Consider the following 287,494-nt stretch of genomic DNA (forward strand, 5'->3'; position numbering starts at 1 on the left):
ACTCAGAATGGGAGTAGTCATAATGGGAAGATATCCGTGAAAATAACTGTTCCCGGTAATTATTTTCAGTCATACCAATAATTATGTTCATGCTACATGAAATATCAACGCCAAATGATAACCAGGTTTCGAAAGAACCACAAAACGAAAGGAGCAAAACGCCTGAGAAACTGAAAATAATTCATATGCTCGACAAAGAACACATTGTGTTAATATGGTATCCTTGGACACCAGACTAGAAGACCAACAGTTAACTTGCTTCAGGGGTTTGCGCACAAACAACACAGGCAGTGAGATAATATTTATTTACGATAATCATTCGTCGTGAATTTGATTTTCTTAAGTTGTTAAACTTCCATGTTTGACTGATGAATGGGAAATTTCATATTGTAAACTACTGTCTCACGAACTCCTTATAAATATCTTAACTCATTTTCTTTCACAACCACTGGTTTAATTTCAAAACAAATTTCGAGACAAAATCGAAATTTCGAGTTTGTTAGAATTAGCCAAAATAACGAAAAATATACCAATTAACGAGAAAAAACTTGAAAGTGGAAATAAAGAGAGGTTCTGGTTCAAACAGATATTTCTGCTACCAAAGCTACCTCAGAAATTCGAAGATGGCTGACAAGCATTTGCCATTCACCAAGACGTAATCTGATTCTTTTACCATACCTACTTAAGCTTACTACCGTGCTCTTCCTATTTCAGCGTGGTGCTTTTCTTAAAATTCAAACATTGTACATGATGAGGACCACTATCTCGACCTGGGATCTGCGGATCCTGCAAAATGAGACCCGTAAGTCTTCATAGCGACCTCCGCCGATTGGGCCACTCTTGCCTATTGAAGGACCAGAAACATGGCATGCGTAAACATACACAGCAACTGCGATCAATTCACCACTTATACTAAATCGATATCGATCACGCGGATTTACAGATCGGCAAATCTGGTAATTGTATTTCAAACAAACCGCTTAGCAAAACTGTATACATACCAGACTGTAGGTGAGACACTGGACATCTCATTAATACCATCTCATTAATACGCGATTAGATGACAAGATACTTCGTTACATTTAAAACCACAGGTGATAAGACACTATGTATTGAGTAAATAGATTACAAAGTAACAGATGTATTGAATACCTTTTTTACGTACACAACGTTTGAGCTTGATTATACACCACAATGATAATTACTAACTCTTGCTAATGTAAACGACCATGACTGATGTGTTGATGTTTGTCAACACGATACACACACACACATGGTGATTTCTCAAATGTAATGGGAACACTTTCAGTAAGTTAACAAACCCCCAAAGAGCACTAGAACAGTGGTTTGCGTGCGTGGTTGATGATTGTTATCATTGGCAACGCATCAGTCAGGAATCAGTTAATCAGTAATACTTTTAAGGCATCTTTACATTGCTGCTGACCTATGTTACCTATGGCTGGTTTCACGCCAATAATACCATACTATCAGTGAATAGTGCATTTAGCACCAACGCACATCATATCAACATAAACTGCCATCGTTGATTTGATCATTGACTTTTGCGGCCAGTCTGAGTGAGTGAGTTAAAATATAACGTCACCTCGGCAATATTTCAACCATATAGTGACGAGAAATGCTTTACATACACAAAACATTTTAATTGTGAACTATTCAGAAGACTGCAAGTGAGTGAGTGAAGGCCAATCTGAAAAGTCTGAAAGTGTCATTGTGAACTGATTACAAGACATTGTCGTATTGGCGTCTACATATATGCTTTCTACGCTAAGGTCGGATTTAAATCTGATAAAGTACATGTGTTTTAATCCTTGAACCTGATTACAAATCTTTAACGTACTAGCTGAGACGTTAATTATTCCAGATATAGATCATAGAAAGTGTTATCACTTACTCCCAACAGTCTATGTGTATACACACGTATTAGAACCCACCTAGTATTCATATCTCCAAAAACATTTTTGATTTGAGATAATTTATATTCGTTACACACTTACATTCGTTACATGCACTTTAGCCATATTAATCGCAATTACACAGTGCGGGACTCCTCAGTATCATTTTAAGCACTTGCAGTGTAGCCTACAACCTCTTGTATACTCGTCTTGGGAGGCTACAATGCGCGAATGTCCATCTTTGTCCGTTGTTTCTTGTCCTAATCCACACCGCTGTTCCAGGTGTGTCAACTACAGGCAGGTGGAACTTGTGAGCATCTGACAAGCTGTAACTTGAGATGAGATGGACATACTCTCGGAATGTGAAGCATTGCTCGCCTGTTTGCTCTGAAGCTTATCTCATCTCCTTCTTGAAGGACATCGAAATCTCAACAGTCAGACTTCTGTGCTTAGTCTGTATTTGACCACAGGCAAACTGTAGTGCAAATTGGATAGCGCAATGTAGAGAATATAACCAGTCTTCTCATATGCGGGCGAAACCAGCAAAGTTTGGCAACGCACTTCCCTCGCTTCGGTTCAAAAAGTATTTTTCATGTCAAAATAAAATATCGCCACCACCAAAAGTACCCTCCCATTTCCTCACTAGGTTGTGCTCTCAGATTTCCAAGCCCATATTTGGTAATTACTCACGTGAAATATATTTTATTCAACAACAAGTGCAACTCGTGGAACACCAGACCGTTCCTCGCCTCCATTCCCCCTTCCAGCTTCCGGTTCAACGCAGTGAAGGAACAAGATTTTATTCCGTGGAATACATAAAGAGTTACCTCCCCTGCTTCATACGCCCACTACACCAGTAGTGTTTTTATTGTGGAATAAATGTTGCAAAAAACTAACAATAACGACGACACTTAAGACAAACAGACTCTAACAGGTTCATGATGAAATTAGGCAATATGGTATTTCTTTTTAATTTCTGCTTATTCTTGTTCCTTCACTCCGTTCAACCGGAAGCTGGAAGGGGGAATGGAGGCGAAGAATGATCTGAATACCACGAGTGGAGCTTTAAATGTTGAATAAAACATATTTCACGTGAGTAATTATTAAATATGGGGTTGGAAATCTGAGAGCACAACCCTGTGAGGAAATGGAGTAGAAATTTTCATTGATTTGTACACTGAGTTAATTTTAGAATATTTATACATATTTGTCATTGTGTTAAATGTAATAATATCTATTTGTTGTGCTGGGTTCACAACTTTGGGTTTCAGCGTGAAAAGCGAAAAGGTATTTGAATGAATCATTGTAAATGTGTTCAGAATGTCAAAGTACAACACTGTGTCATCAAAGATATGGAAGTAACACACCTGACGTACTTTCACTAATAGGTGTTAATGCGTTATATGCACTGGTTGTGTCCATGGCGTGATGAAGGCTGGTGGTTCAATGGATACAAATAGGTTCTATTATGTTTTAAAGGAAACTAAAATATCGATATTAAGCTTTGTCTGTTTGAGTTGTTAATGTTTTCTCAAAGGATTTACTACTCGCTACACTAACTTCACACGATAACAACGTACTGAATGTGATGCCTTTATGTGTGATGTATAGCCAAACAGAAACTGTCTGTGTCAGACATGACCAGATTGTCGATCTTTCCATTCTGAATGAACAGGTGTATATGTGTTTCAGTCAGATTGTGATATCACAATCTGTGAAAGATCAGCCATTTCGCGTCATTTTGTGTAACAACAATCAATATTGCTGAGGTGTCAGACACCAACCTGCAAGAACTGACCATTATCTCACATTATCCATCATTATCTCACATTATCCACCATTATCCCACATTATCCAGTCATCTGAGGTACACGAGGGCCTGATTACTTTCCGTGTTACCGTGAACCTTGACCCATATATTCCTCATTTTACAACTACAACGTGTGATATAGGTTTGTCTGAGTGGATAACTGAATGAGTTGCCACCACTTTGTTGTGTGACTTTCTGAACAACCACTCGTAACCTCTAAAGAGATAACATATGGCTAAATAGAAAAGTTAAATGTTTCTGGGACATCGGCGGGTCACTTTTGTTTGTTCGCGTAACAAATTTTTATTGCCATTTTGAAAAAATAGTTTTGACTTGGCCGCGTCCCGATCATCCATTTGTCATCTATAAGAATGGCTGTCTGTAAAAACGAGTGTGATTGAATCTACAGCTCATTAACGCGTGCTGAACTTTACAAAGTGTATTTTTGTGAGAAAAAAAAACAAAAATGTGTTCCTCCCTCGTCACTTTGTTTCTATAAAAATTAAGATTAAATAAAAGTCCTACCGTCCTCGTCACTTTTGAAAAAAATGTGCTCGAGAAACATTTAAGTTTTTATGCAGCCTAAATGACATACACTGACAACAGACAAATATACAGACACGTCCCCATAATCACAAACATACCTGCACTCATTCAGCGGACAGAACACACACCATTGTGGAAAAGAATTACACTAACGCAATAAGTATGTTTATTTTTACTTGAAACCAAGGTGGCATTACATATAAAACACGGCGAAACATTCATGCAGTAACATTAACGAGCAATAACCACCAGGTTTGGACACTCAAAAAATATGTGACAAAACTGAATCAATACATTTAAATAAACCTGATTATTAGTTCTGAAATATAAGCACTAGAAGAATATTTGTCTCAACAGTTTCTAATGCAAAGATGAATCGCGTCAACACCGTGGCTCTTATTGCGGGAATACTGGTGTGACATTGTGGCTTTAAGTGAAGGGGTGTTCGTGTTAAAGCGTTTTTTAAGTGCAAGGATATAAGTGTTGATGCTGTTATAGTGCCTACTTCAGGACAGCCATGTACAAATATTTCTACACACCAAAACAATGAAGCTAGGCTATATGATATTTAGTTATTATTATTCAATCTACAATCTTGATCTTTATCACTACCGCAGAGTACATTGTTTTGTCAGCTACCTTGTTCCTCTTTGTCACTTCCATTAATTACTGTATAGGACATTTATGGCCTTTATTGGTCACCCTCCTTGGCTGTGTCTGTCGTCACATCAACTGTAGAAGGAAGTGCTATTGTTTCTCTATCTGTCCATTGTTGAATCTTTGCCTGTCTATTGTTGTTAAAAAATATACATATGTATGCTCACATCTATACTGTACGTGAGATGTGAGTGTGGAGACAGGCACTCCGACTGTCTTTGTAGGGACGACCGGGAGCAGGATTATGCCGCTCGTAGGAAAGGCCCTGGGGTTGAGCTGGAAGTCCGCTCACCTCATTCATGTATGCTTGTTTGCCATGTCTTGTGAAACTAAAGAAGTTTGAACAACTAAAGTATGCCTTCGTCTTCATCAACGTATTCATTTGTCTTCGTCAACGTAGTGTTCATCAAAATAATGAGCTAATTCTCGACAAGCCGATTACCACAGGCCCCCATGTTGAAAATGTTATTGCCTGTGCTCGAGAGTATCAGTGTTGAAATATTGTGTTATAATGCAACAGTATTGGTGCTGAGTAACACACTCTGTTATGATGCAGCAGTACTAGTGTTCATATGTTGTAATGCAGAAGTATTGGTGCTGAAATTCTGTTATGATGTAGGAGTATCAGTGCTGAAATATTGTTATAATGCAGCAGTATTAGTGTTGAAATACTGTGCAGCAGTATTAGTGATGAAATCTTTGACAACAACGGCCATCACGACCAAAATAGTATTACCAAACTGACTGTAAATCTCTTGGCTGCTGAACACTTACATCTAACGTCAGTGCGGTGGGGATGGGCGATGCATCACCCGGCAGCAAATCACATGTCATACAACGCACACGTTGAGGTGTGTTTCGTCCCTCCACTGGACGCCTGTACCTTCTTTGATCGGAAAGGCTTTGTGCATACATGGATGGCTAGGTCGACTATCAGTTCCAGAAGCTCACCCAGCGTGAGGAGGGAGAAGCCAAGCCACAACCCTGCCTGGCCGCCGACATCAGACAACAGACTCTTCCACTGGAATACAAACAGGAGGAGATGTGATTATACTGACATCAGACAACAGACTCTTCCACTGGAATACAAACAGGAGGAGATGTGATTATACTGACATGAAACATAGGGAAAGTGATATTGTTCACTTACTCACTCACTCACTCACTCACTCACTCACTCACTCACCCACTCACTCACATACTCACGGTATATGAAGGCCTTGTTGTTATCTTCTGATAGTTTAATTCCTTGTAGAACACGGTCAGTCTCAGCATGTTTCTCCTGAATAATTAGACGCAGACATAAACGATAGGGGCCACCACCCCAGTGAGTGTGCAATAAAGGGGCCAGTCACATATTTAGATGTATTCACGAAGACAAAGGCTATGGAGGCTATGTGGCTAAAGGAGTGATTATAACTTCCAACTTTTCAAAAGTCAAACTTCCCCTGTCGAGCAAAGTTCCAACAACACAAACCCCTTGTTGTTTACATTTACAACTTTTGAAGTACAATCGAGCATGATCTTTTTACCAACACATCAGAGTGCCATACGACCCTTGCTCAGAAGTCGTTTGATCAAGGTTGCAGCTTTCAAGGGATCAACAGTCAAAGACTGCTTTCAAAATTTCAAGACAGGACATTTCAAAATGTGATGCCTCAGTGGCAAAGTGATGTCGGATGTTTTCCCCCATATTGACTTGCACCCATACGTTCCGAATATATCCAAGTGAACTAGTGGCTCACCTATGCGTATGTTTATCACGGGTGTCACTGAATACGGGGACAAGCAAACATGCAAACAAACAATGCATAAGATTGATGAGAGCAGTGTATGAAATAGCGTCTGCCAGGCACCCCACTGTTTGCAAGTTACAACTTTATTTTATAGCCGGACCTCTGGGCCAATCCATTTTCCATGGGTATATTTTACTATGTTTCTGACCACGATTAATATTTTGAAAACGACGACGCCTGTAAGTATACTTCATGATCAATCAAACCGAAACTTCCACAGATCCGCCTACCCCTTTATCTAACACTAAACATGATTGGTCTAAAGAATGCTTTCAACGACCAAGTCGTTTTTGCTGTTGCGCATGTTTTCTTTCACAAGGAGAGTTACAAATCCCCTGTGCTAATTGCATCAAGAACATGTAGAGACCATTTTTGCCAAAGATACTGACCATTTTGTTTTGCCTGTTTACCTGTTTGCCTGTTTGTCTCATTTACATGGCAGTGACACTAAATGAATCAACAGGAACCACCAAGCTATGCTTTGTAAAATTTGCTTTTGCATATGTTTAAGTTTACCCCACAATAAGTAATTCTTTGATAAGAGTATTTTAACACCTTACTTAAGTTTCCTGTTTTTAATACAAGGATGGTTACATGTTCACAGGACCAGCAACATTTTTCAGTTATCAGCCCGTTGGACTTCCTGGTACGTTTAGGAGTTTCATACACTGCTGAGGAGCATTTAGCAGTTGGTGCATATTTACTACTCAAAAAAAAAGAAACGCATAGTTGAAACTTGTGATCAATTTATACACTTAAGGTTCAGTAATACAGGGCAGTCATGAAAAAACCTGAATGAACACTAACGGTCCAATGTTGCAAAAAAAACTGTACGTCACAAATGACAAGTTTTCTAAGGTCAAGGCCGCAGAGCAGTCAGTATCTTGTGTGGCCACCCTTAGCATCAATGGTTGTTTGGCATTGGCGTCCCATAGACTGGACCAGATTCCGGAATAAGTGCCTGGGAATGAGTTGGTACTCTTCCCTCAAGGCCACAAAAAGAGCAGGTAAACGTCTGTGGCTAAGGGTCACGCTGTCACATTCGACGATCCAATTCGTGCCACAAATGTTCAACAGGGTTAAGATCTTGTGATCGTGAGGGCCAATCAAGAACCTGAACGTTATTCTGGGCCAAGAAATCCCTGGTTATTCTTGCTGTATGAGTCCGAGAGTTATCATGCTGAAAAATGACGTTCTGGCGGTTCATGAAAGGAAGGACATGAGGCCTGATGATTTCATCACGGTAACGTCGAGCTGTCAAACTGCCCTGGACCTGAATGAAATCTGCCCTGCCACTGTATGAGATGTCAGCCCAAAACCATGACACTTCTACTACCAAATCTGTCCACTTCCTGTACGCAATTTGCAGCGTAGCGTTCGTTACGACGTCGATATACACGTGCTCTTCCGTCGGGACGTCGCAGCATGTAACTCCCAGTGACTCATCACTGAAGATAACAGTTCTCCACCTGTGCAATGGCCATGGGAGATGTTGGCGACACCACTGTCTGCGTTGTTACCGATGTTGACCTGTAAGGACAGGTCCTCGCAAAGGTCTTCTGGAGCGAATACCAGCCTCACGTAAGCAGTTCCTCACAGTCTGTTCAGAAATTGTTCTGTATCCTGGCACTACTGATGTGGAGGATGCTGTGGTGAACCTGTTCCGCAAATGTCAAAGCCGAATAAACCTGTCCTGAGCGGGCGTGGTCACACGGGGTCGACCTGACCTGGGGCGATCACTTGTTGGCCCTTGCTACTCTGTGACACATTCAGTTACCTTGCAATCGCAGACTGAGACTCCCCGGCATCCAAATGACCAATCGCACTGTCGCGCTGAGCCTCAGCAAGTCTCGGCATGATTTTAACACCAAATTTAAGGTTGTCAGCTGTCGCAAGAGCATTAACTTCCCCCTAACCCCGCCCCGACGTTTAATGGAAATGATGCATAAGATGTGCGGGCAAAAGTAAACGCATGAATTCCTTCCCGTTCACAATGACAATGGATTCAAACTCGGGAAATGGTTCAGCGTTCGGACAGCGTTCACCATAGATTAACTTATTATATAGACACCAATGATTCAAATTCGAGAAGTAACGTGGAAAAATACTACCTATGGATTTCTTTCTTTCTTTCTTTCTCATAGTTTATAAGACCAGTATATTGATGACAACTTCAATCACCGGAAGCAGGAGCAAGAAGTAGCCTTGAAACGTTGTCTTATACAATAAAGAAGAAGGTGTTATCCTCATACTCGCTTACAGGGTTGTTATCCTTGTTATCATTAGATTGGTCAGTATCCTGTACTGGGATCAACATTATATTTAGCAGTCAAGTACAATGTACACGACGCCAGACAGGGTGACAACAAGTGTCATCTTTAAATACTTTAGTATGACGATACCGGGAATCAAACCACCCTTTTCCCTGGAAGTGGTCACCCTATTGCTAGTACTATGAATCACCGCAGTAGGTCATACAAATGTCTGTTTGTTTCAATTTCCCCTGACCCGTGGCAGTCCGAGCAAAATAGGCCTTCAGTAACAAATGCTTGACAGAAAAGGCGATTACGCTTGTGGTAAGAGGCGACTAACAGCATCAGGTGGTCAGTCTCGCTGACTTGATTGACACCTGCCATCGGTTCTCAGTTGCGCAGATCGATGTTGATCACTGGATTGTCTGGTCCGGACTCCATTATTTACATACGGCAACATATAGCTGGAACATAATAACACTAAACTCCCTCACTCATTTTCCCCGTTCGAAATACGCATTATATCGGACAATCATTTTCATGCACTTGACCTTTACTCTCACCATTACCCTGACCCTCACCTCAAAGGCCAAACTTAACCCTGAACCCGACCCCTTTCCCAATCCTAGTCCTAACCCTTAACGACCCTGATGTTCAATTTTTTATTTGACATTTTACGAACCTGACAAAGGTGTCTTTGTCGTCTACAGAGGCATTCTCGTTGATAGGCGACACAATCTGGTTGTTATTGAGGGCCTTGATAAAGTCATCTAGAACACTGGAAAGATAATTGCTTGCTGGCCATATGGCTGCGGACAACTCCAAGTGGTGGGTCTCGTCTCTGAATCAAACAGAAGTCGTTAGATATTAGTCAGCGTCCGCTGACATTTGATGTTTCAACTTTCTACAGCACTATCCAACATGACAGTTTTGTCAATGATGAATGCAGAATTGCTGAACTTCATTACTGGTAATAGCTGTGTGAAATACTGGACAATACTGGACATTCTGGCAGTTTCTGTACAGACTGGGCCGTGATCCCTGAGGATCGGATACTTTCTACACATGAACTGGAATTCCTGTTGGGAGAGAAGACAAGAGACTATATACAGACATCATTGTCTATACACATTACACAATTCACTGTAGACAGACGACAGAACTCAGTACACAGTAGACGGTATACAACACGCATCGTCATAGTAGACATGGTGTACTACACAGCAGACGACATCAGCATTGATCACAATGACTTACAGGCAGGGTGGATAGCACGTGTCCGGACATATTAGCTGGTTATTCATTTGCCTTTCCATCACCGCTGATGCACATGTCCCTGGAACAGAACTCTACCAGTTAGGGTTTGATGGAAATGTGTCCAAATACTACACGAGACAGGTCAGCAATTAGCACTTTACATTTTGTACCCAAAGCACTTTATCCTCTGTTTAGCCAGACAATCATTTGCTCCGGAAAAAATGTAACCTCCCTGCAAATCACATGGTTGTCCTAAAATACTTTCACCCGCCATTATGCAGTATTCATGATAAACCTTCCTCGAACTCGGACATGCGAGCAGATCTGATGGAACCATTCCGTTGTCAGAAGTCGGTAATGTGCCAATACAATATTCAATCCATGCGTTGTTCAAAAGTTTACAGTCCTTTTGGCTCCTGATGAATTGAAATCTAACTCTAAAACTGATATATATGAAACATTCAATGAAACGCTGATCATTATCAAAACACCATACCAACACCATAAACCAAGGCTTTTACACATTTTTTGTCATGTAAAATAACGAAAAAGTTGTTTAACAAAATATCATTAAAATATTGACACAGTTCACTATTTATTACGAGGAAGGAGTGCAAAGGAAGGAACAGCCAGGTGTGCAAGAAAGGATAGTGACGGCACAGGTAAATGAAAAATAACTTTGTCAGCACTTGTGCACTTGTCAATACCTTAATGAAAGTTTGTTAAACAACTTTTTTTATTTTTACGATAAAAAATTCTGCAAAAAAGCCTCACAGAGTTGGTACGATGTTGTGATTATGATCAGCGTTTCATTGTTTTATAGTTATTAGTTTTCGAGTTATAGTTTTTAATTTCGACTGCAATTAATCTGTACGCTTTTGAACCAAACGGACTATAATGCTTGTAAAATGACAAGGCAAGCATGTATTCCATTTAAGAGCTTTCAATTCAGACTGTAACATTCCAGTCCTAGTCCACGGACCACGTGAATATAACTCCAAACGTGAGCTCTTGTAATTCAGCGAAACATGACGCCATCACAAAAAGGAGGGTTCGTTAACTGATAAGTCAAGTACCGTTCTTGTTGCTTTCGATGGTACAAAACTGGACTGGATGAGGGATGCTTGTGTTGATGATGTTGAGGGCTTCGGAGTTGCACGGGTAGATGTCGTAACAACAGCCGCACCGAGACAACAGTATCTGCTGCACACACGTCCTCTCGCACGTCTGTATTGAAATACAACACCAAAGTAACGAAGACAAGTCTTCATAGCCGCCAGAAAATCAAATCCTATCTCAGGTTTCTACTGTCATCTCATTAAAACAAGGATTATGATCAGACTGCTCTGGGATTCGAATCCGTGATCAGCAAAACTTGACAGGCTTCAAAGCAGCAAAACGGCCCCCAAGTACACGGCAAACAAACGGGGATGGTTAAAAGTAATATACCTTGAATATATCTAATGTATGCAGGGTAACTAAATACGTTATCAATTCTGTCAAAAAACCATTATGTATTAAGTTTGTTTCTCATCAGCGCCCCGACCTTATCACTGTAGCTGATGTTGGGAACCTCGGTGGTGTATATATTGGGGGGTTCCTCGACACCGTCTCCATAGAGCTTGCAATCACCATAGGGTTGTGGAACACGCTCCACGGCCACCTAACAACATACAAAGTGTGGGGAAAATGACCCATATATACCATTTAAAAAACGTAGGACATATTGGATTTACAACATTGATAAAATGCAAGTGATGAAGAGGAGGAAACAGATGATGAAGAGAAAATTAAGGAAAATGTGACAATTTAGTTAATCCCTCTGGAAATGTTTCCTCGGTATGGAAATCTATTAATTTTTCTCATATACATTGCCCGGCTAGTGGCGTGCTCCTAAAATGGATTATCTCCTGCTTTTTTGAATGGTATATGATTATAAGACATCCATGTATACTGGGGTGTCCAAATGGCGTGTACACATTTGCTATATTTACATATAGGGTCAGTTGGGTTTTACGCTGCTTTTAGTAATATACCATTATATCTCAGCTGAAGGGCCAACAGAAATATCACATTGTACAAATGTAGTGTACAGAGCCCAAGACTGTGTGACAAGCCAGTATGTTGACGAGTATCCAAGTCCCTTGTTACAGATAGTCCATGATGATACAAATACCCGAACCAGGACCCCGTGCTCATAACCCAACTTTGAGAATATTCAGCCTATGAAGGTCAAGGTCACAGTTTTTATCCTTACTTTGGTGACTCCGACTGATGTGGCAAACCCGGGACTTATGTCGAAACCGTCGTCTTCAGGGAACGGCATGGTATTGGGACTGTGGACGACCACCTTGAAACCCACGCTGCTGCCTAAGCTGGAGATATACTCCTCCTCGTCAGCGTATAGCATCAGAGACAAGCCTGCAGGAACACATACAGCATTAGAGACAGACCTGCAGAAACACATATAGCATCAACGACAGACCTGCAGAAACACATATAGCATCAGAGACAAGCATGCGAGAAGACATATAGCATCACACACAGACCTGCAGAAACATATACATCATCAGAGACAGACCTGCAGAAACACATATAGCATCAGAGACAGCCCTGCAGAAACACATATAGCATCAGAGACAGACCTGCAGAAATACATATACCATCAGAGACAGACCTGCAGAAACAGTTTCGATCTGATAGCGACAATTTTCACATAAAGAGTAAGACAACATGTACCGAAAAGCGGCCCAGTTCTGCTGATGTAGGAGTCGTTGTCTTTGGGGTTGAAGGTGTAGCAGTTGCCGTACATGTAGTTGTAGAAGTGGGTGAAGTTGCTGCAAGTGTTCAAAAGATAATTTCTTCAGATGTAGGTTATCGCCTTACAAATTCAATTCGCCTTTAATTATAAATATTTTTCATTGCGTTCAACTATCTCTGTAAATTGATTTGAGCAACGTCACATTTATAGACCACTTTGTATCCTACTTGACATATTCACTGCACATGCAACGACGTCATTTTCCAAATCTGTACCATTTTCAAATACACGGCATGGGAATCTTTGACACATCAATCTTTGTCTATTTCTTGTATATCTATAACAATTTGTCTATCCACCTATCCCCCCATACGTCATGTGTGTGTATGTATGTATGTATGTATGTATGTATGTATGTATGTATGTATGTATGTATGTATGTATGTATGTATGTATGTATGTGTGTGTGTGTGTGTGTGTGTGTGTGTGTGTGTGTGTGTGTGTGTGTGTGTGTGTATGTGTGTGTGTGTTGTGCATCCATCTGCCGCCCATCCTTCCTCTTTCACGTTGTATCATCCACCCATCCATTCATCCCTTCTTCTATCCATCCTTTCTTCTATCCATCCTTTCTTCTATCCATCATGCTAATGACCACACCTGCAGCGGGATCGGACAAAAGACATTGCTTTTAGGTGATGATCTAGGAATGGGTGCTTTCATCTACTCTATACATTCACCATCATTCACCATCATTCACCATCATTCACAAAAACGAAAAATGGTTACGATCATCACTATTTAGCTAGTAATTTTATGGAGAGTTAAAATCAAAATATCACTCTCAATATCACTATCCATGAGTTTATTAACACACACCTGTGTGAGCAAACAATTCCTTGGAAGGTGCACTCTATAAGCATGTCGGTGATTTGATGTCCGATTTGGATTTTCACCGACGGATCCAGGTTTGCCAATACTCTCTGGAAATTTATTCTTTTCAGGAAGCCGCTATTGAAGTTTTCATTGGAGACTGAACTGAGGTTCTTCAACAAGGTGACGGCTTCGTTGGAGACTGATGAACTGAGATTTTCCAACAAGCTGCCGGCTTCGTTGGAGATTGATGAACTGAGACTTTCCAAGAAGCTGCCGGCTTTGTTGGAGACTGTTGATGTTGGTGCGCTTGTGGTCTGTGAAAAGTACCTCTCCATTTGAGCTACCTCCTACTTTACCAGTGCTGAGCTACTTCCTAACCTCCTACTTTACCAGTGCTGAGCTACTTCCTAACCTCCTACTTTACCGGTGCTGAGCTACCTCCTACTTTACCGGTGCTGAGCTACCTCCTACTTTACCGGTGCTGAGCTACCTCCTACTTTACCAGCGCTGAGCTACCTCCTACTTTACCGGTGCTGAGCTACCTCCTACTTTACCGGTGCTGAGCTACCTCCTACTTTACCAGTGCTGAGCTACCTCCTACTTTACCGAGTGCTGAGCTACCTCCTACTTTACCACTGCTGAGCTACCTCCTACTTTACCACTGCTGAGCTACCTCCTACTTTACCACTGCTGAGCTACCTCCTACTTTACCGGTGCTGAGCTACCTCCTACTTTACCGGTGCTGAGCTACCTCCTACTTTACCGGTGCTGAGCTACCTCCTACTTTACCGAGTGCTGAGCTACCTCCTACTTTACCGGTGCTGAGCTACCTCCTACTTTACCGGTGCTGAGCTACCTCCTACTTTACCACTGCTGAGCTACCTCCTACTTTACCGGTGCTGAGCTACCTCCTACTTTACCGTGCTGAGCTACCTCCTACTATACCACTGCTGAGCTACCTCCTACTTTACCACTGCTGAGCTACCTCCTACTTTACCGGTGCTGAGCTACCTCCTACTTTACCACTGCTGAGCTACCTCCTACTTTACCACTGCTGAGCTACCTCCTACTTTACCACTGCTGAGCTACCTCCTACTTTACCGGTGCTGAGCTACCTCCTACTTTACCGGTGCTGAGCTACCTCCTACTTTACCACTGCTGAGCTACCTCCTACTTTACCGGTGCTGAGCTACCTCCTACTTTACCGGTGCTGAGCTACCTCCTACTTTACCGGTGCTGAGCTACCTCCTACTTTACCGGTGCTGAGCTACCTCCTACTTTACCACTGCTGAGCTACCTCCTACTTTACCACTGCTGAGCTACCTCCTACTTTACCGGTGCTGAGCTACCTCCTACTTTACCGGTGCTGAGCTACCTCCTACTTTACCACTGCTGAGCTACCTCCTACTTTACCACTGCTGAGCTACCTCCTACTTTACCGGTGCTGAGCTACCTCCTACTTTACCGGTGCTGAGCTACCTCCTACTTTACCAGTGCTGAGCTACCTCCTACTTTACCGAGTGCTGAGCTACCTCCTACTTTACCACTGCTGAGCTACCTCCTACTTTACCAGTGCTGAGCTACCTCCTACTTTACCACTGCTGAGCTACCTCCTACTTTACCGGTGCTGAGCTACCTCCTACTTTACCACTGCTGAGCTACCTCCTACTTTACCAGTGCTGAGCTACCTCCTACTTTACCGGTGCTGAGCTACCTCCTACTTTACCACTGCTGAGCTACCTCCTACTTTACCACTGCTGAGCTACCTCCTACTTTACCAGTGCTGAGCTACCTCCTACTTTACCGGTGCTGAGCTACCTCCTACTTTACCGGTGCTGAGCTACCTCCTACTTTACCGGTGCTGAGCTACCTCCTACTTTACCGGTGCTGAGCTACCTCCTACTTTACCGGTGCTGAGCTACCTCCTACTTTACCGAGTGCTGAGCTACCTCCTACTTTACCGGTGCTGAGCTACCTCCTAATTTACCGGTGCTGAGCTACCTCCTACTTTACCGGTGCTGAGCTACCTCCTACTTTACCACTGCTGAGCTACCTCCTACTTTACCACTGCTGAGCTACCTCCTACTTTACCACTGCTGAGCTACCTCCTACTTTACCACTGCTGAGCTACCTCCTACTTTACCAGTGCATCATTATGATGACGACCCGGATTGCTGTTATGGAAATATTAAAAAGATGATCGATATAGCGGAATGTCCTTGAAGGTGTTTTTCTCCTTACCTGTAAAGTTGTTGTCAAGCTGTCAAATTCAGTCTGTGTCCCTTCAATCCTAGATTTCTTAACTGGGTTAAGGTTGCAAAAGGTGACTGCAGGAAAGCGAAGCTTGGAGTTGTATTTGAGACTAACCACTGTAGATACCTCCCAGTTGCTGTAGGCTATGCCAATCATCCAGATATTATACACAGCAACGCCTTTCAGAAGGTAAACGTGATATAAAGATTAAACAATAATTCCTTGTTAAAAATGCATAATAGTGTACAATGAAAGTTAAAAAGACATTTCCATAGCAACAAGAAATCTGTGTCAATTGAACGATTCCGACTGTGTCGAATATGGTGAAAATATAAATATGTTTAAACGAATGGGTATTATCAGCTTAAGTGTAAGGTAAGGTAAAGATGTTTGATATATACGAGGGGATGTCAAAAAGTAGTGAGTCTAAATATATTACAGATGTCCAGTGTTTGTGAAGTTATCACGTTATTGTGAAGGGATCATTATCAAAGCCATATCCAAAGTTTCACATTTGTAGGTAATGTGGTTCACGAGATAAAAAGTCAAACAAAATGGGGATTGTGAGGCTGGTACATGGCAGACCGATTTGCTTCAGATTGACAGATATTATGCAGAAAAACAAAATATGAAAAACCGCTGTTTTATATCATTGTTGTGGTGAGGCTCACTACTTTTTTTATATCCCCCTGTATTGAACTTAGATGTTCACTCACGCCGCTCGCGATAATACACTACTTGGACCATACAATGTTTACACGATAATGTGCAAAACAACAAAGCTGAAGCTTGTGATAACAGCGTGGGAGCCTGATGGATTACAAAGCAAAATAATGCATAAACCCGTCGATATGTGAGTGTATCGATACGTACCAACATATACACATGCATACATACATACATATATACATATATACATATACGCACTTATTAAACGTTTTAAATACAGTAGAGACTTTTTCAAGTATTTCATTTCAAGATCGAATACAAAGATGTTTTTCGGTGAAAATCAATCCTTGATGTTTCTACACTCCGAATGCGTCATAATTATGGGACAAAGAACATGCTTCTGTTTGTGTGTAAGATCTAAATTTACGTTTGCTGACATGAAATTCATTATCAACATGACATTGTCATAGTACTGTCAATTTGTCATCCCGTGGTACGAGGTATCAGGATTCACTGGTGCAAAGAGAAGTAGTTACTCTTTAACGCCAGGCCGAACGCCAGGCAAGGCAACAACTTCTTTTGTTGACGCCACCAAGGGTCTTCTCCCCTTCGGTTCTACCAACCAATCCTCAGTTAAAGTAGCATACGGAAACTGCCTCTTTTGCAAAGGAATTATATATATATATAATTGTCCTAAGAGGCTTTAGAATCAGTCTAAGCATTTATTGGGTTAAAGTTAGAAAATACGTAGTATATCCTCACCCCGTAAATGTCATATCACTGAGTAAGGTTAAGTTTCTGTACTTTGTACTTGGGTTATTTCATTGAATTTCAACACCAGATGAATGTGTGATGAATATTGTGAGCTACAGTGGCACGATGACATACAATCTTCTGTCCAGAGACAAGCATGACGCCATTTAAGGAAACTCGGAGACAATCGTGGAATGAAGGGAACCTGTTCAACCTTAAATCATCTTAGACAAACAATCACAGGATTTGAGGAAATTATTTTACCCTTACATTCCCACTTGGAAACAAGCATTAGGAGTTTATAACCTATGCTACCTCAAAATTAACTCAGAAACATTGGTGTGTGCTGGAGACCCATTTCATCTGAAATTCAGACTGGGAAAAATGCATAGGGTGATACGGACTTATTCTACTCTGAAATCCTACAGAGAGAAACAATGGACCACCCAGGGTCCTACTCTTCTCTGAAATCAAGTAGAGACAAGCACAGGGCCTTGGAAACCTACGGTGAAATTCCTACAGGCATATAACTTGGGGTATTGGTGACCTACTGTGACATTCCTACAGGCATATAACTTGGGGTATTGGTGACTTACCGTGACATTCCTACAGGCATATAACCTGGGGTACTGGTGACCTACTGTGAAATTTCTACAGGCATATAACCCGAGGTACTGGTAACCTACCGTGACATTCCTACAGGCAAATAACTTGGGGTATTGGAGGCCTGCCGTGACATTCCTACAGGCATACTACTTGGGGTACTGGTGACCTACTGTCACATTCCTACAGGGGAATACCTTTGGGTACTGGTGACCTATTCAAAACTTAAATCACCTTGTAAAGTTACAACTTCAGACCTGATTAGTTGTCCTTGCTTCAGTGCACGCTTCCGGTATAAAATACAGTCAGATTGATACAACCAATTGTCTTGTCATGAGAGAACATTTATTCTGGAGAAAGGAGTCATCTCGATATTGTGCGGAACAACAATGTGTGAGTAAATAATAGAACCACAGTTGTGTTATCAGTCGATATATCAGTGTGTAAGATCAATCAGTTCACCAGCCCTATGTAAGCGCAAGCAAACCGAAGGCGTATCTCTTCACCCGCGCAGCAATTACACATGTAGTTATAGTCACATAAATAATTCCTTATAAAAGCGACAAAAGCATGATACAAAAAAATAACGCATAGGCGTTTTCAGCAGTTCGTTTCGATATGCTTTGTCAGCAGCTGCCATTAAGACAATTCCTATGTTTGCATCCAGTTTATCATGGTGTGGTTGTGCATGTACGCAAACCCATCTCAAGATGTGTTTTAAAACGCGTTTGGTTCAGCGATGAATAGCGTTTCCTCCGGTCTCGAAGGAATGGGAGTCTCTGTCAAACATCTACAGAGATAGTGGTGTTTCAAGGTAATCTTAAGCGAATTGCTACATCACCCAAATCATTCGGTCTCATCTCCTCCCACTTCATAAATACCACAGAGGCCACGGCAACGCTCGACAACAATCCCATGACATTTGCGAAACGAGTTGAATGAGAAATGGCAACGAATTCCCTAAGTAAAAACCCGACGACGTGTGCAATCATTCCAAAGCGGTGACGTGCAGTGACGGTGGCAAGGTGTCACCAGGTACTAGTTTGAACTCCATCTGTTGTCCAAAACGTGCAGTGAGTGAACTGAATAAACAATGACAATGCCATATTTCCATCCGTGTGTTGAATTTCCATCTACCATGTTTAAGGTCAGTCGATTTAGGTGCTCTCAAGTACGTTTATAATACATTTCTTAAGTTTTGACCTGTGCGGTTTTCTTAAGTGTTACTCTAAATGCTGTTCACGAGTATATCCTGATCGTGCTATTAATAATTCAGCAGCATGCCTTTAAGGTAGAGCTCTAGAGCTGCTTCCCTTGACTAGTTGTGTTTACTTCCGGGAGACTACGAGAAGGTTCTACATTGATGGCGATGTGGTAGCAAAGTGCTTGAATATTCAAGAATCAGTGACTGTGTATATAAAGGCTGGTTGCACACGGAGTGCATCAATCTGCCTGCCTTTGTCAACGCTTGACCTACATAACCGGTACCTGACCGCTCGCTGTGTAACATTCAGTATAACTGTTTCTCACTGCAAACCAAGCCTTTGGTGAGTTGATACTATATTTGTGACCCATTACTTTAGATCTGACTCAGTTGCAATGTTCAATGTTCAATGTTCTCTACTGTGAAATCCAAAATATTGAATATTTTAGACTTATCTGTGGTAGATTTTGCTGGTTATGAAGGGATTTCTTATGTCTTTTGTCAAGGCAAAAATTGTAACCGTAACACATTAAAAAATAGTAGAAAACTGGATTTTTCAGGTAAGGCTTAATTTTTCAGTAAGGCTTCAGACCATCAGTGTTATGTGCAAGATGTAAAGTTATGAAAGTTTTACCTTGTGGCAGTTTTAAAATGGACGCCAATTTCAAAATGACCGCCAAAGTCAATAAAATGATTATGCAAACAGATATTTTGTCAACAATTTTGCCATCTCGCTGGGATTCTAAATATATTTACAACATGCTTTTCAAAATGGCCACCGATTTCAAAATGGCCACCACTGTTGATAAAACACTCAAAGTGATGTCATGAAAATATTTATTTTTTCATTAACCATACTCTGTGATATATTAAAAGAAAACCCTTATAGAGAGAGAGAAACTGGTCTGAAACCGTCCATGATATTCTGGGTCAGACTAAGCTGACAAATCCTATGCGTTTGTAGTATTTTGTGGTAGTTGTCATAACATCTCCCCACCTCTTATTTTAAGCAAAACAGTACATATTTCGGGTATGACCAACTCCGATTGTAGTTGGTAATAATATTAATTCGTTTCAGGGGTTCGTGTTTGCCAGGGAAAAAAACAATATTTGGCCCTGGAGAAGCATGACAAACGAGAAAAATGACAACATTTCTGTCACCGTTGTTTGATAAACCAGATGATAAGAAAAAATACAGTACTCACCAGCTCCAGCTACTACCGCAAGAACCCAGAATGCTCTCCTGAAGAACCCCGGTTTTCCTACAAACCTGGACACTCCGTGCATGCTCGTGCTCTCCGCGAAGTAATTGACGAGGGAAGAAACCGATTCATGCCTATTACCTTCCATTCTGCTCCCTTACAACTCGTCACAGACTCACAAGTGTCCAGTGTTAATGCTCAAGCATAACGCGAAACCGACCTACTGAATCAGACAACCTTAACGCCACAGACCCTCTCCGATGCTGGGAGGTGATCTCGGACTAGATAATGGTGTTTGAGCAACAACGACTGTAACAACTCACAATGGGTAATTATGTAAGACTATTATCAAATAACACCATACGCAGAGATGCATTCATTTGTGATTCGCTGAGGCCCATCACCGTGAGCTTCCTGTCGCATTGATTGGCTGTGTATCATTCTTGTACCTAACCAAGGCTCCTCGTCTTCCACTGATCCTAGAAAGTCACATCCAGTGTTGTTTATTAATAATAAAGCGCATGGATATGTCTGCATCAATACACATACAAAACGATGACTTAAACCCATCGACCACAAAATGGGTGAATATTAAGTTTTCATGTGGAAGTCACTGACACAAACCAAGCATGGTATAATTGCAATAAATGCTGATTGGCTTTCGGAAATAACTGTGTTTGATTGGCAGTTTAGAAGTTGGTGATTAATAACAAAGACAAGATATGGATGACAACTTATCTTTCCTATTATGTTAAACTCATACGGATCTCAAGTGCGTAACCCTATATGCATTGTCATTGATTGATCACCGAAACTGATGCATTTACCCATGGAAACAGGTTCCTTAAGTGATTGAATTCTATTACTTTTCAGGAAGAGACAAATGGTTATCAGGCACAGTTCAAATATGGAATGTGTTGCAAATGCTGCTTTCTTTATGATTTGATTTGATTTGTTCGGTAAACATGTTGGCAGAGCTCAATCCCCTATCGTATGATTGTAAGACATGTTAGAGTCAAAACAATAGTACTATGTGAAAGGAACAAATATTATCGTAAAATAGTTGTATCATAGTCATACAATTGTATGACATTGTTTCTAATAAGATTCAGCTAAGATACAGCTAAGTACAGCTAAGATATTCAGTAGAGAGTAGTGGCTGGTGTGAAGCAACAATATTGGGGTGCTGTAGAGAAATCTGGAAGATTCTAAAACAGCAAAGACCTATCCAGTATGGAACATTTCTTAAACTTCTGTTGGAGTCCAAGTCTCTGTTTTGACACATTATGTCAAGGCCACGTATTGTGTGATGTCCACACTGGGTACTTTGGAAGTCTGACCACTATTCCTGCTTTGTAGATGAGATCATCACTGACTTTACTGTCATCACCACTGTTGCTCCTTTGCAAATGACATCACCACTGACTTTACTGTCATCACCACTGTTGCTCCTTTGTAGATGACATCATCACTGACTTTACTGTCATTACCACTGTTGCTCCTTTGTAGATGACATCACTAACTTTACTGTCATCACCACTGTTGCTCCTTTGCAAATGACATCATCACTGACTTTACTGTCATCACCACTGTTGCTCCTTTGTAGATGACATCAACACTGACTTTACTGTCATCGCCACTGTGCTGCTTTGTGAGTGATAAGATCACCGACACTGCTTTTATTGTTTTATAAACATAACCATGGTTACTGCTGTGTAACAACGTGTTTCCTGTTGTTATGGTCATAACATAGCAATTATACTGACCGTTGAAATCTGGAAACAAATGTGATAAACATGTTCATAGAGCGTTTGAGAGCAATTCTCCTACTGAACTACACTAAATTATCCATTTCATTATACAGATCTGCTTCTGACCAAGGCTCACGTTCTTTTACATGTAGAACCTGGTTTCAACTATCTCGCATCTTCGGGCTTTAGACGTACACGTACTATTGCCACTGTCAGGTTACAATGCAATTATCACCAGCCAAGATGGGAAATGGTTCCAACCAGAAACCATAAGAGATGAGATCATGAAGTGAATACTGACATTCGTCATTTTCACGAATACATGTATACATGCGGAGTTTGCCCGTCTCTATCGGTATTTTCTCAGTTGGACATGGCTTGCCAGTTTAGAAGAGGAGGTAGATCCAAGCCATCATGCTTTCATAACAGTGCTTGTGGTATTTACAGAAATCAGTTTACGAGAGATGACTGACACAGGGTTGATCACGCTGTCTCTGCGTGTGTTATTACGGGTATCGATCCGTAAACAACACTGCATTCAACACAAGAAATACATAAACATACATTAGGGCTGTTGTAGTATGCCTTTGTGTATGCAAATATTCATGTCTTTTAATACCGATTCTATTAATACCGAAGACAGTCTTATAGTTGTTTAAGTATCAACCATAGCAGCTGACATTTATCTGTTTATGTTCAAGGTTCATGATAGAAGCAAACTTTGGGACCAAGTGTTTCCTTTTGATGGGATGACCCCTATTTGTCGCTAAGGTATGAAAACGCCACGTGTGTGTAATAAAAGCGAACATTGTTAAAACAGTATATAGACCTGTGGTGAAGCAATGGGCAACATGCATCAACGCGCATATTAATAATACATTGTTCTTCAGTTGACATTGCTGTGGTTAATGTCTACGGTTGCACCGACCTGTCGTGTTATTACTTTCCGACAAGGCATTCAATACGCCGGGGAACCAGGGAAACATCAAAACGAAATATGCATTGGTGTTTTCTCCCTGATTTGAAAAGAGGAACAGATACAAGGTATACATTTCCAGTGGTGATGCAGGCACAGACATCTGTAAGGGGATCGCTTCGTGACTGCCACCTGGCAGAAGTCTGTAGATAAAGCGACTGAGGAGTAGACAGTAGGACAGTGGATACACAATAGTAGTGTATCCGAACGCGGCCTAAGTATGTCTCAGAAGAGGCCCTGTCATCATTGTGGGTGGGGTCAGTGTCGATGGAGGAACCAATCTCCACGTCCATTTTTCAACAGATGGACACAAGTACCCATATTGCCAGTGTTATCCTCATATACTTAAATCTGTGGTTTTCTCGAAAAACATCAGCCATTTATGACATGACGGGTAAGGATTCGAACTCACGATCACGGGATCTGCAGACAAAGGCAAGCATCTCCACAGGACTGATCTATTAGGGCACAGGTCAATTCTAAAAGCAATGGACTTTGCTCCAGGCCTGAAGATACCAATACTAAAATCTTAACCAGGGTGCTTACACGTGCTGTGTGAAGCCTGAGTCACGCCAAGGTAGTTCTTAGTACGCCCCATCCCGTCCAAAAACGGGTTCGAACGGGATAGAACGTGTAACGTTTGTAAAATTTACCCAAAACTGCTACAGCATCAGTGAGTATGTCCGACAAGTCAGTAGACTTGTGGACAAGCACTGCTAAATGCTACCTATCAGATAGGGAATCCTCAAACTGCTAATATCGTCTACAAATCTCCCGATGATCTAGTGCAGGTGTGTTTGCAAGAACGTTGAGTGTTCAGTACTATCTGCATGCCAACAGCAGATGGTGGTGCCACAAGTCCGGGCAATGGCTATAAAACATCAGGAATGGGCTTGTGTGAACTGGACCTTCGAGCGAACTCTGTAACCACTGGCCTAGGCTTTCCGCGTTCTGGCCATTACGTCAGTGTTTATACAGTTACTAGGTAACAACACCGTACACTATTACAGAAGCAATCAAATTCTAACAAATGTATCAAGTGCCTGCCGCTCGACTATTAAATCCTCACAAAGTCTTGTCCTCTTCAATAAAACTAAAAACTATGACCAAACCATCATCATATCTTTATTCCCTCTTATGTGAATGAGTGACTCCTCATTTAATACTATCAGTGTCGGGGGGAGGGACACCTAGTCCGTCCCCGTGTCCGATTCAGTAGCAGCAACTGTGAAACTGTCGCAGTTTGGCTTCCATTACATTTAGCGTCATCTGGTATACAGTAGATAAGGTAAACCTTAACAATGTCCGACAAACGTCTGAAAAACTAGGGAGATATATCGGAGGTAGTCAATGTTGATATAATACTGAATGTTTTAAGAGTGCATCACCAATTCCACTTCCATAATTATGATAGGTGTGTGTACAGTATCACTCTTGAAAGATGACTGGTGTATAACATGAAATATGCAATCACAAACACTAACAACTGTATGATGCAAGATGATTGTCAAGTTAATGGTCTCAGTGACTTTTATATAGACCTTCTTAAAAAGCGTCAAGATAAGAATGGCAGCTCATCCACGTGTATGGTACTATTGCGTTGTGTACGTGCATCCCATGCATTGTGTCTAGAAGTCATGTTGAACAGAAATTGTGGTGCGTTAATAAGATGTCGGCCTTTGAAACGTTTGTTAACGCTCATTCTTCCTATCAAAACTGAAATTCGGAGAGTCGGGTATGCCTCATGAATTTGGTTTTACGCCGTTTTGAGCAATATTCCAGCAACATCACGGCGTTGGACACCAGAAATGCGTTTAACCATTGTACTCATATCTTATTGGAATTGTTCCACGTATCAGTGTGCCAGTTTGGGTGCTTTTATCCGAAAGCGCCCAACTTTGATAAAATCCTTGACATAACCGACCCACTGTGTGTCGGGACAACCAAGCAGACGAATATGAAAAGAATCGTAAGTGGATTTACATACAACATCTCCCGTTTGGATATCTGTTCCCATTTAGTAATAGGAAATAGAGGCGTCCGTTTAAATAGGTTTCACAGTTATACATGAAATGTCATATTTGAACATTAACTCTCTAGTCACAGGATTTTGGAACCACCAAACGCTAGTAAACATGTTAAAGTGTTTTACGCATTGCAACATGCCCAAAACAATTGGTTGAGAAATATAAGCCCATGTTCTTATACCCAAAGTCCGTTTATCTGTAAATCATCAGTGTAGTGGGAGGTTTGATAGCTATATGGCAGTCATCAAAGTCTAACAAACGTCAGACGGTCGGCTGAATTATAGATCAAATATATTTCTCGTCTATCTGAAATGCTATTAAACCTTTAGTGGGGCAACGATAAAACACGTTTAGTGTGAGAACAAACGCAAGGTACACAAGGGATGAGGTGCAGACGAGGCACCTATATGTGATATTGGTTACACTCATTCTAATTTCTTCTGCATGTGACACTTCGTATTCTGCAGTGAGTCCCTTGTAAGTACCGTCACATTAACGTCAGCAGCCTCAATAAAAAAGGTTAGAGTAAGGGAATATAGCATGTCCCGATCTTTTCACAGATTCACATATTCCAGTCGGCATTTATACCACCTTCACACTTGAGGAGGAATGAACCGGAATGCTGTCAGAAGGGACATTTGGGGATTCCTGTCAATTCAAAATGAATCCTAAAAATTCTTGTTGCATTCAGATTGTATATATTTCAACTATTTGGGTCAATTCCTGTAACATGCCCGAATGTTTTATACATGTTCAAAACTTTCCAGGTACATTCGATGTGGAAAAATATCGTACGGCTTCGAGGTGCATTCGAACTGTATTCTAACTACATGTATTGTTATTGCATTGTAAGTATTCTGACCATATTCGAGGGAGAATAGAAAAGACAACCCACTTCAAATCCTGTCAGAATGTCTCGAATGAGTCGGAATGTATCTCGATTATTGATGTACCTCAGGTGGAATATTCCTCAAATGTATCTGAATATTTCGATTAAAGTTGAAATAGCGAAAGTACCTCGAATACACCTGGAATACATTCAGAACGTCCCGTTCAAATGAGCCCTGACGTCATCAGAACACCGCCGAATCCCATAAAAATGTGGTCACCTGTCACCTGTCACCTGTCACCTTCATAGCATTTGGGAGTCGCATTCTTAAAAGGCTTACAAAATTTTTCATGTTTTACATTCTCTCCCAAGTGCGGTTCCCCTTTTGGAAAATTAGTTCTCCTTGGTTCCCGACAGTTTGAAATGAGTGTGAATGGGCCTTTAAGGAAAAGTAGTGATCAAGAATATATAAAAAGATGAGTGAAAACATGTGATGACGCCAGTTATTTGGAAATAATTACAGTGGCACTACGGCGAGTCTGCTGGCGTTTTACGCTGAAAACGATATGTGAATATATTTTGTATGTCAAAATCTACAGGTGAAGAGCGTGGTAAAGGCAAAGAGAAACACTAACAGTCTCTTCAACAGAGTAACGTATATCTACGTCCACAATGTGCGGCAGTATTAACTTTTTATTTTGAATTACATTCAGTTAAGCAGTGATATAGTCGCTAAAGAGGTGCAAGTTACATGTTCTTAAATATGCATTTTGAAAGTAGTCAAATGTAACACGTTATATTTGAGATTAGCCCTCCTGAGGGGGTACGTAAGTACCAGAAAACTTTCACAGTCAATTTTGCTCAACCATACTTTTAATCGTGGTATTTTTGTTATGTTAAATTCTAACTCTTCTTACCATCGCCAGCGGCTGAAGGAATGGTGTAAATCCAGCTAGGGTCCACGCAGGTAGCAAAAGTATTGTAAGTCCCCATGGTTCCTAGTATCGTCATTCACCTTCAGTTGGTGATGATATATAGTTCGTGTTCTATATCGTTTTGTCCAGATAGTGCTATTAGTTTTAACTTTCTACACAAGTTTTATTTGTACTAGTGATATTTGAGTTGTTTTCCTACCCTTTGACGACGTGTTTTTATAACATAAATTTATACCATTTTAATCTCAAACATGACGTGACGTTGAATACTGACTCATTCACTCACTCACTCACACACACACTCAGTCACTCACTCACTCACAGTTACTATATTTGGGATTACAGTTTCTAAGTAAAGCACAGATTCTAGTACTTTTGTTAGGGTGAATCACACACGGGATTCGAACCCACACGTTGAGAGTCAGGCACTGATGAGTGGAAGTCCCTACCCTTTAAAAGATTGAGGACAACGCGTTAATTTGTCCGCTCCTAGGATTTTCTAATTATATACAATTTGACATAAATCACCAGGGAGAGATAAGACTCATGCCAAAAGGCACATGTTCAAAGAAACGTGGGTGTTCGTATATGTTTAAGATTAGAGCAAATTTGTTAACGAGAAACAAGACTATACCAAAATCACAATCTTCTGGTCATAATAGATGTATGTGTGTGTGTAAACACAGACAGGCATTACTGAAGACCGAGTCTTTAAAACAAAAACCCATTGATTTCGACTAATATGCATGCATGTGTTTAATCAGCTAAAAGGCCAAATATCCATGATACTAGGTGTCACGGACAACGGGACCACATCCTGCTCAACCGGTAGCACAAATCACACACATATATATGCAAGGGCAAATAACCACTACTATTTTCCAGTAAGGGACATATATGGTCACCGGTTCTATCACAGGTATATTAAGTTTCATGTAGATGATTAAACGTTTCGGAGGCTTTCCTGACACATATAATGCGGTAGCCTCGGTCCAGTAAAAGCTTGTGGGCGAAAACAGAGAACGAGTGGGCTTGACTCGTGTGATCTCTGGACACCAAAACCTGGGGCAGTTTGAATATTGGGAAACTTGAAGATGATGTTATAGTGTCTAATTCAGGACAGCCATTGTCCAAATATTTCTAAAAAACAAACACTATGTAGCAAAGCAATACGGGGCTTATTTGTTATCTTTTAATCTATATTCTTGGTCTTTGTCACTACTGCAGTGTACACTGTCTTGTCAGCTACCCTGTTCCTCTTTGTCACTTCAATTAACTGCTGTGTATATATGACATTAACGGCCCTTATTGGTCATTCCCCTCAGCTGTGTCTGTCATCACATCAACTGTACAAGGAAGTGCTATTGTTTCTCTATCTGTCCGTTGTTGAGTCTTCGCCTGTCCGTTGTTGTCAAAACTGTATATATATATGCTCACATCTATATTGCAGAATGAGAGTAAGGTATTCTGTCTGTGTAGGGACGACCGCGAGCGAGATAATACCGCTCGTAGGAAACACCTTGGGGTTGAGCTGCAACTCCGATCACCTCATTCATGCCTACTGTTTGTCATGTCTAGTGTAACCAACTAAAGACGTTTGAGGTCAACTATGCCTTCGTCTTCGCCAACGTATTCATCTGTCTTCTTCAAGGTACTCTTCATCTGAATTCCGAGCTATTCCTCAGTCGACAGCAACAAATGAACCCGTTGACAAGGATATTAAAAGAAAATTGACTATTGAGAAATTGAGTCACGCCTCTTTTCATATCGCCTCGTGAAGAGTTATGGGTCACGGGGGAATGTTGTAAGAATCATTATGCATCCGATGTATAAAACAACTCATTATGTTCATGGAGATACCTTCGTTTTGCCAACACTCAAATTGCAAGTTGTTTTCGGTGGGAAAATTCGGAATTTCACGAATCGCTGTCTTAGTAATAAACCTTTGACGAAAGAAGTGATAGCTTTAGTCACCACTAAAGGAATGAATTCCCCACGGATCAGGAATCGTGTATTAAGGACGAGTATCAGTCTTGGAGAGGTGTATTCGGTGTGGACCAACATGTATGTGTCTTTGAATTCTCGTCCATCCAAGTTCTAGTCGCCATCATGTTCAAACATTCCCCGCCCATATCAAAATGTGAACGAATAAATGACCATAAATTTATATTTATGACTGTACATTGGCAAGTATGAGGAGCCTTATATTCCACTCAGCCTTACCGACACCCTCCAAAAAGGTGTAAACCGACATAAACACGTGGGGATTATGATATAAAAGCCCACAGACAAGTCGTGCTGATTAAATCTTCGGCTGAAGCTGTATCAATCTGACGAGATCCCTATCATGACGATGTTGCTAGCACTGGTCCTGGTGGTGGGTGAGTAGACAGGGCACCCCGGTATTACGAAATCCTGTTAGTTTGGATAGTATCGACTCGTGACCTGGGGTAGAATAGGCCTTCAGCAACCCATGCTTCCCATAACAGGCGACTATGCTTGTCTTAAGAGGCGACTAACGGGATCGGGTGGTCAGGCTCGCTGACTTGGTTGACACATGTCATCGGTTCCCAATTGCCCAGATCGATGCTCATGTTGTTGATCACTGGATTGTCTGGTCCAGACTCGATTATTTACAGGCCGCCACCATATAGCTGGACTATTGCTGAGTGTGGCGTAAAACTAAACTCACTCACTGGCTAGTATTGTTCTCAGCTTATTCGTCAAAGCGAGCTAATTATTAGTGTGCGATCCATTAGTCAGAAATGGTTGGTTAATTCAATATACAGAACTATTTCATCTCTATGATGGTGAAATATAAAAAATGGAGTATGGACCAGACAATCCAGTGATTATATGAGTGCCTATGTCATATTATGTTTACGACACGAGTGCCTAAATGTTGGTATTTCCCGTTAATTTCTTTATAATTCATTTGTATCTATCTTTTTATTTCTAAACAACTCCACGTAAAATGAAATCAGCAGTTGTCGCTTGACGTAAAGGTCAAGGTCGCGTAAGAATACAGTGATACGGCACTATGGACGTAAACTCCCTGTGTAATGCTATTACTCGGACTGGTTACTATTGCACGAAGACAAAAAATGCAAACACATTTTGAATTGAAATTTACCTGATGCACGTACAACTTAAGTAACTAAGAATTGTATAACTGGAAACATTGTTAATGGGAAAGTTATTCGTCGTCAGAAGAGACACTGAGAGGAGAGCGAGGAAAACGGCGACGGTTTGTAACGGCAGGGTCTCACTCACTGCCATAAAAGACTTGTCAATTTTGATGTGGAATGTCCCCCGTTTATTGGACCTCCGAAGATAGTGTGAACAACATCACAAGGCTTTGCTTGTGTTTGTGTACGACATGCATTGGGGTGTTAGATTTATTTCGGACAAACTGCCGATGACGGAAGGAGTACTATTTTAATAGTGTACTCAGCAGTGTTTCACCTGTATGGTGACAGTGTGTAAATAATCAAGTCTGTAACAATCCAGTGATCAACAGCAGGAGCATTGATCTACACATTTGGGATACGATGACATATTTCAACCAAGTCAACGAGTCTGACCACCTGATCCCGTTAGCAACTTTGAGGACCAGCATCGGTTGCTCAAGACCCATTCCCCCTGGGGGTTCACAGGTAGACAACCAAATCAAACCTGCAGGTTTGGTAACAAAACGTAAATCTCACAAATCAGCAACTTGGGCTTGTCTTGTATGGGCCTAAGTAGACAATCCATCCCAGGACTTGCACGAGCATTTTGCTGTATTCATCATACGATACACGGTTCGAAAGCGCGCTTGCAATAGAAGACCTTCACGGCTGATTATCCAACGCCTGGGAAGCTGTTTAGTCAGCACCAATCATAAGTGATCGATTGCGCACCGTAGGTATCTGAGCTAGGCAACCATACACGGGGCCTATCCCATGCAATTCCGTCGTGACCAGGTCGTGAGTTAACAACGAGTCTGTAAACATTCTAGAAGCTGGTGGTAATAGAGATGACAAAACTTTATTTTCACAGTGTCGGCATATAGTTGAAAACGGTATAAAATCTTTACCCGAAACGTCGCCATTGTCAAAATACACAAGTTGTCCATAAACTGTTGTCATCTCCACGTTATGCATTATTTTTCCCATGGAATTACCCCTCAATCAGCCTCTCGGCCTCTGTAATACACACATACCTTCCATGCTGGGATTCAGTTTGGTTTAGTAAAACAATGAATGTAATTCCCTGCAAACCGGAGAATGTTCTGAGATACGTATAAAGGTGTACTCAGGTTTTGCTTTGTAAAGAGTGAACGTGAAATATATGTTATGTTGTAGGCGTTGCCCGCTGTGCTATTGTCACCAACTGCAGCGACTTCAGCCCAGCCATTTGCCAACCCGACTTCATCTCCTACTGTTTCACCGACGGTACAACAGCACAGGGGTCATGTGCCGCCAACCAAAAAATATGCTTGTGAGATAATATATTTGGTTTAACATGGATCAGATTGTTTTAATGCTTAGTTAAAACAGACAACACTAGAATCTATGATACCAAGCAGCAATTGCACATGTTCTTTGATAAGTCGTGCCGAGTGGAGAAAAATCATTGATCTATCTTGACATAACACATGGGTTTCAGCAAAGTGTTTAACGGCCACAGCCTCGATCACGGTAACAATGTAGTCATACCCGGTGCACATACACACGATAACAATGTAGTCATACCCGGTACACGTACACACGGTAACAATGTTGTCATACCTGGTGCTCGTACAGACGGTAGCAATGTAGTCATACCCGGTACACGTACACACGGTAACAATGTAGTCATACCCGGTACACGTACACACGGTAGCAATGTAGTCATACCCGGTACACGTGCACACGGTAACAATGTAGTCATACCTGGTGCACGTACACACGGTAACAATGTAGTCATTACACTTAAACTTTCTTTGGGCACGATTTGGGAAACATTCATTCTCTCCGAGTGCGAATGAATCTCCCGTTGCGGATAGAGAGAGTCTTCTTGCAGTGCCTGGTCGTGTTCATCCAAAGCCATCAACGGTCTTTGACGTTGACCTACACGTCTCACGTGCACGTTTCAAACGGGTTTAGACGGCTTGGGCTTGGCATGTTGTGAATATTGTCCTGCTGGGGGTCAACATACATTGACGATGCGGTCAGCAGGGTGAACGATGGTGTTGTCATGCTGAAAACATATCTCCCACATGGGACTACCGACGACTGACCCAGTCCTGACGTTACTGTAACACTCGTGTTTGTTTCACAATATGACGACCCATAAGGACACGTTGCCGCTGCACATGATTTCCATTCTGTTTCCTGGCCCTAACTCGTACAGTAACTCAAGACGAGTGATGAAAGGGGGCAGCAAATTTGATTCGTCTTTTGAGCTTTTGTAGACCCTAGTTTCGGATCACTTGACCCAGTATTCTTGTCGTTGGACTGTTCGATCTTTAACATTCCGCTTCTTTCTTAACACTGAACATTGAACGGCTACTGCAGGCTGACTCCTGACAGCAGTTCGTGCTGCAGACACCTCATAACTAATCTATACATTAACAAGGATAGAAACCACTGTGCTGGCCCGTAACACTTAAAGCCTTAAGGGCCCTGAACCATACGAGCCCAAACTTGATACTAATCGAGATACTACCCAGCGTGACAAACAATAACCCAAAGCAAATTGTTCTTTCAGTGAGAACGGCACTTTAACGGGTGATGATTCGTGTTTTTCTATGACGTCCTCGACACCCTCATCGACAACAGAACAAGACAACGGTGGAACGTTCCTGTCCCCACAGCTGGTGCCAGCGGTACTGATGCTGTTGGTTTTTTTGTTGGGCCTGACGGTCTGAGAACGTGGATGAAGGAATGCAGATCTTTCTCTGTGTAGTGTGTGCTTATGCATTTAAACAGAAACTTCAAACTGGCATGGCTTCTAAACATATGCCATGCTAAAGTTAGTTGTCAACAGACATATCTGTTGAAGATAATCCCTGTCACACCATCATGGAAAGTTGGACACTTGATAATATAAAGCGTCGTATCTACTTTTCAAGCATGTTATTCAGGACAAGGTAGGGTATAATTCATTTTTGTCAAATTTAGATCTTTTGAAATTGCTGATTGGTCAGATCATTTCGCGAGTGACTGGTCACTGGTTTTCAGTGATGGTTTCCCTTGCCTACTCCTCAGATATTGTTTTCTGGTGTTAACAGCAAGGGCACAAAATTGCTCGAGCATAAATGGAAGAAGCTCACTGGATACTCACAGATGTTGGTCGACAAAGGATTGTTACGATTTCAAAATGTGCAGGTATTGACATGAACCATGTACATTCTAGTTCTGAACCCATCTGATAAAAAACTATTCCTAGCTTTTCTCATCCCTACTGACCAAAGACAGACTATTGTCCTTTAAGTAAACAAAAGCACGTTTCTACTTATTAACAATTGATTATGTCAGTTTCTCCGCAACACTGAACCTTGTTATACTCTATTCCTTCAGCATACGGGACTACATTCTAACTGTCCTTCAACATTCTTAACCAAGAGATGTTCAGCTAGTGTTTTAATCTTCGTCCATGGTTATAACCATTTCATACTACTGCACCATGTATTAGCCCTGTAACGGTCACAGTGTGTGACGACATGTATGACTGGTTCAAACCATGAGTCGTCTATATATCTGTGATGCACTCTATAGTTTATTCATCAACATGTATCTCTTTAGTGTCGTCAATAAACCCTCAATTCATTCATTATCGTTGTACTGGCAGAGGAGTGTAGTACACTATTGTTTATGTAGTGGGGATTCTACCTCGGGCATATATTTCCAGCTCAGACATATGAGGTGAGCGGAGATTCTAGCTCAGGTAGATGAGGTGAGCGGAGATTCTAGCTTAGGTATATGAGGTGAGTGGAGATTTTAGTTCAGACATATGAGGTGAGAGGTGATTCAAGTTCAGTCAAATGAGGTGAGTGGAGATTCTAGTTCAGACATATAAGGTGAGTGGAGATTCTAGTTTAGTCACATGAGGTGAGTGCAGATTCTAGTGGGTATTGTGTGAACAATAATGCGTCTAAATCGTATTTAGGATTAGAACTCTGGTCTTGAGGTTCATTAGTTAAGGGTTGAAGTGTTGAAGCTGAAGGCCTGGAGTCGACCCATCACCAGGGGCTGGTTACTGTCAATGCCACAATGACATCACAGACACGGGACATAACACAGAGATATCATTGTGTTTACGTCACAAAGAATATCACAGTGTACTGCCACAGCATCACAGAGCAGATGCCCTGTAATATCCCTGAAACTCTACGTACATAGGTACGGCATGTGAAGTCCACGTCTGGTGTTCCCTGTCCAGTGATAAAGTGGTGTAAAACTCACTCACTCACTCACTCATGTGAACATGCCACAATAATGTCACACAAGTGTATGTGAAAAATGGATATCACAGATAGTGTATGTATGCCACATGGATATCACATAGAGTACATGCCACACTGATATCACACATAGTGTATGTGACACATGGATATGACAGACTGTGGGCATGCCACAATGATATCACAGAGGACATGACTCAAAGATGTCACAGATTGTGGACATGCCACAATGATATCACAGAGAGTGGCCATGCCACAATATCAGAGATAGGGGACATCCCACAAAGATGTCACAGATAGTGGGCATGCCACAATGATACCACAGATAGTGGACCTGCCACAATGATACCACAGATAGTGGACCTGCCACAATGATACCACAGATAGTGGACATGCCACAATGATACCACAGATAGTGGACATGCCACATGGATAGCAGTGACACATACAAACCTTGTCTTCCTTACTAGTTGCATGTTGCACGATGTGTTTGATACTGCCAAATGTACAAAGAGAACAAAGCATGCTCATAATTTTAACCTGTTTGTTATCCAAGGTGGCCCTGAGGTAAAATGTGAAAAACATATACTGAATGAGTATAAAACGTATCACAAAGAATACTATACATTTAAATAGGTTCATGACATGTGATCATTCCAGCACAAATGTACAGCACTGCGGATTTAACACAATACATAATTATCACAGTAAATAGAGAACAAATCATACATCAGAGCAGCTATTGTGTATAAATTATATACTTATATACATAATTTATTTATGATGATTAATGAAGACATAAAATATGTTGAAGATCAGCCATTTCATCCATACTCAAAAAACAAATATGCGAAAGTTGTACACAACCACAAAATTTTCTAAACAAAATAGCTATTCAGTTGTAAATCACATTCAAAAGCATAGTAGCAACACCTAAGTTAGACTTTTAACACATGTACATATTCAACTTCAGATGATGCTAATTCCTTCTTAAATCATGGACACTGCTTACATACAAAGCAATCACCAAACACAAAACTATGAACATGCTGTCATGAATCATCCATTAGACTCAATTCAATAAAATATAAATATCAAAACAAAAACCTTTTAGTTCATAATTACTTCCATCTGAAAAAGCACTTAACAGTTGTTCATGGTATGCAACTAAATGCATTACAAAAATTATCTCCCCCTAAAACAAATATGGTGCCCAGGAGTCTATTAAAGATAAATGACTTATCAGACGAAGGCATGGTATGCAACTGAATGCATTACAAAAGTTATCTCCCTTTGAACCAAAGATGGTGACTAGGGGTCTATTAAAAATGAATGACTTTTAGATGAAGGAATGGTAAACTTAACTCGTGAAATTAATTTCCCAAGTTGTAATGGGAGATGCAAAAAAAGTATATATCAAATTATCAGCAACGTTTTGAATTGCTGTTACTGTGGAGATAGTATAGTTTTGTCTAACATCACAAAATTGCTTGAGAAAACTAATTGACAACAAAAAAAAGCATATCCAGCTTTGCAACATAACACAGACAGATGTTTTCCCCAAAATGTCTTGCATTTAAACTGACAAATGCTGCCTTGTAACCATCACTTGCTATGTACACTATTTATTTTTACAGTATTTACAAGTCTTATCCCTGGCAACTGCCATTGTTGTGAACGTGTGCATTGGGCTCATTACACTGATGAAATGAAAGACTGATTGATATTTACACAAAATTACACAATATTAGCTCATTTAATACATTTTGTCATGTATTGTTCAACTCACTGTTGTGTATAAACTGTGCAATATTTATGTAAACTATTGAATATGCACCTAAACAGTGCAATATGTATGTAAAATATTGAATATGCATGTAAACTATTGAATATGCATGTAAACTATTGAATATGCATGTAAACTATTGAATATAACAATAATGGAGTTACGACGAACCTGTGTCCACCCACCTGGACATGTCCATGACTCTACAATAAAATATACGCCAAACATACATTTTGGGTTGGAATATTTAGTAATATGCATGGAAACTCTGTGCGTAAGCTGTTCAATATGTGTGTAAATGAAGACTACAGAACATTGTTTCACTTTAACTGTCATGACACTTATGTTTCCCCCTAAACAGATGCATCAAAACAGGTTAATGAAAGCTGTTGTGCTGCAGCTCGTAAATCTGAACACAGAGCTACTCTAATTGAGTGGAATCATTTCTATAGAGTTAATACAAGAGCTGCACTACAGCTGTTGTAACTCCTTTACAGGGCAGCTGACCAAGGATATTGTTCAGGTAGTGACCTCCACACTCATATCACTCAGTCTTGATCTTCTTGAAGACCTCGACCAGTCCCAATTTCTGGATGTCCTCCTGCATTTCTGTGATTTCATCCTTGAATGAAGCAGAATCAGATGACAGCAGCCCAAACAGATTGTCCAGTTTGGTCAGGTCAGGACGGCTTCCTTCCAGTTTGAACTGGAGTGGCCGGAATCCAGCTTCCTGAAGTTCAGTCACCATTTGCCCCTTTGCATGCTGGGAACGGAGGAAGGACACGAAGACCAGCTTTGCAGGAAATACTTCATCATGATACTTCTTGTACAGCTCAGCAAAACTGAAATGAAATTATGGTGAAATTCATCAATCACCAAGCTATCAAAAAATATCTAACAAAGGCAAGATCAATGTAACCCCCAAATCAGTTTTCATTGAAGTTAATTTACAAACAAATTAGTCGTGGGTAAAACCACTTCCTTTCTCCTCACCAAGCTACAACTTGGTCATTTCACTGATCTCATATATAAACTTAACTTTTAACACAGTAATTCTTTTTCCTGTGGCCTTTCAGAAAGTCAAAGGAACACAGCTCCTCAAGCCATTTATGACACTGAAATTTATAAGTAATTGTGTCAACGTTCATTCATCCATCTTCACATTTAGGACTGCCCACTATAAACAACATAGCTAAAACCAAAACAGGAGATTATTTACAAGTTCACATTCATCAGGATTTGTACTTACACCTAAACATATGTCTCATAATCTTCAGAGTCAATGTTTCAAGGTACAAATCATCATCGTTCCACTTACTTCATATTCTGAACTTTCCCATTCTCCTCTTCGTCTGTTACCATGATGAATGTCTTCACTACCTCTTTCTTCTCATAGAATGGCCACAAGCTAGCGGCAGGAGTTGTTCCCCCTCCTGCGTTGGTGGTAACTGCCAGCTCTAGCACTTGGTCGATGGTCTTGGGCAAGTATGGTGCTTCACGATTTTCATTGTTGAAGAAGACTAGTCTGGCTGAGCAGATGGCAGTCAGCAGACTTGCGATGATTGTGCTGGTCCGAATGGCGACCTGCATGGAGCCAGATGCGTCACCAATCACAACAATCGGGGACTCCAGGGGAAGTCTAAAGAAAAGTACAGATAATGAATAAGTGATTCTAACATATTCTTAAAGCCTAAGGGTAAATTGTAAAGTTCTGTTTTCAACTTAACTGGACTTCCATCTCTCTCAGGAATTAGAGTTTGACTTTTAACAGAGTTGAACCAATAACAGGCGTTGAACTTATCTCTGGAGTTGTACATGAGTACTACACACATAACTTACTTGATTGATGTCAGTCTTGTTTCAGCCATGGGGATCAGTTTGGGGAGAAAACAGACTTTAGTTGGGTTTGCCTCCCTTGTTGGGGGGCCTGTGCTGTAATATGAACGTGTCTGGATGTTCTCGCGGATTATCTTCAGGGTCAATAATCTTTCCAACAGTTTCCCATTGGCCAGATTAACAGTCTCGCCTGCTTCAAGTCTCTCCTCTATAATCTTATCCACATCCATGCACTGAAGATCTTCATACCACCTAAGGGAAGACAAACAGTACAACATAAGTACAGTTTTTACATTGCATTGGTTGGACACTCTGTCAAAATTGAAAATAGATGATCCTAACATTTCACTTCATTACCCCGTTTCACAGATTTCATTTAACTAATGCGACTATAAATCCATTTCCTATCTCAAGGACATTAGTTGTGTGGGTCATATGGGGAATGACTGTTGTTTTATGCTGGTGTACTCTCGATGTTCCATCAGTGTCAGACCCATGAAGGCCAGGGGTAGAATAGGCCTTCAACAACCCATGCTTGCCATAAAAGGTGACTCTGCTAGTCATAAGAGGTGACTGATGGGATCGGGAGGTCAAGCTCGCCGACTTGCTGGGCACATGTCACAGGTTCCAATTTGCACAGATTGATGGTACTGCTGTTGACCACTGGACTGTCTGGTCCAGGCTCAATATTATTTGCAAACCTCCACCATATAGCTGGAATATTGCTGAGAGCGGTGTAAAACTAAACTCACTCCCTCACTCACTCCATCAGTATCAACTCGGTAAGCTGACAAGACGAGAAGCATGAATGACTGACAGCATGAACAAAGATATATGCAATGACAGATAAACTGCCTACAATGTAACAATCAGAACCAAGTTTGTGTGTGACCCAGAATACAGGGTGACTGAGTCTACACAATGACAGAGATAATGTGTGTTTCAATCTCAACTCTTTCATAAAATATTTAAATATATAAATACAATTAAGCATCATAAGACATTCCATTTCAAATGAGAGATATATGTTCAAATAATATATTTTTCGCGAAATTAGAATAAATAAGAAGCTAAATTGTTGATATTAATCATTTATTAGTTTGAGATTTAAAATGTTGGTGGATAGATGGGCGAGACAATCAAATTAAAACCAACATGTTTGTTTTTCATCAACATAGTTTCTGAATATGCTCTTGCCAGTTAAGTTAAACTTGTCTCATCACTTAACCCAAAGTTTTGACGCTTCTGTGTGGTAATGTTATTGTAACCTGACGACACTGTACCTTGGAGAGCCAAGGTATACAATTTTTTGCATGAAAGGTTTATTTTACCATAACACTGTATCCAGTTTTGACTCATATGCAGCCAATCTGGCTTTCGAGTTGTCTGTTAGCTTGGCCTTGTGTTCCTTGATATGCGTGTATGGGACATCATACTCCGTGATGAGGTCGTTGACATTGGCCTCGGTTATGTCCCGACACCTCTCCACCATTGATCCACTTGGGGGATTTTCTCCAAAACAGTATGGCAAGAACCATGGCAACGCTTCAAAATCCTGCAACACAAAAAATGTGTTTTCTATTGAGTGAAAATGATAAACCGATAAGTGATATGAGTAAATGAATCTTGTACTCCACCATATAACCAGACCTATCACCGCAGCCTGTCTGGAACAATCAACCCTGGCACTACACCAATGACAACTCAACACTGCCAGATGTTTTCCAACACAGGAAGCACTGTACCTCATAATCTGTGGAGGTTGGAGCACATTTTACACTTATGAAATTGTGCATTTAGAAAGTGATGTGATAAACACAGTGAATGTATATGATTTATGTTTGCTGATGTTGTTTCGTACATAGGCATGCGTACTGAATACTATGATTCATGTGTAACCACAAACCTATGAACCACATGACAGTGCATCCAGCATCATATATGTAAACCCTTCTGTATTGTTAATGTTTGGACAAAATATTAAATATTGACATTAAACCTATCTTTAGACTTAACATAAATAAAACATATTATACAGAAAAAAATATTCATAAAATAAAAAACATATTATAATGAAAAGGAGCCTGAGACTCTCTCCACTTTCAGATTCTGTTGAAATCTGGACTTGCGACATATTCTAGACTTGTGAGTGCTTTCTTGGATGTTTGTGTCAGGGTCTGTATGAGAGACTATTGTCTTCTGACACATAATCAGACTTACTGTTTTGGGGTTGAAGTGACAGATATCAGCCAGTTTCTTCCACGGATCTTTAGGGTAGTGGAGAGCATAGAACTCGAGCTCCTCCTTGGTGAAGGTCCTCACCCATGCCTGGACATGTTTACACACTGCCCCACTTGCTGACCCTTGCTGCAAACAAAATCATCATAAGTATAAATTTCATGGTCTGCCTTCATATGTATCAATCTGACCATTTCTTTTAAATTTCAGTTTTTACTACCTGACATAGGTTTCAATCTCACATGCATCAGAATATTGAGTTTAACACATGCACACTAAGATAATGCTGATTACGAAGAGACTGCACTTCAAATTTTGAGTCGATGAAGAATGCTATCCTCATCTGCAAATACTTTTCCATCAAACAATTTTTGATAAAGGTTTTATTGGGATCTTTGCGTCCAGTGGTAGTGCAGTGTTGAGACTGTTGCTTGCATTTTCTATTATTGGTGCAACACATCAAGGGAGACAAAACTGGCATTACTTACTGGTGGTTTTATTGCATTAAGGTTGTCAATGTCTGACTTCAGTTTTCCAAATTTCTTCTTGCTGATCTTTGACCCTGTGAGCTGCAACCTTTTGAGCTTTTTCTCCAGAACACGCACTCTCCTTCCCGAGTCAAGTAAAGTTAAGGCCTTCAAAACCTCAACTAGTCCAAACTGCTCTCTGTTCTGGAGAAAGGCATCAGCAAGCTTATAGTCATGCCGTGCCCATGCTGCAGTCAAAGCTCGAACACAGGCATCTGCAATTCACAATACAGTTTGTGTTGTTAGTTTGATTTGGTGTTTTTTACAGAATGCCATGCAAACTTCTAGAAAATATGTAGTCATTGAGACACCTTCATAATGATTAATATTAGATATATATATCTGACTTGTCTAGTGCCCTGTACAACTTCAGAATAAATGTTTGAAGAAAGGACAGATCTCTTTACTCTTTGTCATGAATTATTTTTCTCATAAGATTTCATCAAAATATATATCTGCAAGTAGTTTTTCTTTATTTGCTGATCAGTTAAAGAGACAACTACTCAATAAATCAATAAAACGGACTTTCAGAATAATATATATTATTATATATTTAAATGATTGTCTTTTCAATATGTACTACATCAAAGGTCTGTCCTAGATACAGTATTACTCTATATCCTATAAATAGAATATATAGAATTAACAAATTATATACACACACGCACTCGCGCGCGCGCGCACACACACACATATACATATACATTATGTACCTTGTATGTTTCTGTGTGCGTGTGTGTGTGTGTGTGTGTGTGCGTGTGTGTGTGTGAAGGAGAAATATCCAGAGCAGATCTTTGATTTAGTACAGACTGAAAAACCATTCATTTAAATAAAAAAATGTGTACACACAAAATTATGCTGATTCATCAAAAATTAAAGTTGACGTCAGCAATTTGCACTCACTTTGCGCCACTGCCACCCCATTCTTCCTGAGAACTGCCATAGTAGCAGCGTACCTGTCCAGGTTGTCTGTCTGACCCTGGATGTGTTGAGCCACCGACGCGGTGCCTGTGAAGTAGTCATTTGGATTCGTCTCGATGTCGAACTGTTTTGGAGCACTGACTTGCTCATCTTTAACTTGATTTGAGGCGGATGCAAATCTCCCTCGGCTTCCTCTACTACGACCACGCCCACCTCGAGCACCCCCACGTCCACGACCACGGCCTCGTCCTCTCGCCATTATGAAATGTGACAACTGTAGAAAACTATACGAGGTGTCCTAATCGGTCATGTATGTGGTGCCCGCGTTCTAAGTATCTCTCGTCAGCAAACTGTGGGCAACAACCGCATGGTCGTGTTTATAATCAAGTGTGCCTTGCACAACAACATGTCAACAACTCGCGTACCTGGCAACACTCGGAACTCCGCGCATAGATATAGTTCGGTCACATAGGTTTGCATCATATTACTGCCATGCACATTCTATAAATATACGCTTAAAAGTAATTATATCATACAGAATATTAACACATTTATAAGCTGTAATGTATTCCAACGCAGAGATTACGTTTCAAACGTGCGCGGTTTGATGCGTAGGAATATACATACGCGGGTTCATTCAAGAAATTACGTTTATCTTTCGTCAGTACGAATTTTACCCTGACGTGTTAGAAGACGAAAAGAACCTCCTCGAACATCATTACAATGAGAGTAGAAATATTTTAGATTGGGGAATTTGAATTCTACTCGAGAAATCTGCAGATAAACATGCAACAATAGTAACAAATCAATAGAAATTATAAACTGGTCCATCAAAAATCACACAAAAAGGGGGGGTTGAAAACAAGTACTGTTGCTTTTATGAATTGTTTTAAAATACTGCCCACCAATTTGTAATGAAGGAAGAGTGTGATGTGTATTACAATTAAATATTTAGCAAGCTTGTCCTATCTGGATTGTGAAGAACGCAGTACTTCTCTGTACATGATGGCAGCTGTAATATATCGCGGTTAACCGCGCACGGTCTGCACGCTATATATATCTATTGCATACATGTGGAACTCGGTCAAACCTATGCTATATAAGTATGCTTATGATATGGAAGTAATAACTTTGTTCAGCTATATCTAAGTGACATTTCAAAGATGTGGTGGCATCAATGGAGACTTTGACTCAGTCATATGTCTTCAGTCTATAAGCTAGTAAACTTATCCTCAGTACTTTTCGTTACATTAAACTACTGAGACGCAATACTGCTAAAAACTACAGTTGTTACTGAACCAGATATTTTTACCTCTCTATTTGTTTGTTTAGGTTTCTTTTTTTTCGTTCGTTCGTTTTCTTTCATTCATTTTTTTTTCATTTAACAGACTACAACCAGACATAAGTGAATCAGTATAAACATCATAATTATTGTTTTCACAATATACTAGCTAATACATGCATCAACGTGTCAGCGACCAAACATCATAGTTATTGTTTTCACAATATACTAGCTAATACATGCATCAACGTGGCAGCGACCAAACATCATAGTTATTGTTTTCACAATATACTAGCTAATACATGCATCAACGTGGCAGCGACCAAACATCATAGTTATTGTTTTCACAATATACTAGCTAATACATGCATCAACGTGGCAGCGACCAAACATCATAGTTATTGTTTTCACAATATACTAGCTAATACATGCATCAACGTGGCACCGACCAAACATCATGTGTATACTACATTTTAGTTTCCGCTGTTGCTAATCATTTTGTGTGCACATGGAGAAGTTATTGAATTTATTACACAATACTGAATATCACTACTCATACAGGGTTACTGTCATGAATAACAAATATGACAAAGACAAAAGTGACTGATGGTCATGCGTAGATGGTGAAGTGCTGAATTCGAAGAAGCGGGGTACAACTGTATCTTCTTTTCTTGTCTTTAATAAGAAAATGTAATCATTTGCTAATATATGAACTTAAGAATTAGGTACTCAATGAAAGGCCACCAAGAACCCAGATAGTATTCATAGTTGAACCAACGTTTGTCAGTGTTGGGCCAACGTATTTATAATACTTGTTTGCGTAAAAATAAACAAAACATTGTCACAGTGATTTTAGTGTGCATTTTTTTTTCAAATCTGAATAATTCTGTTGAATACATCTAGTAACTGTTTCGGAATATGGTGTAACAGGCATGTAGCATGTACGTATTATTTTACTCATTTGTTAAAAATAGAATCACACTTGCTTACATGATGAAACTTAAGAGAAATGAAACAGTGACTGGGATGCCGTAAACGGATCGCAATTTTTACACAAGCTGCTTCGACGATCATGACAATAAAAACGTGTTTAGAACTACATCATATTTGACCCTAGGTCATGGAAGCTCGATCACTCTGATTGGCTACAGGAAATCTGACCGCTGATTGTGCAAGATACAAATTTGTAGGTTCATATAAATATGTTCTCAAGCGCTGAATCAGTCAGTATACTGTAATATGGCAACATAGCGGAATCAACGATTTACAAACGTGAAAGACACCTCGTTTAATACCGAACAGTGAAATGAGCGGGCGTGGACGAGGCCGTGGAAGGGGTAGACGGGGTGGGGGATATAGAGGTAGGTCCCGAGGTGGGCGGGGCGCCATGAGAGGTGGTATAAGGAGACCGCACTTGGAGGAAATGACAGATGAAAACAAGGTGGTGGAAAATAAGGATCTGGATATTGAGAAGGAACCGAAAGACTATTTTGTAGGGACTGTGAGTATGGCAGATCACGTGAAAGGACAGGAGCAAAACAGAACACGTTATGCAGCTGCAATGGCGGTGTTAGCTAACAGCGGAGTGGCGGTATCTCAGAGTGAGTAATATATATTGCTGCATCATCGAATTATGTATCGTCTATATGTAGCCTAATGAAAGCTATAACACACAGCTTTAAGATCATGTTAAAGTATTCAAGAAATTAGAATGCATATATATGTTTTCCCAATTTGTCCATTTTTTTGCTGGAATATTGCTAAAAGCGCCGTAAAACTAAACTAATACTCACTCAGTATTAACGCCCTACATAGGCACAATACGTGGACCCTATTTCTGGTGTCACCCGCCGTTATATTGCAGGAATATTGCTAAAAGCGTCGTAAAATCACACTCAGTCACTCACTCACTCAAGATCACCGAAAACGTTACCTTGCACTAGAAATCGGTTAAATGAATTTTTTGTTGCTTGTTTGTTTGTTTGTTTATTTGTTTTAGGTAACGTAGCTCTGCCAGGAGTGAAGTATATAATTGAATTCTGATTCGTATGGGATATGACCTTTAATTTGAATGCGAAAAATGACATACATGTCTGTTGTAGACAGCCATACATTAAGTTAGTGTTACGCTCAGAAATTCTTATATCAAGACAGTTTCAAATCGTTACGTTACGTCTTTAGTAAGTATATGAATAATATCATCTGATCTCTGACTAATCGGAAGAGCGACCAACGCCGCCTCAGACGATTTCTGCGCATTTCACGAACGAGTTGACGAAGAGGTACGGTTACCTTGCTGTTCTGTCGACCTGCTGATAAGGAACAGCAAAACCCATGGTCCCCTGTCAATAATACTCAACCAGATTTCTCTTATTATTGCAGACGCAAGGGTGCGAGCGTTGGCTGCAGCGTGGACTAGGAACGATTACGACCTCTCAGACGGCTTTCTCCAGAACAGGGATCAGTTCGGTCTGGTGGAGGTACTAAAAGCCTTGACATTGCTGGACTCGGGGAGACAGATTCGTGTCCTTGAGAAAAGAATGACACGGTTGCTGTTGTCAGGGGCAAGGGTCAGCAAAAAGAAGATGGGGAAAATGAAGGCCGACCTCGGAAACCTCAAAGCTATCAAACCCCCAGTAAGTAAAACCGCTGACATCTTTAAATTGTTTAAAGTATGTAGTAAACATATTAACAAAACTGAGATAATTAATGTTAATTATTCTCGATGCAGAGTACCACTGTTGGAATGAAAAAACCAAAAAGAATATATTCCCTACCCGAATTGGAAATCTGGCGTTCCTGATTGCATTTTCTGTGTTGTATTTACACGTGTTCTGAATCCATTGAAAGTAGATGTTTCCATGCCTCTGCCTGATGCTGACTGTAACGTATAACAGAATCAACATTTCTTTTACATTATGTGCTTAGAAATAGGAAAAGCATCTGTAATAATCACAGGTTATTCGTATGATCAAAACAGTTGTGTATATTCATATATAACATGCTTGATGACTTGTTGCCAGACAGGCTCTGCCAGTGGTGCCACCTGCAAACACATCACGAGGTGGGTGAGGAACTTCACCACCCAGGAGCTGGAGTTCTATGCGCTATACTTCCCCAAACAAAGCTGGAAGAAACTTGCAGACATATGTCATTTTAATCCCAAAGAGGTAAATGAACGAAGCTATGTTACATTACCAAATTAGTTTCTATGCACAGACATATTGTTAGAACAAGAGGCAAATGTACACAGATAGTATTTGATCCCAAGGAGGTGGATATACATAGCTATATCTGTACTACAAACCGTGCGGAGTTTACACTATCGTACGTTCAAAGAGATAACCCTTTAATATTCTGAACCTTTGCCCTGAACTTCCCTTCAAACCAGAATTATTTTTTTCTCGAAAATGTGAATTAAAGCTTATACTTATAAGTAACATATTATATGTTAATGATGGTATTTCGTTGACATTTTGCCTAAACAATATATAATAGTTTACTCAAAGAGGCTGGTACTAACAAGACTGAGCACTGACGAGTTTATGATCTTGTGCAGGATTTTCCCGCGTTGCCATGGTTTCTGCCTTTCTGCTATGGTGGCCCTGCTCCAGACAACACGATGGTGGAGAGGTGCCAGAACCTGACGCCAGGCAACGTCGACGACCTCGTGAAGGAGTACGACATCCCCTACAGCGTGGTGAAGGCGCACGTCGAAAGCCTAACGCCCGACTCTAAGACAAGAGTGGCTGCATACGAGAAACTGGACACCATTCTCTGGTAGGTGCTACATATGCTGTGTGAAATGGGGGACGTGGTTAGAAATGTTAACATTCTAGTGCCCTGGACAGGGCAGAAACTCTGAATGTCTCGCAGGTAAACGGTATGCTATACGTGGCCATAACAAAACACCATTTTCTTGTATATCCTATGCAATATTTTATCTGGGTATTTATGAGAAATTGAATATTATTTCACGTGTTTAGGTATGAGAGGTCTTACTGGACGCTTCGTGTGAGAGCTCAGGTACATCCTCCTCTTGTAAGTCTGCAAGACCATCTCCAGTCAGTATGTCTGATTACCTGACAGGGGGATATCGCGATCCTCAATCTTGTTAATGGCCGTTTTCAGGTACTACGAGGACCTGCAGTGCCAGGAAGTGGACACCGTGGTGAAGGAGAGGCTTGAGGATGGACACCAGGTTTCTCTGCCCAATGGGAAGCTTCTGGAGAGACTACTGACTCTGAAGATGATCAGAGAGAACATACCCTTTGACCCTAGCTACAGTGGGTGGGACGTGCCTCGCATTGAAAACCCCACTAAAGCCTGCTTCCACCCAGCGCTGGTGCGATTGGCTGAGGACAGGCTTAACAGCATCAAGTAAGCACAGTCCAGAAACTCATCACGTACTATTGGCACCTTTGCCTCTTCAGTCGGGGACGTATCCAGTCCTGGTCTGGAATTCCTTAGTGAGTGAACTGGGCGTGGTGGAAGGGTATTTAGGGTTTGAATTGGGTTTCTCGGGATGGGTTAGTGACTTAGTTTGTGTTCGGGCTGCTGTTGGCGATACCTAAATGCACGTTCTAAAGCAAAGTGGATCGAGCCGATAATTAACCAAGAGACTGCCCTGTAATTAACACGTTTCCGTATTGGCACGGAGGTCATTTTCCGGGCAAGACAGGGTTATATTGTAACATTATAACATATGTTTCTGTCAACAGATTGAATCTGGAGTCCCCAGTGGTTGTGATGGGGGACGCCTCGGGCTCCATGGACGTTGCAGTGCGGACCAGCACCATCATCGCCAGTCTGCTCACCGCGGCGACCTCTGCAAAACTGGTCTTCTTCAACGAATGGACCAGGGACGCTCCCTACCTGCCAAAGACCGTAGAGCAGGTGGGTGGTACCTATGTGCTTATGATAAATGCACGGAATGGTGGGATACATTGGCTTATATTTGAGAATGACAGGATTGTCAGACTTTGTTTTGATGATTTGAGTACCCATGGAACTCTCCGAACACATGAACCTGCAACTGCAAATCCACGTTCCCACCAAGCCAAGTCAGAGAGAGTACCTGGCAGAGGGTCCTTGAAACTGTTGAACCTATCTTACAACTCCAGTGTGAAGAACATGTCAGTTGTGTGGTTGTTGTACAGGATTCCTGCACACGCTTTCACCCTCTGGAACTGATTATTCGTTGCGCCGGGCTTTTGTCCTTTATAACGTTGTTTAAATGTGTTGTGGTTGCGTTGCAGTGCCTGGAGTTGGCGGTGACCATACGGGCAGAGGGGGGTACAGCGCCTGCTGCCAGTCTCTTCCCATACTATAAGGAGCAGGAGGTAGTGAAGACGTTCATCGTCGTCACAGATGAGGAAGAGATGGATGAGTACGAGGGATACAGGTATGTCTTAGGTCTCAACCTCTGAGGGAACTGTCTGAAAAGAATCAGTGTTTATGTCATAATGCATATCTGCAAGTAAAAACGGGAAAGGAAGTCTGGTTCAGTATGAGGGCCCTTTCTGGACAAAATGAAATGATAAAGTTAGGGAATCTTTGAAATACCAATATGAGTCTTTAGAGATGGATGGGTTCCTGTTACAGGTTCTGTCCGCTGTTCAAGAAGTACCACGCCGAGGTATACCCGGCCAAGTTGGTGTTCGTGTCGTTCCTGCAGGGGCAGCACAGGGAAGGGCGTATGGTGAAGGAACTGAAGGAGGAAGGGTTCAAGCCACTTCAGTATCGCCTGGAGACCAACAGACCCGACCTCACCAAGCTGGACAATCTCTTCGGGATGCTTGCTTCCAACTCGACTGAGTTCTTTGAGGATGAAATCAAGGAGATGGAATTTCAAATTCAGAAAGACGGACTGGGTTCTGTCTTTAAATCCACTACAGCTACTTGAGTGTCAGGGCGTTGTTTTCTGGAAGGTTAACAAGTGGATTACAGATAGCCACCTGGGCTCCCTTGTTCCCCAAATGAGGCTTTGCGTTGTGCTGGTTTATCAGCATGAGGTTTCTACCAGTGCTTTCCTGTGTTGCGACTACGTTAAATGCCAACGTGGAAATTTAATTGTGACGTGTGTACCTATCCATTGTGAGATATGTACCCCGCGTGTTACGTAAGGGCTTCCATGTTTCGCTCCCATTTCACGGACTTGAGAACTAATGTGTCAGTGGTCCTCTGATCTTGCAGAAGTGGTGGTGTAGACGTGCGGTGTATGAGGAAGGTCTGGGTCTGGCGTCCGGTTGTGCTACACAAATGTGCAGAACTGGGGCACGGTTGAACACTCAAAATGTGGCTACCTTACCGGAGGTGATCCATCATTTCTTAAGTGGGGGTTCACACATTATCATTTTAACTGTCGGTACTGCACTCGTCTGTTAGTGGGAGAGAAACCTGTTACATGCGTGTGTGAGCGAGAACCTGTTACGTGTGAGCGAATGTGTGAGCGAGAACCTGTTACATGTGTGAGAGTGTGTGGGCCAGAACCTGTTACATGTGTGAGAGTGTGTGGGCCAGAACCTGTTACATGTGTGAGCGAGAAAAACATTTCCTACGTGTATATAAGTGTCCATGTTTTCTTCTTAACAGACAGGTCGGAAGGGCCAGTATTTGGGGTGAGCGTGGGGTGAGGGTGGGGTGAGGGTGGGGTGGTATGGGTGGGTGGGTGATTTGGATCGTGTAGTAACACATGTTAACAGTTACCATCACATAACGCTGTTTCAGCTATATAAGTTTCAGTTTACTGAATTAACTACAACAGCCATGTCATCAATGTTTCCAAGTAAAACAAATAGCTAACCTGTTATAACACAGCAGTATCATGTATGGTCAAGGGAGTTTGGTTAAATGCTACTCTGTTCAGAGGACATCTTTTCTATTCATGAAAGAACATGGTGTAACCACAAAAAATCGGCTTCAACAAAGATGAATATCTATTTTTCACAAGGCCGGTTTGGTTTGCAGTACATAAATTTATTGTATGTTTGCTGAAAACCTGTTTTGAGTGGCGGATGGAGTAGATGAGTGGCCGAAGCGTTCGCTGGGCACGCTGAAGACCAGGGTTTGATTCCCCACTTGGGTACAACGTGTGAGGCCCAAAGTGATACTGCATCAATAAATTTATGGTAAACTCACTGTTCAGACAATATAAGTTCACATCATTGCCCTTATCCATGACTAAGGAAATGGCTGGCCACTGAGTGAAATGGATGCCGTTGTATAAGGCGATCGTAGCACCTGGGTGATCGAAACTCCAATATAACATACACTTACGAATTGCTAGCGCCAAGGTTATTTTATATAACGGCTTACTGAAGCATAAGCTGGAGTAGAACCATACCTTGTCGAAAACCATTAGGCTATGTTGGGCCGATGGACCTGATGCTGCTCCCCAGGAAAACGTGGAACTTCTATTAATATTAAGACTCATTTAAATTTGAAACGACTGTATATATTTGACCAGGACAACCTCTCATCAAAGCACTACCTGTGATCTGTACATATAAGCTGTCTTCCAGTCAGGCTACCGTGCGCTATAGTCTGACATCAGGCATGTGCCCTTAATGCATCTCCAAAGGCAGGGTATTACTCCACTGCCTGCAATATCGCTGCAATGTTAGGTTGTCATTTTCACACACTGTAACCTTCCCGCAAACACACTAGGGGACAATATCTTTGAACTTTAGTTTAAACAATTGGGCTAGTTCATTGTAGATACTTGGAGTTTTAAAAATCAGCGTTTGATGGGTCAAGCGTATGTCATCTTCAAATGAAAAGAGTTGTATGTTGTTACACTGTAAGTGTTAACTTAAACCCTATTAAGTTTCGTCACCAAAATACCAATGTACAGAACGTCAGTGCAACCTCACCACTCATAAACATCATCATTCCACTCTAGTTGGATCTTCATCTGGAAATGTGCAATACTCTTATGTGTGCATGTACACAGTGCTATTCCTCGTGAACAATTTTGACAGTTTTATATTCTCTGCTTTTAACCTTGAGTGTTGTTGAACACATATGCAAGTATTACCATGGTCAACTCAGTTGTACAACATTGGATGTTTATACTGTAATAAAGATGAAACAAAGTTTTATTGTTTGACTCCTTCATCCCTGCTTGGCAGTTAACTGTACTGTATACAGAGTTCCACATAACTTTGTGGGTCAGTGAGTTATGTCCCTAGTTATCTCCCGAATCCCTTCAGGCATGGTTGATATAGAGACAAGGAAGATGACAGAATAGTTCAGTGGTGGTGATAAATCCACTTCCCAACTTCATACATCACTGTGCACAGTAACAGCATTGTGACAATAAAGGATGATGCAACTATTACTTGTCATAAATTATTTGAAACCTCTGAAAATACAGTAATGCTGTCCAGAGACTAAACACATGTAATGCTGTTCACAGTCAAAGCAAAATATAAGCACAGACTAAGCACATATGATGTTGTCTACAGACTAAGCACATCTGCTGATGCCAAAACACATCTGTCCACAGTTGAAGATTTATTTACAGAGTTAAGATGCTTATTACAGTCATTCCAACCTGTACTCAGCCATCACAGGGTAATAAAAACCGCATGTACAGGTGTGTTTATGTGTTTACAGTTGACCCAAACTACAATATTTGGTTCACCTTAAATACAGCACTGAACTGATGTACAGAATATAGGGACTTGAATGAATTTCCTGATTTTTTAAGTCGGTGGCACATGAGTTACGAACCTCTACAAATTCTGCTAAGAGCTACAACAGGCCACTCAGCGTTGCCTAGCCCTTGCCCCTTTGATAACCTTAAATGAAATATCGGGTTTACTGGGGAGGAATATTTTCTCGATGTTCGTATTTAGATGTGAAGTTATATTTGCCAAATAGTGTTGGAGGCGGAGGTGTGTCACACTGTGTAGCTTTTAGAATTCTTGCTGACATGGTATCATCCCCAGCCTTTGTGTTTGGAACAGAGGAGACAGTTGACATCCCTGGCATGGTGCCTAGGTTGGCCAGTCTGGTGGAAAGTAGTTCCGGCAGGGGAGGCGTGTCTCGGTCCTTTATCTGCTTGCCAAGAAGTGTTGGAGCTTCAGGGGGGTTCATGCAGCTGGTTGAATTGTTGAGTCGAAATGATTGCGTCAGTTGGGTAATGTCCTGTTGTAATGGAAAACATGTTCAGACATTACCATGAATTATTGTTTTTCTCTTTATATACATAGGGTTGCACACAAAAATTCTGCATAAAATTGTTTTGAAATGGTGAATGAAAACCTAATGCAAGTTCAGTGTGAGTTCAGACGTTGGGTGCACCTAAGATTAAGCGTGAGTTCACATCCAGGTTGTACCCGATCAGTAAGTGTTAGTTACAAGGGTTTGCCTGAAAAGTTCTCAGCCTGAGTGTTTTTTCCCCACCAGGTAGAGACAGTTGTTTGCCACCAATGAGGACAATCATTTAGTGAATCATAGACACAAGAACTACAAACGTACTAATAGTTTTATCTCAACTACAGCTCTTTTGGTAAACCTACCCTCTGAAATCATCAGAAATGGACAAAACTGAATACAGGGCAGTCATCAAGTACTTGCAAAAGAAGGGATGTACTCAACACAGATACATGCTGACATGGTCTCCACTCTGGGGGATGATGCTCCTTCATTTTCCACAGTAAAGAAGTGGGCTGCAGAATATAAACGTGGCAGACAAAGCCCTGATGATGACCCACGCTCAGGAAGGCCTTCAACAGCAACCACTCCAGAAAACATCACGCGAGTGCTCGATATGTTGATGGATGATCGACGATTGACTACTCGACATATTGCTAGTGTAGTGGGCATCTCTCAAGAGAGGGTTGAGCATATTATCACCAACGAATTCGGAATGACTAAAGTTTCTGCAAGATGGGTGCCAAAGCTCTTGACAGCAGAACAGAAACGTGTCAGGTTCCAGACGTCATTTTGAAGCAGATCCCGATGATTTTGTGGCACGATTTGTAACCATGGATGAGACCTGGATACATCACTTTCAACCAGAAACAAAACTACAGTCAAAACAGTGGAAGCATCCTGATTCACCAGCTCCGAAGAAAGCCAAGTCTGTTCCTTCAACTGGAAAGGTGATGGCATCAGTCTTTTGGGATTCCAGGGGTATTCTGCTCATTGATTATCTTGAAAAAGGTCAAACTATCAATGGCAGATACTATGCTGATCTAATGAACCAGTTGCGAGAAGTAATCAAAGCCAAACGATGAGGGATGATCGCTAAAGGTGTCCTCTTCCACCACGACAATGCACCTGTTCACAAATCGGTGGTGGCCATGTCAACAATCCACGATTGTGGCTTTGAACTCATTGACCATCCTCCTTATTCACCTGATTTGGCTCTGACCCTGGATGCACATGGTCACTAAGTATGAGTTCACACCCTGGTCATACCTGGTCAGTAAGTGTTAGTTAAGACCCTGGCTGCACATGGTCACTAAATATGAGTTCACACCCTGGTTGTACCTGGTCAGTAAGTGTTAGTTAAGACCCTGGATGCACATGGTCACTAAGTATGAGTTCACACCCTGGTCATACCTGGTCAGTAAGTGTTAGTTAAGACCCTGGATGCACATGGTCACTAAGTATGAGTTCACACCCTGGTTGTACCTGATCAGTAAGTGTTAGTTAAGACCCTGGATGCACATGGTCACTAAGTATGAGTTCACACCCTGGTTGTACCTGGTCAGTAAGTGTTAGTTAAGACCCTGGATGCACATGGTCACTAAGTATGAGTTCACACCCTGGTTGTACCTGATCAGTAAGTGTTAGTTAAGACCCTGGATGCACATGGTCACTAAGTATGAGTTCACACCCTGGTCATACCTGGTCAGTAAGTGTTAGTTAAGACCCTGGATGCACATGGTCACTAAGTATGAGTTCACACCCTGGTTGTACCTGATCAGTAAGTGTTAGTTAAGACCCTGGATGCACATGGTCACTAAGTATGAGTTCACACCCTGGTTGTACCTGGTCAGTAAGTGTTAGTTAAGACCCTGGATGCACATGGTCACTAAGTATGAGTTCACACCCTGGTTGTATCTGGTCAGTAAGTGTTAGTTAAGACCCTGGATGCACATGGTCACTAAGTATGAGTTCACACCCTGGTTGTACCTGATCAGTAAGTGTTAGTTAAGACCCTGGATGCACATGGTCACTAAGTATGAGTTCAAACCCTGGTCATACCTGGTCAGTAAGTGTTAGTTAAGACCCTGGATGCACATGGTCACTAAGTATGAGTTCACACCCTGGTTGTACCTGGTCAGTAAGTGTTAGTTAAGACCCTGGATGCACATGGTCACTAAGTATGAGTTCACACCCTGGCTGTATCTGGTCAGTAAGTGTTAGTTAAGACCCTGGATGCACATGGTCACTAAGTATGAGTTCACACCCTGGTTGTATCTGGTCAGTAAGTGTTAGTTAAGACCCTGGATGCACATGTTCACTAAATATGAGTTCACACCCTGGTTGTATCTGGTCAGTAAGTGTTAGTTAAGACCCTGGATGCACATGGTCACTAAGTATGAGTTCACACCCTGGTTGTACCTGGTCAGTAAGTGTTAGTTAAGACCCTGGATGCACATGGTCACTAAGTATGAGTTCACACCCTGGTTGTACCTGGTCAGTAAGTGTTAGTTAAGACCCTGGATGCACATGGTCACTAAGTATGAGTTCACACCCTGGTTGTACCTGATCAGTAAGTGTTAGTTAAGACCCTGGATGCACATGGTCACTAAGTATGAGTTCACACCCTGGTCATACCTGGTCAGTAAGTGTTAGTTAAGACCCTGGATGCACATGGTCACTAAGTATGAGTTCACACCCTGGTTGTACCTGATCAGTAAGTGTTAGTTAAGACCCTGGATGCACATGGTCACTAAGTATGAGTTCACACCCTGGTTGTACCTGGTCAGTAAGTGTTAGTTAAGACCCTGGATGCACATGGTCACTAAGTATGAGTTCACACCCTGGTTGTATCTGGTCAGTAAGTGTTAGTTAAGACCCTGGATGCACATGGTCACTAAGTATGAGTTCACACCCTGGTTGTACCTGATCAGTAAGTGTTAGTTAAGACCCTGGATGCACATGGTCACTAAGTATGAGTTCAAACCCTGGTCATACCTGGTCAGTAAGTGTTAGTTAAGACCCTGGATGCACATGGTCACTAAGTATGAGTTCACACCCTGGTTGTACCTGGTCAGTAAGTGTTAGTTAAGACCCTGGATGCACATGGTCACTAAGTATGAGTTCACACCCTGGCTGTATCTGGTCAGTAAGTGTTAGTTAAGACCCTGGATGCACATGGTCACTAAGTATGAGTTCACACCCTGGTTGTATCTGGTCAGTAAGTGTTAGTTAAGACCCTGGATGCACATGTTCACTAAATATGAGTTCACACCCTGGTTGTATCTGGTCAGTAAGTGTTAGTTAAGACCCTGGATGCACATGGTCACTAAGTATGAGTTCACACCCTGGTTGTACCTGGTCAGTAAGTGTTAGTTAAGACCCTGGATGCACATGGTCACTAAGTATGAGTTCACACCCTGGTTGTATCTGGTCAGTAAGTGTTAGTTAAGACCCTGGATGCACATGGTCACTAAGTATGAGTTCACACCCTGGTTGTATCTGGTCAGTAAGTGTTAGTTAAGACCCTGGATGCACATGGTCACTAAGTATGAGTTCACACCCTGGTTGTACCTGGTCAGTAAGTGTTAGTTAAGACCCTGGATGCACATGGTCACTAAGTATGAGTTCACACCCTGGTTGTATCTGGTCAGTAAGTGTTAGTTAAGACCCTGGATGCACATGGTCACTAAGTATGAGTTCACACCCTGGTCATACCTGGTCAGTAAGTGTTAGTTAAGACCCTGGATGCACATGGTCACTAAATATGAGTTCACACCCTGGTTGTACCTGGTCAGTAAGTGTTAGTTAAGAACCTGGCTGCACATGTTCACTAAGTATGAGTTCACACCCTGGTTGTACCTGGTCAGTAAGTGTTAGTTAAGACCCTGGATGCACATGGTCACTAAGTATGAGTTCACACCCTGGTTGTATCTGGTCAGTAAGTGTTAGTTAAGACCCTGGATGCACATGGTCACTAAGTATGAGTTCACACACTGGTCATACCTGGTCACTAAATATGAGTTCACACCCTGGTTGTACCTGATCAGTAAGTGTTAGTTAAGACCCTGGTTTTACATGATCACTAAATATGAGTTCACACCCTGGTCATACCTGGTCAGTAAGTGTTAGTTAAGACCCTGGATGCACATGGTCACTAAGTATGAGTTCACACCCTGGTTGTACCTGATCAGTAAGTGTTAGTTAAGACCCTGGCTGCACATGTTCACTAAGTGTGAGTACACACCCTGGTTGTACCTGGTCAGTAAGTGTTACTTAAGACCCTGGCTGCACATGTTCACTAAATATGAGTTCACACCCTGGTTGTACCTGGTCAGTAAGTGTTACTTAAGACCCTGGCTGCACATGTTCACTAAATATGAGTTCACACCCTGGTTGTACCTGGTCAGTAAGTGTTACTTAAGACCCTGGCTGCACATGTTCACTAAATATGAGTTCACACCCTGGTCATACCTGGTCAGTAAGTGTTAGTTAAGACCCTGGTTTTACATGATCACTACGTGTGAGTACACACCCTGGTTGTACCTGGTCAGTAAGTGTTAGTTAAGACCCTGGCTGCACATGGTCACTAAGTGTGAGTACACACCCTGGTTGTACCTGGTCAGTAAGTGTTACTTAAGACCCTGGCTGCACATGGTCACTAAGTATGAGTTCACACACTGGTTGTACCTGAAGACTGAGCGTGAATTCTGGCATCTCTGGCTCCTTGTCCCAAGAAGAAGCTGGCACCGGAACAGATGGGGCCTTCATGTCAGTGACAGACTTCTGGATCTGCTTGACCCCTGGTGTCATCAGCACTGGCACCACGGGACTGTCATTGTCTGGCTTGTTGTTGAGGGTGCTGCTGACCTGAGGGACAGTGATGGTTTTACTGATCTGCTTCATCCCTGGCGTCATCAGAAGAGGAGGAATCGGGCTGTCATTGTCCTGAAGGATCAATCAAGTATGAAATACTCTCCAGCCTAATCTGATTAAGGACATGAGTGAATGAGTTTAATGCCACTTTTAGCAATATTCCGGCAATATCATGGCCAGGAACACCAGAAATGGCCTTCACACAATGTACCCATGCACGGAATTGAACCCCAAGAGCAGACACTTTAACCACTAGGCTACCCCACTTTCCAATAAAGGACATGAAGGTTGATGGCATTGCATGAAAGCTCTTTGGGGTTCTAGCTTTCTTCCACTAGCGCTAAGGACACAAGGACAATACAAAGTACAGTCACAGTCAGGCTGAATCCAAATAAGGTGGAAATCATACATTTTATGACAAATATCTTGGGACTGTACTAGAGGGCTGACATAATTTTGATATCATAGGTATCAATTGAAAATGTTCAACATTGTGAAAGTAAATTTATACAAACCTGCAGAGGTATTGTATTCTTTGAAGAAAGTCCCCCTTGGGGTACACATAAGCTGTTTTATGTCCATTAATAGTTCCTACGACAGTTGTAACTATATGTTGTACTAAAATATTTGCAAAACAAAAAACTTTTTGTGTCTTGTGAGACCACCCTTACAGAGCCCCCTTCAGCCAAGCACGGATAACTTTTCATGCTGAACGTATCAGACAGAATGAGAGGAGAGACGACCCCCTAAGCACAACTGAGGCATAAACACACTTGTTGACAACAAGTGGGTCAAACAGCACCTCCTCCCCAATCAAACTGCGACCTGCTGCCCAACAGGAAAGGATTAACTACCTCGCTGATAAGCGACGGCAAAATGCGAAATTGAGTTTTGGCCACCTTGGCACAGTGCAAAAGCCTCACCAGGTAGGCGGAACTCCAATCGCACACATGCTGCAAGGGCGATCCGAACGAGATAGGAACTTCCCTCCCAACTGCACCTGATCCTCATCCTCATCCATGGCCTCCTCCCGGCCTTCCTCCATCAAGGAGCCCTCTGTAGCGAGAGACACATCCGAAGTTACACAGAAAGGACCCGCCAACAAGGACAATGGATCCAGAAGAGCCAGGTTGCCTGGACCGACCGACCCTAGACTCAAGGAAGAGCCCGGGTGCCGAAACCCTGTCGTGGGATCGCCTGCCAGGACAGGGATCCCCGTGACACCAGGAGGCACCAAGGCTGGCAGCAGTGCCGGGGCTCAAGTACCCATGGCAGGGGTGTAAGTGGCCAACAGTATGAGACCCGATGGACCGGCACTGGCAGACTGAACTGCACAGGAACCGGAGCTTTGTGTAGATACAGCGTTATCAGCAAGGAGGCCATCACCAGAGCCGAGGCTTGGATCAGACACTCCCCCAGAGGCAATACCCATTCCTGAGCCTTTGAGTGGGGGGTTTGAGAGGGGGTCTTTGACTCAAATGTCCCCACCCTACCCACCCCTACAAGTGGATAAACGCAAGCTAAAAGGGTTTATGAGATAATAGCATAATAAACGGCATATAGGAAATAGGATAACACAACCAACCTTTGTATATCAACTTACACAAATTTTACTGAAAGCGAAAAAGGGTAAGACAAGCTTAGCATGTGAAAAAACACAAATACAAACATACATCCAGGCACAAGACACAAAGCGAAACACGACCAGAGACGAATGTAAGCCTCTCGGACATCCATCTTGCCGGCCACATGGCAGGAGATGGGAACCAGACAGGCAAATTCACAACAATTTATGAATGAAAAATTCAGCCTAAAAATTCCATCTAGGAATTCTTAATGGATATAAAAATGGTTATATGTACCCCAAGGAGGACTTCTTCTGAAAGAGAAAAGTGCATGGTGAATCTAAACCAGTTACACACTGTGAGATTGCGATTTCGAATTTAGTGATACATGCCCAGTGATATATGACCAGAGAAAGAAATGCAAGCTCACTGGTGTTATTAAGATGTTTCATTGACATGAAACTTCCATGAGCCAAAATAAATCACATGATGATGATGCTACAAAATTAACACATCATTTAGAAAACAAATCCATTGCAAATGTGTTCAGGATATTCATCAAAATAGAATGGGAATTAGATGTACTAGATAATCAAGGAGACTACCTCTGTGAAGGCAGGTTTTTTGACAGTCTCTCTATACAGTTGTTTGTTAATCTGCTTGGCCCCAGGGGTGTTAAGCACAGGAGGAACAGGACTCCCCTGGGTATCATAGTTCGGTCGTACATCCGGTCGTCTCCATGCCACCTTGTCTGCAGGGGTCAGGAAGGGGGCAGGGCTATCTTCGGTGAACATGGGCTGGGGTAGGTCACAACCTGCAATGATCTTGCATGTAAGGCCAAATGGTATCTCACAGGGGAAAGGGGATCTCTGGCCCTAAATCAAAAATGGGGAAAGTTTATGGATGTCATGCTCTGCATAATGAGGAACACGACATTTCGAAGCTTTTTCTCCTTCTTCTTTCAGTTGCATATTCAGGAGTTGGTTTATGTGATGAGGACAAACTTTATGGATCAACAACTTTTTTCAGGTGAAGTGACATTTTGATACAGATTCTTGCAACACTGTCAGGCGAATCTGTATGGAATTGTTGCTTCACCTGAATATAGAAATTGTTCATCCATAAAGTTTGTCCTTTTCATATTCTCATTCCTTCATCATATAAATGACAGCTTAAAAGCAGACAGCTTATATAGGTATATGTGAGAGCGAAAAAGTGATATAATATAAGCCATGTCCCTCCCAACTTAAAATATAAGTTGACATCCATACATTTCCCTCACTTTATTGGCATCACTGTTAAATGTCATTCAAAGATCAGTTTGGTCATCAATAACATTTAAAGCAAAAAATTACATTTTTCTTTATATCAATAAAATGTTGAATTGACTGAAGTTTGACCATTGTCATGTATTAACACTACAGGTGCCAAATTGATGCCAGCAACAGCCCACTTATCAGATGTCTGTAGTCTGCCTTCTTGAAGTCATGACAACATCAAGGCCTATCGTACCCATTCTGTTACAGTCCGGTGTCTGCTGGGGAATATATCGGCCACCCATGAGGCTCGGCGTCACTAACAGACCATTGTGTTTGAAGAGAGCAGGAGTTGGTGAGTCTTCAGACAGGCCTTGGTGTGGCACATACAGTGAACTGAAACATGATGCTTACTTGTCAGTCCTGCTGATATATAGATGGCATCTGAGGATCAGCAATAAACATAGCCAGAGAATGAGTTTGGATTTCAAACTCTTTGGAATATTACATTTGAACATGTGAGTTATACACTGAGGGAAAAAATTAAGAAATGCGTGTTTTTTTGTTTCCAGGTTTCTTCACAAGAAGAAGAAACCTTAGTAAAACATGCAATTTTCTGAATAACATTGATATTTTATGCTTATCCTGACTCATGCTTATTAGGCTTATCTTCTCCCTCTGTGCGAAGACTGTAAGACACTTGAAATCCCTTGAAGTTCCCTTCTAACTGAGGCAAACATACAATGCATTCACCCATCGGTAGCCTCCCTTTCCTGCCAATACAGTCACATGCCCAGCCATACTTGCCACTTTCTCCAAATCTCATAAACCCAACACGAGAATTCAGCATGCCTGGGAGGGGCGGTTGGGATGGCTTGATGCCATGAGTCAGGATAAGTATAAAATATCAATTTTATTCAGAAAATTAGACATTTTCCTTATCCTGACACATGCTTAATATGTTTACAGAATCCAACAGAAACAGCAGTAGATTCTGATGAATGTCATATAAGTACATCCAGTACTTCCCCCTTCAGCAATAGTTTGGTCCTGTTCTTTCAATATTCATCTGTGAGATGGGGGGATCAGATCCAGTTGAACTTGTCTTCTCTTGAAGCATTCATTGACTGGAACGTGCTAGTGTCTAGTGCAACTGTACGTCAAGATTTCCATCGAGACCAGTCACAACCCTGTACAAGTATCATCATTATGAGTCCAGGGTCAAGACTTGTGCATGGATTCTACACCATTATACTCCGTAAAACGTCTCAACACGTCACACGAGTGTTAAAAGAGTGAGTGAAAGTCAGTGCCTTTGTGGAACCGTTAGTTGTTGTGTGACAACAAGTGGCTCAAATTGGTGAATGCCAGTGACGTCCTCCATGGCGATGTTCCATAGGTAGTGTTTGGCAAACACTGTGTTTGATTTCCAAAAGCAGCCCTAAATTATCATTGTTAGTGAGCAGTTTCCATGTAGAGCGAGTGTCAACTCCAAGGCTCTTACTTCATGTGGATTGGAGGCTTGCACTGGTTTGCATTCTGCTGCTTTAAAGAACCTCAGTATAAAGGCTCTCAACCATGCTGAGATAGTGTTGCAGGAAATTATGTAGGTGTCTCAGTTGATAATGGGATGAATAGGCACTTGAAACGTTGTTTCCTTGACATAGTATGTTGAAGATATATTTTCTATGCTCAGTCAGAGCATAGAAAATATATCTTCAACATACTATGTGATAAATCCTGTGTATCATGTGGCCCAAGGACTGTTGAAAATGCTGGGATGAGGAATTGTCTGCATGGTTGTCCAGACAGTTGATTTTTGGCGCTTAATTCATCATCTCAGTCCTAGATGTACAGTCTCATGATGATTGGAGTCGAGTTGAGTATGACTGAAATCCAGAGCATGTATTTCTGGTATCCAAACCTGCGCTGTTGGTCTTACAGCTTGAACGATCGTAGTAAGGTGAGAAGTTCAGGTACTTTAGTCAGCTTGATCCCCGTTTTCACGGTGATAACCGATCTGAGTACCACCAATATGTCAAGAGTGTAAAACCTTTCAGTCATCTGGTATGTCGCAGATGACATAAGCAGTCCGCTTCTTGACGATGTGTGGCCTTCATTACAGTGAAGCCTTTCTTTCTGGTGTATGTTTCAAACTGCATTCATTTATCATCATATATGGTGTGGGTAGATCTTCGAAGAGCTGGGGTAACTACCTTTGCCGCACTAGTAGAATATCCTCAATGTTTTAAGAAGGCTTTGATGCGATCCACACGTGAAGCTGGAAGTGGAACGATGTTGGATTGCTGTGTGCTTGTTTGGGGTGCAGATGGATGAGTAGGTTTTTCCACCCTAATAGTTGCAGTGTTGGTTGTCCTAGTTCCTCGATGAGTATTGGGAACTAATCTCTTGCTGGCCAGTAAGGCACGACCAAAATCAGCTGTATCAGCATCCTCTGTTATAACTTCGATGGCTTTCAGTTGAAGTACTGGCATGGGGAACGCATAAGCACTCCATACTTCCCACGAGCATCTTCTCCCTGCCCATGCTAATAGATCCCGTACTGCAGATACAAATGTTGGCACCTGCTTGTAGAACCTTGTGGCAAATAAGTGTAATTTTGGGGATCCGAATGTCTGAATGATGAGTCAAAACGCCTCACGATATGGCATCCATCCTGTTTTGTTGAAGATCCGGAGATTGTTGAAGAGGGCGTGATAGCGCATCAGCCAAGACATCGCATGCACCTGGGATGTGACATGACTATACGTGGAGGTTCAAGTCATCATCAATGTCAAAGAGTTGAAAAGTCAGTTGTAGCAAAGTGTGTGATCGAGTTGATCCTTGTTTGTTTATGTAGAACTCTACTGTGGAGTTGTCTGTATGAACCATCAGTAGTTTGTTCCACAATGCTGTCGACCAATGCATTACTGCATTGATTAAAGCTTTCATCTCCATGTGGTTGATGTGCTGAATGCGTTCAGATTCCTGCTGCCATCTCGTTGTTATAGGTGAGCACTCCAACCTTGTAGTGATGCATGTACGTAAAGATGGTTGTTGTAGCCCGGCTCTAGCACATAGGTCCCTGTGCAGACATTCGATCAGTGAGTCCATCATAGTAGAAATAGTCTCAAGTAGACTGGCAACGCTATCCGATCTGAGGTATTGAGGTGTTGAATCAGGAACCGTTGTAAGCTGAGTAGACATTGCCACTGTGGTAATGGAGAGAGTAGTGCTTGCTCTATCATGGCCTGAATTTTAACCCCTTGATCCTCTCAGACGAAAATGAGGGTTTAACTGGATGTTGAACCAAATCCAGAGGAAATGAGGATCTTGCTGCGGCCCTAGTTCCAATTTCAGTAAATTCACATGTCTTTGAGTTGAGTTAGCAGCATGATGAAGTTTAACTGTAGTCAGAGATGACTTCTCTCGTGATGACCTTGAAAGCCGTCGCCCAGGTGAAAGGCATTGCGAAGTCCCCGGCGATGTAGGTAAGTAACTATCAGCTTGGTGATACGAGTAAAGATAAGATATTCCAAACAGTAGCACAGTCCATTGATAGTGATGATTGCTGAATAGGAAACGCAGATATTTCCTGGAGTGCAGATGAGTCCGAATGTGCTGGTAGGCATCTTCGCTGATCAACGCTGGCTAGACAATCCACGGGAGGATGAGATGTTGCAGTTGTGGTAGATGGATCATTCTGAACTGTTCTGGTTTCAGTAGATAATCCTTGTTGAACTCCTTCATGTTGTATATAAGTCGATACTTTTCCTTGAAGTTTTTCTTGGGTACCAGAAAGATTGGGGAGTAACATCCTGATGTTAGTTGATCTAGATATACTTTTTCGAATGCGCCTTTCTCTAGTTGAGATGATATGGCTTTGGCTAACTTGTCTTGTTGATCCCTGACATACACGAAGAGTACTGGGACTCTTGTGAGTGGTAGTATTGCTTTCAGTGCGATCTTGTAGCCATCTCGTAGGATGCTCATGACAAAATCATGTTGTTGAGTAGTCCCAAATTCTTCCAGTAGCATTGTAGACGTCCACCCACCTGTGAAGATTGTATGGAAACGGCTGGGGGTGGAAGATCTTCAGTACTTTCCTCCTTTAGTGCCCCTGGCAGGATATCCTGTTCCATGGGTGCGTCTGTTTTCTCCATTAAAGCGACGAAAGGAGCCCTTGCATTTCCATTCCTCTTCAAAACGGCGATCCATCAGGTTCATCATATGAGAGGTGAATTGTTGCATGAAGAGGCCGGTGTCCAATGACTGAGGTGCAAGCAGCAGCGGTTGACTCGCAGAAGCATCAGACAGCTGACTGGTGTTTCCTTTCCTCTTCAAAACGGCGATCCATCAGGTTCATCATATGAGAGGTGAATTGTTGCATGAAGAGGCCGGTGTCCAATGACTGTGGTGCAAGCAGCAGCGGTTGACTCGCAGAAGCATCAGACATGTTGTAGACATAGCAGCTGACTGGTGTTTCCTTTCCTCTTCAAAACGGCGATCCATCAGGTTCATCATATGACAGGTGAATTGTTGCATGAAGAGGCCGGTGTCCAATGACTGTGGTGCAAGCAGCAGCGGTTGACTGTCATGAAGGGTGACTGTAGTTGTAGAAGCTGACTGGTGTTTCCTTTCCTCTTCAAAACGGCGATCCATCAGGTTCATCATATGAGAGGTGAATTGTTGCATGAAGAGGCCGGTGTCCAATGACTGAGGTGCAAGCAGCTGCATATAAGGTGTAGACGTAAATGTCTGCGTAAATTGCTGACTCTCTGAAGGATGCAGTGTAGTTGTCCACTTAGTTGATGAAGGCCAAGTAGACATTGATTGTTGGTCATGAGAGCTGACAATCTGTACCTAAGGAAGTTGTAGTGGAGGTTTGTCATAGATGTGACATTTGTTGAGAAAGACCATCTCATTGGTGAAAGACTTTGAAGAAGCCGTGAAGTGTAGTTTCTGCACAGGTCTATTAATTGAAGACTTAGACTTACAAGATGACAACTTCAACTTCCCAGATTGAGATGATCATGATTCTGACAACGCCCTCTTCTGTGATCTCAACCAAGTCTCACTGGTATCTTGATCATGCCCCCAGGCATGTCAGGCGGATTACTAAAATTATGAATGTCAGCTTTTAACAACATATGGTTACCAGGCGCAGAATCAACCAATTTAGAAATGACCCGTGAGAGCCTACATTGTTTGTCCTTAGCACACCTTAGAACAGTATACAAATATCATGCAAAAATCTGGATCTGATAACTCCTTGATAAGTTCACAGCAAACATTACACTAGGAGCACGATTTATAAGTCAGAGTTGAAGTAAACATGTCCAAAACACATGAAATTTTATCATTTTCCACAATAATTTTACATGATGATGATAATAATGACAATCCAAAAACAGAATACGACACAGTTTAGATGATAGGACCAAAATAAAGCAAAAACTTATCGCCGTGTCAGGACCCCAAAGTGTCCTTAGTCATCCTCAACGGGCATGAGATTCAGAGAGAGTGGCAAGCATGGCTGGTCATGTGACCGTACTGGCAGGAAAAGGAGGCTACCAATGGGTGAGTGTATTGTACATCTGCTTCAATTCAAGGAACACTTGTCCTTTCATATGATCCCTTATCATTTTTCCCTCAGCATATTAGCATGTCAGTTGTCAATGATAGTATAGTATCAACTATGAATGATGTATGACTTTACACCTCATTGTAAACCATGTGGCTCAGATCACCAAATGTCAGCTATGGTAAAGAGCCCAAAGTGAAGCAAGTTTCAACATCATGTAACGTTAGTGGTTCTGACACCAGTGTAGATAGACCCTGAATCACAGTCTGTGTTAATCTGGCTTTTGAACAAAGACTATCATATCCTATCAATTGGGATCCTACCATGACTTGCAGCTCACTTGACCTCTCATGTCCACAAACAGTATGAACATAGTATGACTGGACTGTGGGACATGCTGTGTGGGGATGTAGCTCACCTCGACTGTGGACATGCTGTGTGGGGATGTAGCTCACCTGCGCTATGTCACATGCTGTGCTGGGGGCATAGCTCACCTTAGCTGTTACATGTTGTGGTGGGCAGGGGAGCATAGCTCACCTGGGCTGTGGATATGCTGTGTGGAGGGCATAGCTTACCTGGACTGTGTCACATGCTCTGTGGGGGCATAGCTCACCTAGACTGTGGACATGCTGTGTTGGGGCAGGGCATAGCTCACCTGGGCCGTGGGACATGATGTGTGGGGGCATAGCTCACCTGCACTGTGGGATGTGCTGTGTAGGGGCTTAGCTCACCTGGGCTGTGTCACATGCTGTGTGGGGACACAGCTCCTGCCCTTCTGTAAAATACTGAGTGTGAAGTCACTGAGTCCAAAGTCTTCTAGGCGTGGAGTCTTACATTCACTTGGCTTCGTCCGTGTAGGCGGGGTACAAGATCTGGTTAAGGACCCAAAAACTGACAAACTACATTGTGACTGTAGAAGTGCACTTCCAGAAGTAGTACAGTTTATAACATTTCACTCAAAAACACTGATTTCTCTTTATTTGCACTTTCAAAAGTAGTATTGACAATTAGATTCAGTTCATCTCACCTCTAGCTGGTTGGACTGACTACCTGCTAGCACTCAAATAAGTAGCACTGGCTGTAAGAGAGAGTACTAGTAAAACTACAAACACAATGTCACTGGAGTTTGTGGTCAACACACGTGATATGATTAACAGTGACATCATTAGCTTGGTGTATGGAAGGGAGACAACTCTTTGTGGCATTTACACATGAAAAGGTTTCCGCCCTTTATACTTCTCTTCAAAGGCAACTGACAACAGGGTCATGAGTGAGTGAATGTTGCTATATGCTGCAGAACCGTGACCTATAATATTCATCCAGACAGCACTACAAGTGACATACCACGTAAAATAATCATGTAGATACAACCAAACAAGTCACTTCACAGAGTCCACAAATCAGCCTTAATGGTATGACTATATTAAAACATGCAAGTAATGATCATGTTAGCTCTAAACAGCTTTGCAGGACAGGGTGATATTTTTAGTACACAGAGTTTCCTATTTCAGCCCAGGTTAAGCAAGTTGAATTTGTTTTGCTCATATTTTGGAGATCAACAATAATTGGCAGTCACTACCATGGCAAGCTTTCATTCAGTATAATGTGAGCCCAGCTACTGTCTAATGTGTAGACTACAGCACCTTCACTTGACTACACCTCAACCATACGTCAATTCATGGCTAATATGGATGCTTGAGTACCAACACAGGAACATGGTGAAGATCTGACAAGGTCATTTAACACATACAACAGTCTGCAAGCTGGCACAAAAAGGATACGCAGTCTCATGTACGATGGCCTCATCATTGACAGCATCAGGTTCTTCCTTGATGCTGCCATCACCTTCTTCATCGTTGTTGTCATGGACAATGACTGACACTTCTGGTTTCACAACCGCATCTGTTGGTATCGTCTTCTTGACTGAAAATGTTAGCCAAGAATTCAGTCCACTTTTCTCATAATTACAAAGATTATATGATAAGTGTAAGTGTTTGCAGAGGCAAAAACATAACGTAAAACAGATGTTTACAATCATGGGTTATCATGAGCGGAGACAATACTGAACTGCAAATAAATAATGTGTAAATCTGAAGCATATCTGCCTCTTTTACTGAGGGGGCTGTACTAATTCCATCATGTCAGTGAACTAGTGCCTGTTATACTCTGATAGTCCATTGTGCTGAAGTAGTGCCCATTTTAATATGTTAGCCCAATGTGCTTGTACCCGTCTGAACTAATGCCTGTTTCACTCTCCTAGTTCACTGCATTTGTATTAGTCTGAATTATAGCTAAAATGGATAGAATTATCATGAAAACGACCGCTCGTTATCAGAAAGGAGCGGTCCACTGTAACGCCCGCAAAATGCTTGACGACGGGCCATTATCAAGCCCGTTGTTAGGTGATGTCATAAGTAGCTCAGCTGTTGAAGTTCAATCACCTACGGCTCGAATTAACTTGGGTTCATTATTGACCATATATCTGGCTCACATTCGTCACATGTGCCTGTGCCATTATGCACTTTCCTACTTGTGCCATCCATAACGATTGTGCCATAAATGGCAACATACAGCAATGAAAGTATCGACTTGAAGTCTAACGTTGATCACTGAAAACAATGGCGGCTGGTAGTATGAGCAAAGGTCAAGGTCGAATGTCATCACTTTCAATAGTGACGTCATCTCTGTTGTTCTATGACGTGACTATATTTGTAAAATGTGTGTCAGTGACCTCCGTCGTTTTGGTGTTGGCAGTAAATGCTTCTAAACCGATGCTGCTGTTTTTATTATTCTTTTATAAAAAATTCTATTCATTTTAGCTATAATAACGGTAACGCTATTTTTCAGGGCATTATGATTTGCAGAAGCCCTCGGTCTTTTCAACTGCCCTCCTTCGTCGGGCAGTTAATGAAAGACCTTGGGCTTCTGCAAATGATAATGCCCTGAAAAATAGCGTTACCCTTATACTAGTGCCTGTTTCACTCTGCTAGTCCACTGTGCTTGTATTAGTCTGAACTAGTGCATGTTTTACTCTCTTAGTCCACTGCACTTGTATTAGTCTAAACTAGTGCCTGATATACTCAGCTAGTCCACTGTGCTTGTATTAGTCTGAACTAAGGTCTATTTTACTTTGCTAGTCCACTATGCTTGTATTAGTCTGAACTAAGGCCTGTTTTACTCTGCTAGTCCACTGCACTTGTATTAGTCTTAACTGGGGCCTGGTTTACTCTGACTGTCCACTATGTTTGTACTAGCTTAAACAAGTACCTGTTTTACTCTGCTAGTCAAAGGTACTGTACTAGTCTGAACTAGTGCCTGTTTTACTCTGCTCTACTCATTGTGGTATGCAAATTTAATATGGAAACACTACTCAGACAGTTTAATACTCAAGACCCATCACTCCTAGTTTTATCCACCACTAAAGCAAAGGTCAGACATGGTAACATCTCCTAAGTTCTTTGTTAATGGAAACAAGCAGTGGTAACAGAAACACTCTTGATGAAATGCTGTTAATTATACTGTGATATAACACTTTCATCACAACAAAGTATGCATTGAAATTTTAATTTTGTAGTTCATATGTATGCAGAAGTTTAAACGGACCTAATCAGAGCTCTGTGTCCAGCTCCAAGCAACAACTGCCAATAAACTTAACACAAGAATATAAATCACAAGTAAAGGATTCAGAATTCATATTAATATAACTTTCTGCATATGACTGATAACAGGACCGGGGGAAGAGAATTTAATCATTCACTTTATACCATAATAATGAACACAGTGATATGAAAAACCTACATTAATTTTTCCCTGTTGGACTGCCATAGGCTACATAGCTTTAGTGCTCAAAGGTGTAAACTGTAAAATGATAACCCATGCATTTGCTTTTTAAGTTTATGTGAGGAGACTTATATACGTGTCAGTCACAGTGCTGAGAGTTGAGGTCACCTTGCTTCACATAGCCATACTGCTCCAGGTAGTCCTCAGTTCCAGTGAGAGTGCGCCGCTGTGATTCAATGAGTCGAGGAAGGAGGTCCAGCACCTGCTGCAGTCTGTGTGTACTGATCTGTTGACACGCCAGCTTCTCCTGGGCTTCTTCCTGGCAATCACATCAGGCTTACACACCATTTCACAGCAATTACCACAAATACAGTACTAAATGACATTTCGAGTTAAATGAATAAACTGAATTACAAAAATAACTTCACATATGCAAAGAACATGTTTTGTTTTATTATAAAATGGTGTAACAACAAGATCAACTTAATTATCAGTACTGATCACGACAGGATGAAGAAAGCTTGGTGATTCGGCTTATCATGCTTATGAACGGAATATACCATTCTTATGCTGTTTTTAAGGGTCAAGTTAGGACCTTTGCTTTTCTACAGTTACATAAAATCATCATGATGATACATGATACTCAAGAAACATTTTAGGCATTTCTGAATGTATTTCATCATCAATACAGCTGTATTTTTCTATCTATTACAACATTAAAATATTCATGTCCACACACAAGTGTTTCAATGTTATTTACCAGTGAAGTTCAAAACTATTGCTGTGGGATGTCCTCATGCAATTCCAGCAAAATATATACTTTTAACATGCAGATAATTAAATCATGTTAGGAGAGGCCATGTCCTTACTTTTTCAAGGTCAGACTACTTTTCTTAGCACTCAGATTAGCACTCATGTTCTCAGCTGTTGTTTGAAATATGGATAAAAGAAAATTGCCAAAACCGGTAATAACAGGAATGAAGAAACTGCTTCTTGAATTCACCTTCAGGGCATGGATATCCTTCTTCACCTCCTGAAGATGCTTGTATGCATGTGCATAGCTACTGTCTGAACGTTTTCTGGGATCAGCCACTTTCTTCTGTATGTCAGCAACACCTTGGTCAAGGCGCCTTGCAAGGCTCCGGAGCTGACAAAACACACTAGTTGATTCCATTGTTAATTCTGAAACTGAACAAAATACATACTATGAATAATGTGTCACAATAAGCTGATTAAAACAGATCACTCTGTTCATCAGATATCTGTTACAGCCAGTTGTCTTTTTGATTGTGTTTTCCATGGACTGTATGTCAGAGGAGTGATTTTACTTGAAGATTCTGTAATCTTATCCCCCATGTTAAATGAAAACTGATAAATCGTGATCTTGTGATAATTAAGAGCAGTTTGGATATTTTGGTAAACAGTTATCAGCAATAATCCATATTATCCTAGAAGGTAAATAATAGAGTTTACTTGATTTCATGAAACATTTTTCACACTTATCATGCATTTCATTGTAGCATGTCATCCAACTATCCATCATCTCTTATGACTACCATATTGGTTGCAGTGGATCATTACTAAAACAGAATCACCACAGATGACATGCTTATTGCAACAACATAACTGGTACATTCACAGAATGCTTCCCCAGGGACATTAGGGACTTTAGGGACATTAGGGACATTTGGGCCTAATATCTAGTATCGACTTGTATCAAAGTTCTACGTTCTCGTTATACGGAGAGATCCTAGCTAGGAATGTCATGTTAGTATGTGGAGCATGGTCTGACACCGGCTGATAATCTGGTGTTATATTGAAATAGCTTGATCACTTGAGTCTATGTCAATGGTTTCGTGGCCGTTTCGCTTTAAACTTGAACAATTTGACGGCTGCCAGCGCCATCTTGGTGACGAGAACCAACTATCTGCTCTCACTTTCTTTCTCCCTGGTGGAGATCTGTGTCTGTCTGTTTTAATTTGAATGGTATCCTTCTCATTTACACAGGTCACGGGCGATCGAAGGTCGTTTTATGTTTCAAAAGGGTAGTGAAATGAATGTATAGTTCAGTTTTAACACACAATCTGTTTATAATGAAAGTGGATGAACAATAAAAAAGTGATGGTATGTACATTTGGCGGCGAGAACATGACAATGTTTACCTTTTCAAAAATGGCGCTGTTTATGACGTCATCGGGAATCTCTTCCGCCCACGTGACCGCTGGGGAAACACCCCCTCGACTATGCGACTTGAAGCAATGGTCTTCACCTGGACAACCCGAGCATATCAAGAGTGAGTACATGATTTTACGTGATCTTTTCATCCTTATCGATTATAGCGTCCCTGACAGACATAAGTGTCATTTTCTCTATTAAACCAAACATTTCACATATTAAAATGGTAACGATGAAAGGGTCGAATGCTCAGGAAACGCCCCCTTTTGTTTTGTACATTTTCACGTTGATAATATTCACATGCTTTGCTTTATAAAATGTGTAAATTCTTGGGATTCAACATTGCGTGTAGGCATATTCTGTATTAGTAAATGAATTGCTGATCGATATCTATTTTTACCCCGGTCGCATAGGTACAAGTAAATATTTAACCACTCATTATAAACCTAACGATCGAATATTTCCGTCAGACTTGTTTAGCTAATTTTCGCTAAACGCGTTCATATAATATCAAACCAGGATTTTCTTTGTATACGCTGTATGCAGTATCTTCAGGTTATATGCTTGTGCATTTTTAAACCTGCACTCATGAACTACGAATAACCTGTGTCTCAGTATGTTGGGGTTGACACGGGGACGGGACCTAAGACATGTCAACGAGGCCCACGTATCTGTGAGATAGTTCATATATAACCATCTGTATTGTATCTGTCATTACTTTTATCTTCTGTCACAGTCAGCGATATATGGACGACAGGGATAGATTTAGCAATGACATTTGATTGAGACTTGGAAGTAAAACGCTTATTGATTAGGCATTCGGCACCTGTATATTCCTTGCTCCATGCGATCAATATATAACAAGGGAATTACCAGTACATGTATGATCACAGTCTATTATTCCCCGCCGTGTCGTGACTTTCAGCCGTACTCTTTCAAACGGCTATTTATCTCCCAAACGTTTGTGATACTAAACCCGACATAACATGTAAGTATTATCACAATCCCTGTGACATATTGTTTAATTATCGCAGTCAGCATTGTTAAACAATGCTGCAGATGACCCGACAGGAACATTATCAGCGTTATGTCAACACTTCGACTGAGGCTGAGAGAGATTGAAAGGGGAGGGGCAGTCATGATTCCTCTGAATAAAGTCATGATTGTATATAAATATAAACATGACGGATTTTGTTTGCAGTATCAGTATTAGACACAGGTCACAGGTCATTAATTCAGCTACAATAGCTTTGACCTCACAGCTGACGATTTCCTCTTAACGAACCAGTAGATGCACGGTACTATACGTCCGTTAGTAGTGTGTACAAACCAGTACCACGTAGTGCAATACAATAGACTTTCCAAATTATTTCCTTCTATTATAAAACAGAGGATTATAAGGCAAGTATTTCCGATTATACAATTTAAGGACAAAAGCGTCACGGCTATGTCACAACAATTCGTGACGTGTGTATGTTTACAAAACCTCGAATACTATTTCATTCCTTATCACGAATTTGTAGCTTGACTTCCTGGTGAACGATATGTTGTTAGACGTGAAGTATTTAAGTCCTTGTTGATACCAGCTAATACCTAGATGTTATTATACAGTGTTACAGGCAAGTTCAATTTCTGCTACATTCACTTAATGTCATTTAATAATAATTCCTCAGGTTTTCAAATCGGTAAAGATATGTAAGCATGTTTAATATGATATTTAGGATTACTCTTAAAAGGAGAGTAAATATTCATTTTATGCGGAAAGCTCGTATGATTTGAAAAGGGCGAATGAAACCAGGTGATATATATATATATATATATATATTTCTTATTTTTCGTTCCAGATATGGGTGGAAGGGTAGACTGAACAATGATATCTGAAGTCCGATACAAAGCCACTGACCACCCTTGTACGGTGTTCACCTGGGCAGCTAGGGATGTCAGCTCAACGCTACCTGTAATCAATCACCTGCTACTCCTGTGAGCCGACTTCCCTGACGAATCAGCTGATTACATGACGTCACGATGACCTCAGCGGGTCACGGAGCTGTGTTCGTGTTGACTGTTATCATTCAGTCCTCCGTATATATCCATACATCTGACGTCACTCCATCTTGTAATTACACCCTCACGACCACCCGGGGGGTGATCCGCTCCCCAAACTACCCTCACCCCTACCCTGGCGGGGTAACATGCCAGTGGCACATCACTGTTGGTAATAATGTAAACGCCATCGGCTTAACGCTAGCCATTAAACACTACTCCACGCAAGAAACAAACTCAGGAAGACTGTTTGAGGAGGAACTTCTAATATATGAAGAAAACCCTTCTTTTTCTAACGCGACCCCTGTTGTTTACACGGAGACCGATGATGTTTACCAATCACAACAACAAGAACTCTGGCTGAGGTTTTCATCTGCCCCAAACATCGGCAGAAAAAGCCCGGGGCCAAACGTCCTCGGCTTCGACATCCTATACAGTGCTGTTATCCCTGGAGACAGCTGCCCATCTCGCGACAGCCCCGAAACCCCTTTAAATGCATCCGTTGTTGGCAATAGTACAGTGGGGTCGTTCATCTCCTACAGTTGCAGCCGTGGATTTAGACTTGACGGCGCTCGTGTGACTGTTTGTGTGTTGGGTGAGTCGGGCCAACCCACGTGGTCCGACCCCGCCCCTTCATGTTTGGACACGTGTAAACTTCCAGCTATACCAAACGGAAACACGCAGTATTTAGATTTAAAAGTAAATTCAACTTTAACATTTTTCTGTGATTCGCCATATGTCGTTAAAGGAGGGGATACAATTAAATGCATTCTTGATAACAGAGGAATCCCAGCATGGAACAGATCTTCCATACAATGTGTAATTCCTGATTGTTCTAACCGGATAGTGCTAACACAATGGAGTGGCGCCATAGTGAACCCAGGTTACGCCACAAGTGTTATCAACGCCGACGTGAGCTGCAGTTGGCAGGTCGTTGCTGAGGTCGGTCGGATCATTCACCTTTCATTTCTATACTTCGACCTGCCCGCCGGTAGCACGCTAGAAGTGACGGATACAGGGCGTGAGAGGAGACTGATTGTAAGGTTAGTTGGTGGAGATGCACCTCGAAATGTCACCAGCCAAACGAATGTAGTAGAACTAGAGTACCATGGTCCGGCGAGGAACTCCACTGATCATCAAGGATTCTACATACAGTATCAGATGGGGTCTCTTCCGATCATCTTAGATGACGAGCGCAGGGGATCTAGAACACCCAATCTACCTCCGGTAAGTAAAACAGCATAAATATGCTTTAGTTGTAGTGTTTTCACTTCACGTTTTTTACAACATCTCACACATGCGCGCTCGCACACACAGGCAGACGCAGTGACACAGACGCTCGTATGTATGGGCCTGAGTATGTGTATATGTTGAGGCGTGGGCGGGTAAATTCTCTGAATATCAACCTCTGTTGTCCTGCAAAGCCCACCATGAACACCGTGAATTCTTTTCTATATTTGAATACACGAGGTGCTTTTGTATGTTAAGACAAGACAGATCTGTGATGATAGATTGTGGAAGTTCACCATCGATTATACGAGAAGCTCTAGGGGGATGTATTTCACTCTGACGTCATTTACCCCCAAAGTGAATATACACCCATTCCGACTTAGTATTTTCTTGATAGGTACAAGTCTTACCACATGGATTGACACGAAAGGCTGATTATCTGCCGTATTGTCTGAAAAGCAGGGTTTCATTTACGTACATTTTTATTTATTTCCGTTAGACAAGAATATTTATTGCATGAATACATGGATGCTAGATTTCTTGACAAATGCAGTATTTTGTCAGGAACTAAATGTGTTCGTACACACGTATATGCATGACAAGATATATGGAAGATGCATGACGAGATATATGGAAGTTGGCGCACATTGTTTATAGGCGCACATAACTGTGACACAATGAAAATGAAACTCTCCTCCAGACAAACATTTTGTCACCTAGAAATGCGATCAGCATGACATATGACGTTTGTATTCCCTGAGGGTATAATGGTTTATACATCCCCTCTCTTGTAAATACGTTCAGGCGCTGACAGCTGATGCCTATCAATAAATCACTGAAACTGTCATGTACTTTAATAACATTAACACTCACTGATAACCACATGCATACAACGCGCAGTGTTGGGTCGTCCTATTCATTCGTTCGTTCGTTCGTTCGTTTGTTTATATATTTTCCCTGATAGTCAAGGCAAATCGTACATGAAACTAGTACACATATTTCTGAGATGTGTATCAGTTTAGAGGCTATCATGGCGTTGATATTGCACAACGCCCTCTGTTGGGATAACATCGTGTAATAATATTCTTGTTATAGCCTACCTTTTTTCTGTTGCGGTGTCTTGTGTCCTTGGAGATAAATCATTTTAATTTTGAAGGGGTGACGAGGAAGGAGGGAGGTGAATGATTGAGTTATCATATTAAAGGCTATTATCGTGTTCTCGACGTAATATTTCAGTACAGACATGTCGTTGGTCTCCAGGGCAGCCAGTACGAAGCTATGTATAATGTCTTTGCGTTGAGCATCTGAAGGCTTCATTGTTCGTGACCCTATTACCGGAGTTTTTGTGTCTTTTGGGGGTTTGACGAGGCGCCAGCAGGTAGTGTGTTGTATTTGACCAAGTGGAAACCGGGAGATGTTAATTCTTATAGACAACACCTGTACACTCACACGAAAGAACCTGCCAATACCTCAGTACAACACGCGAGATTGAAAGCCAGCTTTCTATTAACACCACGTCGAGTCGTGTTCAACTCTATTAGAATTACTGCCTTTCAGAGGTAAAGAAGGACCTTTCCCTGAGGAAAAGTGAACTTCAATCGGAATATGTTTAGTCATATTCTTGTGTAGTTTAAGGATGTGGAAGGAAATATTGATTTGATATTGGCAATATTCAAATTCCAGGCTATCTACAATAAATAAAACACGTACAGATATGGGCAAAAGTGATTGTTCACTTCGTTTGTGGCGAAAAAAGCTTTCCCTTGAAGATGTTTAATTTTTTATTTGAATACGTTCGCTTGACAGCGACAATATGGAAATATCTTTCTAGAGATTTTTATTTATTTTTAAAACTGCGAATTCAACACATATTTTGGATTATTTTCGGACGTGTCAGCTGTTTGAACGTCTCTTTCATTTTTAACGCGATATCATAAAAACGACATAAGGCCTGTCTGATCCTTCCTGATTGATCAATCGTTTGCATATACGTTCATTTTAAATATCAATTCACATATTTGGGTAGACGAGTTACATTGTCTACAAACATCTATCAGGAATAACAGAGACCATATACCGGCATGTGTGGGAATAACACGTAGAATGTTTGTACGTATACATCTTATATTATCACGCCGCTTGCCTGTGTTCGTTATGAGAAGTCAGCACGGAGATGTATTGTGTTATAACACAAACAATCAACTCCCTCCACAGTATGAGCTCGGCTAGTAGAGCTTGTGATACCACTTCACATGTCAGCACCCCGTACCGATATACTGCTTCCGTACACACGGGCTGATCTGACTTTAAAAGGTGGACTAATCTTGACATAAATGACAGACCCAGCTGGTTTGAGTCAAGCATTCCATGGTACATTTTTGCCTGTTAAGTCATGTTTTATTGTGCTTTGAAACTTTATAACGTACTGACCGCACTAGTGAAATAGCGACAGTATCTCAGTATCCAACAAACACGGTGGTCGATCTAAGTTGAGACAATTTTCTCTGCAGATTTACGTGCCTTACGTAATATCCGGAAGGACGATCGTGGGTTCGAATCCTTCATTCGCCCTCCTTACGAGGTCTGTCAGCACCATCACACAGTTTCATCAAAATTCATAACCTCGAAAGCCGTGGTTTTCCCCACACCTTCAGTTGACACACTATGATAGAACTATAGAAATACCTAACTTGTGGCAGTTTAGAAGTGACGATTTACTGTATAGAACAAACGCTATGGGTAACAACCTCTTTATTTCGTGTGTGCACTCACGTGCTATTATTGCCGAAAGCTCTGCTATGCCAAACCTAATCAGACACCGGAGCCGGGTCGATTCCACGATTCCAATTACTTGTATATGATAAGCATTTGCTTTATCACCATCAGACTGCGTCACCCGTCATCCTTACATGTATATGATAAACATCTGCTTTCTCACCTTCAAACCGTGTCACCCGTCACCCTTACACGTATATGATAAGCATGTGCTTTGTCGCCATCAACTGCGTCACCCGTCACCCTTACATGTATATGATAAGCATGTGCTTTCTCACCTTCAAACCGAGTCACCCGTCACCCTTACACGTATATGATAAGCATGTGCTTTGTCGCCATCAAACTGCGTCACCCGCCTCTTACGTCATTGTTCCGTTGTTGCAGACCGTCTGATTGTGTCGTTAACAGTAAATCAAATCTGCTGGGACTGCCAGGTTGGCGAGTCGTACCCCCCCCCCCCCTTTAAAAGTACAGCAAACCGACATTGCCGTAGTGATTGGTGTACACTCCTTCTCATTAACGAGGACGTAAAGATGTCACAAGCTTCCTAAAAATTCCAACCAAATACTCGTAACTGTATAGACTTTCCCTGTTCCCGTTGTTTTGACAATTTGTTCTTCGGTCATGTGGTTGACTGCTACTGGTATGCACGCCATGCGTGCTGTACATTAACACACAATGGGGGAATCCATATCCTCGTGTCCTGTACATTAACACACAATGGGGGAATCCATAGCCTCGTGTCCTGTGCATTAACACACAATGGGGGAATCCATAGCCTCGTGTCCTGTACATTAACACACAATGGGGGAATCCATATCCTCGTGTCCTGTACATTAACACACAATGGGGGAATCCATATCCTCGTGTCCTGTACATTAACACACAATGGGGGAATCCATATCCTCGTGTCCTGTACATTAACACACAATGGGGGAATCCATATCCTCGTGTCCTGTACATTAACACACAATGGGGGAATCCATATCCTCGTGTCCTGTACATTAACACACAATGGGGGAATCCATAGCCTCGTGTCATGTACATTAACACACAATGGGGGAATCCATATCCTCGTGTCCTGTACATTAACACACAATGGGGGAATCCATATCCTCGTGTCCTGTACATTAACACACAATGGGGGAATCCATAGCCTCGTGTCATGTACATTAACACACAATGGGGGAATCCATATCCTCGTGTCCTGTACATTAACACACAATGGGGGAATCCATATCCTCGTGTCCTGTACATTAACACACAATGGGGGAATCCATATCCTCGTGTCCTGTACATTAACACACAATGGGGGAATCCATAGCCTCGTGTCCTGTACATTAACACACAATGGGGGAATCCATATCCTCGTGTCCTGTACATTAACACACAATGGGGGAATCCATATCCTCGTGTCCTGGATTACGTACTGTCCTGCATTAGAACCACGTGACTCAGCTCAAGGCCGACGTGCAATAACCCGGCAATTGATTTTACCTTTGAAGTTCAATGTTTATAGAAATAGAGAGAGTGTTAACAACAAATCCGCAAATATGGCATCCTATTGTTTCACAAACATAATGTTTGTACGTGGATATGAACATTTGTACGACGCTGGACATTTTTCAGTTTGACCATAACGCTATTGTATCCTTGTTGACTGAGCGACAAGTTCAGATGCCGAGAGTGGGTTTAAATAGGTAGGGAATCGATACGAGACATAGCTGATGAGAAAGCCAGTTTTGTTTAATTAGGACCTGTTAAGGTGCCCTGTCAGATCAGTGTATGTGAGTAATTGGATCCAGAGATGGTGAGAAAGGCGCAACACGACCAGTGTTGGTCGTATATACAGCCCTATGAAAGGAGTTTAGGCGTTCAACTGTTAATCTGCAGATACGATAACTGTATATAAACTGATTTTATTATGTGAGTGATATGTGTTTTACGCCGCTCTGCGAGAAATACTCGCGTAAAGGTGAAAACAATCTCCTGAGTTGTTTACCAAGGCACGTGGATAATCAAGGCTGATGCCCTGGCTAATGTCGTACATTTTGAGCACACACACACACACACACACACACACACACACACACACACACACACACACACACATATATATATATAAACTGAGTCAAAAAGGAAACTTCACAAAATGTAATTTTTAAACATAAAGAATAATTTTTCTCTGATGATACACTTATGTATCCGAAATGGGTTCCCTATCTTCCGACTCTAGAAAAAATCGTTAGGAAAACCCACTCAAACCGATCCATTCGTCGTGCAAATGACGTTAGTGCCAAATCAGGTTTTGCACGTGCAGTCGACCACGTGATCTTCGTATCTAAGTTTTCTTCATTTTCACGTGTTTGCAGTTTACAGTTCTAACGGTACTTTAAATGCCACGATTGTCAAATGTGCAACGTGAACGTGCCGTTGGCATGTTGCAAGCGAGAAGATCAGTTATTGACGTCGCAAGAGCAATGGGATGCAGCCGTCGCACTGTGTATGACTTACGAGGTCGTTTGCAACAAACTGGCAGCACTTCTGATCGCCCAAGGTCGGGTCGTCCACGCGTGACGTCACGAGCAGAAGACCGTCATATCGTCCAACGTCACCTACGCGACAGATTTCTGTCGGCTACACGAAGCAGGCCTGAGGTGTTTAGAGGTCGACTGTCCTCACGGACCATTCGAAATCGGCTGCGGCTGCCAATCTCCATTCTCGACGTCCATATCGTGGGCCAATATTGACGCTCAACGTCACCTCCGATGGGCCCAGAGAGACTGGAATTGACTCGTCTTTAGCGATGAATCCATGTTTACTCTAAGATTCGCAGACGGCAGGCATAGAGTCTGGAGACGACGTCGTGAACGGTATGCCCAATGTTGTGTATAGGAGGTCGACAGATTCGGGGCCGGAAGTTGCATGGTGTGGGGTGCTTTCTGTGGGAACAACCGTTCCCGACTTCTGGTCATCAGGGGAAACCTCACAGCTCAACGCGTTCCTTTCATGGCGGCTCATGGACCACGTCTACAGTTCCAGCATGATAATGGACTCAACGTCATGGACTGGCCATCGAGGTCCCCTGACCTTAATCCAATAGAGCACGTTTGGGATGCACTTGGGAGAAGGCTTCCTGGTCTTAGGAACCATCCTCAGAATTTGCAGAAACTTGGTGTTGCCTTGCAAGAGCAATGGCGCAGAATCCCCAACCACGTGTTCACAAGCATCAGGCAGTCGATGAGGAGACGATGTTTGGCACTGGTGAATGCGCTGGTGGACATACACAATATTGAACTGAGGAATTTCGAATTTTTATTCTTGTGACTTGACATTCTGTATACCTATGTTTTCGGACGGCGGTGTAGTCTAATGGAACTGATTGTGGCACTGTCAGTGTATCGAGTACATCACACAGATCTAAGCAATGAAATAGTAACAATTTAACCATGTTACCATCTCTTGTTCATTTATAGTACCCTGAATAAAGAATGTGAAGCTTCTTTTTTGACTCAGTACTGAGGAAATGAATGAATGATATACGTTAATGAATGAGTAATTGAAATGAGTGAATGAATTCTCGTGCTATTACCAATTGCATACTAATGCAGTTAAGGTGTTTGTCAGACGTGGTGAACCCTTGCACCATTCCTGGTTCACTGGTTTTACTGGAAGTGATCCAGGTGAAAAACAGGAGTACCTCAATAGTATAAAAGGCTAGGTAATCGTAACTACCGGCACAACTGAAACGATTTCACCATCTTTGTCGTCGTCATTGTCGCTGTCGCACTAGTACTTCAAACAGACGTCCTATTTACACGTGTTATTACAGTATACGAAAAGGGTTATTACGATTTGCTGCAATATTAAAATTTACGTCGCAACAGTTGGTTCAACCCTGCATATGTGTCTATATGTAGAGATTACACAGTCGATAGATGGCTGTGCCGAGTGATGATAAGTGACTTCCCCGCCATGACACTGACCCCGGTCACCTGATGTAGCTGGGGACGTGTTGTTGCATGTCACGTCATGACAACAACAGCCGACTGTTGAGTGTACAGTAATCCGACTCTAATGTATAGGGCGGGTACATTATTGAGGTCGTTTGGATATTGCATGACCTGGACAGACAGACAGACAGACAGACAGACAACACACACAAACATATAATACATCATATGCATATAAAGTATAAATAAAATATGGCACGTACGGCCAGTCGCTCAGCGTCTTGTGTCAGACACATTATGCATATTGGATATTGGTCGGCTAGGGCCGTGACTTTGTTTTCAATATTGACAGGTAGGGTATGTTGTTGTTTTTTATCTATTTTATATCCAGTGTTATACCAATCCTATTGTCTTGCGACACAGTTCAAAATTCATTATTCGACCTGTCTGTTCCTCTTTTACAGTCAGTAGTATCACTGCCATTCAGATAACGTGTTTGACCTTCCACACGACTCCCTCCCATACATCTCTGTGCATTTCTGTCAACAAGATGTAAGCGTCTCTATCGTGTAGGGAGGTCTAGTATTTCAGGTCCACGAATCTTCGATACCTTCCTTTGACCATTCTGATCCAAACTGATATTTCAGAAAATTGACGATTTATTGACCCCTGTTTTGGGGGGTGGATGGTGTAACATTATACATTAAAATAAGTTTCTTCTTTTAAACATAAGTTACAGTGAAACAGCTAAGGGATATGCTAGGTTAAATATAGTTTGGTCGACTGAAGTCATCAACATAAACAGAGGGCTAGGAGAGCTTGCCGTTTGCCATAAAAGTGACCTTATTTCGGAATATACATTTCATTTCGATAAAAAAGGGACCTCGTCTTCAACTGCAATATTCTTACAAAATTTGCATAGTCCTTGTTCAAGAGGGGTTTTAGGCCGTGAAAAACAATCAAGATCAAGAGGTAAAGTTCCACATCGTATAGTTTGACCAGGGTTCTTCGTTCCAACCTATTGGAAACAGAGCGGACATATGTTGATAGTGATACAGAGGTCTAAACGTCAGCCTTAACGTTCGTAGTTTGTTGCCGTTGCAACAGACAGTATCACCCCATAATTGAGGAGACCAGTCAGAGTGATCAATATCGAATAACTTCTCTTTTGTGAAAATAAAATCAATTAATGAAAGATACAGCATATCAAGAAGAGGTAAATATGAAAAAAATAATTGTAGAACTTTGCTATCCTATGACTTACGGGAGGAAGATGGCCAGTTGCTTATAATACTATCGGGCCTAGAAGAATGTAGGAGTTTCCAATAACGGACAGATTCAATACCATGTTTTTGAGGTTAGAAAAAACCCAACCCATCTTACCTCTTACGGCTAAGCTCGGGGCATTACGACCTACTCCCAAAAAGAAACGGCATGTCGTGTTTTGAAAAGCATTTATACAACTGAATTCACGTGTTCCCGAAATAACAAAGCCGTACGGCAGTATTGGGTGAACTAGGTTATCATAAACACATAATACATCCCAGCAACTGCTTTGAAGTTACTAATGAAAATACCCAGTGCTCTTCATGCTGCGGAATAGCTGGAATAGTGCAACGTCATATAACAGCAAACACACAAGCAATCCTTAAGAGTTCACCAAGAGTCAGCACCTCCCACAAGACCTAAACCCTGTTATCAGCCGTCAGTTTTAATCCAGAAATTGTAGAACATTATTTTTCCCAACCCTTCACGAAGTCCATCAAGGGTTCTCTTTATGTTTCCTCTCCTAACCCACGCCACGCCAACTCACCCATTTGTTAAGTTCAGAAACCTAGAAACAAAGTATGTCTTCGACTTGACTTGCCAAATCCCCTTCCGCCTCCATCCAATCACGGAATCTTTCTGTTACAGATCACAACGACACCGCCGGTGACGTCCCCAAAGCCGGTGACGACGTACGTTGACGACGACAGTGGGACAGTGAAGATTGCCGTCGGGGTAGGTGTACCCGTGTTTATCTGTCTGGTTGTCATCTTGGGTTTGTATCTATGGTACAGAAAGAAATACCCCGTCAGGATGATTATAGGCCGAGAGTTCGGCAAGTTCTACAATCCCGAATACGCTACAAAGGCCACGTCCACTCTTACGCTTGTCAGAGAAGACGCTGAAGACTTCTTCAATATTGCTTCGCGGGCTACGTCAAACGTGAGTTTGGTAATGGACAAAGAATCCGGTCCTCATTATGTGAATGTGGCTTTTACAAACGACCATGACGGGGTGACGTCCGGTGAACTGGATGACACGGAGCACCAGCCATTGGACCAGGATGCTGAAGACCGGGAGTTGATGAAACGGAAGAGCTATTTGTTTACTCACATGGATATGTTCGACGGGGATGAGGATAGCAGGAAGGAAGAGGATTCCTCCAGCGACTCAGGTTCTGTGTCCCACAGCGATAAGAGTCACACGTCCAGAAGGACTCAAGATGTTGTTGTTACCGTTGAACAGGAACAGGAGGAAGAACAGGAACATGTTGCGGCTATACAGACGGAGGTTAACATCTCTCAGTCAGATGGTTTTAGTACAGTTGGTTCTAATTTAAATAACAATTTCCCACACAGGAAATTGTCTCTGTCAGCTTTGATTGAAAGATCCAGAGACAGACGAGCATTCACGAACGAAGAGCCGAAACCCAGACGTCTTTCCTATGATGCTAGCATGTCCGTAAGAGGTAGGTCTCTCTCGGCCAAAACACCAGGCGAGGTGACTTTGGAGGCAGAGAAGCTTACAGCTTTGCTCAATATGTCGAAAGGTAGCTGTTGGAGTCGCTCACTTGCAGACGATGAAGAGGACGAACACGCCTCCGAGGCAGTAGACAACACACCTGGACATTTACGAGAAATATCAAGTGACAATGAGGAAAATCAGGTTGAAAACCAGAGTCGAGGAGCTGTGTATGGCGACAGTGTTGACAATATGGAGGTAAGGAATGTCCTTCAGGAAGATGAAAATGTGAGTGTTTCTCCCGAATCTACGGTGGTAGCTACTGAAGAGGACAGACATGAACAACCAAACAAGGATGGAGAGACTGAGGACTTAGTAAACATCCAGGATGGTGTGTATGAAAAAATAGTAGTGAAAGAGGGGCATGTTAGCGATGGTGAGTTGCCTCTAGTGGTAGGTGCACCGGTGGAAGGTTCTGAACCAGAACAGGACATCACTGGGCGTACAGATGAAACGGATGCTGATTCTTCTGGAAAGGAGGAAACAGATTCAATAGTATCTCACACCAAGGATGGACAGCAATATTCAAGTGTTTCTGATTCCGAGAGGGAATTTGTTCTGAAGGATGAAATAGATTCAGTGACATCCCAGCCGAAGAATGATTCTGAGAAGGAATATTTCGCGAGGGCTGATGTAGATTTAGTTGATCCAAATGACACACGGCATTCTGCTACGGCTCCTGGACAAGTCTCTGACCCAAATGAAGAAAGCAGCCAAGGGGCGCCCGACACAGTAACAGGAAAGAGCGTAGAATCATCAGACGAGGACGATCAGTTAGGGGTAGACGTTCATGTTAAGACGGCATCGCCGAGAGATCCACCTCCTCCGGTGTCCGAATTATCTCGGGAGTTTGACAGAACAGATATACCGGGTGAAGGGGTTTCTCACACTCATCCAGAAAATGTAAGCGACAGTTCTGAATCTGATAAACCTTTTGCTTCATCCTCTGGTTTAGGTCATACCGACGATGAGGAGAAGGTCCAGTCACACCCAGAAAGTGTGACATTAGTGTCAACTTCATTTCATGATGGGGAGAAAAGTGATGGACATGTTGATTTTAGGCCCACATCCAACAGTTTCAAAGAAGACGATTCCGAAGACGACAGTGTTAGCGAGTCCTCGACTTCTAGCAATGTTTCTGGGCGTTATGATTTTGGTAACCCTGTTCAGAAGTCAGACGATGAAGATGAAGGGGAGAGAGGGGGAGAGAAGGAAGTGGGGAGAGACATCCCACATCCACCACACAGTCCTGATTCAGCAGATGGTGTTGTAGCCTTCAAGCAACAGGAGGACGACGAAGATCGGTCAAGTGTTGTGTCTGGTTTCGAACCAAAGAAAGAAGCTGGAATAAATCTGGATACAAGCTCCATATCCTCCTTGGATCCGTCCTTGTTAGATACATCAGTAGAGTTGTCCACTTCATCAACGGAGAGCCCTGTTCCCCAGAAGCGCTTCTCACATCCGCCTACAACATCCGACCAGCCCAGGAAGGTGTTGGCCCCTGTGTTTACTATCGGGGATGACGACGACGACACACACAGCGACGCCTCAAGCGACTCCGAGGAGGAGGACAAACCCAGGGCCTCTATCAGTAGCATCATCAACACCATCAACCCGATGCCGGGCATTGAGGAAGAGTCGGACAGTGATGAGGGACGGTCAAGATCTTACAATATCAGCGGGGTGGGTGATGACGCGAGTGAATCTGAAGAGGAGGGGTTGCAATTCACGGACGATGACCTGCTAGCTGAGCTGTCTGACGGCTCGAGTAAAGACGGAAGGAGTGATAGTTCACACAATGTCAAACTCACTCCAGGCACGTTTGTTTTCGGCGATCCTGACGATGATATTGATGTGTAGTAGTGTTATTAATAATGATGCAGTGTCTTATCATTATTTTACTTTGCGTGGACAAAACTGCGAGTTCGTTGGACGTGGATATCACTTGCAACATCCTTGTAAGGATGGTGGGAACAACATGGTACCAACTGAATGAAAGTGCCTTACCTAACACTAGTATGTTCTAACTTCCTGTTCCGTATGCGGAAGACATAGAGGGTGAATGAAGGCACCATATTGGAGCGGGTTGTAGCTCTGAATCGTCTCTGTGAAGCACTGTTCGAAATCAACTAGTCACTTTAATCAAAGTCACTTAATCCGTTTCTAGTAAAACCTTGTAAGGAGATTGGAGGTATGTATGTTCTTACAAACAAAACTTGCCCAAGGTTTTTCAGTCAACAAAACATCCTTCATTGTTCATCCCTATGGAAATAGTCCGTCTTGGCCCTACCACTGTTTTGTTCGTTTGGGATGAAATGAAGTGTATATGATGTATTTAAACAGGAGCAAAAAAGTGCAAGATAAGAGAAAAGGGTTAGTATTTCAACAAATAAGTACCCGTCCAAACTCTCTCAATTTTTCCATTTAAAATTGTTCCCTTAGTTCTTCCCTTGAGTATATAACATAAGGGCGAACATCTTATTTACCTACCGTGTTGCACGACGTGGACTGTACCTCCACGTGCCAAACGTAGTGATTCAGAGGGTGTTTCGTTTAATCAGAACTGTTTCAGTGACGTAAAAATCGTAGCTATTTCCACGTGATATATTGGTTTAAAGGCGTTTAATGCTGAGGTAGAATCCTGTTGCCAGTAGTGGCATGTAGAAGATACGATCCCATGATATTTATACATGTGATCAATATACAGAACCGACACGCCCATGCAGTGTTCCTTGTACAGAATACGAGTCAGGTTTACTTATTTGTGTGATTTATGTTTAATGTGTATGTAAAGTATTGCCTATGTTATAAATACTTACAGAAAAACCAACGAGCATCGAGGAATGGCGATGAATCTGGTCTGGAGAATATTGACAAATATATTGACTTGAAAATGTGAAGTGACATGTCATATTACATCATTGTTGACATCTTATCTAATAATATTTCCCAATGTTCCTACAGTTTGGCTCACAGTGTCATACTATACAATGGACCTCACGCTATGAACAGAAGGCTGACGTGGCGAGGTTACTCTGTAGAGGAGACACTTCCTTCACTTTCTTCCTAAATATGACAAAGACAGATATATAGAATGATGTAAGACTCGAGGGACAGATAATCCGCCATTCCCGGGTAGTTCGTTGGTTATTGTTCCACGAATCTTGGATAAGAGAGTTACACAAGTTGAGGGGAGGTCTGTCTCAAAGTAGAGTTGAATAAGGTTGTCATATTTTTATAAGGCGACGACAAAGTGTTGATGAATGTCTGTATTTGTATATGTCCGCGTCCTTTTATATAAAAGTAGCAATTGGGTGCTCATTCCGAGCGCTGTTAAATCTCAAAACGAGGCTTACAATCAGGGTAAGGTGGCGTGGCTGGCTACTCAGTCGATGTTTTGTCTGGGGTGAAAGATTTAATCAAGACTCTTTAATCATTGACTCTTGAGGTCATCTGTTATTTTTAGTCTTTGGTATCGTTCAGTGGCTTTCTCTTGTTGCATATCTGCCAAAATACGTCCAAATATTTGTTAAAGCTAGGGAAAGTGGACAAAATAATGTCGGAATATAATCCAACCCTATCAGGAGTGACCGAGTATCGAATGGCAAATACCTCTACATTGCTCATTGATGCCATAATCTCACGGGGGATGGACTTCATCTTTCATTTCCCCCACACAAATTAGGTTCAAAGCGGTGATATTCCAAAATCACTCGTTTATTACACGTGTTTAAAGCGACCTTGGAGTAAATGCATTCACAGCTTTACATGTTAAAGAGGCGTAAATCCCAGCTCACTCAGTTTTGATCTATCGCTTTTGAAGCATTAAACCTAAGCGGGTATCCACCTTACCACCTCCTGAACTACTGAAGTAGCTTCCTGAGTCTGTGTCAGTTGATGACATTCATAATTCTTATCGTGTGTGCCCCGTGATCCTTTCCTGGTCAGCCTTCGTTTGTGACGTGACTGCAAACAGACATTTTACGTATGCATCAATCACTTTGTGGTTGCTTTAGTGTGAGGGTCTGTCAGTGTGTGTGTTCGTGTGTGTGTGTGTTCGTGTGTGTGTGTGTTCGTGTGTGTGTGTGTTCGTGTGTGTGTGTGTTCGTGTGTGTGTGTTCGTGTGTGTGTGTGTGTGTGTGTGTGTGTGTGTGTGTGTGTGTGTGTTGATTAACGATCCCTTCCAAAAATTACTGCAGCAGCTAGCTAAACCACCGAGCCTTACCTACCGATGGTAGCTGCCTTCAACAAAAGTAAGCATGGTGATCATTCTTACGTAGAATCTTCACCTACACAACTGAGTCAAGAACGTCTTTATTACCTGCCAAAATCCCTGGTCACAATATATTAATAGTCTCAATAACTGTCTAACAAATACACGATGAGAACTGTTTTCTATATTTGTTCATGTAGAGATAGTTGTAAACTGGCCACATGTTACTTCAAAGGATGTTATTTTAAACTCTCAGGTTATATATTTTACAAATCTTGCATAATCGTACCCAACTGTGCCTTCACAAACATATAGCTTTCGCTGTACCCCACCTGTACAACAGTATTGTCGTGTATGATACTGACATCCAGCATGAGCATGTTTAGTGTACAGATATAAGAGATACATTGTTCGTTATCTATATGTTACAGCCAAACTGTGAAATCAGCAATTTCGTGAAATGATTAAGAGGGTCTGCCATTTTGCGTCATTTTGTGTAACAACAATCATTTTACTTCAGTCACCTTTATGTGGTGGACAGGTTTGTGATATGTGGCTGCTCTGGACACAGCAAGCGTGAAACAAACAGGTGTAAACAGTCTCTGCCACAATAGTTCTGTCTGTTAGTGACGATAAGTGATGTTCAAATTGTGATCCACGCTGTAGATTTAAGTTATGAAGTGAAGTTTCAAGAGATTTTATTGATTTTATAATGATTGTTGCTGAAGAAAATGACGCGAAAAGGTAGACCCTCTTAGTCATTTCACGAAATGACTAAAATTTTAGTCATTTCACAATCTGACTGTACCATGTATACGTATACATAAACAATGGTTACAATATCAGCATACACACGTTGTTGGAATATTAATGAAAGTTTGTTTATCCTGTGGTACTTAATAGAAAAGACGAAAGGTTACGACAAGGAATCGGGTGTCTACTTATCTTTGTCTTTGTGGAAGCCGCGTGTCCCTCATTGACTTGTATATATGATTATGTATGTGTGTTTATTATGTTTACTGGATATATGTTTCAGTTGTTTTGAAATAGAAACAGATGAGAATATCTCCTCATAATATTTTCAAATAATTGTTATTTTACTAGTGCATTAAAATAGTGCTTAATCATGCATGACTTAAATTCGTATATTATGTAAATTTACTTTTGGTCACGTAGAGGGCAGGTTGGTAAAGCTTTCAAATCAAGCACCCGGGTTCGATTCCCAATACGACTGTAATGGGGGAACTGTCGCTAGCTGTCACGTGACTACCATACTAATTCACTCACAAAGCCGCATGTGTTTCCTCAGAACAGTTGTCACATATGGTTAACATTGTCACCGTCTATATACCGTCCGTCTGGCAGATATTACCGTTTAGTTATGTTGCCGTTATCACAGAAGATTAACCTGTCTAAACATCTACGTAAGGTAAGAATGATCATCTTTTACAAGTAACTGTTCAACTGGATGAAAATGTGGCTCAGCGGCAAACATATTCACTGATATCTGTTATGTTGATATTTAAGCATCGTATTCATTATTTATTTCCATTAGAGATATATAACACGCAGACAGATTGAGGGGCTGTTATTCTAGAGACACAGTATTAGAACTGCATTAGAACACTTAGCACCATGTATATCATTGTAAGTACACAGGTCATCTCGAACGACAATCACCCAGCACACTTCTGTGAAACGTAATGTCCAGTATTTTAGTCTGCATGACTTTTCCAGTATTTATAGCCACTTAGTCGGTTGTAATGAAAAATGTATTTCCCGTTCCTTTTTCAAATTTATATACATGTATAGTCACATATTCATGAACAAGTGCCAAATGTATTGACAGGAATGTCTCAAGATTCAAAGTCCCAATAAACTCATACCATGAACTTTTTTTGTCTTTTTGTGTCCGGCTGTTCTCTGTCATATAATAAAGCTATATTTTAACTGGAGATATGATCAAGCAGAGTGCGCTAGGTGCAGATTCACGGAATTCGATCGTTTGGTATGTACAGATTCGAATTCTGACAAGTGTCGTAAAATCTCTTTGACACTGAAAAGAAATGCCACAAATGGAAAACCTACGTATGTGGAGGAAATCCCTCTCAAGTCAGCCTAAATAGCTACTGTTTATAGATACGTGCGTCATTGGTATTACACTATAATATTACACATCGTGTCTGTGTGACATCAAGGTAGCTGTATTTCGGCATGCTAAATCACTACAGTGAACTTGGAAAATTGTCAATTCAGGCTTGACAATCAGAAGTTTCAATCCACGGTAATGGTGAAACATTTCATTGGATTAGATTTACACTCTCAAAGCAACAATAGATTCAGCACGCCTAACACACGAATTTAATCATCTCCTTTTTACGAGCTGTCTGAGCTGGTATTTTCAAGAGTAAAACTATTTCGTAAAAGTGACTGAGTGAGTGAATTAGTTGACTCCACACTCAGCAATATTCCAGCCATAAGGCGGCGGTCTGTAAATAATCGAGTCTGGACCAGACAATCCAGTGACCAACAACATGAGCGTCGATCGGCGCAATTGGGAACCGATGACATGTGTTAACCAAGTCAGCGAGCCTGACCACCCGATCCCGTTAGTCGCCCCTTACAACAAGCATCGTACAAGAAACCATGCAATGATGACGCGTGACATCACAGTGCATTCCATCAACTACTGTGTGTGGTTACGTCAACAGTGACGTATATATATTACACCAAAAGAATGCATAACACGCCGTTCGTCTTGTTTATTAGTATAAACCCGATAATTAATCGTTTGGGTAATAACATGCCAATTTCCTGATAACCTGCAAACTGTGTGCGACAATGTGAAGGATCGAGTCATTTCCTTAAAAATGTAGTGATTCGTATTCAGATAAATGTTATTGATGTATTAATAACGACAGGTTGTCTTCTGAATTTCATGCGAGAGCGGGAGTTTGAAAAGCTTATAAAAGTGCATCGGTCTCCAAATAAAATCAAGCAAATCAAACACGCCTTTGACTTACGATGTGCATATAAATTTATGGACATTCATTGGAATCCGAGGCCATATGATAGTTATGACACGTGCCAGAAAAATGTTCTCTGTCCCATATGATACCTTATGACGAAGCATCTGCATGAGGTGGGTCTCCTCGAGTGCCCTTATTCCAGAACGAGGCTGAGAAACTGTCATGGCTGACCGGGTTGTAAACAAAGTACAGTGAGAAGTCATTGAAAACTGCAAGGGCGGGCATCCGTAGACTGACTGTGGATATTGTAAATCAAGAGGCTGGCGGCTCCAATGAGGAAAGACGGGGACAGTCAGCCTCCAGGTAAGTACTGTCACTGGCCAGTTTGTTCAAGAAATGTATTTCTGTTATCCCCGATTCGTCATGCCAGCACCAAGTGATCGCTCTCATGTTGCAGTGTGCTCACGAGTGTCTACTTGTCCTGAGACAACTTTTCGACTCACTCATATATTCACAAAGGTGGATTATTCTGGCCCTTTTGAAAATTAGATTAACATTTGTAACTTGTAAACCGATTATAAATCAATCCGTTTGTTTTGAAGGAAATATTGTCAAAAATAAGTGAGAAATACTTTCCTTATTTAGTTAATTTGAGTCAGATGTAGTCATTATGGATCTTCTTTCACTGGTGATGTCAGAAATCGTATACAAAGTCACAAGATGCATCCCACCATCATTTATTCACCTCTTTATTTAGGAATATGGTTTAATACAAGTTACTGATCCAAGGATCAGTATTGATTGATGGCGAAGCAATGATTACAAAATCAATAGCATGTGTACAGTTAATTCTCATTTTATTCAAACCCTTCCTTTATATGTTAATATCCACATGCATTATCAGTATACATCAATTAAGTCATAAGAATGCCTCTCAGTACCAATCAATATCTGTGCACCCAGTACCTACAAATGTAAAGAATGGGCAAAGAAAACAATTTCACTGCATCCAGTGGAATGCAAAATATTATTGATTGTACCCACAACACAGCTATGACTTTGCTAGTGTTTGGTTGTTTTCTTTTCAGATGGTCTATCATTTCATCCATCAGTCCACATGACCAATTGTTCATTCCAGGCTCTAAAGAAATTATCTAAACATACAAGGTGTCTTAAAAAAATAATTGGGCGTTGCTGGGATCCCCATGTTTGTGATTCTAGGTTAAATCCTCCACCTTAACCCCCTGGATGCCACAGGGACATATATGTCCTTCCGCTGTGTCTTGATACCATCCACTATTATCTCAGACAAAGCTAAAGTGCTTGAAATGACATTTCAAATATCAAGTTTTCATGTAACCAGTAATAATAACTCCAAAATGTCACCAATGAACCGAGAATCGGTTGGGATGTTTTAAAAAATACACTCACACGAACACCGAAGTACATTATCGTCATATTGGATAGTGTGTAGAAATTCAGGTTTCGAGGTCAGTATTGAGATGCCTATTATATCATGTATACTTCATAGTCAGCTGCGACAAATGCATCATCGAATTCCCCGTACATCTTAGAATCAAATTACAAATGGTCTTTGTTGCCAGTACCAACTAGATAAAGCGAAACGAAAGGTACTGTGCATGAGAATGAATACTGTGCTCAAAAGACTGCACATGTTTGAACGTGAATAAAGAAAAATTCCGATTTTACGCAGCGTAGCTTTTTCAGAAATTTTCCGACATCTAGACGTCTCATTATTGCTTACATTGGCTCAATATGTTTAGAATATTCAGGGGATGAGTATTGTAATAGAGAAATAGCAAATTAAAAATAGATACAAGGCAATTATTTGACAATTCATAAGAAACTGTCAAAGTTTCTGTGCAGCCAATGCCATGACGAATGCAAGATCACGCAGAATGACATTAGTATGAAGCAGGACGTTCATGAGTTGTGTCACAGATGTAGCTTGTTTTATACCGATATATTCACTCACATTATCATCTACTGTGAATATCAAATAGGACAATTTGTATGGATAACAACTTCTTTATTGCGTGATAGCCTCTACACAAGTGTTAGAAGATAGCCATTACTACAACATGTACTTTCTGTGAAGTACAATATTCAATACCTTGGGACTAATATTGCAGTTTCATTTGTACTGGTTGATAAACAGTGATTTATTTCAACCTTGCAAGTAAATGTGATAATAATAACAAATATGATTTATACGTTTCATGATTCATTATCATTGTTTTCAATAATACAGCCAATCAAATTCAGTTAAAACATATTCTAAGGATATCTAACTCAAACAATATTTATACAAAAAAAAATTTAAAATGTACGAACCAGGTCATGGCTTAATTTGGACAAACCTTGCATCTATTTTTAAATTGTTCCATATTATAAAATGTGATCTCTGTGTGACCTTTCATTGTATACTGGAAGAGAAATACATGTACATGTAATTACATTATTATAAGAAGAAAAGTTTACATCCTAAATGAATATTCAATGAAAACCATTCATTTTACGTTTTGTCTAAATTGTGTTGAATTCTGACATAGAAGCTGAGACCTGTTTCACAGTCAGTGGAAATTATGTTTAAGATAAGGCTACTACTCTGTTAACAATGATGCAAAATTAGGCAAAACGCATCTGCAAAAAGAGGAGAACATGGGAATTGGGAAATTATAGAAATCATAGCAGAGAGCTATAAATTTTGTTAGTGCATGATAAAAGAACGGAGAACTTTACTGTTTTTATTTAACGCATACAAAAGTTTTGGACAACATTTAGCAGTGTGTATTTCTCAAACCGCTGATGTAGTCACAGTTATATTTATACCAATGGATAGGTCATTAAATATTCTACATTTCTGGGTAATTTTATAGCCATACACTGATCCAGGACCACGCGAACGCAATTCTTGCACAACCATTCACTTTTCAAGCCTTATGAAAATGTGCGCATGAAAAAAAAATCAGCATCCAGGGGGTTAAACAGAGAAGGTAGGACAAACTGTTATGATGATGTCATGAAGCAGGCCTTTCAACATTGACCCATAAACAAACCATCCGTAACTGAACCAGTACCCTGCCCATTGATGTCATAAAACAGTATCCATTTATAGCATCAGCACTTTTTAAAATAAAAGCTAAAATAAAAGAATTTCACCCAAATCGTACTTTCTGTGAATTAAGGTGCGTTCATCTGTAAATCACAAACACAATTTACCTGCCTGTCTGTATCATGAGTGCCAGGTAAGGGTGGCCTCATTTACACCATATCATTTTGAAGAATATTTTCTGACCTAGTACAATTTTACAGCATTGTCTTGCACAGTGCCACAAGGCATTATGAGAATGTTTAACTTACACCTTAATGTATATTGTTATTGCCAGTTATTTCCAGTATGCCTGCACCCAGATATTGCTGGAGTAGTGCCTTAAACCTTCATGAAACCATACTCTCACTCACACACGCTCGCTCGCTCACTCACTCACTCACTCACGACAGCTATAGCATATGTTCCTAACTGACTATGCTAATTGGATGCTACAGTGTTGACAAGGTGAAAGGTATAGGTTGATGATCAACTAGAAATATATTTTAAGGTTATCTAATAAATTACAACGGAAGAAATTATTCCATTTTTTATCTCCATTTGTAGTTTTAGTAATCCAGAGTAACTTTAATAATCGATAAACTCCACCTACTGCAAGTTTTGGTGATGGTGCTGTGATGTGTTAAAAGTTAAATTGTCCATGCCAGAAAACTGTGATACTTCATGGATTCAAACTTTTTTATTACATATTCCACATTTTGGTATAGATCCTTTTTTTGTTGTCAAGCAAGTGGCACACTTGCTCAATCATACCTTTATTATTATTCAACAGTTTCTGTAATGTCATTCACACAGACCAATTATTTGTTGTTTTGGAAATTTTTTAATCTTGACAATTTCATGTAGAACACAACTGTTCAGGAACTCTGTACATACAGTATGCTGAGAAAGAACCAAGAATGTCAGTGTTTACCAGCTCAGATGACTGGAGATATCAACCATTACTACCATGGCAGTGTTCACACAAATTACCGACAGAAACATCAACAGCATGGTGACATTCCAATCAAACAAACTGCTGTAATTATATATGCAGTGCTACGAGGTACTGCACTGCAATCAGTCTCGAGGGATCTCGCCTGGCAGTCTTCTCTGTAGTGTGACCATAAACATGTCAGTCAGACTCCTCAAGGTGATCCCAGCCACCATTAGCATAGATTATGAATGTGGAACTACCACAGGTGTCCTAGCGACTCAATACACACATGTCAGCGTGGACCAGTACATTGACAGTGAACTTTCATTCAGCAGTCTTGCCTGACAACAGTATAAGGATCTATATGGAAATGTCACCATAAGGCTGTATAAAAAATTAAATGTTTCTCAGACACATTTTTTTTCAAAAGTGATGAGGACGGTAGGACTTTTTTTTGGTAAGTTTTGATAGAAAATAACTGATGCGGGAGAAACACATTTTTATTTTTTTCTCTCAGAGATACAGCTTGGGAGGTTAAGCATGTGTTAATGAATAATAGATTCAGTCACACACGTCCATACAGACGTTCATTTTTATAGTGGACAAATGGATTATCGGGACGTGGCCAAGTCAAAATAATTTTTTATAAATTGTGATAAAAAATTGTTACACGCAGAAATGAAACTGGCGCACCGATGGCCGAGAAACATTTCTCTTTTGTTATTTAGCCTAACTCTACACAAAGAAGTCCATAAATGGGGTCAAGTAAAGAAGTGCCTATGAAACAATTCAACTTAATATTATCTAGCTTGTGTGTCAGTGCCAGGGACACAGGCATTATCAGTGTACACTCGACTAGAGTATTTCAGAGGAATTTGTTGCTCTTATTTGGAATATACAGTATTTGCTTGTATTAACGTGTGTGTGTGTGATGTACGCAGAGTTTGTGTCCACAGTGGAACAAGGCTAGTGTGACAGCTAGGTATTGTTTGCGCTGACGAGTGTACTGTAGGGTCTCTGGTGAACTCAGGGTTATGAGTGATCAGTGAAGCTCTTATATTTCATGGATTATGCTGCTCATTTGTTCACAGCCTAATGATTTTGAATTGACCAAATGTATCAAGCTAGTATCTTATCTTTGGCAAGCTGACATGTGCAACTTTGTATTTATGCTGTAATGTTTTTATGCCATAAGCATATTCTCAATTTGCAAGTTGTTTTTTTTTCTTAATTTGCATGACACTAGAGAGAAAGTGTATTGTTGGACTTGTACTATTCTGTCAATGGTTTGATAAGTACCAGTTTCATTTCAGTTGACTTTTTTGTGGAGAGGTCAGAAAATCACCTGCATTTCATCCAAGTGGCATATCTAGTCTTATCTCTGTGTGTTTATGAGTTCTGCTTTAATACTTCATGTTACTATTTCATCAGTGATTTAAGCATTCCTATTTGCCTGCATTTACCATTGTTGCCCTTGGATACAAGTATTGACCTATTAAAAATTGAAAAAGGGGAGTAGAATTACTGCAGGCAAACACTTGAGCCTTGATGATGGAATTGACTGATGTGTCGTGTTGAGCTTATGGAGTGAATGTCTGCCGAGGTGAAGATGGTAGTGCTATGTTCATGCAGGGGAGGAACTGTGCAGTGACACTTAGTCCAGTGTTGGTCAGTGCACAGTCACAAACAGTCTGTAGGAAACACTCATGCAGTCAGGTAAATGGCCACACCCGCAAGGCAGGTTGTAATTGATTAGGATTCTGATAAAGGTTTGTTGCCATGGTTACTGGAATCATTTTTCTCTTAAAATAACATGACCATTTGTGAACAGCATGTTCTGTTATTTCTGAGGTTTATGGCAGATTATCCAGGACGACAGACCAAATTTAGTGGAAGTTCTTTTTCTTATAAATATGAAACACTACCAAACATGACATTTGTATCTGAACACAGAAATCAGGCTAACACACGTGAGAAGTGAGATCAGTTTGTGTCTGTTTCTTGTTATATTTGGGGAATGGTAATATATTATGTTTTTCTTTAAATATCATTTTATTTTCAGTCATTTTTGTGTTACCATTATTACTGATATTTACTGTATTTCATGGTAGACCTGGAACTAAAAGTGCAGCAGTTTTGCAAACTGACAGCAACAAAATCTTTTTATTTATGTAACTGCTTGAGAAAGTTTCTGGATCTATTTCTTGGTAGTGTCACACTGAAAAAGCATTAGAAGGTTCTTGTTATTACCATGACAGAGGTTCATTATTTAAGGGATTAAATATGGAGGGGAAGGCTTCATTGAGGGTGTCCATTGCATCATGGTTTATCATAGGTCTAGCAGTATTACTGTTTGACATTTGGAAACATGCATATGCACATGCATGCACTCATGCACACACACACACACATTCATTCCTGCATATTTCTGTAGGAGTTCAAATCTTCTCCCATAACTCCAAGCAACATGTATGTACTTGTGTGGTAGACTAGTCATGCAATCACATTTGACATTTATGATTAGGTCTACCCCATTGTCTGTGTAGAGTTTGTGACATCATCATCTCTGCCACCAGGTGGAGCCAAGAAGTTCCTGTACACGGGTCCAAAATCAAAGGAACATGCAGAAGAGGATCAGATGAGCTTCTCTCCCCGGAAATCTTCTAGCTCCTCACGTAAGAGAGTAGATTGTTGTCAAACTGTATTTGAAACAAGTATGTATATCTACATCCTGAAACCTACATCATGGCAGCACATGTCCTCATATTTTGTGGATTGTGGGGTAACCTAGTAGTTAATGTGCCAGCTCAACATGCAGAACACCTGAGTTTGATTCCCAACCTGGGTTCAATCTATGAATTCATTTCTGGTGTCCACTGCCATGATACTTTGTCCTAGGCCAATTGCTAGAAAAGTCTGGGATCTCTCAGCAGCAGTAAACATGTTATCATGGAAGCATGGGTTGCTGTCTCAGAAGGCCTATTCTAAGCTGGGACCTTCACGGGTTGTTGATATGGAACTAACCATAGGATGTATTAGGTCACTGAAACAAACTGGGTTCAGTCTACTGTTGAACAGTGTTCACATGTTCATAGACCAACTCCAGGAGTATTGATCACATTGTCTAATGGACAGTGACAAGCTCTGGTGTTAACATGGTCAAGATATGCAGTTTGGATGATATTACCTGATTTTGATGCTATCTCTATAGTTAGCCTAGGAGTATACAGCAAGAATAATGCTAAAAGCAGTGTAAAACCAAACTCACTTCTCATATTTCATTAACTAGGGCTCATGGCTAGCCCTGTAGCCTTAGTTACCAGTTTGCTGTGTAGAGGTACGTCCCTTGGTATCACCAGAAGCCTGTAATTGTGGCTTAGAATCCCCGTCGCCTAGTGAAAATTCTAGGTGTGTCAAAACCATACCTGTGCATGTGGGTTTAACCACGGGCAAACTGTAGCGCAAAGAGTAGCGCAACATAGAGAAAACAACCAGTCTTCTTACATGCAAGAGAGGCAAGCAAAGGTTGGCAACATACTTCTTCACTTCGGTTCGAAAAATATTTTCATGTCAAAATAAAATATCGCCACCATAAAAGGTATACACCCATTTCTTCACTGGGTTGTGCTCTCACATTTCCATCCCCATATTGAACAATTATTCATGTGAAACATTTTTTATTCAACATTGTATTCAACATTCAACTCATGGTATATCAGACTGTTCTTCGCCTCCATTCCCCCTTCCAGCTTCTGGTTCAGGGGAGTGAAGGAACAGGAGAGTATTATTCCATAGAGAATATTTACAGTTACCTCCCTTGCTTCATTAGCCCATTAAGCCAGAAGTGTTTTTATATAGAATAAATGTTACAAAAATTCCAACAATAGCAACGACAGTTAAGACAAATAAACTCTAACAGGTTCATGATAAAATTGGGCAACGTGGTATTTCTTTTTAGTTTCTGTTTATTCTTGTTTCATCACTCCATTCAACCGGAAGCTGGCAGGAAGCAGTAATGGAGGCGAAGAACAATCTGAATACCACGAGTGGCCCTTAAAATGTTAAATTAAACATATTTCACTTGAGTAATTATTAAACATGGGGTAGGAAATCTGACAGCACAACCAAGGGAGGAAATGAACGTGTACCTTTGATGGTGGCAATATTTTATTTTGAAATGAAAAATATTTTTCGATTGAAAGCGACAGAAGTACGTTGCCAACCTTTGCTTGCTTCGCTTGTCTATAAGAAGACTTGTCATATTCTCTATGCTGCGCAACCCCATTTGCGCTACAGTTTGCCGGTGGTTTAACCAAAGTAATAAACATGTGTGACCTGCATCACTTGGGGCTCTTCTCCTACATTAAACAAACACCTGCTTGATTGGCATTTTAGAAGTTGAGGAAGAATAATGACAAATATTATTACAATAAAAGAAGTTGTATATCAATAAATATTGTCATCATTCTTCGTTGCACAGACATGCCATGATATAACTGGAATACCGTCTAATACTGTCTAACTCACTCACTCACTCACTCACTCACTCACTCACTGATACAACTTCAAGTATTGTCACAGATCTGAAAACCCATGCTGTGGCTGATGAAGCAAGATCTGTAGTTCACGGAGAACTATGACTGATATGGCGTGTAGAAACATAATCACTGACTCAACACAGTATGTCACTGGAATTACATTCCATGATATATCGTTTGAAGCAGTAAATCTCTGTAGCTCACCTTCTTGGTATTTGTAACATTTCCCTCTGAAGCACCATGACAGAAGGTACTGCTCTTGTCCCCAGCTTTGGCTTTGGACCTGGATGAGGTGTGGAGTATCAAGAGGAATGTCGGCATCGGCACCGCCCAGCAGGACAAGCTCAACCTGAACGCCAACAAGAGTTTCTACTCTAGACATGGGGGCATGAAAGGTAAACAACAGTAGCTGACTTGTTGGGCCTTCTAGTCAATTTCACTATTTGTGTGTAGGGATCAGCAAGCAGTATTTGTCATTTATCACAGCACTTTGATCTTTGATCTTCCTCAAAAATAAAGCTGTGTTACCATGACGATGAGATTTTGTTGAACTGATATTTAAGTGAACATGCACAGAAAGTGTCCTTCTTATGTGTGTATCTTCTGTTCCAGACCCGACTGCAACGTCACCCATGGCTGGAGCTTTGCCAGGTAAGGATCAACATGTGGAGCAGATATGGTGACCTCTGCAAAACATAACATCTCTTAAGTTACATTAAGGAATGTCTTTATACTGTCCTTTTGTCTGTATATGGACTGCACAGCTTGTTACCCACTATGCTGGATTGATGAGAGCATGCAAAGTAGCAATATACACTGTTGTTACACCTCAGATTCATTGCGGTTTCTCTTCCTAGTTGCTGTTTATCAGTGTCTGTAGGAAGATAGTGTTATTATAACGGGATATATGTGACAACTCATTGTAAGGCATTGCCTAGGCCACTTATATCATCCATATTGTCCTGTTCGGGTATTTATGTGTCAGTTGTTTGTGCTTTTTCTATCCCACTATCTGAAAAAGGCACACATTAGAGTCTGTTCTGTTATATAAACAGGTTTATCATTGGAATGGCCAGCATGTTTTCTGCAGAGGATAAGCAGATCAAATTTAGACATAATGAAATGTTGGCTGTCCAAAGCAGGGATGTTTCATTCCAGTGTTTCACAATCTGTGCCATTTCCTGCCATTCTAATCTATGTTTGCCATAGAAATGATATAAAACCCTACAGAAAGTGCCCCGTCTGCCCCGTCTCCCCAGCATCCTCTGTCATGTATTGTCCAGACACAGGCACAACTGGAGTGCTAACATCACAGACATAGTTCCTACAATGAGCTACTGCCTTACTCAGTGTAGACATATGGCATCAATTATTGATTCCATCCTTTTGCTGAACTCTCAGGAGAATCATGTAATCAAACCTACTGATCCTTGAGGCCACAACACCTGTTCTTCTCATTATTCTCCACTGTTGTACTTCAAATATGCATCATGCATCTACTTCACACTTGTGCAAGATAGGCAGTTGGAATGAATTACTGATGATGGTGATACACTCCTTCTGTTCTTAACAGTTGTGTTTGGACTCTCAGCGACTCCACCACTGACTGGCCTGGAAAAGCTGTAGTGTCCTCAAGTATTGATAGAAAAACTTCTCCTAGTATTTTCATGTTGTAATATGACTAATTCCTTTAAACTACATATTTTGATACAAGGTTTTTGTATGAAACAAGTTGAGAAACCTACCTCTTGCCAGGCCTATGTAGCAGCCCAGAATAACCCCATCAGATTATTCCTTGGGAAAACTATAGGCTAGCCCAGTTAATACCCCGGGATATATTCTGGACCCATCCAGCCCAGACTATAACTGTGTCTGTGGGCGTATACTCTTACTGTTACTCCAGGTTATAGGTGAAGTATGATGCATGTTACATGTGTATGATTTGGTGCATGCTATTATACAACACTTTTATGTGATAGATGCCTCGTCTGCCTCTTCAAACATTGGTTCAACAATATTTTACACCATTAATCTGTAGGGCTTGCTGTTGATATAGATCAGAGGGATTGATAACCATTAACTAACTATTGATTGATTATCAATTTATATCCAAGAAATAACTTTGAGAAAAAGTGCAAAAGAAGTCCAAAACAAATGAATACCGGTATATTTCATATCAGAGTGGTGACATGTTTATGCATGAATTACAGCGTTCTGAACAGAATATAAAAACCGCCCATGAATAAAATCTTAACTTTGTACAGTAAATGTATACCATAATCTATCACAAAAGTTAATGTACAATATTATCAGTGACACTTGTTTCATAGGGATAATCATTAATCATTTTTTGGTTTCATAGCGATAATCATTAATCATTTTTTCTGTTGATGATATTTCTGACAATGAATCTGTTAAAGCCAGCATTGCTAACCATGTGCTATTTTTTGATTGACAGACAGCATGTGGACACCAGGGCGTAGGGGGTACAGCTATTCATCAGGAACCAATGTCAAGGACACTCAGGGTCAGAGTTCACAAGGGCAGACAAATAAATGGGCTCATGATGAACATGATTTCTAACAAGTGCTAATATATTGAGTATATGACCAATGACCATGGATGGTTTGTTTATGTTGCCTTGCTTGTGTACAGGGGGTTCAGTGCTGCCAGGTTCAGCTTTTATGAGTGCTTCTTCTGCTTTCTTCTTGGACAGCTGTGAACAGTTATGTAGCCAGAGTTACTGCAGCTGGTGTTTGAGGAAGGTTGAGGAGGATTGCGTATTTCTCAGACTCACGAACTGCAAGATCAGGTATCCACATCTGTGGTAGTTGAGCTCTGTTAATGTGAAGATATTTCTGAAAAAATGTGTTTATTGCCGCACACTGTACAAAGACATTGACACAAAAGTCTACACAATGGTGAAATCAAAACAGCTATGCATCTTGAATGCATCTTAATCTGTTTCCACACACCATGAACATGTTAAGGAATGAACCCGTCCATGTTTAAACAATTTATCTCTGTTCTGCTGTATCTCATAAACTGAATACAACACAGTGGAATCAACTAAGAGAGATCATTACAAAATTACTCATGGACTAGTGTTCAGTGTAAGGGAGATAACTCATGATCATCCTGTATAGATATCACTGCATATATTATGCTTGCATTATAATGATTGTCTTGTCAATTATATTTCCAATCACACTTTTACATGTATCTTAAACAAGCTGAAGTCTGTGATATCTACATATGATAACTCACTCGTTCATTTTGTTTCATTTATATTTGTTACAAGTGTGCATCCTAGATGCAGTTGTTTTGAAGTTCACTTATTTCTTAAAACAAACATGATGTAAGTGAGCAGATATTTGATTTAAATAAAATTACAACAGTTGTGAAGTACCTTCTAGGTGTACCATATTGTGACTGTAAAACAAACTCTCAAACAGATCTCAGCGTGGCCTCCATTCCTAAATATCCCTAAAGATCTTCGATAACTACCAGCTGTCAGAATCGTATGTCTTATGTCCAACTTTGGTGGAAGAAAAGGGGATTACTACTTTAGTGCTTCATTTGGAGAGATAAGGGTGGTGGGGTAGCCTAGTGGTTAAAGCTTTCACTCATCACACCAGAGACCCAGGTTCAATTCCCCACATGGGTACAATGTGAAGCCCATTTCTGGTGTCCCCCGCCATGATGTTGCTGGAATATTAATAAAAGTGGCATAAACTAAACTCACTCACTCACTGAAATAAGTAACATACAAGGGAGAGAAATGTCAGACTCAAGGTCAGGAAAGGGGTGAAACATGAATGATATATTGCCTTGATCTGAAATGCCAGACAACAGAGCTGCTAGCATTAATTTGTGAATTGGTTTACAGATGCACTAGCACACTATTGACATGAAGCTTACATGTTCACTTCAATATGTATAATAGCTTAAACTGCACAGGAAGCAAAGATTCAATAGGTAGCAACATACATTTTGTAAGAAAAGAAAATGTATTGTATTCTGATGAATGTTTCACATGTACTTGTCTCCTTAGCTGCTGACCATGACCTTGTCAGTAAAACAAGAACTTGCGTGGCTAGTACATGGTAACAGAAGACATGGTAGAACACTACTGTCACAGGACTACCTGCACTTGTTACGTGGCACATCTTGCCTTTAATGTTTAACATGATTGCATTGTTGGTTTTCTTTTGAGGCTGACGTATGCAGAGCAGATTTGTTTGTTTTACGTATTTTATAAGGACTTTATTCACATGTTGTAGCCCTGTGTAATGTTTATCTGTTTGTTGGTGTGTTTTTATCATTGTTTTGATTGTTTTATTATTAATAATCAATAAGGTTTATGCAATGAGAAGTTCGGCAATGCCATGAACGCTGAAATTGAATACTTACGGGGAGTATTTAAGGGACTGCTGTAGAAAATACTTGGTGGTTATGAGGTACAGTTAATCATAATTTGTTTTCTCCCTGAACATGTACCAATACAGAAATGTACCCTTTCCAACACTGTCCACCAGCAATATCTAGCATAATAGGTGGCCCTTGTGAGTGATATATGGAGATGGTGCTTGACCTCAAAGATCCTGGACTTCACATGACATCTTTTTGGAAGATTTATTCAGATGATAACGAAATGCTTCTATCAAGCATGTAGTTTATTATGATGAAACATTTTCTATTTCCTGAAGCCAAAACATTTGTGTTTGTTTTATGCTGGTATGTGGTATATAGTGTTCAAAGTGTTGGATGGTGTGTGTTATGTTACCACCCTTCTGATAAGCATTGATTACTGATAATGCTGTTTGTTGTTAAATGGATTGTTAACAAAATCTGGGGCCAAAACATTCAGTGTAAGTGGTCCTCTTCTTTTCAATTCCATGAAAATGATGTTTCTGTTTATGAATGAAAAACAAAGTTTTTTAATATGTCAAGTGTTATCATCAAAATCTTAAATCCGAAAATCAACAAATGTACCTGTAATTCCATCGTCAGCTGATCAGTGTTTTAAGTTTTGTGGAAGCAGTTATATCAATCATGGGTAATCAGTCAAGGTTTCATTCTTCAATCAGATGTTTCCACTCCACTTGTTTCCACCTCACTCCAAAGCCTCTTAGTGTCAGGCCACAAAGCATTTATTTTTTAAAATATCTTTTCTGTCATTTAAGTGTCAGTTGGTTTTGTAGACCACCTAACCTAAAATAAAAGGTGTTATTAATTAATGCTCTATGTTGTATTGAGAAATCAGCTGGTGCTTGTGTTTCATATTGTTAATTGCATGTATAACTGCAGTGGGTGGAAGATAATACAATCTCAGTGAAGTCAGACCTCTCTGATCGGTCACTGAGTGAAGTTCTCATAATGCTCTACTGTCTTATTGTGGGGCATGTCGTGTTTGTGAGTGTCAAATTAACTACATCCAAAGTGATTACAATGGAGAGTATTTTATAGTGTTTCCTCAGGTCAATATTTCCGAATCATATTGATTTTTTAAGTTGAAATCTTATTGGTACATATCAGGCAAAATATGCAATTGTTTTTAGATTGATTTACGTCTGACATTTGTTGGAATAAGGAAAAGAGGGAAAATATTGGTTTTCAGTGGGGAGTTTTATTGAAATATAACATTTATTAACCTTAATGTTAATAGTTAAGTTTGCAATGGCAGTTTGTTGTGTAGGGTTCCAGTAAATGTACCCATGTCATAAGGAGTGTCAGGAAATATACACAGGAGCTAAGGTAATTTGCACCAGTCATGATAGTTCAGATGTTCCTGGATAAAACAATGTTTAACACACACATTGACCTTATTCTGAGGCTAACTTTCAACTTTTGGTTCAGTTTGCCAGCAATAAAGTAGATAGTGCCATTTGTAATGCGTACTCCTTTACTTCTGCAATACATGTAGTTTTTTCGGTGCCCCTTGTTCACCTGTAATTACTGTATAACAGGAACACTGATGCCTTGCAATTGCTGTTTCTTGTCTAAAACTCACCCGGTTAGATATGTGTTTTGGGATTTAATATCCAGAATGAATAGAGCAGGCAGGTGTATCTGCGGATCCTTTCATTGTAAGGTTAACACATTAACACATCATTGTAAATATTCCTTGATCACTGAGGGCTGTTTGTATTTTGTAGACTTTTATGAAAATGCATAACTGAGAATAATCCTTTATACTGAATGTCTTAATGTTTCAATTTAATAAACTTCAAAAGTATCTGTGTTGCATATTTCTTGAAAACATTTGGATACTGGCCATAGTGTCTGTTCTTCAAGTTTTGAAGTACATTTTCTCCAAGGATGCATGCTCTCATGTCTGTCATGTGTTTGACCAACTTCACCAAAAACACTGAAAAATGTAATAGCAGCAGTTGTTTGCAATTGCCCAACTGGTGGATTAAAATTATTTTTTCCTGGGTGTAATGAAAGGAGAAATCCACAGTCATGTCATCAGGGTTGTTAGCTGAAGAACAAGTGTAATATGAGTGTACCCAAGTATTTTATAGATTTCTTTATGAATTCGTTCAAGATTCAGGTTAACTTAGAGAAGTTATTCATCTTTGACTTAGTTCACATGCCAGTGAGACAAATTCTATAAACCTCTAATGTTTTTCTAATCAATACGCTTCACCGATTTGTATTCCTTTAACACTAGATTCCTTGATTTCACATCAAAGGTACACTGCCTTTCTATTGGGAATTGCACACAAGACGTGTTCTAAACCACCAGACATATACAGGTTTTACACATTGTGAAGAAAGACTGTCTATGTTGTGTGTACAGACCAATACCTGCAGGACACTCTGTAGTCCCTGGGCTGACCAGCAGCTTCAGCCCAGAACCCTGGCTTTTTGAGCCAACTGACCAGGGGATGTTGATCTTAGATCGTTACAAGTCTTATGTCAGGGATTAAGGGGTCAGTTAACTACAGATTCTAGTACTTTGGTGGAGTTGAGTCCCATCTGGAATCTGAATCCAGTTTCGAGCACCTAAACACCACCATCTTGTAGAGTATATTGCATAACTGTACTTACATACAGTGCATGTCTTTAAGAAACTGTCTGGTCAGGACATGTTATGATTACACTGCCATCATTCACCTAGTTCCGATGACATTTGTGATTTCTATTTCTCCTTGAAGCAGTTCCTGTAAGATGACCTCATTTGTATATGTAATGATTCTTGATACCAACATCTTACTGGTCAGTGACACCAACAACACATGCTTCATCCCTGTCACACAAAACAATATCAATAAGATACTTTTCATCAACTTTATTTCTTCAAACAAAAATAAAATATTGTGATATCACAAATGCAAAAGGCATACAAATATAAACCGTGCATGTAAAATACACAACAAAACCCCACTCAACATTATCACACAGGATGTATATTTGAAAATAATCTGCATAAATCAATGGTAGAGCTGAATATTACTAATCAATGTTCAGCATTGGTCGTGGTGTATTTGATACGATGTTATCTCCAACAGAACATAACAATGGATCGTACTGGCAATGTGGAAGATTTGGCTTCGATTGTGCTTTCATAAATTTGTTTCCATCTTGTAATACTGGATAAGGAAATCAGAACAGACACACATGTACAAGACTGTTGAATATCAGACACACATATATGAACAATACAGAAAGCAGTGTTTGATGCAATGCATCAGGGACGGACTTGAGGAAAACGTCAGGAAACTGAGCAACGAAAAACACACTTTGCACATTCTTATTGCAACTCAAACCAGACAAAAACATAATACTGATAAAAAAAACAAGAAATATAACTGTGTACAAATACATTTCTTACTCTGATGAAACTGTACAGTCGTACAGATATTGAGCATATGTACAACAAACAATATAATCATTTCATAAGTTTCATACTGTTGATACTGTTGCCATACTTTGTTTATTTTGGCTAGTGATATTTTAAGCGTGCATGAAGATTGTCTGAAGTTGGTTGCATATTTTTTTGTTTTACGAAAAACAATTTGGCAAATAGATATAAATAGAAATAAAGTAATGACAAATAAATGATTGTGCCTCTCTACAAAAGTGACATTATTCTAAATTCAAAGATGACAAAACATGAAAGTTATTTGGTAGAACTTATATGCCAGGACTGAGGATAGATGACAGAGTCAAATATCACATCACATTTAATCAGCACTGTACTGTGTCATATATAGCACAACATATGTAAATGACACTCCGACATTTTGATTATCTCAAATGCACCTCTTAACACAGCATTCTTAAACCAACTATATTAACATATCTGCAGTAACTTCAATTACAAGACGCTATCTCACTTTCTAATTAATTTGGGAGTGTTTGGAAGAAAAAGGATCTCTTGAACGCTTCAGGAATTCATTGGTTCCAAATATTGTGTTAACCAATGTTAACCAAACCAGTGTGTATTATTTGAAATTAAGCATGAATATGAAGGAACCCTTTGTCCAAATTTTGGCCTCTAGAACAGCAGGACAGTAGGACCTTCTTAGTTTGAACCATCTCACAGTGTTTACTTGGTGTCACACAGCAGGGCAACTCCACGCAGGATCCAGTGGTCTGGAGTCTTGTTGGTCTTTAGAAGCAAGGGGAAGATGTATGTTAGATCAGTACGCCTAGGCTTCTTGTACACGGGACACTCGTAGAAATTGGCACCCTTGTTTTTGTCCTGGTTGGTTGCAAAGACATGCACCACTGGTAGAGGAGTGTACAGGACCTTTGGCGTGGGTTCGATGAGACGTGCGTTACGTCGGTCCCAGCCCGCACCATCCAAGAACAAACCATATACATACACACCTGGAGAGAAACAAGACAAGGATGTGACATGGGAGGACTTAGTTTCTGGATCAAATATGCTACATCAGACAGAGAACTTCTTTATCTGATTTATATGGAACTGTAAGAAAAAGAATACCAGCCCATTATTAAACCACTATTTTCATGTAAAACCCTAAACCATTCTGTCATCACAAAAAGAACAGTCTAAAGAGTATAATCATAGGTAACAACACATGTAGCACAGAAGACATTCTTCTCCACAACACTTAGATGTGGGCAGATCTGCATGAGGACCTTGACTGCATTGGAGTATCCACTGATAACCAAGTAATTCTTACAGTGGGACAAGGATAGTACACTGGGGAGGTATTCTGCCCCTGATTCCCCTTGTGGGTGATACATACCTTCAGATGGTGGTGAGTTGATATCCTCTTTCATCATCTTGGTGACATCATTGTCCAGGAAGACATTGTCCAAGGCCCAACCCTTGTGAGCTCGGGTGATCTCCTGTCTCATGGCAGTCAGGAAGCCCTGAATACAACAGTGTTAGTCTTAACAACATGTGAAAGTGGTGAGTGAGGGGGACAGCAGTACCCATGTTGATTTAGGATGAAAGTGATGCAGGTCTCAGATATTTACTACAATGGTGAAACCAACAAGCACAGTTATGATGCTGAGAAACATAATCAGGCCCAATTCAAACCTAATATCAGAGGTTCCTGGTATGTCCAAGGGAAGAAACTCTACACTAAGTTATACACTGCATGCATTGTGAATGAGGATGAATATGCTGCTTATGTGTGTTGGGCAGATTATGACGATTAAGTTGAAGAAGCACACATACCTGAGGGTTGAAGAAACCAGTCATCCAGAAACAGGTAGGTCGACCCTCAAACAGCCAGGTGTGGAACTGAGCATTCCTGTCCAATAGGTCTGTGAACCAGAACCCAAGAGTGGCTGACTCCCAGGACACCTGCAGACAGAACATGCAGAACATACAGACTGATCATATACATCTGAAACAGAGCATTACAGATAACATTATGCACACAAACATTAGGATACCAGATTAGTTAGATATATTATTGTTCCTGCTATAAAGCACTGTTCAAGGATTACTAACAGGGTATACAAGTAGACAGGTAATTATGTTGTACATCGTCCATGTAAGAGTATGAGAACAGATAATATTCTACTTGAGATATCTCTTTACACTACTAATGACCCACACAGATATTTGTCCCGAGGCTATTCACAATACTAAATATTCAGTATAACAAAATCTAGTCACACAGAATGAGCTGGGATAACACTGATGTGAAGAGCTTCAGTACCCAAGCGAAGTCACAGCATGGCAGTGTCATGTCGACATATTGTAAACTCTTGCCACTGACAAGAGGGTATGAAGGTGACAAACCAACAGTCATGATCACAGTGAATTTGAACCCATGATCAGGATTCTAGCATGCCAAAGAAATGCAACTCTCCACCACAGACTGCAGTGCCTTCAACAAATGGGCCACCCATGCTACCTAAGAACTTCTGTAAGGTGAAGGACAAGGCATTTACAATTCACCAAACAGTCAGTACCTGAGGGCATATACCCTATGTATACATTGTCATGATTTAAGAAATGACCCTTGATGTGACAATTAACACAGTTTATATTCTAAACGTTGAGATGGTGAGAGACTTATATCTAATCCTATGAACCAAGTGATGCGCTGTGCCCATGCAGCCCCTGCTATTTCAACACCCTGTGAGAAACAACCAGCACAATAACCCCACTATCAAGTGCCATCTCCAGCTCCAACAATACCCACAATCATATAGTGGTCATTCAACATTCTTCTTGTGTCAATGGAAGATATGACAACATGCAAACTGAGAGAAGCAGGACACGGGGTGAGAGTCTGAACAGTAAGAGACACTATTGTCCATGCAAGTATTTGTGACTTAGCCAACCACAGTGGCGATATGGTGCACAGTGAATAAGCTGACACTCATTATCTAGCTCCATATACCTGCGGCAGAAACATCTGCAAAATAGGTGACACCTCATATTGTCATCACATTCTGTCAGTCTTGGCACGACTGACAATGGCTATGGATGGCTAAGGTGTGAATTAGCCTGTACTTTGAAATGATGATTATCTGTGGTAGCGTCGCAAGAATAGGAATAAATGACTAATTACACCGATCATTTCTTATGAGGTAAAAAGTTCCAAATTTCCATGTTCGAACAGTTCAGAAAGTGAAATAATAAATGCCCCCATTTTAAATGTTACTAACAGTTCAGCCTGGGTCTCCTGAATAATATCCAAATTTCATGTTCCAAGTAAGGACACCACCACCATCACAATTATTTACATCCCCATTGTTGAATCAAGGAGGAAACTAAGAACATGGTATACAGATGAACAGGGAGACCGAGAGGAAAAACACTTAATAACAGAGATTTGGGGGGAAATTTTACATGGTAACATTTGAAACAAGTTATAATATATATATATATATATACTTATTAATCCACATTATATTCAGCCTGCACAGCACAGAGGATACATGATAGTTTGTTAAAGCAACACTCACAAGTGTCTGTAATGTACATACCTTCTTCCAGTTGCTTGGCACACGGGCATCATACATGTTGTCGAGGGCATCACGCAAGTTTTCACTCATGATGATAGTACCATCAATAGCCAACTTCAGATCCTTCAGAGTCGAACGGACCAGAGCAATGACCTTCTGCATCCGGTCAATCTCCTGTCTGAGGAAGATGTTGAGGGGTTGAAGATGTCCCATCTTACGCAGACGTTCCTTCACCTGCACAGATAGAAAGATTCTTGAACACCCAGAATACATTCAAAATTTTCCCACTAATGGACATGAGAGGAAAATGAAGAAAACAGGTGGTGTGAGTGAGACGGGTCAAGTCCACCTGACAGTACTTCAGACATATCATGTCAGCTTGAGTTGGTAGGAAATCCCGGAATGGGAAGAAGACTTAGATGTCCAGAATCATGGACATGATGCTGACAATACAGAACATAAGACTGGCTCAGTGATTCTGACACCCATAGGAAGCAACAGGTCTTTGCACCTCCATGAACGATTGTGCAACATATGGCCTCACTACCGACGTAACATGCCATCATTACACTGAGGCTTGTCGTTAACAAGAAAGTTTTGGTTGCACATAATAGCATATCGGGACGCAGAACTTTCTGCAATAACAGTTTTAGAATCATAAAATGCTGCTTTAAACAAATTTCAGAAAACATTACAGAACTGTTTCTATTTTTGGCACATAAAACACTGTACCTCAAATGGAATGTAGTCTGCAGGAAGTTTCTCCAACATGTCATCAGCCAGTCTGTAGACCACGCTCTCACGTGTCTCTCCACTGCCACCGCCAGAATCCTTGGGCTGGATGCTGACTATGGTGTCCAGCATGCTGTTAGCTGTGTTGGTCTGGTACCTACACATTAACAACAATAATTACTGACTCAAGTGATCACCACTTATCAACACATTCAAACCGACCTTTCAATGCTCTTTATTCAAGGTCCCCACAAATACCTAGTTTGAGATTTTAAATCATTCCTCATGCCTCAGTTTTCAATATTGCAGCTGTATCACCATGCCAATTAACGATATAAGTCTGCACAGACAAGTGGTCAACAGCATGAGCAACATCCTGGTCAAGTAGTAATGTAATTATGGCGCATAGTTTGACTAAATGATCTGTTTAGTTGTTTCTCACTGGCACAAATTACTTGGCACTCATTCAGACTCAGAATCTACATGGGTTCAACAGGAACAAATTTACTGTATGTGCATAAAAGATGACAACTACTCACGTGATGTCAGCATTGGGATGAAGTCCAAAGCATTCAGGGGTGTCATTGAGTGGCAGATTGTCAATGTACTGTCTGTACTCATCAATAGTCTTACAGCGAGGGATCTTGTAGCCTGAAATATCACATTCAGTGGAATATTCAGAAACGCATCTACATTCCAGGTGCATGTACACTTATTTCAAGTAAAGACTTTAAAGATTAGAGTCTGGACCTGACAAACTAGAATTGCAAACCAAGATGCCGAGTCTCTTCACACTATTAACTGGATTGCCTCATGATCAACATGGGTTACAGGGAATCTTTTCACAGAATCCGTTGACCCACCTGTGTAGAACTGGAAGTTGTCCTGGAACATGTGCTCACTGAACCACACTTTAGCGTATGTGTTTAGGAGACGCTTGTCGTAGTCGTCCGTTACACGACCTCCATACTGCACCTCACCAATCATGTAACGTACAGTCACAAAGCTCACTCCCTGAAAATCACACATATCAGGGAGGTTATTTTTCACTCTTTCCAGTATGTTTGATAGTTTCCAACAGTGAAAACACAATAACCTCTGCAATGCAATATTTGATGAAAGAGACCAAACCCTTTGTGTGATACAAACATCTGATAATAGAGAGGCTAGTTTGATAAGCAAGACCCAATCCCTGCTTTCATACAGTGTTTGGTAAGAAAGACTTAATCCCTGGTTTGACAATAAAGCTCAAATCTGTCATTTTCCACAGTGTTTGATACTGAAGACCCGTCCCTGCTTTGCTACAATATTCATTAACAGAGCCATAATCCCTGGTTTGATAGACCAGAAAAATTAGCACACATTGACGTATTGAAGTATATTCATCCGAAGATCTTGTCACTGTCATATGTCAAAATGTGCGCATCAGACTGACCTTCTTGGGGTCCAGATCATCCAGATGGTTCTGTACAAACTGGACAGTGGCCGAGTAATCTGCCTGGTTAAATTCATACGGGATGTTCCAGCCTATGGGTCCGAACTTCCTTCTCTCCTGAACTGTGGTGTGCAGGAAACCAACAGCATACAGTATTGGCTTCCACATGTTCAGGTTGCTGTACTCCAGTTGTTCCTGTTTTAACAACCACCAAACACACATGAATACTGTTGTCATCATTATCAACATGCAAACAAATCACTGACATGTTCAAAAGTCAGAGTTTAGTATCACGCTGGCCACCAGAGCAGTGTGGATTTAAGTCCTTTCAAAGATCACAATGAGAAGTTGCGTATTTTATTTTACCGTGTACTCAATTTTGTTCAGTAAACAAGATATCTGAAAAATCAAACAAATTTACAGCTGAAAATATCAAGATAAAAATATTAAAATATAATCCTACACTTGTTAGGCAAACCGATGTGTTGGATATTATTTGTGTATACAGATGTTTTCTGTGATTAAAATAATGAATAATTTCTGAACCTGCGTGACTCCAGCATATGTTCTCTTGAGACCAGCCTTCACTCCCTGTGGGGGTTCATTGGTGAATTTGATGGACGACTGCAGCAAGTTGATAGGGAATTTGGGATGTTCCTCTGTTGTCACCCACAGACGGAAAGCTTCATTCATTGGCTCTGTTGTTGTAACCTTTACACACAATCAGACCATAAGCTTCTCTCACCATCAGTACATCTCACAATCAACTTTTCTCAACATTAGTATCTCTCTACATTTATATCTCTCAACATCCTTAATACGAAAGCTCTTTAATTATCATTATTTCCAGTTGTGTTGTGAGGTTGTTTAAATATCTTATGCGGTTCAGATTATGTGAAAATGTTGAAAGCCATACCAGTCATAAACATCAAGACAAGTATAGTGGTGGCAAATCACGATCAAATGTCAGAGACAGTTCAGGAAATCAAACCCAAGACTAACAGTATCTCACACTCATGAGAGACATAGCAACCTGTCAACTCTTGGAGACTCATGTGTACCATGCACAACAATGTCTTTTGTTCCTAAACATTCCTTCTAAAGTCAGAGGTTAACAAAACCCTATTCTAAGCTTTATGAAAGTAGGGACAAAAGGTTTACTGACTGTTTCTAACAGTTCATCCATGAAGTCAAGACCAAGATGGCAGTTTTGCAGTAGAACCCAGCGGCCTTCAGACATAGACACTTGCAGCAGACGGCGAGCATGTACTTCCTGACCTTGACCCATGGAAATTGCGCCACACTCTGCAAAGACAGGAGTGATATTAGTAAACTAACAAACAGACACTGTGTAGATATCATCACCTGAGTACATCTTTCTTTATCCATCGCCATCTGAGACGGAATAAGTGCAATTGTGTACACAGAAAAAAAGCAAGTAAGAGGATTGACTATTTAGGCGAAATAGCTAGATGTGAGTGAAACCACAATGTTGGACTACTTTTCCCTGGTCGTCAGCCCTGAAATGACAGTCTGAAATGTGTGGTGACTCACTTATTCCTTTCTGTTTGGCAAGTCTCTCAATGTCGTCTGTTGGATCAGATCCCATGGAGAGGAAACAGATCATTGGAGTTTTGTTGATGGACTCTCCCCACATGTCTTCAAGGTTGAGAATCACACCCTCAGCAAACTGAAGTGAGAAAGTTAAACCACATTCAAGACACCGTGGAGCCAGAAGCAAACATTATCATGGTGAAGACACTGTGACTGTTCCATTCTGGTGCTTGAACTCACCATGACATTTCAAGTCACCGGGGAATATCAAACAGAACTTTCATCTTGAAATTCCAGTGCCAACACTGCAACTCCATTATCTCTGATACTGAGAACACAACTAACAGGATAAACATCAAGCATTTGGACTGAACCTGGTAACAAAAACCCATGCCTCAGACACCGGTAACTGTCACCCAAACACACTGGGATGATGGCACTTGCTGTATTCATCCTTGTGATCACCTACCTCAACACCCATAGCTTCTGCTATGTACTTCCTGGCCATAGGGATGACTCGATCAGGGGACCAGCATCGGATGAGTAACAACTTCCGGAATGTGTCAAGTGTTGTGGAGTAGCCATCTGGGATAGTCACTTCCTCAGGGGCATCTTCATCAAACCAAGCCTTCCAAGCCTGCAGAAGTAGTGCAAAAACTGTTTGTTTGTTTGTCTTACAACACACTGAGAATATTCCAGCTGCCTGACACTTCTACACCGACACTGACTAAATGTACACACTTACGATGCTATACATGACAGAAAGTTTCTGCATCATCCAACCACACTGACTGAACCAAATCACTGTCTGATGACCAAATGCATGTAGTTGCTTTATATAATAACATGATACTGGGGGCTTACTTTTACTTAGAATAAATGAAGAGGAATGTGCTAATGAACGAATGTTTAATATGAGAAGTTTACATATGCATGGCCTGGCCTGCAGTTAATGAAACACCAGAAACAATTCATAATTAGATTCCGACCACCTCACCTTCATCTGGTTGTTTTATATCAAGTATCTGCTACATATACTGTTGAGTACAAACCTTATCATTCCGGCTGACTTGTGAGAGGATCTGTATGAACTGAGGCAATCTGCTCAGTTCCACCAGGTTCAGCCAGGTCATGTCCATGATCCACTTCTTGGGCTTTGGCTCCACAGCATTTAGATCCAGAGCAGCACCACCTGGAGGTAGAACACAAGTTGATGTCAAGTTGCAGGATACAATCGGGATTTCAGATATTCCACATTTCACTGGTTTGTAATTGGCATGACACATGCAGCAATTTTGAGGGGTGGGACAGATTTGGGATTAGTGAAGATTCCTGTGTGGCTAGTATTTTAGGCCTAGATTTTTGAAGTTTTGTGCTAAGATAGTCGTAAATGCCACACATTAACATTAACTTACAACTATCTTAGTGCTAAGACAGCTTCAAAAATCCAGGGCCCAGGGAGACAACTGCATTAGAGTGAACATATGTATACCTGTTCCTCATACATTGCCATATACATATGATAAGAAATAAGAAGGAAGGAAAAGTAAATGCTGATCTAACCCTTTATGAAGACTTGGAACTCCTCTGGCTTGACCCTCATGAAGGACATCTCAATCTTGAGAGTCATGAGGATCGTAAAGAGGAACTTGTCCTTCTCATACAGACCACGGCAGGTGTACTTGAACACAAGCAGGGTGAGGAAGTCGATGATGTTGTTGATTCGCTTGCCGGTAATGGGCGACTTCTGTGACCGGGCCATAGACAAATCAAACAGCTGCAGAAACTGACGGAGTGATGTCTGGTACATGACATTCACCATACTCATCTCCACAATGACAAAATACAGGATACTGCCTCGGGCCGCCACTGGAAGAGATGACAGTACTTACAGACATGACAACACCTTTAAGAAACTTGACTCAGGTAGTGGCAATACACAATGCAGATGTTAAAAATCAGGTTAGACATTGTGGCAGACACCATTCCTGAATAGTGTGCTGTAAATGGTTTTATCTAATTCAGGTGTTATTATGTTGTGGTATTTTAGAGCTGTCAGGATATCAGTTTTCTTTAACTTCTCCTTACTATGCTTTTGGAGCAGCCTATTAATGTAAAGGGGTTTCAGCTTATTCCATGTTTGTCACTGTCTCCTTGTTTTAACCCAAGCCTTGCTTTCATTGGTCAATTTAAACTGTTCACTTTTCATCCACCTTGAGAAGATTTTGACGTACAGACTAGTCATAGGTATTGTTCAAGGTTAGTAGTATTGTTGCTAGCTAGTCTATATGTATATATGTAGGTAGACTTAGCTATGTTTAAAACACATTTCAATGTATTTAGTATATTCATTGTAGGTATTGTATAATCATGTCAACATAGGTATTCTCTCAGTAGGGATAAAACATTCTGATCTGTTCTAATCTCCCTCTGTGGATCTTCCTGCATGGATGTTCAGCGAGTGAATGTATATATATTTACAATGTGAAACGCTTCCCTCACTGATCATTAGAGACACGTCTTTAGGGAAGTATTGTTTATGCAGGGGAATCCATTATGTGTCTGAGTGTCATATATTTGCATTTATGTGTTCCTGTGCAGGTGAATACTGTCATTCAATGTGTAAGGTGGCTGCCGCGGGCAATTTACACCCCGTTATCACCCACAGGATATGGACAATTTCAGTATTAATTATTGTTCTTTGTATACATTGTAAATAGTACATTATGACAACTATGTACCTCTGATTACATTTTACATCACTGGTACCATAATGTGGTAATTAGTTTTACTATTAAGAACATGATGTTTTATGTTGTATGCATCATGTATAATACACGTACATTGGGTTATCACCCTTGATAAACCATTTGTCTAATCTAAATAATGATTTTATGTCTCTTTGACCAAGATAATCACCTGTATATGAAGGATGAACCTTGTTTCTGAGATAACATTAAATTTTATGATACTGTCTTATTGTTATCGTATTGTGTTACAGGGTGTCAATACTGCTCTTCTGCAAATAAAACCTCACACCCGTAGCCTGTGTTTGGATGTCTTCTATACTCAACACAACCCAGTTACAATATTACATCACTTACAGACAATGACTGTAAGTTTAGGGGATATGGATATGCCTAATGGTGATGAACTTCACAGAAATGAGTATTCAGTCACTCATTGATTCATTACACCAGAGTTCCAGCCCTTATGACTATGCTGGATATAGTGTTGATGCAACTGTTAACTTTTGTTGTCAAACAAGTCATGATAGAAATCTGAAGGTGTGTCTCAGACAAAATCACATGCATGAATTTGTTATAATGAAAGCAAGATGATCCTGAATCAGATCACTCAAACTTCCTACCTGGTCTGAACTCTTCTCGAGCTGTATTTATCTTGATCTCAGTTTCCTTGGCAATATTCAGCTTCTCACTGACCTCCTCAGAGGTGGCCTTGGTGATCCTCAGTACCTCAATGAGTGATTCATCCTCAACAAGTGAGCCCTCAGTTGAGGTCAGCCTGTACAGGAGGTTGTCCTCCAGCTCCTTCATTTTCCTCTTGTTGTTGGTGACCTCTTCCAGGAGACTGGTACGTTCAGCCTCTAGTTCCTGCACCAAAAGCAACATTAGTGTCTAACATCAAAACTAATCCAAACATACATATCTTGTCTCTCTAACTAAAGTTCAAGCCCTGACATACTCTTTCACATTAATACAGAATAAGTGGTTGTTCTGTGTGATATTCCCAGTGGAAGAGAGAGGCAAATCTTTTACCTCTTTCATAAACAATGGGTTACCAGATATAGCATAAGTCAGGTTCAACAACCAAGGAACCTTCTACAGCTTAAAGATACTCAATGCTCCTTTTATTCCGCCAAAGCCATGCTTTTGGCAAGGTGATAACAAGCACCATCTTTATTGTGACACTGCCCATGGATCAAATAGATGCTCTGTCCCTTTCAACACTGAGGCGCACATCAACATTGCATAAGGAAGCACAAGAAATCACATCGTACCAATACTGGGAATCAAGGCTTTCAGCTGGAGAACTTGGATACCACACAATGACCAACCAACTATACCTGTTTCTCTGTGAGGATTACAACTCCCAGAAGTTGGTCCTCCAGGCCCTTCTGTGTCACTGTGAAGTCAATGATAGAAGTTCGGGCAGACACCTCAGGGGTGTAGGCAGGGTTGGCCAGCTTTGTAGTGACATACAGTCGGAAGCCATTCATGACGTCTACCTCCTTGTCCCCAACTTTGACCTGTACAGAGGACATGAACAGAGGACATCAGTATGGTGTCATGTCTAGTCTTTTCATTTAGCACATGCTAAGAAATATAAAATACTGACTTTCTTGTAAAAGCAAAAAGGCAAACAGACACATTGTTCATTTTTGGTACTTCACTGAAATCTTTTACATTAAACGTGTGAGGCTAAAACAAGCTCATGTTGGTGGTTTATCATATATTCATAGACAGGAATTGGAATAGACTTTGAATTTGAATTTGAATTGATTTTAATGAGACTGTTCAGAGACAGAAGATGCATGTTTCCATTATGTAAGGAGTATAAAGGTTTACCTTGAATGTGCTGCCTGACTTGATGAAGTTCTTCTCAAGGACATTATCAAGTGCAGGATCTAACTCTTCCCCAACATCTTCAATCAACAAGGGACGTCCTAAGGACAAGCTATCTTCAAGATGGGTCCTGAAGTACTTGTGATTCAAGGCAGTGATCTGAAAATTGTACAGATGAACCAAAATGTATACCATACAAACACTACAAAACTGTCACTACAAACACATTACAGGAGGTACTTAATCTGCTTCTGTGAAATTCTCCAAGCTTCACATCAGGTCATAGGTTTGAGATCTTTTGTTCTGTATGGTGTCATGAACAAGCGACCTACCTGAAGCTCATTGTTCCCCTCCTTGCTCTTGATCCAAGCCTTGCCTTGACCTTGGGGGTCAATAAGCAGAGGGAAGCGAGCTGCCTTGGTCACAATCAGGCCGTTCTGTGTGGATAACTCATCGTTAGGTAGACCTTGCAGGTTCCACTCACTGATAGTTGCATTGTCCACCAGCATGGAGATGATATTCAGGTCCTGTACACACAATACAATGCATGTGAAGCTGTGAAGTGTGAAGTGAAGCTTCAGAGGTCAGACAAGAATATTTTCTGACAGCACATGCAGCTAAATAGCAGTTTGTGAGTATAATTTTTGTCAACAAAATCATTACCAACATGTTTCTAACAATTGACTTCCACTGACAAATTCCATACTTTCAGGCTCGCCATGTACAAGCTACATAGTGTGCAAATTTGCCTATCTGGAACAATACTTATGGCCCTTTAGAAACTTACATCAGTGAATGGGATCTTGCCCTGTGTCATCTCTTTCTTCCAGTTGCGGAGCATCAAACTACGGAACTCCTGGTTGAAAGGTCCACTGTAGGACAGGAAGCCAGTAGCCAGCAGAACATCACCAACCAGTCTCTGGATCTGTGACTCGAAACTCTTGCTGGACTCTGTCCATCGGACCTTCTCTCCAGACAAACCATTGATGAGAGCCTCAGCATTAGTCATCTTGCGTCTGCATGCTTCAGCATCATCCATCAGAGCCTGCACACAGTATGTACTTTCTGCTTCAACTCATGTTAATCAAATAGGGCAAGTACAGCTACAGTCATTATTCACAATTCATCATGGCGTGAAACTGATAAGAATCCTACACTAAATTGTTTGTTATGTTTAAGCAATGACAGAAAAATGAACACGTAATGATTTGCACAAGCAGTATTCCAGTAATATCATTGTAGGCTGAGATGTAACCCAGGCTATATCAGACCAGCAGAGGTGAATGTCAGGTGAACAATTCATTCACAGTGATAGCAGTTTCCATTTACTGTTTGGCGCTGCCCATTCATGTTCATTTTCACATAATACCATGATAAAACAGCTCCATCTTCAAACTGGAACTTAACTTCATGATATGCATTGGCTGATTGGCAGTTAATCTGACAAAATCTCCAGTGTAGAGCTGATTAGATCTCCCCACAGAGTGGTGTTGTTCCAGAATTAGGTGTTTGATACCATAATGTCATATTAGTTTCATGTACCTGTTTTTCTGACATGGCAGCATCAAACTGGGCCTGTACAACGTCCAGTTCAGCCTGTTTAGCATCAAGTTGGGCCTGTGCTGAGGCCAAGTCAGCATTGGCCACACCTAGTTTAGCCTCCTGCACTGCCAGGTTTGCCTGTAAAACACACAGTATGGGAAAATGTCACTTTCCTAAGATAAAATTCAACATGGTCTGGAAGTTCACATGCTAGTTATCAGGCCCTGTCCCTATTGCTATCACAGACAAAAGTATGAATAACATTGGTGTACATGCATGCAGTAAGCAATGTAAGGCAGATAAGAGAGTTTGCCATGACATCTGCTTTACCCAAATCAATGTTAGATATAACTGCACATGTACAAAGTAGCGGGGATTTAGTAGCAAATGACACTTTATGTTTTGAACTAAAACAAAATACCGTAACCATGTGTATTAACAGATCAATTCAATATTCAGTACTTGAATATATACTCTAATAAGTCAGAAGCATGGGCAGATATGTTACTGATGTAAGTTGAGCTTTAAGGGCGATTACAGGGATGCAGACAGCATAAATGAGCACTCAGGATGTGCACAAGATGTGACCTTCATATTTAGTTCCAGGCAGTGAGCTGCAGGAAGATGGACTGACCTTGAGAGGAAGGACCTCCTTGTTGATGCCATAGAAGAAGGCCATAGCCTTGGTCCATGATGCAAGTCCGGCAACATCACCACACACTTTACGGGCGTTGTCAATGTTGTAGTCCTCCATGGTTAAATATGGCTGCATAAGTTCTACCATTTCCTCTGTGATGGTGTCCTGAAAATTCAAGGACAATGTGTCAGTGCTTTGCTTCACATTTATATTTGGAACCTGGTCAAATGGCAGTTTGAATGGCAGGTCAAAGTCTTAGTCAGGTAACATAAGACAATTACATTACAGTTCAATGATTGTCCCAAATTACAAAGAGATAATTTCGCAAACTTTGACTTCATTGCAGCACATTCATTCTCATACAGACTAGTCAGGAAGCGAGAAGAGCCTCACACCAATGTTAGGATTTAACCACTTTGAGAATCAAAATCAATACAAAAATGAGATTCAAGTCAACTACAAATTGATTCTGACAAGCCTTAGGCATGAACATATAGCAGCTCCTTACACAGCACAATGCTGACATGATCACCAGAAGGTTGACCTGGGTTTGAAATCATTAACTCATGGCAAGGGAGGCAACTTAGGTATACCATAAATATACAATGTTATTTATGGAGTCTTCAAATGAAACCTGTGTTACACTTGGGATTACACTTTCTCAGTAAGTACGAAATCTAAGACTTCTGTAGTTGAGTCACATGCAGGACGTGAACCCACACTCTCACTCTACATACCACAACCTCAAAGATGAATACCTTATCCCAGAACACAAAAAATGTTCTCTACCTTGTTGAAGTTGAGCAGTGACTGCAGGAATCCTGCCCCGGACATCAGTTTCAGAGCCTCGGACCAGGATGGTTTTGGGCATAGTCGTTCTGGGTCCTGAACATTTTGATCAACTTTGCGTCTGAATAGAATCAGCACACAGTCCATGATTCTCATGATGAGATGTGGAGGTTTGCCAAGCTTTCTCACTGGAAAAAAGAAACATGATATGCTTCAACAGTTTGTAACAGCTCCAATACTTTCTAACAAACAAAAGCAAACAAACAGACAAAAGAACAAAACAAAACAAAAAAACTGTGTGCACATTAATTGCGCCAAAAGATGCAAAGCTTCACATATATCACTTATTCTTATAATTAGTTGTCTTTAAATTTACTTACTGAAGAATTTATGCTAAGTATATTAGTTTGTGAGCTTTGGGGTGAGTGTTAAACAAGAGTTCAACATACCAGTTGAAATGTGAGCAGGTTTGATGGTCTGAAGAGCAGCCTCAGCCTCCTCAAGGGCAGGTCGGGCAGCCTCTAGCTTTTCCATGGCATATGCCTTGTCTCCCTGTAAACAGCAGCAATTTGAGTAAGATCATAATCCATTAGTATCTTTTACTTGTTTTGTTTGTTTTTTCAAATCTCTTTCACCCATATAAACCATCAGTTTTCCAGATAGCATATGAAAGTAATTTTAAGGTAACATTTCAAAACTCTAGCCTGAAACAGTTCACCCAGATCAAGAGGCGGTAGAGACCCCAATAATTTCTTACAATACCAATATCTTCCAAAAGAGGATTCTTCACAAAAATTTGGTCTGAAGATTCTATAAGTATATTGAACTAATACCTATGTTTGTAGAGACACCATCTTCAGAAACAAATGAAACATTACTCAACAGTACCATCTCATTACTCAACACTACCAGCTCATTTGAAAGACTACTATGACATACATGTATTTGCAGTTATCTGATTCTGACTAATCAGCTTTTAAATTCAGAGCTATATTTCTGTACTCAATTACTAAACCTGTATTTCTGAACATCATGATATACTCACAGAGATTTGGTCGACAATAGTCTGAGCTTTGTCCTTGACCAACTGGACTTGGGCCTTGACCTTCTCAGCAGCCTGAGCCTTCACTGTGACCTCTGCCAGCACCTGGTCAGCCTTCTTTGAGGCAACAGCCAGCTCCTTCTCCTTGACAGCCAGTTCCAGACTAAGCTCATTTACAGACTCTGATGCCTCAATCAGCTTCTTCAAACCTTCAACCAGAACCAGAGGTTAAACTATCATGCTCCAACTCTAGGTACAAAGTACCAGTGTTCTCAGTGAGGAGGTGGGTGCTCTACTGTCACAGCAGCAGACAGTACAATGGTGACATGAGCTGAATGTCAGTGTCAAGATTTTTCCACCAACATAGAAACAGATGTGAATATCTTACTAGTCTAGCTAGATATGATGCCTCACTTTCACAGGGCCACCTCAATAAGACACAGTATATAAACTCATAGTTTTATCCTATTAATGCTGACTGACAGGCAAAGCAACTTGTACCAAATTCGACCATGTTCTGAACTAAACACGATACCTTCCCCTCTTTTACAATATTAACTTATTTGTATTATTATTTTATCATTATTTTTTACTTATCACCACAGGAAAGCTCAGTGAAACTCATGATATGGCAGTTTGGGTGAAAATCCCAAATTGCTTTTAAGGCCATGGATAATCAGGACAAATACGGTAAGTGGATCCAGATGCCTTGAAGGGACACAACTCTGTACCACAAATCTAGCTGGTGAACAGGAGTTCACCACGATATATTACCTGTATTCATCCTGTTAGCAAGGATTCCAATTTCTTCTTTCTTCTCTGAGTAGATCTGTTTGTATCCAGACAGGAAAGACAAGTATGACTTTGGGGTCACATGTGTTTGACGACGGTAACGTTGGAAGTATTCAGTGCACAGCTCAGCAACTGTATCCTGTCATGAATAATGGTCACAGGTAAAAATTTATTTACTCAGCAAATCAAAACTGTCCGCATTTTTCATATTCTGAATAAAATGTACAAACACATTTTGTCAATAACAAGTCTTGACGCTTACACAGTGTTAAGAACAGGCATTTCCATATGCTTGGATGGGTTAAAGAGATGTGGTATTTCAACTTTAATACACATCAGTGAGTTTCTGTATAACTAATATATGTGTCTCATTCAATCTTAAGAACATTTTCAGGCAAATTCAAATACAATGCCTTTTGCAAGGACTTACTGGCAATTTCAAGGCCACTTTAAGGTATGCTAAGCTTGGTGTGGAGATGTATAACTTACCTGGAAGACACCCATGGTGTTGACTACAGACTGTTTGACTGTTGGCGTACAGACAATGTCATAGGACGCAAGGAAGTGGTTGGATACAGCAACCAAAGCATCCTTGGGCCAGCGCTGGAACCAGTCCATTGTACAGCCAGAGATCAAACCAGGGAACTTCAGAGAACGATTCCGAAACTTTTCTCCAACCTAAGAATAACAAAGAAATCAACACAAATGAACATTTCCCAGAAAGGATTTGGATGAAGAACACTACATGAGGTATGTTCTTGTTTAAGCCATATACTTTGTAAAGCATTCAAGTCCTTACCGGAGAGAAGCAGAGGCAGACGTGGAGATTCTGTCTCACACGGCTGAGATAATAGTCATACAGGTTCTCATTTGTGGGTGGACGACGGGGGGCGTCTCTCTTCATGGGGGCAATCAGTTCCTGCAGGATTTCATCCATCTCATCTCGAGCAAACAGTCCAGAAACCTGACAACACACATCCCAGTTGTGGACAAACAACAAACACTTCTTCACGCTCTTGTAAGAATTACATACTGTGTGTTGAGTAAGAGTGAGGTATAGTCAGAACTCTTTTCTAGCAGCAGCATCTTATGTACAGTTATGATGAACAACATTTGGGCCTCACGCAGTAGAGATATCTTACCCACTGGACTAAAACTATTAGGCTACCAGCATCCCTTAAGTGCAATAGCTAAGGACAATTGACAAAAATGGATTTCACAGAATGTTTCTCAGAGCAAATTAAAAATCCAAAACATATCTAAAACCTAAGTACTTCAGGCTTCAAACCTAAGTAATACATTTCTGGCCTGAAACAAAATCTGGCCCTGACAAACCAGCGGTTGAATGAGTAACAATCTATACCCAGGGTACACTACAATCTCTGTGCTTGAACAAGTCTACATAAGAATTTATGCAGTCTTATCACAGTAACATTGTCACCATGGACAGCTAGGACACAGTAGGGACAATGATTGTAATTTACCTCTCCTGAGGACAGGATGTTGTTCATGTACTCAAGGAAGCCTTCATCCTTGATCTCATTGTCGGTGAAGAGGAAGGTGATGCCCTGTCCCTGCTGTCCTGCGATGCGGTACAGGTTCTTCAGGTCCTCAAGCAGGTTGGCAACATTGTATGACCTGAACAGCATATGGTGGTTCACTTTGTGCACATAAGTCAAATGCCGCTTCCCACACAACCAGTCCAAGAGAATGACAAAATATGTACAAATATTTACAGATTACATAAATAACACAAGACTAGATTGTTCTGAACAGAGTTTACACATTTACACAGTTTACAGCAATCATATGAAATTCCTCACAAAAAGTACTGTGATTTTCAGCTTTACAGTCACAGTATATGTACCTAAGTGCCATTAATAACACATACAAACAACAATAAGAAACTTTCACTTAAGTACAAAAATGTAATAAAACAGAGAAATACATCATTTTGTCAAAAATCTTAAGGAAATATATCCAGGAAGATGTCCTCGTACTTTGATCAGTTAAGAACCCCTGCTGTGTGATATATTTTTCATAGCATGGCCGACAAGCACCTGTTGATTTTAGATCCTCAAAAGCAGACTCATTGTTTGAACTCATGTTACAAAGTTTCCTACACTCCAGCATATCAGTCCACACCTGATCAAGTGAAAGCTGATACACATTCACTATATATATAGTGACTTGCAACCTACCTTGTCAGTGTGACCTGGAAGATCTTGTAGCCAGCAATGAAGGAAGCCAGGCGTGTTAAACTCTGTTTGCCAGAGCCTCCAACACCCACCAACAGCGCATGGCCTCTCGGGGTGCGAATGATGCGTGAAATCTTCACCAAGTTAGTCATAGCATCCTGAAGAAAATCCACTTTCATTAACATCACAAAGAAACAAGTGATTTACCATCATGAACAAACACTGTTCACTTACCATCATGAACCAAAACTGTTCACATACTATAAGGAACAAGTACAGATGATTTACCATCAAGATCAAGCTGGGGTTAAATATATTAACTTTACAACACAAAGTCAATAGTATCACCAGTTCTATAATTATGACAACAGATGAATTTCATGTTAGGCAAAAGTCTTCACTATGGACTTACGTAGATTATTCTAGTGCATATTTCACATATGAAGTCCATGTCAGTGAGACATACCTTGAAGAAGACAAGATCCATCTTGGATCCTCTGATGAGTTCATTGTACTGTGCCTGGTAGGATGTGAGTCGTTCTGCAAGACCTTCAAAAGTATCAATGGGCTCATATATTTTAGGAGCATCCAAGTCAGCATCTTCTGCTTCATCCCCAGTGGGCTCTGGGGCTTCTCTCAGGAAATCCACAAAGTACGGCTCAAGCTGCATGTCCTGGCAGACAGCAGAGCCACACTGCTCTTCAGCAACCTGCAGATGGCATACACTGTGTCAGACAAGTGGTGAAGAAGAGATGGTGTCTTTGATATTCTTGGTTTTTCAGAGATTCTACCTCTTTGCAAATAACATAAGAACATCCTGGAACATTTTCATGATTGTATCCTGGACATTCTTCAGAATGATGACCTAAGTCATAAACCATCTACAGGATGGTCTAGCAAAAATTATACAAACCTGTAGAGGTTATGAATTCTTTGAAGAATGTCCTCCTTGGGGTACATATATAGCATTAAAATGTCCATTTAAAAATGCCTACGACAGTTGTAACAATATTGAATAAATATTTTACAAAACAAAAAACTCGTTTTTGTCTTGTGAGACCACCCCTACAGGGCCCCCACCCGGGCCCCTTAACAGCCAAGAGCAGGTAACTCTCGCTGCGTACCTCATACCTCACTTTTCATGCTGAGATTGTCAGACAGAATGTGGGGAGGCGGGTGGCCATACCCCAAGGAGGACATTCTTCAAAGAATTCATAACCTCTACAGGTTTGTATAATTCTTTTTCAGAAGAAGTCCTCCTTGGGGTACATATATAGCATAAGACAGACTCCCAACGAACGTGAGTCGGGAGCGGCATTCTGTCTGCTGATGTGTACCCTACACACACTCTCATACACTGCCGAAGCTGCGAGAGATAGAGAAATACACTTACCCAATCACCAAGCCGCTGATGTCAATCAGGCGGGGGCGGGGCAACATAGGGCCGAAAGAGCCAATCGATAATAACCCAGCAAAGGTGATTGACATATGACCACACCTCATGCCATTCACTGTAAATATTCCCCCAAACCAGCGAAGTAGTGCCGGGAATAACAGTGCAAGAGTAAATATGAGCGTATGTCGACGCTAATAGTGAAAAAACCGTCTATAGGTAGTTTCTCTTTGTGTTTTTTTTTTTTTTTTTTTATATATATATATATATAAAAACACCACCACCAGGGGATATCCGTCACCAATATAACAAGAAATGTTTCGTGAAAACCCCACCACCTCATGATAAACAAAGTCGAGATCTCCGACGCTCATTCAGCTAGGGGAATCACGACTCTGCCCACTGGTGAGAACTGTATGGCCAAACCGAGCACGTTCCCGTGAATGTTTGTCCAGTTGGTAGTGACGGATAAACGTGCTCGGTCGGCTCCAAATAGCCGCAGAGCAGATCTCCTCAATGGGCAGAGCCGCGGCATAAGCCTGTGACGTAGCCACTGCCCTAACAGAATGAGCCTTTAACCCATTAGGGATAGGTAACCCTTTATGAGTATATGCCATACAAATGGCAGAGACAAGCCACCTAGATATGGTTTGCTTGTTCGCCGGCAGACCAGCTCTTCCCCCGCCATAACAACAAAACAACTGGTTATCTTTTCGGATATCAGCAGTTCGTTTGATATAAGCCCTAAGGGTCTTACGGACATCTAAGACGTGAGCACGTCGAAGAGAGGTACCGGGCGAGGGAGGCTGCATGAGCTTAGGGAGCTCGATAGGCGCTGTAACATGAAAAGCGCCTGCGATCTTAGGACGGTAAGAATCCGGCAGTCTAATACTGACCCTGTCTTTGTGAAAGACGGTCAAAGCAGGATCCGCTGACATTGCATGAATGTCACCTACCCGCCTGCCAGACGTTACCGCCACAAGAAAGGCAGCCCTCCACGTTAACAGCTGGAGAGAAAGAGACGATAGCTCGTGAAAAAGAGGACCGGACAACCAGTCAAGAACGACTGACAAGTCCCACGGGGGACTAATCCGCCGGACAGTCGGACGGATCCTATCCACACCCGCTAAAAAACGCTGAACAAGAGGGTGCTGCCCCAAGAGAGCACCGTCAACAGGAATATGGAATGCCGAAATGGCCGTGGAATAGCCCCGAATAGTAGAGGCGGCTAGGCCTGACTCTAACCGGGACTGCAAAAATTCCAGTACTTCAACTAGAGTTGAAGAAAAGGGATCAAGAATCCCCCTGTTGACACACCAGCGCGCATAACAGGCCCATCTATCCTCATATTGAACGTTTGTCGAATCCCTCCGCGAAGCCAGAATTGTGTCTGCAACTGGTGCAGAAATTCCGCTCGCTTGGAGGCGATTCCTGACAGTGGCCAGGCCACCCACTGAATCCTGGGATTCGGGTGCGGCGCTCCGTTCTGGGATAGTAAGTCCGGTCGAAAGGGTAAAAGGACAGGAGGCAATGCCAGAAACCTCATCATTACCGGAAACCAGCTTTGAGACGACCAAAGAGGAGCAAGAAGCACTAACAGTCGAGCTGGTTGGGTGGCAAGCTGCGAGAGGACCCTGGGAATCAGCGGCAGAGGTGGGAACGCCCACAATACCCTGTCCGTCCAATCGAGCTGGAAAGCGTCCTGAGCGATGGCTCTCGGATCCGGTATCCGAGAACAAAACACCGGAATCTGGTTCGTCCCCCCAGAGGCAAACAGATCCACCTGGAACGATCCGAACAACCGGGAGATAATCCCGAATATCTCCCGATGCAACATCCACTCGTGAGGAGCTAGGACACGTCGAGAGAGCGCGTCTGCTCGAACATTGTCCACCCCGGGGAGATACACGGGACACACCCGAACATTGAACCGGTCGCACCACTGTAGAAAGTGCCACGCCTCCTCTAGGAGGGACGGAGAAACCGTACCGCCCTGTTTCAGGATATAGGTCATTGCCGTCTGGTTGTCCATCTCTAGACGTACCACACAGCCTCGAACCGTCTCCCGAAAGTGTTGGAACACTAGCCGGACAGCTCTCAATTCGAGCACATTGATGTGCAGGCGCGTTTCGTGCCGTAACCATAGGCCCGAAACTGAATGGGCGCCCAGCACGCCACCCCACCCTGTGAGGGAAGCGTCCGTCTGAATTGAAAGGGTTGGTGAGGGAGCGTCCAGGTGTAACCCCCTGGATAGATTCCCTACCACTGTCCACCACCGTAAATGAGGAAGGAGCCACTCCGGAGTGAGGAGAATCATCTCGTAACTCCTGCCGTGGGACCACATTCGCGCCAAGGCGTACTGAATAGGTCGCATCCTCAACCGCGCCCTCCAAACAACGTCCACCGTCGCTGCCATGTTGCCTAGCAACTGGAGCCAAACCCGAGCCGAAGCCGAGGGGGACTCGAGGAATTGCATAACAACTCTCTGAACTTTGGAGATCCGATCCGGCGAGAGGGAGACTACGCCTCTCGCTGTGTCGAACCGAGCGCCTAAGAAGATCAGATCCTGTGTAGGAACTAGGTCTGACTTCTTGAGATTGATAATCCAGCCCAACCTGGTGAGAATACACATCATGGCGAATGTTGCGTCTCGACTCAAGTGAGCGGCAAGTGCTCGTATAAGCCAATCGTCCAGGTACGGGTGACAACACCTGCCCTGTGACCTGGCCACTTGCGCTGGGATTAACATAAGCTTGGTGAATACCCTCGGAGCCGTAGCGATGCCGAAGGGAAGCACCCGAAACTGATAGCATACCCCGTCGAAGGAGAACCGCAGGTACTTCCTGAACTCGGGATGCATCGGAACATGCAGGTACGCATCCTTGAGGTCGATGGACGTAAGCCAGTCGCCTCTTTCTACAGATGAGATCACTGACCGTAGTGTCTCCATCTTGAATGACGGTACCTGCAGCATAGTGTTCAGCCGTTTGAGATTGAGAATCGGTCTGAACCCTCCGTCCTTTTTGGTGACCAGGAAATAAGTGGAGTAAAATCCCTCTTGTTCCTGGCCCCCTGGAACCACCTCGATGGCCGCCTTGTCCAGTAAAGACTGAACCTCGGCGCGGAGAACCTCGGCTTTCTCCGGAACTACCGGCACAGGAGTGCGCCGAATTCCGGAAAAGGGAGGCGGGTCTCTCTTCCATAGTGGTAAGTGACCGTCCCTGAGTGTGGATAGGACCCAGGGGTTGGAGGTTACCTTTTCCCAATCCGACAGGAAGTGGGAAAGGCGGCCACCCACAGGAAGGTTTGGCAGAAGGCAATGAATGCCCGACGTCGGCAGTGCTCCGACTGCTTGATTCGGGTTCACTTGCAAGGGCTCCGGAGGATGACTTACTGGGAAGCCGGGGCCGACTTCCCTTTCCTCGGAAAAGGATGCTGGGGCGCCGCAGCCTTGCCCTTGCCCCTACCCTTACCCTTACCCTTCCGCGCCTGCAAGGGCTGTGCCCACTTAGCAGAGTCCTTGGCCGGAGCCGAAGGATAAGCGGAGGAAAGCACCGGGGGACGCGCACGAGAAGTGTGAGGCTGTTCTAACAAGGGTTTAGACTCCTTGAATGTAGACACAGCCTCCGCGGCCTCCCGGACTACTGATGCCGCTCCCGGGAAGAGAGTAGATCCCATCCGGAATGGCAGTGAAAGTAGCGCTTGCTGAGTGGCCGGCGAATACCGTGCCACGGACAGCCACAGTCTACGGAGGCCCATAACTGCAGACATCATCTGACACGCCGAGGACCTGATCGAGTCCCGCGCCAGATGTGACTGCACCTCCGTAAGCTGTTGAGCGAGCGTAGGGGAAACACACTCCTCCTCAACACCGCCGCCGTCAACAAGCCGACGCTGCAATACCGAAGTATATGCGGCGTGTATTGTGACTTTCAGGCACTGAGCTGCATTTCGGTACTGCTCCTCAAACGACCTATAAGCCGATTTGAGGGCAGTAACGTTAGAGGTGAACGGAGGCAGGCGGCGTCCTTGCTTAGCCGAAGCTAAGGAGCTGCCAGAGGAACCCCCCAGGGCGACCGACGCATAGATACAGTCGTCGACCACTGGAGGGTTATACAAGTCAAGATCACCCATAAGGTAACGTCGGTCTAGCTCCGGCAAATCGAAGCGTGACCGCGCTCCCGTTAAAAGAGGGTTAATCACTTCTGACAATATAGAAGGGAGGATGCGCAACCGAGAATCCACCACCTTGGCTGGGGCAAAAGCCTCACCCGGCAGTCGGAATTCCTCGGGGTCAGGTGTCGCCGAAGCAACCACGACCTGCGGCAGGACAGAAGCAATACGCTCCCGTACCTGCCTCAGCGAGGCGCCGAGCGAATACGAAAACTCACTCGGCCCACCCCGGTCCTCCCCCTCCTCCATTATCTCCTCGGCGCGATCCCCCATGAGTGACACCTCAGATCTGTCATCTAAGGATAGCTCCGGGGGATCGGTCGAGGGAACATCCGAAAGAGAGAAAGGCCCGAGCAGAGCCGAGCGGCCCGACGCCATAGACCCGACGCCCGAGACTGAGTCTGGGTGGCGGATCGCCGGCAACGCTCCCAACATAGGCATGGTCCCATGACCAACACTGGCAACCTCGGAGTGGCTGGCAACCGACTCTAAAGTCGGTTCCTGCGCACCCCTAATGGAAGTCCCCACACCGGCGCCAGAGGCGTGGCTGGGGAGTCCCACGGAAGCCGAAGCCGGATACACACCCGACTCCGGACGAACGCCGATCTCCTGACGGAGACCGGACATCGCATCCGAAATCAGGGTATGCACCGACGCCATTTGCTGCTGCAACAAAGACGACAGTAAATCAAATGTTAACGGTTGCGAGGGTTCAGTGGGAGGTGCTGCGGAGGTAGAAGCCACCGCTGGAGGTGGAACCGAAGTACCCTTCGCTGGTTTTGCCGTATCCCCCCCCGAGACTGAAGCCGAAGACGCCTTCTTAATATCTTTTTTAGCTTTTTTTGAAGGCGGCTCCTGAGCCCAAATATCCCCCCCCGCCTGGATCAAAGATCTATAAAAGATCAAGTCTGCATGACGGGATTTTTGAGCCCTGGGGGAAAAGTCCTGACATACGGCGCATCCTTGCTCGTCGTGAGCTTCCTCCGCCAAGCAACGCAGGCACAGAATATGCTTATCCCTCGGGGGGAGTCTTGCGTTACAAGTAGCACACCCCTTGAACTGGAAAAAACCGAACCGTGCTATGATTAATAGCAAGGCCCGTTAATCCAACAAACACATGAGTATTTAACAGAAACAATAATACGCACTGGCGATATTTAACCGTTAAATAATAAGAAAGCTATTTATGAAAACATACAATAGCATATAAGGATTTTTTTACCATGGAAAAGAAAGGTAAAAAACCATACAAATATCCGGTTTGTATTTAAAACCACCTAAAAGAATAGGCAGAAGAAATAACCACCAGGTACGTGCCGCCCGCCATCTTGTCAGCCACATGGCTGAAGACCACGGTAGCCATGGAAAGTTACAACATTTCATGAATGAAAAAGAGTGAAATATGCATTCCTAATACCGCCCGTGCGTTAAAAAGGAACCATACATACGGTTTTCGTAGCTTTCTCACTCATTCTCTTCAATTCGTAGGTTCTCTAAGTATGAGAGCTTGCTGATGGACGACTGTCCTCAATGACGACAGCATGAAAAGTGAGGTATGAGGTACGCAGCGAGAGTTACCTGCTCTTGGCTGTTAAGGGGCCCGGGTGGGGGCCCTGTAGGGGTGGTCTCACAAGACAAAAACGAGTTTTTTGTTTTGTAAAATATTTATTCAATATTGTTACAACTGTCGTAGGCATTTTTAAATGGACATTTTAATGCTATATATGTACCCCAAGGAGGACTTCTTCTGAAAAAGAATCAGTTTCCTGGAGAATATTATCATCTTTACAGCCTATGTTCCATAATGGACAGAACACTGTCAGAGAAAGTGCTTTAATCATTGTACTTAGGTACTGAGTCAAAATGGAGCCTGTGATAACACATGCAGATACTTAACCAGGATAATCACATAACATGAACGGTTTTACAATTTTCACCACTGTCACAAAACTGACCTGTTTGATAGTCTTTTCAAACCAATCCTTGTCTGACATCTCAGTGAACCTGTCTGCGATGACACGTGTACACTCATGTTTCCATAGTGACATCAGGATACCATTGTTGGTAACTATCTCACTCGTAGTGTTCAGCATGCCCTGAAAATAACATGTTTAGAACTATATTTTTCCACAAAAGAATGTTTCTGTAAATCAAACTTATTCCTACAGTTGAGGCTTCAACATATGCAAAAGTACATTTTTATACGAACACAATGATGTTTTAGCTTTCTTACTACAGATATCTATGTAAAAAATGCTCTTGCTACATTTGTGTTCATCCATACCTGCCATATTCTGCTGAGATCTCTCAAGTTGAAGACATAATGAAACTTGGCAGGTGTTGGCAACATCTTGACCTTGACCTTCTGCCAGAGTTTCCTGGTTGCTGGCACCAGGGACTTGATCAGTTCAGACACCTCCTCCACAAACCCTCGCTCCTGATGACAAAGAGGTATTACGACTGATCAAGGTGCATCACTTTTTATTGCAAGCACAACTTCTTACCAAAATACACTGCCAGAGATTCCAAAGCAGTTTGTTGGCTAAGCATACAACATATTTTCATAAAACACAATTAATGATGTCAATTCCATATATTGGCTGATAATTATGGATAAATAGTTACCTTGATGAACCAGCCACATCCAATGGTGCTGAAAACCTTGTCAATGGAGGCATTGGATGGCAGTGTGCAGTTGAAGATGTTGAAAGCTCTCTTAAGGCGCTGGGGGATGTCATTCCGACCACCCCCTGGGTGAATCATGGCAGCGATGATCTGAATGTCCACGATGGTGGTAAACTCGCCTGGTTTCTCCAGGTTATAGAAGCCATGGTACTCCATCATCTGGCGAGTGATCTCGTTAGTCACCTGGCACAAGTTCAAATTACACATTTTAAAAGAACAACCTTCTCTAGTGCATAAAGTCATCATCCTCACATATCAAGGGCATTATATCCCCAGCAGGATAAACTAACTGGACTGAAATGTCAGGTCCTGACTAATGACTGGCCAATGTAATTTAGAAGTTCAACAAGTTTGATTTAAGGGGTCATTAGATTCAAATACCACAGGAGCAGAGGTTAAAGGTTCAAAGATCCTGTAAATCTTTCAACCTGCTGATCCATGTCATAAATATATCATTGAGTGGTATGTACACTTTCAGAGTGAAAGTTCAACTTCAGCTTACCTGATCTCCCCACTCATTGATGATGGGCATGTTGATGTCATCAATGAAGACAGTCATCTTGCGACCAGCTGGGGGCCCATATGTTGTGCCCATCCTTTTGTCTACAAAACTTTCAATAGTTCTCTGAAAACAAACAGAAATATGTTATTCTGTGTAGATTACCACCATGATGGCTACATCAGTTCTATGTTTGTATATATGAAGTGACATGTGGTCTTGTTCATGGCATCACGTGCAAAGAAGTATGATGAGACTTCACTGTTGCTAAATACAGGTTGTGTGGAACCTATCAACAATAAACAATGTTTAAAACTATTTTATGCAGTTATACCTATCAACATTTGGCAATAAAAGCAGATGAGTGTACAGTGACTAACCTGGAACAGCATGGGTGTCGAGGCACTAGAGAAGTTGAAGCTCTTGAACATGTGAACTTCTGGGTCACTCTTGCCACAGTATCCTTGCACCATCACAGTCTTAGCCGTACCCTGGAGAGACAGACATGACACACTCAAATCCTCTGGGCTAACAGAGAACAATATCATCCTTCACATTTGTCTTTGAAATTGTCACAGATCACCAAGCATATCTCTTACTGTCCAGTTAAAAATCAACATAAATGTTTATTCCTTGAATGTCATGAGAACAAATTTTAAGTACTTCAAACTTCAATAAGATTTGACACGATGGCCAGATTCTGGCAGTCAAAAGAGTTTTCTTTATGACATTAACAAAAGGGTCACTGAATTTATGCCTACCTGTTCACCAATCAGCAGTATGGCCTTGCCCTGTTTGGAGATGGTGTCGATGAGGAAGTCAGTTCTAACATTGTCAACGTTTGGCACCAAGATGGAGGTATACTCAGGTGTTGAGTCAGGGGGATACACATACTCCGGCACCTGAAGAAAGAGGAAACGTGAACATCATACATTGCTTCACAGAATGTCTTGGCTTGATGAATAATGCCCAGGTTGTATAGCAATTTCCAGAGTACAATATCTATGTGGTGTCATTGCAATGCATCAGGCATATTTTAAATGCAAATAGAAATGAAGAACACAGGCCATTAATTTACCAAGAACTGAAAATGAATGAAAATTTTATACACTAAATATTGCTTACTCGTCCAGCCCAGTGTTCCCATTCGCCATTCTCACCAACAACAAACTCATAGATGGTGTCCTCCCCAGATGCAGGAGGCAGGGGAAGGTTAAGCTCTCCATTCTTCTCCAGGAACCATTCTTCAAGCTGTGATAGCAAGACACAATAATTAGCAAAACAAACATAGTCAAAGCATATATTTCAACACTTGCAGACTGGAATACAGTAACGTGACATTGTGAGCAAAAACTGTATTCACATTTAGATGGCCATAGTTAATTGTCCACTCATACATAATATACCAAAGGACTCCTTCAACTTCTTCCTTTTCTAACGGTTATTCTATGACAAAGAAAAGAATGGACTAGAAATAGGGTGACATTTTCTTTCAATCTTTCTGAACATAACTCACTACTGACAGTTTAAAGGAGGTAAGGTAAACTGTGTTAAGTTTGAAGAGGATTTGACCTTTTTCCTGTCATCTATCTCCAGGAGTGCCCCTAGGGACCACATGATGGAAAAGATGATGAGACGAGTGAGGTGTTCTCGCTGAATGTCCTTGTTGTCGTCTCCCTTGGGGAGCAGTCCTTCCAGAACATCAATGGCCTGACGGATGTACATGCACTCCAACACCTACATAAGCGACAAATATGTTTATCTTAGCTGTAGTACAACAGATACCTAAATAAAGCCGGCTATAGCTGATAGGATACCACCCAAGAACATTCAGGTTACAATTAATCTTCAGGAGTCCTTGCTTGTCAGGGTCGGGTATAGCAAGATATGTATGGCTTAAAAAGATTTTTTAAAACAACAGTTTCAGCTTTGGTTGTTGCTTCAAATTTCATTATCAGCAAAGAATATACTTGATAGTAGTTCAGTTTGATTAACCTGTGAAAATGAATGATCAATGATAAAATCCCAAACGATTTGTACATACATATGAGAAACTGTGAAACTACCCACCGTCATCTTTGGGTCCAGAGACTGTATAACATACAGATACAACTTGGGGAAGATAGATTCAAACACACTGTAGATTATGTCAGCCTGTCCCGGTGGACGACTCACAAGCCAACCTGAGGGAAACAGAAATACTGAGCTACAAACAAAGAACAGGAATCACTGTTCATTCTAGCAGCTGGTGCAAAAAACTGTATGCCGTGGAGTCTAGTCCCCTCTGTTCACTTAAAACTATTCCTAGCTGCCTTTACTGTTAATATATGGACATTTATTCATGGAGTCTTAATAGTTGAAAGACAACATAGTATCCCAGGCTTTGGACTCATGGCTTACATGACCTCTTCATATATAAGAGGAGTGTACGAAGTAATGATAATGATAACAATAATAATAACGCTACAATTGTCAACAACTATGGAACAGATGAGTCTTTAGGCCAGATAGTCTAGGAATAATCTGGTAGCACAGAAGAGGATTTGAAGGATCTGGCAAAGTGTGTCTTCAATTTATAGGGAGGTGCAGAAAGGAACAATTTGCCAGCTGAAAGGTTTCTGGAAGATTGATTTGCTGCTGTGAGTCTGAAGATGTGGTAGGGAGATCTTTGGAGTGATTGGTAGGCAAGACTTAAAATTGTATCCTTTCATGGATTTGTAGCCAGTGAATTCATCTGAGTACAGGTTGAAAGTGATCTCTAGGCTTTGTCTTAATAACTAGCCTTGTACCTGTACTCTGCATTCTTTGCCGTCTGTGAAGCTGATCTTTAGGAACACTATGAGACCAAGTGGCATTTACAAAGGAGGAGCCACAAAACAAAAACCAGCTGAACAAATATAATGATGCAATAATCAGTGACCATATCTTCAATGTCTAAATGTTATAAGGACCCATCAAACTGGGTTTACCATGTCCCCCCATGATGACATATTACTGAAAAGATAAATTGAACTCTTGCCTGTCAGCAGAGGTGTGTAAACTTGTCAGACACACTGAATTGGTTTATTATGAAGCAATGTAGAGGGACAGTATACTGCCAGTGTTTGACAACAATCTTACCCCTGAGGATGGGATCCCAGTCCAAGATGGAGCTGCTCATGAAGACCATGCCATTCCTGGACACTGTGGCAGGGGAGGCATTGTCAATGTTGTGAACCTCAAAGATGATCTTACAGTTGGGGGCCATAGGGATACGATCTCCATTAGCCAGAGTGAGAGTCTTGTTGTCATCCAGTACAGAGTTGAGGTTCTCAATCCAGATGGCATCTACTGGACCATCAAGAATCATCCAGACATGTTCCCCCTGTAACACAGGACAAGACACCATTTACAACACATTCTAGGATACTCAACAACCTTACAGTAGATGACCAGTGAGTTGCAGCATAAATTTGAAAACAAATCACTTTTATTGAGACTCAGGTCTAGTGCAACACAATGTACTAACTAATTTCATTACTGATGATACTGATATTGAGTGTAAACTAAAAGGACTAAAAGTATGCACAGGCTGAGATGCAGGTCTATTCCAAGATGATTCAGTACCCACCTTCTTTGTCTTGTGAGTTCTTCTCCAGAGAGTAGAGAAGATACCATCTGTCCAGTCATTGGTGGCTACATCCAGTCTACCAAACATCTGGGGGGCTGTGATAGCCTTGGGGTTCATCCTCATCTCCTTGTGGGGGGTGCCGCACTCTGTCATGGCTTTCATCAGCATCTGAATACACTTTGTCTTGCCAGCGCCAGTCGGTCCCAGGGTCATCATGCCGTGACGCACACGCTGGGTCTCAAACAGCTGGATCAACTTCAGGATCCATGGAGCATGATGGATCAGACCAGCCTCTCCTACCTACACAGATGAAGACACATGGATGACTACAGGTGATTGATGAGGTAGCACCTCTGCTGTACAAGGCAGTTAAGAGTAATTAGAATCACTCTACTATTATCTCTTATGTCATACGTCAATATCCTTGTTTCTAAAATATTCCTCACAGAGGGGAAAACAGCTAAACTATACTGATGAGGAGACAGGATGTATATGTAGGCTCATAAGTTGCTTAAGTCAAGCTCATGAGAGAGAAATAAGTTAGTATGAAGGAGATTGTTGTTATTTCTGAAATGAAGCAAATGGATAAAGGGTGTTCAATATAGACAGAGGGGATATCATACACTGGACACACAAAGCTGACTACACGACAGAGTAGAATGTTCTCCTACCTGTTTCTCAATGGCTGCCTCCATCTCAGGGTAACCTGCCTTGTCCAGGGTCATCCCAGGGAACAAGTCCTCAATCAGTGACATGAACAGTGGTTCATCCTCATCCACCTTGTAACAGTAAGATAAACACTCTTTACCAGCTTCATAATATTAGCCAAGTATGCAAAGCCATTTCAGTAATTACATTCAATGTTTTTCATTTTAATATGATCTATCTGCTTGTTTTACTGATCTGCTGACTTGAAAGTCAACAAGTTGGAAAATAATTCTTGGAGACTTATTACCTTCCTTTGTACAAATTTCACTAGAGAGAAACTTTGACATGAGTACATTTGTTAGGGAGTGACACATTTCACTCCTTGAATGATATCAAATCTTTTAATGCTGTAGTATTTCCTCATCTGAAGACCTTATTACTTGGTTGAGGCAAATAATCTCTAAAAAGCAAGCCACTTACCAGCTTAGAGAGGTTCATGTCTCTCAGTACTCTCATCACAATGGTGGGCTCTCCATCTTCAGGGTTAGCTCTCTTGAAGGCTCCAAGTGTACGCAGAACAGATAGGATGTTCCTCAAACCAAAGTCATAGTGGACCTAGAGAAGCAATGAATTGAAAATCAGATGAAAATGAATGAAACGATCAGTCAATAAAGTTCAATGCAGTTTTAGGAATGTTCCAGCAATGGTAAGATAGTGCATGGAGTCCAGTCATCATTATGGCAATATATGAAATGAAGCTAGGTTCCCACAGTGATGAGCCAGATCATTAACTGTAGACTTTAATACAACATTCATGACCTCCAGTATAACACACATCACATACAGATTGAAAAGAGTAAAGAACCATGAACTGACCTGTTTGCTGAGCTGCTCTTCACAGAGCTTGTAGAGGGTGAAGAACTTTTTGGCAAGAACAATGTTCTGTTGGAAACCACAACTGGCAAGCTTGACACGGATGATGATAGCTCTATCTGGAACCATCATGGCCACAGTACGGAAGTTGATCTTCAGGTTCTCAGGCAACTCCTGACGCCCAGCATAGCCAGGGTTCTACAAAGCAGACAGTGTGTTGGGTTTCACATTCCTGTACACAGTAAGCCAGCTGTATCACAGCATGACAGACTAACCACAAAATGTTAAACCTACCAGAAGAGATCAGGATATTAAAAACCTTCATAAATAGGGTAAATTAGCTTTTGAAGATGTTTGTCACACCTAGTGAATGTAACTCTACACAGTGGATTGCAGCATCATTGACAAGTGGGCAACAAAGTCTTTCAGGACAAAACAAGTTCACAGTGAACACTAATGAACGATAGAGCTTATATATTTGTAGTAAAGACCAAACACTTCTTTGATAATACAGACATAATTGTGCTGCAGAACTCATGGGCAACTTACCATGGTCAGGAAGATACCAAACTCGGGGTCCATGTCCACAGAGTCTCCATCAGTGAAGATAAACACTGATTTCCTCTCCTTCTTACACTGTAGAACAATGGCAATCTGCTGGGCAGCCACAGACAACACAGGCAGCTCGATACGGTTGAACTCGTCAAAACAACCCCATGCACCAGCCTGAGCAAGACCTATTATAAAAGACAAAGTAGAAGTGCCACAATCTGAACTAAATATATCTACCAGTGCTAACATGTTTATGTTATTTATGGACAGTCTACATGACTGCTGATCAATGGTAGCAGAGATAGGATGATGTTATCTTAATGACAGTTTCAAAATCAAAGCAGTCTGGAAATAACTTAGTTTGGACCAGGGATCTGCGGCTGATCTTTCTAGGCAGTCAAATTTCACACTGTCAATTTTCATGACAACCATGGAACTCTTATCCCGCTGATACATTGTCTGATTACAGATTACAGGAATAAATCTTGCCCTCACCTTTGTAGATTCTGCCAAGACCTCTGTAGTCCATCTGATCAGAGCAGTTGAAGACGACGACATACTTGCCAAGACATCGTCCCATGTCCTTAGTGGTCTCAGTCTTGCCAGTACCAGCAGGGCCTGCTGGGGCACCCCCAAGCGACATTCCCAATGCCTGGGACAGGGTGATGTAACATCTGAAACAGGCACACTATAGATTACATACATATCCAACAGCTGACATTCTATGCCAACCATCTTCTCGGTGAACACTACACTTTGATATGGGTTTGTTAACACTCAGGAAGAGGGACGTCAACATTGTTACTTGTGGGTTTCAACTGAACCCTTTTGGTACAGATGGCACTACAGTTTAAGTATTTAGAAGATACGGGAACAAGCACCTGTTCCTAAATATCACACTGAAAGAATAAAGGAGATGGCATCCATTAGTCAACACTGTGCTGAAAGATCCACATCAACACTGTGGACATGAACAACAACATGAAGGCAAAGTAAATGTGAATGACAATGTCAGTGTTAACAACAACGTAAATCTTCCCACCTGTCTGTGAGTGGGGTGATGACCAATCTCTCTGTGCACCCCAGGAACTCGTTCTGGTAGATGAAGTCCACATCAGTGATGGAGATAATGCACTGATCCAGATCCTCCTTGAAGTAGAAGCGAGACTGCTTCAACCACTCAAAGTCGTTTATTGACTTGACATGGAGACGTACCTGCAAAATGAAAATAATGAAAATCAGATCTGAAGCTCTAGCATAAATCAGATAACAGTTTTTAAGATCAATGTGTGAAGTCAACCTCAATGAAGCATGTGGCAGAATTCAACCACTCAAGTCAAACTCACTGACATGTAGCTGACCCACAGAAAACATAACCAGGGCATATTCTAGATGTACCAGATGTAATACACAGTAGTAGGATGTGGTCAGGCAGTGACGACCATGAGCAGGAATGGTGTGGTGTATCAAAACTAAACCATGGTAATCCAGACAGAGGAGTAGCAAATTAGATCAGCTGAAAAGAACTCTGGAAGATCAGTACTAAATCATACCTCTCAAATAAATTTCCAACATGAGATCTTCCAAGAATCAGTTTTTTTCTTTCTGCAGAGCAGGTTTCTAACATGGTTCAAACACAACTTAAAGCAACACAAGGATGCCATCTAATGGCAATAAACACATCAGTCAGGGAGTTACAGACCATTGTATCAAGCAGGTGTAAGGCCACACTTACTATATCATATTGGTTGTATTGTTCCATTTGTACTTCTACATAAACAATATTCTTAAAAAATATTTTTCTCGATGGAGATGCAGACATCCATGTTGCCATGTTTTCAGAATATAATTGAAGTAAGTTCAACTAAAACCAACTAGACCTTTTCTAGATATGAAAATAACATCAAAACGATTTTGTAACAGAAATAAACCGTAATGGGATTTTACCAGATCGTCAAAGATGTCCTTCTGATGTACGTGGATGGTGATGAGAGTTTCATATTTGGTTCTCTCCATCTTTGTCATCTCTCGTGTTGTCTGCTCAATCAACATATTCAGAAGATCCAGAAACTTTTGGTTGGTAGTGGCCATCACCTTCTTGTCTGTCCGAGCATTGTTCAGGGCATCTTCTGAGTCACGGGTCCAGATCATCTGGATGCCCAGCAGACCAACCTGTACAGGACAACACCACAGTTTGTGCATAGTAATCTGCAGACATTGATTCACACTGATTAACTTCCATTTGGGCCCCAAGACTACAGGGAAATAAAAATCCAGTGATGCAGTCTTCTTGGACTAGAAGCATTAATTCTGATCTAGACATCTCAAGACCTCAATTCAGCTACAAATGTATAATACTGACAAACTGGAAAGATTATAAACGTTTTCATTTCAGGACTAGCTACAAACTGTGAGGACCAATCAACAAGAATTACAATTGTACTCTTGAAATGAAAACAAATTTCTATGTCAGTGCCAATCAGGCACGCCTATTTTCTTAACAGATGACACATAACTGACACCCACCTGAGACGGGAATGTGTTCTCGAACTCCAGCAAGTTAAACGCTGGGTCCTGGATGGCAACAGAGGCTGTTCTGATAATGCCGTGCAGCGAGCGGCGGCCAGTGTTCAGGAGGTCACCAAGCCACACTTCAACATTGCCCTGAGCATTGACTGGCTCATCAAGCATAACCTGCTCACCCTCCTGGGAGTTGATTGCAAGGATCTTATCATACTGTTTTTCATCAAACGTCACAAGGCGAGTGTTGTCAAACACACTCAGGAGATGATTCTGAAAAAAGGAAATAGTTCACACAAATCAAAATGCCACTGTCTGTGAAGAATTATCTGTGTATTATTCTAGTATTAGCTGTACCATGGAGTGCCATTTAAACTTCCTATAGAAACAAAGAACATTGACATACCTGGATAGTGTGGGAGTCACTGGCCTGTCCAAGGATCTCAAGCAGAGCAGGGTCAGACACAAAGAAGAATCGGGGGAACACCAGACGTTTTTTCTCCAGGTAGCCAGTGAGAGACTTCTGGCAGATCTCCAGTTGTTCCAGTAGATGTGGCAGCAGCTGACTCAGGGTGTCGTCACCAACACAGCACACCACCACGTTTGGGTTCTCATGGGCACGCTGCATGATCTTCTGCCAGGACTTGTCAATGTTGCTGAACCGCTTGGCTTCCTGGTATCAGTAGATAATACATCAGATGCAAGTGTATCAAAATGTCATAACATATCTTCATAGCCTAGTCTATTACATCTTAGCTATCAGTTTGTGAATGATCAGATCAAGAACACATTTTGTGTGGGCTCCTACCTGAGGCAACTGTTTTGCAATGTCACCCCCAACAAATACAGCCTCCAGGTAGATCCAAAGGTTCTGCACAACCAGCCAGTTCTCAATGATCTCAGTAGTTCCGGTTAACTTCTGTACCCATTCCTGTATACGAGGCTTGAATGGGGCATTGTACCTATTGAGAGAGTACACTGATCAGTTGTAGTTATGCTGCTGTGTAAAACAGCTGGCCTATGATACTGAAATAAATTAAAAAGCCCTGCAAAAAACCTTGAAATACCTATATACATGCCAAGTTAGGTGAAGAAACATTGAATGGTTTTAGAGTTCTGCTCCAAAAAAGAGTGCAACCACCAATTTCAGTTGGTGTCAAACTTGTTGCCATCGAAACGCCAAAAATATTTAATTCAGAATTCCAAAAATACAAAAACTGCATCAATACACCACTAGACCTATCTATATGCCAAGTTTGGTGAAGAAATAGAGAAAGGTTTGAAAGGTACTGCTCCAGAAAAGAACACTACCACCAATTTCAATTTCAAACTTGTTGCCATGGAAATGCCAAAAATATTTAACTCAAATTCCAAAACCAAAGGACACCAGTACACCACCAGACCTATCTATGTGGTAAGTTTGGTGAAGAAATATTTAAAAACACTGCTCCAGTATAGACAAATGCACATGGAACAAATGCAGCCCATTTAAATATACCCCACAAAAAGCAATGCAGGGAATAATGAACAATGTCCTTAAAAAAACACTGGTGACGTTTTTAACTTCAAACAACAAAGTCTGGCCACAAAGTCTCCTTTCTACTCTTACCTGTTACTGAGCAAGGAGCCAAGCACCATCAAACTGTCCTCCATCAGTGCCACAGTCTCTGATGTTGTGTCACCTGAACACAAAGTGATGCAATGAAGACTTGCCTATCACTCAAACTGGTTATTTATTCATGAGTTACCCATGAGGTAAATTATTTTATCAACATTCTGCAAGTTGGTGAGTGAATAATGAAGCATAAAATATTGCTCTATACAAGAAACAAAGAGATTACTATCCATAAATTTGTATGCTTCACCATCAGTTAAAGTGTGTACCTACCCTTGAGAAGAAGTTCTCCCCTGGTCTTGAAGTTAGAGAACTGGAAGTTCTGGGCACTCCAGTCATTGACCACCTGCTTCAACTTAGCCTCAATGTCCTTCTCCTTCACAGCTGAGATACAGATGTCCTACAGCAAAAGCAGTCAGAAGTCACAACAGTCACAATACATAAAAATCACAAGAGACACAACAGCAGTCACTCTTCAATATAATGTATTTCTTTGCCAGCCATTCAGTATCATTAAGGGACACCATAAAGCTCTACACTGTCTTATCTCTAGTGCAAAGGTAGTTGTTTGAAGTGGTCTGCTCATGAGAAAAACTACTGCTCAAATGATATGTTTAACACTATTAGTTATTACTCAATAACCGCCTGTTCTCTTGTCTTGTGTAGTTCTATTGCATCAAGTGCTAGAGGTATTTTTCCAGTGTTGTCTAGTTACAATGCATCAAATTTGAGTGTTGTCCAGCTCTTGACTATTTAGCATGTCTCACCTCAATGTCTTCTTTGTACTGCAACAATGGAGCCTTCATCAAGTCTCGCAGGAGGAAGTTCTCAGATTCCACATCAAATGTGTGTCCAGTTATCTGTGCAATACGCTCCCAGTGACGGGCCATCATGGCTTTATTGGACATCATTTCAAGAAGTGGACAAGTCTCATTGAAGTCATCAATAGTCTTCCGCAAATCCTCATAGGCCTGCCATTCCTTCAAGGCCTTTGGCAACTTACGGCACCTGGACAAAACCACAGATCATGTAATCTTGGCATACCAAACCAAAACATAACTTAACCACATATCAACCCTTCAAAAACTTTCCCAGGTGAACAGTTTGCTCTTAGACAAGGAGATTCTTACTGGCCCTGGAGGGTTTCTGCCATCAGATTTTATACAATAGATCCTTTAATCTTTAAGTGTTGCTCATTAAAGCTATGAATGAGCACAGTTTGTTGAAGCTTTTATCACTCTTCCAGATATATAGCCATACATGTGTTGCAAACATTGCACACTATTGAAGATTCACAGTTGGGCCTTTAGATTAATTACACCCATACCTATTTTGGAACTCCAAAAGCTCTCCATTGATCTTCTCAATGTCAATCTCAGACCAGGCAATGTCATAGTACCCACTGACGTTGTCCAGGACAGCGTTGTACAGCTGATACAGCTTCTGGAGAAGGTTAAGCTCCTTCTTGATGCGGAACAGTTCTGGGTACTCCGTCACCTGAAGCCCAAACAGCTCCTCCCCACCATTGTAGGTGACATACTTCCTCCATAACTCATCAAACTTGGCTTGGTAGATGTTGAGACGGTCAGAGGCCTCGCTAGGCTGTATGCCCTGTTCCATTGGGCCCCTGAGATCCAACAGAATCAGATTGGAGATTCACACATACACTGATGTAATCAGTACAACTTGACAGCACAAAACTGATTAGGAGGAAATCTATCTAGAAAGGTATTTCTTATTTGATTTGGATGTCAAATCAACCAGGCTAATATACTACAGTGATTTGAAATCTAAGACATTTTTACCATATCTGCAATCTCATATTTTACATCTTCTGAATGGAAAGTCCTCCTTGTGAGAGAAACAGTGGTTCTCTACTCTTACAGAGACACTCATTACAACAGTGACTACATCTACAAAAGTGAAACTTTGAAACAGTTCACTTTACTTAAGCGCTTATAGCTTGTGAAACACTGGACTAAATGACTGTAGTCCATCCTTCTATCTAAAATCAAACAAAGCAGACAATTTCACAATCAAGATTATCAAGAATTGTTTTCCACTTGTATATACTCACGTTTTGTCATAGTCATTGACAAATGAGTTAACATCAGCAATGTACTGTTCCACACCAGCGGTGAGGTCAGCCTTGAACTCCGGCTGAATGACCAGCAGATGCTCCTGAACAACATCTACCTGTAGGTACAGACAAAATTGCCTCTTTATAAACAACTGCATCACACCAAAGACTATCTGCATTTACATCAACACCACAGAGGTATACTATATTTCCAAAAGTCTTTGATAACACTGTATGCAGCTAAATGAGAGCCCCAGACAAATGAGAAATTCAGGGGATTATTGAAATAGGACTTATAGTTAGACTAAATGTGTGACTACCAAAGCAGTGGCTGACACCATGAATACTCCATCATTCCTAAATGTGTGAAATGGACAGCAAAAAGATCACAAAATGTTCAAACCTGCGTGTTAAGTTTCTTCCAGTTGTAGGCCATTGAATCAACCCTCTCAGCATTTCCATCATTGAAAAAGATGTTCACACGATTCAGCAAGGCATATGTCTCTTCAATCGGCCCAAGAGTCATATCAATACGGATCTCATTTTCTCGTATTTCATTCAGGGCAGCCATGGCACCTCTCACGTCATCCAAATCTTTGATTGGTCGACTAAGTCTCTTCATGAGATTGTCAATGAAGTCAAGAGTCTCATCCATCTCCCGACTACATTTCTCGTTGAGGGCCTTGGCGTAAGCATGTTTCCAATTGCGGGTTTCCGTGACCAGCGCTAGTTTGAGAACGTCGGTCAGGAACAGCACGGAACCCACACGGAAACTTGTCTGCATCTCTTCAATCTCCAACTCAAGTTTCTGTGAAAAGAATGCAGATAGTATGGTCAATACTGAACAGTACGTTAATAAAGAATTAAGCAGCAATGCAAATTTCGTGAACTTCACTAACATGGAAAACTGAACCTTATTTCAAGTGATACGAACAAAAGTTTTAACAGACTTGTACGACTTTTACCTGATAATACTTGATCTGCGCTTCAATCTCGGACATGATGGGTTTGCTGGCCATGAATTCCTTCACCTTCTCCTCGGGCTCCTGAAACACAATTAGGATGCATTTCAAACACTCATCCTGGATACACTGCTGATGCAATGTCAAGCATCTAACAATCACAACTGAAACCACTATCAACTTCGAATTTAATGCTCTCTATTGCAATGATCCTAATGTAGAAAATAAGATCTAAGTGTTCTCTCAAACAGATTTAATAGGACATTTTATCTTTACCTCCTCATGCACACAATGATCATTCTTTATGTAGTCCTACCAAACAATCCTGTGTTATTTGACAGTATGAACAACATGAATCAATGTTGCTTTCGCCACACTGACAACATGAAATGCCTTACACAAGTTTTGTAAACAGGATGTCATACCTGAGCCCAAAGTTCAGAGTACTGAGTATACACTTCCAGTGACTCATTGACGTCTGCCTTGAATGTGGAGATGATGGAGTTTAACTGGATAACAATCTTCATCACATCCTTGTGTTCGCTGATCACCTTGTGCAGTGGCTTCACCTGGGCAGTGGGAATCATCTTGGCTCCCTCATCTGCTTGTTCTGCGGCTAGCAGCTCCATCTCCTACAACATTAAATGTCTTACGTGAACCCCAATAGACTTCTAGAAACCTGGATCCTGCTGTTACTGACAAGTCAATGATGTTATGTTACTGTATCACAAGCAGGTGAGGAAACGCAAACTAAGTCAGATAAGTTAATCTGGTAATTTTCTGAGGTCATCTGATTATCCTGCTTTACAGAGATGTATCAATAACATATTTGCTAAAGTAATGAAAACAAAATTTAACCGATATCTTCAAAGTATGATTTTTTACATGAACACATCTTTGCTGATTTTTTTTGGTTTCCAGAGTGTTGTTAAGGAAAATAACTTCGCACAAACCTAACAAAAGCAATTAATTCATTGTTGAGGCACGTAAAACCATGCCAAATAGCTTAACACAACATTGTCGTAATGAAATGGTTGAGTATACTCAAAGACATTATTCTGAACATACTCTCTGAAAATGAAAATGAAAATCATCCAAGAATTATCTTAAATAAATGCTCTATTGAACTGTCAAGCAAAATGAAAACTTGTCGCACCCATTGCAATTACCAACACTTACAGCCATCCATAGTACAGCAAAGCAGGTGCAAACTGACACTTCCCCAAATGTGCATAGTCAGTAACACCAACAATACAGGTTACGTCGTCATGTCGAAAGCTCCACAAATTATTTAACATTTAAAATGAAAGCTGAACTACAACAGTATTTAGAACAGATGTTTTAATAGTTGCCAGTTCTCAGAAACAAACCCAAACTATTACTGGTGCATAATGCTGAAGCAAAAGTGACAGCTGAAGTTTTTCTGAGAGTACAATAGAAGCATCAGTCTCTGAAGAAGGTGCAATGCTTCATTGTGACTACAGGCAGTTCTAACTAATAGTCATTTGTAGTAACTCTAAAGCATGTGGATCCTCTGCTGTTTGAATCTAAGTATCACTTTAACTTTCAAAAGATAGTTTACAATAGACGGCCCACATTGATGCTCACTTCTGACCACTGGCTGTCCGTTATAGCAAGACCTGTGTTGGATGTTTATACGTTAGGTCTACAGATATACCATAACATCCTGTTTTAGTAATTGCATACTAAGTCAGACAAACTTCTACAAACTATACTGCCTGCATTAAGAGTGTACTAAGCCACTAACAAAACCATGCAGAGCATTAAGTGCAGCAGCACAGCACAATGTGGCTTTCACACAGTCACACAGACCTTTCTGTCAGCCTGAAATCAGGAAAATACACAACACCATTACCATGGTAACAGGCACAGGGTATATGTAATAGACAAATACAGCTTGCACATCTCAATTGAAATTTCACAAATAACCTGAACTGAGTTGAGTCGTCAATTTACTAAGTGACTAAAATGTTTAGAAAAGTTTTTTTCTGAAGGATTCCTTAAATGGCAGTTGACCTGGTATGAGCATCTCCATGGTGTCAATTTGGCATCAGTATTTGAATGGAAGCTGTATTTCTTTATACATCAGCAGTTAGCAGCTGCCACCTAGTGTTAGTAACACAAGCAGTGTTAGTCAGCTGTACAATGGCTACCCTTGCTATGATACTGCAGCTTGTACAGTCTCAGCCCTGCTCCACTAGGTCAGCTAAGGGCTAGTGTGACACAAATATAGACCTTCTACTCTGTCATGATACCTCTACAGACCAACATCTGCAGGCACATGCATGGATTATCACAGGGGATCTAAATGATAGCTGCCCAGGTTCATGTTACAATCAAACTAGCAGTCACTAAAACAATTTGGCCTTGTTTCATACATCCCCAGTTCTTATCGTGATTTTATAGCAGTGAAACAGATTTATGATCCAAGTAGCTCTCGGATGACTTTATGGGAGAAAGGAACCTTTAACATGTTAAACCATCCATTATCTAAGCCTAAGCTAAACAAGCAAACTTAGAAAACCACCATTAAACTGGCCATAACAGTAGACTTGATCCTACAATACATCAAGAACACAAGCAATTGTATGGGCCATTTCAAATAATTCTTATGAACATTTCCTTTTAACCAAATCACCCTCTGGTTCTTTGAAACTTTATGAATCAATCATTCTTTAAATCAGTTAGCAATCAACTTGTGATGGTCTTCTCTGATCTAACAGTGGAGTCAAATGTGTATTCAGTTCAACAGAACATAAATATAATTAAAATATTTGACACCAACTTCCAATATTCCTGCTGAACTAAATACACAATATGTTGTTTAGAAGTTCATGCTGTGGGAACCAATGGTTAATAGCCTGATCAACAATCCACAGAATGAGGGAATGATGTGCCATCTATAAGCTGTTTCACATTATCAGGGAAATTAAATCTGACCACCTGTCTCTCACAAATGTCAGCATTAGATAACATAAACAGCATTAGTGTATGATTATACCTGTACAAATGTTCACACACATGCAATCTGAAGACCATATCCCTATCTAGCTATCTGGCTATAAAGGCTATAGCCAGCATGATCCCTACCTTCTGCTGCTGCTTCTGCTGCAGGGTCTGGTGCTCCCACTGTGGGATGTTGGCCGAAGCCTTCAGGATTATCTGCACAGCCTTGTTGAGAGTGTGTTGGAGATCCTCCAAACTGGGCTTCATCACAACATTGGGGATGGCCAGGATGACATCAGCCTTAAACAGGGGAGGCTTGGGGTCCTCCTTCAGTTCATCCCCCATGGTGTACTTGTTGGAGGCTTGCAGCCGACGCTTGATGGTGTCCAAGGAAAGGCGGGTACCTGGGGGAAGCCATCACAAGTCAATACACAAAGGAAATAAGCCACAATGGTTTAATGCCACTTCAGACAGTGATTTCATTGTTAACTTGATTTGAGAACCACGAGAATTGCTAAGACATACATGTGTGAGCATCAGGAACTAATATAGTCCATCCTTTCAACCTTACAGGTGTTAGTACTCACACTTGACAAGGGCCTCGGTGTTGCGCTGTGTGAAGTAGTTTAGGAGGCTGTAGTAGCAACATGGCTGACACTCCTGGCAACGCTGCTTCTTGTTCTTTGTGTCAGGCTGAACACAAGCGTAGCCATCATCAGGGGACAGGTTGGTCTGCTCCTCGGGATACAGCTTTCCCTTCAGAGTACTCACCAGCTCATTCACTGACTTCTCAACCAACTGACTCTGACTGGAAAACAGAAAGTGAACACATATTAGCTACACCAACAACTTTTGGGCTGACAAAATTTGATTTATATGTAGCTTTCATGACATAGCTACACTAAAACTGAACCATTCATGGCCACTACAGGACTTGCTAGTAGTTAATGAGTTTTACCGTGACCTTCAAAAGTGGTATCTAGAGGACCCCAAATCAGAAAATGTTTCTGATCCATGCTGGTAATATTAGGTTTCAGTAAAGAACTGAAATGAAGTGTACTGTATACTTACATTGAGATAATTACTTCAGATTCTAGAATGAATCAGTGAACAGTGGACAGGACTGATGGGTTACGGACGCAGATAACTACTGATACCTGGTACGTAGTTTGTGCATCTCCTTGGCACAGTAATTTGGGATTCTTAAATCTATTCTACACATCTGTGCATAGTGGACGCACATTTGTTCAGTGTCAAAAACCCTTTTGCAAAACAGTTATTAAGTTAAGATGTACCCTTTGCCCAGTCTCTGAGACTTGACCTCAGTAGGAAAGTTACTCAAAATGGCTTACGTTGCTAGAGATTCTGATGCCTGCTTGACAACGTCCTCTGTGATTTCCAGGAACTTTTCAGCAGGAATGGCCTCATACTCTGGCAGATCACAAAGTGCTGTAATGGACATCTCCTGTAGAACAGCCTCGATACGGCAGTCAAGGATATCGTTGACAGTCTTCACTAGCTTCTCAAGAGAGGACATGACCTCATAGATTTTAGAAGTGTCTGGAAAATGGGGATATCATTTATATACAGACAATCACTGAACAAAATATTCAAGGAAAACAAAAAGCAGCTGATAATTTTCACTGTTCATCAAAACAGCATCATACAAAAGTTTGAATTTTGTTGAAAGACTTCACTGAAATGATTAAACGATTCAAAGTAATATATCACGTGCAAATGTCCTTTAATCACACACTGTTCATGTACCATCAGAACTGCTTATTTGTAAGCTTATACTTCATGATATCACTTAATATAGGAGCAAAATATTCCAAATATATTCGGTTATTTATAGTTATTATCATGGGTGCCAAATTCAAGGCTTTTTCAAGCCTGTGCAAACAGTGTAAGTTACCCTAGAATCTCTACAAGGAGAGAAGGTAACAAGAAACAAAGTGAGAGTACAAATGTGTGAGACACTGATTGACTGAGACTCACATGCATCAACATTGAGAGAAGTCCATGTGAGACTTGTCACTCCAGGACTAAGGGCCTCTTCAACACGGTCCTGGAATGGTTTCATCAAAGGCAACAGAGCGTGGGCGATACTTCCGACAATGCCCTTGTACTCAGACAGGATTTCCTGCAGACTGCATGTCAAAGAAATTGCTTTTGTAAAATACAGCTTCATCATAAACTAAAACAAATAAGACATGACTGTCTGACGCCATTTTGATATTTATATGTTAGCATGGTTAGAGATAAATCATGGAACATCATGACAAATATGGATTAGTGGTGTTCCAATTAATTGAAATAATTGGAACAACCAAACAATCAATCAAATTTTTTCTTCATCAAACACAAACGATTTAGGACCTACTGTTTTCATGTCTGAAAGACTTGAAAATGGAACATATCTTCAAAGTTGTCAGGGCCTTACAGCTTACAGATTGATGTTTCCAGGAGTCACTTACGTGGTGTGGTTGCTCTTGATTGTCTCCTCCTTCACAATGAGGTCCTTAGCCTCCCGGGGAACCTCCAGCCCCATAGCCTGCAGACACTTAGCCTCCTGAATCAGTTCCATAATCTGGGGGTCAAAGTTGACAAACAGCTCGTTGGACTCTGGGTGCTTCACAAGAAGTGAAGCATGCAGTCCACTCTTTGCTGCCTCCACGGCACGGAACCATCCACGGTGATACAGCAGCTGCAACATCACAGGTCCATCATCAATCTCAACAAACAGGTTACCTACTGACAGCAATACCTCACGCTGTAGCTTGTTAGAGGAAAGAGAACCACATCACTAATTATCTAATACGTTTATAATATTTCAAAGGTATATTTTTCAAGTGAGCCACAGAGCAAAGACTGAGATGTACAGGTGTTCCCTATTAACTGATAAGTCAAAAGGAAGACAACGATCAAACTTTGTCATTATGTGTTCATTATTACTGTGTCCATTCAGTTTTAAGTAGAATACTTCTCACTTGCTCAACATGATACAACCTCCAAGGTAATATTGTATCAGAAAATCAGAAAATGTAATTTAACCATGCAATCTTAACTGAAATAACAGGACTTTTGAACAGTGAAAAATGCAAACATCTTACCTCATACTCAAGCAAAACACCAGCCATTTTGTTGAAGTTTCGGATTATTTTCTTGGCCTCAGCATGCTACAAAAACAAGTTAACACAGATTCAGCATCATTAAAATTCATTCCAGCAGCACAGAAATTCTGCAATTTAATGACCTGTAAAAGTATCCTGATTGTAACCAGACTGACCTTCAGTATCTCTGGCTTGCTCTTGAACACCTTCATGGGCAGCTCAATCTTCCTGTACAACTGTCTGGCCCATGCTATTCGGCCAGCAATCGGGGGCAGGTTCCGTGGGATGATGGGGTCTCCCTTGTTCTTCTGGTAGATCTTCCTGATTGACTCCAAGTCTTTGCCATAGCTCATCATGACCCGCATGTACTTCTCATTCATGTCCAGCTGGGCTCCACTGATGGCATCAAACTTGTCTAGTAGCTCCAAGGCTTTCTCGGTCTGAAGATCAAATTTAGACATTAACCCCTGCATCCTTTTACCATTATTACATATGCATTCTTCTCTTAGTTTACTTGATAAAATAGGGAAGTAAAAACACAAAAAAACAGCACTTTCAAAGACAAATTCATGTTGAGTAAATCTTTGATGCAAACAAAATTGTTGTAGAGCTTGTAGCGGCTCCAAGACTAACCGTGAGAGATCTCTGGAACCATGAGTCCATGAAGGTCTGGATGCTCATACGCAGGGAATCAATCTGGTTGCGGAAATCAAGATAGTCCTGATCAAACTGGAAGGTAAAGAAAACATTTAATGCTGGGCTCAACAAATATAATGACAAACTAGACAAACATCAGTGAAACTGAATCCCATCCATGACAGTAATATTTCTACTATTAAAGTTAAACAAAGATATACTAGAAGGACTAGTCAAGTATTAGTCAAGGCAGACATCCTGTCTACCAAGTAACCCTGTTTCAAGTGAGAGACAGGTATTCTGATGATGACACTAACCTCCTGCTTCCGATGGTCCAACACATCATAGTTCTTCTTCTTTGTGACATCAACAATAGTCTTGTACCTGACGATGATGGTGTCCAGACCCTCTATTTTCATATCCTGAATGCCAGCAAACATCTCTATTGTGTTGATCATGTCAATGATCTTATCCAAACGTTTGCAGAATGTGTCAAATTTGCCAAAAATGTAGTTTTCACTGGAAGAAAGGGAAAATGATCTTCAATGAAAACAGGTTAAATTCATTATCAGCCAACACTCAAACCAAACCATAAAATCAGTTTGGACTGCTTGAAAGTCCTTTTATCAAACCATCAATTAGGCTAGAAAACATCATTTTCTTACTTCTAATAACCATCACCTGCCATCATAAATAGCACCTGCCCCAGTTAAAAAGACACTTTTCACCACAATCATTCAAAGCATCCCCATAATGAATGGATAAGCAGATATATCACCTGAACTCAAACTGTCTTTCATTGGGCGTCTCCTGAAGTCTTGCCTTGGTCTTGTGGAAGTGCCGCTGATACTCCTTGTTCAGGTTGATACACTCCCCCAATCTCTTTAGCAGCATTGGTCTAGGAAAAGAGGACAGTTACATGCAGCATCTCACATCACAGCTGGTGGGGAAATCAGCAATACACCATAGGTTGTCTACACAGTCTTATACAACATTAGAAGTGTTAGGAGTGTGTATTTTCTGTATATTTTTGTTATTAATTCAGTAATAATTATTATTGGGTCACAACATTTAGTGTTTTGAATATTAATTATGATGGGTCACATTTCGTTTTAATAGCTACCTCACGCATTCTGGTTTTCCGGAATTTATCTGCTCCCACTTTTCGATGTTTAGGAGACCTATTCTAGGGCATTCTACAGTGTCGACGATGTTCGTTTGTGCCTGAGCTTTCGAGAAATGACTTAGTTTATATATAAATAGGTCGGTTGCCGTGTGGAGAGCGACACTCCCATTCATTCATATTTACTGGAGTTACTGCCAACACACTTGATCATCAAAACCAAGTCAACGCCTGAATCTACATTATCTGCGGTCGCACCGATCGCTGTGTTGACATTCTGCCAAAATGATTCTCTCTCACACCAAGACTTTGGTGAGTTTGCTATATTGTATTTTGTGACCCACTGACTTAGATTTTGTCTCTCTTAAATTGTATTTGAAATCTGCATTGTTATATTGACTTGTGACTTTGTATACCTTGATCTCGTTGCATAATAACAATAATAGAATTTGAACGTAAACAACTGGTCTTTGTTCTGTTTTGCTGGTTCACAGGGGATTTCTTACATTGTTTGTCACAGTAAATTCTTAACTGTAACAGAAGATAAGTGAAAACCTTATTCCAGTGGTACTTATTTCAGTAGTACTGCCTGTAGCTAGTCTTACTTAATCAAGTGTTTACATTTTCTGTCATTGTTATTCAGTTGTTACAAGAGTGTGTTTTCTGTAATTTGTATTATTATTGAATAAGTGACAGTTATAGTTAGGTACCAATGTTTAGAGTGGTGAGTTATAATTATTATGGGTGACGTTTTGTACTGGTAATAATGTTTTAGTAGCACGCCTTTAAGGTAGCGCTTTAGAGTTGCCTCCCTTTGGTGTGTTTTGACTATTGGTAAACACGAGCTGGTCGCAAAGGTTCCATACTTTGCTGGAATGCTCAAGAATCAGTGACTGTGTATATATTAGGCTGGTTGGTGTGTTCACACACACATACGGACTCACACACAGTGTTATACTGGAGTTGTGTCATTATTCGGTCTATCTACACCTGTCTCCCTCTTCGTCCGATTATCAACATCAACCTACATCCAGGACAGACCGCTTGCTACGTAACATTTAGTATAACTGTTTCTCACTCTCAAACCAAGACTTTGGTGAGTTGATATTATGTTTGTGACCCATTACTATAGATTTGACTCAGTTGCATTGTACATGAAACGTCTACTGTGAATCACACCATGATCTTACTCTTTGGTCAATAAGTATTATTGAATATTTTAGACTTGTCTGTGTCATATTTTGCTGGTTCTGGAGGGATTTCTTATACGTTTTGCCACGGCAAACTATCAACCATAACAAAACTCCAATCTGCAGTAAAATGGAAGTATTGAAGAACAGTACCTCTCAAATGTTACTATACAATAAGGCCTACAATCACTGTCCTCAGCACAATACTGAGGTCACTCTGCATAGTGAACTGCAGTGCTTAAGTCGGCTTCCCATAACCTCAAGTATGAGGGCAAAGCTGAACATACCTTGGGTGCTCCCACACCTTGCTCACTCCCTGCATGATGTAGGCCTTGCATGTTGTAATCATCTGGTTGGTGACCTTCACAAACAAGGAGGTCATCCTCTCGGAGGTGTTATAGTACTGCGAGATGCTGTAGATCATCCTGATGGCATTCATCAGACTTGGAATGTGTTCCACCATGTTAGCCTGTACAACATTTCCACAACTATTCAACACACTAGCTAAATTGGTCATTATGATGGACAGGCTGGAAAGTATGATTGTTTTATCATTTATATTACCCGTTTCAAGTAAGAAAGAGCCATGTTCCAACTATACAATGAACAGAAATCAATTCCAAGCTGGAGCAAGCAAACCAGTAATAACTGTTATGAGCAAGAATTCACCCTGTCAGGGTATGATGACATACAATGACAATAAACCAGTCATCAAGCCTGACAACCTGATCAATGAATTTCTCTTGAATGAGAAGGAACAGTTGCTGGATATAGAATCAACATCACGTTTAATCATCTTGAACTTACTGGAGTACACTTGACAAGTGGGCCAAAGAACTTGTCGAGAGTATAGAGATATTTCACATTGTCCTTGGCTTCATTAGCAGCATCTGTGATGCGACCATCCTGGATACAAAACAGAATAACACATTATTTTGAGAAATATTACAGAGACAACCTTATTTCAGATGCTGCCTATCATCATTCTGTTTAGCAGTATACAATCTAACAAACTCAGCAATGTACATCTTGGGGTTACCAGTTTTACCTCAGATAAGAAACAAGAGCTTATAAAATATAGACAAATAATAGACTAAGTGTATGATAGTACCCACTAGTTAATATGATGGACTTATCATTAGTTAGTGTGTTGAAAAATGATGTGAAAGTAGATTACATTCACTTCGGAGGATGCCATGGAGTTGCCATGATAGTTTGGAGCGATGTCACCTATTTTCACTCACTTCACTGGTTTATTTATGTTGCGCACTACATACTGCAGGGGAATATCCCATCACGAGGTGAAATTAATAATCTTGAATTGAGGTGGCCGACAACCAACTACTTGGAAATTTGACACATGTATCTAAAGCTGTTTATGTCTTAGTGATCTCTGTTAAAAAATCATATATTTCACAAATTGTTTTGATACCTTAACTCTTGTGGGTTGATACTCAGCATTTTGTTGCCTAAGCAGCAGCAGTACGCTGCTTGTTTGTATACAAGATCCAGGTGATGTCACATGCTATAAATTCTAACAGATTTTGGGATTCAAAATGGCTGAGTCACAATAGGGCTTGGGCGAAAGTGAGCACCAGATAGCAGCAATGGATAGTACCATTAGTCTGGTGAACATCATCAAGATGTTTTCTTTGCTAAAGTTTGTTAAGCTTACTTTCAGCCACTGTTTAGTCATCCTCAGTTATCACTTCAGAATCACCAACTTACTACAGAAAGTCTCAAGACAATGAACATTGAGTCAACAACCATATAGATGACTCCTCTGAGGCAGAGTTTGACTCTGCCTAAAACAAGCTCTTAAGGCAATGTATTCAAATAAATTCCTCCTTACGGATGGTGCACATGGTGAATGAAGATATAGTGATATCACTGCTTGAGATAATCTGTCATAGTTGGTGGGTTCTGAGTTATCGTTGTGTAAAGAAGGAGTGGAAACATGCTATAATGTCGGACCGAGCTGCTGCACATCTCACCAGTTCCTTCCACTTCTTCAGTGACTTGGACTTGGCCACCTGTAACACGCCCACCACTCGCTTCACTCTTGCGTTCTTCATCTGTTCCAGGAGGCTGCCAAAACAATTGACTACTGTAAATCACTGACAAGCAACATGAAGCAATTCCTTGCCTCAGACTCCATCAATAATTGATCCCTCTTCTAATTACAGAAAACTCAGACAAGTATAATCAATATCTGTGCCACAGCCTTACCTGACTAGTATTTTGGATGCTGTTAAATCTGTGTTTTTTCAATACCCTATCTATATCGCAGTCAAAAATACCTGATAATACATGGCTATTAATATTAAAGTAGTAATCATTAACAGGTTTATTCAGTTCAGCCAACCATCTCAAATACATTAACTCATTTGCTACTAATATCAGATTGAAAGTGTGATAAAGAAAGTGGTTCAATGATTTCAGTTTGGTGTCTTAGACTATTGTGCAGTCGTAACACAGTAAGGGTTAATTATACTTAGAAGGAAACGCACCATTAATCTTTTACATGATTAAACACTCACAGATTGAGTCTGTCTGTAAAAGTCTGGGATACCAGCTTTAACAAATGGATTAGCAAAGTGTGTCTAAGTTTTGACACAGGACATTAAATCCATGCAGTGGCATAACAAAGTTGTCTTCAGATCAATAAAATGTTACAATACATAATGGAGAGTACAGAGGACTCAGAGTTACTTCAAGGTCAGAAAACGCTTTCATGAAACTACAAAAGGGTGGTAGACATACTTGTTGAATCTGGCCATGCGACTCTTCCAGTATGCTAGTTCCGCAGTTGGTCCGATGTCATCAGCTTCTCGCCTCATCTGCTCACTCTCAGCCAGTACCTGCTCAATCTGCTTGGACCAAAGACCAAGCAGCTCCTCCAGCTTCTCCAGGTACTCTGTGTTAGCAGCTGTAACAGATGTATACAGCTTAACTGTGTGTCTAAACAGCTGCACCAGTGTCTATATAGATTCACAATCTTCAAAAGTTTCAAACTTTTACTGAGTCAACCTAAAAGAAATTGTGTTGCTAAGACTACTGTAAGTCTATGAGAATTATTTATCCAACAAGGATACACATTCCTGACTTTGCCTTGGATGTTACGAACTGTCAACAGAATAACAATAACTCCCATCATCCAAAGAGTTCCACACCATACCTGCAGTCTGATAGTCTGAGGGAGACTCCATGCTGTCTATAATGTGTCCTGTCCCATTCTCCTCCAGAGAGACCTGACCCTCCATGTTGTTTAGAGCAGAGATGAGGCTGCTGATGAACTTCTCCATGTTTTCCAAGAAATCCTCAACCTGAGCATTGTTACCGTTGCTGCCATTTGTTAAGGTGCCCCATTGCTGAAAAAAAACACAAATTGCATTCAAAATAGATTCTACTTGACACAACCTGGCATAAACAGACATCAAAATCATAAACAATTGCTGAAACATATCAAGGATTCATATGAAATTTGAGTCACATAGATAAATCTGAAAAAAAAACACTGAATCTACAAACATGTCCAATATTTGTACTTGATATTTTTCACAATGACGTTTCAACAAAAGTTATGTTAATATGAAATTTCCACTATTCTAATACCAGGATATGACACTCCCAAAAATTTCAGCCAGACCACAAGGTTGGTCAGATGTAAAACTTGCTGATTTACTTAGTCTAATTAAATTAAAACTTGTAAAATAAGGATTGAAACTTAACAGGACCATTGGTCAGATCTGGCAGTCTGTGTTGAAAATAAACCATCCCGAACGATTGGACAGGTATTTTGAACTCTGGTAGTACCTACCTCTAGAGATTTCAGTGCTGGTAGTATGACCTTTGACATGTGTTTCTCAAAGCCACTTAGCACCTGCCCCTGGTTGCAGTCCATCATACCGAAGTTGACCTCATCTGTGATGTTTTTGTTGGAAATAGCCTTGGTTGACAACCTCAGGAAGTACAGGCACACTCCATGCAGACCCTGATAACAAAGATGTACACAGAACCCATCAGAATACAGGGTCTGTACAGCATTTCCACTACTCATTTCAAAATTGAGGGCACTATGTACATGATGTAGATTTGGCTATCTATCAACATACTGCATCATGAATCATATACCAGGATACAATAGTGTATTGCTGTATTGTTACACCTGTGACTTGTGGACCCATACTTCATTTTGGTGTCATATGTTATCCACAGTAAACAGACAACAAATGTGTTACTTTGTTGCATGTCTCCAGAGAATCAAACTTTGATGGTACTAGTAAATGCTAGCCCACAAGGCTATACCAACACATAATATTCAAACAGAAATCCTGAAACAACTCCTTAAATAATCCTTTCCATTCAAGCCATAGCTACGACTGAGATCCAGTTTCTATGAACAGTCAAGTGAGGGATCAGCGCCAAAATAGCCAGGAGCTCCATTTTTAGCATCCTTTATCAGCATATGTTGAAAAAAAAAACCAAATGAACCAATTTAGTTGCTATCAGTGATTCTTCCAGACACATTTAACTGTTTGGGGAACTCTATCATCTGAAGTAAGTGTACCATCCCGGAGGATGCAAATGCTGGTATTTATGTTTAGATGCCATCACATCACCAGGAAGAACGTATGATAACAGCTAGTATTAACCCATGAAACTAAACCTGAGATTAGGCATAACTTAAAATATGACCAAAACTACTGAAAAACAGTCAGAGATATTGCAGTCATGTGAAGGACTTCGTTCAATTCTTTAAGTACATGTTGCATAGACACCATTAAATGACATATCCTGGACAGGAAGTAGACCATACATATGAGTGTGCTGTCACAACAAAAAAACATCAGGCCATAAAAAAACAAGAGTCATCAGAAGATGACATGTCCCCCCAGCCCCTTTCTGTTTGAAAGGACAAATCATCTGACAGTTACTTATTGTTTTTTTAGACTAAGTTTGAATTGTTCCCATGGAATACATGACAAATTTAAATGCCATATATCTGTAATCAGCAAAAGTCACCATTTCAAGATCTGTCTCATATATCTGCCAAGATCTGTTGAAAGATATGAAATGGTTTTCGAGTTCTGTTCTGGAAATGAAGCCCATCCCTCCATACGGAGACAAAGTCCAAGACATTTCCATGGAACCAGAGAAAATAATAAATCACAAAAAACTGTAAATACCAAAAGGCACCACTTTAACATCTGCCACACATATCTACCAAGTTTTACTGACAGATATTAGGAAGTTTTTGAGATCTGCTCTGGAAACGAAACACATCTCTCACTTTTGAGAAACGTTTCCATGGAAACCAAGAAGATACTAAATCACAAAAACCTGTAAATACCAAAAGGCACCACTATAGGTTCTGATTGATATATCTACCCAGAAAAATATTGAATGGTTTTTGAGTTCTGCTCCAGAAACGAGGCCATTCCTCCATTTTGAGACAAAACGTCCAAAACATGTCAGACGAGGTGTCGACTATATCCCCCCGCATTACATGCCAGGGGGATAAACATCTATAAATACATATCTTATTTATTTTCAGGCTGCACTATCTTAAAACAAAACAGTATATTCACTCAACCAATTACTACATGACTTAGCCAAACACTTTAATCACATAATGTCAGCTTTCACAATGCACTCTGAATACCAGTCAGTACAATTTTTACAGTCATTAGTATCTAAACTGGAATTGTGTTTAGCACAAGTACCTTTCAGGACACAATCACAAAAGTAATCTGACACAAACTATTCTGTTTCACAACAAGCACAATCAATACAACTGTGTTTAAACTGTAACTACACGAGGATAATAAATCCTATATTGGGTGTTTGTACCAAGAGTAATAACAAAGTTATTGAAGTTGTGATAACATCACTGCTCTCCTCGTTTTCCTTTTCATGTAGAATATAATGGGACTTATCTACAAATGAACAGAAAACCATTTCCTGTTGACAAATGCAAGGAAATGCTAACACCCTTCCCAACGACAGCAGCATCATAAACCCATTGAGAGACGACAGACGGTGCTTAATGGTACAAATCACATAACTTTGAGAGCAGATCAATACCAATCTTAAGTTTATATGATCAATAAATAACGCAATGGGGGGAAACCAAGCTCTAAGCTGACAGAACTCATCAAAGTGTCCCCAGGTAACACATCCTGGCAATATGCCAGAGGTACACACTGTAATTAACAGTGTAACATGCAACAATACCCAGTTGTCTTTGCTGTAATGTCCTGTGTGATTACCACAGAATGTACACGACGCAGTAAACAATGTAATACACAACACTATAAACCTCTCATGTTTTAATGTTAGCAGGGTGTAATATATTAGCGATTGTGTACAAGTAGTTCAATATCGATTTACACCTCATCAGACAAAGTTATTTAACAATTATTGCTAGGTTAGTGTGTGTTTATGAAAGGAAAAAAACGCCAAGAGAAAAGGTTAAGTTCACCTTTAACCTGCTACAAAAGCAAGTGCATATGTACTTCTTACATTTTAGTCATTGTAAAACAAAGTAAAGGAAAACTACATCAAACTCCATCAGATTATCCAGAGAATTCTTCTGATAATGATAATTACCATGGACCCATTTGTAAATAGCACTTTGTTGTGCATCTGACACGCCCTTCACGATTTGCTATTTTCAGACCTTAACAGAGAACATCTCTCATTCCAGAGTTAATTCTTAGCATCAAGATATTTCAACTGTGCTGGAACCAAATATCTGGATTTATCAAAGGCATTTTGTTGGAACAAATCCTCTATCTTTGTTTGATAGTGATGTGATAGTGTCACTGTTTGAAAATTGGGGTGATAAAAATCAAAACTGGGAGCTTAATACCTCCAACTTGTATTTGACTGATTTAATATAATTTTAACTAGAAAAATAAATATCAACGAAAACCATCAATATTGAACAGCACTTGAAATTATGAATTTCAAAATATTGTAGAATAAATATAATATGGACATTTCACTGTACCAAGTATGTTTCATGTATGGAGGTTACCAGTTAATGTCTGTCACCTGACAAACTGTCAGAAAATCAACATGTCTTACCTCTGTGTCCCCACTGGTGATGAATAGTCTCTTGCTGGGATTACCAGTGGTAGTTGACTTCTGCAACAAAACACAATCATGCTTTATGTTAGAAGAATGTCTCGGAACGGTCCCTGCAAGTGTCAAGCCTCATGAGCTAGAGCTAGGTTACAACACTGTAGAAATCAGTACATTCAGTATAATATATAATATATACCACACTTTCACACAGAAAATGATTGTCTTATTAGTAAGTTCACTCAATCTAAACATAATACACATTTTAGAAGAATTTCTGAGATCTTGACACACAGGAGTTATTTAAGAGAAGGCTTCAATAAAATAATGCATGTACACATTTTTCCAACTTTATACTTTCAGCCTATTTTTGACATGAAGCAATACAAATCTCACTCACAGTGGCCTCCTGATAGAAAAACATCAACTTTCTGGCTCCCTTCTCCGCAAAAAAGTTGTCAATAAGATCAAACTGAAAAGAAAAACACAAATACTCTCAATTAGAGGTACATCCATGAGTCACAACATAACATCAAGTTCAAGGTCATATATCCAGTTGGTGACGTCAAGAAATCATCCAAAGCCTTAGTCCAGAGTCTGTCCCAGTAAGCACAGCCAATATCATTCTACATCATAACATTACTGAAAAGCTACTTAAATATATGCTAATAGTCATGTCTAGAAAGTATTCTCAAATGTTTTGGGAAAAGACTACACATTAGCATTCTTTCTCCACTGTTGCACTCCAAAGATGTTCAGGATGAAGACAGTGAAAGATAAATATGCTGGTGCTACTTATAGCTCTCACCTTGTCATCTCCCAGAATAAAGTCTTCTACCACAGCTGAGTCAAGACCAAGAGCATCAGAAATCTACAAATAAACAAACAAAACACCACCTTAAAGGATTTTTAAAATGGTTAGACACTATGTATTTTCACTACATGTCATTCAAACATGAATTTATAGCACATCTGCACCAATCATTTATGAAATAAAGTAAAAAAAATGCAAATATGCACCAAAATTTAAACCACTTTAACCCCGCCCAATCATATGCATATTTTTATTTTTAGTGGTCTATCGTCGGTGAGTGTGACGTCATACCCAAGTGTCTGCTCAGAGTGTTTACATTTCAGTAGTTTATACGCCATCGAGCTGAAAGTGACGTGAAGCACAATATTTCTAATAAAGCATTGTTGTGGTTATGTATTGTTTACTGTCATACTGATTTTGTGAACCTTTCCACACACGGTCATCTGTGTTTGTTACATTTTTCGAAGAGCTGTGAAAGAGACCTATCCTCTGGTGGAATATGGATTCAAATAGGCAAAACTTCATAAGCATGCTAGATATCGGGCATTCCTTTCAACATTCTAAACAAACACAGAGGTCGAAATGTCAACTTGGGACAGAGACCAAGAGAGATGCATTCCAAAAGTGATGTTGGTTACAGGTGAGTTTCAGATGTATTTGCTTTGGAGGAAAGCAACATAAACACTCTAGTAGCTGGCCATATTAGTATTTTCATTTTTAGCGTCCTTTATCAGCATATGTTGCTAAGAAACAGTTGACATAAAAGTATGTCATAATTTGCACTCATGTCCTACATCCGAGCTGAGATACAGGTCCCCTACCATGCTAAAATGGTTGAATTAGTTAATGGGGGTGGGTGCTGTGTTAGGGCATGATAAAAATGTTGACTCTCACTCTTTTTCCTCTTAAAGACAATGCACAATACATAAAGCAGGGATGGAAATAATTCTTGAATTGCTAATGTACGCCGGCACACTGGCACTTGTAAAATCACTTGCCCTGATAATTTTTCCACTGTAATACCTGATTTTCTTGTCAATTATTTAAACAAACAACATAATTAACAATGGAAACTCCACTGGACTCCGGTGCAGCGTGATATACAAATTAGCTTGCCCGACACAAAAAAACACTAGACTGAGACGGTGGAATGAGTTATTTCCACCCCTGATAAGATGAAAATGACTGCTCTGCACTGGCATAAAGCTTAGTTATTACTGATCCCCTTGAAAAAAAATCATGGCAGCTGTATATAAAGGTAACTTTTAACCCACTTTTAAAAACAATGGAAACATATTCAGAAAATGTACTTTTTTGGTGGTTTTATTTCTGTTATTTTTAGGATGTACATGGCAGCATTTCACATCCATGAAAACAGCCTATACCCAAGCCAATCAGAAGACCAATTTTATGAAAAAAAGCTTAAAGTTACTTATAAACCTTAATAAAAATTAAAATCATGAACCTAAAACATAACTATTGTCAGTGTTTACCTTCCCAATGTTGTACCGGCTTACAGGCTAAACACATTGAATGAACATTGAATGAACATTGCATTATCATGACTGCAAACTGTACCATTACTGCTGAAATTTTAATTCTGTATCAGGTTGGTTTTCAATGAACATATGATAGGCAAGTGGCTTGTAAACCACTCTGCAGTAGTCTAATCAAAATGTCAAAGGTTGTATGTATATGATAATATCTGTATCTAGTATGTCATCCAAATCCACTTTTGACTTTGTGGATTGATTTATGTGCTAAACTTGAAGCATACCCCAGTAAGCAAACAGGCTCAGTACTGCTCTATTTTCTGTGTGTTGTTGTGACCACATGACCGCCTAAGTCATTATCTGGCGAAATGGTGCAATGCTTTTGAGAGACACACATTTTAAATTCACAATAGAAGCTGTATCATGAAATGTTACTGTTTTTAACTATATTCTGTGTATATTATATATATCTAGGTGTTCATTAATTAAGATCAAATATGAACAATGGGTAGTGACCTTTCTAAAAATCCTTTAAACAATGAATGCTAGTGAAACTCTCTGTATGCCAGGTTTCAGTCAATCAGTCAACATTTGATATTTGATCATGATATTTGGTTAAGCTTATGATTCTTGCTCCTGGTCAGTTGTGCCTGTTTTTGTTACCAGTTTTACGTTACCATTTTTTTTCGTCTGGTTTTGTTCCCCAACTGACAAGTTAAATAATTTTTCAAAAAAGATTGTTTCCAATGCGACTGCCAAGAAACAGATTTGATTCAACCTACATAACCTTCACCTACTAGGAATTCATCTTATAAACCAGAATTAGTTCTATGTACACCTTTCTGTATTCACTGGTTCATAGATTTCTTCAGCCTATATTTGGCATGAAGCAGTCTTTTGGTCAGTTGATAAATTAAGAATGAAATATAACTATTCAAGAATATGAATCATTTTCATTCTTAAATAATATACCATTACCATGATTACTGTAATGGTACTATAAGGTTTTCCATGCAGCATATTGCAATGAGAATTGTTAACTGTATAGAGCCTATTCTGATTTAGAATCATGGTACTTCCAAAACATGTGAAAATTACTAAGCAACATGTGGTAAAATGAATAATTTACCTACCTTTTCAATGAGGTAGGCATGTCTTGCATCCATCTGAAGAATTAAAATATACATCATATATATACAGATAATTACGAATTATTACAGGGAATAGGTGACCGTCCTGTTATCTACTGTAAGAGAGAATGTCAGTGGGTGTTACATGTTTGTCAGCCATATTCTTGACATCTACATCAGCCTGTAAATAACCAATCCAGTGACTGAAAGCATGAGCAACAATCTAACCTCTATAGATATAGTAATGGAAACTAAACCTTCTTGACTCCAATGGAACTGAGATATATGATAGTATACAAGTAGCCTGTAGAGTATCTCTAAGGACATGACAAGACCCCTTGTAAACAACAGGCAGTCACAGAACTACAATGTCACCTACCTGCAGTTTCCTCTCATCTTTGTTGGCCTTTGCTCGCTGAACTTCCTTCATGGCATCTCCAGCCAGAACTATCTTCTTCATGGCGGCCTGTACATAGAACAGACATATTAGTCTGCGAAAAAGATTTCTAGGTTTACTAGCCAATACTTGGACCTCAGCATCAGTTTCAGTCCATTTATATATTAGTATGAGGACTGATACTAGTTGAGTCTAGTTTTATGTCACTCCTGCTTCAGGCTACTGCATGGTCAAGCCTCAGTGAGATATAGAAAAGGACAAGGAGAAGGGCAGCCACAAAGATATGGCAAGGGCTTTGGCTCAATGTTTATTGGTCATAATATGTGGGCAAAAAACTGTTCAAAAACCTCCAGAAACTTTTTTGACCAATACTCTGCACTGTATTTTTGCACTAAGAAAGTCAGTGTGAGTCAAAGACTTGCTAAGTATTTTATTCTGCAGAGAAAAACAGCTTGTCTTAAATGCTTGCTGATTATTTTCTGAATATTCTAAAATCAGCCTTTTTCACCCAGCTAGACAAATCTATCCATATACTGTCCTAAGAAATCAGCCAAATTCTTATTCATCTGAACATGTTTCACCTCTTATAACAGATTCTGAAAGGTTTGGTCTCCCTTCACAAAAAAATTCAAATACTTCAAATATTAGAAACTCTTGTTTGCACTTAATCATTAACAACAATATGATAAATTTTATCATAAAAGAGATGAAGTCATTAAAACAACATTTAAAATCTAATTGAATTATGTTAAACCTTACAGCAGTGTCCCTCAATAAAAAATATCATCAAATGTTTTCTCCACTTTCACTTAATGCAACCCCATTTTACAGACTTCTGGCTATGTCAATTCACTACACACGTAACTTCATAGAACATAGATTACCAATTAATATTGTGTAGAAAAATGTACCTTTAGAGGAAAATAATGTACCTTTTCAATGACCATAAGCAAACATTAAACACTCCATGCCCAACAAATTCAAAGTAAGAGCGCCATAATAAAGGGAATTTATTCTTAGCCACTATTATATGTGAACGGCAATAGTGACTATTGCTATCAATCAGCGTGATCACTGAAGCAATGGTTTATTTGTCTCATTGATTGGCACTGCTAAGTGACAGCATAACAAACTAGATCAGTGTTGTCAATACACTGAACCTTAAGAGCTTAAAACCTAAAAGGGATTGATTTAAAAACAGTATGTTATCAAAGATAAACATCATGACAAAGTTACACAAGTGCAGTCAATATAACTCAGATGGATTTTCTTAGATGTGTGCAGTCATATTTCATTACCACAGTACAAGCCATAACCTTCTTTAAGACATCTAATATATTTCACATTAAACTACTCTTTACTTTGTTACATATCATATTTCAAGTTGGTAACATTACTGAGTGAGTGAGTTTAGTTTTATGCCGCCTTTTATGGCAAGCACGGGTTGCTGAAAGCCTATTCTACCCATGGACTTTCACGGGTCTAACATTACTGAGTGAGTGAGTTTAGTTTTATGCCGCCTTTTATGGCAAGCACGGGTTGCTGAAAGCCTATTCTACCCATGGACTTTCACGGGTCTAACATTACTGAGAAAACTACTCAGATTTCAGACTGGTGCGCAGTAGTCAGACAGTGTTGAAATGCATTGACATAGAAGAAAACCTTTATACCATAATTAGTTCAATTGTGACATTAAAAGGGAGTATTTCCGACAACAAAACATAAAGGCATCATCTTATTTGAATCTCTGAATTAGAATGAAACCATTTTTTAAACATAAATCCAAATACTCTGTAAATTAACTTTCACAAGTACAGCTGTTTCGATTTGTTGTCAGGCATATTGCTTTTAGTTTTCATAAACATAACTTAGGACTGAGTTCTGTGAAAGGAACAGACACAAAATATGAACATGTGAAAAGTTTTAACCTTTTCAGAACTTCTGTTATAGTATAAACCTTGATATTTGTTAGTTGATATGAAACGTGACATTAAAGCAACACACAGAAGCAACAAAAAAGGAAGTGAAAGGTAATTCTTACACATTATCAGATAGAGCAAATACATGTTTTGTTTGAGTTACTTACAGAAATTGGGATGTGGAAATGAACACTCATGAAGGCATGCCATGTCAAATGAATACAATAGTTCTATTTTTACACCTAAATCCACCACACAATAACATTAACCACTAAGCATTCAACAAGGATTTTCACACTGAAACATTTAGATACATTTATGTGCATGTATTTTACATAACAATGTACAAGCCTATAAGTAGCTATACAAAACCATTTTTCCTTATATGCAAAAATGTGTATTCTGGGAATGTACAAGTTTCTTTAATTACAGAAAAACACAAACACACAGACAAGCAAAGATGATCAGAACAGAATCTACCATTCACATTTCATGCACCAAAAATAGTTATTTGTTTTTACCTTGGAGACCTGCATCTTTGGTGCTGGCTTCTTGCCTCCCTTGTCATCTCCTGCAACACAAACATAAACATCTTCAATGAAAATTGTCTTTTGGGATCTTAAGTGTATTTGTAGTGACCAAACATTAGAATAACATACTTTCACATTCATATTTCAACTAAAGCCATTTCAAAGCTAGGCAACCACTTTAGAGACCTTTTAAAACCTGTATGCACCTGATAAACTTCCAGGTTTTGGTTGGATTCCAAATGTATGACAGTTTTGTTTAGTCTAATGTCACAAAACTCATTTGTTCTTTATGCTGGATAATGTAAACCAGCCAATCCATTGCACTTTCTGTTTCTTGGTTTACAAAGTAAAACTTTTATCCCAGACACTGGGCCAGCAGTCATCATAATAAAACTCACATTATAAAAATCCACTATCACTGCCTTCAAGGTTATTACACATGTTAAATAAGAGGGCAACAGCTGGAAGGATAAACCAAATGTAGGGCCAGTTTCACAAAAATAGAAATGAACTATTCTGGAACGACGGAAGCATTTCTTTAAGTCTGAACCAACCAGAGTAGAATAAAATATAATCGCTTTTGTGTTCATAGTAATTACACTTCTACTCTAAAAATTTTCTAAAGACAGTTGTTTTATCCCTTTCCCATAAAATGCAAATGGCAACTGCAGCAGACAGTACTCTTCCCTTGTACCTACAAGTAACAGCCTCTATAAAACGCTATTGCATTCTGGACAAATCCACTGGTTTGTGTTCAGATTCACACCTCAGTTGCTGGGGTCAAAGAATACAGCATGGAGTGCATTACCAGTACTCTAACACTCTGTATCAATACAGTTACTGTTACTCTTTAATGGCCTGTCTTTTCAATAAGCTCTTTCATATCAACAAGTCATCGGCTCCTAATACCTTGAATCACACGGCAGATACTTCGGAAGTATTTGACATGGCATTCAGCTAAATGGACTATATGTACACATTAATGCACATGTAAATAATAAACAGACGGGAAAATCGTCCCTTTCAAAGTTGATTTCATAGTTATCAATCATGCGTACCGTCTCAGTGGGTAAGCACAAATAATAGCCTGTCTGCCACTGGAAGATCTTCAGGCGTGATCGTGAGTTTATTTCCGTTTCTTATCATGAAAGATAGCATTGTGGGTCAGGTACTTGATTGTCAATGGGGTGCTGGATTTATCAGACAATCCAGCTGATGGGAAATAAACTCACTCCGTCTATATTTACTTAACAGTCATTGAAGCCTGGCTTGTCTACACTGAGTGAGAAGGTTTGGTAACTTAGTGATAAAACTACTGATTAGGATAAGTAAACTTGTTTGTCTAATACTAATGTGAAAGTGTCAGGTAGGCACCGCTCAAAATAGTATAATTTCCCATCATTGTGTCTGTTAGTTCAAAAGCAAGTAACAAGAAAATGTGAAGAAAGAGTAGATCCATACATAATACACATTTTTATTAAATTCACATTTTCATTAATCTGAACAAAATGTTAAATGTAACTATAGCCAGTGTAAAAGATATTAATGCAAGATATTTAGTAAACAGTAAAGTTTACTTTAACAGGTCTACTGTATGTAGTTGAGCATAGTCTTACTGGAAAGTTTTATATTTTTTTCAATGTCATTCGGCATTTTTACTTTAATTTGGTTTTAACTAATTGACCTTTATTCAAATCTGACAAGTAATTTTTGACGTTTGAAAAATCGCAAAACTGATTTGATTGTAAAAAGTATAATTACAAATAGGTTATCAGTGTATACGGCATGTCAATAAGTTTTGAAAAAATACTGACACCTAGATATGAAGAAATCTGAATGTTTGTTTCGCTCAATGTGATTTGTTGAGGCGCTTAACATATCGATTTTTTCTTGAACAGAAAAGAACTTTTATGTTGTAAACCGTGCAGGTTTAAATAAAAGAAGCAGAAATGCTGACGTGTGGTAGCTAGCCCATTTAGTAAATGCAAGGTCATGTTTTGACAAATGACACTTCCACCACTCACCTTTGGTAACGAGAGGGGGAGCAACTTCTTGGTCAGGTTTTGGGCTGTCAGGCTTGTTTTGTTCTTTTTCACTAGGCCCGCCGTCTTGTTCGACGTCTGCCATTTTGAGAAAGTTTAAAGTATCCCTTCACAAGCAACAGTCCAGTTGTGTCCAAGTGTCCTTGTGAAAAATGAATTGTTACTGCGAGTTCTCACTGAACACTCGAACTAAGTAGGCGCGTCATCTTTGAGCTGTGCTACCGCGCACGTGTTCTGACTTCCGCGCTGTGGGGGATACAAAATAGTCCGCGATAAAAATACTGCACAAATATTTATTGCTTGTAAGTTTTAGATGACATCGCATGCATGTCACTGACAGGGCATGGTTACATATAATTCATGCAGAAAATATGATTTAATCATTGATATAAAAACAGGTGTTTTTAGCGGAATAATATTTTGGCAAGTAGCTCTGTGGAGACGTTTCCCTCACCATGGAGACATGTACACAAAAGAGTTGGGGTCTGAATCGGATTAAGGTCATTATTCTTACCTAATCAGTTCGCCTATCGGAAATCTTTTCACGGCCGTGTGGTGTTGTGGAATAATAGACAGTGTTGAGTGTTGGACGCTATGAGGAAAAAGTCGGTATTAGGAGAATTGTCATTTATTTTGTATAACAAACGTCTTTATTTAGATATTTCATAAAATGCCGTCAAAAATTGTCATTGACTCACTTATAACTGCTTCCATTCTTTATGCTAGTTGATACGTATTGGGTAGATCTAATACATTGTGCATTATATAATAATGTTCAAACCTCGAGTGATGCGTTTTAAATCATGTAATTTATTCTTGTGTGCAAATAAAATTCAGAAACAACGTGAAATATTTTAATTTATGCAGTTTCGTGAAATCAGGCTTTCTTGGTCGTCATGATATGCAATTCTCGTAAAACATACTATAGGTACTGCAAATGTTTATTTCGTATAATTACATGCGGTACAGAGAAGAATTTCCCTAATCAATAAAATCAGATGATTATTTGAACGAGAACATATGTACGTCACACCGTCTCTCTCTCTTTCACTTTCGATTGATCATTTGTCGTTCTTGATTGATTTGTATTTGCAATCGTCCCTGTCGGTGCACTTTTTTCTAAAATTCAATCGACCGCATATTTGTTTTCAATATTTTCGTTGTCCAGTGAAGTCGTTTGTCATTTTAGGGCAGATGCGAACGAACCCAATTACCTGAATGATCAGATGAATACGTACTCGTGAATGTTGAACACTACGGTTAAGTTAAGAAAGTACATTGTATCAGGGATAATCTACAACTCTAGCTGTGTATAGTCTCCCTAATTGTGAATATTGCGAAACACTTTTAAGTTGAACGATCTAAAATGATTTTCAGTCTATCACTCGTTTATGAAGTACTCGAGTTACACGTAGTTAGATCTAGAGTCAGAGATGGGCGATTCTACTACGACCATATATAGTGTTCAGTCGGCTACAACTGTATAAATATTGTTAAGAGAATTGAGGTTTTAATCCCTAATGTAACTGTTTCACTCGTTCTCGGTAATATACACATACGGTATGATGTTAGTCATGGTGATGTAAAATTGCCTCCCTGTTTCTCTCGAACTTCTGATAACTCGTGGACTTCGATCTAACCACGTTAAACTGTACTCTAAACTCCACAGGAGACGAGATCAAAGCCTTTTAATAGTGGTGCAACATTGACACTCCATATACGGTTTTTCACGAACTACGAATAACTCGAATGATCGAGCTAGCAAAATTAACACCGCATGTATGTTATATCATTACATCATATGATTATATACTAGCTAGTATATTCCATGTCAAAGGACCAGTATATTTATTCTTGTCATGTTTATGTCATTGATAGGCCGGGGATGGGTTATAATTATGTTTCATATTGCCTATATATACATATGGAACTCACTCGATATAACTCGGGTTATGGGAGCTGTTTAATCTGATAAATAGGAACCTTGTCGTTCCGCTCTCGGCCCCAACACCAGACAAACCGAAACTCCATACTCACTGCAGATACACAATAAAACACGCAATAATCGGCCAATGGTCGGCAAATAAAACAGCTGAGCACTGCGGATCTAGCTTATGTCATTAATCTTCGGCAGTAACAAAGTTGTATTACATCTTCAAAAGATCTTAAGTAGGATTTATATGACTATAGGTGTGGTTGTATAGTTGGCTTGTGTATAGTTACAAGCAAGGAGTGAACATATATCTGCTACTTCTAGCCTCGCAGGTACATAGACCAGCGCTGTCTGTCACAGAGGGGTCGCCCAGTATATGAAGAAACCAATGTTCTAGGTATACCTTTTTGTAGAATTTCAACAGCACATCTTTTATAGATTAGAAAGCAGTTGGTGATGAAATGGTATATAAACGTGAGAATTCACATGGAAAAGACTCCTCCTTCTCTCTCTCCGTCACACACACGCGCGCGCGCGCACACACACACACACACACACACACACACACAAACACCTCGAGCGCTTACAACTGTTAACTCAGCACTCAGATATGAACAAAACGCCACTTTTCATAACCTGACGAGTGGGTAGATAAGGTTAACATGTGTCAGAATGGTTGTGTGCTGCTCACATGCATCTATTTATACAAGTATATTTACATTTTCAGCTGGACAAGGGAAGGCGTGTTAAGTCCCATCCACATTCCGTGCTGTGTGGGCTTTTATACGACACATACTGGAGGGTGCATTAAAGATACTGCCTAGGTATAGTATATATCGATGTTATGTGAGTTTTCAAGTCAATAAACTGTACCCCGTCACTACTCTCTCATCGGCAGATCGTCAATACCCCATGGTCTCTATGACTGGCGAGTCTGCGCTATGTACAGTACGGCGCATTAACGGCTAGTTGACACCATAGACTCCCTCGGGTCTTTTTGTAATGATCTTTTACGTTGAATCGGCGTATGAACTAAGACTGTTAAAGACGTGCATGGTTTTGATGTAAGGATAAAGTAGTTCATATTGTTTATTGACACTAACTTTATTTATTTATTTATTTATTTATTTATTTATTTATTTATTTATTTATTTATTTATTTATTTATTTATTTATTTATTTATTTATTTATTTGCCACACAAAGTGAGGAAAAGGTTTTATTTGGTGTTAAACGCCTCTGTCAGCAATATGCCCGGTGTAAGATATGGCGGTCTGTAAATAGTCAGGTCTAACCAAGAACATTGATCCACAGAAGTCGGAAATGATGACATCCAATCAATCAAGACACCGAAGCTGACCACACGATCAAGTTAGTTGCCCTTTGCGACAAGCCTCGGGTTGCTGGGGACCAATTCTCACCGACCTGGAATACTAACGGGCTGTTGAAGAGTCCTATACCGTTTAATGCCGATTAAATGCTACGTTACCAAAATATAATTGTACATCTGATAACATTAGGGAATGTTCACCCTTTGAATAATGATAGATATCAGCAGGTTGGACCAAGGGGCAGTCATGAAGATTTTGGAACAGTGGATATCTTTGATCGAATGGCAACCAGTGCTTGTTGTAAGTGACAGCTAACCGGAATCGGGTGGTTAGGCTCGGGGTCTTAGTTGGTGCATGTCAATTCCAAACTGAACATATCCACGTTCATGGTGACAATCACTGGGTTGTCTGGTCGATAGTCTGTTTTCTCCATATCGCACCCACAGCTTTAAATTTTGTTTTCCCCAGGTCCTCATATGATCGATAGCCTTTTCACTCTCAATGACTAAGAGTATCATTTCTATATACTAAAATATTTTGACCAACACATTCTGATCAGGGCCCACAACTGCATATGGTTCTGAGTCTTTACCCTGCAGCATTGCACTACTAAACACCTCCAGGACGACACATCCAGAAATGACTGCTGATGTCCAATATAGAACAACGGGAATGTACAGGATGGCAGATGTGAAACTGCAGTCAGTATTTCAGTGGGAAGCTCTCACTACCTCCATATACAATATTTGAGTTTGAGTACAGGATGGCAGATGTGAAACTGCAGTCAGTATTTCAGTGGGAAGCTCTCACTACCTCCATATACAATATTTGAGTTTGAGTACAGGATGGCAGATGTGAAACTGCAGTCAGTATTTCAGTGGGAAGCTCTTACTACCTCCATACACGATGTTTGGGTTTGAGTACTCCAAGCCGGAACCTTAGTCTGCATTATTGTGGAATGTTCAATGTCCGTTATAGATTAGATGAAAGAAAGTTTGCATCATGTCTGGCAGAAGGTGCCAAGACATGAATTCCTCACTTGAAGCCGTAATCAAAAGAGAACCATTGCTATGGAAACAAACCATCTGTGTACCTATTGGTAGACTACCACTATAAAATCACAAAGGGAAATATAGGATGATACTTCGAGACAACAAGAGTACTAAAATTAGACTATAGTATATATAATGTTTCATTGTCCAGGGGCGGTGGGGTAGCCTAATTGTTAAAGCAATCGCTCGTCACGCCGAAGACCCGGTTTCGATTCCCCACATGGATACAATATGTGAAGCCCATTTTCTGGTGTCCCCCGCCGTGATATTTCTGGAATATTGCTAAAAGCGGTGTAAAACTAAACTCACTCACTCACTCCCCACTTCATTGTCCAACTATAGCGTAAGTAAGACGTATAGATGTGAACAACTGGTCGAACTCACGGTGATTTGCAATTCCCATGGCTTGATGGCAACTAAACTATCTATATCATTGTTAGTATATATCCTCGCAAAAAGAGACATGTGTTACTTTAGTCTGTAGGTTCAAACAACGTACACAGTTGTATATATCCCATAAACAACATTATCCCATAAACAACCCAACCTTGTAATCTGGAGGTTGTAATAGCTTGTGGAAATGTGAAAATGATTCACGGTAATTCACATTTAGAGATGACAAAACTGAGATCAAACAATTCGAAAACTGTCACAAAAGGTCATTTATGTTGCTCTGGTGTCGCAGTAACTGTTGATATAGTATAATAGCGTGCTGTAGTAACAGTCTCTCCAATACGCATGTATATATGAAGACACGTAGGGTCTCTACTTTGTAACCCCGCTTGTTGATAATGCCATGTTAGAAATCAGTATCGACTATACAGGACAGTCTCTTCCATGCATTCTTTACATTAAGTCTAGGAAGTATACGTCACAGACGCTTCCAACGGGGTAGATGAAAGAACCGTAAATGACCTAACTGATCCCCGTGACTAGGCTATAAGACTACCCCTGCTGTCATATAGCGTGTCCGGCTCATTGGTCGTGTACAAGGTGTGTGCTGCTATACATTATTAAGCCTAGCAATGAGATCGGTAAATTGGTTGCGATCATGGTTCGCGATAACCCAAGCGTACGTCTGTGAAGTTTGCAATTAATGTAACCAAGGGGCAGACATGTAATGCTATATCTCTCTTGGTAACAGTCATAAAGAAATCTCTAATTGTAAAACCAAGACACCTTTTTCAGATTCAAAAAATAAGATACTAGCCTTTCACGTGATTTTTATGTGTCATGGTTGGGAAAATTTTATGTGCTCTTGCTCAACGACACTTACGTAAGTGTGGGCAGGGTGGCCAAGTGGAACATGGTGCAGTAGTTCACTGTGTAGAGTGACGTCCCTTAATAGCTGTCTCAGGATCAGCTGGTGTTAGGTTCTATTTTTTTTTTTTTTTTTTATTTTAGCTGTGTTAACTTAAAGGCTAAGCCCTCTGATGTTACTGATATAGTTTATATAATTGACGCCGTAATTCGTTTGGTAGAGTTGCAGCCTTTCAACGCGCCAGTACACTGTGATCGTGGGTTAGTATGCTGGATTCGACCTGATTACACTGTTCAACATCAAACCCTTGCTAGCGGGTTTCACCACTGTGATAAAACTGCATCACTGTCATCGTATCCCATTTGCGCAGATCGATGTTGATGCTGCCGATCACTGGATTGTCTGGTCCACACTCGATTATTTACAGACCGCCGCCATTTATGAGGAATACTGCTGAGTGCTGCGCATAACTAAAGTCACTCATGCACCATCAGTCACTAGGCTGTCCCTCCATCTATAGCTGAGACGTCGCACGTGGTTTAAGGAAAATGCTATACACATAAATGCTCTCGTTTTGCATAATTGGTTTCTTACCTGCGTGCCTATTGAAATTATTAACTCAAATTCAAAACCCACATATATCATAAAAATAGTGATAGTAAATTATCTATGTCTGCAAATGGCTTTTCAAAATGCACAAAAGCACATTCATTAATGTATTTACGCATGCACTGGGTAACTTTAGATTACATTTAATCGAATATATCATGTAAATATCACTAAAGCTTGTGCTTAAGTAAATAGAAGTATCGACTAATTGATTGCTGATTGGTTTCTTATCAGAACCTTTTTTACCCATAAACATATGTAAATTTTGTACCATAAAGTTATGTTTGTACCATACGCATTTACATGCTAGCCATTGTAAGCAAATGAGCTGCCTTTTGTGACTCCACATCCACACAGCTTAGACATGCATGGTGTCTGCGTTAATATTGGACACCCTTAACCCTTACTCGCCATTGCGCTGTGAGACGCAACACAACCAAGTCTCTCGGCAACACAATGTACTACCCGGTATTCTTCTATCATTAATTAACTCTACAGATGAAACTGATTGAATGTAAGGTCATCTTAACCTGAGTCAATGCTGTGTACGATTGTCTCCTGCTCTTTATCGCTATACTGAGGCAGGGGTTATCAAACGGACCGCGTTATATCACAACACCGAGGCAGGGGGTATTGAATGACTGGTGGTTCAAGAATCCTTGGGGTCACCCTGGTATGACTATCTCGCACCTGATCTCTGTTTGAAAAAAATTGTTGTCAAAGCACAAGTCTGCTATGCATTGCTTACAGAGTGCCGTGTGGTTTAAGCTTGACAATAGGCTGTGTCAAGCTCATTTACGTATACCTATATGCTGTGAGGGCTAGGATCGTATTTGTTGCTGTTGACTGGTCTTATTTCAGTAAATAAAAACGGTGTCCTTTCAAGAAGAGCTTTGGCTGAGATAAATGCTCTGACAGACAGGTGCAACGCTTGCCTCATTTATACGGACCCCGTCAATTCAGAAAAATAAACACGCCTATACCTGGACACTCGTTTTCATTTAACGGCTACATGAAATTAAAGGCCTACTACACCTATTGTGATTCCTTTACTTTAAAGTATAGTAATTTGGACGGCTCTGCTTGGAAGGTTCTCCCATTGATTGTCTTTATCGGGATACCTCCTTAAGGGCGGTACTGAATATACAAGGCTGATATTATTATATGAGTATGATATAGGATATTTATATAGCGCACATATCCACGCACTAGTGTATGCTCAAGGCGCTGGTATTTTTTCCCTCGATTACTGGATGTTAATCTCAGCTCCCTGGGGAGTATACAACTCTTGCTGCCACTAGGCGCACCGAGTTTAGTGTGGCTCTCTCATCCAAACGAGGTACCCAATGACAGCTTGGTGGACTGGGACACAGAGTCATAACACTTTGTCCAAGTTTACTGCACGTTGCTGTACCCGCAACTAGGTGTGTGCACATGTTCATGTGGCCACCATCTGGTCATATACCAACGGATTCGTGGGTTCTTTTAAGTGCACAGGGTTGTGTACTGTACACTGGGGGTTGTGACAACACTGAAAGAGTCCTCACACAAAATTGACTCCAAGGATTTTACACCCGATAGGTTTTTACACCCGGACACAGGTGGACTCGATCCTGAAGCCTCCACCTCGCTGGATCACTAACCTTGCGCCTTAGCCAGCTTGCCCACCATGTACCCAGATATAGTCCAAAGTCAGCCTAAGTATGGTGAGACTATAGTTTACTTAGGCTTAATCTAAAGTGTACCTAATTGAAATGAGATTTAAACAATGCACCGAAAGCCGACAACATTTTATGGGAACTATATGGTATTATTTTACGAGCGCTTCATGTGATGAACGCCTTTCCGTCGTATGACCCTCAGATAGCACAACCTCTGTATGTTCTTTACTGAAATGAAACCAGTGAAAATGATATTGTGCTGATACACAAAATAATAGTGAAAGTTGCAACCCAATATACCCATAGCGGATGCAGTTACTAGTGAGGGACAGTGAAATTGCTTTACTTTGGACCGCGTACTGGATTACTAACCGCATCGTGGGCGTAAGCACGGCTTAGCTCGGCTTAAAGGTAAAGCAAATGAACATAAAGTTAAGCATGTTACTCTGGTGCAGCGGGCGGAGAGCGCAAGGTCAGCGGTCCAATCACTGGACAAATTCCATTTTAACAAGAAGGGCCCTTATTCTTAAGTTCTTAACTTTCATCGAAACAAATGCGTTAAGAATGGGCTTATGGAGTTCGCAGGGCTACGAACGTTTCGAGATTATCTTGCCAGAAGTGAGTGAGTTTAGTTTTAGGCCGTACTGAGCAATATCCAATCTATATGGCGGCTGTCTGTAAATAATTGAGTCTGGACCAGACAATCCAATGATCAACAGCATGAACATCGATCTGCGCAAATGGGAACTGATGACATGTGTCAACCAAGTCAGCAAGCCTGATTATCCGATCCTGTAAGTAGTCTCTTGCGACATGCATGGGTTGCTGAAGGCCAATATTCTAACCCGGACCTTCACGGCCTGCTAGATGTTTAGAATTATGAAATAATGCCTATCACTTTGTATAACTCAGAACTGAGGACTGGGACAACGGGAACACATTTTAACAATTTCGCACAAAATTTCGTAAACTTGTATCGAGAATAATCAGCGACAAGTTCAAGGTGATTGTACCCGTTTTGATGTATATTGCTTTATTTCGTTTGGGAAATCAAGATGTTGGGAATTATGATTTGTTTCAAAGACTGATGTATCCAAACATGGTTTTCTAAGATCAGTGATTCCTCGAATCTGGATTTGTATGCATCCTTGGCGTATGCTCCACCACGTGCCATGAAGAGGCATACGTTTCTTCAGCTGAGCTGTTTGAAAGGTTTCGGTAAATATCATCTACGGTCTTTTAGAATGCCACAAAAGGGAGTATTCTAACCTAATTAACGAATGTACAGAAGCACTCCCGATCCCTAATCTAAACACACACACACACACACACACACACACACACACACACACACACACACACACACACACACACACACACACACACACACACACACACACACAATGATCTCAATGATATTTTCATGACACGGTATATATGCGTTGCATGGTATTTTTTGATTTTGGGATGTCATGAGGGTATAGAATACATCTATTTGGTGCCTCAAGTAGAAATATTCCTTTATGTATTCTTTTCTGATATTTGTATGCAATGGACAAACAAGCAACACATGATATTTATCTTCTACCTCTAGATAGGTACAATATTTGCTCAAACGTTTTCCCCGTGGTATCCCTAAATGCCTACCCTTTTCTATTAGATCATAGGATCTACATCTGAAACGGGCCAGTGCTGTTCTGAATTTCTTAACACTGATACCTAGAAGTTGTTTTTCTGTAACAATGAATGACTTAAAACAGGCGTAATGGCTTACACTTACTGTATAAACAAAGTGAAAAGTGTCACTTCTGAAAATACATATCTTTTAAAAACATATCTATACAAAAATACTCTGGTGCTGCTCCGTTTTGTTCTCTCCACATGAAATGAAAGACTGAAGGATCTTTCCTACACAAGAGGTCCAGTTGTTTTACCTCTACAATTGTAAAGCATCATCATGTTAAAACATTTGGGTGTGAGTGTGTATATCTAATATTTTGTTACTTTTATGTAGCTAGATATATACAAAGGCAATATCCCACATTCCCATAAACTGTGAGACGGGAGTGTTGTAGTTTACTCCTAAAACTCTTTTGCACGCATATAGATGCACCTTCTCTAGCGTGTCATAGATTTCTTGGCCCCATATTCCTGCACCATTGAGTAGAATAGGACTAATCTTAGTCAAAAATTTTGGAAAAGGTGGAAGCGGCCTTCTTAAAATGCCTATTAAAATATTTTTAGCTTGTAGTGAGGCTTTGTTACAGTGCAATGACCAGTTTAGTCGATTTGTAAAATATACACCCAAGTATTTGTAACTTCTTACAACCTCCAATCTTTCACCTTTATAAAACCATTTTCCCGTTTTGATAATTTTCCTCCAGTTTTGAAAACTATGACCTAATCGATATCGATATTGACATTCACTGTCCATTGTTGACTGTAGTACTCAAGTTGATTAATTAGATTTTGAAGGCCAGGTACTGTGCTCGCGAGCAAAACAATATCGTCAGCAAAATGAAGAAAGAAACGTGTAGTCACCAACTTCTGAGTCTGACCAACATCTTCCATTCAGAAAATGTATATTTAGGAAATTACATAAACTGATCAAACATTTTCCAAAGTTGTTTGACACTTTGTCTGATGAAGTACGTACCAAAGTAAAACGGTCGAGTAGAGAATTATACAGTTATCATTATGTAAGTCTTCAAGGATATCATCTTCAACAAAATCCGGCTCAGTATCCGTCCGTGCATTACAGTCTCCACCTAACATGACATAGACTTCGTCGCAGTGCGAGAGAACATGTAGTAGCTCCTCTTGCAACAACAACACACCGTTACTACAGTCAGGTGATAACGTTTTATGCCAGTTTGACGATTCTGGGTGAAGATACACACATGAGAACATTATATCTTTATTTATACTGAACATTCTTTTGTCTAGTAGGACAAATATTCCACTTTTAAGGATTCTCGTCCATTTTACAGAAAATCTCAAACCTTTATATGAAGTAGCACACCACCTGACAGGCGACCAAAGCTGGATATTTTATCTTCTTTTCGTTATAGCTACAGATTCTGGAAATACGATTGTTAAATCAATCTCCTTACACCACGACTCTAGCTATCCAACAATATCACATTTACGTGTGAATTTTATAAAGTCACGATTCTGTGACTCAGGTCATCGGACCCGATACATTCCAAAATGCTAAGTTTTTGTTATAATTATTCCGGGGTACATTTGTTTGAAGCACCCGTAAACTATCGCGGCTCTGGCCACACCCCTATCTCACAGTTTTCCTCCCAGGCTACAACGGGCCTGGGAGTGGGCGTTCGATCTAAGAGAACGTTTCTTTTGCCAGTCGCTCCTAGTGTCATCCTTTGCCATACATGTGTCTCTAATGTCGCACTGTCTATTGTTTAGGTCTCGATCTTGACTTTGGTCGCGTGTTGTCATTTTCGCTTTCACGTCTTACATCTTCGACGATATTACCCCCTTTGAAGTAAAATCTGTAAGTCGGGAATTCCGAACGCAATTTATTAAGTTCTTGCCTTTGGTTATATGTCAGGTCATTCGCTACGCCATATCCCATATCAATAAGGGTTTATCTTAATCCAACAGTGTGCAGTTTGTCCCCCCAATGAGACATCAATATACAATGAGTGGGCGTGATTTACTGTCGATTTTTACAGAGAGTCTGCGGGCGCGTTCAATGTCTCTGTATTGTAGCGGTGCTTTCTTGACCTTGTCCCTAGCTCTGTTTATAACGTCTTGTTGCTTTCTCCCCACACGTATTGCAGGACTCATTTCCACTCTTGGGTACATCATACCGGATGAGATTATTCCTTATACCTTGCTTCTCTTGGTTTTCAACTCTTGAGGCTAGATCATTGATGCTATCAAAAACAATATCAATTTCGTCCACTCTGTCATTCATTGCATCTATGTCAAGTCGTAGGTTAGCTTGTTCTTCTTTCCGATGATCAGTCTCGTTTTAATACCGTAACTCCTCTTTCATCGACTGTATTTCCTCATTCACTGAAGTAATGTCTTGATATTCGGTCTTCCGAATCCTTAATTTGTTGTATCAAGGAGACTATATATGTTGTAGATTATCCCTCGTTGTATGGTTGTTGCTTTGAGATCGGATAAGACATCGCCGATGGGTCCCGGATTGTGCTCGGTGTCTTCTGATAAGTGAAGTAATATAACAGGTTGTCTATTGAAGTCATGTGTGTGGTTCAGTTTTCGTGATGTAAACAAAGTCCCTTTTTCCAAAGTAATTTGTGCAGACCTCACCTTTCCTGCACATAAGCGGTTGGTGGTCCATCGTAGATACCGTGTATTCCATAGGCATAACCGATCCAGTGATTGATCTCAAGGACCACTATAAATGCAGTGCACAGCACAGTCCAACGGGACATGGCTGTGCCGACTGTCCTTTGTCAAAGTTTGTGAATGTGGAGAATATGGCAAAGCTTTGTCAACTTGTTTGTAGCCCTTCGGGTGAATAACAGTTCCGATTCGTGGTCTCCATAACTGCAGGGACATTCCCAGTTTCAGTGACATACCATGTATAACATGATAGGTCTTACGTTCTTTTCGGCTCAAAACATCATTGCAAGTCATACTTCTTTTATAATATATATTCCATATTGATTCATATATCAACTGACGTTATGCATACATCAAACACACATACTCGTCAAGAAATGTCGGCTGCTATAAAATATTGAAGTTATCTCCCTTTGAAGACTCTTCAGTGCGTATGCCAACATGGCTGACTGGGAAGAGGTGAAACGTCTGGCAGCTGATTTTCAGCGTGTACAGCTGAGTACGACTAAGCAAAAGTAATTATTTTTATCACATAGCCCTGTTGAAACGAATGGCTCATTTTCGGTATCCATTCTATTTGCTGTGTGTCTGTCTTTGTCAGTTTCTTGTTCAATATGTCGCGGCACCTTGTTCATCGAATGGTCGATGTGAGTGTCGCAACCAGCTGCAATGTAACGTTCATCCGATGGTCCATGCTTATTTCAAATGTTTCACTGATAATATTTCAGTATCTTCACATGCAAAAAAGGAATCATTTAGAGTCTGACTTTCGACACTTATGTTTTTTCTTTTTCTCATTTAAAAAGCAAACTGATCACACGTTACGTACTATTGTCTACTGACTCTAGGGTTGGTTACATTATTCCATAAATATTTTTCTGTTAGAATCGTGTGTACAATGTTCACTCTTTCACTAAAGGTGCTGATGCTGTTTCAGATTGTCAGAAAGGAACATTGTGGAGTTGGTTACAAAGCTGATTGAGCTGAAACTGATTGATGTGATCTACACAACAGATGGCAAAGAGTACCTCACCCACCAGGAGCTGGCAAAAGAGATCAGAGAAGAACTATATGTTCATGGAGGTACACATTAATTATCTACAGTCAAGTCTTATTAATCTGACATCGTTCATAGCACAGCAAATTGTCAGATTAACAAGGATGTCGGACTAAATAAATGAGTCTAAATTACATTTATTCAATTTGTTACCAATAAAATCTTCGGATAAAGCCGATTGTTGGATAAACAGAGGTTGGGCTAACGAGACTTGACTGTACATGTTATGATGGTAAGTGTAAATGAGTGAGTGTGTGAATTGGTTCTCAGTCTGCTTTTGACATAAGTATAAACAATGCATCTTTGGACAGAATTGGTCCTTTGGCTTCAGCAGTATGGTTACTAGGTAACCCACATGTCCCTACATAGATGTTTAGTTAATTTCAACACACTGAAGCTGATCACTGAATATAGATATACTCTCCTGAATCATTTTGAAACTTTAATATTTCATCATAAAACGGTGGAAGAATACAAATTAGGAACACAACCATGTTCACTTGGGTCATTGTTAAGACAGAGTAGCAGAACTCAACAAATTAAGTGTGTATTATGTTAAAGTTAATAAGAATAGACTGAAACTATTACTACAACTGGTGTCATTGTATCTGTGTGATGTTCCTGGCAACTTGTAGTATAAGAATTAAAAACGATATTAATACAAATGATTACGGTTACTATTCTTTACTGTTGCAATAGTTTGGTGACTGTTATTTTAATAGCATCCATCTTTGTATGATACTTTGCATTTTTCAAGATGGCCAAGAAAGCTTAACATGTCTATGAGACACAGCAAAGTGTTGAATGACATGGATGTTTACTGTTGGTATATTGACATGCCATCATTGTGTAAACAAGCTGCCTTGAACGATATCTCTAACCACACAAACTTCATATTTAACTTCAGTCATTAAATCTATAATCATGATTATTGTTACGTGTTAAGTGTACTATTTGTTTTGACATTCCGCCTAATGTGATATTTAGTGGCTGTTGTGTGTTTTATCCCAATCCTTTTGTTGTATTTTATGTAGGTCGTATCAACCTGGTTGAACTACAGCAGATTCTCAATGTTGACCTGAACCACATCCAGGCCAAGGTGAGCTCCATTGTGGGCCATGACAGGAAGATCAGCCTGGTCCTTGGACAGCTCATTGACGTGTAAGCCCAGACCACATTCACAGATATTGAATACTTAGGTCCTATATTTCTTTTAGTCAGGCTTACAAAGTGTACCATTATTCCTGGATTTTTCCCCAGCCTACTTCTCTACCAAACACATCATGTTTACCCTACAGATTAGTACATCATATGTTGACAACGGGTATTAATCTTCCTTTTGTCAAGCACATAGTAAACCATTCATGCTTTACTTGAATCATACACAGTTAAAAAACATAGGTGCCTATTTTATGGTTATCAATATGTTTGAAAAAAAAGAGAAGAAATGCTTCTCTTACATTGTAGACAACACTTGATGACAGTGTTATGACATATGTTTGTGGCTTTATTACACATCTTTGTTGATTTGTAATGTTGTGTTATCTAGCACCTATAAAGATCGTCTGGCAGAAGAGGTGAATGACAAACTTACAGAACAAGGTCAAGTGACCATTGCCGAACTAACGAAGACATATGACCTGCCAGCAGACTTTCTCACTGAGGTTTGTGCATAGAAACAACTTTGTCATATTTACACTGAGAGATGAAAAGGTGGCAACAGGTGAATCTGTATGTGACATTGGTTGGCAAACACAGAGAGTTGTTTGGAAAGAATGTTGTATGCACATGATACAAGCCTTCTGTTATGACCTGTGTTGCTCCATTAGGGCATGGAGTGGTTTTCATTCTATTGACAACATGTTACCGTGGTAATGACTTAATTTCCTGTTCTTTTCAAGATTCACTGACATAGTTGTAAACTATATCCATATTGGGTGGGCATGGCACTCCTCATTCTTTTTCATAGAGATTCTCCTTGGGGTACTTATAAGCATTAAAATGTTCTTTTAATTCTTGCGACAGTTGTAACCATATTTTGAATAAAAAATATGTACAAAACAAACAACAATGCTTTTGTCTTGTGAGACCACCCCTACCGGGCCCCCTGGACCCGTGACAGCCAAACATTTCAATCTTTTTGTCACTTATGACGAAGAATAATATGTTCGATCCTAAATTTGTATTTCTATTGCAGGTGGTTCATGAGAGACTTGGGTCTATAATCAAAGGTCAACTTGATAGCTATGACCGTGACGTCATATTCACCCATGCATTCGTCACGAGGATGAAGGCTAGAATCCGTGGCTCACTCAGTGCTGTCACAAAGTAGGTGTAGCTGCACTATAATTTGATAATCACACATAGTGAGCATCAGTGCATAAAATGTACAAACCACTGGGTCTTGTAAAGCTTTGCAGTTTCATTGCAGCTGTGAAACAGGATCATATTGTCTTATGTAGTTCAATACTTCAGTCTATTCAGGTTCAGCAACATAAATGGTGCCATATTTTCAGGAGACATGTTAAGGATGAAGGCTTTTGATCCAGCTTTCAGCTTAGAGAGTGCTGTTCACCTTGGAAATGGATTGTGATCAGTTGTAACTGAAAATGTTGTCCTTTCCCTTTTCTTTGAACAAGTGGCTGACAATGGGTTAAATTGTCATTTTCCGTATGTCTAAAGCCAACTCACTGCAGATTCTAACAGTTATATGGGTGAATGATGCATAAAGTTCCTGCTGTATGGAACCATATTAAACCCTCGACTATGTATTTATCATCAACCATGGGCAATGTATTTATCATCAACCTTCGACTATGTATTTATCATCGACCCTGGGCAATGTATTTATCATCAACCCTCGACTGTATATATCATCAACCCTTGATTATGTATTTATCATCAACCATGGGCAAAGTATTTATCATCAACCCTTGACTATGTATTTATCATCAACCATGGGCAAAGTATTTATCATCAACCCTTGACTATGTATTTATCATCAACCCTGGACAATGTATTTATCATCAACCCTTGATTATGTATTTATCATCAACCATGGGCAAAGTATTTATCATCAACCCTTGACTATGTATTTATCATCAACCCTCGACAATGTATTTATCATCAACCCTCTACTATGAATTTATCATCAACCCTTGATTATGTATTTATCATCAACCCTCGACTATGTATTTATCATCAACCCTGGACAATGTATTTATCATCAACCCTCGACTATGAATTTATCATCAACCCTTGATTATGTATTTATCATCAACCCTCTACTATGTATTTGTCATCAACCCTTGACTATGTATTTATTATCAACCCTCGACTATGTATTTATCATCAACCCTGAGCAACATATTGATCATCAACCCTCTACTATGTATTTATCAGACCCTTTGTTGCAGGCCGACACCTGTGCTATCTGTGATGTCCCAGCATGGCTGCAAGGAGAGGCTCTTTCATAGTAAGACTGTACCATGATTTAGTGATTGGTAACTTCATGATCAGTTGTCATGTTAAATGAGCTATAAATACCAGTCATATTTTGCAAAGGTATGTACAAGGTTATGGAAACATGAATCATATAACTATCAGTGGGCACATGTTTATGGAAATAGTTTTGTTTCTTGAGTTCACACTTACCATATTTTATTTTCTCTCTAGCCATTTTAGAGAAACTGATCAAGACCGGACGTTTGGCGGGTTCAGTATCTGGAGGTAAAAATGAGAAGGCAACATACATTCCTGACATCTACACACAGTCACAGAATGAGTGGGTCGATGCCTTCTACAAACAGAATGGATATCTAGGTACATGTGTGCAATTGCTTTATCTTGTGTCATGTATATGCATCTTGAACAACATTTCTGTTTCTTGTTGTTCACACGTGTATAGGAATCCATGAAAAGCTACACTATTGAACGCATCAAGAACAGCAGAGAAGTCGAACGAAAGTGATGTGAACTTGAGTATTTGTTGTTTAGATTAAGATGAGTAAGAGATGATGGTGGTATGACTACGATGTAAGTGTACCATTGTACTGAAGGCATTACTGTATGCCCCACAGTCTTGGATGTGTACTGGTAGTTTATGCATCCCAGGTTTGTTATACTGGTTACACTATATCAGGTTGTGGCAGGCTCTCTGGACATCTCGTTCTGTTGTTTCCGTGTGTATTTATGAGAGTTTCACTCTCCAGAGTATGACTCACTGTCAAGACTGGGAATATCAGATGTGAAGAGCTTCATCAAGAAGCGTTTCAAGGATGAGCCTATCACCTACTTGAAGACATGTTGTGCTGGGAAAGGAATTCAGGACCAGATTGAAGCTACAGCTGAAGAAGCCCTCTCTACAGGAGGATGGGTGGACATCATGGTAAGTGACAGAGTTATTTTGTATAAAATTTGAGGGATGATGTGGTAGTCTAGAGGTGAAAGTGTTGCCATGGCAGTTATTAAGTATAATTAACACAAGTGTGGATGTAGGCCAGAGCGGTGTGCATGTTTTAGTGACACCGCAAGTGTCTTCAGTACCCAAATAGTCCCAGATACTAACAGACTTGTGTGATGTAACTGACATAGTTGTATGTGTCAGTCAGTTCAGTGCCAGGGAGCAGTTTAACAGTGTACACTTGTAAGGATTTCATAATCTGACATTTTACAGGGGTTCAGGCTAGCTATTCTTAAAACATTTGTAGCACTACAAACATTTGTAACCAAATCATTACGGTACGATATAAAACTCATCCTTCTCATCTTGTTCAGGTATCTTTTTCAATATATTTTTAATATATGATGAGCTTTTTAGAATGAAACAGCTTTCATTTTGAGAGAAAACATCTCCTTGATTACATTAGCCTTCTAATAAGCATTTGAAATCATATGAATTATCTGATTAAGCTGATACACCTTCATGCTCTTGTTGATAATTCGTCAATTTTATCCTTATCCTCACTCATGCATATTTGCTTTCTCAATCCTCTCTTCTGGATGGTTAAGTGGAATCCCTTTAATTCCCTTGAAGTGAATGTGTAGTCACTCACCCTGATTTACCTCCCTTTTTCCCGCCTTTGCATGCTTGTCCTCATTCTCTCCTCTGTTGCCCAAGTGGACGGTTGGACGGTTTCTTCATGGTCCCTTGGCTTATCATAAAAATCACAGGTTTTGAAAGATGTAAGACCACATTGTAACCATGGTGTCTATACCTGTTTACTATGTGTTTGTTTTCAGACTGTAATGCCGTCTATATTCAGCGTCAAGGATGCAGGACAACTGTTGACCAATTATCTGAGAGGCCGTCAAGGTGTAATTGTGTGCTGTGAGAGCATTGTGGCTAGTGAGTCTCTCATATCAGAGTGTAGCAAGCCATTTTCAGAACTCATGACATCAAAAGCAAGGAAGGTGAGTTATATGTGCATGAAAAATTGAACTGAAATCTGACCTTTCTTTCAAATTCAGTACCTCACACCATCAGTCACATAGAGGTCTCCTCAGGAAAACTTTCTTGTCAACCTATCATTGCGAAAGCTTGTATAGTTTAATGTAACAAAACTTTCTGAATGGTACATCTGACATTTCGTCTATCAAACACAGACATTGAGACCCATTAAGGTCTTGGGTAGAATAGGCGTTCACCAACCCATGCTTGCCATAAAACACAACTATGCTTGTCATAAGAGGCGACTAACAGGATCGGGTGGTCATGCTTGCTGACTTGGTTGACATGTCATCACTTCCCAATTGTGCAGTTCGATGCTCATGCTGTGGATCACAGGATTGTCTGGTCCAGACTCGATTATTTACAGACCACTACCATATTGCTGGATTCTTTTTCATAGAGATCCTCCTTGGGGTACTTATAAGCATTTAAATTCTCGCGACAGTTGTAACTATATTTTTTCAATAAAATATATATAAAACAAAAAACATTGTTTTTGTCTTGTGAGACCACCCCTACAGGGCCCCTGGCCCCGTGACAGCCAAGAGCAGGTAACTCTTCAGACTATAGCCTCCAGCAAAACACTTCCTTTTCTGTCGCCCACCTGTGAAGACGTGCTACAGCGTTCACAATTCTTGCTTCCAAGATTGACTTGACAAGTGCTAAGATGAGTAACACAGAGACTCATACTGTATGTATGGTTTCTTTATTAGATGCATGGGCGCCTCAGGAATCATTTTCTTTTACAGTTTACTTATCAAAATGTTGTAACTTTTGCCGTCCCTGTTGGTAGCCACGTGGTTAGCATAATGGTGGAAGGCAACCCTTTTTTCCCGCCAAAACTTTTCAGTTTTATGGCGGTCTTTTTCAAAGTAAGCTTGTGTAGCTATACTTTTTATGTACTTTATTCATATTATCTCCATATTTACTACTATTTTTTGTAAAATATGTCGTAAATTATGGTGTAGTGGCACTTAGCTTTTACCTTAACTACGTAGGTAGTTTTAGTTATCTAGCTTTGCGCCCATGCGTGTCTTGTTTCATTTGTTGTTTATTACGCAACAGTAGGAGGCTATTTGTTGCCTTGCAGTTTAAATCCTGCTCAACATGCAAATCCTCCATTCCGGCCAAAGACCTGCATGATGTTTGTCTAAGGTGCCTAGTGGAATGTCATCACGACGATCAGTCTTGTGATGTGTGCGCGGGTTTTTACCCCTCAGACCAGAAAGTCTAGACACGCGGACTTCTTGTTCTATTCCAACCTACTTAAGGCAGGGGGGGATATCTGGGCTCAGGACCCTCCATCCAAGCGCTCCCACAAAAAGAAAGGCGCAGCTTCCTCTTCGGAGGGGTCGGCTAAGAAGGCCAGGGTGTCTAGGGACCCTTCCCCTTCTCCTGCCGCTGTATCCTCAGCACCTACCCCTACTTCGCACGCACCATTAATCTCTGTTGATTCAATTAATGCCTTGTTTCAGCAACAGATGTCTTCGGTCCAATCAATGATAGATTTGGTGCTGTCAGGTTTCCGAAAGGAACTGGACGCCCGATCTTCATTGAGCGGCCATGGTGGTTCAGTTGAGGGAGGCCGCGGCCGGGGTTTAGGCTCGGAGAACGCTCCTCCCTCTGGGCAGCCGTCCTGTGCTTCGGGCGTTCAGGCGGATGTGCCTAGGGCAGTCGGCCCCAGCTTGTCCCGTGGGGCAAGTGGTGTCGCCCGGTGTCGGCGGCTTGACCTCGGTCAGCGCGCCTAGTGCCACGGTGGGCAGGCAGCCTAGTGCTGCTCAGCCGCTGGGGGCATCGACATCCTATCCATTTCCTGTGCTCTCGGACCACCCTCCGGTGGGGGGCTTGCCCAGACGACCTAGTTCGGGCTCTGGCAGGGGCGAACCTAGCGGCTCGGCCCTTCTCAGTCTCTCTGCTCCTTCGAGTTCCGTCTCAGTAGCGCCCTCGACAGGCTCGCTTCACGGCAAAGGTTCCTTGTCTGAGGAGCGTGAGGAGATGGATATCGAGGTGGAGGGGATTGGGGAGGAGTGCGAGTCGGAGGTCACGTACTCGTTCGGTTCGTCCCTCAAACAGGGTAGAGAGAAAATTGCCGAGGTCTTACCTCAGGTTTCTGTTCCTGTGTTGGAGTCCGACCCCTTGGAGTTTCGGCTCCCCAGGGAGGCGTTTGCGCCTACTAAGGTCGCCGAGGCGAGGTTGCGCCTGCTCCCATCGCTGGTCGGGGAGGTAGTGAATCCGCTCCTTTCGGGTACCCGGTCGCGCTTTAATCTCCCGGAGATTAGCCGCCGGTATCAGCTGGATGAGGATTCGCTATTCGAACCGCCGGTGGTGGACGAGTGTGTGTACGCCTCGGTCACCCTGGGGGGGTCCTCCTCCTCTTCCTTGGCCTCGGAGAGGGAGGGCCGGCGGCTGCCGCCCTTCTCCACGGCCGCTCCAGCGCTGAGGTCCGCCTATCGTTCCTTTGAGGAGCAATATAGGTGTGAGACCCAACAGCTGAGAGTAGTGGTCCATTCGGCTTACCTTTGGCTTTGCAGGGGCAGCTGTTGGATCATGGGAGCACTGCTGATGACTCTCCGGTGGCAGTGTTGGGCCGGCAGCTTATGGACGTGCACTCTCATCTGGCGAGGGACAGCATTAGGTGCTGTGCTAGCCAGATGATGGGGGGCCGTCATGGGGTTGCGTCGGCTATGGCTATCTGTAGCCAGGTACTCTCCCGCTACCCAGCAGGCACTACTGGCTCTGCCCTACAGGTTGGGATCTTCCCTCTTCCCTGGGGCACTACAGGTTGTGCGGGAGGTCGCGGAGGCTGTTAGCACTTTCAAGGACTCTAAGCCCTTGTTAGAGCAACCCTCCTCGTCTCGCCAACGGCCTCCCACTCTTGCTTCAGTTTACCCTTCGGCTCCGGCGAAGGAAGGTGCTAAGTGGACTGCTCTGCTGCAGCACAAACAAAGCAAGAGGGCAAAAGGCAAAGGCAAGGGGCCTGCGTTGCAGCAGTCGCAGCAACAGCAGCCTTTTCGGGGCAAAGGTTAAACATTTGCCCAGAGCCTTTGGTGTCCCCCACACAAGCAGGCAGAGAACTGCCGAATGTGGGGGTACATTGCCTTGCGCCAGAAGTCCCTGTAGGCGGCAGGCTGTCACTATTCCTTTCCGAATGGCAGGCAGCCACTTCAAATCCCTGGGTCCTGTCCACAGTCAGGGATGGCCATATGCCACAGTGGAAGCGAGACCCTCCACGCTTCTCAGGGATTCGGCACACGCCGGTGCCATTCTCCCGGGAAAAAGCAGAGGTCCTCCGTGCCGAGGTCCAGTCGTTACTGGACCAGGCTGCCATCGAGGTGGTTCCGGAAGGTCAACAAGAAGACAGGTTTTATTCCACGTACTTCCTTGTGACCAAGAAGGACGGAGGGTTCAGACCTATCTTGAATCTCAAGGGGCTGAACAAGTTCATAGAGGTTCCGTCCTTCAGGATGGAGACACTGCGGTCAGTGATCTCTTCCGTAGAGACAGGGGATTGGCTCACGTCAATCGATCTCAAGGACGCTTACCTCCATGTTCCGATACACTCAGAGTTCAAGAAATACCGTCGGTTTTCGTTCGACGGGAAGTGTTATCAGTTTCGGGTTCTACCCTTCGGCATCTCCACAGCGCTGAGGGTGTTCACCAAACTTATGTTGATTCCGGCTCAGCTAGCCAGGTCACAGGGCAGGTGTTGTCATCCGTACCTGGACGATTGGCTTTTGAGGGCCCTCGGGCTCCTGTTATCACACGATGCCACACACCATGTGATGGACATCCTGTTGAAGCTCGGCTGCATCATCAATCTCAAGAAATCAGACCTGACCCCCACGCAGGATCTGGTGTTCTTGAGGGCACGGTTCAATACGGCTCAGGGGATTCCCTCTCGATTCAGACGGACGCCTCCCTCACAGGCTGGGGGGGCATCCTGGGCGAACTATCGGTCTCGGGCCGTTGGCCTGAGGACGAAGTTACCCTACACATCAATGTGTTGGAATTGAGAGCAGTCCGCCGGGTGTTCGAGAGCTTTGTGGAGTCAGTGCGGGGTCAAGTGGTTCGCCTCGAGATGGACAACCAGACCGCTATGACGTATATTCTGAAGCAAGGCGGCACAGTGTCTCCGTCCCTCCTTCAGGAGGCGTGGCAGTTTCTGCTGTGGTGCGACCAGTTCGACATTCGGGTACTCCCCGTTTTTCTCCCGGGCATAGACAACGTCCGCGCAGATGCGCTATCGAGACGTATACTAGCCCCACACAAGTGGATGCTGCATCGGGGGATATTCGGAATTATTTCCCAGTTGTTCGGGTCGTTCCAGGTAGATCTGTTTGCCTCTGGGGCGACGGATCAGATTCCTGTGTCTTGCTCAAGGATACCAGATCCGAGAGCGATAAGCCAACAACGCCTTTCTGCTCGATTGGACAGACAGAGTGCTTTTGGTTCCCACCAGTTCCTCTGATCTCAAGAGTCCTCTTGCAGCTGACCGCACAACCGGCTTGGCTGCTTGTGCTTCTGGCACCGCTTTGGTCGGCTCAAAGCGAGTTTCCGGTAATTCTCAGGTTTCTGGCTCAGCCTCCTGTTCTATTACCCTTTTGACCGGACTTACTATCCCAGAACGGAGCGCCACACCCCAATCCCAGGATTCAGTGCGTGACTTGGCCGCTGTCGCCTCCATGCGAGAGGAATTCCTGCACCAGTTGCAGACACAATTCTGGCTTCACGGAGGGATTCGACGAACGTTCAATATGAGGATAGATGGGCCTGTTATGCGTGCTGGTGTGTCGACGGGGGATTCTCGATCCCTTTTCTGTAGATCTAGTATCTGTGTTGGAGTTTTTACAGTCTAAACTGGAAGCCGGTCTGACCGCTTCTACAGTTAGAGGTTACTCCACGGCCATCTCTGCCTTCCACATTCCTGTCGATGGTGCATTATTGGGGCAGCACCCTCTAGTCAGCGCTTCCTTGCAGGCGTGGACAGAATCCATCCGTCTGTCCGGCGGATTAGTCCCCCGTGGGACTTGCCAGTTGTTCTTGATTGGCTGTCCGGTCCTCTTTTTCACAATCAGTCGGCTCTGTCCCTCCAACTGTCGACATGGAAGACTGCTTTCTTGTGGCGGTAACTTCTGGCAGGCGAGTGGGCGACATACATGCTATGTCCGCCAACCCTGAATTAACGGTGTTTCACAAAGACAGAGTGAGCATTCGATTGCCAGATACTTACCGTCCTAAGAGAGATAGCACCTTTCATGTAACGGCGCCTATTGAGCTCCCTGCTTTCACGCAGCCTTCGCCGGCCGGTACCTCTCTTCGACGTGCTCACGTCTTAGATGTCCGTAAGACCCTTAAGGCTTATATCAAACGAACAAAAGACATTAGGAAGAATGATCAATTGTCCTGCAGTTATGGTGGCGACAAGGCTGGCCTTCAGGCGAACAAGCATACCATATCTAGGTGGCTTGTCTCTGCCATTTGTATGGGATACACCTCGAAAGGTCGTACGCCCCCTGAGGGTTTGAAAGCTCATTAGGTTAGGGCTGTGGCGACGTCTAAGGCATAGGCGTCTGCCTTGCCCATTGAGGAAATCTGCTATGCGGCTATTTGGAGCCGACCGAGCACGTTCATCCGTCATTATCAGTTAGACAGACTGTCAAGCGAGCGTGCTCGGTTTGGCCCGTCAGTTCTCACCAGTGGGCAGGGCATGAGTGCCATAGCCGATTGAGCTACCCTTGCATTTGACGAACGATCATTTGACGTACGATCATTTGACATTGTAGCTGCAACAAGTAGACTGGTGGTGGTGTCTTACTGTATACTTTCCATCTTTTATCCCGGTGGTGGGCTCTATTATGGTGGTGGTATTTTTTGCTTTACCGGTCTGGACTGCCTCAGTCCTTCCCTAGCACCTTGGCCGGTGCATGAGAATGGACCCTGATATATCGGTCGCCTGTCCCGACTCCCGTTTTTTGAAAAAAAAGAGGGGGGCGGGGCAATTTTTTATAGGCACCCTACGACTTTCTCGTAGAATGGTAGGGTTAGACCGTGTAATAGCCTGGCCCTGGTCCGCACCCCCGCTGCAAGGCACAGAAGGTCACGTGACCAGGTAAGTTTGATTCCTTGTTACTTCAGTATCGTAATAAAGGTTATCATCTTATGTCAGGTTTATGAGCAGACAGAATGCCTCTCCCTAAGATCAGTCTTTTGGAGTCTGTCTTATGCTTATAAGTACCCCAAGGAGGATCTCTATGAAAAAGAATCGAACAAACCTGTAGAGGTTGCAGATTCTTTGAATAGAGTCCTCCTTGGGGTAAGGCCACCCACCTCCCCACATTCTGTCTGTATTGCTTACAGAACGGAAGTGTTTTGCTGGAGGCTATAGTCTGAAGAGTTACCTGCTCTTGGCTGTCATGGGGCCAGGGGCCCTGTAGGGGTGGTCTCACAAGACAAAAACAATGTTTTTTGTTTTGTATATATTTTATTGAACAAATATAGTTACAACTGACGCGAGAATTTAAAGAACATTTTAATGCTTATAAGTACCCCAAGGAGGACTCTATTCAAAGAATCTGCAACCTCTACAGGTTTGTTCGATTATTGCTAAATTTGGCTTAAGACTAAACTCACTCACTTACTCACTCACTAACTCACTCACTCACTCACTCACTCACTCATTAAGACTAAACTCACTCACTCTGAAAGAAGTGTAAAAAATACCACATTCCTCATTGATACAACACAGTGTGTCATGTCAGCTGCATCTTTCAGTCATCAACATAAATCTTCTTCTCACCAACAAAAGGTATGAAAGCCTGCCAGTCAATCTGATTGGCTAAATCAAATCCATCCATCCATTTCTGTTGGTTCAGTCAGTGTGCTGTGTTCAAGTTCAAGTTTTGACACCCCTGCCATATAGGTGGAATATTGCTGAGTGCGGCGTAAAACTAAACTCATTCACTCAAGTTTTGACAAGACTACAAATGAAATTGATTTGAAAATAGTGTATTCACAATGAAAACCGGCACATTCTTTTTAAAAAGATTATGCTTCAGTGTATAAGGGAGAATTATTATGAAAATAGTTCTTCTTTACTGTTTGTGTCCAGGAAGCCAAGTCTAACCCAGCATTCCTGAACACCGATGGAGACAAGAAGGGAGGTAAACTTGCAGGCCTGGACGATGGAAGCACAGCTCGGGAAGACAAGAAAGACCAGCGGAGAAAAAAAGCTGCCAGTAAATACTGATTTACTCTTTAGCAGTTTCTCTCTCGCAGAGCGTCTGTTTGCTTCATGTTGTTAAAAAATGAACTTATTATTCAGTATTTGTGATATACTCCTCTCCTCTCCAAAAGTCACTCAAACATGTTTTAATTCGAGTTTATATTTTGAAACTCCCTTGATATGGATGATAGTTCACCTGTTGAAATTGTCCAAAGTAACAAATGAAATGTCTGGAGTACTTCAATCCTATCATCTTGGCTTCTATAGATGATTTTGACACTGAACTGCATCACAATGGGTTCATTCCCATCATGACTACTCTGAGTTAGACTACCCGTCAAATACACTACCTGTTCCGGTTTTTAATGGCTAAAACTCTCCGCACCATACGGTAGACTGATCCATCAAACACTTAGAAACAATTATGGCTGTACCAGGTTAATACAACATTTTGGATGGTGGGGTTGCTTAGTGGTTAAAGCGTCTGCTCGTCACACCAAAGAACTGGGTTTGATTCCCCATGTGGGTACAATGTATAAAGCCCATTTTCTAGTGTCCCCCATTGTGATATTGCTGGAATATTGCTAAAGGTGGCGTAAAACTGAACTCACTCACTCACTCATACAATATTTATTCATCTAATTTACATAGGTCATAGTTCAAGTGTACACATACACTGAGTTACATGTTATATCATATACACTGCATAGTAAGTGAATTAAGAAGTTATTTGTGCACGGACACAGACTTTGTAAACACTGTGATGGGTCCACAGTGGGCAGCTCAATTATATTCTGGTTAGTACTGTGACAAAATAACAGATAAACAATTGAATAATAAATATGTTTGATATGATGTTGGTTATGCTCAGCAATGAAATGAGCTGGCACAGATAAACAAATTATCTAAAACTTGTTTTACATAGACTATAAAGTAGATTCCAATGACAAGTATACACAACATGTTTGGGCCCATAACATTTTAGCATTACTATTGTCATTTATTTCAGGGTGCCCGTCACATCGACACAAGTGAGACGATTTGGGCCATATATAACATGACTGCTTTTAATTCAAAATTAGGCTAAAATACAAAAATAACAGGCCATATTTATTCATATTGACTTATATTTTACACGTGCTATGTTGAAAACATGTTTATGTGTTAAATACTAGTCAAACTGGATTGAACAGAAGTCTAAATGACATCACGTTTCTTTATGACACAGGAACTCCAGTATTTACCATCAATGCACTAGTTATTACTGTTTGCAAACTAAACAAGTTGAAAGGATGGGATTGCATGAAGTAGAATGTTATCGTGAAGTTGTTTGTTATCAAACAAGTGAACACTCATTGATAAACATTTAAGACTCCCAGAGTTTAATACTTCTGTTGACCTGTGTTGTCGTACAGGATATCGAAAGACACTTTGTTGTGATTCTTATGTGATTGTTATGTTTTCAGTACATAATTTTCCAAGCAAACAGATCCCAATAACAGTTGTGCAAACCCATTTCACTGTATCTCTGTTTTGTTTTGCAGCCAGCACAAAAAGCGGAGGGGGTACGCAGGGCCGTGAGTCAAAGATGAAAGCAACAAAGAAAAAGTATCGAACTGGTCGTGGCGATCAGGAAGACGATTCTGATGATGACACTGTTCAGTCTTCGAACACACGTACAAAACCAGGCGAGGTTACATTTATGAGCATCGGTGAGATATCAGATGTCATACGTAAACAGGAGAAGCTACAGGATTGTCCAGAAGACCTGATCAGTGAAATAGCCAGCAAGTTGTACAGGTGGGCGTGTGTTGCTAGCTTCATTACAGCAACCATTTTGTGCCTCACTAACTATATTATGACTAATCCAGAAATGTAGACTGTTAATTCACTTGAAGCTTATTACAGTTACTAAGCAATGTGTTTGACTACTGGACTAGTCAGGGCCTTTTTTTTAAGCTCTCTTAGTGTAAGACAGTCATAAGTTAATGTTAATCTTAGCGTTAAAGAGATTTGAAAATGTAGGCCCTAGGTCTGTGCTGGTCTGGAAATACCATGGAACAGTTTGATAAGGATATCCCACTCACACAGAGGAAAATATAAGTACCAAGTCTTTTTGTCTGATGTGGCCAGTGCTTAGATGTTAGAGCTAGTTACCTTCACTTGTATCGGGGCAGAATTGTTTTACTTTAGTTGTAGTTATTCTACATAGGTTAATAGTTAAGAGTAAGCTGTGGATGAGATGGATATGGCCATTAATGTTTACCATTGATTTCTGGTAACTACAAAATTTGTGGTCTAAGGAATTCTCTCTGCAGAGTTGGCTCTCTTAGCTCTCTTAGAAGTGGTCATGCAAACACGGCAGGTCACCTTGACCTAGCTGTCAAACATGTGACTAATGTGTAGATGTGTATACTTGAACATGAAGGACTAAGTGGTCATACAATCACGGCAGGTCACCTTGACCTAGCTGTCACACATATGACAAATGTACAGCTGTGTATACTTGAACGTGAAGGACTAAGTGGTCATACAATCACGGCAGGTCATCCTGACCTAGCTGTCACACATATGACAAATGTACAGCTGTGTATACTATGCCCACATTGTAACTGACATTTGTTCCGTATCCAGACCCCTGACTCGACAGTTCCAGGAAGTGGCAAAGTCTATATTCATGGAAACATCTGGCACTGCGACAGGCTCCGACAGGAAGAAGACCCATGGGGAGTTGCAGGAGAAAGTGTCAGGGCTGTGGACCAATGCGAAGCTGTTTGAGAAGGGGCTGAAACATTTCGGTGGTAAGATTTGGGAGGTGGAAATTTGCTTGTTCAAAGTGAATAGGGCAGGACCAACTTGCATTCAGGGTTTGGGAGGTTGAGATATTTTGGTTCTGATTAATGTGGTACTTATTAAGCACATTTTCCTCATAAGCCCTAGTCTGTGTTGTACGCAGTTGTACAAGTTTCTTTGACAGGCTTTAAATAAAATCAGTCATAACATTACCAGTCCTTAACTAATAAGTGAGTGAGTTAAGTTTTATGCTGCACTCAGCAATATTCCAACTGTATTGTGACGGTCTGTAAATAATAGAGTCTGGACCAGGCAATCCAGTGATCAACAGCATGGCCATCAATATGCCCAATGGGGAACCAATGACATGTGTCAACCAAGTCAGCGAGCCTGACCATGACAAACATAGTTACCTCTCGCAGCAGGCATGGGTTGCTGAAGACCTATTTTACCCCCGGATCTTCACAGGTCCCTTAGCTAATGATTGTATTGATTTCCTGGCAGTATTTGTGTTGAGAGCAGACAGGATTTATGAAAGGTATATGATGATAATGATTCCTGTTCTTTGTTTAGGTGATACCAACATGCAGCTAGTCAAGTATCTGCTGAACACAGTATGCACCGACATCACCAATATCGTGTTGAATGCTGTGGCTACTGACAGCCTCATGTCAGTGATGGATGATGAAGGTCTTACAGCAGAGGTAGGTAGACATAGCGCTTGGAACTTTGGTAGATTATTGGTCAGATGTCTTTTATTATCTTGTTATATCTTTGCCATATTATTCTTATGTCGAGATAAGAATTATGATTGTAGAGTAGACTGTCAATTGATTTGAAAAAAGCTTCATTAAAGTGGAGGAATGTAATTTACTATGTTTATGCTTAGTCAGCTATGTTTATAAAAAACTACCATATTTAATGCCGTGTATGACAAATTTTGGTAATGACAAACTAAGCTTTAGGCATTCTTTGCTTGGTCCCCTTGGGTTTGTTGCAGCTGTAGTGTACTGTATGTACATCAGTTGCGTTGCTTACTATCCATAGTCCATGTTGCTATATCTCCATTCTACAACTGAATTCCCTGGAAACAGTCACTACTACAGCTTCATTTTGGTAGGAAAACGCTTCCATTTCCTGAGTTTGCCTATATGGTGTGTTTGTGTTCATCCCAGGCCAGACTGAAAGTAATCAGCAGTCTCCCTGCAGCAGAACAGACCATGATGACCAAGTTACATATGTCCGTTATGGGGAAGGTAGGGAACAGTCTTGTCATCTGGTATGATAATTCTCTGATAATGTTTGTCCATTAAAGGACATGTCAGCTAAACTTGCTAATAAGCTATTCAGCCTGGAGGCTTTGACATTCTTGGTACATGTGAAGGAAGTTTACCTTGTTTCTGTGTCGTTAAAAGCAAACATAAATACCATGGCAGCCACATTAAAGTTGTAGTTTCGGAAGTCCTGCTGGAGGTATTTTGTATTAATAGTAATATGTTTTCTGGTAAATCTTTCGTTTTGAGATCAACCTTTCACCGTCACATAATGATGTCTAGTGTTTGTCTAATTTTGACATTAACATATGGCTTTATTTACATGATGGAGCTAACAGCTGTGTATTTGATCCCAGAAAAGATGTGTGTATGAAGTGCTCATAGAATGATGATGTGATTTTTAGAAAAGGAGCCATGTTGAAAATCTTTGATTGGATCCTAACATGATATTATATATGTGTATGAGGAAAGGAGACAAAAGGCACAGAAATATATGGATTGCTTTACATGTGTATGTTACAGAACTTAGATGACTTCTTCAACTACCTGGATGTTGTTTGTGGGTCAGCACACCTGGGACTGATGCTGAAGAAGCCAGACAAGAGGAAGGAGAGGTAGGGAGAGAGTGTAGAGTGAAGGAGACAAGTCCTTGTCCTTAGGCAGTGAAGGAGACAAGACCTTGTCCATAGGCAGGCAGAGGGGTAGGGAGAGAGTGTGGAGTGAGGCGGGTTCTGTTTTTTCTGAAGGCAGGCAGAGGGGTAGGGAGACAGAAGAGTAGGAAGTGGATCTGGAATGAACAAGGTTGGTGCTTGCTGTCTGAAGGCAGGCAGAGGGTTCGAGAAAGGTGTGGCATGAAGGAGGCAGGTGCTTTCGGTTTGAGGGCAGGCAGAACACAAGGGAGATGTTGTTGAGTGAAGGACACAGGTGCTTTGTGGCTGTGGGCAAGCAGAAGGTTAGGGAAAGGTGTGGCATGAGGCAGGTGATTACTGTTTGTGAGCAGGCAGAACATAAGGGAGATGATGTGGAGTGAAGAAGGCAGGTGCTTGCTGTCTGTGGACTGGCAGAAGTGTGCAGCAAGGCTGGTACGGGAACATAGAGGATGTTGAAACAGACTATAAACTATACCTTTATATCCAGCGTTTTTCCTTCTGGGCACAAACGTCCATCATGTTTGAACAGTATATTGCTGTATAGTATTGTCAGTTCATATTTGTGGTGCTTGTTTAGTATGATCTTAACCTGGTGCTATGTTCTAAGTCTCTGTTTTATATCTATGTGTTTTGATGTTTGTATGCACACATAACAGTAAGCTCATTTGCTGTGCTGTCTTATGGCTTTTTTGTTGTGTTTTTTATAACTGATTTTTAGTATCTTCCAACACAGTGTAAACGTGAATGATAATATTTATTTCAGGCAAATTGTGTTCAACCATCGTCAGTCTCTTGTGGAGAGCCTGAAGGATGAGAGTGATCCAGCCATGGCTCTCCATCTTGCTGCAGTCATACTGTTCCAGACCTACACACAGATGATGGTGCATGCCCCAGGACGAGTTGTGCCACAGATCATTGAGTATCTTGAAACCTACATGGTCAAGGACCAGCACAAAATGCTAGTCACTCTACAAGGTAAGACAGAGCTGTCCTTGTGGCAGATCCAGGAATTGCTGGTTGTGGGTTAGAGGCCAGATGTGCCCAGAAAATGCTGCTTTCTTTGTCATGGAAATAAGTAAACAAATTCCTATTACTTGATCACGAGTAAACAATGCCTGTTAGAAAGTGGTAAGAAGCAACATATGCTATTTTTGGGATTACACTTTTTTTTCTCAGTAAAGTAGAGATTCTAGTACCAAACATGTATGACAATTTGTTCTTTCCTGAAAATGTGAAATCCTTAAAATACATGTGTTATGTTCCTTGATTGTGAGATCAAAATCATGGTTCTCTGGTAAAGATATATTTTGTGATGAGTTCAAGTGGCACAAGAGGTAATAAAACTTTGCCCTTCCCCAGAACTTGTGGTGAAGCAGGCCAAGCTCCAGGCTGATGGTGCTGCTGCAGACGCTGAAGCTGTTACTGCAGTCATGGAGGACATCAAGCCTCTCTTGCCTCAGGTGAAAGAAATAGCCCTTACAGCCAAAAGAAACTCACCGAAAGAAGAGGAAGACAAATAATTCTGGTGTTGAGTGAATCTGGACTTGACAGATTGTGGAGCCATATCTCATTTAGATTCTGTTACCCTGAATTGATGAGAGGTTACACTTGTATGTCCAGTCATCTGAATGTTTCAGGAATGAAGGCTGATATACCGGGATATTAACTGTGACCCTGTTAACCTCTACCCATCACAACAAGGAATATAATTTGGATGAACATTTCCTATTTATCTAGGAATAGAATCTAACCTAACCATGGAACCTAAATTCTAAGATTGGATTTTTTAATTCTTTGAGCAAATACACTAAAAACATACATCAATGATCAATGCCAGTTTAGAAAGTGGTCAGATGTCACATACACGTTTCAGTAAAGAACACATTCCAGTATTTTCTGAGCAGGTTGTGACTTAAATGAGAGTTGGTTAGATTGCCAACCAGAATCTGTTCTTGCTCAGGAAGTATAATTTCTAATATATGTCATATCAATAATCAACTACTGTAATGTTTGCTATTGCCAATAACACTCTCCCAAATTGTCTCAAATAAATTGTTTGACTTTTCATGGTATTTAAGAGGGTGTTGTTGTTAGGAACCAGGTGTTTTCATGAATGAAGAACCACGAAGGATTGTTGGTAAGGGAGTAGTTCAACTCTGGTCAGGCAAAACATTCAGTTAAGTGTTCTATTGGACATCAACATTGTGAACTGCTCCCCAAAAGCTGCATTTCTCAGACTCTGTTACCATGGTAAACATGTCTGCCATAATGAACTGCATGTTGAAGGTCCACTCCAGATCTTACCTGTTATGTTTCAAATTTGGTGGTTGGGTGCCGATGGTTTTGTTATATTTTTGTACAGAAGATCCTGCATATTAATATCATTAAATGTGTAAAATAAATATTGCTAAATAATAAAGATTAAACAATCCTAAAGTATTTTTTCAGTTAATCTGTTTAGAGTGTTATCAGCAATACAGGATTTCCAACTCTGCATTTGTGCAAAAGATGACATTCTCATGGACAAAATGGCTACAGTCCAACAGTTGAGAGACACAAGGGATATGTGGCCACAGTTTTGGTGTCTCATAGTAACAAGGTAATAAGTATACTGAACAAGAGAATGAAGGGATCATGACTATATGAGTAAGCTCACAATTTAATCTGATATCCCCCCAATCAAAGGCAAACTGTAGCGCAAATGGGATTGCGCAGCATGGAGTGAGTGAGTGAGTGAGTGAGTGAGTGAGTGAGTTGAGTTTTACGTCGCACTTAGCAATATACCAGCTATATGGCGACGGTCTGTAAATAATCGAGTCTGGACCAGACAATCCAGTGATCAACAACATGAGCATCGATCTGCGCAATGGGGAACCGATGACATGTGTCAACCAAGTCAGCTAGTCTGACCACCCGATCCCGTAAGTCGCCTCTTACGACAAGCATAGTCACCTTTTATGGCAAGCATGGGTTGCTGAAGGCCTATTCTACCCCGGGACCGCAGCATGGAGAATGTGACCAGTCTTCCTATATGCAAGCGAAGTGAGCAAAGGTTGGCAACGTACTTCCCTCTCTTCGGATAAAAAAAATATTGTTCATGTCAAAATAAGATATCGCCACCATCAAAGGTACACTCTCATTTCCTCACTTGGTTGTGCTCTCACATTTCCAGCCCCATGTTGAACAATTACGTGAAATATTTTTTTATTCAAAATTTTAAGCATAGCTTGTGGTATATTGGACCGTTCTTCATCTCCATTCCCCTTCCAGCTTCAGGTTCAACGGAGTGAAGGAGCAGGAGGGTATTATTCCATAAGGAATACTTACAGTTACCTTCCCTGCTTCATTTGCTTATTACACTCAAAGTGTTTTTATATAGAATAAATGTTACGAAAATTCTAACAATAGCGATGACAGATAAGACAAATAAACTCCAACAGGTACATGTTAAAATTAGGCAATATGATATTTCTTTTTAATTTCTGCTTATTCTTGTTCTGTCACTCAGTTCATCTGGAAGCTGGCAGGGTTAATGGAGGCGAAGAATGATCAGAATACCACGAGTAGTGTTTAAAATGTTGAATAAAACATATTTCACGCAAGTAATTATTAAACATGGAATAGGAAATGTGAGAGCATAACCAAGGGAGGAAATGAGAGTGTACCTTTGATGGTGGCGATATGTTATTCTGACATGAAAAATATTTTTAGATCCGAAGCGAGGGAAGTACGTTGCCAACCTTTGCTCTTACTGCTTGCATTTAAGAGGACTGGTCACATTCTCTGTGCTGCGCAACCCCATTTGCGTTAGTTTGCCTGTGCCCCAATACATAAACCCTTACTTCCTCTGTTGAGTGTACATGAAATCATCAACCACAGACCTCCAGCTGATGACTGACAAAGGAGGAGGTGTAAGGGACTTAAGGTCGTGAGGGAATGTGTTTAGTTTTGTTGCGTTCAGCAATATTCCAGCTATACAGGGGTTTATATATTTATTGTTATTGCACCATCATAGCAACGTTGACATGGTCTGGCTCCTGATATTACATCAGAGACTAATGTCATCCTGTGAAGATCTGGGTTAGAACTGATCTTCTGTGAGCCAAGTTTGTCATAGTTCTGCTGTTATTACGGGGCCGTGGCTCCAATATGGCGCTGATATGACTGGAATACTGGTCAGAGCACTGTCAAACCAACACCCTCAACTGTCTGACTACAACATCAAAAAATAATTAACTTGTACAGTTTTATTTTCTATATCTACTTCACACACAAGACAAAGATTGATACAAAAATAAAGAATAACTTAACATAATAGTTAACATCGATCAGGACACAGGTCCAGTTTGGAAATTCAGCACTTGTAATTAATATATTCTTCATAGAAAGTGATAAATCCACAATTCTCAAACAGCTTAGAATGTGGACTTCTAAACAAGTGTTCCTATTTACACTTTAGTCACAAATTCTCTCAGTGATGTTGCCAATGAAAGAGATGATCAGAAAAATGAGTTCCTCAAGGTGTTTAACACCACAAAAGCAGTAACAGACTTGTGGGATGAAGTCCAGGCTGACACTGCTGCCAGCCTACCATGCTACAAAAATGCACTCATCATGATTATATACTGAAAATATCAAACTGTTTACTTGACATATTTATTAAGATTTCTATTACTGTACCCATGCCTATCAATATGAAATGTTATTTATAGCCTAAAACTAGGATTTCAGTTTTCATGTCACAACAACTGTATTCAAAAGCCACAAAGCAAATCTTAACAGAATGGCCTCAAAAGTAAGATCATCATCTGAGTATAATCAACAACAGGCCATGACAGATCAACGATAGTCAAAGGAAAAAAAATAATTGTTTTCTACTTCCAAGTAGCATACAGTGGTACAGTCAACTGTGCTCAATACACACTGGAGGCTGACAGAGACGGATGATGATGATGATGATGATGATGATGATGATGATGATGATGATATGGTAACAACAATGAAGATGACAAATTCTGCCATGCCACATATGCAGCAACTTGATGCTAAGTTATATCTTACCACAAACACAGGGACTTTTTCTTTCCCAGCACTTTCACTTGAATGACGTTCAGTTGCTGACACAAAATGAATACTGTCAACAAAACTGTCCTCCAATCAGCGTCTACTGAGCAGTATTGAAGTCTGAGATCAGTGAGTGATAGATGCAGGAATACAAGCAGACAACTGGACACTGAGGATGGAATATGTCCATTGTGTTAGCTGCCATCGTTGTTCAGAATATTGACCCAACATTATTCAGCGGGATTTATAAACCAGAAAGTGAATTATGAGAAAGGAAGTACTTCTGAACCATTCCTACATTCAAACAGCATTATGTACAGCATAACTTAGATAGAACACAAACTCACAATTTGCTACATTTGTACATACTAGGCTGGGACTACATCTTCAAAAGTCTAACTCACTAAAACACCAGCATTAAGCCTAATATTTCAGCTTTAGAGCAAAAACAACTGAAAATTTTAAAGCCACACAGTTTTCATAAACTGAAAATGCTTTTCAATGAGTTCATGGTGTGAGACCAAATTTATAATCTTGGGTAACTGCTTTAGCACTTATTACTGTAGCCTAGTCCTGTGAAGCCATGATATCTTCACAGTAGCCACTAGACTGGTGTCCCACTTCTTGACTTGACAACTGATAGGAACTTGGTCTTTCCAGCTAGTCTCCCATAATGCATCCTTTATCAGTGGTAATGAAATACATGTAACTTCACGTTCTTGTGCATTGAGTTATTAAAACCCAAGTAATTCCATGAAGAAAAGTTGAGTTAAAATGTTTGGAATTGAATGTCAAATGTATGTGAATCTATGTCTGATATATAAATGACCCAATCAACATGGCTATATTCAAGATCGAATATTTTGCATTCCATGTTCCTGTATATAAGAGATGATCTATCAACCATGTTCCATCCAAGTGGATGCACTTTTAATTCCCAAGAAGCACTGACAATGTCATGAGATGAGCACCAAGGCATCACATGAATTCCTATGAATGTGGCAGTACCAAGGTCTTGACTGTGCTGGCAGTTATTGAGTCTTGACATGAACATAACCATGGTGATAGTTTGTGATTTTATGAAGTAGTTATAGGTGGCGCTGCTGGAGGCCGTGTTGGAAGGGCATAGGGAGCTCCGAGAAACTGGTCTGCTATCCGCCCAGCCTCTCTCAGTCCACTCAACAGAGCTCCATGTACTGTCGCAGGGTAGTTCCTGATTGTGTGTTCCCCAGCAAAGAACAGACGAGGTAGACTTCCTTGTTGTGGAGACACCGGTGTGGCAAGTAGATCATAGTCATTGCCTGCGCAGAAACAAATACACTGTCACATTGCTGTCTAAATAAGATGTTTTTGCAAGGAGAAATATTCCAGCATTATGACCGAAGCCTGTAAACATTGGAAAACCAGCGCCTGACTCCCAGACCATCATGACTTTTGTAAAAGAATGAATATTTCCCATATAAATGTCCATGTTGTAGCTCACCTGATGATCCTGCTGCAACATAGGAGTACGAGCCTCTGGACCAAGGGTCAGCTCGCCATCTGGTCACTAGTGTCTCCTTCGGCTGAAACATCCAGGAAATACAATCAAATATCCTGTACTCAAAGTCAAACACCCAAGACATACAGTCAAACACTCGTGACCTTAGTGTTGGGAATTGGTTGAAATCTCACAATTGATGATTACTTCATTACTAATGAACGATCATTGAAAAACATTAGTTGGAGTCAGTTTTCAGATTTTCCAATACAGGTCGTTATTACAGATGTGTATAACATGATACACTGTGCTACTTCAAAGTGATGACTGATAATAATACTAAGATATCATGAACATAAATTTCCTGTAGTCTTCAAGAAATATTCCGTGATGACTTTTCAGTTACTGAAGAGAGCTTAAGAATTAAAGTTTTCAGGCCCTGACAACCTCAAAGACATGTTCCATTGTCAAGTGTTTCAAAGATTAAACAGCAGTTATAGAATAGTTTGTGTTCAATTATGAGAAAATGTGATCGACTGTTTGATCGTTTGGTTGCTATGTTCGATTATTGCAATTAATCAGAACACCACTACAGGACATGCAGTGAAACACCCAGGACATGCAGTGAAACACCCAGGACATACCTTTAAACACCTAAGACATAGTCAATCATCTAAGACATACAGTCAAACTCCTCATACATGCCATCAAACATCCAGGACACGCAGTCAAACACCCAGGAGAAGCAGTTCATCACCTAGGACATACACTCAAACACCAAGAACAAGCAGTCACACACTGATACTTTGAACTTGCATTCTGAAAATCTTTGAACATTCTCTAGTTGCGTTGATACATACTTAGGTAGCTTCACTGGTGTGTTGCTTGAAATGTCAACAATGTTTACCTGGGGTACAGCGTTGTTGCCAAAGATACCCTTTAGGACTGCGATGCACCGACCCACGATGACATCATCGCTGACATTCTCCATAATGGCAGCTGCCTCCCCAGCCACCAGCGCCAGTAATACCGGTGCCTTGTACAGGTTCCAGAACAGGAAGAGCTCACCACGACTAGCTGTTGTACTGCCCACATGTCCAAAGAGATTGGCATTGGGGTCCCAGAACACTCGGTCAAAACATAGCACAACCTACAAAACAAACTTTACGATAAGACTGCATAAAATTGCGCATGAAACTGGTCTGAATTAAGGTGCCACTGACATTCATCACACACCATCTTGCCCACTCACTGGCATACCTTGTTCAAGTTACCAAATCCCAGTCTCTTGATGGCTGCAGCCTTCCAGTCTGGCAGTGGAGGCAGGAACTGTGGGCTGTTGATGCCACTGTTCCTCATGCTCTCCTTCAACACCCCCAGTGGCAGGGTGGACAACACTGCATCTGCCTTGAACGTCTGCGGGTTTATGTTCATCCGGGAGTTGCCTGTTGTCACCTCCACGCCTGAAGCCGAGAAGGAGTATAAAGAACTCGGGATAAGGCCAGATTCATATGCAGATAACAGATCCAGCAGCTGGATTCCCAATAATCCTATAAATGGTAGATTCTGGACCAGACAAACCACTGACTGACACTACTGGTACCCTCCCACACCCCTCAGTTGTCATGGAACAATGACGTATCATATAGTACAGTTCATATGCTGTTCTACACAAACACTCTGGTAACTACAATCAAAGCACTTTTATCACATTATCAAATCCAGCCTGTATTCTGTGCGTTTCCACCGGGCAACCATAGAGGTTCACGTCGTTGGGAATGATTTCATAGAGTAAATACTCAAAAAAAAACCCCCGTATGTCGAGCAGTTAACACTGTGAATGTCAGTGTCTCTACCTTGTGTTGTGTAGCGAATTTGTCGTACTGAAGTGTTGAGCTTGATGTCGAGGCCTTCAGCCAGAGCTACAGGTACACATGAGTAGCCATTCCGAACTGCAGAGAAAATAAAGACAAAATGCTAGAAAGTTAACTCACAACCCTGAAACAACTTCTTCCTCTCAAACCCACCACTGCTGTATGGAAATGTGTGTAAACAAAACGTAAACATTATCTTCACAGGCCATATTTGTATACCTGCAAACTTGACTATGACAATTTCCCCCCATTTTGGAGGATTCAGAAGTCAAAAAAAAACCCACAGGCCGCAACTTTTCACAAGGTCTTTTCTCTTTTCCTCATGTTCACATTTTCAGGCAAACTTGGACAATGGTTTGAGGAATTCATCTGGGTGTAATTGTAAAGGTCTGAGAGCAGACTGAAATGACAACTATGCAATAAAATGCATACTACAGTCTAACTGAGCTTACTTCAAATTCTGGTTGCAACAAAGGATATAACATATGACAGAAACAAAATGACACTTGTGACAAAGCCAGGACAATACCTGTTAAATGGCTTCCAGAGAATTCGAAGTCATCATCCTGATCCCAATGTTTGAGAGATAGAGTTGTGAGAGGCGTTGCATTGGCAAACTCTAGATTAGCAAAATGCCAGTCCAGAATCTGGCGGTCTCGAGATGACAGATAAACATCACTGAAATAAAGGAACAACAGAGATGTCAGAACCTATCCAACATCACTCAGTTGGTGCATGCTGCAACTGTGAAAAATACTTTTCAGATGTTCTAATAGAAGATATCAGTCCTAACTAGTGTAACAAACACTACCATTCATGAGGTATTCAAACAGTTCCTTATGTTAACATTCTAAAACACAACACCATGTTGCCTTATATTCCACAGACGTAATGATACTGTACAACCAACAATAGCAGAATATAACTTACCTTGGTGGATTGGACTCCAGTTCATTCAATTTTTCTTCAATTTCTTTCTGCTGAGCTTGAAATAGTTCAAATTCCTGAAAGGGACAAAGATAAATACTGTAGAAAATACTTCCGGAATTGCTAAGACAGTGACTGCCAATACATGTCATCTTCCCCAGCAATGAAAATACTCCCTTTACTAGCCTTAATGTGATCTTAGGAGTTTACTGACTTTACAGGTTGTGATCTCCTTAGTTTACACTTACAACTCCTAATGGTTATCTCCGGTGTTACCTCCCTTTACAGGCCTAACTGTGATCTCCAGAGTTTACACTTTCAACTCCTTACAGTGATCTCTGGTGTTACCTCCCTTTACTGGCCTTCCTCTGATCTTCAGAGTTTACATTTTCAACTCCATACAGTTATCTCTGTGTTAGCTCCCTTTACAGGCCTTACTGTGATCTCCAGAGTTTACACACAGTTTACACACAGAATTTCCTCTCTGTGATGAGATCTCTGCAGTTTACTCTCCTCACTGGCCTTACAGTGATCTTGAGGGTCTACTCCTATTACTGACTTTCATGAGATCTCTGGAGTTACGTCACTTTACAGGCCTTATTGTGATCTCTGGAGTTAATATCCTTCACTGGCTTCACTGTGATCTCGGGGTGTACTCCCTTCACTGGCTTTACTGCGATCTCTGGAGTTACTTCCTTTACTGGCCTTACTGTGATCTCTGGACTTAACATCCTTTACTGGCCTTACTGTGCTCTTGGGGTAAACTCCCTTCACTGACTTTACTGTAATCTTTGGAGTTAATGTCCTTTACTGATCTCCCTTCACTGGCCTTACTGTGATATCTAGAGTTAACGCCCTTTACTGGCCTTACTGTGATCTCGAGGTGTACTCCCTTCACTGGCTTTACTGTACTGTAACATCCTTTACTGACCATACTGTGATCTCTGGATCACTTTACAGGCCTTGTGATATTAGGAGCTTCCTACTTGTACAGGTCATGATGTAATCTCAGAATCTGCTCACCTTACAGGCTGCATTGAGATCTCTGAGTTTGCTCTTGATGAGGAACTCGGCAGTGATGTCTCTTGGTGGCTTCACTTCTGATGCTTCTTTCCACTGCTTGTGAAGCTCCTCAATCTTGTCTCTTAGAGTCAACATCTGGAACAATGACATACATGTGTGTTAGTGACTTCTAGCGCAACCCTGTTGCAGCTGTTGCTATGTCAGCTTGGTTATTGTTACTGCCATTACAGGTGTGAATCTTAACAAATACCCTTCTCTCTCCAGCAGAATGGAGCAGGACAATTCCCACCCGGACAAATGCCACCTGGACAATTCCAGGGCAATTCCCACCCAGGACAATTCCCACCCAGTTATTTTCACTATAATCCCCACCACACTACATGAAGCTTTTACTTTGTGCAATATTCACTTTGATAAAATATAAACTTGGGTGCTACTGTTTTAAGTATACATATTTTGAGATGAATCTTTACAGTAACCTTATGTATGTCACAAAATAGTGCTTCCTTACTCAAATGCTATCATTTGTTAGGTATTAAATGGGATCAGTAAAACTGATACTAAAGCATGTCAAGAAGAAGGTAATAGTTTATGTTTGTTTGATATGGAATATTGTTATATCGTACATATGTTAAAATGAATAAATGTAGAAACTGAACTATGTTCTTCATGTTTTATTTATTTTGGGGTAGGAATTGTCCAAGGTGGGTATATTGCCCTAGGTGGGTATTGTCTGGGTGGCATTTGTGCGGCTGGCAATTGTCCTGGTGGCAATTGTCCTAGACCCCAGCAGAAGGTGTGCTTTGGTCTCCATATCAAGTTCAAATTCTGGTTTGATCTGACTGTTTCAGTATGTATCAGCACCTTCTTCACTCATAGACTCTGGAGAAATGCAAACCAAGATTCAAAGCCAAGATAGGGTCTCATTGTATACTGACCTTTGAAAATGACAACTGAAACAAGAGCACATTATGTCCCTGAACTGACAAGGTGCTGTCACCATAATAACGCTGTCAAGTTCACCTGGACAACACTTTATCAATAATCAGTCTCTGTGTTGTAGTTTCAACAGTGCCAAATGCCGCATAAAATGATACAAAACCACAGACATCAACAGTGTTAGCATGGCTCAGGTCCACTTGCAAGAATGCATCTATCCCAAGGCTCCTCAAACTGAAGGCGTGGTATGTCTGGACACATGGGAGTGACAAGGACATAAAGTATACAAGCCTACCTGGGTCTGGTTCTTTTTGAGCTTGTCCTGCATCTCGATGATATGTCTCTGGTGCTCACACTGCTTCTCCTTCACATGCTTCTCCTGCAGCCTGCAACAGACACCAGTACGGTGATACCTTGTCACAGATCAACAAGCATACGTCACACAGAAATACAGTGTTGACCGGTCCCTGTCTTATCCTCTCATTGCTGAGCGCCTGCCCAGGTAACAAGCAAACTGGATTTTGGTATGATCATGAGAATATGGTTGAGAAACAAACTGCCAAACTTTAGTTTTCTGTGCTGATGTTCTATCTACTAGTTAGAAGAGCTCTACAAGAGCTGCAGTAACATACTGACAGTGACTTTGTTACTATGGTCAGTGACACTTCAGCTCTTCTAATCCAGGTTCATAGCATGACACGATGCATACTGACCAAACATTATCTTGGCTGAAATACATTATTTAACAAGGATTCTCACTCTATACATCACAAACAATAAAGAAGTTCATGTGGAGCAGGATGGTCAGATACTGGCTGTGCCTCATCCCCAGTTATCCAGGGTATTATACCTCCAGTTTGTCATATCCTGGTTTCATCTAGTCACTGGTTCATAACATGACCGACAATGCACACTGTCCACACACGAATGCACCAAATACTCCTTAGAGAGCATAGGTTGATGTTCATGCTGTTGATCACAGGATAGTCATGTCATCCAGTATTTAAGAGAGTAAATTATTTACAGAGTGTCATGATACAGCTGGAATATTGCTGAGTGTAGAGAAAAACAATAAACCAAATCAAACCAAGCCTTGTTGGTGAGATGGTCCATCTTACTTTATAACAGCCTCAAGTGCTTGTCCGAGAGAGGCAGGCTTCCCCTCAACCATATTGAAATCCATCTGATGTGAGAGATAGGATGTTGCTTCCAAGAGACGGTTAAATTCCCTCTCCACCATCTCATCTTTCTCTTTGGGAACCTGAAAAAAAATTTTGGAACAAAGTCTTTATTTTAGGTCCCCGACATATTATGTTTTGTGGGCCATCAAATTACCAAGGGAAAGGGTGATCAACACAGGGCAATTTGTTTCAGAGTAAGACGGACTCTCACTGCAATAACTGGGAATGTTAAAAACTGTTAGTACTGATGATGTAAAAATTCCTAAATATTGGGGTGGACAGTATCTATGGTGATGACACGCTTGAAAAAACAGGTAAATGCAGCTATCAGCCAGATATTTTCGATACTAACCGTGCAGCCATTACTTTCGTACAGTGGACATTTCTGCTTGATCTTGTGCAGCTCCATGTTGATCTGCCGACTCAGCACCGTAACTGGGTTCCCTCCTAGACAGCAGACAGCATGATGTTCAAACTCAAGAACTAGAATCAATACGCTGAAGTTAAAGCTGATTTTAGCCATGATATGTTTTGTGTTTGGACACAAGTATTTTACCCACAGTTTAAACCATACTACACAGGAATGACTCACCAAGCCCTGTGACCACCATGGCTCCTAGATCAGCAACATAGTTGTTCTTCCTGAATGTTGCCACTCTCCCTCCAACTCGATCCTGTGGAGATCAGACACTTTCATGATTGACGTGTTCTACAGGTGAGTCATAAAAACACACTGTTTATGTGCATGTATGTGCATGTGTGCCTGTGAGCGTGTGTGTGTGTGTGTTTGTGTGGACTCACCACACAGCATCATAATATGGAAACTGTTTACGTTCATGTTAGACATACACTCACCCTTGCTTCAATAATGACAACATCCATCCCAAAAGACAGGAGCTGTCTAGCTGCTCCCAGCCCTGCTATGCCAGCCCCAATCACCACCACTCGCCCATGCTTCTTGGCTGAAATATTATTTTATCAAGATTCTTACTCAACACATCAGTAGTCATGAGGAATACAGTATGAGAAGGATGCTATTCATGTCATCCTCACCCATCCAGGGTATTACATCTCCAGTCTACCATACAAAATACCCTGCAAGACACTACAAACAGTGGTAGCAACAGCACTTCAGCTGTCTTTTTTTGAGCTTCTCAAACAGACCAAACTGGAAATAGGGGTTTCCCTCCTCGATATTAATATCCAAGAAAACATCACGGGCAGCAAATCTTTCACCTGCAACACTCCTTTGATACATTATGTACAGTGGAAGCCCTTTAAGTTGGCAGCCGTCCAATCTAGCATGCTTTCAATATCAGCAATAGAATTTGGTCCTGACAGAAGCAAGCAATTTTCTGAATAAAATTTATACTTATACCTAATCATACTCATTCTGACTCATGCTTATTTGCTTATCTCCTCCCTCCATGCGAAGATAGTTGACCACATGAAATCCATTGAAGTTCCCTTTTTCCCCTACAATACACTCACCTACAGTAAGCCTCCCCGTTTCAAGGCATTGCAAGTGTTCCACTATCTATGCACAGAGGGAGGAGATACGCAAATCAGCATGAGTCCGGACAATGATTATTCACACACCCTCCAGCCCGGTGTCAGTCTTTCCCCTATTTCAGCCCAACTGACTATCTGTACAGTAATAAATGCTCTCTAAACCAGCAACTGTTGCCTGATAAAATGTGAATGGATAAGGATTAGGCAAATTGTTGACATATGTCACTTGTATTGTAAACAATTTGCCTGTCACTCTCTCACAGAAGATCATTCTCAGGATGAAAAGGGAAAAGTTCTCTTAACCAGCATTTTTTACTAATCCCAATGAAAGCTAGTTAAGAGGGCTTCCACTGTATATACATCGAGAGCAGTTTTCAGTGTAAAGAAGAGTACAACTGTAATAAAAAATGTCTCAATATTCACCCCAATAGTGTTTGTTGAAAAATGATCCACTCAGCAAGATGGTGGTCACTAAAAGAGTCTGGACCAGGCAATCCAGTGATTGACATTATGCAAACTGCTCCACTCAAATTGGGATCCAATGAACTGCATCAATCACGTCAGTGAGTCTTGACCACAGTAACCTGAGCCTCTCACAACTATCATTAGTTGTCAGGCACATACTGCAACCCAAGTCTAGACAAGCAAACACTCTTGACACTCAGATAAACAACCATGTAGTTCCTTCTCACCTGGTAACGGCTTTAGTCTTTTGAAGACGCCAAAGTTGATAAGTCCGTATCTCTCAAGGAAGGAGTGAACCCTCATCACTAAAGGCCCGTCACCTAGGAAAGCCACAAACATGAACCTGATGAGAGTGTTGTTGATAAGAAAATCCTAGAGGAACAAGAGAGACAACTCTGCAGAGTGAGTGACAACCCAGTGCCCAACAACATATCAGGGACAACTGTAATATTTATGATATGTCATGCTTCAACTTCACTGGCCATTGGCATTTACTGCTACCATATTTTAGTCTGTAAATAACTGAACCAGTGACAGGAATCACCAATGAGGAACTATGTCATCTTGTATGTGTTGTCTGTTAGTTGTTGTTACGACCCAATCAAAATTGAGTTAAAGAAGCATAACATGTTTCCTTGATTAAAACACTGCATTCAGTTCTTTCAGACACCCAAATTGCAAAATTCATGATATGGAGAATACTATGTTCAAACATCATGTTTAATCAATGAAATATGGTAAAATATGGGAACAGATTCTACCATACTGTAAAACAATGACACAACATAATTAAGTGCATCAAAATATAAGGGTATGGATCCAGATCACTCACTGTTGTATGGAGCTTCTATCTGTGGCAGGGCTCCTTCAAATGTCAGCTGCTGTTTAGGGTTGTCAAGCCAGAGTTGAAGCTGCGAGTACAAGAGGACGGAATGTAGTCAGTACTGAAGCAAGTGACAACATGAATGACGGGGTGGGAGAAACATATTGTTTATTGTTGCTCCAGATAATTTTTCTACATGAGGGGTACATACGCCCTATTTTTCAATATAAGAGTACTGCGAAAAGATAGAGTACTGAATGGAATTTAATGGCATGTAAGTAATCTCGTGTTTCATTTCATATATGCACCACAACATTGCTACGCTTGTGTAAACAGGTCAATAAACAATAAAGTAATACTTTTTCAGATAAATACTTCCGTAAATGGTTCTAAGATCGTACAGCATTGCTTTGATGCATATATATAACGTTTCCTGATTTTTTTTTCCAACTGTATTGTGCATATTTTACATCCGTACACACGCCAATGTGGCCCTTGTTTGGAGCCCTGCCCGTGGAGATGTCAACCCTAAATTGTCCATTGACAATACAGCATTGATACACTGTCAGTACTATCAAGAGAAAATTACAAACTAGTACTTGATGTTTGTAATCTCAAAAAAATAAACAAGAGACTATAGACTTACTGCATTTCATCACAAGGATTCAAACCTGGTTTTGAATTAACATTTATCAACCTAATTAGATGAATACCTTTAGGCATTGTTATTGTGTTGTTTCTATAATGCAGTAGTTGTATTGTATTTGACAGTGTTAAGATAGAAGATAACACTAGAATTACAAGACAGAAAAAAACAACAAAAGTTGTACATAAAGTCACATTCTCTCTCTGAAAACCATAATAATAAATTCAGCAGGAGGTTCAAAATTATACTGGACATGTGTGACTGTTGTCAAGATAGATAGGAAGATACATAGTTACTAAGATGAGTGGAAACAAAGAGCATTATATTTCTAGTTTGAAATGGACAGTGACAATTAAGGACAGTAATAAGAATGCTAAGAGTCTAGTACATCTTGCCAGTGTTCCCCTATTAGTCAGTCCAACTTACCAGCCTGTTTCTGATGTAAAGGAACACCTTCTGAGCCTGAGGAGGTCCCTGTAAGATGTCTGGGAAACAAGCGGCCTCCTGGGAGGTCATCTTGTCAAAAGGGAGACGACTCTGGAATGCTGCACCCTCCAAACCTGCTCAGAGAAAATATCCAGATATGTGAACATCTGGTGAAAGTTGCCTGATACAAATACAAATATTTACGTGAAAGTCTATTATTTTACAAACTATTACAGCCAATAACAAACAGGTGTCACCATGATGTGTGAAACAAAAACCAAGATAGAAATTTACACATTTACCAGAGTAACAAAATTTTGTTTCTACATACATTCAAAGAGTAGTGATGTAAATTCTTGAAGCACAGTACTTAACCTGTGCCAGTTTTGCCTGAATTCTAAATGAAACTTATGATGTCTTCAGATTACCAAACTGGTTTGCGTCTAAGTTGCTTCCCATCTCCCTCAGTGAGTGAGTTAAGTTTTATGCGCTTTCAGCAATATTCCATCAATATCATAGTGGGGAGATACCAGAAATGGGCTTCACACATTGTACCCATGTGTGTAATCTAATAAGAGTCTTAAGTATGATGGCTTTAACCTCCAGGTTACCCCACCACCCACATGTATTAAACCAATCCTAACAGCATAAAAACTATAATCAAGTTGTAAATAACAGTATACTGCACTGTACATAATTACTAGCAGGATCTATTATCACTATGATTATGTTGCCAGGTGTACATCGGCAATACATTGTGTGACCCCTTAAACAGATATGCGATAAACTGAAGGCTGTTATCTATCAGTATGATTATCCCATGGATGGATGTGTTGTCATTGTTCTACACTAACCTGTCGGGTCATCTGCATGGTCACTGTCATCCACAACTGGTTCAGGTTCTTCCTTTGGGATCAGTTTCTTCTCCTCCACTCTTTCCCTCTCTTTCACCTCCTTTTTCTCCTCCTCTGATCCTTCATCTTCCTCTGACCCCTGACCTTGTGCATCCTCCATTTCCTTGTATTCAATCTAAAGGAATAAAATGTTGCTCAGAACAAACATCAACCATCAATAATTAGGACTCTCTCAAGTCAGACTTACAACACAGACACCAAAAACTCCACATCTAAGGCACAATAAACATGCTGAAGCCTGGCTTAGTATATGGACACCAAAACTTTACCTCTAGGTACTAAAAAGAACAAAAATAAAATCATCTTTAGAACCAGTTTCCAAATTAGCAGAACACGGCTCAAACATGCTTTAATGGTTAGTCCTCTCACCATGATCACTGTCAAAAGACTTTTAAGGCCATACCATGTCACAGTCCTTCGGTGTGCCAGGTAAATATAATGACAAGTAGGCTATATGAGATAATTATCAAACTGTCTGACATGGTCATCATCTTGGAGTTTCCTTGAATGACAAATAAAACCATAACCATGGTTACATGCTTACCCTATTAACTTAATACTTAACTTACATTATTGTTAAACTTTCAACTTCAAGGAATTATGGCAGTTTGGCTCAACATAATTAACTGGAAGACAAATGACTTTCAAACAAACCTATTTTCAACCACACTGAAAAGCTCAAACAAACCTGCATCCTCGATATCTCCAGGGTATACGTTCCGATAAGTCTCCACTATACCCTGGACGCATCTACAGCTCTGCCTGATAAATTTATTACCTCCCTTGACTGTCTTTTGACCCAGTCAGGTGTCTACGCTGGGAAGTAGAGCGAACCAATCACAACTCACTTTCGTTTTTTTAATTATCTAACCGATTATACTTGGCAGCAGAAACCATGCAGAGGTTCTCTGGAAGAGGTAGAAGGCGTTCTTGCATATGTTGTTTTAAAGTTTCGGACCTGTCAGTTTGTTTGTATGATTTCCCTAAAATCTGGGACGCACTGTGAGCAAACCTTCGCAGTTGCGACCGCTACCTTTGTTGACACTGGCAAGCTTGGTTATAACGGCGACCTAGCTGATTGGCTACTTTGAGAAGGCGGGGCCAGCAAAGGGAGGTAATAAATTTATCAGGCAGAGCCGTGGATGCGTCCAGGGTATAGTGGAGACTTATCGGAACGTAAACCCTGGAGATATCGAGGATGACAAACCTGTAGAGATTACAGATTCTTTGAATATAGTCCACTTTGGGGTATATATAAGTATTTTAATGTCCATTTAAAATCCCTATGATAGTTATAACAATATTTTGAATAAAATATTTATGATACAAAAACTATGTTTCTGGACAGTGAGGTCATCCTTACAGGGCCTCCAAGGACCTGTACAACCTAAGGCAGGTAACTCTAGACCATAACCTCACACCTCACTTTCCATGCTGAATGAAATCAGACGGAATGTGGGGAGGTGGGGGATTATATCCAAAGAATCTGCAACCTCTACAGGTTTGTTCAATTCTTTTTCTCATATTCCTCCTTGGGGTACATATAAGCATAAGACAGACTCCTAAAGACTGAGCCTGGGAGTGGCATTCAGTCTTGCATAACCCTGAAAACCAGAGAAATCTCCTTACTAAAAATAGTGGTCGAACTTATAAAGTGAAACCTTGCTAATGCATACTGCACACATTTATCACCCCACCTTCCCTCAATTGAGCGGAAGCGAAAATAACGGAAAAATAGCTATATACCCAAGAATAAATTCTTTGCATAACCAGCAAAAACATCCAAGGACATTACTTTAAGTGCAGCACAGAGATCGGAGTGACATGGGATAAAGTACCATCACAGTAACAAAACCAACACCAGCAGGTTGATGTAGACAGAACCTACCCCCAGTTAAATTGGTAGATATTCTGTTCTCATCATCATGAAACCTCTGAAGCTCCATCAGTTATAGAGGTGGGGCCCTGCCCATTGGAGAGGACTGACTGGCCAAACTGAGCATGCTCGACGGAGCAGATCTCCTCAATGGGCAGGGCCACAGCACAAGCCTTAGGTGTGGTGACTGCTCAAACTGAATGAGCTTTTAAGCCTTCAGGTGGTATATGCCCTTCTTGACATGATCTGCTTGTTCGTCGGCGGTCTAAGTAAACTTAGTCTCACTACTTTTTGTCACACTCCACTAATGAGTCTAACAAAACCTAGTAGGAGGTCATGTCTAGAAACCTTTGAGATTGACCAATCAGAACACAGCTTACCAAATCACGAAAGGGGACATTTGCACATACCTTTTGAACTTTTACCTCAGAAAGGTTTGTATCTGAATGATTCCAAATGCTATTTTCCATATGATCGCTTCCAGTTAATGCACATGGAGCACGCTACAATACTGTCAACAGTGAATACACAGTCGCTGAAAATAGCATCTTTGTCAATATTCAAGGAAATTCATTTTTTGTGGAAATATTAGCTAGTGGTAACCACGTCATAGAAAGCCCAAAGCATATATAGTACAGGTCAATTACCTGTGTTTTCTGAGGATTTTCGTTTATTGAGGGATAAGTCCCGCCAAAGTAGCCGTTGTCTGATTGGTTCAATCCGTTCGGCCTTCTCGCGTTTGACTGGACTGTCTTAGGTCGCTCAAAGGTTACCTGACATGATCTCCTACTAGGTTTTGTTAGACTCAGTAGTGGAGTGTAACAAAAAGTACTGAGACTACTTAGACTGGTTCACCAGACGACCAGCCTTACCTCTGCCACAACAACAAAACAGCTGGTTATCTCTCAGAATATCTGCTGTTTGTTTGATATAAGCCTTGAGGGTATTATGGACATCTATAGGACATGATTACACCTAGTAGAGGTACTGGCGGGGAAAGCTGTTAGAAAGCTGTTAGAAAGCAGGAAGCTCAATAGGCGCTGTGACATGTAAGGTTCTATCTCTCTTAGGATGGTAAGTATCTGGCAAACGAATACTAACCCTGTCCTTGTGAAAGACTGTTAAGGCGGGCTCAGACGACATTGCGTGGCCTGTCTGCCTGCTGAAGGTCACCTCCACAAGAATCACGGCCTTCTAAGTCAACAGCTGGAGAGCCAACTGATCATGAAAAAGGGAGCCAGACATCCAATCAAGCATGACTGACAAGTCCCATGGGAACTAATCTGCTGGACAGATAGAGGGATTCTGTCCATATCTGCTAGACAGCACTGAGCAAGAGGGTGCTACCCCAAGAGTGCACCATCGACAGGAATGGAAAGCAGAAATAGCTGTAGAATATCCTCGATCAGTTGGAAGCTGGCCTGGCAGATGAAGGAATTCTAACACACAGACTAAATCTGTAGAAAAGGGATCGAGAATACCCCTGCTGACACATTAGGGCGTATAACAGACCCATCTATCCTCATACTGAATGCTGGTCGAATCCTTCCACAAAGTCAGAATTGTGTCGGCATAACTGGAGGCGATTCCAGACAGTGGCCAAGCCACCCACTGAATCCTAGGACTTGGGTGGGGTGCTCCCTTCTGGGAGAGAAGGTCCAGTTGAAAAGGTAACAGAACAGGAGACTGAGCCAGACAGAAACCTTAGAAGTTCCGGAAACCAGCTTTGAGACAACCAAAGCAGTGCAAAAAGCACCGGTAGTCGAGCTGGTTGTGTGGTTAGCTGCGAGAGGACTCTAGGAATCAGTGATACTGTTGGGAACACCCACAGTACCCTGTCCAACTAATCAAGCTGAAAGGCATTGTTGGCTACTGTCCTTGGATCCTAAATCTGAGAACAAAACACCAGTATCTGTTTCGTCACCATAGACACAAACAGATCCACCTGGGATGACCCGAATAACTGGGAGATAATTCTGAATATCCCCCCATTTATCTCCTCTCGTATGGAGCTTGCTGAGTAGCCCGTGAATCTCCCCGAATCGGCCGCCTGAACCAGAACAACCTCCTTGGGGCAACATGTCTGCAATGCATTCACAGTTCTGCTACAAGGAGGACCCAAAGGTATATTTAGCTCCCTCCTCCGACTCCTCCCTCTCCTCCTCCATGTCTACCTATTCAAAATCCTCCACCATCAAACTCTCGTACTCGAGAGAGGCCACAAAGGGCGCAACTGAAGTAGAGCATGAAGAACTCTTTAAGTCAAGAGTAGCCATAAGGGAATGCTCTCAATGCACCCTGGTGGAGCCCAAGTAGCCGGGGAAGAGCCTGCCCCTACAGGATTCCCTAGCAACCCAGCCAGATGGAACGCGGGGCACCATGGTATATCCAAGCCTAGCAGTGTTAGTACGACCAACGCTTGTGGCACATATAGTCAAAACAAACATATAGATAAATCACTGACTTACAACAATTATCATTTCAACAGTGTTTACATACCTGTATATCAAACACTGCAGAAAATACATAAGGAAGATACTATACATGTCACTATAAGTACAAATATACTAACTGGCTTGGGCATTACATTTTGCTTATCTTGCTCTGATAAGACCCAAATTGAGCTTAAACCATTCTTTCATGAGTTTACCATTCTAATTTAGGGGAATAATGAATCCATAAAGGAATATGAATGATTCACTGACTATGTCAAAGTATGTGACTGACTTGTCACTACTCTTTACCTAGACACAAAATCTAGGTAGATTTTGAATGAGACGTATTGTGATGTTTCACTAGAGCCTATCAATGAGTGATACCTTAATACGGCATAAAAGGGTCGAAAAAGAAATTGTTCTCAAGAAAAGTTGGGGTGCTTGAAAGTTAATGAAACATTCATGATTCATTTTGTTCATAAAAACATATGCATAATGCCAATTGAACAAAAAATATAGATACTTCACTCACATGTAACAAATTACAAAAAACATTCTAAAATAGGTAATATGTGCAGTACAGAACCAAAACCATATACATGTGCAACTATAACGCTGTGACTATAACATATTATAAGACAACCTGTAACGTGATGAGTGATCGAAAACAGAACAACATGTGTGAAGACGGAAACTAGCATGCAAACCACCGAAGCTCTGCATTCCAAAGTCATGCCACAAACACGGACATGGACACTTATGATTTAAAATAATATTCACAGTCGATGATGCGCTTTGTTGTGGGTGGGGTGCTCCGTCTGTGCCGGCGGCAACTACCTTTGGTCGTTTTCTTCTACTGGTTCTTCTGTCAGCAGCGTCATTGTCTTCCACTACAACCGGCGATCCTTGTCGTTTCCGATCATCACCGTTTGATTCGCTGTCTTTGCGATCTTTCAACCCTGCTAGCAGAGCTTTCCCAGTTGTGGAAGCCGACATAACGACTCAAGTACAACTTGCAAGCAGTAAACAATACCTTAAAAACATCAATTGGGCTTAATCCGAAATGTTTTGGTAAACGGTGCTTCGCTTTGTGTTCGTGAAGCGCCCTCTGTATTATCAGAGTTGCCCCCCCTACTGCCGCCAAAGTTTTTTTTGTTTCCCGATCGACGTGCCAAATGTCACGTTTTGAAATCATAATTCTACATGTTACAGCAATAATTGAACCAGACAGATTTTTATACTGACAGCAGGTCAAGCAGTTTAATTGTTTATAAGTGTGATTGTACAAACAGTTTATATAATTCTTGTACTACTTTACAAAAAACGCATTAATAGCAGGGTAATACAGGGTTGTCTTTAAAATAATTATCCTTTTTTTCTCATGGGTTTATTAATGGAACATTCATCAGAAATACTTTAGACTCTAATAACTTTTTTATGAAGAATATAATATCGAAGTTGACAAAACTATGCATTTGTGCCATATATTACACCTTATAAATAAATGGGGGCATTTTGACTAGTTCCTCGACCGTGCAACCAGGGAGACTATATAAATTATCCCTGGTGCAACCGGGGAAAATTTGACCAAAACTCTGGGCCATTTGGACGACTTTTGTTTGGGCCTTTTGTAGCTGGGCTAACATTTCCAGTGGTGCTCCGGAAACGAAGCCCACCCCTCCCTTTTGAGAGTAAGTCCGAATCATTTCCATGGAAACTGGGAAAAATAGAAATGCCACAAATTTGAAAATAGTAAAATGCATCAATTTGGATCGGCCTCACATATCTGCCTGGCCAGTGTTAAGATATTAAGAAGTTTTCGAGTTGTGCTCAAGAAACGAAGCTTCACGTGCCGGAGGAATAAGAAGTTGTATCAACCTCTGTATGAACTGTTTGCTATTCACCCAGACAACCTGTACATGGACATAATATTTGCTAAAATAATAATCATATTCATAGTAACGAATTTTCTTTAATGTACCTTTAAACAGAAACACTTCAATACAATGTGTCTGCACACCAAAACATTTATTCAACGCAAATCCGTCCAAGAACCAGTCTACTTGAGAAGTGTCCTCAGACGTGGCCACCTGCAACATTCTACAACATTCTACAATGCACTGAGGATGAGATAAAGCGATATTGATAATTGCTATAGTTACTCGTCATGACATCAGAAGCTGGAATCACTGTTGATAACTACGTAAGGGTAATCCACCTTGACATGAGGCAGGCACGCCCATCGGCACAACTGTTTTCCCCCCTGCTGATCTGTTTTCACATTTTTATTATTTATATATTTTATATATCTGAATCTAAGCAAAGTAATGTGGCCAAGATCTTAAACTTAAATTCCATGTATACCAGAGACCATGTATATGCTAGATATTACTACAATGTGTTTGGGTTTATGATGATCTGTTATCGTGCAATAACCATCAGATAACCAGTTCTTACCAGTGTTTTACCCACGTGAACTTGAAATAAAGCAGACAGGTTAAACCGGTTCATGTGTTTCATATTTAGATCTGTGCATAACGATTTAATGCGACACAAACTCTTCACGACTATGTATGACAAAAGGGATGATTTCAACTTCCTCAGCATGTCGTGCAATACTCAAAGAGCTCCAGTCTTGGGTGTTTATATTTCAGACCTTTTGAGGTACAATTGATGATGCTCTCCTATTCAGGTAGTATTGATAATAAGTTGTTTCAAAGGCATTTAGAAGTTGGAGGAATCAAACTAAAAGTGCTTTATGGTTCAACTTCTTTATTCTACAAGGTCACAACGTTTCGAGACAGATTCTAGTCTCTTCTTCAGGTGAAGTGAGGGTAAAACTAAAGGGTTGCAGTATATATACACATAACAGTAGACTGATAACAATAGGTAACAAGATATACAGGTTTCTATTAATTGATGTACAGGCTTCAATTGATAGATGTACAGGCTTCTAATTATGTACAGACTTCAACTGATTGGTGTGCAGACTTGTGTTGATTAGGTTAACGAGTTACAGGTAAAGATGTTTGGATAAAGATTAGTCACTGAGGATAAGGTGGTTCCATGCATTGGGTAAGTAAACACCTCCGTCTCTGTTGATTGAGGGATTGTTCCGCTTGATTGCAATGGCTTCTAGGAGCTTCCGTTTTTTTAAGTCATTGGCGTTCCTAACTAATGTCCTGGTGTTGTCCCAAACAATCTTGTGATTGGGGTTGTGCATGATGTGTTCACATACAGCAGACTTCTGATCCAAATTTTGAACTGATGTTTTGTGTTCTTTTAACCTGATAGCCAGTGGTCGACCAGTTTCACCAATATATGTCCCTTTACAACTGCATTGGATCTGGTAGATGCATCCTGCTGGGTTGTTGCATTTAGGTGTTGTTGGCCCACGTCCATTAGCTGATAGTAGCGTTTTCAGGTTGGTGTCGCTACGGAAGGTGACGTCTATTCCTGTTGTTCTCTTGATGAGACGGCTGATGCGATGACTTATCTGGCCATGGTATGGTATGTTAATTCTGATGGGGGAAGGTTCTGGTTTAGTTGACTTGGGAGTTTCTTTCAGGGTCTTGGTGATGGTGTTGCTGACTAGATGGGGTGGGTACTCGTTAAGGTCTTGGAAGGTTGATTTCAGGTGTTTTAATTCGCTGTGGAGGCTGTCTGGGCTGCAGAGACGGAGGTGTTTACTTACCCAATGCATGGAGCCACCTTATCCTCAGTGACTAATCTTTATCCAAACATCTTTACCTGTAACTCGTTAACCTAATCAACACAAGTCTGCACACCAATCAGTTGAAGCCTGTACATAATTAGAAGCCTGTACATCTATCAATTGAAGCCTGTACATCAATTAATAGAAACCTGTATATCTTGTTACCTATTATTATCAGTCTACTGTTATGTGTATATATACTGCAACCCTTTAGTTTTACCCTCACTTCACCTGAAGAAGAGACTAGAATCTGTCTCGAAACGTTGTGACCTTGTAGAATAAAGAAGTTGGACCATAAAGCACTTTTAGTATTGATAATACACCAAAATAAACCAATAACAGCATGTTAAGTCTCTGTGAATCTTCCATTCCTGCAATGACTTACAGATACAGGATGCCAAAGCTGGCACAACGGCATCGCTACATCAGAATATCTCAACCCACATTCACAATTCGACCTTCACCTAGAACCCTACATCACAGAACTAAGAAGTAAACAGCTCATCCGTGCTCTCTGCACATTTCGGATGGCCCATAACGATTTTAAATTTAACATCTATATGAGCTTGTCATCAGGATATGTGCCTATTAATGAACTTTACCGTACATTCTGCAATTCTTCACAAATCGAAGAGGGAAACATATCTTTTTTTCTGTAAACAGTACCAACACTTCCGTGAAAGATACCTTCTCCAGCTTGGAAATGTATACAAGGGCCCTCTTTCACTCCAGAATATTTTAAGGTCTAAACATCCGCGTGTTTAATTCATTACTGCTTTATTCATACACCAAATATTCTCTTGCAGATCTGTCTGTCTGTCTGTAAATCTTTCAAAACGTTTAAAGGTAGGATATTTCAGCATTTGACACAAGGTGACAAAAATAATGTCAGATGCAATTCCTTCTTCTGATAGGCACCTGACCAGTTTAACATCCATTGGCCAACCGAACCAGTAATTGTTGATCAATGCTACATGGGTAGACATCCAGAATTTCGTACAAACGGTTAGGGGTTGAAGGAGGAGTAACGATTTTTTTTAGGGAGAAGGGTGGGTGCGCACCTCCACTCACACCCCTTTGGATCCGCCCTTGCTACAGGGTAGCGTAAATATACTTTGTTGGTGGATCATCCCCTTTGTATACATGCACTTGTCATGATGCTCAGTGTATGTTGAAGTTACAATGCAGTGTTTCTGGCTGGCATATTTCCACGTCTCCCCGTCATTTACTGCCTTTCAGTAACCAGATTGGATTATTGCCTGGTCGTGGTAGCGGGAAGTTTGGGACCATGGTGTCACGTGGAAGGTATAATACCGCTCAACTCTGAGAGGAAAAATCCTACACAGTTGACACGTGACAAAGTAGTTTCCACTTCAAAAGTTGACAGTAACAATATTCCTAGATAGCATTCAACGTTTGCCAGCGTTGGGCCAATGTTGGGCCAATGTTGGGCCAACTACGATTACTACCTGGATTGGATCAGTTTGATAGCATGTACTTCCAAACCCATCCTCGATATCTATCAGAACGTATACCCTGGAGATATGTACAGGGTTGTGGAACATCCTCGATATCTATCAGAACGTATGCCCTGGAGATATGTACAGGGTTGTGGAACATCCTCGATATCTATCAGAACGTATGCCCTGGAGATATGTACAGGGTTGTGGAACATCCTCGATATCTATCAGAACGTATACCCTGGAGATATGTACAGGGTTGTGGAACATCCTCGATATCTATCAGAACGTATGCCCTGGAGATATGTACAGGGTTGTGGAACATCCTCGATATCTATCAGAACGTATACCCTGGAGATATGTACAGGGTTGTGGAACATCCTCGATATCTATCAGAACGTATGCCCTGGAGATATGTACAGGGTTGTGGAACATCCTCGATATCTATCAGAACGTATATCCTGGAGATATGTACAGGGTTGTGGAACATCCTCGATATCTATCAGAACGTATACCCTGGAGATATGTACAGGGTTGTGGAACATCCTCGATATCTATCAGAACGCATACCCTGGAGATATGTACAGGGTTGTGGAACATCCTCGATATCTATCAGAACGTATACCCTGGAGATATGTACAGGGTTGTGGAACATCCTCGATATCTATCAGAACGCATACCCTGGAGATATGTACAGGGTTGTGGAACATCCTCGATATCTATCAGAACGTATACCCTGGAGATATGTACAGGGTTGTGGAACATCCTCGATAACAGTTTATGAATAGACCAGGTGTGCTTTTTGTATTACTCAAGTACATGTGACAAGATTGTGTGTGTTTGCTGTAAATAAACAGACGTACTGAACAGTTTTGAAATATTTTCAGGTCATGGGCTTTGTGTTACCAAGGGCAGAGGCCTATCATATGTAGCATGTCTTCTGTCTAGATGTAACAAAGGAAATGGGGATTAATTCTGTTATAACACTTGATAAAGACAACCAACTTGTATTCATTAACACCTTAGAGCGGCACTTGGTAGTTAGTGTGATGAAAAAGGGGGAAAATATTCCAGATATAGAAATTACTTATTATAATGTAAGCGACTTTTTACCCACACCAAAATGGTTACATTATGATAAAGAAGTTGTACATCTATAGACCATTGCCGTTGTTCGTTCGTGTCTGACCCGTGAAGGTCCGGGGCAGAACAGGCCTTCAGCAACTCATGCTTGCCATGTAAAGGTGACTATGCTTGTCGTAAGAGCCGACTAACGGGATCGGGTGGTCAGACTCGCTGACTTGGTTGACACGTCATCGGTTCCCAATTGCGCAGATCGATGCTCATGTTGTTGATCACTGGATTGTCTATTTACAGACCGCGTCATATAGCTAGACTATTGCCGAGTGCGGCGCAAAACTAAACTCAGTCACTCGTTCGTGTCTCCCTTAGACGGGGAATACACGAATCAGCATGGCAACTATATTTGAACAAGGGCTTTAAACAGTATTTTAGTTTTATGCCATGCCGCTATCATAACTTGTTTGGATCAAAACAAATCAGAAACATTTGCCTCCCCGAAAAATCCAGCAAGCATTGTTATGTAGCTCAAAAGAAATCATTATCTGGTTGAACCTGGGATCTCCCAAAAATAGTTCTTGGGATATAGAAGAGACCAATTCTACAAAACTGGCCACAAATTGTGGTACTTCCACAGCTTTATCATTAAGACCAGTGATACAGTAATGAAGATTTGCCAGATCTCCATATCAGCTGCTGTGAATATTAGACCACGCCTTGATATACTGACATACAGTGTGGTGTTCTAGCAAATATTACAGCAATGTCACTGCCAGAAACACCAGAAATGGGCGTATCACAGATTGTACTCTGTGGGGAACCACACCCTGTGACCACCCAACTGACACTAGGCTATCCTTCAAGCAAATTAGGAACATGTTTATTCTTCAACAACATCAAGGGGTGCAAAACCATCCTTTCAAAAGACAATGACTAACCCCAGAGAATATTGACATCTTTTATTACTCCAAACTGACAAACTCATATTGGAAGTATTGCTGAAGAGAGAATCCTCCAAACAACTTTGTAATGTCCTCAGACCGTGACAGATACACCCTTGTCAGTTGTTACATAACGTTATGACTGCCACAGTGTCACATCATGAATTGTATAAATACATCACTCTATAATATACAAAACACAAATGTACATTTCATTACATTATCGTTCTGACACACTTCTTGCAAAAGACATCCTCACACTACCCAGACATGTTTTCATACTGAACGTTTCTGTCAAAATGACATACACAAATAAATGCCAGAACTGAGGAGATTGCGATTACTTGTGAATACATACATTCTGTAAGTATGAGATAAGAATTAGGAAGACTAAACAAAATAAACATGTCAAACTTTTTATTCTCCTAGCTAACAAAGATTTTGCCTTTGTTGAGAATGTGCAGTAACATACAACAATGCTAGAGCAGGTGCCAGTTAGTAACAGTGATTAGCTATATAATCAAAGCTAGGTATTATGAGACAATACAGGAAAGCTCCATGGGAAACAAGGCAACAAATATTTTAAGAATATGGTCATAAAAACAAGTAACATTGAGATACTTAAAAATAATATGAAACATTTTTTGAAAAAGCTTCAGTTCACGGTTTTTAATTCATGAACAAAGAAACTTTACAACAATCACATAAGAACAAAAAATAACAACTATTTTCCGTCATAAATACAGTCTATATCTAAACTACCATTTACAGCAGTATACATTAACAATGTAGGATTTCTTCACTGGAATAAACCATCATCTGATGAGACTTCTGGCCAGACTTTTTTCCATTTTGTAATTTAGAGATTTACAAACAACTTCTGGTTTGTGGAAAATATGTATTTCTGTTACTGATCCTGCAGTTATACTGGTTTTGACAACAAATAAGACTGAACCCAACAGAATAAAACAAAAAAGCTTTTCTTATTTCACGTTCTCTGCATCCCTTGTCAAGTACCTGTAAACCAAGCATTTAAAAGTCCTGCCTGTTAAAACAAAACATACTTCACATAAAGCACCTCAAATGGCCTCGTCTAGACATGATGTAGGAATGACAAATTCATTCCATTTTGTACAAGTAACATGATTTATGTTATATATTGAAGCCAGTAAACCCTGACGGCCACTATGTTATATGATGATGGTATTTGAATATTAACTTCCCGTGCTCCAGTCTGCTACAAAAAGTCTTAAAGTAATCTATCTTTCAACACATTTTCCAGTTTGACTGCATCCACTGCAAATCGGCGAATTCCCTCGGAGAGTTTGTCATTTGCCATCTGGTCTTCGTTCATTTCCCAACGAAACATCTTCTCATCAACATTTATTTCATCAATGTCAAGTTTTTGAGCTGGAAAAATAATGATAGTCACGTGAGTGTTGGATAGTGATGGAAGGTTGCTTGAAGTCCTGAAGTTTGTCTTGTCCTGACTAAATTAATTACAATACACAGTCATACTGCTGTAACTGAATACCAGCTGTGTAGATTGATACTTATCATGTCAACTAGAGGTCACACTATATGCCAGGGTTGTGTGTCACAAGAACACATACCAAAATGCTATGTTTGCATGTTGAACACTTCAATCAGCATCAATTCCTCTATATGATAGTGATCTGTGCATATTTAGTCTGGACTTGACAATCCAGTGACATTATGGGCACTGATTTTAATTGATGGGACAAGACCAAATGCATCAACCAAATGGGTCACCTCTGACAAACATAGGTTGCTGGGCACCTATAGTCAGGTTCTTACCTGGAATACACATGAGTTGAAGACAATGGGATAAAAATTTCAGAAATATTCAAACACAATTTGTTTAGGTTGTAAAAAACACATGTTAAATATTCTATACTAATACCCTTTAAAAATAATTAAACTTTATAAGAATTTCATGCAGTTTTAACAAACATCGTTTATGGCATTTACTTTCAAGAAATAGCTTTTTCTCACTCACCTGATTTTTTGTCAAGGTACACTTGAACTGGGTCAGTGGAATTGGACAACTTTTCCAAAAGTGAAGGCCTGGAAAAACACACACATGATCTCTACAATCCATTCATGGAAACCAGTTTGTTTGTTTAATGGTTAACAGTATCAATCCTGTTATCATGAACCTGATAATGCAAGGTAATTCCTCAAAACAAAGCTGTTTCCACAAAAACACAAGAACAACAGGTAAAGTATCAGCCATTACCAATCAAAACAGTATTCACTTATATGGTGGACTAATGCATACACAGGTGCAGAGCCAGTCATTTTTTTTCTGTAAGCCAATAGGTTGCAATGCTTTATATTTAGATAGCACTGGGGGGTTGCCGGACATTTTTAGTGACAATCATATGTAAGCCCAGGCAAAGGTTCAAAAATGTTTTTAAAAGCTCTTGAAGTGCAAGTGACTTTAACAAAGTAACTTTGATGGACTAATTTCCCACTTGCCCTGATTTTTATGACACAATCATCATAATGTAATTGGGAAAGATTAAATCAACATGGTACTTGATGTTAATGTTTGGTGGATTATTTATTGAGAACTGATAAATAGCCAAGAAAGAAAACAACTTTATTATCATTGTGAAATTCAATCGCTTCATTTTGAGCAGATATGTAATGAAGTCCAAGTTCATTTGCAGTTTGAAATCATAAGCAGAAATTATCTTGTAGCCCATGGACAAGTAAGATACTATTACTGGATTGGATGACATGAAAACTGACTTGTCCCGAGCATTGGACCATGGGATTTTTTAACCCCTGCCGGGCATTTGCTTATAATGGTAGCTATGCTCCTGATAGAACCAAAGCATTTCAATCAAACAGAAACACATCAATACAATAGAAATGTTGGTTATGGAATATTGCAACATCAAATATTTACCAGGTTATTTGCATTGCATTCAAAAACTACACTTCCATATGTGAATTCACAGTAAGGGAGATACGAGGGTTGGCTGAAAAGTTCTAAGCCTCACTGTGAAAAAAAGTTACAAAGTCCACGTTTGTAATTTATTTTTCTACATAGTCCCCTTCCAAGTTCACACACTTTTGCCAGCGATGCTGCAAGGCCCGAATCCCGGTCAGGAAGAAATCTTCTTCAGCTACCCTAAAAAAATCAGTCACAGCGGAAATGACGTCATCATTACTTGCAAAATGGCGACTGGCGAGTTCCTTTTTCATTTTGGGGAACAGGTGGAAGTCAGAAGGAGCCAAATCAGGTGAATAAGGAGGATGGTCAATGAGTTCAAAGCCACAATCGCGGATTGTTGACATGGCCACCACCGATTTGTGAACAGGCGCATTCTCTTGGTGGAAGAGGACACCTTTAGCGATCATCCCTCGTCGTTTGGCTTTGATTGCTTCTCGCAACTGGTTCAGTAGATCAGCATAGTATCTGCCGTTGATAGTTTGACCTTTTTCAAGATAATCAATGAGCAGAATACCCCTGGAATCCCAAAAGACTGATGCCATCACCTTTCCAGCTGAAGGAACAGACTTGGCTTTCTTCGGAGCTGGTGAATCAGGATGCTTCCACTGTTTTGACTGTAGTTTTGTTTCTGGTTGAAAGTGATGTATCCAGGTCTCATCCATGGTTACAAATCGTGCCACAAAATCATCGGGATCTGCTTCAAAACGACGCAAATTGTCAAGGGACGTCTGGAACATGTTTCTGTTCTGCTGTCAAGAGCTTTGGCACCCATCTTGCAAAAACTTTAGTCATTCCTAATTCGTTGGTGATAATATGCTCAACCCTCTCATGAGAGATGCCCACTACACTAGCAATATGTCGAGTTGTCAATCGTCGATCATCCATCAACATATCAAGCACTCGCGTGATGTTTTCTGGAGTGGTTGCTGTTGAAGGCCTTCCTGAGCATGGGTCATCATCAAGGCTTTGTCTGCCACGCTTAAATTCTGCAGCCCACTTCTTTACTGTGGAAAATGAAGGAGCATCATCCCCTAGAGTGAAGACCATGTCAGCATGTATCTGTGTTGGGGACATCCCTTTCTTTTGCAAGTACTTGATGACTGCCCTGTATTCAGTTTTGTCCATTTCTGATGATTTCAGAGGGTAGGTTTACCAAAAGAGCTGTAGTTGAGATAAAACTATTAGTACGTTTGTAGTTCTTGTGTCTATGATTCACTAAATGATTGTCCTCATTGGTGGCAACCACCTGTCTCTACTTGGTGGGGAAAAACCACTCAGGCTGAGAACTTTTCAGCCAACCCTCGTAACTCTCAATGTTCTGACCAATGGTTTCTACCACGTTCTAGACCATTATAGAATAGAACATGCACAAACATCCACTCAGGTTTTGTTGTTATATTTCGACACAACTTATTATACCAAGCTCTGAAACCATGGACTTACGAGATGGTGAGCAGATCACAGCCAGCGAGACCAAGAATTTGGTCAACATTCCTGAAGGAAGCTCCCATGACAACTGTCTTGAAGCCAGACTTCTTGTAGTAGTTGTAGATTCTTGTCACACTCTTGACACCTGGAAGGAAGGAGTGAGTGAGTGAGTGAGGTTTCACAACATGCTCAATGACTGTCCTCAATGACCGGAGGAACACGTGGCAGACAAGACGTGTGGTTAGGAAGAGATGCAATCAGTCAAGTCATACAGACTACCATAGTGGTCTAACTACATAACTCATGTTAGTAAAGTGATTGACATCAGGTGTTTATTTTCTGTAAGTAACTAAACTGTTAGGGGTAGTGAAGGAAGAAAAAGCACATGCAGTAGCCAGTTGATAGTGTAAAAGGTGAGTGTTACATACTAGGAACTATGATAAAATGTGACACTGGTTTCACTATTTGGTGACATTTCTGCATGGCTGCTTACAAATGGAACAAAAACGTTACAAGATGTCTTGATTGAGTTATAGGAGACGACCATTCAAGATCTGCCTTAAACTTATGACACACAGGATTGACATGGTACCCCTAATTCCCCAGCAGGATATGGAAAATGAACTCACCAGGATCTTCCAGCATGGAGAAGGTCTTCTTATCTCCATTCTTCACATACCAGTCAAATATCCGGCCTACAAATGGTGAAATGAGGGTGACTTCAGCCTGTCCACAAGCTACAGCCTACAAAACAAAGCATCAACAATGTCTCAATTAAAGATGTGAAACAGAGCTTAGAAAGATGTGAGTTGGGTCCCCTTCCAGCAAAATCACAACGGTTGGCAACAGACAACAGATACTCCAAGTGACCAGTGAGAACAGGTGATAGGAAGCGGGTATTTTGGAACTAGGAACTAACATGAAACACTTGAAAGAATAGTTTTGCTAAGATCTCTATGCCAAAGATAGCCTAAAATATTACATGAAATCTCCATCTACTAAAATTTCACTTTCACTCAGTAACTATTTTAATGTCACGACAATTCTAGTGAACAAACCAAGTTATTCTAAAATATTCCCAGATAGCCATTTATTTCCTGTGACTCGTACCTGGTGGAAGTTGAAGATGAGGGTCATGTTGCAGTGAATGCCATACTTCTTCTCCAGGACTCTGGAACAGTTGGGATTTGGTACACTTATCAAACAATCAGGCCTTACTTCTTTCAGACTTGTTTTGAGTAAGAATACAGAAGCACAAAAACCAATACTGCTGTGAAATTATTTATCACCTACATCCAATATAGGTTTTATTTAGAATATTTTCAACTGAAATACCATGATTGACCCTGTCTATCTGCTAGGTTAACAATAACATGCCAGCAAATATGTCCCTGAAATGTGTTACATGTGATTGTCTGCACCCTCACCTGGCTGCCTCTATACCCTCCCAGGTCGAGGAGAGTTTAATGAGAATTCTCTCTTTGTCTATGCCCAAGTCCTTGTACATCTGGATAAGTTTCTGAGCCTTGGCTATCATTGCATCCTTGTCGAACGATAACCTGTAATAAGCACAAGTTGTTACAGTACAGGACACACAGCTAAACAAACTGCATTCCTAGAACACTGAGATACTGCATTCATTTTGTTGTCATTAAATAGTTTGTTGTCATTATACAGTTAAAAAGATTGTGAATTTTAAAATAATAATAAATGGGTTGTTGTAGAAAAGCATGGATTGATAAATAAAACAAGGAATATATAAATCCTTAAAAGGCATAGATGGGATGATGGGATTTCTGGCTAGTTGTTAGTGTCAACTGGAAGACAAGTTTGTGTACTTTCTGCACTCTTCTGACAAGTGTACCAGGTATGTTGGCATGGCTCCTATGGCAAAAGGCCATGAATACATAGTTCCTACCAGAAGGTGATCTATGTAACAATTGTCAAAGGTTTTATGCTCTTGCACTCAGCAGCATAATTATTAGAGTCTGGAAGTCTCAGCGTACAGAGTGAGCAATGACCCCACTTGGTGTCTATTGGAGACATAAGCAGTGCTGAAATACAGGTAGTGAGGGTGTACCTGGCATCGACCTCTGTGGACACTCGGCCTGGGATGATCTTGAGGATTTCACAACCAAAGTTGATGCACACCCTGTCCATGGCCTCGCTGACCTGATCATTGATGCTCCTACAAAAACAGGAAATTTTAGCAGTTAATACACAGGAACAGTGGTCACTTGAGAGAGTAAGGGATGCCGCTGCAGAAAATGTAAATAAAATGTGTTCACAAAGAATCATCATTAACAAACCTGATGCACTTTCTGAAGGATATTCAGAGTGTCATTGAACATGGAAACAACCACTCAGTCTAATAGAGCTACTTCACACATGACCTTTGTGCAAACCCTGCTGTTGTTGACTGTGTGAAGCTGGCGAAAGGATAGATGTTACAGTTGCAATAACATTGATGTAAGTTGATGGCTTTTTACAATATTAGCCTGAACTTGGTTTACTGACTGAACTCAGAACCTGACTGTTGCTTGTTTCTTTGGTAAAAAGGGCAACTAAACCAAACTGCAAAGCATCATTCACAGGTTTGAAGTACTGATAATACTAACTTTACCAAACAAACAGTATACTTTTAAGAAGAACTGAATTTGAGCCTTGGCCTTGACATGCAAATACTAGACTACCATCCTGCTCCCCTCAGGAGGAAATACAATAAACAGTCAGTCTCTCCTTACCCTCCTTTAGCCTTGGCATACTCTATTGCTTCATCAATAAGTGGCTGGTAGGCCGGCATGCTGGAGGCAGCGAAGATGAGGGATGGATTGGTTGTTGCATCTGTCGGCTTGTACTTCTTCATGGCTGAAACAGATGAAGGCTGAACTAGAAAGATTGCGGAAGTAGACTCTTCACTGCAATTTCACATGGTTCTCATGTTGCCCAAATGTGGTTTCAGAATATCAACATGGACATATCACCTCTCCAATAAAGTATTATCTGCACAATATTTGTGACTACTGAACAGAACACACAGGTGGTAACGTGACCGTCTACAGAAAAGCATACTGACGCCAACCCAAGTCCAACTAAAATTCATATTGACTTGAGTTACCATGACGTTAAGCTATGACGGACTTCATCCTCTGTCAACATTGCTTTTTGTGGGTCCATAGAAACAGGTATTGCTCTCGTCACCAGTCTATAATTGTATATATTGCAGGTCTTCTGCAAGTTCTCCGCTGTTAGAATATTGCTTTGATTTTTGCCAATGTCGGTCTCAGCAATATCACAGCTATTTGACAAAATTCTGTAAATACTTGAGCCTGGACCAGGCAATCCAATGTTAGACACTGCAAGCACTGATCTATGCAAATGGGATCCAATGACATTCACACAGATGAGGATCTTACCCATGGTACACCTAATAGTTACAACATGGCTTGAAGGAACCGAACACCACAGCTATCTGATTGGCTCATTACAAATTAGCAAGCCACGTCTACAGCTCCCACGCACATAAAACAGTTTGTTTACCTGTCTCAGTTGAATGTAAACCTGCTAAAAATTAACCTCAACAAACTGACATTTATAACTTTTTAATTTTGAGGACATATTACATATTCAAATAAGATAAAATGGAACAAATAGCGATAAATCTTCACATAAATTCAGAACTCAATTACAGGTACAGAAAATCAGCCTCGGGAACATAATTTGACCTTAATTAATGATAGTTCGTTTTTCTCTGCTGAAATACAGTGAAAGTATCTGCACCCGTAGATAAAAGATAAACACTCAGAGAAAATCTGCAACTTAGTAAATATGGAAAGTACAGTTGTGGTAGATAATATTTTGTTGACAGGGATTTGTTGGTTTGTTGTTGGAAGTGTTGAAGATGGATTATGAGGAGGGATTATGAGGTTTGGCCATGTCTTGTATTGGGAGGCCAGGTTCAACAGCACCAACAGAGGGGTCACATTTGATTTTTTTTCCGGTGGGTATATCTGCCAACATGTTGGCAGATGGTCATTTGTATCTTCTGACTGTGTCTAGAGAACGATGACCTGTGATTCTCATGATCTCCTGTTCCTCAACACCTGCTTCATAAAGCTGAGTTGCACAGGTGCATTTACCTGAGTGTTTGGAGAAGTTGCCTTCAATACTCCCGGCACTGCAAATATCCTTCAATGATGTCAGCTTATCTACACTGAGTACCTGAGCACTGTATCTCAAATCGTCCTCTCTTTGTCGAGGTATGAGAGCTCGCATGTAGACAGATCCTTCAGGCAGTCTAAGTAAACGTATCCTTAGTACTTTTCGTTACACTCCACTACTGATTCTAACAAAACCTTATGGGCGGTCACGTCAGGTAACCTTTGAGACTGACCAATTAGAACATAGCTTACCAAATCGCGAAAGTGCACATTTGCACACACCTTTTGAACTTTATGTCTTGATAAGGTTCGTACCTGAACGATTCCGAATGTTATTTAGCGTACGCTTGTTTCCGGGTGATGCACACAGCGTACGTAAAACCATGACAATGATGAGTGGACAGTTGCTGAAAATAGTGTTTTTGGCAATATTCAGGGATGTTATCTTGCGGAAATATTAGATAACGGTAACCATGTCTAGACACCCCAAAGCGTATATACTGCAGGTCAAATAACTGTGTTATATGCAGATTTTTGTTTGTGGAGAGATCTGTGTCGGTAACCTGAATATTTTGAAAGTCCCTCCTATCCTTAAATAATAGCCTTTGTCTGATTGGTTAAATCTATTTAATAGTCTTGCGTTTGTTTGGATATTTTGGTTGCTCAAAGGTTATCTGACGCGACCTTCTACTAGGTTTTGTTAGACTCGGTGGTGGAGTGTAATGAAATACACTGAGACTAAGTTTACTTAGACTGGTCCCTCAGGCAGTTCGCTCGAGGTGTGATGTGGGAGTGTTTCTGTCTGTACATGGCAATGGTGCAATCCACCATGGCAGTTTATAGCAGTTTACCTTGAAGTTAAAATTCAATGAAATTGCCCAGTTGATCTTGGCCAGCAATAATTTTTGTTGCCTTGAGCTGATGGTGTTCATCGCATGAACCAAAGAGTTTAAGAGTTATAGAATAACAGTGTTGAAGGGGACTTTGTGCAGTTTATCTACCGAAAACACCTTTCTCCCTCAAAATTCGCTCACTGTCTCCTGTTATCGGGTTGGCTTGCTTTGTATTTGTTCCAAGGCCCTCTGACATCAATCTGGACATTTGAATGCTGAGTACTTGGCGAAATTGATAGCAGTTGTTGCGTTTGACATCAAGGAAGTTTATACATGTCATTCCCTTGCTCTCTCATTGCCCTAAGAAACCCAGTCATGATCAAATACAATGTCTTCAGTTCGTAGCAGTCCTCGTTGACTTTACTCGCCTCAACAACAAATTTTGATAACCAGACATTCACTGTCTCCACATTATAGTCTGGAGATTGGAGATCATGTTGTCTTTACCTTGTTTTCACACTAGTTAAACATAACAACACTCCACTTCATATTTTTTCAGAAAGTAAATGCTTGATATTATCATCATAACGTTTTGGGATAGCTAATCTGTTTGTTTACTGCTACTTCAAATTTGTTGTCAATGACATCAGAATCAAGTTGAAAGTTCCCATGAGTTGGCCTACTCATGTCTACATCATATTGTTTCATGACCTCAGTAAGTGTACAATTTGAAAGTTCAGGAAATGTTGCACCTTTGTCTATGACATCTCACATGTCCAAATGAGTTTTCATAACCTCAGGAGCTGTGAAAGAAATTTGTCTTTGACTGTCTCATCCCAATCCAGTCTATTACTTTCGACACTCCAGTCCATTATATGTGTCTCGGGCTGCACCCTCAACATACTCAGCTGTTAATCAACACAGACTCACCCATTGTCTATCTGGACAAACCTTTCATTTTAACATAGTGTAACTACTTCTTATTGTTATAACATATTTTCATTTAACAAGGAAAATCATCCATCAGCAAAGAAACTTCACAAATTATTTACAATTAATTTAGTTTTCCTTGTATTGGTCAAATTTGAAAATGAAAATTTTTAGAAGGCCCAAGGGTTGTCCTGGTAAGACTGTTAAGACATCTATTTGAGTGAGGTTTCTTCACAGCAAGGTTCAACTCCAACCACACCCTTGATTGTCCAGTGCATTTACTTCTCCATATTTCAGGATCCATTCAAAGACACTTGCTCTCCCATTGCTTTGTCTTGCATCAGCTGTAACACGCCAGAGATTTTCTCTTGTTCATAGGAGTAACAGGATAGTTTTGAATGGATAATATTGTATTTCTGTATTGTATCTGTTATTCAAATTAAAGTTAAACACAACCCAAAGCTGTGAAGGGGTCCAGTGTTTAATCAAAGACACAATTATGGGTGACTGCATCACAAGTCAATTTGTAGTTACAAGGACTCAAGGGGAGAAAGCAACAGAAGCACCAGGTATACCAAAGCAGGGAGCCAGGAAATAAAAATGACAGGGGCATGAAGCTATCAGTTACATTTCTACTTCACGACCACTGTGTCTCAGGTCAATGACCATTGTGTATCACAGATTTCTGGGTCACACCTTTTAGATATACTCATCTGAGCAATGGTCCTTCATGTCCTTTCGTTAATGTGGGGTTCTTTTAAGTGCAGCTTTACCTGATTACTTGTTTTCCTTCCGAACACAAAACGAACAATAATTACCACCTAATGGGGCAATTCGTTTTATTGTTTGAACTATACAAATATTACTGTAATGTCAATTTCACTAAAAGGAAGTCATAGTGTGTTTTACCATGACATACTAGTATATACCGCACCATTAAACAATGAAATCCATCTGGAGTGGTTTACTCATCAAAATATTTAATTACATATACATAAGCAACGATAAAATTCAGCAGTCTTCACTATCTCGCTATATGGTCGGCACTGATAAGCACGTCGGGTGTCTATACTCAGCGAGAATACAGTGGAGTGAACAAATTTACATATACATGTTCAGGTCCCACTTTGCATTATATAGTTGCAATGTCATGCTGACACTCGCTTTGGGGGAAGTCTGGGTACTTCGTCATTTTTCTATCGACATGTATAAATTAATGTGCATGTGGATGTTTGCATATGTATTTTTAAATCCTACTGCATTTCTGTCAACAGATAAGGCTCTTATTCCACGTGTCCACGCCTTTCACGGATGGACTGAATTTAGTTCCCGCTACATGCCCTATATACAAGGCCACACATCGAGGACATCAATCTCACCTTCAAAATCACCGGTATCAGCGACAACAACGGTGTTCTCTTTCAGCTGACAAAGGGACGTCATAGCTTGCCTTTTGGAGTCGGACATAATCTACACTGTTCGCGAGGAGTCAGCTGGTCTGGACCTAGCCTGCAATCTTTCCCGCAGTAAACTTCAAAGCTGATTTCTGTTTATAGTGCGCATGCGCGATAACATTGACCTTGGCAGGTTTCTCTGTAAACGTTTCTGCGCCCTATCCCTGTGTCATTGCGGAGCATTGGTCGCGATACATCCTAACATTTCTTGACCACTACATGCAGAGTCACGGAATAAAAGTCAAAACAGCAGAAAGCAATAACAACATTATATGTTCTAAAACAGAGGTAAAGAAACAACTGCAGCGTCTGCTATTAACAGAAAAAAACCTCAGCATTTATATAACTTACAACAGAGTCCATATGATCGCTGATTGAAGCATAAACAAAACTGGTAACAATGAGATTACTCCAAGAAAAACCCGTTCATGGAATCAATGATACTCTATAAATAGAAATACCTAGTGTAGCTGAAAACATACTCTGAACGAGTACATATACACCACATTAGTCAATCAGGTGATGTTGACATTGGTGGATATGGGGTATATTATAATATTTATTATCGTGCACTAATTTTGATGAGTGGTTATGTAGCTGCACTTTCTAAACGCACGGGATGCTAAATTGCACAGTCAATAGCATTGAAGTGACAACGTAAGCAAAAGTTGGGGAAATGTTGGCACTTTATCAACATCCATTCAAGCGAGTGAGTGGGTTAAAATGTAACACAACATCGACACAGGTAAACCGAGCAGTTTGTTAAAATACAACTTCTCCAAATGCGTCGATAGACAATGACTGTTTAACACTCCATGTTCAAAACCAAAGGCGTAATTCTTATTTGGAGAAAGTCGTATTTTAGAACGTCTAGTTTTCGCCCTGTGATTACATCAACAGGGTTGTCTCCACGTACCCCCAAACACGGATCATAAACATTCCATTAACTTTAGTCTCATGTTCATTTCCCCTTTCACAGCATGCAGTTTTGAGAGCGTCTGTTGGTAGTTGGGATGATAGGCTCGAATGATGTTCATTTGCTAGATAGTGGATGTTTTCAGGACGCCTTATAGAGCAGATTTACGTTGAGGACATTGACAATAAAAACGAATGGTTCGCATGGGTTCAAAAGGTGAGCCCAGTAGTTCAGAGGAGAGGTCATATTGATGAACCTGCATGAATTGGCAATATAACAAGTCAATACATGTGAAGATTATTTGTGCTTAAATAGAATATATATATCCACGGTCACGTTTTTACCGATTCTCGTAAATCAGTAGAGTCTATTTTCACTTAGATTGTAAAATATATACTTTGATCCTACTCCAGATCAGTTAGTTCTCCCTGGAGGTGCTGGCGTTATGTTGGATCACGGAGCAAATGTGCGGCACTTTCCAAGAACAGACCATTTTATGTTAAAAGAGCAGACTGGATGCCCATGGTGGGAGGAAGTATGGTTTTACGCCGCTTCTAGCAATATTCCAGCAATATCACGGCGGTGGACACTAGCAATGGGCTTCACAAATTGTACCCATTGTGGGGAATCGAACCCTGTGTGAAGTGTTTGAACAATTATTTTTTATTCTCAGCTATTGACCATTTCATGCAATGAGCAGATGATTGTTGGCACATTGTACGCAATGGCCAAGCGGCCTTCCCAATGCACGCAATTGGCTGTTGCAAAGATTGGGCGTATAATGTATATAAATACTTATTGCTTAAAAGCTACTAACTAGTGTTTCAGTTTTTCCAGCTTGACATCCATTCAAACTGCCACCATCATTGCCACTTCACTCACTTTTACGGCAATTTTACATCCGACCTGTGTATTCACTGATATGAGCATGTGTAAATATCAACCAGCTGTTGATCTGTCCTCATGTGTAATTATTGAACAGCCGCGGGCGGTTGGGTAGGGCGGCGGTTAAAGCGTTCGCTCGACACGCCAAAGACCGATTCGATTCTCCACATAGGTACAACGTGTGCGGCCATTTCTGTTGTCTCCCGTCGTGATATTGCTGGAATATCACTAGAAGCGGCGTAAACTCACTCACTCTCTTGACTATATTCAGTCAAACAACTGGCATAAGCACATAATCGGTGGTCACGTGGTGTAATCTGGTTGATTGGGGAACGCCAGCAGAATTCGAATACCATTTACATTTTTACTCTCTAAATCTCACTTTCTTACTACTGAAAAATATATCAGGGCTCAAAAGCACTGAGTAAAAGGGGCCAGCTTCAACTTCTATATCGCAAAAACTGAAATGGAAAGGAATATTTACAGCACATTGTGGCGTTTTCTGGGTTTTATAGTTTTATGTTTATTTAATGGAAGTAGCCTACCAAATACGATTACATTTGTGTCCGCGTACGAGATTATCTATAGGTTCTGGAATATACACTTCGAATAGACCCTAGCTGGGCAGCCGAGGTGAGCAGCGTCTTGTGAAGCACCATATATCAGAGTCTACCTCTGTGGAATGGGATGCAATTACAACCTAGCCTCCAATATTAACACATCGCAGTGACACTGCTGGAATATATTTTGACTTAAGACTGAGGCATTAAATCACAGTTCCTATGCAGACCACCAATCTCATATCACAGCGTGTCGCATAATCGAACAACCATTGATTTGCAAATCCGGAATTTGCCTAAAGCAAATATGGTTATAGCGCTGGACAGGAAGGGCAGCCTGTGATAAGAAAGAAATGGTTTATGATGCTGTTGGGTTGTTGCATGAGTACAGAGCGTGTCAGTGCCTTGCTCACGCCCCACGGTTTGTCAGTGTACGGTATCATGCCGGAAGTCAGGAACAAATGACCGGAAGTTCAAGACATATCGAGGGACGGAGATATCGGATGTGGAAAGTTCGCTAAATTTACATCCTTATATGAATTTGAAATGCGCACTCGTCCCAAGATTCATATCATTGTATTTGCTGCGAGGTAAAAATGTATCTGCCGAACAAAACGTTAGTTACAACTTACACTACACAAGACTTTAAGATGTATCTCACTTCCATAGATGAGAGAGCGAGTTTCAAAGCTACATCTCAGCTGTATATTTCGAATTATGTCAAGCGATACCAATATCATAAACAGTAAATAATTTACTCTGATTTTATTAACGTTCGCTTTGCGTAGGTAGGTACAATGTCAAAGATTTCAACTGGGAAGTCTCTGCTGTGAAGGACTACGAGTTTGTCATAAGAGGCGACTAAAGGTATAGGGTGGTCAGGCTCAATGACCTGGTTAACACATAGTGTAAGGGTGTAGGGGTTGGGGGAGGAGTTGGAGGAGGGGGAGGAGAGAGAGAGAGAGACTCACTCTTTACAATAGTCCTATTGGGGAGTGTGGGTGTGTGTGTAGGTGTTGGGGGAGGAGAGAGAGAGAGTCACTCTTTACAATAGTCCTATTGGGGAGTGTGGGTGTGTTTGTAGGTGTTGGGGGAGGAGAGAGAGACTCACTCTTTACAATAGTCCTATTGGGGGTGGTGTGTGTGTGTGTGTGTGTGTGTGTGTGTGTGTGTGTGTGTGTAGGGGTTGGGGGAGGAGAGAGAGAGACTCACTCTTTACACTAGTCCTACTGGGGGTGGGGTGGATGGGTGTGTAGGGGTTGGGGGAGGAGGAGAGAGAGACTCACTCTTTACAATAGTCCTATTGGGGTTGGGGTTGGTGTGTGTGTAGGGGTTGGGGGAGGAGTTTACAATAGTCGGGGGGGGGGAGGAGAGAGAGAGACTCACTCTTTACAATAGTCCTATGGGTGTGTGTGTGTGTGTGTGTGTGTGTGTAGGGGTTGGGGGAGGAGGAGAGAGAGAGACTCACTCTTTACAATAGTCCTATTGTACCATAGTCATCCGTGTGACTAGCGAAGCATTCAACCTAAATAACACATGATATGATGTTGTACACACATTCAATCTGTATTTCTAAACATCTGGTATTTTGATGCCAACGGGGTTGAACCAGCAATTGCTATTGGACTCACAACATGATATTGATCGCACGAAGGGGGATAACCGCAGAGAATACACTGATCATATTTTCTGCAAAGTCACCCTTTTGTGAATTCTGTCAACTCATTCTCATGTTTATTTTGCATCGAAATGCCCTTAACCTGAAGGAATAGTTGTACATCACAGAAGTAGGATGTGTCTCCACGGGTCGACAGTAGTCTATTTCTCGGGGAGTGTATCTCATTCATTGACGACGGTTGAACAGAGATTTGGTAGCTTGTCTTCTTTGAGTGAGTGAGAGAGTGAGAGAGTGAGAGAGTGAGAAAGGATTTACCCAACACTCCAGTAATATCAGAGCCCGTGACGCCACACATTGTAACCACGGGGAAACGAGTCAGGTCCCTTAACCATAAGTCTACCCCATGCCCCCTTGATCGTTTGACCTGGGTTCTACCCCAAGGATTGCCATAACCCGCGAAGCCTATTTTACATGGAGTATTGCTCATCTAATCAGCAATCATTCTTACACACTTATTAAATAATGAATTAAATTTTTGCTCAGTTAAATACTATACCCTGCTCATTCAACTAAAGCCGTGTATTTCAACGGAAACATTTCCACTCTTTCACCTAATTTTCAAACAAAATTAATACAAGTTTGTTTAATATAATTCTTCACATTAAAAACACATGGAACCACATCAGATATCATAAAGCCAATATTGACACCGAAAACGTGATTATGTTGAAACCAGTGTTATGTTCAACTGTGACCTTGGTAGTCGGTCGCCGGTGCTCGACAACAGCTTTTGACGCGTTGTTAATGTACAATATGATAGGAGCAACAGATGACGCCCTGATGATGACATGTTATGCACATGTATCCCATAACTGTGCATGTACATGTATATTTGATTTTCTTTCGATCGTAATTAATGGGTGGATACCTGTATGGCTGCATATACATGTACATGCATGCGAGAATTTCAATAATTTAATGACCTAACTCAAAATTTATATTTCTATATTTGAATTCTTTATATTTTTCAAAACTGAATGGATAAAAACTATGTACTAAAATGAGAACAGAAACTATTTTAAGCATTTTGAAAAGCAGATTACGATAATTTGTAGGTCGTGTGTATACTAATACAGTATTATATGTATAAAGTAATTTCTGACTGAAACATGTCTTTCAAATGGGTATGTTTATTGGAAGATTCTGCGATCATGCGCGAGTGTCAGATTTTCGCCGACAAATCACGAGCAACGCGATGTCCGTCATGTAACATCACCCTTGACTTATATTGCCGAAAAAAAAAACACATCGGCATCAGCTACAACTACAGTAAAATGCTCACCGTCGAAGTCTCCAGTGTCGCAGCTTACGACGGTGACAGTTGTCAGTCCACCTAGTGTCGACTTGGAACCCATTTTGAGAGAATCTTCGCGATTGTCACCTCCGTGCTCGTGCAAGGGTGCTCTAGATCACCAGTGAAACGAGATAGGACTTTATCTACACTGCCACACGACACGAGGCTGTATCGGAACGACGGAAACAGCCGAAGCAGCGCTGACGTCATATATGTTAATGACTCGTAGCCTGTGTATCCCATTCGCGTGAGCTGTTTGTTGCGGACAGTCAGCTTTTAACCTGATATCACGATTTCTAGTCAATGTATTTATGTATTTGCATGTATGTTTGTCTCGCTTATGTTAGTTGTATTAAAGAATTAATATAGCCACAAAAGGCAAATACGACAGACTGCATTGTACTTCCAAATCAAATATTGCAGAATTACGATCACTTAAAATAAAATATTTTGCATTTTTCCTTCATATTTATGCCTTTAATTTTAATAGTATAAATGAAATAATATAATTACAAAATAATTATGATACAATATTATTATATTTTTAATTGTGTTGTCAATTCGTTTCAAAGAGAATCGAAGATCCAAGAGAATGAATGTATTATGTGATTATAAGTTGTACATTTGATATATGTTGCAATGCAAACCAAAGGAGAGAATCCCATTTATATTTATAATTCCAAATTAAACATTGGTATGAGAGCTGAATTACTAGATGATAGTGATCATTTGAAATTTATTATGGTTATGAATACTGCTGAAATCACGGTTCTTAAACCTTTAGCTGATGCTATTAACGATATGTTCCGTAGGAGGCAGTTACATTCTTAATATATACTTTTTAGTGCATGCTATGAACACAATCGTCCAGACTGTGCATTGTACACTCTGTTTAAGTCTGTTTAGTAGTGTCTCGTAAGCCGATGTCATGGCTGGATGATATATGTTACCTAAACAACTGAAACCCTGTTTTACCTGTAATATTATCATGTAATATTAATGAAATATGTCTGTCTGACTAAACAGGTGGTCAAGCAAGCTGGATCAGTCAGGGATCGTCTGGGAGCGGGGTGAATTAAATATATATTTACACAACGCCGACATCTAGTTTAGATGAGTGCTTCAAACTATCCGAAGATAACAGTTTGTGCGTTGTAATAACTCATGGTGAAGACTTAACAGCATCACGCTGGACATATAGAGGGATTTTCCGCGTTTGTTCTTAATTCGAAAAATTAAAGTTAACTACGTACGTTACTATCAGGGGAGAGAATAATCTGACTGACATACTAGTAGGTCCCTGTTACTGATTATCCTACCATTAAACATAATCTGTGGACAAACAGCGGCATTCGCATCGCTGGCACCCAGGAGTCATGCTGTTCGGAATGTATGACTCTTTGTATTTTCCTCCCCAGATTCGGCTGTACAAGCTTCCAGAGCGCGCGGAAAGTTAACATGATTTAAATCCATGATGTCACTATGGCCTATATACTACTGGAGCTATGTTGTCGGTAACCTTAGCAGGCCTTAAAGCGTGTACAACATCTGTAGCGGCGCTGTGATACCATGGCGATTTGTTACGAACACCTGTCGCCGGGAAATATCGCGAGGTTGTCTTCGCTGAATGTTATAATGGTTAAAGCGCTCGCACGTCACACCGAAGATCGGGGTTCGATTCCCCCATGGGTAAGAGTGAAGCCCCTTTTCTGGTGTACCCCGCCGTGATATTACTGAAATATTCCGACCGAAAAGTCGGACTCATTCACTCTTATCGTGTAAGAGTGTCGTCAGTGAATGAGGAGAAACTCTCCGAGATATACGCTACAAAATCGCAGACCCACTGAGACACGTTGAAGTAGTAGTAATCGAATCACTGCCCACTTCTGCGATGTGCGACTATTATAATTCATGTTAAGGGCATTACGATAAAAACACGGGAGTGAGTTGACAGAATTCACAGTAAAACAGTGACATGGCAGAAAATATGAGGAGTGTATTCTGTACGGTTATCCACGTTTGTGCGATCGATATCATAGTGTAAGTCAAATAATATGTGTTGGTTTAACCCCTCCGTCATCCAGACACCCCATGTGTAAAAAATAATCCAGTTCAAACCAGAACATACAGTGACTGACGAGCATGGGTGGCTATCGGACATAGGCACTTGTACATCCTAACCCACACCTTGCAGTTGTAGTGATAACGCTATAGATGGATGGATGGATGGGTTGATGGATCTTTATACACGTTCAGCCTGAATATACCTACAGCATCATGTTCTTTCTTACACAGGATCTTTAGGTCGAATGGTTCGCTAGTCACACATATGACTCTGATTCTATCCTCAATGTAGGCATACGTAATACAGAGTTACTTTATGACTGCTTATTGTTTAACACCGCAGCTAAGCAATGTTTCAGATGTGGGGTCGGTTTGTATGAAATCGGAGCTGGACCAGAGAATCCACAGATTCTACGTAACTGGGATACATGTGTCACCCAAGTCAGCAAGCTTGACCACCCAACCCCGGTTCCTGAAGATGAACTCTATGTTGGATGTTTGTACTTAACAGTGCTCTTGTGGTGTATATGTTCCTTGAACAATGCTCTTACCGTGTATATAAGCTTTTACCATTGCTCTTACCTTGAATAAATGTGCTAAATATACTCATGGAAACAAATATGGGAATACATGAAAGTACAAGGGTTCTTTTATTCTCTTCCAGATTCCACCCACAGTGTGATATATACAAAGCTTGTGAAGAAACGTGGACAAGAATAAAGGAACACTTGTACTATCATGTGTTCCTTTATTCATTTCTATGAGTGTAATTCTGTCCTCGTGTGTATACATGTATTTGTTGAATATTGTTCTTCCCGTGGATATATATATCCTGGACCTCAATGTGAAAACAATCATCGCGAATACATGTAGAACCGGTAGTTTGCCTCTAAATGAAATCTTTCAAAGACGTATTTAATATGTAGTTTGTTACCGCCGCAATATATTAAAAATAATGTATGCATTTCGCAAGGGTGGAAACTTATGGTACAACAAATGACCTTGAACATCGACACAAAGCGTTATGACTTATCGTTGTGTTGTGGTCGCAAGGTGCAGTCTGATTGTGTGGTAGCTGAAGGGAGGCAACGTAAGCCGTATACTTAGGCGCTTCGTTCAGTAGGCACCTGGTAATATAGTACTGTGAGCTGAGTTGAGGTTTACCTCGCATCGGCTTTATCGTAGTCATGTAGCAAAGAGACCAAGTAGGCATCAGTTATCATACTGATCAGTTAATGTAGATCCGTATTAAAATCATGTACGTAATGCTTAAGAAATACAGTTCGTTCTACCACCATGTATAGTGTAACAAAGCACACTTTCACCCTGAATTTATTATATCGTTAAAGCACGAGGACGCTTGGGCCCGTGTGCTTTCACGATATAATAGTTCAGGGCGAAGCGCTTTAACGATATAATAGTTCATGGCGAAGCGCTTTAACGATATAATAGTTCAGGGCGAAGCGCTTTAACGATATAATAGTTCAGGGCGAAAGTGTGCTTTATTACACTATACATGGTGGTAGAACGAACTGTATTTCTTTTCTAAGATGTCGTATTAAATAATTTCTAAGCCTATTTTCGATTAATCTATGGCAGAAAACAAATAACGGTGTCTGAGACCTAACTTAAGAATCCTCGCATAGGGCTAATTGACGCGCTGTTCTTTTGACGTGTCAGCCCCCAAAGTTAAGACAAACGTTACTAGAAAAACAAATGATGAACAGTTTGGTGACGGTTTATGTTCGGGTTAAATATCTTCTCTAGATCATTTTAATTACATCTGTGATTCTCTTAAACCATACACGCCAATATCAGGCCCGCTGTAATTCCTTCAATTACTTAGGGGGGCCTGAATATGACCGTCTCATTTCTACTACCAACGAAAGTTTAGATCAGTACATTCAACATCCTCGATATCTCCAGGGTATACGTTCCGAAAAGTCTCCACTATACCCTGGACGCATCTACGGGTCGGCCTGATAATTTTATTACATCCCTTGGCTGGCTTTTTATCCAATCAGGTGTCTACGCTGGGAAGTTGAGCGAACCAATCACAACTCACTTTCGCTTTTCAAATTCTCTAACCGATTAAACTTGGCAAACAAACCATTCACAGGTTCTCTGAAAGAGGTAGATGGATTTCTTGCACATGTTTCTAAAAAGGTTTCGGACCTATAAATTTGCCTGTATGATTTCCTCAAATTGCGAGTCGCACGGCGAGCAAACCTTCGCAGAAGCAACTGCTACCTTTGTTGACACTGGCAAGCTCGGTTATAACGGATACCTTGCTGATTGGCTACTGTGAGAATGCGGAGCCAGCAAAGGGAGGTAATAAAATTATCGGGCCGACCCGTAGATGCGTCCAGGGTATAGTGGAGACTTTTCGGAACGTATACCCTGGAGATATCGAGGATGTACATTCAGCTGAAGCTGACAAGTCATGCGACATTCCACGATTGCATTGTGGGACTGTAAACATTGCATACCGTTTCTCTGACAAAAGAACTGTGAGACATTTTATCCTTCGGAAAACATAAACGTAATGTTTCCACCAGTGATGTTAGCTGTGTGATGCAGCTGCAAACCAAGAAACGGGATGCGACGAAGCAGTTTACTGAGGGAGGCTGTACGAGGCGACGGTAACTGATATCCATCGGTTACATTGTGACGTAGTGCAAAAAAGTTCGATTACAAGGGGGCAGACTGGAATGGCGCTGTGACGTCAACATATTGTGATGTAATGCAAAAAGTGCACATTATCGTCTGAAAAAGCATTGTCGGCGCCTTTCATCTTTCACCGAAGCATCTTAGAATGCAGCGTCTTTCATGGTATACCGACAGTGTGTGATAAATAGAGGGTATACTAATAATACTAAACTCGCCTCCGTGAAATATCATTCATTTTTTATTAAACTCGTTAAAGATTTAGTATCAAACTTGTTCGTTTGATACTAAAACATTTCCTCGTTTAATAAAAATGGTACTACACGGAAGGTCGTTTAGTATGCTCTGTTTATTACTTATTATACTGCGGTGTATTAATTTAATTAATTAATTTATTTTATTAATTTATTTATTAATTTATTTCTGTCAATTTATGGTAAAATCGCTTTCGCTCGTCTGATACCAAATCATTAACTCGTTAAATAAAAATGGTATTACAGGGAAGGTCGTTTAGTATCCTCTATGTATGCACAGCGCTTGTGGGAGATCTAATCTTTCTCTGTCGGCAGCACTTGTCAGGTCTGCAATTTTCATAAATTAGCTTGAATGGCGTCAACACGGATAACAAAGACGATACTAGTGTTGGGAATTGGATAGAAATCTAACAATTGATTATTGATTCTTTACCAACAAACAATCATCGAAAACAAATTTCAGATTTTTCTATCCAGGTTGCTATTGCAGATATCTAATAAAATGATGCCACTTGCTACTTTAACGTGATGACTAACATATCATGAACGTAGATTTCTTGGAGTCTTCAAGAAATATGTTAAATATGTTTCAGTTAGTGAAGTAAGTTTTCTAAGAAAGAGAAACAAACACGTTTTCAGGACCTTGCAACGTCGAGTATGTGTTCCATCGTCAAGTGTTTCAAACACTAAAACTGTAGTTTCAAAATCGTTTGTGATCGATTATGAGAAAATGTGATCGATGGGTTGTCGTTTGGTAACTGCAACCAATCTCCGATCATTTCAATTAATGGGGACACCACGAGACGATACAATCACAGTCTCTACATTTCATGTAGGTGTTCATAGCACAGGGCAAACCTAGTTCAATCCAAGGAAAAGCCAGTTAATGTAATTATGACTCGTGCCTCGTCACAGATTTCATTATTACAATTTTGGAGGAAGATTTAGAAGCTTCATTCCGTTTGGGAAATGATTTTGAATTTCTGTTAGTTTTGTAATACATGATTTTGAAACAGGCAGAAATGTATAACATTCATATAAAAAGTGTGATGGATTGAAGCCAGAGCTTTCATCTTAACTTTTGACACATACTGAAGAGGTTCGAAATTGAAGCCGCAACATTGCTGGACATATTTACGGTTTTGACAAGATTCTTTTTCTGTGTAATAGGAAGATTGCCATACCAGGCATGAAAGCTGAAAGTCAAAGTACTATTTATGAATGTTTGGTAGAACGATTTTTATGATATTATTGTCTACATTGTCGACAAGTTTCGTAGAAAGAAAAGCTTTCGCTGTGCTTTCCCATGTACACAATGTGAATTTGATTTCCATGAAAGCATATGATCAATGATAGTGCCCAGATATTTATACTCTTCTACTGTTTTTACTTTTGCCCCTGAATACAAACAGGTTCCAGTTTGGTTTTCCGCTTCGGAAGTCAACTGACATTTCCTTTGTTTTGTTTATGTTTAGGGAGAGGAAAGTCCCATTGCACCATAAGGTAAACACATCAGTATTTTCCTATACTCTAACTCCTATTGACGAATAACCCCAATCAATGCGGCATCATCAGCAAATCTGAAATTCATAGAGATGGATTATATATATAAAAGGACAGGGAACAGGACACAGCCTTGATGAACACCGGTACTCCGAAGATTATTGTCTGTAAGCGTTGAATCGACCAGAACACGCTGAGGACGGTTAGTTAAGAGGCCCTCTACCCACTTGATGATGTTACTATTTACGTCCATGCTGAATAATTTCCTAATTAAGTTCAAGATAATTCGCTGAAGGTTTTTCATGATTATTAGAGTAAAAGCCACGGGACGGTAGTAATTAATTATTGAATTAAGATGGGCGTCGACAGATATCTGGAACATCACTTTGTATACCCCGCACAACCAGTGTTTGCAATAGTTTCATTTAGCAGCCGGCCATTAAGGCCTGCTGCTACATGCAGGCTTAAAAATCTACAGGCCCTGAACGAAATCTGCAGGCCCATTTGGAGCGAAGCCTATGGTACACTGAGGAGTTAATGTTTCTTAGACTGGTGTTGACATTTCACCGCCAAAGCGTTGAAATACCAGGAAACTGTAGGTTATCGTAACATTATGGATCGTAGATGATTCCCGATCGTTAATAATGGACACATTAGGAACCATTCCAGTTGAAAAATAATTGACAGATAATTTACTGACGACCAAAAGGGCCCGCACACATTTCAAACTGCCGGCCCGATACAGTAACAAGCGGAGCTGGGCCTTCGGGCCGGCGGTTATTTCGAACGCTGCACACAACTTTTCATAACATTCTCATGGTGCAATGTCAGGTATTCCATCGGGGCCGACTGATTTCCGAATATTAATCTTCCTAACGTTAGCAGCACATGAAGGTGACTGAAGGAAGAAGGGTATACTGCGAATCCGTGTCCATCACAATTAAAACGTTGACAAACATGTCATTCTTGTTAAAAATGACGTGTATCACGTCTAAACGTCCTTCAAAGTTGTCAAGACAACAGTTATTTGGTGTGTTTTCTTTCTCTTGACCAGACTAAAAAGACCCGTACAATTGCAAAGAAGACTAACATTATAGTGTTCCACAGAAACCCGACCACTGACACACTGTACCAGGTTGTATACAACAAAGAAGAACCCATACCCCAAAAGCCATCTTGATTTTTGAATGGCCAACATTTTTGGTTGTGTTTTGGAACTGATTCCTATGACCATGTGTTGGTTAAATTAGCAAAATGTCAAGGTTAGGTGTAAGGCGAAGAAGTAAGATTGAGCCGGATTTCCCTGAAGTCTGCGGGTAAGCTGATACAGGGGTATAAAGGTGGACCGTGGGTCCTGGCAGTGGATACGACCGTTTACTAAGTGGAAGGAGGAATGGACGACGTCGCGTCAGCGAACAGCTGATGAAGACATTGCCGGACGGCTCCATTAGAGCGTCATCGTTTCTGTGGTACAGGTTCCAGACCCATGAGGGGGTCAAAGAACGACCACGTTGGGTGAATGCAGTTAATTTGCGTTTTGTGCTATGTTATCTTCTTGCGACCCATGCCTCGGATGTTCCCATGTTTGTTTAAATGAGAATATTTTTTCAACACTAGGGTCGACATGCAGCCATCGGACAGAAGACAATGAAACCTGGTATCACCACAACGCTAACTATGGTAACTATGGTCCTTGTGCGATCCTTACCCTGAAAGCTGCTGGTATCCTGTGATATATGGGAAACCATCTGGAGTTGTTCTAGGGTGGAGAGTGGGGCCATCCCGGTGTATTGGGTGCTGTGAAGAACGCCTCTGAATGGCTGTCACAACATGGCGGCGACTATAACGTTACTACTCCCGTCACGTACTACACGACCAGTGTGAAACTAGTCACGATCACGACATATACGAATGTGCATATCAGCAGTTACTGCTTGATTCAGCTCATCCGACGAAAAACTCTCGAATTTTAATAGTTAGTTGCATCTGCTGGGGTAGGGTTGGTTTAAGGTGTAGAAAAGTCTTGTTGGCGATATTTCAGATATTGTATGACTATAATTATAACAAACCACGATATACATTAAAACATACGGCAATACCAAATATGGTATAGGGTTTAGATCGCAAGCAACCAAAGTAAGTGACCACAGGGGTCACGATAGGAGTATTTACTTACAGCACCTGTTTGGGGTAAGGGAATTGCCTGCGGCATTCCGTGCTTGCTTGTGGCAAGAGGCAACTAAAGGGGCAATCTTAATTCCTACACGGATGATCCTGATGTGAGTCACTGGATTGTCTCAACCCTTTAGCTGCTGAAGGAAGTCATGTCGACGATTAAATGGACATACATGGATTTGGTGGATCTGTAATACGATCCATGAATTATACAATGTTTAATGATGCAATGTTGACTGTGCTCTTCAGCTAGGGACCGCACGTACCATATGCATGTGCTCTAATTCACTGTCTCATATTTGGGCAGTTGTACCTGGTCCGGGTTTCTATCACGATTGTTTTTCCAGGATATGTGATGTCGAATAAACCACCCTGAAGAAGGAAGGGTGGATGGAAGGTAGGAACATATTGCTCTGATGATACAGCTGAACATTTCTCAGAACCATAACATCGGAAACTCAAACACACTGCTACCCACATGAATAGTAACGAGACTTGACAGAACTGTCCAGGTGTGATCTGGCTTTGACATGGTAGTACACGGGAACTCCTGCATTCACAGTTTGAAAATAGTTGAATACAGTACAGTATTAATTTTGAATATGCATAATACTGATAGGAACAAATGATGAAACTGAAAAAAACCATTGAAACTGAAAAGGAACTCCACTGAGGTGGGAGATTCCTGAACTAGGTTAAATCTAGACTTACTTCCTTATGGAAATTGGTGAGTAGAAAGAAAAATAACATGGTTCAGTGGCGGTTACAGCTTGGATGGCAGTTAAGTAACAGATGTCGGATTAAAATTTTCAAAATATACCATTAGAACACAACTTTGAGATGAAGAGTTCTACAGCGGGACAGGCGATCTCTCTAGCTCCTTCTCTTACCGCTCACTTGAAATGCCGGCATAAATAACAGTCAGTCATCTTTCCTTTGTTTTTACCCCAGACTCCCACACACTGACGCATGGATTAACCAGTGCATGGACAACCCTTTCAGACAGACACTGTGTCCGTATTGTACTTCTAGATATTTTACGCGAACCTGAGAGTAATTAACGTGTGTTCAGTTCACCGTGAAACTGTACAGACTGTGTTGTCACGAGATGATTTTTGAGACATACACTCACAGCAACACGGCCGTACATTAACACTAGCCAACATGCATTTAATCTTCCCGGACACATATGCCAGGCCATGTCTTCATATACTCCCCGAAAGAAGATCGGGTATCATGACTTCTAAATGCTAGGGTCAGTTGTCAGAGGACACATAACTTTTGAAAACTGACGGCAGCCTAAACGCTGTATAAACATCCACAGAATCCAATGGCAGAACACTCCTTAAATCGGATACGGCCAGGGAACGTGTGTTTTGGGCTTAAAGATAGAATGATCTTAAGTGAAGAATAGTCATGATGTGACGTAGCACTCAAGCTCTGCCCACTGATGAATTCTCATGATTATTCTACGCTTAAGACCATTCTTGCTTTAAGGGCACACCAGACATGTACTCCGACGTCAAGGTGCACCTGCTACGAACTGTGTCAAGAGGAATGCACAGCTCATGATCGAGTCTTAATATATTAAAGATAACGCTGCAAACCTCCCAGACAACCAGGCTCGACATCGAAGTATATAGTAAGCCATGCCTCCTTTAAAGAAATACGAATACTGTCAGTTGCCACTTGACAGACCGGCGTATTACTGTTTCTAATTTATGAAGACGAAAAGCAGGTTTCCTTTACAAAACATACATGTGAGCGTAATATTCAGACTTTTACCTGGTTTGAGTTTGATGTTTACCCACATCCCCCGCGTCATCCAAACTAAACGGGAGAAATGATCCTGTCCTCACCAGTGTTTGCAATTCTTGAATTTGCCAGCTGACCATCTGGTGGCTTTAAAATCGACAGGCCCTTGACTTCATCATCAGCTAAAGGTGACGGATGACAACCAACATCTCTTGCAATAGCCATAAATCATATGCCATCATTCCGCATACCAGTAACTTGAGCAGCTGAAGCTACTGCATTTGCTTATTAGTACCGGAATCAATTGATTTTACCCTGCTGAAAGAACAATTTACTGAAACTTAATATTTGATTAATAACGGGTGAAGCTCGATGAAGGATGATGACTGTTTTATGGATATGCAACTTCACTATTCTTTGATTATTCTTTCATCACTTGCTTGACAAAGACATTAGAATCTATGTCGAAACGTCGCCTAAAGAATAAAGAAGTTGTGTATCCATAAAATAGTCCTCATCCTTCATCTACCAAGCTTCTACAATACCAATCAAAGGCTTGAAGCTCGATCTTGATCGTAGCACAGGCATATCTGAATATGATGTGTATGTAATGATTACTGGAATGGTGCTGAAAGCGGCGTAAAACGATCCTTACTCTGTCAATGCCTCTGTTTAAAGTCAGAGTTTCAGTACCCGAAAAAGACTACCATGGGCGACTTTTCTGACTTTTGGAAAAACGTATTCACTGGATATTCAGTTCTACTTTATCTTGATGTGCCACATGTAAAACAATTTATTATAGCGTCCGTAAATATTTTTACTGTGAAGTTTTGTGACCTTGACAGCATTTTGAAGTCATTTCACGTAATATGGATGACAAACTAATAATTTTTAGTCATTTCGTGTAGCAACTGGAATGTTCAGTCATTACACGTATCAGGTACTTAAAAATGACTGATTCATGTAGTCATTACACGAAAGAGCTGATTACACAGATTAACTGTAACAAACATACCGCATGGTACAAATATAAGCCGGCCCACTTCTCTACCCTCATGCCCCAACACACGCTTCATCGTACAGTTATATTATCCTAACATACATTCTCAGGTTTCCAACCACAGAACAATATAGGGTTAGCTAATGAACCTGAATGAACCAATGAACATTTTTACTCTCATGTGTTCCATTATTTGGTTCCTTCAGTGTGTCGTTAAAAGGCATCTACAGAAAACGACTGCCTCTCTTCTTCCCTCAGACAAGCTCCACATAGCGCTAATCACTTGCTCTGTTTAAGAACGGTGCGCTATCACTGAAGGGAGCTTGATGTGACCTCTGACCCAAACCGGAACCATGCTGTCATTGACGATCAGAGAGGTTTGCAATGTCATTTTCTTACATTTTAATGATTTATCAGATGTCAACATGCTTTAAGGCATGTGTAGTGTCAGTATATGCATTATATTGCCTCTCCTGCCCCCACAGACTGCTGTCTGACAACTCTGCTGTCCAAGTTTTTTCATGCAACATAAACAACTTAACATTTTTCAGATTCTCACCCATTTGAAAGATGGAAGGATCTCTGCTAAAGAGTTATGTGAAAAATGCCTGGAACGATCACGCCATGCACAGGAGCTCAACTTCCTCATCAAGGAAACTACGGAACTGGCACAGACATCTGCTGCAGACTCGGACAAAAGACTGAACAAAAGTACAACCGTAATCAAATGAACTGGACCAAATATAATTTAAACTGTACCTTATATTCCAGTTGTAGTGTTTGAGCAGGCTTTAAAGGTTAGAATTTTGTAGATCTGTGCTGAACAATCTTTAATATTGCTGTAATATAGTTGTAAATTATGCTTCACCATTTGCAGAATCTTGTAGTTGAACATGTTGGACCAGGGCTTGATCTTGTGCTTATCTTATATTATAATATATATTATATTATATATCATATTATAGCTTATATTATTATATGTTTAATATTTATATACATACTTTCAGAACTGCCCCTCCGTAACTTAGAGGGTGTGCCAATGGTGTTCAAAGACAATTTTTGTACCAAAGGTATCCCAACCACATGTGGATCTCACATGTTGTTTAACTTTTCTCCACCTTACAATGCTACAATGGTGGAGAGAGCTGCATCAGCGGGGGCTGTCATCATCGGTAAATCCAACATGGATGAGTTTGCCATGGGGTAATACAACTTTTATGTTCTGTGCAGGGACACTCACCAATCATTAGTTCCTTAAAGGGGCACTGATGCGGAGCGAATAATGTTTCTCACCAACGGTCTAATTACGAAACCAAACCGCAGTTTGGTCAGCGCCCGCTCCTTCGACCGTGACGGACAAAGGAACTGGGCTCCTGTCCAGAATTTTTTCACCTAAACAGTCAGGAGGCCGGATGCCCATCATATGCCATTTGTTTAAAAATATCCATGGTATTCCTTGTCCGATCGTAACCAAATATCCCAGCAGTGTAGTACTTTTCGGATGCTTGGATGGTATAGTTACTGATCTAATTTGATCCTATTTCTGCGTTTTTAACCTCGATATTTAATCATGTTACATGAAAATATCATGTCTACAGGCACGCAGCAAGCCATTTGTTTCAGTACGGAAGATTGCAAAGCTTTATATTTAGGTAGTTTTGAGTGTTGGTTGAGCTGTGATAGCAAATATCATACGTAAATTTTGGTAGCTATGGTAGCTACAGTGGTTTCTTATTTATGATAATAAAAACACACAGTTGATTTATTTGAATTCGTAAACAAAAAACGATGACTTTGCCTTTGGTAGAGAAATCTGAAAATTTTCTTACGTAAAAAACCCCTTATTTCCCCTATTTACCAAAGTACACAGCAAATGCCAGTGTGTATTCCTTATGTAACGAAATTCCGTTGGTATCCTCAAAACAGTTTCGGCCCATAAGTGTTTTCAGGCTGCATGCGACACAGAGATTACATCTTCCTTGCTGTAACTCGCGCTTGATGGTGTAAATACACGTGTTATTTGTCATCATTCCCTGGATGGTCAATTAATGATTTTTTAACAGGTATAATTAGTAGTAACACCACTTCGGTTACTCAACAAAGGTTCCCATTTGGCATTTCTCCTGTCTGGAGTAAATACTCAACATTATAAATTAAGGTCTGTAATGGCAAATGTATTGTATGTTATGTAATATGTGCATGTAAGTGATGCAAGAGGTTTTATCAGCTGAGTTACAAAAGCAAACATCGATCAAAGGATTAACCGATAACACACTGATTGATTAATTACTTTTATCTTCTAGCGGATTTGTCAAAAGGCAGTGTGTGTAGATGACAACACCCTGTCGTAAAGTGTGAGTGCAAAAACAACATCCTCCCTTCAAAGAATTATCCACCCTTGCGTTGATTGATTGCTCATTATTGGTTAATTAAATTACTTAGAATAGTGGGCATCATACAATTAGTTGCCAGGTGTGCTATCTTGGGAGACCAATGAGAGGTTTATCTGGTTTTCACCAGTGTGAAAGACGTGAAACGATGTGTTACTTTTTCGCAAGTGAGACAGTTGTAAGACACGCGACACAGAGCAGGATTATTTACCAGCTGCAGATGAATGGAATACGATTTCTTTTACGTGGATATTGATGGATACACTCCTGAACAAGGTAGTAGCCTGACATTGTTGCTATAAAATTAGTCTGTTTTACATTCATTATTTGCATTTTGTTTTAATTTATTTGTTGTAGCATTCAGCAGAATCTGTATGACAGAAAACAGACACTAGATCGCGTATGTGTGTGAAATAGGATCCACATTGGCAATCTATACAATGTATAAATGTTGCTGTTATGTTAGAAATTTACTATGAGTATAAGCAGATCGTGTGTTCTTTTATTAATTTTCAGAATCATACAAATATGACAATAAACTAATTAGGGTTAAGAGGCAAAATATAGAGACGTACATTGGCTTCGTTATTTTTCCGTCCTAATAGTTTTTTACCATTTCTACCACTGGCAGATGATTAACCTTCAAAGTGTTTCATTTGTTTTCATAATACATTTGTAATGAAGTAAAAAATGACTTCACCTCAGTTGATCTGTCTATAATTAAACTATCAGTTGCGCCTACGGACTGCGCAGCAGAGGTCACGAACCAGTCACGAATTCTGGGATATCATCCGGGTACTCACGGGAGAAAAACAATAACAAAAGTTTACACCAGTCCACGGAAATTGCTCCGCATTAGTGCCCCTTTAAATAAATACTCAAAACATACATCCTAACATTAATTTTCTCACCTGTATTAATCTAGCAATAATGATAGATTTTACATCAACATATATTGTTCTTTCCTCTATGTTTGACCTGAAAGGGAACAGTGCCTCCACTGGGTCAAAAACAAACCAACTGAAAAACAGCTTGACATTCTTAACACTCTGTCAGTGTGTCACCATCCCTTTAATAGAGTCAAGTCTTTCAATATACCGGTACCTGGACTGAGCTCCATCACCTGTTTCCCTCCTATCATGGTACATTGTTTATATAGACCATTTTCACTGGCCATTCAGTGAGAAGTGTTTTTTTGTTACCTGTTACACCCCCTATATGAGGAAACCATACATGCTGTGAGTGACTGCACATCTCCATGGTCATGTATGTAGTCATGACTGGTCAACTACCATATGAGGTCAAGGAGACAAGTTTTCTGCTAGTGTCAGCAATATTCAATGTACGTCAGCAATGGTCTTCCATCTAAGTCACAAATGTCTCCAGTCTATCGAGTCAGGTCTTTAATAATTATCATGTAGTCTATTTTGTTCAGAATCCAGTCTTTTCTTTTACATGAACCTAGCAAACTCTAGACAGTGGAGAAGAAGTGAGCAGTTCTAAAGGTGAATGTCAGATAGTGATCTGCATTATAAATCTTGAAGTGAATGTGCAGAATGTGAATGTCCCTTGCTGGCATTTATGAAGTGACACATTAATCCTGGACATACAGGAATGAACTGTTTAGTCAGGTACGCTGCACATAGTAAGGAATAGTGACCCTTGTGACACAGCTAATAAAAAAGCATGTAATTTTTGCTAGATTTAGAGAGAGTTTCTTACCAAGGTCAGATTCAAGGGTGGTTTGTGTGTTTTAGCACGTTGGTGAGGAACTATCTCAGCTGATAATTGTGTGTAGTATCATCTTTGTTCTTGGTCACAATTACAATGAAGACACTGCTTTTTAAGTTGCCTTGCATGCTAGGGCTGGTGTCATGAGTCTTGAACAACAGGTCAGACATGGCAAGTACAGCATGACAACCCAGACATAACAAGTACAGCATTACAACCCAGACATGACAAGTACAGCATGACAACCCAGACATGACAAGTACAGTATGACAACCCAGAAACTGGGTGTCAGTCTCCACATGATCAAGGGTGGTCATGTCAGTCAAGTATTGTCCTCTTTTTCCCAGTCTAAGTAAACTTAGTTTCAGTGTATTTCGTTACACTCCACCACTGACTAACAAAACCTAGCAGAAGGTCACGTCAGGTAACCTTTGAGCGACCAATGACCGTCCAATCAAACGCGAGACGGTTATACAGATTAACCAATCAGACTACGGCTACTATTTAGGGATCGGAGGGACTTTCAAAATATTCAGGTCACTGACACAGATCTTTCCACAAACAAAAATCTACATATAGCACAATTATTTGACCTGCAGTATATACGCTTTGGGGTTTCTGTTGACATGCTACCATTAGCTAATATTTCAGCAAGATGACATCCTTGAATATAGCCCCAAACACCATTTTCTGCGATTGTTTACTCACTGTTGTCATGGCTGTACTTACGCCATGTGCATCACAAAGTGAGCGTACGCTAAATATCATTTGGAATTGTTTGAGTACGAAACCTTTTCGAGATAAAAAGTTCGCGATGTGGTAAGCTGTGTTCTGATTGGTGAATCTCAAAGATTACCTCCCATAAGGTTTTGTTAGACTCAGTAGTGGAGTGTAGCGAAAAGTACTGAGGATGCGTTTACTTAGACTGTCTTTTTCCTCTTCTCTCACTCACCCACTCTGTCAGGTCAGCAACTGTGGACAGTGTGGCTGGACCAACCATCAACCCATGGAGGTACAAGTTCAGGAAAAGGCACGGCAAGAAGCAACCTGACCGAGGGGATGACCAATCGAAACACCCAGACCATGTGACTAGTTCGTCCTCACCTGACTGGTTCATCGCTGGAGGGAGTTCCGGTGGCAGTGCTGTGTCGGTTGCTGTTGGAGCATGTTATGCGTATGTCAGATCAAATAGATTTCAGAAATTGTTTTGGAATGTTTCTAGTATTGAGGTGAATATATTTCTTATAAATACATGAGGGACATATTCTTACGAGTGAACTGTTTTTTTCCATGGCAGGATAAACATGTAGGTGTGAAAATTGTTTGATATGAATGTTATAAAACATTGTTTGGAGCAGTAATTTAAACATAATATTGGGCAGTTATCTTAGGACTATTGTATATTTGAATAAGTTGCCTCCCTTAGTTGTACCAAGATACTGAGTCTTGTGGTCATTATGCAAGACTGGCCCTTATTGGGACGCATTCTTGATGCACTCCTATGTTATGTGCAGGGGATGGATTATCTCCCTTTGACCAGACTACTCAGATTCTTATCCTGTCGCCTCCAGAAGAACTAAATGTCTGCATTGTGTGTTTCTTCTCTATCCCTTTCGTCCTCCCCTTGCTGTACTGATCTCAAAGTCAATATGAGATACAGCAGGAATCCTAAGTATTGATTTGAGAATAGAAGTTATGTAATCAGTGATTTTAAAGAAACAGTGCAAACTACTGTTTTCGGAAGTTTTTGCAGTTTATAAGGCTGAGCTTTGTTGAGAACTACAAGTGATCTATTACAGTAATCTTATGCTGAGATGCTTTTCCTGTATTCTGTTTTATTAAAACGGAATAGAAGATCCAGTGTGTCAGTGTTTACAGTTCACTCTGATAATGTATTATGTATTATCCAGTGCTTTTGGCTCTGACACTGGAGGTTCGACACGTAACCCGGCCTCCTATTGTGGTGTGGTGGGACTGAAGCCAACGTACGGTCTGCTGTCCAGACACGGCCTCATCCCGCTGGTCAACTCCATGGACGTCCCTGGCATCCTCACCAGGACAGTGGAGGATGCAGCCACTGTTTTAAGTACGGGAAATATACACCTGATGTCATGACATGAAGCTTGTATCTTCATATTCATTGTCCCAATAGTAACCACCAGATGATGTCAAACTAACTGCAGTTTAAAAGTGCAGTTTAAATACTATGGCTCAAGAAAATATTTTCTAGTACCTTTGAATCCTGTGATTTAAACAGTTGCCATGTATATCCTTGTTGTAGATGTAGTGGCAGGCCATGACACCCATGACTCCACCACTGTGCCTGACCACTTTCACTCGGTCTCCTTGTCCAGTGAGTTCTCAGTCAAGGGCTTACATGTTGGTGTTCCAAAGGTAAGTGAATTTTAATGGAAAATTTGTGGCCAAACTAATTTGCTTGATGTCAATACAATTTTGAAATCTAATAAACCTCTTGGTTTTCTAAGCTAGAGTTTTGTATGTCATCTCAGCAGTTGTTTCAAGATAATCTTATCCTAATTTAAGCACTGAACTCAAACCATGGTAGCCATTTTGAAAATGTCATCTTTGTTCAAGCCTTTTATGCATGTAGATGATTTGACTTTGTGGTGTTCAGTGAGTATGCTTTTACACTGCTTTTAGCTATATTCCAGCAATGTCATTGGTTGGGGACATCAGAAAGGGGCTTCACATATCATACCACATCCACATCCACGAAGGCTCTCAGTGAGTTCATCTCATCCCTTGGGAAGAAGGTCTCTAGTCTTCCACTAACTTTGGATGCATCATTACCAAGATGATATATCTCAGTCTTTCCATTGGTTATGTCCCATCTTCTTTCAAAGTGATTCTGTGAAACCTTTACTGAAGAAGAATGGACTAGATACCGAAGATCACGCTAACTATAGACCTGTATCTAACCTTTCCTATGTGTCAAAGCTCTTGGAAAAGGCTATGAAGACTCGTCTTGTGACACATCTCAATGAGAAAGGTCTTTATGATCCTTCTCAGTCTGCTTACAGATCAAACCATAGCATGGAGACACTGATCAGTGTCATGGTTGCTCTACTTGAAGCAGCAGACTCGGCGCAAGTTAACACATTAGACTACATCAAGCTCATTGTGCGTTTACGGGACCTTTCTGGGCTATGTGGTAATGTGTTTAAGTGGTTTACATCATATTTGAAAAACAGAACACTGTTTGGTCTCATTGATGATTTCCGATCAAGTTCACATGAAGTTATTTATGGAGTTCCACAAGGGTCAGTCCTGGGACCCTGGGTGTTTACTGATGTTTACTCACCATTGATGTTTGTCACACGTAGCCTTGGTGAGCCGATCAGCCACTATTCTGTCAATCGCCACTGCTATGACAGTGATGACACTCAGCTTCAGAGATAATTTTTTCCTAATCAGTCAGAAACTCACTCAACGTTTTTGCTCACGTTTCACAGTGCATTTCTGATGTGAAATCCTGGATGTCTATCAATAAACTAAAACTAAATGACAACAAAACTGATATCTTGCTGACGGGTTCAGCCATGAATCGGGCCAAAGTGGACTCAATCAAGAGTGGTACTTCAGTGCTACCTTTCAGTACAACCATAAAAAATCTTGGGGTCATCATGGACTCAAACCTTTCTATGGAGAACCATGTTAATAGCGTATGTAGCACATGCTACTTCCACATGAGGAACATTGCCAACATACGTCACCTGTTGACATGTGATGCGTCACACCATTTGGCCAGATCCATTTCCTCTCACATTTGGATTAATGTAACAGTCTACTGGTAATGTCCATCAGGATCTTGTCACCAAGGTACAGCGCGTTTAGAATGCAGCTGCATGGACCATCACCAGAAGCAGAAACCGGTCACACATCACACCAGTCCTTGTCCAACTCCACTGGCTGCTGATCAAAGCAAGGACTGAATACAAGATCTTGTGCATCACATACTGCTGCATCAGTGGCTTAGCTCCATCCTACCTGACCAACTTGGTGAAAGAGTATGTTCCATCTCACTGTCTCAGATCAGCCAACAACTAACTGCTGACAATGCCCAAAGCCAAAATGGAAACCCTTGGACACAGACGCTTCTCTTTCACATACTCTCTCTGGAATGATCTTCTCTTCTTTATGAAAAACACTGAAACACTGTCTACCTTCCAGTCAAAGTTGAAAACTTTCCTCTTCCAAAAATATCACCTTGATGTCTAGAGTAGCTATGTCAAAAGTGCCGCAAGCAAACTCTAGGTGTGCGCGAACATTTTAAACACTATGTTACCCCACCACCCCTTGCAGTGTTGAAACCTTTTCTTTATCCCCATATAGTTATTAACCTTTCACAATCAGTGAAGCTCAGCTTGTTCCATCAGTGTGTTTCTGTGTTATCTAGGAGTATTTTGCCCCCGGTACGTCACCAGATGTAGTGTTGGCTTGGCAACGGGCAGCTGACATGTTTGAGAAGGGGGGTGCCCGTGTGACGGAGGTGTCGCTCCCTCACACACAGTACTCCATCATCTGCTACAACGTCCTCTGCTACTGTGAGGTGGCGTCCAACATGGCTCGCTATGACGGGATACAATATGGTAATATCTGTTGCTGGAACTAACCTGTCTTCAGCTGTCAAGTGTATAGTACCTCAACTCCATTGTGATACCATGGTTCAATCTAGTTGTCATCAGAAAGGAAACAGACATTGATGAAATAAGCAATCCAATCATGTGACCCTGTCCTTTCATGATTGAAACGGGCGGCAATACAACATCCTCTCTACCAGCCTCATCGTGTCTGTTTCAAATACAACTGGCAACATTATAAAGAACCTCCTGCCCTCTTTTTTAATGTTCAGGAAAGACACCATTCCAACTTTACTTGAGAATTAATTTGGTATAATATACATAAAGCTCAATGACTAGAGGATGAGATTCTGAGTGACTACATATGTGAGTTTATATTAAGTGTTGATTAACATTTTTCCTGATGTTATTGTAAAGTTTCACTGCTTATTTTCTTAAGTATACAGGATCTTCATTTGCTTTTGGGTATCAGGCCTCACATACCATCAGTGTGTCCCCGATTCTGATAATGGTTCTTTAACTCTGGTTGGTTTCTTGAAATAAGCTCCATAATATTTACTAAGTTTCATAAACACAGGGAATAATTTGCAATATTCTAGATTTTTAAGCATACCCTTAAAGAATTATTGTAGGTCCACACAACCCAGTGGTTGATGTCATGAGTAATGTCCAGTGGTATAGGGAAATTAGAGGAAAAGAAATGAATGGCATCCAGAACTAAATGTTTCGTCACCTACAACACTAACAAAATCAACAATGTTGCAGGTTTACGTGCCCCAGTTGACAATTCAACTGAAGAACTCTATGCCCAAAGTCGGCGTGATGGTTTCAACTACGTAGTCCGGTCAAGAATCCTCAATGGAAACTGGTTTCTTCTGAAGAGGTATATAATCATTGATTAATAAATGCTTCATTGTGATGTATTCTTGATTGAGATGTATGCTTGACTGTGATGCATGCTTGAGTGATGTATGCCTGATAGTCATATGCACTTGACTCTGATGTATGCTTGACTGAAGTATGCTTTACTGTGATGTATACGTCATTATGAAGTATGCTGGACTGATTGTTCCATTGTACAGTCCATTTGAGTCAAAATCTCCCCAATGAATTACTCTCTAACTCAAACAAATGCCAAAGTAAATAGGAAAAACACACCAACTCTGCAGAATTTTGTTATAAGTTTTGTCAACAAAATATAAAACCATCACTATTTTCATTCAATACTGCAAGACTTGTGACGAGGGTGTAGCAGCAGCTCAGGTAACAGCTAGGTAAGCGTGAGGCACGTGTGATGTTGATTTCATTGGTAGGTGATGGTATCAAAAGTCATCACTCTGTGCTTCTAAATAAGTCATTTTGTTGTCAGAGTGCACTCAATTGATAACAGGACTGATAGTTGCCTGTTGTAAACAGTATATGAAATAGCGTCTGCCTGACAGCCTGCTGCATGCTAGTTACATGACAGGCTTACAACTTTATTTTATAGCCAGCCCTGTGGGCCAATCCATTTTCCATAGATATATAGTTTGCCATGTCCTTGACAATACATATGTCTGTATGTATAGTTGAGGATCAATCAAACTGTAACTTCCACAGATCATCCTGCCCTTTTAGCTAACACTAAACCTGAATACCTCTAGTGACCAAGTTTTATTGCTAAATTTGTTGTGCATGTTTTCACAAGGAGAGTTACAAATCCCCAATGCTAAGTGCATGAAGAACATGTAGATTCTTGCCAAAGATACTGACCATTCTGACTTTCCTTGTTTGTCTCAATTTGTAAAATTTGCTTTTGCATATGTTTAAGTTTACTTCACTGTAAGTAATTCTTTGACAAGAGTAATTTAACATCTTACTTCAGTTTTCTATTTTTAATACAGGGCTGGTTACATGTTCCCAGGGCCAGCAACATTTTTCATTTGTCAGCCCGGTGGGGTTCCTGGTTTTATTAGGAGTTTCATACACTGTTGTAAACCGCTTTGAAGCCAGTACTGATGCTCCACAGTATTTTCAACTTTCTCAACTAATCTTTTCCATGTGTCTTGTGAAATCTTAGCCATGTATTCGTGGCTAATCAAGATCTGTCATTTTAAATGTTGTGTTATTCTGGGCAATGTCAGATTTGATGGTACCCCAGATCAGTTCGGTTAGGTTCAACTTTCTCAACTCTCATGTATGATTTTTTGTTTTTGAGTCAGAGTGCAATTAATCTGGGAGATTTTGACTCAAAGGGACTGTATGCTTTACTGGTTGCAGGTGACTTATGCTTGAGTGTGATGAGTGATGTATGATTGGGACTGTGAAATGTTGCTGGTACTTGATCATTTAGAGCTCTCTATTTATTACAACATATATAACCCTCTATTTACCTACAGCATATATAACCCCCTACTTACCTACAGCATATCTAACCCTCTACTTACCTACAGCATATATAACCCCCTACTTACCTACGGCATATATAACCCCCTACTTACCTACAGCATATATAGCCCTCTACTTGCCTACAGCATATATAACCCTCTACTTACCTACAGCATATATAACCCCCTACTTACCTACAGTATATATAACCCCCTACTTACCCACAGCATATCTAACCCTCTACTTACCTACAGCATATATAACCCCCTACTTACCTACAGTATATATAACCCCCTACTTACCCACAGCATATCTAACCCTCTACTTACCTACAGCATATATACCCCCCTACTTACCTACAGCATATCTAACCCTCTACTTACCTACAGCATATCTAACCCTCTACTTACCTACAGCATATATAACCCCCTACTTACCTACAGCATATATAACTCTCTACTTACCTACAGCATATAATATCCTCTACTTACCTACAGCATATATAACCCTCTACTTACCTACAGCATATCTAACCCTCTACTTACCTACAGCATATATAACCCCCTACTTACCTACAGCAAATATAACCCCCTACTTACCTACAGCATATCTAACCCCCTACTTACCTACAGCATATATAACCCCCTACTTACCTACAGCATATCTAACCCTTTGCTTACGATGATAACCCTCTAAATCATGTTTGGCCTCAGACCTATCGAATTATTTGTTCTTAGGTTGAGGAGCAATCCCAGCTTACAGGAAGCTAACTGGTGTAACTGTTTCAATGCCTGCTTTCAGAAACTATGAGGACTACTTCATTAAGGCTCAGAGGGTCAGGAGGCTCATTAGTGAGGACTTCCAGAAGGTATTTGCCAGTGGTGTGGATGTCCTGTTGACTCCAACAACGGTTGCTGATGCTCCACTGTACAGTGACTTCATATGTGAAGACAACAGAACTCGCACGGAGCAGCATGACGTGTACACACAGTCTGCCAACATAGCAGGTAGGTGGTAGTAGTGGTAGTTGCATTGAGCAAATGATCCATTTCTTTCATTACAGCGCAACTGTGGAATGAACTGACTGTTGACAAAAAAAAGGGCTATAAAGATCTACTTGTTTAACATACTTTACAACACAGCCTAATCTTGCCCCCAATTACAAACTTTGTAAATGTGTTATTTGTTAGCACTATGAGCATTCACATAGTGATTGGAGTTTAGCATTTAAATTATAAATGAGTTAGTACTGTTACCATTGTACAGTCTGCATGGCAGGTAGATGACAGTGGTAGAGTTGTTGTATCGACAAAAAGTGAAGCTGTGAATAAAACATTCTTGTCCCTAACACATATCTAAAGCCTTCACCTGAAAATTTAATGATGAGCCCCTCACAAATTTCAAATTGTTTGTGCAAGGATCATACCAGAGTTGTGTCCCCTTCCAGGTGTTGCAGCTGTCAATGTGCCGGCCTGCTTGTCAACTAAAGGGCTCCCAATTGGACTTCAGTTCATTGGAAATCATTTTCAGGAACAGAAACTGTTGTCAGTAGCTCAGTGGTTTGAGCAGCAGGTGAACTTTCCAAGTTTGAATCTTGATCATTTGGACACAGAATCCCCAGAGGTAGCTGTAGGACGCGGCTTGTGATCTACATGTAGTGTGAGTGGATGTGGCATGTGTGTTATGTTCCTAAGCATAAAAATAAACTCTTAGTCAATGGTTAATGTTCCTTGTGTGTCTTAGTGGATTTAAACATTTGTATTTAGAATCTGAAGCCAGTAAGGTCATTTGAGGAAAATATCTAAAATCATAGAGCCTTTTGTTTTTAAAATGCAATTAATATTACTTCCCCATATTCTTCTTCTGTACAAGGGAAGAGGGAGGCACTACTGGTGGCTCAATAGTCAGAGTCACTTGGGCATGCCCCAAACAGTGATTGTTTGAATGAATCCAGTCCCCCTTAGTTTTGTCGCACTGTTCCTGGGTTTCACAAAAGTGGTAAAAATCTCAGATCTGTATGTATCAGTCTTATCTCTTAGACCTGTACGTATCAGACCTTTCTCTTAGACCTGTATGTATCAGACTTTTCTCTTAGACCTGTATATATCAGACTTTTCTCCGAGACCTGTATGTATCAGACCTTTCTCCTAGACCTGTATGTATCAGACTTTTCTCCGAGACCTGTATGTATCAGAGCTTTCTCTTAAACCTGTATATATAAGACTTTTCTCTGAGACCTGTACGTATCAGACCTTTCTCTTAGACCTGCATGTATCAGACTTTTCTCTGAGACCTGTATGTATCAGACCTTTCTCTTAGACTTGTATGTATCAGACTTTTCTCTGAGACCTGTATGTATCAGACCTTTCTCTTAGACCTGTATGTATCAGACCTTTCTCTGAGACCTGTATGTATCAGACCTTTCTCTTAGACCTGTATGTATCAGACCTTTCTCTTAGACCTGTATATATCAGACTTTTCTCACACACTAAGACAAACTTTGGTGATGTGACTGGAGTAATGTTTAAAGTTCTGTGAAACTCCTTCGCTTATGTGTGACAATAATGTCTGATGTCCCTTGCCAAGATTTGGTGGAATATGGCTGAGACCCTACTCCCTCACATATATCACCTAATCCAGACAACCCAGGTTTAAGTTCATGTATGAGTACAATGTATGCAGCCCATTTCCCGGGTCTCTGCCGCCATGATGGGTTCATTCACATTGTACATGTTTCTCCATAACACTCATCATCACCCAAGCCAAAAATAATGAACGTTCCCAAATGATGAAGAGTCTGTCATCCCAAGGGCCACAACTCTGCTCAGCAATAACACGGAACTGCACATTCACACATAATTCAGGACAACAGAAGGGTGGTATACAAATGGAATGTTTTATTCCAGATAATTATGGGATGCGGCAAATGTATACATACAAATAAAACTGAAACACATCACATTACTTATACAATTTGCATACTGATGAATGATTGGCTACTTATAGTTTTCTTACATCGAACGACTACCAAATATGGAAATGAGTCATGTTTCTTTGTACGGAAATGAGAGAAGCTGAGAATGTCCTGGGCACTAGAAGAGCGGACAGGACACGGATGGCAGACACGGAGTGGCAGTGGATGGAACAGCAAGATGGCACCCGCATTCTTCCACAACAGACCACCTGTTAAGCACTCTGAAACACAAAACACATGATTAGTGCTTGATTTGTTGCCTTTTGAGTTGAGTATTTCGCCGCTTTGCAGTTTTGCAGCGGCGGTGGACACAAAGGTAACCACTAGGCTACCCCTCCGTCCCCTGCTGTTTGAGAGAGTTTCCTTCAACACAAACATGTTGGAAGACATATACGCAAAAGCAACGCTTCACGTAGTTAGTTTATTGCGATTGTCAGAAGTACATAACATTTCTTGTAACAGACCCTGATTACCAATGCTTCAAGTTTGTTGAGAGATTTTCAGTGTCTCCAGTTTGAGTAATCACGTGACCTACTAAACACAGCAATCTTACGAACATATTGGACATTTAAAGTCATGGATTGTTTCAAGTTCAGCTGCATCATCGTGACACATCGAATCCGAGTAAGGAAATTGTGAAAGTATTTAGAGAAAAATGGTAGAAAAAAAGTAGTCGTTCAATTGTTATTAAACATAAAGGAACGGTATGCACTTAGTACTAAAGGTGATGTCTTTCTGAGATTCTCCTACCAGACATTGAGTGAAGAAGTTAATGTAACATTATTTTCGCTCAGTATTTAAAGAGATAAGGACGCAATCACTCACGCACGCAACCACACTAGTAAATTCTAGAAGAAGATTGAAGCAACCTTATTTTTCAGATGTCAGGTTATTGTTGATCCTAAGAAAGCCTTGCTTGCTGACCTGGCTGATGACATAGCGCGCTAGGTCACGACCGTACGAGAGATGGCCCACTTTATCAATCATTTTACGTCTGGTCCAGGTACACAGACGGCACAAACAGCAAACAAACAGTCTCCATGGCCTGGATCTAAATGTAACTCCTGAAGGGAATAACAGTGGGAAATTTGCGGTTGTAGCAAGTTTCATTCAAGTCCTTTAAACACTGCTACATCTTTCTGCTATGCAAATGTTGCCTTCCACTATCGGGTGCCCAGGCCAGCCCTGTGAGATCAATTTTAGTTTGTTGTTGAGTGCAAGATTGTTACGTCCAAACTAGCGAAATCCACCCAGTCCTTGGTTTACCTCCTGAATATCCGAATAACGTCTGTTGGTAGGACGCGGAGACACTGTCATTCCGTTCTATGGGGAACATACATTCAACCAACCAAACTGCTCAGGTCTCCAGTTCTTCATAGATGTTGAAATTAGTGCCATCTGACGAACTGAGACGTTACCCGTACTACATTATACGGAAGGTCTTGAATACTTACACGGCTTAAAGAACATACAGATCTCCCACTCTCGTCAGTGACTGATTACATTGTGAATGAAAGAGTAAAGCCTTCATTATGATTAAATCATTTGTGATATAATACTCTTGTGAACTAGTATCTAAATATGATAAACAATGTGAAGAGAAAAACTCGAAAAGAGTCGAATGGTCACGGAAACATCCGACTGAGACTTCACGAACAATTCTGTCCCCAACAGTTACGCAAGTTCGTCGTATCTGACAAAATGGCTGACAATTAAGAACGCCATCACCATCAACAACTGGCCTCCATCTGCACGCAGGCTCCCGTTTTTATCAGCCAATATCCATCACCTCCTGTCCCTGTTTTAGAACACTGGATTTGCATTAGAAAGTCTACAGCCAGTCCAAGTGCACTTACACGATGACAGGGTAGTGCGCGGACTGACAAGCGCTGTGTAATATACCAGAGTGTGTTGAAACCTTGACGCACACATGAGACCAGCTACCCATTAACTTACATACCAACTGAAGGTCAGCTGGCGATAAGTCATGAAATTTTCAAACAAAATGCTAAAAACACATATCTCAAAGATCCTTTGCACGAAGACAATAATACTGTGTATTAGTGCGTTACATTAATACGGAAGGGAACATTACGCTGCTTCACTTTGATGGAGTGGTGCTAGTTAGCTTTAAAATCCCATCTGTATCTGTTTTAAAATTTCATCTTTTTATACCCTCCCATTTTAGTTTGAACCAAACGTTCTATTAAATTTTATCCCATGTATTAAAGGTGAAAGATGACCCTCCCATTTTAGTTTGCACCAAACGTTCTATTAAATTTTATTTCATGTCTAAAAGGTGACAGATAACTTGTCTCTAATACTTTGAGCTGATCATTTCGATATCCTTTATTGTTTGATCCTTGAAGATCCGGGGTAGAATAGGTCTTCAGCAACCCATGCTTACCACAAAATGCGACTATGCTTGTAAGAATCGACTTGGGTGGTCAGGCTCGCTGACACATGTCATCGGTTCCCAAATGTGCAGATCGATGCTCATGCAGTTGGATTGTCACTGGATTGTCAGATCCAGACTCGATTATTTACAGACCGCCGCCATATAGTAGGAATATTGCGGAGTGCGGCGTAAAACTAAACTCACTGATTATTTCAGCCACTTCGCCAGATATAAATAATGCTTGAGATGATATTATTCACATACCTTCAATCGGACACGTTTCGAAATAAGTATGATATTAGTATCTTAACTAAAACACACTGAAATATTTCCAGTTTTGTTTACTCTGAGAGGATGAATCATATCCCGGGGCATGACCCGAAGACAACACATTACAATTATCCTTCATTCAAGTAAATGCAATGCACCAAAGCTGCTGCTGGCAGGTTGTTCATTAACAACGAATGAAGGCCACATCCACCCTACCAGAATCCCCCGCGAACCATGCACAGCCCGATGTACATCATTACGTCAGAAACTAAACGATCGAACGCCATACCCTTCAGCTGTTGATGAACCCCTTCAGTAAGACGCCCATCTCTATAAGGGATACCAAGGTACATGGCAGGACACTTGGCGAGAACTGACGCGTGCCATACTACCAGTGATGACTGCCTGTCTTTATTTCCAGGTATACTCGTTACAACTTGATACCTCTGTTGTGTAGCTATCTTCTAGGACACACTGAGATAATCGATAAACGCGACATGGTGTGTCTGATTTTTGTTTACCAGGTGTTGTGTCGTACGTTTGTACTATGGCGGCTAATTAAAGACAAATGTCAGTAGTTATAATACGGAGGAACGCTATAGGGTCAGGCATCTAAGTCGCCAAAAGGTTCTGAGTTGCCACCCTTTGCCATGATTAAGAGTACGAATCCCAGATCAGCTTTTATTGTTTCTTGGTTTGTCATCCGTGTTCAGTTTCACATTCTAACACTTTAACACACCAGCAATGTATCGATTCCAGTTCCCCTCCCACACCCGAGTTACTTAATGTGACCTTTTAACTGATACACTGGAAGAATGTTGCAGAAGGGAGCTTCTGATTTATATGCGTAAGCACATCTGGAAGGCGTCCATTCTCTTATTATCAAATATCGTAAACCCTAAAACATCACACATGTCCACCCGATATTTCAGCCTTACAGCTTCAGCAAATGATTGCCATACGCTGCATTCCTTTGGGGTTCTCAGTCAGGATAATGCTCCAGTATCTCCCGTTTGCAACAAAACTAATTAATGAAACCCTAGTAAATACAACGTATGGCATCGATGAGTATGTCATGAATAATGGCCGTGCTCTGAATTATATACCTACAAGGAATACTACTGACTGCGGAGCGAACCAGCATTTTTCTTCTTCACAACTAGACAAAAGCTAATGGGTTACTCACAAACAACATTGTTTCTTATTATACACGGATGCGCGCGGAGGACATCAGAGGATGGTACACGTGGACGGTGTTGACCATGTCAGCCTGTTCTCCAGGTAGAGGTGAGTAGAGTCGGGCACCTAATCCTACATAAACTAATAAGTTCATGTTGCGGGCAGCTGCTAGCTCCAAGATCAATGGCCGTCCAATATGAATAAAAGACATGACGCATTGCATTCATTGATGTCATTGCTTTTTCCCCTCTTTTTTCTTTAATAGCTTGTTTTAAGTCTTAACTGTCTCACTTTTGGACGACTATAACATCGCTTCCATCACAGAATATTCTCAAAATGTGTCTTGTGAACAGCATCGAAGCTGGCGGCATTGAGGGAGCCTGGTGGATATCATCGCTCAGTCCGCCCCATACAGGAAGGTTGTTGTCTGGTCTGACCCACTTCCTTTACAACCGGAAGTCGGCTGCCGAACAGCAGAATAGCGGGATTAACGTCTTAGTGGTACTGTTTACCGAACGGACAATGATTGATGTAAGAGAGATGTTACCTCACACTGTGCAAAGGGCACGCATGTAAACCTATTTTAAGCAGATGTATTTATGAAAGGTCGAAGTACAGATGGCCCATACCAGTTAGGACTGCCTTCATGAATTTGTTGATAGACAGTGTTTACGAAGTCGAACGGCAGAAGGCTGCTGGTTTGAAATGACGTCACAGTACGGTATTTGTTATTAGCCTTCCTAGTGTGAATAATTATCTCTAGTAGATTTCCCTTTTCATCTTGGACTTGCTGTCTGTTTCTAGCATCATAAAACCGCCATAGGTATACATAAAGCACTGTAAGATGCACGAACTATGTAAGACACTATTAAAGTGCAAATATCCTCAACGCAACGTTAAACCCCATTTTACATGACTCCATCTCAATTCCTAGACTATGAAAGTTGAATGCTTATTCGGCATTTTCAGTGTCAGAATGACACAAAACGTCCAAAATGTGTAAAAAAAGATACCGAGTGAGTAAACCACACATGTGTTACAGACTCGAGTACCCTGTGAGAATTTAATAGCGTAACAAAGCTAAAAAAGGCATAATATGGTTGAACCATACTTCACCACTTTGCTTTCCTTAATCTGAACGGCGTCTCTAGCGTGGTCACAAGTGTCATAATAATTACGTCATTATGAAATATTCATGTTTACGCCAAATCCACACCATACGTTTTCTCATGTGATCACGTTATTATTACTTCGGTTCTGACCTTGCATTCTCAACTCCATTGGGAGCATACAATCCACAGCAGCTACAGAACGTTCTGTTTCCATCATCCACTTCCGGATAACTACACGCTGTTAATATAGACACATCCAAAGGACAAAACAGATTATATTGTTTATGTTCTCTGGACATGTACACAACATGTTACATCAGTCAGTTAAAATCTGTAATCTCGGCATAATGGAATGAAAGTGAATCACCAAGGTTGAACATATGCATATGATACGTTTTTTGCCTGTATTTTCGTCTTCTAAGAAAATAAGCTTCAGAAACTTGTTCGCATTCAATATTAGCAAAAGAACTGAATGAAAATCTCTACAGGAAACATTTGGAGGTGCAAGTAATAAAGTCGTGTGTATGTTGTGATTGATGAGATTGCCTCGTGTGTAAACCTAGACGCATCACGCCGAAAGTTCGGGTTCGATTCCCAAGTAGGTCCAATGTGTGATGCTCATTTCTGGTGCTCCGCGCCGTCATTTCGCTTCGACGATGCTTAATGCAGCATGAAACGCTTTGCTCCTTTGTTAAACTGTGCACAGGGTCTTCATGATATGTCATCCTTCAAACAATGTCACAAGCTAAAGAAGTCACTCTATAATGTACTAAAGCTCTTCTCCAGATGTCACGATGGAAGCACCATAAAAATCTTACGTTTTTTAGTTAACTTGGTGTCACCAATCTATTAACTCACCGCCGCCAGCGTTTTAACGTTAACTTTAAATTATTACTGCTGATGCAAGTTTGTACCGACCCCCATACTCATGACGTATGTCCCTGTTTGCGCTGCCCCGAGTGTGTCAATTCAGCCCTGCATATTACTAAAATACGACGTAATGATACTGAATTCAAATCTCCCGTCTATACATATTACTACTCTGTTCAGTTATGTCGACATAGAGGCGATCAATAAAAGTGTTGGAAGCTCAAATTTCTAAGGAACTCGGATGAATTTTATTAACTGAAAAAAAATGTCTTGTCTGTGATGAAGTGTGTTGGTATTGGAGGAAACAGCAGTGAATATTGGTTTTCTGGTAAATCACGTACTTGGACAACATGGAATATCGAATCAAAGACTTTTTCTACAGGACTGCCATCTTCTGTAGCCATGTTAAAGAATCAGCAGACCCTGTGGCATATTTCCTGTCTGAAACTCTGTGAAGTCGTAGATAGCGATATTTGGACATGTTTTCACAATGCTACACCAGCAGGAATTTATGAATAAAATGCTACACCAACAGGAATTTATGAATAAAATGCTACACCAACAGGAATTTATGAATAAAATGCTACACCAACAGGAATTTATGAATAAAATGCTACACCAACAGGAATTTATGAATAAAATGCAATACCAACAGGAATTTATGAATAAAATGCTACACCAACAGGAATTTATGAATAAAATGCTACATCAACAGGAATTTATGAATAAAATGCTACACCAACAGGAATTTATGAATAACGATAGAAAGTCCTGGATACAAGCATACAAATATCGATGGGAACATCAATATATCTCTAGAATTCTGATCAGATCTAGATCAAACTAATGATGCAGTAACCATTTATCCATGTACACAGAAGCACATTGAAATACATATCGACTTTATTTTATGTTCATTTACTGATATATTCCGACAAATTTCACAAGTAAGGTGGAGATGTTTTGTAACGTTATTACTCTACAGATTATCGAGGATGATAATTAGTTGATAGTAGAAACTTCTACTCTGTAGAGAGTCTTAGACGAATGTCATACAAATATTAAATTTGTATCATAGATGACTAATATGGACTGACGAGCATGTGGAAACAATTCACACTTCCCTCTGCGCATGACTGCTAGGCGTGTAGCAAGCCGATAGGCTGCAAAGCTATGTATTTAGATGGTATTGTGGTCTTCCCCAGCTTCCATAGTCTAACTCATGAGTCAACGCGGGCTCTTTTCTCATGATAGCTGACTCTTGCCTGCGGCACCCCCAACACATATTCCTTCAGACATGGATGTCACCTGTTGTGAGACTATCCACTGTTTGATTCCCTGTAACATCGGAATGGTTAAAATTCATCGTATACAATGTTTCTTTTTCATTGTTATCCACTATGAAACATGAGGAGTAGAGGTTCTTTTGCCCCGTAGTGTAGTTAAAAGACTTGTCCATCTGTATTTGTTTGAACCAACAACATAACAGCTCCCTACAGGATACTGTGTATGTCTCTTTGCTTTATCCCCACGGGAAACAAACCACACGCGTCTGTATGTGCGTGCGCATATAATTTACTTCCTGTTCCGTTGTGCGGCGTTACGTCCTATAGTCCCCAGAATATTATGACCTCTTTGAATGCCAGATTCAACCTGAAGTTTTTAAATTTTTTTTCTCTGCACGACCTGTGGTCGTTGGTTTTACTAAAACGTTAAACACTGAAACCCCTTATGACTTCAAGCTTTCCACCATCGTGAAGTTGACATGTCTGTTAAATAGAAATGCCTTTCAAAGAGGCATTAAATTCAAATCAATGACATGATTTTAGAGGCAAACTGAAGCATATAGCGTACATCATCTTCTCTGACGATATCCATCCAGAAATAGCATCTATGACGTCAGAGCATGTGACGTGATCTTTTAAAGAGAGGAAGTACAGTACATCTGACAAAAGTACACCGGAAACTGGATTCTACATTGCCGGATTCTGTATCAATAGTAATTTAGAAGCCAAGTCGGCTACATGAAGACAGCATAGAATTGCGCATGCCTCAACTTGAATTAGATTCCTTCATGTTAATGTCAGCCATCTTTCATGTGTGGCCTTTACACAGACGAACCCCACTGATCAGTCGTTTCTCTTTCCTACACACATAGTAGAGGCGAGTGACCCGTGGACTGCTGATGTCTCATTCTACAGCATGCCCGAAATGCTATGTAAAATTTAAACTGATATTCAATTGTTTCCATTATTTTCTGTCTGATGCCAAGACAAATGGTCAGGCGTACCTTAATTGACGATGCGAGCAAGTATTGTCGCCGTTGCTATGACAATTCCTGTGAATACGACACTGTGTGCGCCATCGGTGGGGCCTTCGGACCCGTTCGTAGTCGTCTCATTTGTGCTGTTCTGAAAAAAAGAAAATAAATTTATTACCTTTAGTTGAAACGTGTGCATTGGTGCATAAAAAACTGGTTAAAGATTAAATGGTTAGATTTCGCTCACTCTCTGCTTGACATAAGATCACACGAAGCATGTGGCTTCTAATACCTCGCAATGGGAACTAGGGACGTCATTCGCCCTAAATCCAATCGTGGTATTTACGTTTGAAATGTTACAAAAAGGATGTTGAATGCTGCAAGATCGGATTTGAACTTGACATGATGATCGAAATGTTTTATAATCACGTTTGTGTTTTTACTGCACATTTGATCAAAGGCATCATTGCTTACACATTCAAGTTTCTTCTAATATTTGCTTTACAACTGATTGTTTCTGCATGTTTTATTTGACGTTTAACACTGTATTATGATTGGAAAGAGCACGCGATATTATATCTTCAAAGCTCGGCTGATCTTATTCGTGGTCAGCTGCTTGTATTCCGAATACCTACTTGTGCCCCTCTCGTGGACACTTTGGCCATTGGGTTCAGTATTGCTCACTCAGTCAGTTGAGGATTTTGCAAAAATGTTCCGTGAGTGTTTCCCACGTTCATCATACTATATATATACTATTTATAACACATTTGCACAGATTTGTGCTGACATACATGGTTGTGATGGAATAAATCAAATTTACATTGGATATATAGATACAAACATTGTTTGTCGTTTCACTTGTACACAGCTATCTGCTTCATATTTGTATTTCTCATAGTTGTATTTCTCATAGTTGTATTTCTCATAGTTGTATGTCTCATAGTTGTATTTCTCATAGTTGTATGTCTCATAGTTGTATTTCTCATAGTTGTATGTCTCATAGTTGTATTTCTCATAGTTGTATTTCTCATAGTTGTATTCCTCATAGTTGTATTCCTCATAGTTGTATTTCTCATAGTTGTATGTCTCATAGTTGTATGTCTCATAGTTGTATGTCTCATAGTTGTATTTCTCATAGTTGTATGTCTCATAGTTGTATGTCTCATAGTTGTATTTCTCATAGTTGTATGTCTCATAGTTGTATTTCTGATAGTTGTATTTCTCATAGTTGTATGTCTCATAGTTGTATGTCTCATAGCTGTATGTCTCATAGTTGTATGTCTCATAGTTGTATTTCTCATAGTTGTATGTCTCATAGTTGTATTTCTCATAGTTGTATGTCTCATAGCTGTATTTCTCATAGTTGTATTTCTCATAGTTGTATTTCTCATAGTTGTATTTCTCATAGTTGTATTTCTCATAGTTGTATTTCTCATAGTTGTATGTCTCATAGCTGTATTTCTCATAGTTGTATGTCTCATAGCTGTATTTCTCATAGTTGTATGTCTCATAGTTGTATGTCTCATAGTTGTATTTCTCATAGTTGTATTTCTCATAGTTGTATGTCTTATAGCTGTATTTCTCATAGTTGTATTTCTCATAGTTGTATGTCTCATAGCTGTATTTCTCATAGTTGTATGTCTCATAGCTGTATGTCTCATAGTTGTATTTCTCATAGTTGTATGTCTCATAGTTGTATGTCTCATAGTTGTATGTCTCATAGTTGTATGTCTCATAGTTGTATTTCTCATAGTTGTATTTATCATAGTTGTATTTCTCATAGTTGTATCTCTCATAGCTGTATTTCTCATAGTTGTATGTCTCATAGCTGTATGTCTCATAGTTGTATTTCTCATAGTTGTATGTCTCATAGTTGTATTTCTCATAGTTGTATTTCTCATAGTTGTATTTCTCATAGTTGTATGTCTCATAGTTGTATTTCTCATAGTTGTATTTCTCATAGTTGTATTTCTCATAGTTGTATTTCTCATAGTTGTATCTCTCATAGCTGTATTTCTCATAGTTGTATGTCTCATAGTTGTATGTCTCATAGTTGTATGTCTCATAGTTGTATTTCTCATAGTTGTATTTCTCATAGTTGTATTTCTCATAGTTGTATGTCTCATAGCTGTATTTCTCATAGTTGTATGTCTGATAGTTGTATTTCTCATAGTTGTATTTCTCATAGTTGTATTTCTCATAGTTGTATGTCTCATAGCTGTATTTCTCATAGTTGTATTTCTCATAGTTGTATTTCTCATAGTTGTATTTCTCATAGTTGTATGTCTCATAGCTGTATTTCTCATAGTTGTATGTCTCATAGCTGTATTTCTCATAGTTGTATGTCTCATAGTTGTATTTCTCATAGTTGTATTTCTCATAGTTGTATTTCTCATAGTTGTATTTCTCATAGTTGTATTTCTTGAAACGTCGTACTTCTCTTAATCCATTCATTAACCCATTTTCTACTAGAGTATCAGACAGTGACCCGAGAGTGACACTCATCCCGGAGCTCCATGGCTGACTATTTAGATGTCGGCATGACATCTGAGTGGTATAGCATTATGACTTTGGACCAGTCTAAGTAAACGTATCCTCAGTACTTTTCGGTACATTCCACTACTGAGGTGGAATGTAACGAAAGACACTGAGACTGAGTTTACTTGGACTGGACTTTGGACCAGTACAAGTTGTCGGCATGGTATCTGTGTGGCTAGCATTATGACTGTGGACCAGTACAAGTGTTCGGCATGGCATTGAGTTGCTAGCATTATGATTTCGTTGACTAGTACACGTTGTCGGCATGGCATTGAGTGGCTAGCATTATGACTTCGTTGACTAGTACACGTTGTCGGCATGGCATTGAGTGGCTAGCATTATGGCTTCGTTGACTAGTACACGTGCTCGTCATGGCATTGAGTGGCTAGCATTATGACTTCGTTGACTAGTACACGTGCTCGGCATGGCATTGAGTGGCTAGCATTATGACTGTGGACCAGTACAAGTTGTCGGCAAGGTATTTGTGTGGTTAGCATTATGACTGAGGACCGGTACAAGTTGTCGACATGACATGTGAGTGGCTAGCATTATGACTGAGGACCGGTACAAGTTGTCGACATGACATGTGAGTGGCTAGCATTATGACTTACTTGGCTAGTACAAGTGTTCGGCATGACATCTGAGTGGCTAGCTTTATGACTTAGACAAGTAATCTCTGTATGAGTAACCATCTCAGTTACGACTGAATCTATCACAGTCGCTCGCTACCGTGGAAGAAACATGTGAACGCAAGCGACTTTGCATAGCCCGTGGTAGTAAGCCATACAATCTCGCATCTGCAAGACAATCAAAGATGGGCTTTTGTTCAGGTTTCAGTCTTTTAATGAGAGCGATATAAATATATCCAGTCTTAGTTAGAGGCCAGGCAGTTATAAACTAGTATCATGTAGCTTCTGAAAGGTGCACCTTCACTGTCTTAACAAAGCTTTCGGCGTGAACTCCCATGGGGTAGCGAGAGCAAAGGCGTGATTATACTGAGACTATTGCAAGGGTGCAATTCTTTGTACATAATGGCATCTACTCGTATACTGCATTAATTCTGGATAGATTTAGTGAAGTGGTGTGCTAGTAACTAGAACTTGATTGTGAGTCTGAGGAACCTGTCGGCTTCAATTTTTATATCGACTCATAACGATGTGCGATAATCTTGACGGTTATTGTTATACCGCCTAACCTCATGTTATACCACCTAACCTCATGTTATACCACCTAACCTCATGTTATACCACCTAACCTCATGTTATACCACCTAACCTCATGTTATACCACCTAACCTCATGTTATAGCACCTTGCCTCATGTAATACCACCTAACCTCATGTTATACCACCTAACCTCATGTAATACCACCTCGCCTCATGTTATACCACCTAACCTCATGTTATACCACCTAACCTCATGTTATACCACCTAACCTCATGTTATACCACCTAACCTCATGTAATACCACCTAACCTCATGTTATACCACCTAACCTCATGTAATACCACCTAACCTCATGTTATACCACCTAACCTCATGTAATACCACCTAACCTCATGTTATACCACCTAACCTCATGTAATACCACCTTGCCTCATGTTATACCACCTAACCTCATGTAATACCACCTAACCTCATGTTATACCACCTAACCTCATGTTATACCACCTCGCCTCATGTTATACCACCTAACCTCATGTTATACCACCTAACCTCATGTTATACCACCTAACCTCATGTTATACCACCTAACCTCATGTTATAGCACCTTGCCTCATGTAATACCACCTAACCTCATGTTATACCACCTAGCCTCATGTTATACCACCTAACCTCATGTTATACCACCTAACCTCATGTTATACCACCTAACCTCATGTTATAGCACCTTGCCTCATGTAATACCACCTAACCTCATGTTATACCACCTAACCTCATGTTATGCCACCTAACCTCATGTTATACCACCTAACCTCATGTTATACCACCTAGCCTCATGTTATACCACCTAACCTCATGTAATACCACCTTG

The 287,494-nt window shown here is 40.8% G+C and overlaps 12 protein-coding genes and 1 long non-coding RNA gene across 15 annotated transcripts in view; 6 read left to right on the top strand and 7 right to left on the bottom strand.

Moving 5' to 3' along the window:
• Window positions 1-4,465: 4,465 nt before the first annotated feature.
• Window positions 4,466-20,731, bottom strand: LOC137287116 (amiloride-sensitive sodium channel subunit gamma-like). The gene is made up of 11 exons (XM_067819252.1): window positions 20,553-20,731; window positions 16,107-16,297; window positions 13,869-14,179; window positions 12,971-13,068; window positions 12,489-12,652; window positions 11,778-11,894; window positions 11,308-11,458; window positions 10,232-10,310; window positions 9,657-9,815; window positions 6,133-6,208; window positions 4,466-5,947 (listed from the first exon to the last, which is right to left on the bottom strand). The coding sequence occupies exons 1-11, from the start codon at window positions 20,695-20,697 to the stop codon at window positions 5,750-5,752; spliced, it is 1,689 nt and encodes a 562-aa protein (XP_067675353.1). The 5' UTR covers window positions 20,698-20,731; the 3' UTR covers window positions 4,466-5,749.
• An 8,683-nt stretch (window positions 20,732-29,414) lies between these two features.
• On the top strand, window positions 29,415-32,960 carry LOC137286688 (uncharacterized). Its single transcript, XM_067818666.1, has 3 exons — window positions 29,415-29,448; window positions 31,414-31,549; window positions 32,801-32,960. The coding sequence occupies exons 1-3, from the start codon at window positions 29,415-29,417 to the stop codon at window positions 32,958-32,960; spliced, it is 330 nt and encodes a 109-aa protein (XP_067674767.1).
• Window positions 32,961-35,026: 2,066 nt separating this feature from the next.
• On the bottom strand, window positions 35,027-42,237 carry LOC137286475 (uncharacterized). The gene is made up of 7 exons (XM_067818365.1): window positions 41,787-42,237; window positions 40,845-41,098; window positions 40,339-40,485; window positions 39,450-39,673; window positions 38,122-38,370; window positions 37,601-37,921; window positions 35,027-37,124 (listed from the first exon to the last, which is right to left on the bottom strand). The coding sequence occupies exons 1-7, from the start codon at window positions 42,061-42,063 to the stop codon at window positions 36,827-36,829; spliced, it is 1,770 nt and encodes a 589-aa protein (XP_067674466.1). The 5' UTR covers window positions 42,064-42,237; the 3' UTR covers window positions 35,027-36,826.
• Window positions 42,238-44,392: 2,155 nt separating this feature from the next.
• On the top strand, window positions 44,393-48,991 carry LOC137286690 (uncharacterized). Its single transcript, XM_067818668.1, has 8 exons — window positions 44,393-44,687; window positions 45,469-45,722; window positions 46,110-46,256; window positions 46,646-46,866; window positions 47,218-47,466; window positions 47,808-47,982; window positions 48,345-48,490; window positions 48,691-48,991. The coding sequence occupies exons 1-8, from the start codon at window positions 44,393-44,395 to the stop codon at window positions 48,989-48,991; spliced, it is 1,788 nt and encodes a 595-aa protein (XP_067674769.1).
• A 2,600-nt stretch (window positions 48,992-51,591) lies between these two features.
• LOC137287123 (spindle and kinetochore-associated protein 3-like) lies at window positions 51,592-70,482 on the bottom strand. The gene is made up of 8 exons (XM_067819262.1): window positions 70,312-70,482; window positions 69,477-69,627; window positions 67,310-67,451; window positions 66,260-66,400; window positions 60,201-60,340; window positions 59,294-59,502; window positions 56,938-57,195; window positions 51,592-52,239 (listed from the first exon to the last, which is right to left on the bottom strand). Exons 1-8 carry the CDS (start codon window positions 70,480-70,482, stop codon window positions 51,910-51,912), a joined length of 1,542 nt encoding a protein of 513 aa, XP_067675363.1. The 3' UTR covers window positions 51,592-51,909.
• Window positions 70,483-73,508: 3,026 nt separating this feature from the next.
• Window positions 73,509-86,277, top strand: LOC137287437 (dentin sialophosphoprotein-like). Its single transcript, XM_067819707.1, has 2 exons — window positions 73,509-74,753; window positions 83,399-86,277. Exons 1-2 carry the CDS (start codon window positions 73,509-73,511, stop codon window positions 86,129-86,131), a joined length of 3,978 nt encoding a protein of 1,325 aa, XP_067675808.1. The 3' UTR covers window positions 86,132-86,277.
• A 5,376-nt stretch (window positions 86,278-91,653) lies between these two features.
• Window positions 91,654-106,280, top strand: LOC137287551 (uncharacterized protein C11orf97 homolog). The gene is made up of 5 exons (XM_067819903.1): window positions 91,654-91,816; window positions 98,079-98,177; window positions 100,310-100,435; window positions 100,653-100,691; window positions 102,499-106,280. The coding sequence occupies exons 1-5, from the start codon at window positions 91,786-91,788 to the stop codon at window positions 102,621-102,623; spliced, it is 420 nt and encodes a 139-aa protein (XP_067676004.1). The 5' UTR covers window positions 91,654-91,785; the 3' UTR covers window positions 102,624-106,280.
• A 1,042-nt stretch (window positions 106,281-107,322) lies between these two features.
• LOC137287568 (dynein axonemal heavy chain 5-like) lies at window positions 107,323-172,980 on the bottom strand. Its single transcript, XM_067819932.1, has 82 exons — window positions 172,798-172,980; window positions 170,765-170,814; window positions 168,307-168,393; window positions 167,931-167,963; window positions 165,299-165,361; window positions 164,891-164,962; window positions 164,494-164,553; window positions 161,222-161,395; window positions 160,580-160,772; window positions 160,165-160,330; window positions 159,396-159,489; window positions 158,209-158,307; window positions 157,689-157,870; window positions 155,867-155,986; window positions 155,406-155,607; window positions 155,086-155,181; window positions 154,629-154,892; window positions 154,453-154,518; window positions 153,817-154,046; window positions 153,338-153,489; window positions 152,692-152,899; window positions 151,927-152,147; window positions 151,484-151,743; window positions 148,798-149,004; window positions 148,376-148,456; window positions 147,814-148,218; window positions 147,408-147,526; window positions 146,658-146,957; window positions 146,098-146,338; window positions 145,604-145,730; window positions 145,325-145,397; window positions 144,524-144,677; window positions 144,122-144,388; window positions 143,722-143,988; window positions 143,143-143,367; window positions 142,238-142,410; window positions 141,691-141,869; window positions 141,193-141,380; window positions 140,647-140,841; window positions 140,251-140,385; window positions 139,794-139,901; window positions 139,123-139,422; window positions 138,633-138,876; window positions 137,583-137,695; window positions 137,085-137,249; window positions 136,638-136,763; window positions 136,274-136,414; window positions 135,893-136,003; window positions 135,516-135,638; window positions 134,954-135,196; window positions 134,613-134,765; window positions 134,284-134,424; window positions 127,229-127,471; window positions 126,766-126,920; window positions 126,049-126,202; window positions 125,364-125,528; window positions 125,054-125,242; window positions 124,547-124,703; window positions 123,776-123,981; window positions 123,180-123,282; window positions 122,731-122,918; window positions 121,939-122,106; window positions 121,305-121,442; window positions 120,550-120,807; window positions 120,095-120,289; window positions 119,766-119,921; window positions 119,264-119,446; window positions 118,547-118,790; window positions 116,740-117,045; window positions 116,229-116,368; window positions 115,646-115,813; window positions 115,177-115,312; window positions 114,788-114,927; window positions 114,169-114,333; window positions 113,623-113,817; window positions 113,051-113,201; window positions 112,727-112,838; window positions 112,188-112,344; window positions 111,477-111,689; window positions 109,708-109,836; window positions 109,268-109,394; window positions 107,323-108,881 (listed from the first exon to the last, which is right to left on the bottom strand). The coding sequence occupies exons 1-82, from the start codon at window positions 172,898-172,900 to the stop codon at window positions 108,598-108,600; spliced, it is 13,824 nt and encodes a 4,607-aa protein (XP_067676033.1). The 5' UTR covers window positions 172,901-172,980; the 3' UTR covers window positions 107,323-108,597.
• Window positions 172,981-185,423: 12,443 nt separating this feature from the next.
• LOC137286142 (E3 UFM1-protein ligase 1-like) lies at window positions 185,424-205,883 on the top strand. The gene is made up of 17 exons (XM_067817817.1): window positions 185,424-185,517; window positions 185,940-186,085; window positions 187,094-187,220; window positions 187,609-187,723; window positions 188,257-188,387; window positions 189,476-189,534; window positions 189,735-189,881; window positions 190,271-190,446; window positions 191,301-191,471; window positions 198,617-198,743; window positions 200,275-200,530; window positions 201,365-201,531; window positions 202,097-202,227; window positions 202,699-202,779; window positions 203,320-203,411; window positions 204,211-204,422; window positions 204,807-205,883. The coding sequence occupies exons 1-17, from the start codon at window positions 185,444-185,446 to the stop codon at window positions 204,965-204,967; spliced, it is 2,373 nt and encodes a 790-aa protein (XP_067673918.1). The 5' UTR covers window positions 185,424-185,443; the 3' UTR covers window positions 204,968-205,883.
• Window positions 205,884-207,679: 1,796 nt separating this feature from the next.
• Window positions 207,680-226,150, bottom strand: LOC137286393 (lysine-specific histone demethylase 1A-like). Of its 2 annotated transcripts, none has more exons than XM_067818232.1 (18): window positions 225,870-226,150; window positions 220,662-220,836; window positions 219,808-219,941; window positions 218,745-218,823; window positions 218,140-218,232; window positions 216,791-216,897; window positions 216,528-216,609; window positions 216,288-216,382; window positions 215,873-216,015; window positions 215,050-215,140; window positions 213,816-213,950; window positions 212,796-212,869; window positions 212,395-212,543; window positions 211,848-211,943; window positions 211,252-211,454; window positions 210,899-211,141; window positions 209,995-210,076; window positions 207,680-209,812 (listed from the first exon to the last, which is right to left on the bottom strand). In XM_067818232.1, the coding sequence occupies exons 1-18, from the start codon at window positions 226,026-226,028 to the stop codon at window positions 209,589-209,591; spliced, it is 2,364 nt and encodes a 787-aa protein (XP_067674333.1). In that variant the 5' UTR covers window positions 226,029-226,150; the 3' UTR covers window positions 207,680-209,588. The 2 variants fall into 2 exon arrangements, with proteins under 2 accessions (XP_067674333.1, XP_067674332.1); XM_067818231.1 differs by having other exon boundaries at window positions 225,813-226,150.
• Window positions 226,151-232,231: 6,081 nt separating this feature from the next.
• Window positions 232,232-249,551, bottom strand: LOC137287416 (probable transaldolase). Of its 2 annotated transcripts, none has more exons than XM_067819686.1 (9): window positions 249,341-249,551; window positions 239,387-239,510; window positions 238,723-238,830; window positions 238,070-238,201; window positions 237,753-237,813; window positions 237,272-237,386; window positions 236,658-236,787; window positions 234,249-234,316; window positions 232,232-233,638 (listed from the first exon to the last, which is right to left on the bottom strand). In XM_067819686.1, exons 1-9 carry the CDS (start codon window positions 249,411-249,413, stop codon window positions 233,478-233,480), a joined length of 972 nt encoding a protein of 323 aa, XP_067675787.1. In that variant the 5' UTR covers window positions 249,414-249,551; the 3' UTR covers window positions 232,232-233,477. The 2 variants fall into 2 exon arrangements, with proteins under 2 accessions (XP_067675787.1, XP_067675786.1); XM_067819685.1 differs by lacking the exon at window positions 249,341-249,551 and adding an exon at window positions 243,945-244,219.
• Window positions 249,552-261,069: 11,518 nt separating this feature from the next.
• LOC137286143 (glutamyl-tRNA(Gln) amidotransferase subunit A, mitochondrial-like) lies at window positions 261,070-273,583 on the top strand. The gene is made up of 10 exons (XM_067817819.1): window positions 261,070-261,147; window positions 261,322-261,481; window positions 261,778-261,973; window positions 265,856-266,065; window positions 266,802-266,977; window positions 267,173-267,285; window positions 269,309-269,501; window positions 270,258-270,375; window positions 272,661-272,866; window positions 273,307-273,583. Exons 1-10 carry the CDS (start codon window positions 261,124-261,126, stop codon window positions 273,504-273,506), a joined length of 1,596 nt encoding a protein of 531 aa, XP_067673920.1. The 5' UTR covers window positions 261,070-261,123; the 3' UTR covers window positions 273,507-273,583.
• Window positions 273,584-274,741: 1,158 nt separating this feature from the next.
• LOC137286144 (uncharacterized) overlaps window positions 274,742-287,494 on the bottom strand; it is a 46,555-nt gene continuing 33,802 nt past the window's right edge. Inside the window, exons 2-3 of the long non-coding RNA XR_010956981.1 lie at window positions 282,953-283,073; window positions 274,742-275,054 (exon numbers count right to left, since the gene is read on the bottom strand). This is a non-coding gene — a long non-coding RNA (uncharacterized lncRNA). The remainder of the gene's footprint in view (window positions 275,055-282,952; window positions 283,074-287,494) is intronic.

This window comes from Haliotis asinina, chromosome 6, assembly GCF_037392515.1.
Source record: "Haliotis asinina isolate JCU_RB_2024 chromosome 6, JCU_Hal_asi_v2, whole genome shotgun sequence".
Classification (NCBI taxonomy): domain Eukaryota; kingdom Metazoa; phylum Mollusca; class Gastropoda; order Lepetellida; family Haliotidae; genus Haliotis; species Haliotis asinina.

Coding starts and splice junctions, on each gene's coding strand:
- LOC137287116 (XM_067819252.1), bottom strand. CDS start 20,697: ATGGAAGGTAATAGGCATGAATCGGTTTCTTCCCTCGTCAATTACTTC. Junction 16,298..20,552: donor TGCGGTAGTAGCTGGAGCTG/GTGAGTACTGTA, acceptor ACCTTCTGAAAG/GCGTTGCTGTGTATAATATC. Junction 11,895..12,488: donor CATCAGTCGGAGTCACCAAA/GTAAGGATAAAA, acceptor GTATGTTGTTAG/GTGGCCGTGGAGCGTGTTCC.
- LOC137286688 (XM_067818666.1), top strand. CDS start 29,415: ATGACGATGTTGCTAGCACTGGTCCTGGTGGTGG. Junction 29,449..31,413: donor AGCACTGGTCCTGGTGGTGG/GTGAGTAGACAG, acceptor GTTATGTTGTAG/GCGTTGCCCGCTGTGCTATT. Junction 31,550..32,800: donor GCCAACCAAAAAATATGCTT/GTGAGATAATAT, acceptor TTGTTCTTTCAG/TGAGAACGGCACTTTAACGG.
- LOC137286475 (XM_067818365.1), bottom strand. CDS start 42,063: ATGGCGAGAGGACGAGGCCGTGGTCGTGGACGTGGGGGTGCTCGAGGT. Junction 39,674..40,338: donor GTCACTTCAACCCCAAAACA/GTAAGTCTGATT, acceptor TTTGTGTTGCAG/GATTTTGAAGCGTTGCCATG. Junction 37,125..37,600: donor GGGAAAGTTCAGAATATGAA/GTAAGTGGAACG, acceptor ATTTCATTTCAG/TTTTGCTGAGCTGTACAAGA.
- LOC137286690 (XM_067818668.1), top strand. CDS start 44,393: ATGAGCGGGCGTGGACGAGGCCGTGGAAGGGGTAGACGGGGTGGGGGA. Junction 44,688..45,468: donor CGGAGTGGCGGTATCTCAGA/GTGAGTAATATA, acceptor TTATTATTGCAG/ACGCAAGGGTGCGAGCGTTG. Junction 46,257..46,645: donor GTCATTTTAATCCCAAAGAG/GTAAATGAACGA, acceptor GATCTTGTGCAG/GATTTTCCCGCGTTGCCATG.
- LOC137287123 (XM_067819262.1), bottom strand. CDS start 70,482: ATGGAATCAACTAGTGTGTTTTGTCAGCTCCGGAGCCTTGCAAGGCGC. Junction 69,628..70,311: donor AGGATATCCATGCCCTGAAG/GTGAATTCAAGA, acceptor TGTGATTGCCAG/GAAGAAGCCCAGGAGAAGCT. Junction 59,503..60,200: donor ACCGGACTGTAACAGAATGG/GTACGATAGGCC, acceptor AGATCATTGCAG/GTTGTGACCTACCCCAGCCC.
- LOC137287437 (XM_067819707.1), top strand. CDS start 73,509: ATGACCTCAGCGGGTCACGGAGCTGTGTTCGTGTTGACTGTTATCATT. Junction 74,754..83,398: donor GAACACCCAATCTACCTCCG/GTAAGTAAAACA, acceptor TTTCTGTTACAG/ATCACAACGACACCGCCGGT.
- LOC137287551 (XM_067819903.1), top strand. CDS start 91,786: ATGAGGAAAGACGGGGACAGTCAGCCTCCAG. Junction 100,436..100,652: donor TAGACATGGGGGCATGAAAG/GTAAACAACAGT, acceptor CTTCTGTTCCAG/ACCCGACTGCAACGTCACCC. Junction 100,692..102,498: donor CATGGCTGGAGCTTTGCCAG/GTAAGGATCAAC, acceptor TTTGATTGACAG/ACAGCATGTGGACACCAGGG.
- LOC137287568 (XM_067819932.1), bottom strand. CDS start 172,900: ATGGCAGACGTCGAACAAGACGGCGGGCCTAGTGAAAAAGAACAAAAC. Junction 143,368..143,721: donor AGAACACATTCCCGTCTCAG/GTGGGTGTCAGT, acceptor TGTCCTGTACAG/GTTGGTCTGCTGGGCATCCA. Junction 117,046..118,546: donor TCGAGAAGAGTTCAGACCAG/GTAGGAAGTTTG, acceptor CATCTCTTCCAG/TGGCGGCCCGAGGCAGTATC.
- LOC137286142 (XM_067817817.1), top strand. CDS start 185,444: ATGGCTGACTGGGAAGAGGTGAAACGTCTGGCAGCTGATTTTCAGCGT. Junction 198,744..200,274: donor GCGGAGAAAAAAAGCTGCCA/GTAAATACTGAT, acceptor TTTGTTTTGCAG/CCAGCACAAAAAGCGGAGGG. Junction 201,532..202,096: donor GGGGCTGAAACATTTCGGTG/GTAAGATTTGGG, acceptor TTCTTTGTTTAG/GTGATACCAACATGCAGCTA.
- LOC137286393 (XM_067818231.1), bottom strand. CDS start 226,028: ATGTCGGCTTCCACAACTGGGAAAGCTCTGCTAGCAGGGTTGAAAGAT. Junction 216,610..216,790: donor TTGTCATTATTGAAGCAAGG/GTGAGTGTATGT, acceptor TGATCTCCACAG/GATCGAGTTGGAGGGAGAGT. Junction 212,870..213,815: donor ATCTCAATGCAGCCTGTAAG/GTGAGCAGATTC, acceptor TGTCCCTTTCAG/GAATTTGAACTATTTCAAGC.
- LOC137287416 (XM_067819685.1), bottom strand. CDS start 244,032: ATGTCCGACTCCAAAAGGCAAGCTATGACGTCCCTTTGTCAGCTGAAA. Junction 237,387..237,752: donor TCATCTTCAACTTCCACCAG/GTACGAGTCACA, acceptor TTTGTTTTGTAG/GCTGTAGCTTGTGGACAGGC. Junction 233,639..234,248: donor GTACCTTGACAAAAAATCAG/GTGAGTGAGAAA, acceptor TTATTTTTCCAG/CTCAAAAACTTGACATTGAT.
- LOC137286143 (XM_067817819.1), top strand. CDS start 261,124: ATGCTGTCATTGACGATCAGAGAG. Junction 261,482..261,777: donor GGACAAAAGACTGAACAAAA/GTACAACCGTAA, acceptor ACATACTTTCAG/AACTGCCCCTCCGTAACTTA. Junction 270,376..272,660: donor AACTGGTTTCTTCTGAAGAG/GTATATAATCAT, acceptor GCCTGCTTTCAG/AAACTATGAGGACTACTTCA.